At 42.0% G+C, this 266,875-nt stretch overlaps 1 protein-coding gene across 4 annotated transcripts; it reads left to right on the top strand.

Annotated features, from left to right (window-relative positions):
• Nucleotides 1-47,251: 47,251 nt before the first annotated feature.
• Nucleotides 47,252-260,708, top strand: cadm3 (cell adhesion molecule 3). Of its 4 annotated transcripts, none has more exons than XM_051920172.1 (12): nucleotides 47,252-47,594; nucleotides 55,151-55,282; nucleotides 205,801-205,971; nucleotides 209,013-209,165; nucleotides 214,463-214,600; nucleotides 250,340-250,507; nucleotides 250,695-250,785; nucleotides 256,363-256,535; nucleotides 257,902-258,030; nucleotides 258,630-258,650; nucleotides 258,906-259,031; nucleotides 260,307-260,708. In XM_051920172.1, the coding sequence occupies exons 2-12, from the start codon at nucleotides 55,183-55,185 to the stop codon at nucleotides 260,423-260,425; spliced, it is 1,389 nt and encodes a 462-aa protein (XP_051776132.1). In that variant the 5' UTR covers nucleotides 47,252-47,594; nucleotides 55,151-55,182; the 3' UTR covers nucleotides 260,426-260,708. The 4 variants fall into 4 exon arrangements, with proteins under 4 accessions (XP_051776132.1, XP_028677681.1, XP_028677682.1 ...); XM_051920173.1 differs by lacking the exon at nucleotides 47,252-47,594 and adding an exon at nucleotides 48,575-48,595; XM_028821848.2 differs by lacking the exon at nucleotides 258,630-258,650 and having other exon boundaries at nucleotides 47,253-47,594; nucleotides 260,307-260,707.
• The last annotated feature ends 6,167 nt before the right edge of the window (nucleotides 260,709-266,875 follow it).

The following is a 266,875-nucleotide window of genomic DNA, read 5'->3' as shown; positions in this document are numbered from 1 at the left end:
AACAAAATGTATGATCTCTTTTGTAATTTTTTTCGTTACCATGCCAGTGTTAGGTCAGCCATTGTGCCTGCCTTTGTAGAGGCATCCGTAGAAAAGTGCGGTTTGACCCGTGATTGATTATACCTGGTGCCTGACGTTAGTAGGTCAGATTCCCATTTTGGTTATGTATATACTGTAAAGTATGTGCCTAGTGCCCACTTTAGTAGGCACACTTATCAAGTGCCGGCTAGGCATCTCCTTTCCCACCAGAACATTACGAATTACTTGTGGTCTGGATTTCAGAAGACACTGAGAACGTCACCTTAAGGATTTTGACTTGATGGAATCACTCGGGTCCTGCAGATTTTTCAGCCACACACTTATGCCGCTTGTTCTATCCCTGCCCGTGGGTGCTGTATTGGGTTGAGCTGTGGTGACTGTGCAGGGCATAAGGAGTGACCTGAAGTCACCTGAGCTCACGGCTTTCTGACAAGGTCGGCTGAAAGTATTCATTTCAAAAGGGTAGGCTGTAGCTGTAAATGGCCACATTTAGGCAGCAGGAGAGCTTGAGTGTGCTGTGGCGGCCAAGCGATCCTCAATTGGCGTTAAAAGTCCTAATGTGTGCACCATTATGCTAGCACCAGCAGTCTGTACTGCTGACAACATTGCCACTGTCCAGCGCCAGGATAAAATATCAAAATGTTTGGATTTTATAGAAAACACAAATGGCCACACCTCATGGACTACTTGCCATTACTGCAGTACTTGTTCAGTTAAGTTCTCAGGTACCCAATGTAAGGAATAACCTTGAGAATAAAGTAGTGTAGTTGAGTTCTGGCACCTGCTTGGCCCACAGAGGGTGGTGAAGGCCGCTCACCCCGCTGCCTCGTATTTAGGATATGTGCAACACTGTATAGTGTGTCTTTGAAACATCTTGTGTCGACTCAAATCAACCCTAAAAATCCTTTGCTATGTCAGCCATCTTACAATATTTCTGAACTGACTGTAGTGCTCGGTTTTCACGGATGCCAGAAGATCATCAAAGAGCAAGGAGATGAAAGCCGTTCACATCTACCTCCGGGCCTCTGGGCGTTTTTTGGGTTGAAAGTTCTGGTGGGCCTTGCAGACCTGGAGATGGTGTCAGACATAAGGAGCCATGTGCGGCGTGTGAGTGAGATGATCAAGCACTTAAAAATGGCACTTCCAAGACCTGTTCCGCTGCTTAAATCCATTGGCCTGGGTATGTGGCTGCCCGTGAGGATTCCGGGCACATTGAGCCACAAAGAAAACTTGACATATTTGAAAAGGAAATATTTTTCATGATAACAAAAAATTTCATTGGGAGTATCTTGATCAAATGTGAATGTATTGTTCAGTTTATGCACAGAAGTGCTGTCTGCTCAGAGACGTGGGCAGTGCCCCACCTGCCCTTAATGTAGATGCCACAGATAATCAGACATGCAAGTGCGAATTTCACGTGACACAAGGCAGGGGGAATCCATGGATTCAAGCTACTTCCTCCAGATCTGCCACAAATATTGTCATTTGTCAGACCAGGTGTCAAGTTTGTTATTCTCAGACCTACCTTCCTTTCACCGCCTCTGCTCCTCTCTCCCGAGCTTTGTCCACTTCCTCCCGACTCCGGCTCCTGATTGGAGGAAGACGGCCTTTTTTATACCCACCCGGATGTGCTCCAGGTGCCCTCTGACGATCTTCCTGCGGCACTTCCTGGTGTGGCGGAAGTGCCGCATGAGCACCTGGAAGCACTTCTGGGTTTCCCTGGTAATCCCTTTGGCAGCTCTTCCGGGTGTGGTGGAAGTGCTGACATCCAGGTCTCCTCAATCCTCTGGGCGCCCCCTGGTGGTGACCATGGGCCCTTACAGGGTTTAGCTTCCATGCTCAGTTCCCGCGGCCTCCATACAAACCAGGGTGGCTTCCCTCTCGTGTGTCCGGGATTGGCATAGTCACTCTCCCGGTCCTTCCAGGCGTCCTGGCTGGACCGCCACAGGGCACAGGTGTAAGATGGCAATGATGAGACAACTGACTTGATGCTCACACTTGCCAGTGCATACTCAGTCAGCCAGGCGCCTCCACCCTCCCTGGAGTGCGAACACACCCACCCACCCACACCTCCGATTGGAGCCTGCACATCGTGGGCCACGATTATTTATTTAAAATCCGCCCAAAGCCACAGACCGTCTATCACGGCCTTTGTTAGGTTAGGTTCAGTTTCAAGTTTCAGTTTTTTCTCACAAGTACACAGTAGAAGGAGATTCTTACTTGCATGTCTCATCAGAACAGCTCCGTGGTGTGAGTGACATTAATGCAGAGAGCCTCTTATCCATAAGCTGTCTCGTCACTGGTGGTGGTGGTGGTGTCATCAGCAGATCTAATGATGGGGTCGGAGCTCTGTCTGGCCACATAGTCAGATTTAGTCAGAGGTGAACAAGATGTACAAGTTAATGGGGATGTGTTAGCGGATAAAATCTCTGTATGCATTCGGTAACGTGCGTCTGTATACTGTGCATGCACTGAGTTCACAACGTTCTTCAGAGCCCTTTAGTTTCTACACACTTTATTGTGTTATAGATTTATCTTTGAATGAATACATTTTCAATTTTTGTCCCGCAATCTACTCTCGGTAACCTATAATGACAAAATGAATATTTATCATAAAACGAAAACTGAATTTTTGTCATTTAGGTTAACGTTCTTGGCATTAACCTCAAGTATTATTTGGGCTCAGACTTCAATGTCATTACGGTTAAACCCGAGTCAGAATCAGGGTGATGGTTAGTAATCTCCTTTAAAGTGTTAACCCCAAATAATCCTCAGAATGGTATTCTGCTACCATCTAGTAAATAAAATAATATTATGCTGCAAAAACATTATGAATAGTTCTATGTGTTTTTCCAATCTAAAGTAACTCATCAACATTTATGAGTGTAGTGGAGCTGTCAATGAAACAAAATGGCACGTAAGCAAAAAACGTGTAACCCGAACCATTAACTGAATCAAGTGATAGTGATGACAGTGTGAACTGCTCATCAGATGTTGTCGTGGACACTGAAAACCGATGACTGCCGTGATATGCCTAGTGAATTCAGTCAACTAAAGGCTCACCATGGTCTGGAAGGGGTGTGGTAGGTAAAGGGTTGAAATGGTTGTGATCAAGTTGAAAGACAGAAAGACGTTACCCCTACCCCCCTGCCCTCAGGGCTCAGCTCTTTTAATTTTTCCTCATAGTTCATCCCCTGTAGCTCTGGAATCAGCCTAGTCGCTCTTCTCTGGACCTTTTCTAGTTCTGCTATGTCCTTTTTGTAGCCTGGAGACCAAAACTGCACACAGGACTCCAGATGAGGCCTCACCAGTGTGTTATAAAGCTTGAGCAGAACCTCCTGTGACTTGTACTCCACATATCAGGGCGCTATATAACCTGACATTCTGTTAGCCTTCTTAATGGTAGATTGGATGGAAAGTGTCTGTAAACTGCCATCTTTCCTTAGATATTCTATGGAGTTTAAATCTGGGCCTTGGGTGGGCCACTGAAGGACAGTCAGAGACTTGTCCTGAAGTCACTCCAGTGGTGTCTTGGTGCTATGCTTTGGCTCATTGTCCAGCCTGCTCGCTCTTGTCCATTCTACCTCCTAACTCCAAGCACTCTGTAATGTGGGCCTGAAGGGGATTTAAAACCAGGGCAAGTGACCACCCCCAGGTATTTTTAGGGTCCATAATGATGTTATGAAGCCCAGGAGTGATATGGTTATAGCACCGCCTAGTGGGCCCAGGTTTTCTAACACCATAAACACCCACTGGTGAAAGCCCAGTATTCTCCAGGAGCAAAGTCACAGCATACGGTTCTGGGACTGTATAGTGCCCTCTAGTGGTCTGTGGGACCCTAGGGGTTTTCAATCCATTTTGATATTGGCTGCTTACAAATGGTGATGCTACCCTGGTTTCCTTCATACAGGACTGAAAACAAGAAGAACTAAAATTCAGATTGATAAAGAATGACGGAGATAAACTGGTAATTGATTCTGAGGGTCTGCCATGCCGGTCGGGACAGATGACATCATGATACTGCAGCTGGATCTCATATTGCACAACGACATGCAAATGGGCACCACTGAGAGCACCTTCAAGGATCAGTCAGCATTGCAATGAAACAAATAATTGAGGGAACTCAGGGGCAAAAGAGTCCAGCGAGGTAGAAGAAGACATTGCAGCTGGGGGAACCACGGCAGAAGAAACGTGTCATTACACCACCTCGAGCTGCAGTGGGGGGGCCAGTGGGACTACATAGAAATGGCATAAGACATAGCATACCTTGGCTGGCGCCAGTCTAAGCAGCACTCAGTGCAAGGCCGTCGTAGGGCACAGGACACTGGATCTGCGAGGCAGCAGAGTTAACCACTGCGTCACCGTCCCACCCTACGTTAAAACACACAACTCTCATTTTTATGTGGGAACTGTCATCAATCCTCAGTTTCCAGTAGCGGTCTGTGGAGACGGTGCATGTTCTCCCTGTGTATTTGTGAGTATCTCATTTTTCTCCCACACCCCAAAGTGACCAACATGAATGTGGCCTGTGATGGGCCCGCAGCTCATCCCACTAAAAAATGGGACAGGCTCAAAAAATGGAGGGGTTTTTCATGACAAACTGCTCTTCATTCCAGCCAGGTGGTCTTTAGAAACCCCCCCATCAGCACAGGACAGGCAGCACTCACCCCTAGTTTTTGGACCTAAGGGGTCAACTGGAAGGGTTCTGTGATACAACTGGACCCTCCTGTTGAGACTGCATTCAAGAGGTGTTGGTCCTCCAGATGATGTTGGAAGAGTAAGAGAAAGTCCTAGAAGAGACAAATAAGGAAAAGGCAACGTCTGCTGTTGTCTGTCAAATGTGTGCTGGCAGCCCTTTGAAAAGCTGAGGTGAATACCACCTTGGGTTAGGTGATCAGTTTGTACCGCGTCTTAAGCCCACCTGCTGGAGGATCATCCAGAGACATCTAAGGGGTCTCACTTTGTGATACTGGACCCTCACCAGCCCCATTTCAATCCCAACTGGCACTAACAGCCTCACATCTGCTGCCTTACTTAAATGCCTGTGTTAAAAATGCAACCAGGGCAATGGGCCATCTGTCTGGTGGCGGCTCTGCCATGGAATCTTTCCTCAGTCTTCAGGCTCGCTCTCCATTCCTCCTTCCTCCTTTTCTGCTGTCCGGTCTGTGCTGACTCACTTCCATCTCCTTTACCCTGCCATCCTCCTCTCCCCCTTACAGAGCGAGGACAACCCTGTGGCAACGGTGTCCTGCATTAAGGGGAAGTGGGGTACTGCCCACCATAACGGTGTGATGAAACAGAGAGTAAAGATAGATAGATAGATGTGAAAGGCACTATATAATGGATAGACAGATAGATAGATAGATGTGAAAGGCACTATATAATAGATAGATAGATAGATAGATAGATAGATAGATAGATAGATAGATAGATAGATAGATAGTGATTTGAAAGTCACGACAGATAGATAGATGTGAAAGGCACTATATAATACATAGATAGATAGATGTGAAAGGCACTATATAATACATAGATAGATAGATAGATAGATAGTGATTTGAAAGTCACGACAGATAGATAGATGTGAAAGGCACTATATAATACATAGATAGATAGATGTGAAAGGCACTATATAATACATAGATAGATAGATAGATGTGAAAGGCACTATATAATACATAGATAGATAGATAGATAGATAGATAGATAGATGTGAAAGGCACTATATAACAGATAGATAGATAGATGTGAAAGGCACTATATAACAGATAGATAGATAGATGTGAAAGGCACTATATAATACATAGATAGATAGATAGATGTGAAAGGCACTATATAACAGATAGATAGATGTGAAAGGCACTATATAACAGATAGATAGATAGATGTGAAAGGCACTATATAACAGATAGATAGATAGATAGATGTGAAAGGCACTATATAACAGATAGATAGATAGATAGATAGATAGATAGATAGATAGATAGATAGATGTGAAAGGCACTATATAATACATAGATAGATAGATAGATGTGAAAGGCACTATAAAATAGATAGATAGATAGATAGTGATTTGAAAGTCACGACAGATAGATAGATGTGAAAGGCACTATATAATACATAGATAGATAGATGTGAAAGGCACTATATAATACATAGATAGATAGATGTGAAAGGCACTATATAATACATAGATAGATAGATAGATAGATAGATAGATAGATAGATGTGAAAGGCACTATATAACAGATAGATAGATAGATGTGAAAGGCACTATATAACAGATAGATAGATAGATAGATGTGAAAGGCACTATATAATACATAGATAGATAGATAGATAGATAGATAGATAGATAGATAGATAGATGTGAAAGGCACTATATAATAGATAGATGTGAAAGGCACTATATAATACATAGATAGATAGATAGATGTGAAAGGCACTATATAATACATAGATAGATAGATGTGAAAGGCACTATATAATAGATAGATAGATGTGAAAGGCACTATATAACAGATAGATAGATAGATGTGAAAGGCACTATAAAAACAGATAGATAGATAGATGTGAAAGGCACTATATAACAGATAGATAGATAGATAGATAGATAGATAGATAGATAGATAGATAGATAGATAGATAGATAGATAGATAGACAGATTTATCCCAAGTGTAAATTTAGTTTCTTACAGAAGCTCCAGAGTGTTATAACAAACCAGCAGCCGTACCACCTGCCCTTCAGAAGTGTCACCCAGTTAGTGAAGCTCAGCATGGCATGTTCGGGTCCAGTCAGGTTTGATTGCTCCCTGAAGAGTTGTTGGTGTGTCCAGCAGAATGGCTCTTGCATTTGGCCTGTCTGAGGATCCCAATACCGCCGTACAGTGACAGGATCATTGAGCTGTAAGATGGTGCTGTCCTTTGGATGAGACATAAAACCAAGGTCTTTTCTATCTGTGGTCATTAAAGTTCTGCGGGCATCTTTTGAAAAGAGTAGGGTGTTTCCTGATATCCTGGCTAAATTGCCCATCATTGCCTGGTTATTCTGTCCCCTTAATCTGCCGCCATCCCTTATAATAATAATAATAATAATTCATTACATTTATATTGCAAACTATCTCTCTCACCCCTTCACCACCTAATAACTGATGTGTGGTGAGCATACTGGCACAAGAATGGCTGCCGTCACATCAGCTGAAGTGGCTCCCTGGTGTCTAAGTAAAGTGCTTTAAGTAGGTTATAAAAATGCACTTAATTAATCAATTAATTACTACCAATAACAACACGAACCCTGTGCAAATAAACAAGAATTACAAAAAGGGAGAAAAAACTGAAGATAAGAGAGCCGTCCCAGCTGGGTGTTATAAAAGCATATTGCTGTCGGTATAATGGAGGCTAGTAGCGTTTCTTGACACACTTCTAATGAATAATTTGTCCTTAATGCTAGTGTGTCAGAGAGAGGGTGTGCATTATTGTTCATATTGGCACTCAGTTTTGTTTTCATTCTCTCTTTTGCTATGACTCCAGGGGGTCCAGAGTGCGCCCAGTTAGTGAGCTTACCCATTTAATTTGCTTGTCGATTCAGTGGGTCCCACTTGAAGTTAAGATACCAGCCCAGCACACCACAGCAGTAGAAAATCGCACAGGTTATCACAGAGTTGTAGAAGACGTGAAGGATGTCCAGCCACGTTTCCATTGCACTGACCACATTATAAGAACACAGTCTCATTCTTTTACTCTTTAGATTAAAATCGGCGGCAGGGAACACAACTGGCTTGTTTGGTTAGTGAGCGGTCTCAGTCAAATAACTAAGGGCTACCAAGTAAGTGTGGCTACCGAAGGTTAAAGCGGCGCACTGGGCTTGTCCCGCACGGACGTGGGAATTCCACTGTACAGTAGCAGCGCGTCCAGTAAAAAAGCTAACGAAGTACTTCGAGTTCAGTAGGTGACGCATCTAAGGATGACGCCAAGTGTATAACCGCAGCTCACAATGTTAAGTAGACCAAGGAGGGCATCGGAGAGTGCGGGGGGCGGCACCCGCGCCAGCTAAATGGCTCTTGGCGGAAAGCAGAAGTGTTGAAGGAAATTGAGGCGATGGATTTCCGCGCTTTGTGGCCGCCGAACTGCTAACGACGAGGGCTGAACTGCCGTGTCCTTATCGATCCCCGAGCTGCTCGGTCTGTTTGGCTCTGCTGTGGGAAAGACCAGAAAGCAAAGAAGATCTTAATAGGGTCTCGGCGGCTTCTGTTAATGGTGAAAAAACAGCCGGTCAATGGGATATATATACAGTATATATATATTCACGGCATTCGTAGTCTGTGTCACAGATCTGATTGTATGGGTGGTTACCTACCAGGTAACGCTTGTGGTTGGCCAGCCATCTGCTAACATCATATATATATATATATATATATATATATCTATGTGTGTGTGTGTGTGTTGTGTGCATGTAGAATTTTCCTCAGGTATCAAGATTATACCCGTTTTAATAAGTACATTTAAAGCGTTGATTATTTTATTTTATTTATACACATGTAACATATGCCTAACAGCTTCAGGTCCGGAGATGGACTTAGTGCAGGTAAGAGCTTCAACAATCCCGATACACTACCAAAACCCTGTATTCTGTTATTCGATCACCCCAGGCCTTTTTTGATCAATTTATTACATATAATTATTTCATCAATTATTTCTAGTTTTTATCCCGCGATCGCCATGTGCTGGGAAGCGAATGTCTGCGCCGCTGGATGCAAATGCCCATCGGACTCGTGTCAATTGTTTCGCTTGTGAAAAATTCAAAAACAAGGAGAAGAGAAGAAGTCCAGAGACTCTGGAGACCAAATCATTCATCCTCAGAGCTGAATCGTGTGCCTTCAAAGGGCCTCTCAAAAATGAATCTACATGATAAAATATTTTGCTTGCCTCTTCTCAACCATCTTGGCTGGCAGCATCTTTCAGCATACAGGATTGAACCCAGGACGGGTTGACCATCAGTCACACATGATGGGATGAATTTGAACACAATTCTTTAAAATTGCGAGATTCGGGTGAGAAAGTTAAACATATGGTGGCGCAGCGCTTAGCTTCAACGTCCTTTGCATGCAGTCTGCGTGCTTATCGACGTCATTGCCCAATCCGGTTTCAACTGGCCCAGTGTTAGTGTTAGTGAGTGGGCCCTGCAGTGGAAAGACAACCAGTTCAGGGTTTCCCACTGTGCCTCGTGACCTCTGCAGGGCCCCATCACACACACACACACACCTTTGATTTGGATCAGGCGGGCTTTATATTTTTGTGTACGCATATTAACACTGAAAGTATGGAGGATGTTGTAGCAAGGGTTTGTCGGAGCAGAATGGCCGAGAATAATGGGAGGGTTGACGAGTAGACTCGGTAGACCGGGGAAGTAAATGAAGCGGGTCCCCCAGCCCCTCAATCCTGCCCAAATTTCTGGAGCTGCACGGTACCGCCTGCGTCTCGGGGGGCTGCCAGGACACCACATACAAACTCCAAATTGAGGACTCATGGTGGAGCACAGGGGTCAATCCTGTAATTAAGAATATAATTCGAATTGCAGGGGTCGCGTTTTTTGTTGCTGACTAACGAAATGTTTTTCAGGGATGCTTGGAAAGGACGTTCTTTGTCACACTAAATTGGAAAGCCGTAGTCGGTGGTCTAGCAGAAAGGATTAAGGTCAGGGGAAGATGGAGGAGAGGACACTGTGGAGCATTGGCATTTTGAGGATGGCAATGGGCTAAGGCGCTCCCCCCTGTCAGACTGGCACTAACCCGACAGGGCATGGTGGCTCACTGGAGGTTGAACCTTATTTATTTCATAATTTTGTATCCTCCCTGTAATTAATCCTCCTTTATTTATGCTTGAATACAAGAAACATGTACGTATCCAATTTTTTATTGATGGAAAGTGATAAAGGGTAACTGCGCCTTCTTTACGCTTAGATTTATTCCCTCCGTGTCATATGTATGGCGTGATTTAACCCAAAATCCTAAAGGACGGCCGGCTGGTTTACAGGGCCATTCTAAAGTGATCCGCTGTGAGCCCGAGGTCGTTCCTGCTTCCCGATCGGTCCTGTCGGCTTTGGCTCCACGCTCCCTGAATTGTGTTAGGCGGACCACCGAGAATTCCGTGACGGTGAAAAGAAGTAACTGCACCCTGATGAGCGGCTAGCTCTACGGTTCTGTGAGTCGGGCGGCAGCGAAATACTGAGCTGTCCTTTTAAGTTAAAATAAATAATTCATTTTCTGTAAACGTTGCGAATTAAGGCGGATCTACCAGAATTATTCCACGGGGGCTGAATACTCAGAAGAGGGTCCGTCAGGTTATCGGCAGCCACTGAGTGTGAATGAACGTAACGTACTCAGATTATCACTTGGGTTATCTCCACGCATGCAGGCCCGGCCTTAGGCACAGGCGAAGTTGGCGGCCGCCTAGGGCCCCGGATCGACCGCCGGCCCGCCCCTCCCCTCGCAATGCGTTCCAAAAGTTTCAAATATCCCCCCAAAAAAAAAAGGACAAAAAAACTAAAAAAAGAAAAAATACAAAAAAACTAAGCTGGGCTTAGCTACATACCGCCATGTGGTGCCCAGTGCTCCCTTTTCACTTTGTGAAGTCAAAACCGGCCGGATTGGACCCCAAGAAGTAATATAAATCTACCCAACCCCCCCCCGTCACTCACACGCACCACGGTAGAACGAGCGGGTCTAAAAACATTTACCGACTGACTGGTGCTCATCGTGGCTGTCCACTCCGCCATTTTTCTTAATGCCACTCTCCAGTAAGTAAATCTATCAATCAGTCAATGACGAACTAATAGCTCTAAGTTGGCTCCAGTGCACAGGTGCGTATGTGTCACATAGTGGACCACCGTCCCGTCCCGGGCTCTTCCCACTGTTCTGTCTTTTGCCTACTCACCAAAAAGGTGGTGGTTCGTGAGGGCTTTTATGCCCAAAAAAATGAGCAGCAGACCTTTTAGGTAACAACAAACAACAGCGTTTTATTTAGAACCCGCCATCAGCACCCAGCATGCCTTGTTCACAAACAAAGTTCCCATCCCACTTTTTCAGACCAATCACAAATAGAATATTTGCATTCTGGGGTTCCGTGCTCAGACACCACACCCACCTTGCGCCAGTGCCTCCGGGTTAGACCACCAGTAAACGCCACTTTCATAATACGTTTGTGCATAGTTTTATGGACGTACCCTACCTTCCATACACGACCACTTTAAGAGTTAATGCAACATTTTGCTGCTCCGCCATTACGCGCTATTCATTTACTGACCATTAGGGGGCAGCAGATCCTTACGTGCGGACTTAAATGCCCGCTCGCCCACCGCCTGATGGTTAACTGTACAAGGCAGCGCGACTGGTTTGATCCTGGGATGGCGACTTACATTGAGGAGCAGAGCAATCAGAGAAACAAGTGACACTCGGGATCCGGGAAAGGAAAAGCAGCTAGTCCACGCATTTGACACGACATCCCAGTAGAGCCTGGGACAGGAGATGAGAAGTGAAAAGGTGTGCCGGGAACGCTTCCAGACAAAAGGCGGCAGTCGGCTGGTTTCATTATTTCGATTTTTCCCATCGCTTTCGCTTTAGTAAGCCCGATTTCCCGAACATACTGGCGTCCCGTCCTCTGCTGTTAGACTGGCTCAGGTTCTCCTACCCCAAATGGCACAGAGTGCTCAAGAGAGAAGTGGGAATTGTGTACGCAATGCCCTTTACCAAGTCTCTCACCATTTATCTCGTCTGGATCCCCCATTTTTCTAATTACATAAAGCCATGTCCTATGCGGCAATGAATCCCAGACTCCTCACTCGGCCTCCTGGCTGTTTTTGCCAGCACTGGAACTGCACAGGCGGCATACATTTTATTGAATTTAAAGAGTATTTATGGCCTCAATTCCTAGACTGTATTTGTATAATTACATGTGAAATATCGATGCTTAGTCTTTTTGTATACCTTACATTATTGTGTCATTAGTTTTTTTTTTTTTGCGTGGGTGGAAATTTGAGGCGACTGCAAATGTGCGACATCAACTCTGTGGCATAGCGACTATCCTGTAAAGATTTGTCACTTAATTTACTTGGATTTTAGGGAGGATCAGTCGACATGAAGGGCCGGAGTGACAGACACCTCTCAACCTGTAAACGACAGAACTCAACTGTAAATGGCTCATCCATGACGAAGTGGTAGCAGACTGGAGGGGTACATTGATTTAACTGTCTTAAATCTTACTTTTCATTCAAAATCATACATGCATGAACTATTTGGCCTGACTATGTCTTTTTATCATGCAGTTTCTAAGTCAATCACTATGGGGGAGAACTGGACAGCTTAGTTAGTGAACTCTTTCGCTTTAGACTTTCTTAGCCTCTCTGAATTAATCTTTCTACTCCACCTTGATTGCAGTTGAAACTAATTGTTATTAACTGGCTTTTCTCCAGGAAGTGATTCCAGACGAGGAAGTGATACCAGACTGAGCGCCAGGCTTCCTTTTAGAAAATAAAAAAGCAGGGTAAGTGTGGAGAGACAAGAAGAAAAAGCACAAGATTAAAGGTCAACTAGGCAATAAATAACAACAAATAAATAACTAAAGTTTAGTGGCCAGTGTCTGTATAAGCCTAATATTAGGAACTCTGACAAAGCAACTTGTCATACGAGGACCAAAGAACATACTGTACTGTAGTCCACACCTAGCCGGTCCTATTTATTCAAGTGAAATCTTCAATTATCACAATACAATACAATACAATACAATACAATTTACTTTTATATAGCCCAAAATCACACAAGGAGGGCCGCAATGGGCTTTAACAGGCCCTGCGTCTTGACAGCCCCCCAGCCTGGACTCTCTAAGAAAACAAGGAACAACTCCCAAAAAAAACTTTTACAGAAAAAATGGAAGAAACCTTGGGAAAGGCAGTTCAAAAAGAGACCCCTTTCCAGGGAGGCCGGGTGTGCAGTGGGTGTCAATAAAGGGGGTAATACAATACAACACAATACAATACAATACAATACACAGAACACAAGTTACTATTACAATATAATAGTACAATAGAAATATTACAAGTACAGAGCAGAATTCAACAGTAGATGATAACACATAATACGCTTAAATGACTTTCTGAACCCCTTCACCTGAACATTGGAGCACCGTAAGGGGTTGCCTCACCAGTCCTGGCTATGAAAGCTCGTACCCCTACACACAGATGGGCTGCCACTTCAGTCAGCTTAATGTGTGATCTCACTTTAGAAGTGCAGCACGTGGGAGGTCATTTTACACAGCCTAGAACACAAAGCAGTCTGCCTGAGATATTGATGGCCGGTGTACTATACGAGTGTTAGGATGGCACGGTGGTGCAAAGGTTGGTACTGCTAAATCATGGATCCACTGTCCCAGTTTGTTATCACATTGGGGTCTGCATGTTGTTGGTGTGTCTATGTATACAAAATAAATAAATAAATAAAGGAATGAATACACTTAGGGCGGCACGGTGGCGCAGTGGTAGTGCTGCTGCCTCGTAGTTAGGAGACCTGGGTTCTCTTCCCGGGTCCTCCCTACATGGAGTTTGCATGTTCTCCCCGTGTCTGCGTGGGTTTCCTCCGGGCACTCCAGTTTCCTCCCACAGTCCAAAGATATGCAGGTTAGGTGGATTGGCGATTCTAAATTGGCCCTAGTGTGTGCTTGGTGTTTGTGTGTGTCCTACGGTGGGTTGGCACCCTGCCTTGTGCCCTGTGTTGGCTGGGATTGGCGCCAGCAGACCCCCGTGACTCTGTGTTCCGATTCAGTGGGTTGGAAAATGGATGGATGAATACACTTAGTATATGCTACTCTTTTGAAAGCAGTAAAGAAGGACACATAGATTAATTGTGGCATTCTAATGTTTGAATTTAAAACATGATTACATTAAGTTTAAATGAAACATAGCCAAGCCAGAAGGAAGTGATTTGAGTATGTTAAGATGAAGTGTTCAAATGGACTAAAACAACAACTAGAAGGTACCTGGATGATATGCTGCCCACCCTTAAACACCTGATTCCAGTATTGTACATTGGGTCGAGGCTGTTATTTTAAAATGAACTCATCAAGAGCATGGGGACACAGTTGGAAACTTGTTAAGGGTATAAATTTCACACAATCATTAATAAAGTTTTCTTTACATAAAGAACCACAGACACTTGGAATAAGCTACCAAGTAGCATGATAGACAGTAAGACGTTAGGGACTTTCAAAACTTGACTTGATGTTTTTTTAGAAGAATTACGTGGATAGGACTGGCAATCTCTGTTGGGTTAAATGGCCTCTTCTCGACTAGATTGTTCACTGGGATTAAGACTCCCTGGTAACGTGTGATAAGGGGGCCTGTATCCCCTCAAGCAGCTCTGAGGACTGTTCAGCTGGTTTACTTATGTAAATATGGAATAAGTGTTTATGTCAGAACTGCTGCTGGTTTGTTTTGGGAAGGCTGTTCACTAACACAAACCACCAAAACCAAAAAAAAAAGAAAGATACAAAATAATGGCTGTGTGAGATGATCCTAATCAGGACAGAGAGATGAAAACAATCACAGGATTCTGAAATAATGTAAATCATCTGTGCTGGACTAGCGTCATCAAAATCAAGGGAAGTACAGGCCAGGCAGGCAATTCCCATGCTGGGATTCAAACCCAGCACTCTAATCGCTGTGCTACCCCATATCATATCATATCATATCATATCATATCGTGTTGTGTCGTGTCATATCATATATTGTGTCGTGTTGTGTCATATATATCATATCATATCATGTTGTGTCATATCATATCATGTCATTTCATGTCATGTCATTTCATGTCATGTCATGTCATATATCATATCACATCATATCATGTCATGTCATATCATATCATATTGTGTCGTGTCAAATCATGTCATATCATGTCGTGTCATATCATATCATGTCATGTCGTGTCATATCATACCATATCATGTCATATCATATCGTGCCATGTCATGTCATATCATGTTGTGTCATATCATGTCATATCATATCATATCATATCGTGTCATGTCATATCATATCATATCATATTGTGTCGTGTCGTGTCATATCATATCTTATCATATCATATCATATCATGTCATGTCGTGTCATATATCATATCATGTCATGTCATGTTGTGTCATGTCATATCGTATCATGTTGTGTCGTATCATAGCATATCATATGTCATATCGTGTTGTGTCTTGTCATATCATATCATGTGATGTGATGTCATGTCATGTTGGTCGTGTCATATCATATCATATCATGTTGTGTCATGTCATATCATATCATATCATGTTGTGTCATGTCGTGTCATGTCATATCATATCATATCATATCATATCATATCATCACCTTGTGCATAAAGGTCCTACACTGTAAAATGATGGTCTTTAAAGGCAAAGCTTGAATCCATTTCATTACTTTGAGCAGTGGTGTATTGCTGGCCTTGTTACCATTACAAGTTGTATTATGGAGACTTTTCGTTTGTCTTGCTTTTTGGCTGTGAAAGACTCAGCGATATTATAATCTGATTACAAATTAATTTTTTGTCACTTTCCTACAGTTTTTGATAAACCTTTTAATTCTCATGGTAGGTTTTTGAACATGAAGATTTCAATTCTCTCATACTTTTTTTTTAACAAATAAAATTAATTTAAAATAGTTGAATTATTTTTTGAGTTGTTTTTATCACCATTTTGTTTATTGAAGGTGCCGATAGATATAACTGTCACGATGTGGACTTCCTGTTCATGTATATTTATAAAAGAACACCAAGATTAGCATGTGCTTATTTAGTTCGGGTTCCTAAAACAATTTCAATGGTGTACATTTTTTTACTAAGATTTTGGGTTTTGACTTTGGATTGGCGACCGTGTTACTGTTATGAAATGGAGTTTCCAAGTCAATGGTGACTAAAAGACTAAATGATGTGAGGCCTCCAACAGAAGCTCCTAAAGCCAGGACCAAGCAAGGCTCACCCAGTCCAGCTCACTCCTAACAACAGCAGTAAGCTTCTGGCCAAGCAGGCCTTGAACAAGGAGGGCTGGCAAAAGAACTGGAAATGTCCCAGAGTTAAGCAAATGCCCATCAAGGAAGAGGATTATTGTAAACCCAAGACTTGTGCACAATGGGGAGAACAAAAGATCTTTATAAATAAAAGATTTATTTGACAAAAAAATAGAAAATAAAGCAAAATGCACAAAAGAGCAAAAAGAGAGGCAACAAGAAGATGCCTAAAAGGCAATCCTATAGCATATGCGTTCTAAAACTCTAATCCAGAAACATTATCATTTGACAGGCGCAAGAAGGTTAGAGAAAGAAAAAAAAATCAAAAAGGTAATAAGAATACCCACCAACATCTAATAAACATGATGTTCTCCTGATCTGAGCCTTCGGTACTCAGGCTTAAATAGCTAAAGGGCGGGCTCAGGAGTGATGATGTCATGGTGGCCCCACCTCCTGGGTCTCCACCCACAAAGTGCTAGGCATGGAGGCACATATAAAATAACAGAACATACTTAAGAGCATACCAGAAAATACATGAAAATATGTCAAATAATACTTGAAAATCAACAATAAAACACAAAAAACTTTACGTAACGGTTATTCTGAATTCCTGGTTGCTCATTTTTGACACATTTATCTTCTTCTTATCCCTTATTTAAAAATTTTCTATGGCAGAATCAGCGGTTAGTACCATTGAATGGGTAGGAATAGTTTGAAGAAACAGAGCTTTGAAGACATCTCAGTGAATGCAAATCTTTCATGACGTGAAGTGATGATTCTTAGGCACATTCTGGGAAGCTGTCCCTCCAGCCTGGTGTCAGTTGATGAAGAAGCTTGTTTAGCTTCCAAGCCTCATAAACACTTGAGACGTATAACTCAAACGGGGGCAATAAGAGGCCTGTCAGTCTACAAAGACGCTAGTCTTCCACAAGACCATTACGGCTGCTACAAATCTCCCTCCAAGCTTTACAAAGACAAATTCGAGAGCAGTTAAGTGACAGAAGAGAAGTACAAGGCCATCTCTTCATGTTTCAACCGACATTAAGTAAGATTAGCTTTGCTCCAAACCAAGGTACCGCTTCAGATAAGGTTTACAGCAGTGGTGAGCAACAGGAATTAAAATTTCCTCTTGTGTATTGATAACTGATGGCATGCCTGGCCACAGATGTGCATGGAATGAACGTCATTTTTTTTGTTAGCAACATTGCCTTCAGATTTTGTCTTTCAACAAAAACAGACCATGAGAGACCGACTTGGCTTGTGTTTTGAACTGAACAAACTCCTGTCGTATGCTGAAAAGCTCCCAGTTAATTTAGTGCTCCCAGAGAAATGCAGTGAGTCAGGCTTGTGTGTTTATTTCCTGGGCTCTGGGCCAGTTGCTCGGAGGAAGGAGCCAGCAGAGTACAGAGCCGATTCGCAGAGCGCTTTGTCAGAACGGCGAAAATATAGACTTGAAAAAAAAAATTGAAAATAAATACTGAGCTCTTCTGCTTAGGGGTTAAAGCTTTTTAATCAGTTGACACCAGACTATGGCCCCAGTGTTCCACTGGGGAGAGTAAATAAGATGAAGGAAGAAAGAAAGAAAGAAAGAAAGAAAGAAAGAAAGAAAGAAAGAAAGAAAGAAAGTTGGCAAAAAATAATCTGCATTTAGCACTCCAATATTTTTCCCTTTCAGAATCCCCGATGAGTGCCTGTTCAATTTCATTACAGCTTTTTGTTGGAATTTGCATTCCATTATTGTGGAAATGGCTAACTGCCAAGAGCCAAAGAGAGAGTGAGCGGCGCTCCGTGGGCAGCAGGTGAGGGGAGCAGCAGATCGTATTGACTCTCCTTGTCTCCGGCTGGATCATCCTCTGCTCCATTTCTTGGAATCTGCTGCCGCTAACCTTTGCATTTAGCAGGTTAATGCAGCAGCACCAGCAGCAGCATCCGCTAACAAGGCCATTTGGTATTCATGCTTTCGATCAGCAATTTGGGTCACTTCTCCATTGCATGACCCTGGATGAGTGTTTTGGGGAATTTAAGTACTGGCTCCAGAAAACGCTACAATCAGCAAGTTACGTTGGCTGCAGACCGCATGGACTGCATCGTGCTGACAGAATCTGCTTCCCTGCTTCTTGAACAATGATCCTTGCTTAATTTGTTCATTGATTTTGAAAACCGGACTGACAGCTTCTGAAAAGAGATACAACCAACAGAGATGACTGCTGGGTGTCGAGTAACTAAAGTGGTGTGTTTGGGGGCTGTACTTAAGATAACCCTTTCAGAAACCAATGTGGGCAGCCTGGGGCCACCACAGTGATGGTTGGGACCCTCTGAGTAAATAAAAGAGGAGGTCAGTATGTGATATGCCCTGGTCACTGCCACACTGAAAGAGAATGCATTGGAGAAGACAGGAGCCCACAAGGATGCTCGGGAATCTGCTCCTTTAAACCTGATGGCTGGGACTGGCAGAAGACACCAGGCTACTCAGACAAACCTTGTGTCCCAGTAATGTGCCTTCTTTCTCTGTACTAGATAGATAGATAGATAGATAGATAGATAGATAGATAGATAGATAGATAGATAGATAGATAGATAGATAGATAGATAGATAGATAGATAGATAGATAGATAGATAGATAGATAGATAGATAGATACTTTATTAATCCCAATGGGAAATTCACATTCTTCAGCAGCAGCATACTGATACAATAAATAATATTAAATTAAAGAATGATAACAATGCAGGTGAAAAAAAGACAATAACTTTGTATAATGTTAACGTTTACCCCCCTGGGTGGAATTGAAGAGTCGCATAGTTTGGGGGAGGAACGATCTCCTCAATCTGTCAGTAGGGTGTTAAAGGGTCAGCTCAAGTTGGACGGGTGGGAGACAAAGTCAGAGAGGCGAGATTGCGTTGGTTTGGACATGTGCAGAGGATGCTGGGTATATTGGGAAAAGGATGCTAAGGGTAGAGCTGCCAGGCAAGTGGAAAAGAGGAAGACCTAAGAGGAGTTTTATGGATGTGGTGAGAGAGGACATGCAGGTGATGGGTGTAACAGAACGAGATGACGAGGACAGAAAGAGATGAAGAAAGATGATCGGGAGCAGCTTAAAGAAGAAGAACATCAACAAAAATGATGATGTCTAAAGGCTGGAGTCGAGGTGTGCAGAAATGGTGGAGCAAGAGATGTTTTATGACAGGAGGGATGCTCTAGCAAATATAGAGGGTCTACTGAAAGCCTGTGTGGAGTAACCACCACACACTCATGTGGCTCTTTACCAAAACGGCCTTTCTGTAGGTCCACTCTGCTTACACTTTTCTTTCGGTTGTTTTCTGAATTCAATACTTATTTATTTATTTATTATTTTGGCCGACATATTCAAATCCTCCTCCTTAGCAAATCCGAGAGCCTTTATTGGTACACTTGATCTTGTAATGCAAAGGCTATGATATCTGTGGATCCAGATTGAAGAGAGGAGAATGTCAGAGCCTCTTCAACTTTACAAATGATGCAGTGGCGGAAGCAGCAGGGAGACGTAAGCCTGGCGCCTCAGACAAGCCTTTAAATCGGTGTTAGTCTCAAGATGTGACTGCCGACTCATTGAACTCGCCGAACAGTAAATAGTCCCTCAACTGGATTCCCGGTTCATCCATCTAGTCTCCTCCAAAGCCGCATTGCAATCTCTTTATAGCCTGGAGTCACCCTGGTAAAATCAGCCTCTGCCCCCACATTGTTGGCACACAACATTAAAATTTAAGGCATGCAGTCGCCAGGCAACCTGGTAATCCTTAAATCAGTCATTTCTTCAGACCGTCACTGCAGAACTTTAATATACTCATGGCTACCCCTTCTAAGAGGAGATGTGGCGTAAAGAAGAGGAAAGAAGAGGCACCGGGCCTGATGGCTCAGTTGAAAGTGGAAAGAACGGCACAGAAGAGAGACAGCAAGGGGAATGGGAAGAATGAGACAGCACTTTAATGACGTTATATCACACAAACAGTAAGTTATCAGATCTGCAGTAAAGGCACGTGGAGAAAAATCAATGCGCCCTGTGTCAGCTAATGGACAGGCCCCCTGCCAGGGGAGCTCAGCAGTGGTGGGGGAGGTAGGCAGGGTGTGGGCGGTAGGGGGAAATAGAAAAGAACGATTCTGTAGACCTGGTAGCACCTTGTGGACCTGAAGAGGGGATCAGAACTTAAAGGACGAGGCCATAAATTGGATAAAATAAAGAGAGAGAAACACCTTCTGTGTGTCGGTGTCAAAGAATAAAAGACACCATCTGCTCTGGGCTTCCCTAATGCACCTTGCCTGTGTGTGTGTGTGTGTGTGTGTGTGTGTGTCTTCGGCGTCCCATTTTCTCCCTCACACAGTCTTGATTTTTCCCTTTTTAAAAAGCCTCCCCCATCTTTTTTCCTTTCTTTTCCCCCTACCTCTCCCATGGCTCTCTCTGCTCCTGCTCTCTGTCCCTCGATCTCTTTGGTCAATTCCCTGATGTCTCTTCGAGAGAGGTACTCACAGAATTGGAATAAACCAATTGGACACAGTGGTGGGGGGGCGAGCATCTGTGAATCAAGCGGTGACACAAAGTAAACAGAGACACCGTATAACATCTTGTTACCCTCACTGGCTTATTTCAGCACATTTTATTGTGCTGTCATGCAGCGTTTACGTGGTGTGGAGATGCTGCTGCCTGCTGGGCCCCATGGATTAGCAGACTTCAAGCCTGCATTATTGTACACAGCGACCTGAGCTTATACATAAGCTGCCTGCAGCAGCACATTTCTCAGATGGGCACCCATCACTGCCTTGACACTTCAGGAATCACGCCAAAAGTCGTCAGGGGACATAAGCCTGGCCCAGTTCTTTAACATTAAGGGAGAGCATCACTGCATTGGGTGAAAAATGGGGTATTGCACATCCTGCGTCCCCCATAGTTAGACACAACTACTTCAGACAGCAGTTGGAGATGAACACATCTAATACATACTGGCGTGTTACAGTGTGGCCGTGGTGAATGAGCTGGCCCCGTGTTTGAGACTGTACGTGGCAGCATTGTGTTCTGCTCACCCGAGTGGGTTTAAGCGGTTAAGATAAATTCCATTACTCTCCAGCTTTGTGGTTTTGTGGCTTTTTTTTTTCTTAGAGCGAGAGAATTACAATCTCAAACCCTCCAACCTGTGCTATTTTCTGGAAGTAAATTGTTTCTGCCCCTATAAACCAAACCTTGACAAGTGGGTAAGTAAATGGGTGCATTATTTCTGTGTTGGTGACATTATTGTGACCTCTGTATGGTGGTACAGTGTTCTCTGAAGTATACGCATTGTGCCTGTCCAGTGTGCTAAACATGTGCTTATTAGGATGGGGGTCAACTCTCACTTGCTTCTTTAAGAGTGAATGTGTGTGTGTGTGTGTGTGAGTGTGAGTGCTGCCCACCCAGGCTTGGGTCCTGCCCTGAGCCCAGTGAGTCTAGCAGTCAGTCAGTTAGTCATTTTACAGCCTGCTATATCCTAACACAGGGTCATGGGGGTCTGCTGGAGCCAATCCCAGCCAGCACAGGGCACAAGGCAGGAACAAGTCCCGGGCAGGGCACACACACACACCCACGGGAAAATTTAGGATCGCCAATGCACCTAACCTGCATGTCTTTGGACTGTGGGAGGAAACCAACGCAGACACGGGGAGAACACGCAAACTCCACGTGGGGAGGACCTGGGAAGCGAACCCAGGGCTCCTTACTGCAAGGCACCACCGTGTCGCCCGTGAATCTAGCATTGGCTCAACAAACCAAACATCCCTTAAGAAAATAATGGGACTCAGGAAATGGAGAATTATTAGAAGAATATAACTTTATTATGGTGATGGTCATGGTGAGTATTATTATTATTATTATTATTATTATGGGTGGAGTGGAGGCTCTGAGGTTAGGGATCTGCACTGTCAATTGGAATCCCGTAAACACCAGCAGTGACTCTACTCTTTTGGGCCCTCGAGCAAGGCTCTTAACCTATAATTTCTCCATCCTGAGTATGACGTTATTCTGCATCCAGCTCTGCAAGTAGACCCTCCAACCTGCAGGGAAAAACCTGGGGGTTGGTGGCAGGATTGGCGCTCCAGCTGCTGTAAAAAGCCTCACACTGGTCCACTCCATCTGAACTAGTGTGGTGCTGAGGTGTCACCCATTGCATGGCTGCACTCAGGTCCTAATCTGGGATCCTGAGTTGGTTTGTCATGTGGTGGGTGTGGCAACGAGCTGTATCAGCGCATGATGCTAACCTACTTATTATTATTATTATTATTATTATTATTATTATTATTATTATTATTATTATTATTGTTATATAGGCTGTGAATTTCCCCTTGGGGATTAACAAAGTATCTATCTATCTATCTATCTATCTATCTATCTATCTATCTATCTATCTATCTATCTATCTATCTATCTATCTATCTATCTATCTATCTATCTATCTATCTATCTAGGCAGGCAGTGTTATTGTAGTGGCCAAGGCAGTAGACTTCACATGACCATCATCATCAAATTCTTCCATGTGAAGCCTGTAAACCATGAGGACTGGTTTGGGGTGTACTCACACTGGCAATTTGTTCTGTGCTCAAGCACATCTGTCCACATGTAACCCCCCAAAATCTAGTTTGTTTGACTAGTGTGATTGCTCCCTGCCAGACCAGCCATACCGTCCCCTGGCCTGCTTGGAAGTGGTGGGCCTGACCTCGGTTGTAACGGCCAACCCCTTACCCAGACCGGCCACTACACTACCAGGACTATAACTTGGAATACCTGAGGTTTCTTGCTCTAATATCAAGCCGTACTCCTTACAAGATGTCTTATTTTCCAGACACGTAGAAATAACCAGAGACAGTAAACGGATATGTCAAATTAAACACAGATATATTGTAAAATGGAAGACAGAAAAACATTCAATAATAAATAAATATGTATAAGTGTGCGCAAATTACCACTTATTCCCAAAACACCCGTGACTAATTAATATATATATTAACACAAATATTTACAATAAACCCTCCCTTGCCCCCAAACAATTAACAAAAGCACACAACACAAATACAAACATAGATCTGAAAAACACGGCAGTTGAAAATGTGGTGAAACAATATGTCCCAAAATAAAGTCCGGTGGGATAGACACTGGTTGTGGTGTTATGGTGCTTCCTCCCGACTGCAAAACGACCTCACCAGTAAACATCCTGGCAATGGTTGGAATGACTTCAACCCCGGGGTTTCTTGGCTCTGGCTGTCGTGATGAATGATCGGTAGATGAAAAAGCAGGCAGTGGAATAAAGCAATGAATAGCAGTAATGAGTTTATAGATGGTTGAATAAATTTCTTTTCTTTTCCTCTCTCTCTTCACCTCTCTTGTCACCTCTCGCTCCTCTTTTTTAAATGTAAAATGTCCTGGATGTAACTGGTGTGTAAACAGGTGATTTCAGTCCTGGGGTTGTGGTCTCCCTCCATCATCCATCCCCTCTGCACTTACGGGGACAACATTCACTGACGTACACATAATGGACAGTAAACGGGACAATGAAAACAACACACACTCAGCACACACATAGAATATACTATTTACTATGTAGCCCCGCTACACGGTTCAGTAGCATTTGGGAACAGTGTGATCGCTAAACGTGCCCAAGCACGGTAAACAGACATGACGTCAATGCTAGTACAATTCTCATTTCATTCAACACCATTTGAGTTAAAAACAGGTTTTTATTCTTACCTTACACATGAATATGAATTGTAGTTGGCAAGAAAAGCTGCAGATTCCTCCCTTAACATCATTCGTCTTTGTAAAGAGTCTTCTCGTACATGCAGCACGATTAACAGCAGAATGCTGCGTTTCACACTCAATGAACCTGTAAGAGGGTAGAGCGTTATCCTGCCCTACACGACTCCAAAACAACCACAAAATAAGTCAAATCGTTTTGACATGCATGTTTTCACTTTGTTTGGATCTTATTTTGGCTTTAAACAAAGTCACGTGGTCATGACAGACACATGCCCGGGCTCAGAACTTTAAATACAGTGTGAGTGCAGGCCAGCGGGTGAGTAGGGAGGGGGGACAATCACACTTGGGCATGATACAGAGCAAACGTGCCTAGTGTGAGTGCACCCTTAGACCATCTGTGTTAGGTAGAATGACCAGTGAGGGTCATGCGGTCTTTTGGCCTTGGAACCCCTGCAGATTTTGTTTTTTTCTCCGGCCTAACTGGAGTTTTTTTTTTTCTATCCTCCTGGCCATCCGACCTTAATCTTTTCTTTGTTACATTCTGTATAATATTATTGCCTAATCTTGTTCGTTTATGCTTTATATATTAACTTCCTTGTTATTTTATCTCGTAAAGCACTTTGAGCTACATTGTTTGTATGAAAATGTGCTATATAGATAAATGTTGTTATTTTTGTTGTTGTTTAAACTACAAGTTCAGCAGGCCAGTAAGCTCCCCAACTCGATGTGTGACCCAGGTCTGTTAACCTGCCTGTGTCCCGTCTGTAAACAACCTGATGGGTCCAGCACATTCCCTACATAACTTTCTGGAGGCCAATATACAAACAAATGTTCAACTATTATCTTTTTAGAAGCAAATCTACTCAGGTGATTTTTTGTACAAATCAACAGGCTTGTAGTATTTTACACTGCTAATACTTGGACCAAGCCTCTCTCTGACTGAGTGAGCTTTAGTGAATGTTTGAACCCACTGACTTATGGCCAAACACACAAAAGCACACGTAAGGCTCATTCTAAAATCAGATCCTGTGGAGCCACATTCCCATATATTTCATGTATGGTGTGTGCAAGGACAGTAAAACGTGCTTGTAAATTGTTGAAATTTATCCAGATCTTGCACATCCCCTCAGAGGAAGGTGTCAACCAAGCATACAATACTGGTAAAGCTGGATGCTGGTCATTACTAACAAAAATATCATCAAAAGCAACACCTTAATTATCATCATCATCATCATCATCATCATCACCATTACCACTGGTTTAACAGCCATTTTCTATGTGTACCCCAGTTAGCCAGATGTCTCCAAAATCAACCCCTATCCCTAACCCTAATCCTAACCCTAATTCCTCCATTCTTCACAGTGGTAGGTATATCTTTGGTTTGAGAGCCATTCTTTTTATATCATCTGACAACATAACCAGGTTGCCTCTCTCTTGGCCTCATCCCATCCACCTTCATCCTGGTGCACCTCTTCACCCAGTGTTTCTCTCCACCTGTCCAAAGCACCTTAAGTCTGTTTTCCTGTCCGATCTCCTCCACACCAACTCTTTCTCTTAACTACATTCATCCTCTTCTCCCTCCACATATCCATATGATCACTCTTATCTCTTTTTTTGGCAACTTTGGTCCATGTTCCATTTTCATTGGCCATGTCTCATTCCCGTACAGAATCCTACTACTCACACAGTTTTCATAAACATTTCTCATCAATCCCAGAGTGTCTCCTTTAGAAGTCAGAATGGTAGACGCCTCCCAAAATGTTTCCCATGCATCCCTCACTATCACAATCAGTGCTGTGCCTGTACCTCCATCTGTACTCAACATGTCACCTAAATAGTCAAACTCTCCTACTTTCTCCAAAACACCTCTGTGGATGATATCTAGACTTACACTTTCAACATCAACATTCCTCAAAAAAATTTACACTTTCTACCTGCAGACTTTCATTCACTTCACAATCTCATTTTTATACCCAATTCTGACAACCCATGCATTGGATTAAGTTTCATGCAAAACCTCTACTGCACATTCTACATGCCACGTGCACCCACCTCTTCCATGCCTCCTGCCCTTTTGCCTCCCACCATTGCCTTGGTCTTGTCTGCATTTACCTTGCACTCTTTTACTTTTCAGACTAGCTTTCCATTTCAGCATGTTCTCCTTCATTTCCACTTCACTTATTGTCATCAGTGCAAGATCATCAGCCTACGAGACCTCCCATGACAGTCCTTCACTTCTGTGGTCACCAACTCCAACACTATCATGAAAAGCAACAGACTTAGAACAGGTCCCTAGTGTAGCCTCTCATTCACCTCAGAACCTTCACTATCCCCATCTGCTATTCTGACCATTGTTTTTGTTTCCTTATATGTTGAAGTCACTGTAGACACCACTCATTCATCCATATCTAACTTTCTCACCACCTCTCATGGCAACCTATTGGACACCTTCTCCAGATTCAGAAATGCAGAGTGCAACTTCTTTCTGCCTGTTAGGGACTAAAAGAAGGAGATTACGGGAGTCATGCACAGGTTGTTGGGCTCACTCCAGGGTAAGGCAGCACTTGAGGAACTCAAACTTGAAACACTGCTTCTCTTGATGAAAAGGAGCCGGCTGAGGTAGTTTGGGCATGTTGTTAGAATGCTTCCCAGTGCCTGTCACAGGACTCATATATCGTATGGCCAAATGGGAGAAGATCCAGGACAACCTGGAGGAACTGTCAGCTTTTCCCAGGGGCAGCTGGTAGATGCTGCTAAAGATGGAGTAGCCAGTTCCGTCCAGTGTAGCATTTTTACCACCACAACTCTCACCAGGAATGATGGAACACATGGCTGGATAGATGAGCTGTGTTTTTGATGTGAGCACAATAAGAGCTTCCATTATTTTTCATACTGGTTTACAGTAATTCAGGACTCTAAGGAGCAGGAGCACCATAAGAATGCCAACCCATGAAAGTATATGCAGATATAAACTGATCTTTAAACAAACAAAATCAAACTAAAAGGACATTGAGTATACCACTTGTGAACTACTTTAGTGATTTTATTGGGTTATTTGGAACGGTGATGGACAGGTTGACAGATGGGATTAGACAGGAGTCCCCATGGACTATGATATTTGCTGATGACATTGTGATCTGTAACGAGAGTAGGGAGCAGGTTGAGGAGACCCTGGAGAGGTAGAGATCTGCTCTAGAGAGGAGAGGAATGAAGGTCAGTAGGAACAAGACAGAATACATGTGTGTAAATGAGAGGGAGGTCAGTAGAATGGTGAGGATGCGTTGAGTAGAGTTGGCGAAGGTGGATGAGTTTAAATACTTGGGATCAACAGTACAGAGTAATGGGGATTGTGGAAGAGAGGTGAAAAAGAGAGTGCAGGCAGGATGGAGAAGAGTGTCAGGAGTGATTTGTGTCAGACGGGTATCAGCAAGAGTGAAAGGGAAGATCTACAGGACGGTAGTGAGACTAGCTATGTTCTATGGGTTGGAGACGGTGGCACTGACCAGAAAGCAGGAGACAGAGCTGGAGGTAGCAGAGTTAAAGATGCTAAGATTTGCACTGGGTGTGACGAAGATGGATAGGATTAGAAATGAGTACATTACATTACATTACAGACTGCTGTCACTGTCCTGCTCCACTAACAGATTGAGGAGATCGTTTCTCCCCCAAACTATGCAACTCTTTAATTCCACCCAGAGGGGTAAACGTTAACATTCAACATTATACATAGTTATTGTCTGTTTTTTTCTGTTTTTCACCTGCATTGTTATCATTCTTTAATTTAATATTATTTATTGTATCAGTATGCTGCTGCTGAAGAATGTGAATTTCCCATTGGGATTAATAAAGTATCTATCTATCTATCTATCTATCTATCTATCTATCTATCTATCTATCTATCTATCTATCTATCTATCTATCTATCTATCTATCTATCTATCTATCTATCTATCTATCTATCTATCTATCTATCTATTAGAGGGTCAGCTCAACTTGGATGGTTGGGAGACAAAGTCAGAGAGGCGAGATTGTGTTGGTTTGGACATGTGCAGAGGAGAGATGCTGAGTATATTGGGAGAAGAATGCTAGGAATGGAGCTGCCAGGCAAGAGGAAAAGAGGATGTGGTGAGAGGGGACATGAGGGTGGTGGGTGCGACGGAGCTAGATGAAGAGGACAAAAAGATATCGATGATCCACTGTGGCGACCCCTAATGAGAGCATACAAAAGACGAAGAAGAAGATTGGGTTAAAGTAGGGAACATACATGTGATGATGCCACATATGCTGTAATGGCCTTCCTTTGTGTTCACTCATTCCTTGTGTAGATGTGTGTGTGTGTGTGTGCATAGTATCTTGAGCTGGTTATAATTAAACTTTGGTTAAAGGTGTATAGACAGACATGTTCATAATAGGAGCAATTACAAAACATTAGCAGATCACAACAAATTCACATCCAAAGCACAATCATTTAATTATTCATTAATACTGGAAAGCATTCCTTATAGCCAGTCTGAGGAAAAAAAAAATCAGGCAGCCTGTGAATTTCAAAAAAGGAATCGACTTTCCCACTCGTTGACAGCTGATTTCACAGAGGTCTGATATAACCAATTTTCCTCTGCTCAGACCCCTATCACTCTGTATCGGAGTTACAATAAACACAATCTGTGCAGCCAAGTGCAAGGCAGTGTGGAGAAGCTCAGCCGTGTGTTTAGGTACATTTCAGGCCGTCTTTGAGATGGGCCGCTTGTGAAGGCTGTTATCAGTCCGCAGGTTACAGAACAGACTGATTTTAAGAGTCACATCAGTATTCGTGCTGGTAGATGAACGCCATCTGATGAGGCTCTTTGACTTGCAGGCCACAGGCAACATGTGGTCGGCAAAGTCTCTCCAGAGCCGGCAAATAAAGAGATCAAGGGAAAAAAAAAAACTTTCTTCAGCATAGCATCAAAATATAACCGAGTTTAGAAGTCAATGCTGATTTTTTAATTTGTTTTATTTATTTATTCCACATAAAGAGAAACTGCAGGCGCTATGACCCAGTGCTTTCTTGTGCTGGTGACTGCTAATAAGTTTGAGCAGGAGCCTCAGTTTTTAAAGTTTGGAGCCGGAAACCTCTTTACTTAATGCAGTGCTGCTCATTTCATTGCTGTGTTTCGATAGTTTGTAATCATAAGAAGGGCCTAAAACAATGATCATGTGACTGTGGCTGGCGTGTCCCGTTTACAGGCTCCCCTGCAGCTAGAGCTGAAGCTGCCCATTGGAATGATGGAATGGCAGCCCTCACTGTGCTTGATTGTCATTCTCATTGCTGCCTTTCCTGCTTTGATGTGGGCATCAGCACTGTTACTCTTTATACTTATACAGTGTGTAGCAAAAGGTTGGAAATGTGCCACTGTGATCTGGGAGGTTTTATTCCAAACACTTGATTTTTATTAGGCCATAAAGCTAAAACAATGCAAATAAGCTGACATGGAGAACCTGATAGAAAGATGGACATAAACAGGTGGAAGACGACTCAGGTAGGCTAGTTGCCCTAGTTGGCCATCTTCACATATGGGCACAATGGGCACTGGCTGGAGGGGGACCCAGGGGCATAGTGGCCCACGATGTTTCTGATGCCTATGTATGTTTCTGTTTTGTTATCAAAACAGAGGCCCCAGCACACTACTTTGCCTGGGGGTCTATGATGCTGGTAAGACGGCCCTGCGGCCCCTATCTTCTATTCAACGTTCTCTCCGTGAGCAATCCCAGGGATAGTTCTTTCTAGGAGTGACTGTGCTAGCTGGGTCTCAGAAGGACACAGTCCATACGTAGCATAACCATACCTGCCAAGTTATGTTAGGTTAAATCTCAATGAATATGCAAATATGTGAGTATTTATATTGGAAAAGAATCACCGAGAAGCTAGAAGCCTTCCACATGCTGCCTTACATCCTGCCGGAGGATGTACATTTATTAGCATTCCCCACTGAAGAACTGGGTCATAATGTTCCAAAGGCTTCACTCTGGCCTGGATATGTTTTTTTGTAAATTTTTATTGATTTTAATTAGAAACAGGTAACATTCCATACAGTCAAGACAAATTTAACAAATCAAATCAAAATTCAACCCACACCCAAGAGAGAGAGAGAGGACCCAGCAACCACAGCTGCTCTATAAGAGGGGCAAGAAAAGAAGGGTATCCTTTTGCCCAAAATGGAAGTTTATTATAAAATTTTATTGATTAGATCCTACCATATTTTAAAAAGTTTTGAACAGACACTCTAAGTTAGAATTTGTTGTTTTTTCCAATTTCAAGTAATATATAACATCAGTTACCCACTGACTTTAGAGTGGACTTTCTTCCAGCTGACCAAGATAAGTCTACGTGCTAATAGTTTAGTAAAGGCAATCACGGTTTGTTTGTCCTTCTCCACTTCAAGCCCATCTGGGAGTTCACCAAACACAGCTGTTTGTGGATTAGGAGATATTGGGACACTAAGGCTGTCTGATAGGCATTTAAAGATTTTGGTCCAGAATGATGTTTGGTTTGATTTGGTGCAGGCCAAAAACATGTGGCCCAGTGAGGCTGGAGCTCGATTGCAATGTTTGCAGGTTGGATCTTACCCTGGAAATATTCTGGACAATTTTTAACAAGATAAATGTGCTCGATAAAAGATTTTAAGTTGAATGACTGAATGCTTTGCACATGTAGAGCTTGGCCTGGATATGTGTGTATAAATGTTTCTATACTACATTGTATATTGGGGTGGAAGCTACATTTTAAAGCAAGTTAAGTGTGTATACCATATACCATACCAAATTTTCTAATAATAATAAATAATAATTTATTCAATAATAAAATATGTATACCATATACCATACAAAATTTTCTAATAATAATAAATAATAATTTATTCAATAATAAAATATGTATACCATAAACCATACAAAATTTTCTAATAATATTAATAATAATAATTTATTCAATAAGAAAATATATTATTTATTAAATTATATATTATTTTATAATTCTATATTTAATACATTTTATTAAATAATACATTTAATAATATAATATATAACCATATTTCAAAGGGGATGGATATAAGGCATGTGTATGTCCGGTATTCAAGAAATAACACAATCCCTGGGAGCAAGTGCCCCCTGCTGGATACACAGTGCCCAGAAGAAGCATTCACCCTGTGGACGTTTTCACATTGCATTTTTTTACAACATTGTATCACAATGGATTTAGTTTGGCTTTTGGAATCGGATCAGCAGAAAATGACTCTTTAATACCAAAAAGAAAACAGATCTCTGCAAAGTTACAACTATAAAACAGAAGTATTCACACCCTTTAATATGACACACCTAAATCATGTGTGGTGCAGCCGATTGGTTTCAGAAGTCACATGATTAGTTCGATGGAGATCACCTTCCTGGGGTTTCAGCTGATTGTAATGTAAATGCACCTTATCTGGAAGGCCCAACTTGTGAGGAGTCAGTATGGTGGCCGAGCCTACACAATGAGGACAAAAGAACACTCCAGTCAACTCCGTGAAAAGGTGATTGAAAAGCACAAGAGAATACCTTAGTACTGAATGTCCCAGTGATATTGCTGTGAAAAAGGAGTTTTGCTTTGCTGACGTACAGGGGGTGTACTGTATGGTGATATCATCCCTATTGTGCTCAGCGGTGCTTCCGCGCGTCTGTGCATGAAACTTGATTAAAATGCAGCGTTTGCTCCTAAAACTTAATTTTTGGTCACCACCAAGTAATTGGGAAGATTTTTCCTGCATTTTCTGCTCTATAAGTGTTTTTGCTGTTTTCTTTTGCAATTACCCAGAAGCAAAGGCAAGTGTGAGAGTGGTTTGTGTGTTGCGTCACAGCAGTGTGTGCACAAAATAAACTTCATCTGTGAGTGGTATGTAAATAATTAGCCAGCTTTGTATTTGTTAAAAGTAAATACGCCAGTGAGTTTCCCACTACAGGAGAAAGTAAAGCATCACTAGTGATTTTGGGTATACAGTATGTCACACGCGTGCAAATAGGAGGCTGCTAAAGGGCTCAAAGATGGTCATTTCAGGCCGGACCAGGGGGTGGCAGTATGCACTAACCCTTTCTCTCTTTTTCCTGCAGACCTCCCGAGGGAAATCCCACCTGAGCTTATCAACATCACTTCCGGTTCCGGTCCCAATGGCATCATGTCCAGTTCTGGGCCCAATGACATCACTTCCTCTGACCCGTTTCTAAAAACGCCATCTTGATGCCAGTAATTCACTAATGTTCTGAACTCAGTCTGTAAAGACCTTTTTGATTGTTGTTTTTTTACGTTTGTTTCAAGTTTCTTTTTCTGTCTCGTTGTTATCTTTTCACGAGTATTAAGTGCAGGCTGGGGAGAACTGACACTAGGAAAAACAAATAAAGAGTACATTTAAAAAAGAGGCTGCTTAAAGTGTCACAGTATTTATAGTAGCGCTGGCTTAAAAAGTAAGGAAATGGTCAAGAGAACAGACAGGCTTAAGGGAATGTCTAGTAAGAAATAAAAACATAATCAGCTGATCGCTTAAGTGGGTCAGAGGGCTGAAAGCATTTAGTAGTTAGAGCATCTTAAGCAATTAATACGGGGGCAGAGAGAGGGCCGGTGAGTACTAAAAACGTCCTGTACTTTGTTAAATTCACAATTAAATTATATTCAGTTTAAGAATTTAAACTGAAATTTAAGCTGGCTTTGATGAAGTCTGCTTCCAGGAATCTTACATCTGTGGAAGATGCCAGCTGATAGAGCACCTTGAGTTCAGGGTCGCTGAGCTAGCCGGCAAAGTAGGAAAGAATTGGCAGATCTTGCCCAGATGTCCTTTAGAGGGATAGTGTACACCCCAAAGTGGTACAGGAGGAGACTCCAGGTCAGAGTTGGTCAAGTTCAGACATAAGCACAAGGCAGGAGGTGTACACTATCCAGGTGGATCAACCCCAGAGTCTGACGTTTCCAGTCTTGTTAAGCTGGATGGTGGTTCTCATAACTCTGAGGTGTGTGAAGGAATAAACACAGAAGCAAAAAGATCAAGAGTTGGGGGAATTCCCCGTATAATGTCATTGGTTGTAGAGTAATCACGAAGGACTGAAACTGCAGTCAAATATTTGTAAAACAGACATCTGAAAACAAGAGATTTCATTGCGGGACTTTTATATGTTAATGACAGGAAATGCAATACGGAGGAAGTGGAAATGAGTTGGCAGGAAATGACATCTTCAACGAGAGCCGGAAGTGACGTCGTCAGAGGAGGACGGAACTGAAGTCATCTGAATGGGACCAGAAGTGACATCTTCAGGAGAAGCAACCAGAAGTGGAGTTATTACAGGGAGCCGGAAATGATTTATTGGCGTGAGGTTGAGGTGAGGGTGCTTTGTTATTCTTCTGTTGGTCTGTCGAGAGAAGGGAAAAGGTGTTAGCACTCTGTTCCAATCCCTTATCTTTTGTTCTTTCACACTCTTTTGGGACCTTTGGCTGCCTCTTAAACGCATGTGTATGACAGATTATATAAGTAGGGATGAAAAGCCCCAACTGATCACCTCAAAACCAGCCCGCAGAAAATCAGACGCGGTGATAGTGGGGGACTAAATCATTAGGGGGATTGAGATGCAGGTTTTCTCTAGAGACAGAGTGTTATGTAGTGTGGGAGTCCTCACTAGAAGGGTAGATAGGCCAGAGTAGGGGTGGATCCACTTGCCGTTGTGCAATTTGGAATGAATGACAACTTAAGGGCAGGCCATCAATTCTGCAATCCAAATTTACAAAGTTAGAATAGTAATGCAATATCAAATACTCACAGTACCTTAATTTCCAGCTGAAAGGTAAAGTGCCATAGTAGAATACTCGATGCATTAAAAATTTCTTCTTTTAATGGTAGGAGTATTATGAATAAAATAAATGAGTAACAATTATATGTAGCTTGTTGTGGACGGCCAGGAGCCCTCCTCAGCCAGGACAACAGCTGGATGAAAAGACCAGGGGAGAGAGTGTGATCCGGGCATTATCTCCACCGTGACGCTAATGGGAAGCTCACCTGAATTTCCACAGCACCACGGATTCCTGCAGGGCACGCTGGGAGTTGGAGTTCGCTGCAGCCCTGTTAGGTTCCGTAGGTGCTGCCAGGGGGATCTGCAGAGGCTGCAGAGCCCTGCTACGTCGGGTTTCTGCCACACCTTGGGAGTACTTCCGGAATATACTAATGGGCCACCTGGTGTGACTTAAAAGAAGCCAGCTGCCACTACTCGGGGAGCCAAAGTCAGAAGGGAGAGGATGACGCTAGCCTGGAGGAGGAGTGGAGGCAACAGAGAGAGAGAGAGAGAAAGAAAGAGCGAGAGAAAGTCGAGAAGAAGGCAAAGAAAGTGCTGCAAAGTGTACTGTGCTGTGCAAGTGGGAATTAAAGGGAAGCGTTCCCACTGAGAATAAATGTGTGTTGTGCTGAAACTTGTGTCTGGTGTCTGACTGTGTTGGGTTTGGGTGGCTGGTGCGCCCCCTGCAGGCCACAAGCTGCACATAACTTTAATAAAATAGAAATAATTGAAACTTTGCTTAGTGATAGAGATGGGCAGGAGTATAACATAGACAGGCAGACATTACTTAGGAAAGATAGAAAGAAATGAAAAACTGGGGAAGTCGCCATGTGTGTTAAACAGATTTTAAATGCAATGCCTCTTCAATTAGATGTTAAGCCACAGCTTACCGAGCATGTAGACAATAGTTTCACATTTTCATTAAAATGGCAATTGTTGTTGGAGATATTTTAGTTAATGGGGGGCTTTTAATTACCTTAATAATAACTGGGTAGGTCTTATAAAATGTGGAGCACACAAACAGGAGTTTTTAGATTTAATCAGTGACTGTTTTTTTTTACCACGGATTGTAAACCAATGCCTGGGGAAGCCTGTCCAGATTTAGCATTCTATAATAATCAGGATAGAATTGAAGGGGTTAAGGTGATTGAACCATTAGGATGTAGTGACCACAATGTACAGCAAGTTCAGAAGTTTTTTGCATAAAATGTAGGACAAGGTCATCTCAAAATTTAGAAGCTATAAGAAATTAAAGAAAACTCAGGGGTGGAAAAACAAGCAGTAACAAAGGACAAAACAGCTGTATAAGTCATATAATACCAGTAACTCCAGAACTAATCATAGGGCATGTGTGACCAAGAGAGAAACAGTTAAAATGATATTAGGAAGACTAAAGAATGTTTGGATAGAAATATTGCAGAAAAGGCGAAAGTTGACCCAAAGATATTTTTTCAATATCTTAGTAGGGAAAGAATGGTCAAGGAGGAGATTAAGAGTATTAGGTACACTAAAGGGTCTGATCTGGTCACTCCTTTTATATAACACAATAATATTTGCCAGTTTTCAGTCCTTCAGAATTTTCCCATTTTACAGTGACTTAAAATTAGGTGCCTACTTAATCTGAGCAGTACTTCTCCTTCTACAATTTCCAAATCTCTCAGCACCTCCTTAGTAGTCCCTGTTACTGCTGGGTGGTTCTCCACTTCCTTGCTTGTGAAGACTTCAAGATTTTAGAGCATCTACTGTATTTATTTACTTTATGTATACTTTATATATACTTTTGTATGTATTTATTTTAGAGCACCTACTGTCTGTATTTTTTAATTCCCCTTTAGTGTTCCTGATGTACTTCACTTTCTCCTTGACTGCTCCTTTAATAATGAAATACTGAAAGAATCTCTTTGAGTTACCTGTCACCTTATCTGCTACCTGTATGTTAGCCCACTACAGAGCATTATTTCATTTTTTCATACTAATTTCAAATTTTGGGATGTACCTGCCCTGCATTTTAAAATGTTAAATGTAAAATGTTAAACCTGTTCCACCGCTCCTCGGCTGTTTCTACACTTAAACTCTTATCCCACTCCACCCCCTTTGGAGTTTAAATATCTGTTCAAAATTTGCCCTACCAAAGTTAAACTTAAGAATTTTGGTCTTTGCATTTGTGCTCTTCCAAACTTCTTAGAATTGTATTATATTATGGTCACTTGACTCTAGTGTGGTGCTGAGATGTCACCCGTTGCATGAGTGCACTCTGGTCCTAATCTGGAATTCTGAGGTGGTGTGTTGTGTTGTGGGTGCAGCAACACGCTTTATCAGTGCATGCTCCCAACCTTAACATGACCCTAGCAATTCTGTCACCTGCACACCCAGAATTCTGTCCTGGTTATTACAAAACGTTAAATCTATACAGGCTCCCCCCTGACGCTGGTGCTTTAACATACTGTGTTAAAAAAGAGTCACTGATTTCTTCTATAAACCCCTGCTCTTGTGCTCCACTATTTGCAAAGTTATCCCAGTGAATATATGGGTAGTTCAAGTCCCCCATGACTATAATATCCCCCTGTAAACTTGCCTTGTTAATATTACTAAAAAGATGTGTGTTGAAATTACAATTTACGGTCTGTAACACACTCCTAAAATAAGATCTTTTTCCCTCATGCTTTCCAGATGAATCCAGATGTCCTCACTAAGATGGAGCTCATTGTTGAAAGAGATGAATTCAACTTCTGTTTAATATAAATGGCCACTCGTTCTCTTTTTCTGTTCTGTCTATCTTTCCTAAAAATTGTGCACCCATCCTTGTTATACTCATCTCCATCTTTGTTATTTAGCCAGGTTTCTGCTATTACTATACAACAATAACAATAACAACATTTATTTATATAGCACATTTTCATACAAAAAGTAGCTCAAAGTGCTTTACATAATGAAGAAAAATAAAAGACAAAATAAGAAATTAAAATCAGACAACATTAGTTAACATAGAAAAAGAGTAAGGTCTGATGGCCAAGGGGGACAGAAAAAACAAAAAAAAAACTCCAGACGGCTGGAGAAAAAAATAAAATCTGCAGGGGTTCTGAGGCCACGAGACCGCACAGTCCCCTCTGGGCATTCTACCTAACATAAATGAAATAGTCCTCTTTGTAATTAGGGTTCTCATGGAAGGACTTGATGATGATGGTCATGCAGACCTCTGGCTTTTAATCCATCACTGTTGGAACATCACAGTGCTTTGAGTAGAGGACACCGGACACCAAAAGGACACCGGAAAAGGAAACCGAAGAGAGAGTAGGGGTTAGTACAGATTTTAGAGCCACCATGAATAGTTATTATAATGAATTGGATATACAGAGTATCAGGATTAAATTAAAGTGAAGTTATGAGAAGACCATGTTAAAGTAATGTGTTTTCAGCAGTTTTTTAAAGTGCTCCACTGTATTAGCTTGGCGAATTTCTATTGTATAGTATATACAATAGGATATAGTATAGTATCATAATTATGCTCAGCTACATAAAACTCCCACTCAGTTGTTTTTTTTTGATACTTCTAGCATTAAGGCAAGCTATTTTAATGTGCTAGTTATTTTACTTTTGCACTTAAACGTTAAGTTAGAATTTACATTCCAATGTATACTGTGTTTATTTTTACCCGATTGTTTGTTTCTCCATGTACAATTCTAAATCTGGCCTGTCCTAAATTTCCTGCCTCTCCCAACCTCTAGTTTAAGGTACCATGTGAAAGATTACTGAGCAAACTAAAAGAAGTTGGATCTAAGGGTGCAGCCTGAAGGTGGACACAAAATTGTCTCAAACACAGGAAGCAAAGGGTTATGGTCAGGGGAACAACATAAGAGTTTGGTAATGATAAAAGTGATGTCAATCAGGGATCAGTGCTGGGACCATTGCTTTTTTTTAATAGACATAAATAATCTGGACAAGAATATAATCAGTAAGCTGGGCAAGTTTACAGAAGAAACCAAACTAGGGGAAAGTACACTCACCTGGAGTACTACGTTCAGTTTAGGTCTCCATATTGCAAAAAAGGCATAGCAGCACCAGGGAAAGGCTGATTCCAGTAGTAAGAGGTACTGTATGAGTGATGAGGAGAGTTTGAAGGAGCTGAACCTTTTCAGTTTGGGCAAACAGAGATTAAGACAGGGCATGACTATAGAATTATAAAAAGAATTAGTACAGTAGACCGCAAGTGTTACTTTAAAATGAATTCTTCAACAAGAACATTGGGACACAGTTGTAAACACATTAAGGCCAGATTCACAAAAATGTTAGAAAGATTGTATTCATGCAAAGAAAAATAGACACATATAATAAATTACCAAGTAGAGTAGTGGGGAGAAGGACTTTAGGGACCGTCAAATCTCAACTTGATGTTATTTTGTTCTATCTAAATGAATGGGATGGACAAGCTCATTGGGCTGACTATTTTAATGTTCAACCAATCATTCAGAAGTGGAAAGAGTATAGCACAGCTGTAAATCTGCTTAGAGCAGGCTGTCCACAAGAACTGAGTGGTTGTGCAAGAAGAAGATGAGGTGAGTGAGGCCACCAAGAGACTTATGAGAACCCTAAAGTAGTTACAGTCTACACTGAATCAGTCTGGAGAGACTGCAAACAATATTTGTTGCAAGTCACATTTTGGAGTGTGGCAAAGAGAAACCCATTTATAACACAAAGAACGCACATGAGATCTTGGCAGAAGGCACATGGGAGACGTGCAAGTCAGCAGGAAGAAGATTCAATGGTCTGATGTGACCCAAATCGAGCTTTTTGGCCATCAGACTTAATGCCATGTTTGTGCATTGTCAAACGCCCTATACCCACTATGAAGCATGAGGTTCTGGAGATGCTTCTCTGCAGCAGGCCTTGGAAGGCTTGTGACAGTAAAGGATACACAGAATGTAGCAATATACAGGGAAATTCTGGAGGAAATCCTAATATAGTCTGCACCTTGGGAGAAGATTTGTTTGCAATGACCCCAACCATAAAGCCAAAGCTAAACAGGAATGGCTTAAAAACAACAACGTTAATGTCCTGGAGTGGCCAAAACAGTTCCAGATCTCTGTCCAATTGTGAATTTGTGGCTGTACTTGACAAAAGTTGTTCACACAGAATCACCCTGCAACCTGACAGAGCCAGAACAGTTTTATAAAAAAGAACGAGAAAATGGGCAGCGTCCAGATGTGCAAAGCTGATTGGGACCCGAGCGCTCAGACTGAAGGGTGCCATGACTGCCAGGTGTGCATCTACTAATACTGACATGAAAGGGGCTGAATAATGACATGATCGATTATTTAGGGTTTTTTACTTGGAATTAATTTACACTACTTTGCAGAGGTCTGTTTTCACTTTGACATTAAACAGTCTTTTTCTGTTGATCAGTGTCAAAAAAAAAAACAAATTAAATCCACCGATATTGAATTTTGTATAAAAATAAAATGTGAAAACTTCTAAGAGGGTGGATACTTTTTATAGGCCCTATATGCAGTCCATGGATCAATAATGAATAACGGACAGATATGTTAATCAGTTTCAAACTACGTTATTTTTCTATTAATTTAAGCAAATCCGTGCCTTTATTTGTACTCATTATGTAAATAGTATTTTGTAAAATTTATACTTTCATTTTACCCAAGAACTTATCACCATGATAGGTGCCTGTACTGTGACGAGCCCTATACAAAAATAAACTGAATTAAACAAATAAATTATGATAATAACAAGCACCACTTTTGTGAAGAGATGTGTGTCGTTGAAGATGTGATGAAGATGTGATGTGATGAAGACCATGGAGAGGCTGCTGCTTCACCACCTGAGGCCACAGGTTCAACACGCCCTCGACCCTCTGCAGTTCGCATATCAGGAGAAGGTGGGAACGGAGGATGCCATCATCTATATGCTACACCGATCCCTCTCTCACTTGGACAGAGGCAGTGGTACTGTAAGAATTATGTTTCTAGACTTCTCTAGCGCCTTCAACACAATCCAACCTCTGCTCCTTAGGGACAAGCTGATTGAGATTGGAGTAAATTCATACCTGGTGGCATGGATCGTGGACTATCTTAAAGACAGACCTCAGTATGTGCGTCTTGGGAACTGCACGTCTGACATTGTGGTCAGCAACACAGGGGCGCCACAAGGGACTGTACTTTCTCCGATCCTGTTCAGCCTATATACATCAGACTTCCAACACAACTCGGGGTCCTGCCACATGCAAAAGTTCGCTGATGACACTGCTATCGTGGGCTGCATCAGGAGTGGGCAGGAGGAGGAGTATAGGGACCTAATCAAGGACTTTGTTAAATGGTGCGACTCAAACCACCTACACCTGAACACCAGCAAAACCAAGGAGCTGGTGGTGGATTTTAGGAGGCCCAGACCCCTCATGGACCCCGTGATCATCAGAGGTGACTGTGTGCAGATGGTGCAGACCTATAAATACCTGGGAGTGCAGCTGGATGATAAATTAGACTGGACTGCCAATGCTGATGCTCTGTGTAAGAAAGGACAGAGCCGGTTATACTTCCTTAGAAGGCTGGCATCCTTCAACATCTGCAATAAGATGCTGCAGATGTTCTATCAGATGGTTGTGGTGAGCGCCCTCTTCTACACGGTGGTGTGCTGGGGAGGCAGCATTAAGAAGAAAGATGCCTCACGCCTGGACAAACTGGTGAGGAAGGCAGGCTCTGTTGTTGGCATGGAGCTGGACATTTTGACATCTGTGGCAGAGTGACGGGCGCTGAGCAGACTCCTGTCAATCATGGAGAATCCACTGCATCCACTAAACAGTATCATCTCCAGACAGAGGAGCAGCTTCAGCGACAGACTGTTGTCACTGTCCTGCTTCACTGACAGACTGAGGAGATCGTTCCTCCACCACACTATGCGACTCTTTAATTCCAACCGGGGGGGTAAACGTTAACATTATATAAAGTTATTGTCTGTTTTTACCTGCATTATTATCACTCTTTAATTTAATATTGTTTTTTGTATCAGTATGCTGCTGCTGGAGTATGTGAATTTCCCCTTGAGATTAATAAAGTATCTATCTATCTATCTATCTATCTATCTATCTATCTATCTATCTATCTATCTATCTATCTATCTATCTATCTATCTATCTATCTATCTATCTATCTATCTATCTATCTATCTATCTATCTATCTATCTATCTATCTATCTATCTATCTAAGATTCTGAATGCTATCGTTTAAAATGAATAGCAGTTTTGTTAATAATGATGAGCGTACCCTGTGATGATCAGGGCTGGTTCTTGGCTTTTACACAGTTCTGCTGGCACAGTCACCAGTTCCCCCACTGCCCTAAACTGGATCAAGTGGGTCTGGGACACATTTACGTCTATGATGTCATCACTCCATATATGGATGGCTCAGATTTTGACACCACTTCTGTTAGTATGAGCGCTGGATGCTCATTACCAGGTTGGAAAATTGATGGATGACTACTTGATTGATCAACATATGAAGACAAATGACTGAGTTTGGATCTCTCTTACTCTGTTCACGTTGCTTATGGCATGACTGGGTAAATTCAGACCGTGAGGAGTCAATCAGCCAGTTAGTCAGTTTTATTTATAAAGCGCATTTAAAACAGCTACCACCAAATAGATACAGAAAAAGTACAACAAATAAGAAAAGGCTAAACTGGATCATTTCCAGAAGTGCTAAAATAACAAATGAATAAAAACGGACCTTTAGATGAAACTCAAAAGCACCAATCTTAGGAGACTGGTCTAATTTCAAAGAGAAGACTATTCTACAGCAAACACATAGTCATATCTGCACTTTAGTGGAGTCCATCAAATAGACAATAAGAAACAATTCAAGGCCTATGTGATAGAGAGAGGACCGAGAGGTGGAGTGAGGGATGAGGATGCGAAATCATAACATGTTTTAGAAACAAAGAATACTACATACCAACAATTCACTAATCATAAAAAACTTGAGGCGTCCAAAATTAAAAGAACAACTTCTAAATTAAAAGAACCCATTTGGACTTCATTTAATTTTTTCTTCGGTCTATGAACAGATTTGTTGTTCAAATTGCAGCTGTTACAGTGATTCATGACATTCTTTTTCTTGCAGAGTTGAGGGGTCTGAGCCTGCTTTGACAGTATTGGACACAAGACAGATACCCACCCCACTGCAGGGCACACTCATGCATATACCCAGTCTCTCAGGGAAACATGTTAGTCCTTCCTAAAAAGATCTCATAAAGCAATTGATTTCTGATGAGGGGGTTCTGGGGTGAATGATAAAGAATTCATCTGGACTCACAGCGATGTCCAAGCATCATAAAAGATGAGGTCAAAACTGTCCTGAGTAAATACACTCCTGTGATCCCAAAAGCAATGCAAGCCAGTGCCGACAAGATGGAATAGCTCAGCCTGCCAGGTTCAAAATTTGGTTAAGGATTTGAACTGAAAGACTGTAAGAGAAACACTCAGCCATCACTCTGTACACCTCCGACTCTAAATATAACAGCAGCTCAGGTCACTCAGATGATTCTGCACTTATGCTGTGTATTGATAAGGGGGGTGAGACACAGGAGAAGAGTCAGGTGGAGATGTTTGATTCTTATTGCAAAGAGAATTGTCTGCAACTTAACATCAGCAAAACCAAGAAACTGGTCATTGACTTTCAATGCACCAAAAAACACTATGCTGGGTCACTAGTCATGGAATGGGTGTGATGGCCAGTGCAATTTTCTAGATAGATAGATAGATAGATAGATAGATAGATAGATAGATAGATAGATAGATAGATAGATAGATAGATAGATAGATAGATAGATACTTTATTAATCCCCAAAGGGAAATTCACAGCCTATATAATAATAATAATAATAATAATAATAATAATAATAATAATAATAATAATAATAATACTAAGTAGGTTACCATCATGCGCTGATACAGCTCGTTGCCACACCCACCACATGACAAACCAACTCAGGATCCCAGATTAGGACCCGAGTGCAGCCATGCAATGGGTGACACCTCAGCACCACACTAGTTCAGATGGAGTGGACCAGTGTGAGGCTTTTTACAGCAGCTGGAGCTCCAAACCTGCCACCAACCCCCAGGTTTTTCCCTGCAGGTTGGAGGGTCTACTTGAAGAGCTGGATGCAGATAAACGTCATACCCAGGATGGAGAAATTACAGGATAAGAGCCTTACTCGAGGGCCCAACAGAGTAGAGTCACTGCTGGCGTTTACGGGATTCCAATTGCCATTGCAGATCCCTAGCCTCAGAGCCTCCACTCCACCCATAATAATAATAATAATAATAATAATACAAATAATAATACTCACCATGACCATCACCATAATAAAATTATATTCTTCTAATAATTCTCCATTTCCTGAGTCCCATTATTTTCTTAAGGGATGTTTGGTTTGTTGAGCCAATGCTAGTCTCATGGGCGGCATGGTGGTGCAGTGGTATTGCTGCTGCCTCGCAGTAAGGAGCCCTGGGTTCACTTCCCAGGTCCTCCCCACGTGGAGTTTGCGTGTTCTCCCCGTATCTGTGTGGGTTTCCTCCCACAGTCCAAAGACATGCAGGTTAGGTGCATTGGCGATCCTAAATTGTCCCATGGGTGTTTGTGTGCCCTGCCCAGGATTTGTTCCTGCCTTGTGCCCTGTGCTGGCTGGGATTGGCTCCAGCAGACTCCCATGACCCTGTGTTAGGATATAGCGGGTTGAAAACTGACTAACTGACTGACTGCTAGACTCACTGGGCTCAGGGCAGGATCCAAGCCTGAGTGGGCAGCACTCACATAGATAGATAGATAGATAGATAGATAGATAGATAGATAGATAGATAGATAGATAGATAGATAGATAGATAGATAGATAGATAGATAGATAGATAGATAGATAGATAGATAGATAGATAGATTCAAAGTTGAAAAAGAAGCTGCAAAGGGAAAAAACAGTGAATCGTAAGATGTATGGGAACATGAGGGCAACCATCAAGAAGGATATTATTGAAGCTAAAAGACAGTTAGAGAGAAACATAGCAGATAAGGCGACAGACAACCCAAAGAGATTGTTTTAGTATTTTAGTAGTAAAGAAGCAGTCAAGGAGAAAGTGATAGATAGATAGATAGATAGATAGATAGATAGATAGATAGATAGATAGATAGATAGACAGACAGACAGACAGACAGACAGACAGACAGACAGATAGATAGATAGATAGATAGATAGATAGATAGATAGATAGATAGATAGATAGATAGATAGATAGATAGATAGATAGATAGATAGATAGGAGGGAATCTCGGCTTTTTATAGAAGCTTAATAAATTTTATAACAATCTACAACAACAATCCCAATCAAATACATACAAAGAATTATGAAAAAATCTTCTGACTTGGCTAACGGTAAGAGAGCAATCATAGTGAGGCATTATAAAGGTGTAATGCCGCAGTTATACAGGAGCCCCCATAATGTTTCTTGACACACTTTGGTTGAATAATTTGTTGGCTGAAAGTTCTCAATGCTGGTGTGTCATAGAGACGTTTTGCAGCATTGTTCATAATGGCCGTCAATATGTCGTCATTCTCTCCTCCCCTATTAGCTCCAGGTGGTTGAGATTCCTTCCCATAACTGAGCCTGCATTTTTCATCAGCTTGTTGATTGTGTGGGCTTCTCTTAAAGTGATGTTACAGGCTCAGCACACCACAGCATAGATAACGTAACTGCCTATCACAAAGCTATAGACAGAATATGTAAAGGATGTCACCGTTCACATTATAAAAACGCAGTCTCCTAGGTATAAAGGGTCCTTTCTTATACGGTTCCTCTGTTACTAGACCAGTCCAGCCTGTCGTTGACTTGGTACCTCAAGTACTTGTAGCAATGCACCACATCCACTCCCTGAGCAGTGACCAAACATGAAGGCTCTTTGGTGTTTTGAAAGTCACTAGGGAGTTCTTTGGTTTTGTAGATGTTAAGTTGCAGGCAGCTTTCTAAGTTCTCCACCTGACTCCTATACTCTGACTCCCCCACCTCCATTAGTGCAGACTCATTTCAGGATGTCTGTAAGTGACATGAGCTCTTTTTATATTTATAGTGTGAGGTATACAGAGTGAGGAGATAAGGAGACAGGACTGTTCCTTGTGGTGCTCTGGAGTTGTTCACATGGTTCTTAACCCTCACAAACTGTGATATACCAGACAGATAGTCCATTATCCAGGACACCATAGCATACCCTTGAACTCATCCTTTAACAGAGATGGCTGGATGGTACTGAAGGTACTGGAGAAACCAAAAACCACGATCCCCCTCACAGTGCTGACAGCTTATAATTGTTGTCTCTGTCCACTCCACTCTTGTCTTATAGGCAAACTGCAGTGGGTCCAAGTGGTCTCTGACAAGAGGACTCACATAGTCCAGAATGTGAAGTCATTAGACGAAGAGGCATCTGATTTGTTGGACTTTGGAATGTAGAAGAAAATTGGAGTATCTGGAATAAAGTATCTGACCAGTTCTACCTTTTAATATTATATTTCAAAGAAAATGGAATGGAATGGGCAACCTGACTTGAAAGGTAGGAAGGCAGATGAGAACAGTGCCACAATCTAGAGACGACAGGTCTGAATGCCTGGCATTGTCAGTACTGCGCTGGCTTTGCTGCATGATTGTCAGCCATGGTCATAATGGGACTAAAAATGATTGTGTTTGGCCTCCACTCATTTGTTACCCAAACAAGTATGGTACATTATTACAGACGTATTTGATGACCTCCACTAACTTTTTACACTCCCAGAATGTGCAGCAAAGTGCCATCTAGTATTTAGTGTAACTCTGGAAAGGTTCAGCATACAAATAACACAAGAAGATAGTTAATATCCATCTTAGGAGCCATAGTGACAAAGTGTCTGAACCAGTCCTGGAAGCATCAGATGCAGCTCTAGACAGCGTGCTGGTCCATCTCAGGGCACTCTCAATCAATCCAGAAAACTCATCCAAGACACTGAAGGGTTGGTACTTAAGCCCAGGATTTGGAACCTGACAAACAGCAGCACAGTCTTTGCTACACTGAAACGGATCAAAACTTAACTTGCAATTGCAAACCTTTAACACTTTTGCAAGGAGTTTTATAAAGAAAATGTGAATAATAAGTCTAACCAAGTTCTTACAATGGTAGAGTTTTTGACAAAGCTGACCCCAGTTTACTGAGAAATCTATGCACCTGTCTATAACAAAGATAAAGCACAGCATAATATTCTCAAGCCGATGTAATAAAATTCATGGTGGTTGGGGACTGGAGTCTATCCCAGCAGCGGGGGGTTGGGGGGGGGGGGGGGGGGGGTTGTCTTATATTTGAAAGGCAGGAAATAGCGCTAGGCAGAGCGCTGGTCCATCATACACATATACAAAAAGGCCATTTAGATCTGATCTGCATGGGAATGTAGGAAGAAATAGACATGGAGGGAAAAATGAACACTGCACAGGGATGACCATCTGATTTGAACCCGTGGCACTGGATCTATGATGCAGCAGAAAGCCGTGTTATACATATTGACAGGATGCTGTGACCCAGAAATGGACTGGATGCAGGGCCGTCTTAATGTATGGGCACTGGCAGGAGGCCCCAGCACACTACTTTGCCCGGGAGCCTATGATGCTGCTAAGATGGCCCTGACTGGATGGGGAATATTCTGGTGTTGTGTGACCTATTAAAATTCTTATTTCTAAACGCATTCATTCATTGATTCGTCCATTCTCAAAGCGTCAAAACAAAACATCCTCTTCAAAATTACCCGGCAGTTTCTCTGTGATGATGCTGCTATGGTACACCTGAGCCGGCTGCCTCCCCCATTCCTGCACGAGTTTGTTCACCGCCGGTCCTCGGTCCGCTTCCCGCACGCCATAGCTATCTGTTGCGCCGATTGCCTCTATGAGAAGCGCGCCGGCAGTCATCCCTGTGCCAGAATGGTATGGGCCAGGTCGTATTAAAATCGCCCGCTCACCGCTCCCCTCTCCCCCTCCTCTATAGATTGCCTGTTTTTGCTGCAGTGAGCGGCGTTATTAGAAAAACAAGAGAGAGAGAGAGAGAGAGAGAGAGACAGAGAGAGAGAGAGAGATAGAGAGAGAGAGAGAGAGAGAGAGAGAGAGAGAGAGCGAACGAGAACAGGGCCGAGCCTGAGAGGCGCAATTTCCGTCGCATTGGAAAGACGGGACCCTCGCATTAAAAGCGACCTGAGTATTTTGGAAATCGAGGTACCTTTGCTTTTCATGAGGGTCCACCGGGTACGCACATGGCCTTCTCATCATGTCTGAGTACACTTCTGCACGTTACAGTTAGAAATCAAAGCATTTCACTAATGCCTCTCGATCTGGGCATTTAACGGTCTATCTGGGAGGCTATTAAGACATATTTGTGGCTCATCGGGTGGGGGTGAGGGGGTGCTGAATATGTGTGTGTGTGTGTGTGAAAGTGAGAGAGGGAGAGAAGGAGAGATATGTAGGGGGGAGGGGAGGGGAGGGGGGCGTGGAGATGGAGGGGTGGGGGCATTGACTGAGGAAACACAGCGCAGTTCAATTCGGGATTCAATTTGTAAAGCATCAGCGCTGAGGTTCTGTCGAACCTGCCCCTTTTCCGATCAAAAGGCGGGTTCTGCTCTTCACGCGATTTCCTCTTGCTCATTTCAATACGCTCATCTTCTTACATCACGTTACTGTTATTATTATTATCAATACTAATAATAATACCCTCCCCCGTTTGGCACACGACTGAGCCGAGCGCCGTCGCCGCCTCGCTCCTTCTGGTGCTGAAAAATTCTGAGTGAGAAAGAGAGAGAAGAAGACAGGAGAAGAGTGCGAGGAGATCGGAGCCACTGCGGGCTCTTTATTCAGAGGGAAGGATAAACAGGTACAGTGCTGGGAATTCGAGCATTGCATGCGGTGAAACGGGTTATCTGTCAGCGTCTAGCGCGGGATGCTGCTCCGCTCATTCTATGCGCTAGTGCTAAGATAAATTACATTTGTATCGGCCAGTAAAGAAACGATCACCGAGCACAACATGAAAGATATTTTGCTCGTAATTTAGACATGCATTATTCTGACTGACGATATGCTTATTATTTCTTGGAAGCGGGAAATAAAGATTCGTTGAACAAGCGAGAGTGGCGTGTGTGTGTGTGTGTGTGTGTGTGTGGGGGGGGGGGGGGGGGGGGGGGGTATAAATAGCGAGCGCCGTTCTTCTACGTTTTGTTTACCAAATAACGGTTCTTTAAGACTTTTATTCTTGTTCGATTGTCTCCACCTCTCTCTCTCTCCCTTCTGTAGCCAATATTATTGCTTTCCAGATGCATCAGTTTTATCAATGGGATACGTGAGGCGCCCGGAGAACACCTCGCCTCACCTTTTTGTCTTCTGTTTTCTACTAGGCGCTATTTCGTGCTCTTGTGCATCAATTCACGCGGAGTAAACTCTCGAGCCCTTGTTCGAAGTGAAATCAAAAATCTTCTGTTTCCGATAATCGTCCGGGCACCCTACACACATGCGATTACAGTCGTGAGCGCAACGGAAAAATAGCAATGGAAGCCTTAGGGAGCCCCCGATCAGCACCTGCCGAGCTGGCCGCTCTCAACAAGAACTTCTTGTTGCTTATTTTTCACACTGCTGCGCTCTCGCACTTGCGCTTTGGTTTACGCCAAAATCGAAGGAATCTTTAAATAACCAGGATATCAACAAGGAGATGACACCCCCACCAAATCGCAAGTTTTCCCTAGCAGTTCGAAACAGCCGAGCAGTCGTCCGCCCCGCTATCTCCCGTTCAGACGATCGCATACAACAGGAGGGTTGCGTGTCGTTTCCAAGGAGGGGATGGATGCTTCTGAGTTTGGAACGACGGTGCTGCGCCACTCTCGGGTACCTGCTGTCTCTTCTAGAACTGGGGGAGGGGTAGACGGGGCAGGGGGGCTTTTTAGTCCTGAGATGTCGTTAGTCATGCATTTAGGTCTTCGTGCGTTTCGCAGCTCTGCCTGGAAAGGCCGCAGGTGAAAACGAAGCCGTGTTGGCTGTGCCCGGCTGCTCGCGCAATCCGCTCGTCGCCAGCAGCGTATCTACTTAGATCTTTCATACGCGCATTATAATCCCGAGCTGAACCTCTTTGAAGTTGTCTCCGTTTTAATATCTTCTTTTCAGCACGGCCGACTTTCACAGCCAAAATACCACCGCTACGATGCCTTCCGCACTTTCTGTTCTTTAAATACGAATGTGCGCTGCCACCGTGAATATCTGAAGAATATGACCGGGGTGAAGAACTGAGCACGGGGGGCTGGCGGTGCCCGTCAGGCAAGCGAGTGAGTCCAAGGCGATATATACATTCGAATTCAGTGATGAGGCACGACGGCAAATACCACAAGATAACTAGGAAACATTTGCATAATTTCATCATTAACAGCAATATAGCCGTGCTGAAAAACTCACATTTAGTTCACGATTAACAGCGAGTTTATTTCGGCAGGTTTGAAAACGTGAAACCTCTTGACACTTCAGTTTTTGACATTTTCTTTAATTCTGTGTCACCTCTTTGGAGTTGGCAATTCCAATTCCAAGCTTTATTAGTAACTCTTCTCACACATTGCATCGCCTACGACTTCTTAATGGATCCAAAAATCTTTTAATTATATTTTTTTTAATGCAGCTAACTCCATTATCCACAGTGACTTATGAAATTAGGATATGTTACGCTTGTTCAAAGTTATTCTTATCAGTAGGAACAGGAGCTGTGTAAATAAATGATGGGCTCAGGGTCACACTGTGGTGTGGGCACAGTGGGGTCTGGTCGGGGGGCATGGGTGCCCACGATGTTTCTGATGCCAATTTATGTTTCTGTTTTGTTAATGTGAACGACTGGCGCTCTCTCCATGTTTGCTTCCAGCCTTAAGCCATGTGCTGTCTGGATTGGCCTCCCATAACCCAGAATCGTTTTAGGCCGATTTGAGAATGCTACTGTATGGTACCATTTTAACTTTATCATTTTCCATTTAAAATTCACATTTTACATTAAAACCTGACTTTTATTGCTTAGAAATAATATTTAGTATTTATATTCCAGAATTGGATTAGGCAGGTCTGAGTATAACATGAAATATTTATATTACATTTAGTTGCTGTTGCAGAAGTGGGTGGATTAGCACTGACATCAATCGCCTTTGTCCCGTCACCATTTTTGTCCAGGTTTAATGCTCTCCCTGTGCTTTTGTCAGGTTTTCTTCTGGGTGGCCCAGTTTTCCTCCCAAAGTTGGGTCAGTTGGCAACTCTAAACTGGCATCATATGAACGAGTATGGGTGGGCAAGTGAAGGGGAACTGCAATGGACAATTTACGATTGGTTGTCGTCTTGTGCCAAGTGCTTCTGGGCATTGAGCCATTCAGTAAGTAAGTGGACGGACAAATGGGTGTGGTGTGGTGGTGCAGCGGCTAGCACTGCTGATTTGTAGCTCTACAAGTCCAAGTTTGATTTCCTGCCCTTTCGATTTCTTGCCGGGGTCCTTGTCTCCCTCCCTTTAGATATGTGGTGTTTGTGTCACATCCCATTGATGTGCAGGTTAGGTTAACAGCCCCAAGTGCGTGTGTGTGTGTGTGCCCTGCCGTGGTTTTTACACTTCTTCCAGGGATGGTTCTGGTGTTGCACCTGATGCTTTTGGGATAGAGTTCAGCCCGGTGGGACCTTATATTGGATTAAGGGGGTTCAGGACATGTGATGTGTGGAAGAAATGGTACACGTGAAAGCAGCAGAAGGTTGTTTTCCTGAAGCGTTTTTCAATAATATAAGAGTTTGACTTGAACCATTTCAATGCAGGTCTGAAAAGATAGTCAACTTACATAAATATATAAGTAAAAAAAAAAATAAAAATCATTATGCAGTTTGAAAATGGGAATGTCTTAAACCAAGTCCATTTATACTGTGGAGAAATTCATAATATCGATAATTATATTGTAAAGTCAATGAGACAGTAAAGGCATAAAGGTTAAAGAGAGAGAAGACCTGAATTATAATGGTAACTGTACAACAAAAGGTAACAATAATTAAAAAGTCATCCAGCGGCATTCTAAAATATTCTGTAAAATGCAGCCCACACCGGCTAAAAAACTCAATACAGGCGCGAATTACATGGCAAATTCATTAATAACAGGGAACCAACTGGACTGAAACTGAAAGTCCCTGAAGATCAAAACAGCGGCACTGTTAAATAGTAACTGTGAACGGTGGACTTTGATTGAAAATCTTTTTATTAATGATATAACACAAGTCCACTTGCAAGATATAATGCTTAATAAGAAAGTAACAGTTTGATTTATACTGTACACATGCTCAATTATACAACGTAATTTAGAACACCAAGTTCCATGAGGGGCTCACCATGATTGATCTACTGCTTGCTGGTGTAATTTATAACAGTAGAAGACTTTAAGTGAAACAATAAACCACTGTCCACCCAGTCACTCGTCCATCCATCCATTTCCTGAATCCCCATTTTTCATTGTAGTGGTACAGGAAAGTGAAGCCCAACATTAAAGCACAAGGCAGCAGACACACAGTCCGGATGGCTTTAGAGTTGTCACCACAGGGCACAAACACACACATCTTGTTAATTTGTGAGCCCCCTGAAGTACCTGGAAACAAAACCTCAAGCAGAACACGAAATCCCAACAAACATTGGGTCAGGAATTTCCAGCGCTCCGACTGCTGCTCTGATTCATTCATTCATTTATGGATTCCTTTACGGGGTCTTCAAGAGCCTTGTGTAACAAGGGGTGTAAGGCAGGATCTAAACTTGTGCGAGGGCCAGTCAATCACAGGGCAAAATTGATCATTCCCATCTACACACACTGGACACCTTTACTGTGCAATCCAACCAAACACAACATCGGGCAGTTTTGTGGGACATGCTTGTGCAGACCATAGTCATGGGGATCCAATGCCTGTCCCAGCAGAAGGACGCAGAATTTGAAGTTTATCGCTCCTCTGCTTTCACTTTTAAATCCAGTGGCATACTGGCTAAGCAGGGGCTCTACTTGCACTTATCACTTGTGTCTCCTGCGTTCCAGGGTGGCACACAACAATATAATGGAGGATCTGTCATAGCAGACCCAGAAATACACAGAAGAGGCAAAAGGTATAAGCCTTAACAGAAATTGTCCAAGGAGGGACACAAAAGAATGAACACTAAAAAAGAAAAATAGAACTGAAAACACCCTACGGCATCCCTAGGTGTTTCTGAAGGGTCCCGAACCCCATTTTTTTGCGAGTTTGATCCCCCGTGTTTTTTATCAATGTACCACTCCAAAACTTATCTTACCTCCTATCTTTCCTAGCTCCTGTTCTTCCCGACATTGCACTTGAAGGCTCTCGGTCAAATGGTGACCATATAAGCCCACCCAGGTTAATTCTGGATGAACCTTCCAAATCATTTGTGGGGTCAGTGCAGCTTTCCCTCTGCTCTAGGAACACTAACGTAGCGCTTACCCTGCACCCTTGAGCCCTCTGTTGCAAATAACTCTTACTGCAGCTGGTGGAAAGGGGCGTGGCTAAACCAGAGTCAAGTTGAACGTTGAGCTCCACCCACAATCCACTGCAGTCACGCCCCATTCGGCATGCTGGTTGTCAGGCTGCCATGACTGTAAGGACGATGCGCCTGGTTACGTTATTATGGTTAAGATTGGGCTTGTGGGACGGTTATCTGACTGAAATTATGATGACTGTTGAGTAAAGGAAGTTATATAAATGTGCAATTTTTATCATTTGTATCCAGTTCACATCTTTTATGTCTAGTGCAGTTGGCAGGACAGAAACACATGAAATCTTTGAATTACTCGTGGAGTTAAATATTAAACCCTGTCCACCACGTTTAGGCATTTCTCATTCTGCATGCTGCAGCGGGGACGTCTTGTCTGTTACCCTTTGTGGAATATGTCCCAGACACGGACAGGCAGACACGTTTAAATTACCCCACACACGTTTATTTTGGGTTTCCATATTTACAATTCACTACTCACAAGCCCCAATACTCCTCAGTCCAGGCCAATACAATGCCTTCTCTCTATCACCTTGTCTCTTCAGATCGCCTCCTCTCTCCTCCAGAAACCTTGTCCACTCTTCCACCCAACTCAAGTCCATCTCTGGAGGGAGGCGGCCCCTTTAAATAAGCACCCGAATGTGCTCCAGGTGTGTTCCCGGCAATCTCCCACCGACACGCCCCAGTGTGGCGGAAGTGCCGGCTGTCTCCCCAGAAGCACTCCGGGTGTCCCTGTTCCTCTTCCCCCCAGCACTTCCTGCTGCGGTCCAGGGTCCTCCAGGTATTGGGGTCCCCCTGGCGGTGACCACGGGCCCCTACAGGGTCGAGCTTCTCAGCTCTGTACCCGCGGCCCCCAGGGCGGTCGCCCCCTCGAGGTCTGGAGGAGGCACAAGCCCTCCTCCGATCTTCTCGGGTGTCCCGGCTGGGTACCACCCCCATCCGGGTCCCACACCTTAAAGGTCTTGACCTTCCAGGTGATTCCCCTACTGCCTGCTATGTTTCCAATTCCAGATTCATGTGTTCGTTTTGTGATATAAAGCCCCCGTTGGCATTTCTCTCTTGACCAAACCATCTCTTTTCGTCACCTACCCCTGTGTGTCTTGAGGAGCTTTACCTGTCCCCTCCCACTTTTTAACTATTTCTTGTACTGGTGCCCCTGCTTAATGTCCGTAATGTTGCCATCTTGCATGACTGGAGACTCCTTTTGTCTTTTATAATCCTGCCCTGTGCCAATGGGGCACCACCCCTCCACCTTACAATGGATAAGGAACAAGGGTAAAAGTTGACCAGTGCATATACAATATAACCTGTACATTTACATAGCTTAACATTGTCAAAGGTCTCTAAGAACATAACATTCTCAAATTTGTGACAAGTTAGTTAATAATAATATTTTAAAACGGAGTAATTGTAGATGTAATGTCATTGTAAATCTTTATTTGATATCTCAGTGGGAATCTGCTCCAGCGTTAATGCCAACAATTGGTTAGAGGGGGAGGTGAAATAGGAACCAATTACCCCCAGCATGCCTCCTGCCCGTGTCTATGTATTGCCTGAAATCAGTGTTAATCTCACAAACATGGCCGAGTCTGAGTGGAAGCCGCCTTTGGCCACGGGTTGCAGCTGGATGTCCAGTGTACACCACCTGTGTATTGAATCAAACAATCTCATTTGAAAGGTTTTGAAAATAAATTCTGCCTGGGGGCTACAATGTTCCTTGTTGAAGGGCCCATCATCTCCTCACGGCTCTTGCTGCCTGACAGGATTACTGTAGATGTTGCCTTTTTTTCCTCATGATAACATATATTTTTGTAAAAAAAAAAAATATATATATATATATATATTAGGTATATCATTGGCAGCTTAGCGTGTTGTCAGGTGTGAGTGACAAGCGTAACGTCATGTGCGCACAGGAACATACAATACAGTGAGGGCAGCCATGAAAAGTTCGCTGGGTCTGTCATCTCCTAAAGCACCAATTCCACTAGACACGTTGATCGCTTCAGGGCAACGTCTAGCTGCTTCTTAAATATCAATTCTACCAAAACAGACAGATGGAACTGCCTATGGGGAGCGCAAACAAGCTGGCCTGTCAAGAAGGTCCTCGTTTAGTGACAAACAAGTTCCCTTCAAACATTTAAGGGGGCAGTAGAGTAAAAAATGGAGGAACCAGCGTATGGAGAAATGGTAGCAAAGTGACAGTGGACCAGCATGCTTGGACTGTGGTGGGTTTCACTGGAAAGACACGTCATTGGGAGGTGCGGGGTGATGGAGAGGCAACAGTTGTTAAAATCGTCCAGATATTATGTGATGTCCCCCTGTCTGTAAGTGACCCAGTGTGAAGTGTTATAGATCGTTCTTATCATTATTCTGAATATTCAGTCGTGTCTTTCATTGTTGATCTATATGGTGACTATCAGTAGATAACTAGCAGCACGTTAAACCAAAGGCCCGTTCTGTAAAGGATGACATGTTGTAATTACTGAAGAAATGCAAGAGTAGTACGGCTTTCTTTCTTGAGAAATTATTGTTATTATTATAATAAACGGTTATCATTTATCATGGGTTTCTTTCTTTCTTTCTTTCTTTCTTTCTTTCTTTCTTTCTTTCTTTCTTTCTTTCTTTCTTTCTTTCTTTCTTTCTTTCTTTCTTTCTTTCTTTCTGTGATCTAGTATACCATATGGGCAGCATTTGGCAGGAATTCCAAAGTCAACATGGCCTAATGATATTCCTTCCCCAGGTACAGCAGAACATTGGTAAAATGTCCTCCACTTCGTTGATGGTTGTAATTGGTGCTTCAGTATCCTGAATCTGACAAAGTCGGCTCAGTTTGACCTAAACCTCCACGATTCTCTTCTCTGAGGTGGGGTTCCTAATTCTTTCTTTTCTCTTTCACTTAGGGATTTTAGGCGACGTCTTCATCCCCACCGAGATGCTGAGGGGGGCACTGCAATCTGCAATGGCGTCAGGGATTCTCACGCTGTGGGTCTCCTGCTCCCTGCATGTCCTACTGGTGCAAGGCAACGTTAATGGTGAGTGGCTCTCAGTGACACTATCCGCTCCGCTGGAATTCTAGCAGCTCCATGGAGAGAGGCTACGTCACCTGTTAAACCGAAGCAAAGGGGCAGCTTGTCTTGATATTTATATGAGCTGAAGGGTAGAAAGGGGAAGATGGTATATGGAAGAGTCCCCCCCCCTGCACCTCTCCATTTCTCCCCTCCCACCATCTGTCCATTCCTCCCTTCCACTCATGCGGCTCGAGTCACTGCCCCCATCCATCTCAATTTTCTCTTATTGATTTCCCAGAAATCCCCTTGGCCTCTTGTGCTAGTGTTACAGATAGAGGGATAACAAATACAGGAGTTTGGCAGCACAGGGAGAAGTGGTGATCCGCTTGCCCGTCTGTCCTTCTCACGCAGTGATCCCTTGAACTGTATAAAGGCCAGGGCCCCGGTCTATTTGTCTTCGTATCTGACCCTTGTCGTTTACGAGTCACGCCATAGTGCCGTTGTCTCTCCTCTGGAGTCTGTCTTTGCTTGATCAATCCGTTGTCTCTCTGCTCATCATTCTCTGCTTGTCTCAATCTGGTAGCTTAAATAAGTGCAGGGGGGGAAGCAATGTGAAAAAGGGGAGCTGGGATGAGTGCCAGCGGGACTGGTTCGAAAATGCCAGTGAGTCACGAGGCAAAAGCTAATGGGCATTGCATCTTTAAGTGAAACGGACTGGTGGCTCATTTGATTTTCGTTCTTGTTCAGTGTTGGATATTGTAGAAGTCTGAGAGAGAGGGAGGCAGAGGGTGCAAATCATAGGCAATCGTTAGTCATGCATTCTTGGTTCTTTCTGATTTCGTTTGTCTGCCAGGAAGAGGCATTGTGAAAATAATGCGATATAACGGCATGCCTTGTGCTGCCTGGCAGCACACACAGCTGAGAGCACAATGTGCAAAGGGGCATGTGCAGCCTGACACATTCATATTAGATGTGAATTCATGTAAATATACACATTGGGACAGTGCCCAGTGCCAGGCTCTGCCCAGCACTGCCTGCCACTCTGCTCAGGTAGTACAAGCTGAAGCTAATATTTTTAAGCATTGACAAACAGTCCCCTCTGGGGACAAGATGTGTGTGTTTGATACACTATTAGGAAGGTAGCACCTAGTCACGCTTCTCTCCCAGTCTACTTGTGCCCATGTCCTGCCGCTCTAGGACAGTTCTTAACCTCTGATCACATTACACAGAATACACGAATATGTCAAAGCTTTTCACTCTGACAGCCTTTACATGCTTCCTTATGAATCTTTTACTTTTACTGCTAATTAGAGGATTCTGTTGATTTTCAGCTCTGATGGCTGATTAGTCATGAGGCATACAATTTATATTTATACCAACTGATTCTTTTATTTGGTGTACAGTATTTTATGAATAAAACATTGTTTTTGTTTGCTCCTGGTAATCTATTAGGTTTAAGCCTTTTTATTCAAAGTATCCCTTCACTCCTTATAAATCTTCAAATCTTAATATGAACTGATCACACCCTGCGATTCCTGGAAAATTAAGTTAGACTTAAGAGTGTTTCCTATTTCCGTATCAGTATATTTTTATTTCATTTTTTCCCCTTCCCCATAACCCTGAACTGGATTAAACAGGTTTCAGAATGGTCTTTTATGCTGCTAACAGTTGCACCATGTCCAGGTTGGGTTCCTGCTTTATTTGTGCCCAGTGGAGCCAAATTATTGGGGATACTTTTTTTATGGTGATCACCTGTCCCCTGTGAAGATCGGCAAAAGGTACTCGATGCTGAAATTTGAGGAGGTGTACTGGCCCACTGCAAACGCTGCTTGTGCCTTATACTGCAGATGTGGGCCTCGGCCTAAAACCAGAGTAAAAAAATACTTAATCTTGAATAATATTTTTTGAATCTTTTACTGACCCTGCATTGTTTCTTGTGATGCCTAAGAAAAAATGTAATGTCACGTTTTCGTGGATAATGGAAATAACAATGGGCATCCATATTGGAAATTTAAATTAATGATTGACACCTTTATCCAAGGCAACTTACAATATTTATGATACATCTGGTTCCATTTCTTTTGGTTTTTAAACTGGAGTGCAAGCAGGTCAAGTGACTTGCTCAGGGTCAGTAATGGGATTTGAACCTACAGACTCAGGGATTGCAGTTTAAAGCCTTAACCCCAACACCACACTACCTGGACAACAGCAAGCAATATCAACAAATCCATGAAAAAAACCTCAAATTACTCACGTCGTATAATCCAAGTGTCAGATATCCTATACATGTACTCACAACGTCCCAAACACATACATTTTTGCTGTAAAATAACACATTTAGGGAAAATCGTCCAAAAAATCAAGCTGAACTGAGCACCTGCCTCTCTCTTAATTCACTGGCAAGGGTCCTGCCCAGAAGTCCACATGACCTTCATCATCAAGTTCTTCCATGTGAACCCTGAATACAATGAGGACTGATTGAGGTCATTTATGTTGGGTAGAATGCCTGAAGGGGGCTGGGTGGTCTCATGGCCTCGGAACCCCTGCAGATTTTATTTTTTTTCTCCAGCCGTCTGGAGTTTTTTTTTTGTTTTTTTTTTGTCCTCCCTGGCCATCAGACCTTACTTTTATTCTATGTTAATTAGTGTTCCCTTATTTTAATTCTTATTTATTTTGTCTTTTTTCATCATGTAAAGCACTTTGAGCTACATTATTTGTATGAAATTGTGCTATAGAAATAAATGTTGTTGTTGTAATAGCTGTGACCAGGGCCTGGTCTTGTAGGCCTACATAGAGATTAACGCAGAAGAAAAGTGAGTGAAAACATTATGAGACGGAAGGTGTGTCTCGTACTTGTGCACGTCTCAGATATTTCAACAAGTATAAAGTCGATTCAACTGCACGTGAAAATCTCTGCAGTAAAATACCGTGTGAAGTGTCCGGTGAGCCGGTGAGTAGTGATGCGCAAAACAGGCAAGTTTCGCTTTGCATACAGTTTTTGCGAAACAAACACAAAAAATTGCTTTGCAGGCGATTTCACTGTTGCAAAACACAAAACTCACTAGAAAGAGTGTTGGGAGTATTTTTTTGCTTTGCGCCCTCCCCCACTATAACCTACCGTCTATACGGGAGGAGCGAAAGCTTTAGATTCGTCAAAAAATTCAATCTTCGTTTTTTTCGACGGTATCTCGTTGTTTTTTGGTCCCCTGATGCTGAAAACTTTGATATCTCGATAATGGGTGTGTGTCAGTGTGTCACAGTTTTTTGAGGACAGTCTAGAGCTCAAATTGCTTGACGGAAAAGTAACTTAAGTTTGTTATGAGATGACGATGTGCTGATTAGTTTTTGAGCCAAATCGTGCAAGAGATAGAGGCGCTCTAAAGGAACCCTCAAATACCGCAATTCTGCAATTAATCGTCAATTGCTATCGTAATCACCGATTTTATGATCAGAAAGATCAGCGTCAGAGCGATAAATAATTAGTGAAACGTTATAGAATAGTTCGGGTAACTTGGCTCCTACCGACGCTCACGTCCACGTTTTTTTAGTGTGGAAAACAGGGAATGTTGCTCCCTAAGGCCTCGTTCACACCTTTGTGTTTACTGTGTTCGTTTCTGCAGTTGAGTACTCCATGTAATTTGTTGCACCTGTCAAATCAGTTCCATTTATGCCTGTCATTCACATCACTGCCAAGGTTTCAGTGGTTTTTTTTTTTAAATGTTACATTCTGGGCATTTTCACATGAAGATGTACCCAGACGCCCTGTTGTGGAAAATACTGTGTTTTCCCAAAAGGAAAATCTCCCTACACAGGTAGCTATCCCCACTGTTACCTAGCAACAGCTCTTCCCCATTTCTTGATTTGTGCAGAATAGGTTTGAGGATATGCGCGATCCAAGCACTGTGAAGCTTCAACTTTCTCTTTTATCTCTGATGCATCTTTAAGATTTTCATCACCCTGCTAGAATACGTCCGGCGGCTCAACAGAATATCTACATGTGACAGGAAATAAGTCCTGATAATGTTTTTTTTTTTTTTTTACTTAACATTTATATTTAACCACAAAATAACCGATAGATGCATATAGAATTAATGTATCGAAATACACATGGGAAATAATTGTTTATCTTCTTGTGGAAGTGAAACACAATTTATTTTGTGTTTTTTAAACAGAAAATTTCACTGCAAATTCGGTTTTGTGCAAATCGTTTTTGCTAATCCATATCAATTAGTAGGCCATGAGTGAGGGATAGCCAGCTCCTCAGCTCTCATTTCTTTGCTCTTCACTATCATGCATGAAAGGATTTTCTGTAAATATATTATTTTAAGAGGATTTTAACCAAAATACACCATTAGGACAATGTGAGCATATGACAGGGTACCTGATATTTTGGAATAGAGTAATTTGAGATTCTTTTTCAAGGATGTTTTGATTTTGCTTGCTGTTGTTTGGGATGGGTCTCCATTAAAGCCCATTTTGTGGGGAATTTTGATATCTTCATTCTCCTTGGAAACATAATAAACAATTTAGTTGGCCATAACTACAAACAAAGTGGGCTAAGTAACATACACAAATGGTCATTTGTGACTGAACTATTCATTTAATTGAATTCTTTAGAGGGCACATGTAAAGTTTAAGCTTAAATGTACTGTACAGTGATCCCTCGCTATATCGCGCTTCGCCTTCACTCTATCGCGGATTTTATATGTAAGCATATTTAACTATATATCGCGGATTTTTTGCTGGTTCGCGGATTTATGAGGACAATGGGTCTTTTAGTTTCTAGTACATGCTTCCTCAGTTGGTTTGCCCAGTTGATTTCATACAAGGGACGCTATTGGCAGATGGCTGAGAAGCTACCCAACTTACTTTTCTCTGTCTCTCTTGCGCTGACTTTCTCTGATCCTGACGTAGGGGGTGTGAGCAGGGGGGCTGTTCGCACACCTAGATGATACGGACGCTCGTCTAAAAATGCTGAAAGATTATCTTCACGTTGCTACCTTCTGTGTGCAGCTGCTTCGTGAAGCGACATGCTGCACGGTGCTTCACATACTTAAAAGCTCGAAGGGCACGTATTGATTTTTCACTGTTTTGTTTTTCTCTGTCTCTCTCTCTCTCTCTGCTCCTGACGGAGGGGGTGTGAGCTGCCGCCTTCAACAGCTTTGTGCCGTGGTGCTTCGCATACTTAAAAGCCAAACAGCCCTATTGATTTGTTTGCTTTCCTCTGTCTTTCTGACAGACTCTGCTCCTGACGCGCACTCCTTTGAAGAGGAAGATATGTTTGCATTCTTTTAATTGTGAGACAGAACTGTCATCTCTGTCTTGTCATGGAGCACAGTTTAAACTTTTGAAAAAGAGACAAGTGTTTGTTTGCAGTGTTTGAATAACGTTCCTGTCTCTCTACAATCTCCTGTGTTTCTGCGCAAATCTGTGACCCAAGCATGACAATATAAAAATAACCATATAAACATATGGTTTCTACTTCGCGGATTTTCTTATTTCGTGGGTGGCTCTGGAACGCAACCCCCGCGATGGAGGAGGGATTACTGTATTGTCATGTGGATATAGAACAGGGGTCCCCAACTCCGGTCCTGGAGGGCCCCAGTGGCTGCAGGTTTTCATTGTAGCCCTTTGCAGGTTTTCATTCTAACCCTTTTCTTAATTAGTGACCTGTTTTGGCTCCTAATTAACTTCTTTTGAATTCATTTTAAATGACTTGCTGTTGAAGACTCAGACCCCTTAATTATTTCTTTTCCTTAGTTAGTAGCCAAATAATAATGAGATATAAAATCAGCCAAATCATGACCAGCAAAACATGACCAACATTGTTGATCATACAATATCCTCTTTAATAAAACCCCTGTGTGCGTCCAGTGTCCATGTGTGTGTGTCTTCTGGTGACGTGCGCATGCGCGGGGCACGGTGCGATGCTTCAAAGGCCGCCTGACCCGTCACCCAAGACAGAGTGGGCGGGACCTATAAAATATCGCGCAGCCGATCCAATCGGATTTCAGTAAATGAGGTAACACCTAAAACATAAGGCACGAAAAATCCAGTCAGGTACTGAGACGCGGAGACCAGCTTCCCCACAGAGGTGGGATTAGTGCTTGTTGTTGTGCAAGTGTTCACTCTGAGGATATCAGATTTGCGATTAAGAAGCTTGGCCCGGTAAAGTGTAAAGTGTCAGTCGTTGAAGGGGTTTTCCTAAATATATGAATTTTCATGATATTACAATACGATGACTTCTAAAAGTAGATTTATTTTCCAGCACATAAAATCCGTTGCTGGGGAGACGCCACACATAAAATAATCAGCTGCACGCCAGCACAGATTAAAATACTTGCTGGGGAACTGCACAGTACTTGCTGGAGAGACGCCACAGCGAGCTAAAATAAAGAGAGGCAGGATAGGAGATCTTCAAACAGAAACAACTTATCAATCAACAGCCACAGAGGAGAGGATAAATGTAATATTAATTATACTTACTGTATTGTCATATACGTTTCTATTTTATTTTTATTATTATTTTACTTTAGGCTTCTTGCAAAAATATTTTTGACAAAAAAAAATTAAGACAAGAAACAGAATGAGGTCAAGGTCTTGCCATTTAATATAGACTGTTCCTACTAATGTTTATGCACTACTGTTCTAGCGCCCGTTATTGTAACGGGCTTAATGTCTAGTCTGTAAATAAAGAAAGATGAAGGTCTCAGGAATGTTGATCTGCTCAGGTCCACAAAACATTTAAACTTTAGTCTAAGAAAAGAGAAAATCAACAATTTCAGAAACGTCTGCCATTGCACAATGAGAGCAGCAACAAGCCATGGAATTAAAGAACGAGTTTAATTAACAACAAGACTTGGCGCCTAATTAAGCAACTGGTTGGAGTGAAATTGGTCGGAGTTTGAGGCCCTGACTTACTTGCTTCTGTTGGTTCCCTCACTTCACATTTCATTTCTGTTTTGGTGCCTTTTAAGGAAAGAAATGAAGCAATTCAGAGGAACGATGAGGAAATACAGGGGAGCAAATCATAAAAAACAAAGTCAATTGAAATGAATGGAAAATGAGTTAATTAGCAGCAAAAACAGGTCACTAATTAAGAAAAGGGTAAGAATGAAAACCTGCAGCCACTGGGGCCCTCCAGGACCGGAGTTGCGGACCCCTGATATAGAACATTTAAATTATTAACTTGTGTGTCTTGCACAGACTAATCACATTAGTAGTACGATACCATCACCGTACATTAAATAAAACATCACAGGACATACACGAGAAACATGCAGTTGTCAGTATGAGCAGCTGTTACGTAGTCTTTTGACCTGTGGAAAAGGCGGACCATGCGTCATCTACTCTTTCAAGCTTCTCTTACTGATGAAGTGCACAAAGAACTCTTTAGTATTGGTGTTTTCATTTTTAATAATATTCTTTTTTAGCTTCCTTTTGCTACTTCTAATTTCCTTTGTGTGTTCAGTTGCACATAATGACTTTCTTCATTATTTCTTACTATTACTTTGCTCATCCACTGAGGAGCCCTATTGGTTTTCCTATTCCTTGTAATTCGTAGTATGAAATGATTTAGCATTATTTTAAATCTACTCCTTTACTGCTACACTTTCTCATCATCAACTACAAATGTATTTAATGTTGATTGTTTTGAATGTGATACCCTTTACCTTGTAAAGTAGGGAATTTGTTAGTGCTGCAACCTCACAGCTTGTCTGTGTAGAGTTTGATTGCTTTCTAGCCAAAGATGAGTACATTATATTAACTGATGCTTTACACTGGTCTGGTGTGAAAGGGTGTGAATGTAGGTGAGTGCATCAGTGTGCTCTGCAAAAGACTGGCATCCTGTCCAGCCAAGCTTCTCCAACGTTGCATGAGCTCCCCAGTTCCCCACCATCCTGAAGCAGACAGACTGGTTTTAAAATGGATGGGTGGTTTAGGTTTGTGTTGATTCCCACTGACAAAAGACTCTCTGGTTGCATCTCTGGTTTATGATGATGTGTCAATGTTGCCACCTCACCACTCCATGGACCTGAATTTCATTCCTAGTCCCGTTACTGTTTGTGTAGGTTGTGTAGGCTTTTGCCCTTATCCTAAATGTGTGCAGACTCTAAATTGGCCCAGTATGAGTGAGGGTTATCTGAGTGTGCCCTGCTATGAATGGTGTCCCTTTTCTGATACATCGTTTTTGTCAACTTCAAGCAGGGCCTGGTTATAGAATTCAAAACTGTCATGAAATTAGAGAACACAAGTTAGTTCTTCTAAGGTGAAATTCTGTTTAAATGATAAACACTCCGCAGTGAACTTATTTTGGGAAATAAACATTTGAATTTCATTTCAGCACTGCCCAAAAAACATCTTACTTTAATCTTTAAAATTTTTTAAAAGCAGAACACCACATGATGTTAGAACATACTCTACCTTTATTGGCTAATACTAACCCAATCTTCACTTAACAGTTATTGAAAAGACAGAATATTTAGCAGTGGGTGGCACGGTGGTGCAGTGGGTAGCACTTAAGGGTGTAATATCTATTGTCTGAAATGCATACCTAGTAACTGTGTGTGAAGGGTTTGCATGTTCTCCCTGTGTTGCCATGGGTTTTTGATCTTCCTGTTACTCCCCAAAGACGCGTATCTTAGATCAACTGGCCATTCTTAATTCTCTCCCTATGTGGATGTGTGAGTGGGCCTTGTGAAGAACTGGCACATCGTACCACCCTGGTCTAATGCAGCTGGGACAGACACTGGTCTCCCACAGCCATATCATAAACTGAACAAGTCTGAGAAATCTGTGTATTTGACAAATGCATCTTTTATTTGAAAAAAATAAGCGTTGTTGAATGTATTTATTTTATCTTTGTTTAATAGTTGCTGAGAGGCTGCCTTCCATGTTTATGTCAGCTGATGTCCCTGTTTCTTTATAGAAGTTCCCAATTTGTTCTTAACATTTTATTTTCCTAACATTGTCTCATCTGCTAGAATACTAAAGTATACGCTTTAGAAGACATTCATAATTTAGAAGAGTGGGTACTATTGAATAGTTAAAAAACAAAAGGCCAAATCTTTCCTATCCACATCCGAAAAGTATAAAAAAAAAACTCCCTAGAGCGACTTGTCCGCTCTTTTCTGTTCTTTTCGCTTCTTTGGGACTCTGCAAATATTTATTACAAAACAAAGCAGGGTACCCTGCAAAGCAGGTGATAGTCTGGCTGTTTTTGCCCTTAAGGGTTGCCTCCTGCTGTCCACACAGAGGAACAGTAACAATAATATTATACTGATGTGAGATGATGAGAAACACAACACGCTCATGTGCTACAGGACAGATGGCATGTATGAGCTTTCTAGAGGAAAATTGCTTGTCAGCGCCATTCAGAAGGGCGGCCTGAGCTGGACAATGTGGAGACGCCAATGCTATCCATATTAGTGGAGTTGACATGTACATTTTACTTATTATTATCTTTTTTCGCAAAGAAATAAGAGCTAATCCTTGACTTATTTGTGCAGATCTAGTCACAAAACAGCATCAACTGTGTGTTTGAGTGCCAGCCGTAAACTCAAATGAATACAGCAAAGTGGGATCGTCTCATACATTCAATTCGATTCTGTTTATTTTCAGTGAGTGTGGGCACAGAGCGCTATGACAAGTTCTCACGCAAACTGCAAGTATAGATTTCACAAATTACTAAATGCAGAATTAGAACACGTAAAGGTACAGATTTGTTAAAACACACAGAAACTGATTAACATAAATGGAAATGAACATTATCTGCCCATTAATTAACTGTTGAACCATGGCCAGTTGACAACAGCGGATGTTAAAGATGGTATGGAAAGGGCTGAACGAACCACGAAAGAACACACCGCCCTTTGCTCTTGGCCATCAGACACGCAGAGGACATTATCAGGTAGGGGCTCAAAAACAGTCAATCAGCTTGGTAAATTTTGCTCACATGCCCCTTATGTCCCAGCTCCAGACCCAGTGTGGTCAGAAGCGCCATGTTTTTCTTTTCATGCTTGCCGAACACTACTGGACTGCCCCGGTAACTCCGGCGGCGCAGCACTCGGATATCTCGGCTGTTGGCTTACTGCACTGCAGTAGGGTTAGGGTTAGGGTTAGGGTTAGGGTTATGTCCCAGCTCCAGACCCAGTGTGGTCAGAAGCGCCATGTTTTTCTTTTCATGCTTGCCGAACACTACTGGACTGCCCCGGTAACTCCGGCGGGGCAGCACTCGGATATCTCGGCTGTTGGCTTACTGCACTGCAGTACTCGACTTACTGTATTGATGGGGTGGTCCACGAGGTCCTTCACAGTGAACATGCTGAGCTGTGCACTCTTATTACTTTTAATGAATGAACTGTTTGTCACAATTTAAAATCCAAAAGAAGTAAAATGGAAACTACAGGGTGACACAGAATAACGGGAATTTTTGAAATGCGTATTGGTAGCCATTAGCAGGTGGTAGCACTGCGGGTTAGTGACATTTAGCAAGTAAACACTCCGCCATTTTAGTAATCATGGATCAGTGGAACGGGCAACAGCGTGCGTTAGCCATAAAAATGTTTTATAAAAACAATGATAGTTTGGAAGCTGCGCAGAGGGAGTTTCGACGTTTTTATAATTTAGGACGTCATGGTGTCGTTCCGTCAAAACACGCGATAAAAGGTTGGATTAATAAGTTTGAAGAGCCTGGATCTGCCCTAAAGAAAAAACCTGGTTTCAACAGGATGGAGCGACATCACACACTGCACGGCAATCAATGGAAGCTGTGCGAGAATTGTTCGGTAACCGTGTGATCTCAAGATTCGGTAACATTCCCTGGCCCCCTAGATTGCCAGATTTATCCGTTTGTGATTTTTTCTTGTGGGGCTACCTCAAGAGTAAAGTGTACACGACTCGACCAAGAACCCTGGATGAGTTAAAACAGAGAATTCGGGATGAAATTCACAGTATCCCAGCTGAGATGTTACAGCGGTCAATGAAGAATCTCAACAGCAGATTTCAAGAATGTATTCGTACAGGAGGACGCCATCTAAAAGACGTAATTTTTAAAAAATGATAAATTCTATCAATTTTTCGTAAATGGCAAATTTTAAGGTTTCAATTACTATGAATAAAATTTATTTCTTTTATCACTTCTAGTTTTATTGGATTGTAAAAAAGTTCCCGTTTTTTTGTGTCACCCTGTATAAAAAGAAAGACGCATATTTAGGTCACAAATGCCCACTAGGACGCAGCAGCATAGCTCGGTGTGGAGCGTGCCTTTGTGAGGAAAACGGGGACATACAGGGTTAATGTGTGCTCCTCGGGTGCTGTGCGGCTTTTTCCAGATTTCATTTTTTTTTTTGTCAGGTGCCTGATTTAAAATGGCCATTAACATCTGAATACGACAGAGCTGATGGATTTTCTGGGATTGTGAGATATTGACTGACCATACATCTTTTCCTCGGCCTGGTCCCAACCATCATGTATTAAAACCTTTTGTCCAGTCGGTCCCACAAAGCAGGGCCATAGTTGCTGGGGTTTTGGCTTTCGGAGTCTGTATAATTGCTGACTGGCCCGCGTGTTATTAGTGAAGAGCCTTTTTGAACCAGCAGTGCATCATAAGCTGATGGCCCCTGTTCCTCTTGTATCTCTTGCTGGATTCAAATAAAGCTGAGAACAGGTTGTTGCTTATTATTCTTTTTCATTCACAGCAACCGTGAAATGTTAACAGATTGTTTTTTTGTAGTTAGTGGCTGACATTACAGATGCTGCAGGTTTGTGTGGGACGTTTGGCAGCATGTGAAAGAGAGATGCATGCTTGTTGGAGGCACAGAGACGCTTAGTGCAGGGTCGGAGTAGGCAAGAGGCCACCAGGCTCGGCATTGTGATCAAATAATGTGTGTATGAATGCAGATGAATGCGTGTGTGTGCGCACAGGCCTTACATAATCGAGCCATTTAGGAGTTACGCAGCAGGCTAAAGGCAAAAGTATATTAGAATTTCATTTTAGGATGCTGCTGTTTAGTTCTTCTTGTGGTCGATTTTTTGACTGAAAGCACTCTATTTTATTGTCGTTTGTCTGTGTAAATGTTTTTCCCCACTCTCGTAAAATGCTCGTTAACTTGCTAATGAACCGCTATTGCTAACAACGCCATTTTCCCCATTTATTAAATATTTAAAACCGCATTTTGACTCTAGCTGGAAAGTCATCGATTGCAGAGCAGCTTTTAGCATGCGCCCCTTGTCAACATCCATGCCTGCCTCGGGAGTAACCCACCTATTCCCTGTCTGCTTTCCTGGCCCTGTCACAAGCAATTTATATCTCTGGCTCTGCACAGCAATGCTGGAAGCAAGTGGCGGGGGGAATTAAGGAAGAATAGATAGAAGGGTGCCCAGAGTTAGAAAGCCTTTTGTTTAGAACAGAAAGATGGAGTGAATAAAAGAAAACATTATTATCGAGACTGCCTTTATGCATTTTTCTCTTTGGGATGTCTTCCAATAATCTTGATCTTAGTAGGATGGCAATGAAAGCAGAGATGGGGAAATTGCTAACCACCTGTATGTAGCGGTAGTAACAGCAACAATAATTCAGTGGGGGGGTCCCCCAGGTCTTTTACTGGGGGTGTCAGAGATTCATTTAATATAAAGACACAAACTAGACATAAAGAAAGAAAGATTTTGAAATCAGCTTTATAATGAAAAGTCACTAAAACGTAAAAAAGTAATAAAGAACAACACAACTCAACACAAAACGATAAACAAATCTCAACTCCCATTTCAAATAAGAGAAACAAATGAAGTTTATAAAGTCAGTCAGTCATCTTCCAACCCACTATATCCTAACACAGGGGTCTGCTGGAGCCAATCCCAGCCAACACAGGAACAAACCCCATACAGGGTGCCAGCCCACCGCAGGGCACCCACACAACAGGGATAATTTAGGATCGCCAATGCACCTAACCTGCATGTCTTTAGACTGTGGGAGGAAACCCACGCAGACAACATGCAAACTCCACGCAGGGAGGACCCGGGAAGCGAACCCAGGTCTCCTTACTGCGAGGCAGCAGTGCTACCACTGTGCCACCCAGTTCACAAAGTTTCCCCCATTTTACGTAAGAAAATCACACTGCTCCTTTGATATGATTTTTCCTTTTCCAGATTTATAAAGAGCCAACTTTGCCTGCCCAGTTAGGGAATAATCAACAATATATACAGGATGATTACCCTCGGTCATAGGAAAACCATAAATAAATGTACAGTACAATCATTAAAATTAAGGACAGAAACACAGAGTTAACAACGTGGGTCAACCTCTAAGACAGAAAAGATAACAGTGAAAGGTGGTCTCCAGCTACCCACAGAATGTCAATAAGGGATCACTGAGTGGGCCATAGGCCTTAATGGCCACAATGCCATGCAGCACATGCCATTGTAAGTCTCCAGTTGTCTTGTACAAATTCTGCCAAGCGCCATACATCTCTTGCCCCCAGATTTGCTCATCCCATTATTCCCAGTGACTTGCCAATGCACATATTCTGTCTTAGTGTACCATCCAAGGAACGACTGCTGACAGATTGCATACATTACTTTGGTGTTTTCCACTTCCGAAATGGCAGCTACAACATACAACTTTAATGTCTTTGACAGGAGGGAGGCTGGCATCGATCTGCGGCAGCTGATAAGACTGTTTCAAAGGGTGCAGTCCCAACTGTTCCACCATCTTCTCAGTACAATACCATCAGCATTCATCCATATCAATTAAGTAGTGAACTTGAGTTATACTGGACTGAACACACAATGTCCATGATCTGAAGCCTATAAGAGACTGGCAGAATTTCATTCGACATGGGGCACAAAGAGATGCCATGCTCTCAGTAAGCCGTGGTAAATGGATGTGAGACCAGAAGTAGATGGAATCCTGCTGTTCATTAAGAAGGGCCCTGTCAATGTGAAGCTCTTCCACTCATCGTAAAAAAAGGCCCAAGCAAGTGGCCTCCAGGACAGGCCTCTCAGCCGTACAAAAGATTTTATAAAACCTGTAGCCAGAAAACGTTTCTTCAGCTGCACCCATCAATCAGTCCTTGCCACCTTCAGCCAGAGGCAAATATGGCAAAAACTGCCTAAGCAAGTGCATTCCATTACAAAAAGGCAACTTTCCTGTATGGGTATAAAAATAAAAATGCAAGAGGAGGTTCAGTCTCTGGCAGTTCATGTGACAGGGCTGAGATTGAAAAGTTATTGATAATCAAAGCTGTTTCACCATGGTAGCAGCCACTACCGGTTCTTTAAATGACTTCTCACTGTATGAGAATACGCCTTCCTCGTTCTCAGGCTCATCCAAAAAGACATTCCTAGATATTTGAAGCCACTTTGTCACCTTTGTCAGAGGTAACTCACTCCGTCTCCCCAACCACGCTGCTGAGCTCTTGTTTTAGTTCATCTTTGCAGGCAGCACTTGTAGATTGATTTCTAAAATAGACACCATACCGTCAATGTCTGCGTGGTTTCCCACCAGCACTATAATGTGACCTGAGTACAGTGGAACCTCGGTTCACGAACGTCTCGGTACACGTACAAATCGGTTTACGACCAAAACGTTCGCCAAACTTTTGCATCTGTTCACGACCACACACTCGGTATACAAAGAAGCCAGTGTCCCTTTCGGTTTGTGCACGCCGATGATGTCCAGTCTCTCCCTGTACATTCCCTGTGCAGCATTCGAGAGAGACACACACGCGAGAGAGAGACAGACAGACACACACTAACACACGCGCATTGTTTTAAACTCGTTGTATTTAATGAAGACTTTTTTCTATTGGATTTTAACCTCCACTTCACTTGTGTTTACAGCGATCGGTTCGTAGCGTGTATTGTTACAATGTTACTTTTCTTGGTGGTTTATTAAATTACGGATTTTTCAAATGTTCATTTTTTTCCCTGTGCTTAAAGCTCATTAAAAAAAGTGTTTTTAGCGAGCTGTTCGTAGCGCTATAGCGCGAACTATTGCAGTGTTAGTTTTGTCTGTTGTTCAAGGTTTTCTCAGTGTTATTCAATGTTTTTACATTTAGTTTACTATTACGCTGTACATTCTATGGTTTAATTAACTATATTTGTACTTAAAAACTTAAAAAAATATATATATTTACATACAGTTCATATGGTGGTCTGGAACAGATTAATTGTATTTACATACAATCCTATGGGGGAAATTACTTCGGTTCACGACCAAATCGGGTTACAACCAGAGTTTTGGAACGAATTATGGTCATGAGCCGAGGTTCCACTGTATTTTGTATTTTGAAAAGGCAGATGGGACACAAAAATAGATAAACCTTTCACTGTGAATACAAAATATGCAGGGGTTCAATGCCAAAAGAACGACCAGCCTTTACTGAGCATGGTACCTAACATAAGTGTACTTGGGTCATTACTCATTGTTTCCAGGCTTTGCCCCAGAGGATCTAATGCAGTAGGTCTTGTGGGGCACCCGCTTTATTTCATGCACCACATCAGGTGGTGGTGACACAAAAGTAGAGGACCATTTAATTGAGAGATCACAATTAGTTTTGGCTTTGAAAATGTGAATGGAGAAGAGATGCTTGGACTTTATACTCGAGTAGATCAATGCTGCCACTTTCTTCGTTGTCAAGGACTTTATTATCTAGTAGACCAACAGTGCCACTTTCTTCCTTCTCAAGCTTTCCAGGGTATATTCAGAAGAAGGAGAATCTGGGATCTGCTGGAGCTCAACATTCTCTTTTCCTAAAATGTGGGTGCATGCATTCATGCTCTGGTAACATCCGAGGTGAAATGTTGGAGGAACTAGGAGATGTGCCCAATGAATGTCTCAAAAATGAAGATGCTTCTAGATGCTTCTATGCCTCATGACAGAGAGAGAGAGACAGAGACCTTCTCACCTGCACCCACCTATACTGTCTGATGCCCCCATCCATGATTTGCTCTCCACACATCCTGCAGCTCGTACTGTTCACAGGTTTGTTGTATTGCTCGAGGGAATGGTGGACCAGACTTAAGGTGCCCCCTGTCTAAGTCATTGCTCAAGGTACAATTAGAATCCCCCCGTAACCAATTTGATGTTTTTGTATTGTTGAACATTGCAATGCACTCCAGTCATTCTTTACCATCTGGTGGTGTGTACATATAATTCAATTGAAAATTGCATTTCTCAGTGATGACTCTTAATAGCAGTTGGCCCTTCAGGTTTCTGACACACAGGCAGGATTCAGGTGTCCAGGTAATAGGCTTGCTATCCCAAAATGGCTAAAAAGCATGTCCTCATCCACAGTGACTCCAGACCAATATCTCTGTGTGTCTGCTGGGGAAAGCCATTGCCATAAGGAATTTGCACAGCGTAGGCCTCTTTGACTCATCTCTGCACCGACTGATGTTAAAGGGGTCTATCCTGAATTGTTTTATTTTATGAGAGAAAGAAACACACAAGAGACATTAAACAACAATACGAGGAAGCTAATGAGAGATAACTTTCAGATCCATTATGGATCTGTTTAATTAGCAATTATACAATTAGGGTAGTTTCTTAATAATACTTTTGAGGCAGCAAACTTCTCTCTCGGTAAACCTTTTTATAAATAATTTCAACCTATTGAGTAACTGGACATCAGGAAAATAAAAAAAAAACATCTGAACCGTAACACCATTCAGTTCAGTCAAAAAAGATTTCATTCAGGAGAATTGAAGCTCTTCTTCCATTTCCTGATTCCTGTCCAAAAAAGGAAGATCAAGTCAGTGAATCCTCCTTTATCTTTAACACTGTCTGAAGATGAGGACTCTTCTGAATCAATGAACTGTTTCCTCCTGTGCCGGGTGCTTCTTTTCTGAATTTCTGCATTTTCCATATGACTTTTTAATACTGTCAGAACTTTAAAAACCCCTTCTGACTGTGCATGGGTTATGCCCACCCTGCTCCCCACACACTTTCTACAGCAGACCTCCCTACTCCTCCAGTGGGGTTTGTTCGCAGCCATCTAAGTCTTTTACTGTACCTTTACCTTGCTTTTCTCAGGTTGTCTCTGGATTTGATCATAATCTATAGCCTGAACATTTCCCTGACTACTCTCTTCACCTTTTCCAGTAGAGGTGGCTGAAGGTGCTGCCACATTTTCAGTGGGAGTATGTAACTAGGGACCATCTTCAGACTTTTCGTTACTTTAATCAGCAGCTTCATCATTAATTCTAGTACAGCTTTTAGCTAATTGTCCAGGGCTGCCACACTTAAAACATTTCATCACCTTGGATGTAACAAAAATAATTATCAGAACTCATTTTTAGAGCTACCTTAAGCTCTTTATTAACACATGCGATATCATAAGTACCAGTCTTTGGAAACAAAAAAAACATTTTAACCAATGATCTTTAAAACCCAAACGGATTTGTCTAATCTTGGGCAAATTCCTTCTGCCGTATTTAATTAGAGAGTAAAAAAGGAATGTTTGAGAGAGTTGTCTTTTTAGCTTCTTCTTCTTCTTTTGGCTGCTCCCATTAGGCTTGCCACAGTAGATCATCTGTCTCCATATCTTCTTGTCCTCTTCATCTTACTCCGTCACACCCATCACCTGCATGTCCTCTCTCACCACATCCGTAAACCTCCTCTTAAGCCTTCCTCTTTTTCTCTCGCCTAGCAGCTCTATCCTTAGCATCCTTCTCCCAATATACTCAGCATCTCTCCTCTGCACATGTCCAAACCAACGCAATCTTGCCTCTCCCAACCGTCCAACCTGAGCTGACCCTCTAATGTCCTCATTTCTAATCCTGTCCATCCTCGTCACACCCAATGCAAATCTTAGCATCTTTAAGTCTGCCACCTCCAGCTCTGTCTCCTGCTTTCTGGTCAGTGCCACCATCTCCAACCCATATACTGTAACATAGCTGGTCTCACTACCGTCCTGTAGACCTTCCCTTTCACTCTTTTTGATATCTGTCTGTCACAAATTACTCCTGACACTCTTCTCCACCCATTCCACCCTGTCTGCACTCTCTTCTTCACCTCTCTTCCATACTTATTCTGTACTATTGAGCCCAAGTATTTAAACTCATCCACCTTCGCCAACTCTACTCAACACATCCTCACCATTCCACTGACCTGACTTGCAAAATTCCTCTGAACAGACTTGCAAAATCACTGGAGTCTAAAAACCACCAATGGCAGCTCCTATTCGTGAAGCAGATTGAATGTGCTTATACCCTGCTACCTGAACCCTTCGTCAATACACATTCCCCTAGAGAACTGAAAACTCAGGTGTAATTTTATTTCCATGTTACCGAGTAAGAGATTCAAATTTCTCTCCTGGGGCAACTGGTATTCACAGAAAAAGCCATTGCTGCCACCCTCAAGATATTCAGTGTCCTTCCCTCAATGAAATGACAAAAAAAAATCAGAAAAACGTAAAAAAGAAAGAAAAAGAAGAAAAGCCATTTAAACCTGCAGCAGCTCCCATGTCTCCACTAACGCAACACTCCATCCAATAACCAATCTTTCAAGTGAAGAAGCACATGTAATCTATCATCTGTCATTTGTATAGCTCCTTTCACAGAGCACTCAGTCATAAGTTGGTCTACAAAACAAGTGATACTTAATTATAAAATAAATTGCAGTACAAAATGTTCCGGAGAAAGAAAGAAAGAAAGAAAGAAAGAAAGAAAGAAAGAAGAAAGAAAGAAAGAAAGAAAGAAGAAAGAAAGAAAGAAAGAAAGAAAGAAAGAAAGAAAAGTATTTTCTAGTGTAAGATATGTCACAAAAAAAGGAGGCAGAAAAGGGTTTGGGGTTGGCCACCCCATATACTGAAAGTTTGGCAAAAATGAAACACGTCTTTACAAAATGGAGTCCACAACTGAACTGACTAACAATAGGGGGGCTGTTCAATACATATGTGGCAGACAGGAAGAGGGTGGGATTTAAGGGACCAGAAACCGAGGTGAGGTCATCAGGAGGCGGGCTCTGGGAGGAGGAAGTGATGTCATCTGGAGGCAGGACTTGTAGCCAGAATGCGACCTTACAGGGAGGGTTCTTCTGTTTGGTCTGCAGGGGTAGAAATGGAGAGAGGATTAGCTAACAGTGCCAACCCCTGGCTTGGCTGAGAAACAACATTATTTGAGCCCGTAAACCGTCTCTCATGCGCGCGTGTGTGACACATATTTATAACAAAACTAGCGGTGTAAGCCTCTGCTGTAAAAAGCCCAGGCTCCTAGAAACTATTGAAATCGTCATAAAAAAAATTGAAATGCAGAGTCGGCAGTTTCGTTTTTGCGGACGTGCTCGCCACCTTGTCCTCGTCTATCAGCGGCTAAGTGAGTTTCTCTCTCCTCGAAGGTTTTGTTTTGCCGATGTGTTCGCCTCTCTTGTGTATTAGCAGCTAAGCAAGTGTGTCTTTCGTCAGCAGTTTCACTTTGGCAACGGAGTCGCTTTCTTTCAGCTTCATGCTGTTGCCTCGCATCCCTTTCTTCTCCCGACTCGTTAACTTGGGGGCCGCCTTGCCGGCTCTTTGAGCTTCATGCTGTAGTGTTGCACTTCTGAGCCGGACAGACACACACACTTCCACGCGTAGATGTTTATATATAAGATATAATGTATGTTATGATATGTTTAAGCAGGGAGGTAGTCATTACCATAAACCATTAAGAAAGAAAACTACAAAGTGCTTTGCATTAGGACTTGTAAGTTTTCTTCTGGGTGTTTTCCCATAACACATCAGTGGGTCTCACACCCAAATCTGAGTGTACGATATATCTTTGTGTGTGTGTGTGTGTGTGTGTGTGTGGGTGATGATTCTCTAGTTTCTTCTCACAATGCAGAGAGAGAGACAACCAATTAGTCTGACTGGTCATCATTCCCCGAGGTAAATGTCATTGTGTGGTGTGTTACAGCGTTAACAATTGTTGTGGCCGGGACAGGCTCACACTCCCCCTGGGCTTTTCACACAGTTGTAATGGGAAATTGCATGCAATGGAAAATTGGGTGCATTCATTGTAGTAATGATAATATTACATCGTGTTCGCATCCTGCGTTGGTTTGTACCTTGTTCCTCGCTGCTCTCTGAAACTCTTGATGGGAAGAAATGGGTCCAGAAAGTGGATGAATGATGATAACGATAATAATGATAAGAGCTATAAGACAGGAGCAGATCCTGAATGGGGCACCGATTCAGAAGGAGACTGTTACTATTGTTACCACTACCATTTTATCTCTGGTCTCATTAATCTGTTGCAGCAGGAATTGGGGAGTGTTAGTTCATATTAACTGTTTATAATCCCCCCATCTGCCTGTCTCCTCCAAACAAAGAGGTCTTGCTGAGCCCTAGGCATGCAGACGGAGAAACAGAAATCATCTAAGCTGATTAGGGGAAGGAAAAAAAATGAAGCCAGAAAATAAAAGGGGGTGGGGGGGGGGGGGGGTGGTGAGTACAATTGTGACAGCAAGGGGGTAGGTTTTAGCTTTAGCTTTAACGCATTAATACATACACTAACAAACAAACAAACAAAACACTCTACAGCCATAGAAATTATTTGTAATCCTTGATGGCTCTGAATGAATTATCCACAAAGCAAATTAGTTCAAAGAGCTCTGGATCAGGCATAATTTAGTAATAGCTTCTAATTGCACTGGGAGAGAGTCTGCCATTTCCACACCCATGCACATTCTGGGTAATCAGGTGCTTTTTCAAGATTGGACTTTAGTTCTTCTGCAGTCATTCAAGAAGACATGAAGTCAAATGAAGCAATTCTGCTGCCAGGCAGTACAGGACGTCCAGTGTGGTCATCATGGAGGGCTGGTGATGATCATCGGGGTAGGAGTGAGGTGGAAGTATGAATCACCATGCACAAGCCATTGAAGTAGAGAACAGACGACACTTGCTCATAAACTCTCATTAGCTCCAACGCCCCGGGAGCAGCATAAAAGGGGAGCTTTGGGCTATGGCTAATTGAGGCACACAGTGCAAGCCATTCACTTAATCTGTACAGAAGCACATGGAAGTGTTTTTCACAGTTCAGATTTGTGGAAAAAAACATGATGAAAATCAAACAAGGATTCATGCAGAAAATACATCAATAGCCCCAAGGCCTCATTTCAATCACGAGAATAATGGCACAGCTTTAATGTAGTGATGCGTGCGTGGCTCTACTGACTGGCACCACTCTTAGCAACTGTAGGCTCGCACGCTTTTAGAGGGGCGTAAAGGCTGGCTGGAACTGTCCAGAAAATCTGACACACCATTGTGGTCTGAAGGCATAAGAAATGGACGGAAAATATGGGCATGAGAAACGTAGGTTAGAGAAGACAATGCGGCCACTGTTGACGTGCTCGCTCTTGTCCAGGTTAGGATGCCATTGTTAAAAAGCAGCTACAAGATCTTAAGGGAAATAAAAAAATCTAGTTTTGGGAAATAAAATAATTGAGAGTCTATGACCACAACTTGCTGCCACCTACAGGCTGAACTCTGGCCTCTGGTCTGTTCGTTTCTTTAAAGTTGGTAGCCTCTGCAGTACAGAATCAGGCTCAAAGAAGAGGATATGTGAGGTGTGATGAAAGGTGCCACCCTGAGCTGAGAGGTGGGCCTTTAATCTTAGTTGGCACGGCTCTTACCGTCCTATGCTGAGACACGTATTGTCTTAAAAACCTGCGGTGTCATCTCCCCTTTCTCGTTCATATGCCATTACTGCGTCTGTGACTCATGGTTTCCTATCCCCTTCAGTGACCCTCAGAGCACCAGAATGATCCTGATACTTTTTACTGCAGTGTACAGTATGATGACAATAAATTGAAATTTACTAGATTGTCCTCGACTCTGTCTTGAAGTTGATAACCCTATTCGCTACGCTCAGAGGGCCTCCATACCATGAATTGGCAGAGATTTTTAGTGAAATGTGAAGGTGGCATTAAAGTGGCCAAGACACAGAGGTCAGGTGAAATTGCAAGGTATTCGTTTTACCAGCCACCTGGAAAAAAAAAGTGTTCCTGGTTTTCCACTGTCTGACTCTAAGGACCTGTGAAGGGATTGTGTGTATTTTTCTGGATTGCCTCTTAATCTGCATGCTGTTATCCTTCCTTACTTTGTAGGATTCATGACATGTTACCATTAAGTGAAGAGGGAATGATAGGCTTGGTTGAGTGGCATGCACTGTCTACCTTTGTCTGGCTTTCTTGCAGTGTCTGCTGTGCCTTTAATGGACTCTGGTGTTACTGCGTCTGGCCTGCTCTACATTCACTTCAGTGAGAGGAGAGTGCAGGGGGCATATTTCTACTGGCTACATCTGTAGTTGATGTCTAGTTTCTTACAGGATCAGTCTAGAAGGCCACTAACCCTGCATGATATTACTGTTTATAGTGTTAATGTTCCATCTTACACTCTGAATCTGACTTGATTGCTTCAAAGGCTGTACCTTTTTGCACAATACAGTCTGCATCTCATTAATGGCTTATGTGGTATCTTAATTCTTTCTGCTTTCAGGCTATAATAGCCTAACTGTCCAGACTGTGGACTAATATGACCTAGATCCTTTTGTTTAGGGGGGCTTACTCTGCATTAATCTGTTTATTCGATGGGTGGTACTGCTGTCCCATGAGGCACACTGACTGTCAAGATCAACACAAACTGTAGGCAGCTCATATCTGTGTGGGCTCCTAATGTGCACAGTTAGTCCGGAGGTGAACTTTATTGTAGAATACAGTGCATTCCATCTATAACCATGGCAGTACTCCACAAAAGACACATCTTCTTAAAAATGCACCCGGGCTCCGAGGAGAAAGGATAGGAAGGAGCAGCATAGTGTACAAGCGCCAAGAAACACTGGCCAACTGGCGCACTGACGAACTGTGGCAGGATACGGCCGAAGGCATCGCGTGTGAGCAGATGAAGTGTTTACTGAGAACTCGAAGTCTATGGAAGGACTCTGAGTGCATAGATAAGAATACAGTACTCTTATCTATCTATCTATCTATCTATCTATCTATCTATCTATCTATCTATCTATCTATCTATCTATCTGTCTATCTGTCTGTCTGTCTGTCTGTCTGTCTGTCTGTCTGTCTGTCTGTCTGTCTGTCTGTCTGTCTGTCTGTCTGTCTGTCTGTCTGTCTGTCTGTCTATCTATCTATCTATCTATCTATCTATCTATCTATCTATCTATCTATCTATCCTAATTGGTTGTATGGCTTAAATTTGATTGGATTTTCATTTTAAAAAGTGTCTCTGGCGCGGCCAAGATGTTAGACCTAATATTGTGTGCTTTCTGAGGTATTCTGAAATCTCAGTGGAAATCTTGACACTGTGCAGACTTGGTGATTCCCATGGCCTTAATGCATCATGTCACTTGTCTTCACTTGAACCAGTAATTTTGCTTCTTTTTTTAGAAGATTGTGCAAATACAATGAAGTGTTATTCTTGTTCAAAAATATCTTTCCTCATCCTTACACCTGGCTGACTGTGTCTCACTAGGCATGTAAGCTATGCATGTACGGATATGGGAAACTGTGTGTTGCTGTACGGCTATTTGAGGGCATACAATGTACAATAACTTGGAAAAAATATCTATCTATCTATCTATCTATCTATCTATCTATCTATCTATCTATCTATCTATCTATCTATCTATCTATCTATCTATCTATCTATCTTTCATATATCTATCTATCTATCTATCTATCTATCTATCTATCTATCTATCTATCTATCTATCTATCTATCTATCTATCTATCTATCTATCTATCTTATCATATAGTGTCTATCTATCTATCTATCTATCTATCTATCTATCTATCTATCTATCTATCTATCTATCTATCTATCTATCTATCTATCTATCTATCTATCTATCTATCTATCATATAGTGCCTTTCACATCTATCTATCTATCTATCTATCTATCTATCTATCTATCTATCTATCTATCTATCTATCTATCTATCTATCTATCTATCTATATATCTATCTTTCTATCTATCTATCTATCTATCTTTCTATCTATCTATCTATCTATCTATCTATCTATCTATCTATCTATCTATCTATCTATCTATCTATCTATCTTATCATATAGTGTCTTTCATATCTATCTATCTATCTATCTATCTATCTATCTATCTATCTATCTATCTATCTATCTATCTATCTATCTATCTATCTATCTATCTATCTATCATATAGTGCCTTCACATCTATCTATCTATCTATCTATCTATCTATCTATCTATCTATCTATCTATCTATCTATCTATCTATCTATCTATCTATCTATCTATCTATCTATCTATCATATCTTTCCTTTCATCTATCTATCTATCTATCTATCTATCTATCTATCTATCTATCTATCTATCTATCTATCTATCTATCTATCTATCTATCTATCTATCTATCTATCTATCTATCTATCTATCTATCTATCTATCTATCTATCTATTCTCTGAATGTGTTAGCTTTTCTCCCCTCTCTCTCTTTAATCTATCTGCTCATCTCGGTTTCTCCATATCATTTCTTTCTCTGTTTTCGCCTATGCTTGTCTCTCTTTATTTATTTTCATGCAATGCAATTTCTGCTCGGCGCTGTGACTCGCCTCACCTTGTAACCACACCACCTTGGTTTTAGACACCATTGTTGCAGGGACGCAATGAATCTTGTCAGAAGAATGGCTGTTCAAGGGAGCAGTTGGCTGTGGGCAGTGCATAACAAATAAAGAGTGGAATGAAGAGGAAATGATGCTGAAGAACCCAGTCTGGCCAACATATTAGGACCTCCAGCATCACTGCAGACAAAAATCTTCCAAATGTCGTTTAAAAGCTCAAAGTTGGTTGTATGAAAATCAAGGCAAATTTAGCTGGCTGATAGTTAGCTGGCACAGAACTATACTATATGTCATAAAAATAGAAAAGAGAAAGACCACTAGACAAAGTCCAGATGCAGCGATCAAGGAATGGACTGTGACTAACGTGTCTGGCAGGAGATAAGATGCTGAGCAGTCTCTGTGATATTGGGAAGGTCGAAACACAGAGAAGCTACCTGCCCCAAATACCTGTCAAATTCAGGAGGCTTGGCTCCCAAATTACCATAATGATTCCCATTCTTGTCCTGCCAGACTCATCTTGAGGGGTTGGAGTTGTTTTCGATTTTGGGCCTGTGATGTCCATAGACCACTGATGTGAGCCTCCATCACTAAGGAGTCTTGCTGTGGAGGATTGCTTTTGGAATTTGGGCGCAGGAGTGCCGATTGTATTCAGTTTACTTCTTTTCCCCATGTACACATTCCTTTATGGGGCCTCTGAAGTCTCAGACAATGTGAACAGGTTTATTCAGGCTAACTGGTGCTACTTTAGTTTGGGGCTGTGAGTTTGCTCAGTGGAACGCTTTGGTGACACATGCCACATCCTTCATAACACTGCCAGTATGTCTGTTAAAAGCAATGCTTAGGTTGCAGTACAAAAATATAAAAGGCATGTAAAGCATGTGAAAAGATCCTGCTGCGCCATGCCGTCTCAATACCTCTCTGATTAAAGCAGCAGTTTCAATTTTTAGGGGCGCACTGTGTGTACACGCTAGCCACTTGTTCATCGCTGTTTGATATTAATTGGTCAATTATATGATTTTGTTTGCCTTCATGTTATTCTTTTGTGTCATCATTTAGTATAATTTCTTTTGTTTGTTCATTTTAAATTATTCTCCAACTGTGCAAAGATTTAGCAGTGATATATTTTAGTAGGTTTGAAAGAGAAAAAGGTGACAATACTGAGAAAGAGGTGAATGTTTATTTATCCATCATAATATAATTATTGTAAAGTCTAATTTTAGCTCCATATATGCCACTGGGTCTTCTTATTATCTTGCATTTAAAGAATCATTCTAAAATGGCATCGGTGTAGGGCAGGGCACAGTCACTCTCCACTACACCCACTCTTACAGGGCCAATTTAGAGTTGCCAGTCAGCCTAATATGAGTTCACAAAATAAATGAATGGATTCATAGATGGTTTCTCATAGGTACAGAAAACACAAAAGGAAGAAGCGGTCGGGATGTCTTAACAGCAGGAGAATTCTGTCTGGTAACTGTCATGTGACATTGGTAAAGCAGCGGCAGACTGGCATGGTGAAAGCTTTCCTTGGTGGACCAAGGAGTCCATGTAGCAGAGGGCAGGCCATCCTGAAATGGCTTGGAATATTTTGACCCTTTAAATAAGGGAAATCATACTAAGATATCCCATGGACATCAGCGTTTGCCCCAGAAATGAACCACTAGATGGCTTATAAATGGCTTCTTGAGTCTAGAACCAGGAGGTGAGTTGGAGCAAAGGATCAACTGCAGGGAGTTAAGTGGGGCCATTTACTCAAATAGGAGGTAAGACTGAGTTTTCAGAATGGGCACACATTGGGGTGAATGACTCCATCATGTAGCCACTACACACGTCCTACTCTCATCTGATTAACTTAGACTTAGGTCCTTCTGTGCTGGTTGGTGCATTGGGCAACTTATACATGCCATCAGATTCGATCTGACGCTTGTGTGTCTTCCACTTTGACATTGACAGATTGCAGATCTTCTTGAAATGTCACAGGCCATGCTTTTGTCGGTCTGCCCACTTTCCTCCTGCTTTTCTGCGATGTCCTGTACACTGCAGTTTCTGGTAGGTGCTTAACGGAGAGATGCAGAATTTGCCAGTCACATTCGGCATACTGTGATGACATCCTGTAACTTCCTCATGGCACTCTGTTGCAGGATCTCTTTACTGGTAATATGATCCGAGTAAGAAATGTGGAGTATCCAGTGAAGACAGTGTTAATGGAAGGCATTCAGTTTCTGGGCAACTCGCTTGGTAGTCTTACAAGTTTTACTGACATGGATGGCTGTTGGGGCAACGATCATGGTGCACAACCACATCCTTATGGCTGGCTAGTAGAAGGTGAGGATCAACAACAACAACAACATTTATTTCTTTAGCACGTTTTCATATAAATGATGTAGCTCAAAGTGCTTTACACGATGAAGAAAGAAAAAAGAAAATATATAAATCTGAATTAGGCAATACTAATTAACTAATTAATAAAAGTAAGGTCCGATGGCCAGGCAGGAGAGGAAAAACACACAAAAACTCCAGAGGGCTGGAGAAAAAAAAAAAACAAAAAACAAAATCTGCAGGGGTTCCGATGCCACGAGACCACCCAGACCCCACTACCTAAAGAAGTCGCTTAAAGACTGTAGACGCCTTACCAGTTCTGCTGTCACAAGCCACAGCACTGCCAAGACAAGTAAACTGCTGGACATCCTTAAAAACTTCATCCAGTGATTGACACCCATGGCCTTTGGTGCTGATTCTTAGCCCGATTTTCCCGGCCTCTGTCTCTAGTCTGGTCATCAAAGTTGCAGATTTTTCAAGTCCATGACTTGCTTTCCAGGTCTCCAGGAGTGGATTGTGCCACTGCTTTCTGGTAATGTCCATAACTATTTTGAACAGGAATGGAGAGAAAATGCAACCCTGATGATCACTGGTGTTAATGGTGAAAAAGTTGGTGTTTCCATCCTCTTTCTTGACGCAGCAGCTGGAATCCTGATACAGTTTCTGCAAGATTTTGACACACCGCACAAGGATGCCATTTAGCTGTGCAGTGTTTCAAAGTGACTCCCAGTGGATGGTGTCAAACGCTTTCTTAAAATTGATGACCTTTACAAGGAGTGACTTTTAGATCTCCTGGCTATGCTGGATAATTGTCCATAGTGTGAAAATTTACTTGCTGCATGACTGGCCTTGCTGAAAACACACTTGCTATTCTCTTTTTCTTCTTCTTTCTTCTTGAGTTCTTACACTTGCTGGCTCATCTGGTTAAGGCTGACAATCATGATTTTTAATTTTTTAGTCATTATGGGCAGCCCATATTTTGAGAAACTACACAGTTGGGTGCCAGGAATTGCCCCAGCTCCCTTTCTGCTGGCCCTATGTATACTGGACTTTAAATGCAATTTTGACAGATGCCTCCAGGAGAAGTTCTCAGACAACTCTACAATTATGGATTGTAGAGCTAGTGGACAGGAAGAAGGGTACATAGGCTTAGTGAGTGACTTCTTTAAGTGATGGGCTGACCCATCTGCAGAATAATATTAGGAGATCCAAAAAGATGGTGCTGGACTTCAAGAAGATCAAGGTTTTCCTGAGTTATTTCCTGCTTTGAGAAGCAGGGTCAATACTAGAAGTCAGGTTTGGGCTGAAAAGAAAGCAACCATTTGCAAGGATAGCCAGAGCTGACCATATGTCAAGAGTTGGCTCAGATCCATTGTCTACGTTTGTTTTATCAATTTTGGCTACAAGTTAGTTCTGGCTGCTGTGTGGTGGTATGGTGGGTTTAATAAGGGACAAGTAGGCCGAAGGGCCTACTGTGTAGTCTTAACACCCTTGCATTTGTAGTTAGAAGTCAGCACCCAATTCGCTGACTTGTGCAGGCGAAGTGCCCCTTAGCTCAACTGGATGAGACGATGCTCTCTGACACAAAGGTCCTGAGATCTTCATGGTGGCAGTGGAGCAGTAACATGAGAAAAGGAGGCACCAACATTTTATTAAGTTATTCAGAAAGATTGGTTCATTTCTGAGTACCAGCCTGGGGGCTAGAGCTGACAAAAGAATGTTGGCTGAGCTGCTAGCTATTATGAAAGGTGCCTCAAACCCTCTAGATGGCACCAGGGTAAACCAGAAGGGTGCCTTCAGCAAGCGGCTGGGACCACTACCAGGAGTCTTCTTTATCAACTGCCATTAAATGTTGCAACATGTCATCTGGCTTGGCTGTGCCTTTCTGCAAAATTATTAAGTTCAATTTCAATCCACTATGAATAAGTTTGCATTTATATCTAGAGCTATTTTTATATATGTTGCCTGGAAAAACTGTTCACCCCCTTGGAGGTTTTCACATTTTATTTTTACACAGCATTGAATCACAATGTAGTTCATTTAGCCTTTTTGACACTGATGAACAGAAAAATACTCTTAAATGTCAAAGTGAAAGCAGATCTCTGCAAAGTGGTCTAAATGAATTATAAATATAAAACACAAAATAACTGACCACATAAGTCATCCCTCATCTCGTGTTTAGTAGATGCACCTTTGGCAGTCATGACTGCCTTCAATCTGTGTGCACAGGTCTCACTATCTATCAGCTATGCACGTCTGGACACCGCAATATTTCTCCATTCTTCTTTGCAAAACTCCTCAAGCTCTGTCAGGTGGCATTTAGATTGTGAGTGGACAGCCAGCCATCTGGACTCTGACTCAGCCACTCCAGGACATGAACATGGTTGTTTGTAACTCATTCCAGTACAGCTTTGGCAGTATGTTGTTGTCTTGCTGGAAAACATTTCGTGACAAAACTTCCTTGCTGACTGCATCAAGGTTTTATCCAGAATTTCTCTGTATTATGTTGCATTCTTTTTACCCTTTAACCTCACAAGACTTTCAGGGCCTGATACCGAAAAGCATCCACATATCATGATGGTGGGAGATGGGGATGGCGTGGTTATGATAATATGCTGTGTTTAGCTTATGCCAGAAATGGCGATGAGCCTGATGGGCAAAAGACTCGATTTTGGTCTCATCAGATTACTGAACCTTTTTCCACCTGACCTCACAGTCCCCTATGTACCTCCTTGTAAATTTTAGCCGAAATGTCACATATTTTTTTTTTAACAGTGGCTGTCACTTTGCCATTATTCCATAAAGCTACAGTTTGTGAAGCACCCAAGCAACACTTGCTGTCTGCACAGTCTCTCCCATCTCTGCTACTGTAGTTTATAAATCCTTCCGAGATACAGGAGGTCTCTTGGTTGCTTCCCTCACTAATGTTCTTCTTGCACAATCACTTAATTTTTTGTGGATGCCCTGCTCCAGGCACATTACCTGCATTGTGAGGGAGTGTCACTTACTGCACTACGGCCATGTGGAGAGATTCTCTGTGGGTGATCTGGCTCACCGGATCTTCATTGTTCAGGACCCGATCGGCTTAACCAGGCCAAGGGGACGCCCGCATACCCCCTGGCCGTGGCTGGAGGGCCACGTGTCTACCTAGGGGGTTGCCAACTGGGATCCTGAGCTGTTTCATCGTGTTTCGCTGTACTTGTACCCAACCTAACCTAACCTGCTCCATGCAGATTTATAGCTATGCTATTCTCCTTCCAGCCTCTTTCTTATTTATTAGTTTTTTTTTTTTTTTTTTTTGTTCTTATACAATTTATTGTATTAGGAATTTGGTAGTTTTCGCATACCCCTTGGGGTCAGAGCGCAGGGTCAGCCATTGTACAGCGCCCCTGGAGCAATTACTGGATACTGGATACTGGATACTTTAACTGGATATTCAGTGACTTGGATGATTTCTTGTCTCCATCCCCAAATTTGTGCTTTTCAATCACTTTTTCATGGAGTTGCATGCACTTTTCCTCTTGTCTTCATTGTCTAGGTTAGGCACAATATTGTTATCACAAGTCGTTTGATTTCTGCTGTGATTATCACCACAGGCAGAATATATTTATCAGGAATTTTGTAGCTCATTTTAATGAGACAGTACTTTAACATACTAGTCAAACACTTTAACATACTATTAAAACACTTAGATTAGAGAAAGAAAGATTTGCTTCCTGTCATCCATCCCAAAAAAGCACCTGAGTGAAGAACACACCAGCTAATGTAGTCACGTCTTCTTGTGGTAAGCCTCCCATATGGAAGCTTCAAATCCTGCTTGCTCTTCCTTTGTCTCCCATCTCCCAAAACCCCACTAGACTGGCACAGTAAGGATGGCATGTGCCCCATCCAGAGCTCCTCAGTGCCATGTTGCCTGTGATAGTCTCTGGCTGCCTGTGGCCCTCAAGATGGCTATTTGAATGCTTTGAAGCCTTCTTGGACAGTAGAAACAGAAGACAGCACACGTTGCTCAATATTGCCACAGCAGCGTGATAAGTGTGTATAAAGGTTTGTTGGAATACTATTATGATATATTTAGTTATTTATATATTTCTATGAATATTTTATAACATTTAATAGTGTTGTTTTCTTTCATTATTCATTGTGAATTCATTATTTATGTATTGAATTTCTATTTGTGTAAATATTTAATTGTACTTAATGTTGTTACCGATGCATTTTATTTGCTGAAGCTTTGACAGCACTCTACATATGTCACTCGTCTGCAGCAGCTTTGAAATGAAGTGATTTGACGAGAGATGCGGTGAAAGGAAGGCACAAATGCATGACAGTGGAAAACGAAGAAAGAGCTGGGATTAGGGGAGAAGGATGGAGAAGCGCATTAGGGAGAATCAAGAGAAAAATATATGAAGAAAATTAAGTGGTCAGAGGGGAGAAGTTGGAGAGGTGCAGGGAGACAGATGACTGAAAGGAGGAGATGTAAGCAGAGAGAAGCAGAGTGAAATATGCCGTACTGATGAAGGGGATTGGGGGGTCGAAGGAGAAGGGATTAGAGTGAGCGGTGAGGCCTCTGTGCTTGTTGCGTGCGTTTCCCTCTCTGTTCTCTTCTGTCTATCGCCTGATGCTCTCTCGCTCCCTCTCGCTCTCAGTTCTTTTCCCTCTCCCCACTATCCATTCCCAGGCCCCAGTAATTCTAGCTGACAGCTCATTTTCTCTTGAAACAAGCAGGCCATGTCCCCATAGACCGAGGAGAGCAGGAGAAATTGGGAGAGTGAGAGAGAGAGAGAGACAGAGAGAGGTGGGCGGGTGGGTGCACACGGAAGAGGGTCGGAGGGGGATGGGGAGGAATTGCAGCCGGATAGTCAGACACTTTGACAAGGCAGGATGCTTCCAAATTAGCCATCCACGCGGATGCCCTGTTTGGATGGGAAGTCTACTGCACTCATCGCCCCGGCGGTAATTTAAACCTCATCAATCCCTGGCTGCTGTAGAGAGAGCAGCCGTCCACTAGCACCCATTCAACAATTTGAGCTCTCTGCAAAAATGGACGGACACAACTTCAACAGCAGTGAGTGGACTTAACAGAAACATTTGGGAATCTTCCCAGACTGGCATCCATAACAATTAGGAAAATGGATTCCTGAAACTCCATCCATCCATCCATTTTCCAACCTGCTGAATCCAAACACATGGTCACGGGGGTCTGCTGGAGCCAATCCCAGCCAACATAGGGCACAAGGCAGGAACCAATCCCGGGCAGGGTGCAAACACACCGCAGGACAGACACACCAAGCACACACTAGGGCCAATTTAGAATCGCCAATCCACCTAACCTGCATGTCTTTGGACTGTGGGAGGAAACCGGAGCGCCCGGAGGAAACCCACGCAGACACGGGGAGAACATGCAAACTCCATGCAGGGAGGACCCGGGAAGCGAACCCAGGTCCCCAGGTCTCCCAACTGCGAGGCAGCAGTGCTACCACTGCGATTCCTGAAACTCCTGGGTGATAATATCATGGCTGGTTTGGTGTCAGTACAAGGCAAATCTTGTCTCTCCATATTGCATCCAGTGCTACCAGAGGGGGCTTTTTGCTGTGAAAGGGACAACAGGCCAAAGACCTTAATGTCTGACATTGTTCTTATGCATGGAAACACAAACTATCCTTGTCACGGCATATTGTAGCATTGTCATGCTTTTCAAAATAACTTGTAAAGTAATCCCAGTAGTATCAATGGCTGGGTAAAGCCAAGGTCTGCTGAATGTGCTGCGTCAGTCACGAGGGTCCGCTGGGAGGTACTGTATGCACTTCTGTGCTGACCAGATGTGACCAAAGGAGAACAGATGCCTCCTATCTTATCCTCAGGGGGCTGATGTGCAAGCCATTGAGAAGCAGGCAATTGTAGGAATGGCAGTGTCATCGCAAACCGGCACTATGCCAGGATGGGTTTCAAGAAAGTGAAGCATGGGAAACAAAATAAATACAGAAACAAATAAGTAAAAAAAAAGAATTAAACAAAACATTAACAGTGCATTTGGTCACATGTAAAACAATACAAAAGTCAATTCCATATCGACAGTGCTGTGAAAAAGTATCTGGTTTTCTGCATAATGGCAAATTTTTCACAGTAAATGATATCAGTACTTCAGTCAAAACCTAATGCTAGATAAAAAGGTCATTGAGTCAACTAAATCGTCCAAAATTGTTCTGCCCATTTATTTCTTAAGTCTAGGTATGCAACACTCAGTGTGCCGTGTGGAAAAAGTACTCCCCCCCTTTGGACACAATTGCTGTGCGCCAGTTTTCTTTGCTGAAGTGTAAGAATTCTGGGATGTTTTGTATTTTTAGACATTAAACTGCTCCTTTGTGGTCCCCCCATAGCTTCATAATGGGGTTTACCTCTGCTAGAGTTGCCATTTGTGGCCCTATGCCTTACCACTTTGTTCTTTTCATGTACATTTCCGGGTCAAGGTTGCTGCTGATTTGCCTCCAGATCTGAACGAAAGGCCATATAGGATTAAGTCTTGTCTTTTTTTTTTCTTTAATAATGTAAAGTAAAGAAAATGCATGATTAAGTACATATAGCTTGTCTTCAAATACAGCACAAGTGGGTGAGCGTATTATTACTTATTTTTATTTTAATACTGTGATAAAACAGCCCCAGGGCACAGACAGACAGACGCTGAATGTCCAAAAACACACTGTTTGTTTACATAAATGTCCTGCACCCAACACGGTGCTCTGCTCTAATCCGCCAAACTCAGTCCCTTCCTTCCTTCCTTCCTTCCTTCCTTCCTTCCTTCCTTCCTTCCTTCCTTCCTTCCTTCCTTCCTTCCTTCCTTCCTTCCTTCCTTCACTCTTCGTATTCCATCCGCCTTTCCTCCTTTTCCTCCCAAGCTTTGTCTTCCTCCTCCCGACTCCGGCTCCCGAGTGGAGAAAGTCGGCCTCTTTTATAATCACCCAGATGTGTTCCAGGTGCTCCTTAACGATCTTCCAGTGGTGACGGAAGTGCCACATGAGCTCCCGGAAGCACTCGGGGTGTCCCTGGAATTCCTTCCATCAGCACTTCTGAGTGTGGTGGAAGTGCTGACATCCAGGGCTCCACAATCCTGCGGGGGCCCCTCTGTGGTCACCATGAGTCCCAATAGGGTTGAGCTACTATGCTGCGTTCCCGTGGCCCCCATACAAACCTGCCCTCTCGTGGCCCAGGGGAGGTATAGTCCCTTTCCGGGTCCTTCCAGGCATCCCAGCTAGGCATGTCCCCCAGCCCTCCGCCACAATATATCGAAAGGAGGGGAACAGTCAGTGTTAACACTGCAACTCAGTGAATCCGGGCAACAACGTTATCCCTGAACCTTTCCTCCAGGGAGCTTACCACTTGATAGGGTGTTCCGTGTAAAATATCCCCCTGGGAAGCTCATGTTTCTTATTGCACGTGAACAGAGTGCTTGATTACGGCATTCTCTGACTCAGCTTTTCTTTAAATTCCATTAGCTGCACTTCATTGTCAGTTCACAGACCCGTAACTTCGACATTCTTCTAAAGAGTTCTCTGATACAGAACACAAACCATTGCAAATTCAAAGATGTCAAGTCATCCTGGTACTGAAGTAATAAAGTATCCCCGCATCCTGACAGCAGCACCACCTCACTTGAGGCTCTTACTGTGCAATTCAGACACTGTGAGGCAATGGACAGTCAGAAAGGTTCCACTTTGGAACCAAAAGAAGACTGGCTGAGAATCCTTGGATTTCAAGAGTGTTTTTGCTCATTTTATCGTTCCTCTTAGTGTGCTGTGCTTTGTACCTTGGATATTTAGCAACCACTGACCTTAAAAAAAGACAAGGACTCCTGCAGGTCCTTTGATGTGATCTTTTTGGAAAATGTTATAGATTGCATTTGAAGGGATTTTGGCAGGATTGCTGCTCCTGGGAATCCTAACTCGTCACATTCTGCATTTGGATCTGACTTTAGTATTGTTCTGACTGCACAATTTTACGCAGGTTATTATGTAAAAGGACCAGGGGATGAGCAAAACAAAAATCAAAGTTAAAGTTTATGCAGGCTCAAAAGCCATCTAAATCAAAATATCAAAAACAAATCATAAACTAGGAAAAATTACAGTAAGTAGTAGCCCAAATTTATCAAGGAAACAAAGAAATGCACTTTTAAAAAGAATCTCAAATCTGGGACAGAGTGCTGCCCGTGACGTTAGCTAGCCTGCCTTTATATGGTAGGCCCGATGGCACAAGTGCATGTGATTTCAATGACCAAGCCGCCTACCATCATAGTAATAGCTCAAGAAAATTGTGTTTTTGCGGAATTCTTCAAACGACTGCAATGAAATTAACAAGGAGTGAAATAAACAGAGAGTATATTTGAATTCTTTAAAGTGTAAAACACTTCAACGTCAAATAAAATGTATTAAGGATAGAAAGAATTAAGCATGTTTCCCAAATCATAACATGAATGTGCAGCCTACAGATCATTACAAATTGTTTTGAACCCTTGGAAGAATGAGCACAAAACACTCCTGCAAAAAGATCTCATTGGTCAAGTTTATTATTTGAAGTTCCTCTAAAAGGAGAGAGTGAGAGAGAGAGGGTTTGGGAGTTGATGGCCCACCACACGATGAACCACCTGGATTGGGACCCGAGTGCAGCGGGTGACACCTCAGCACCACACTGACACAGGGTGAGGTTTTTATGGTGGATAGAGTGCCATTCCTGCCACCAACCCCCACGTTTTCCTTGTAAATTGGAAGACCTGATTACAGATTAACATCATACCCAGGATGGGGCAATTGCAGGTGAAGGGCCTTTCTGTTAAATTCACTCTGATGGTGTAGGAGAACATTAGGCTGCCATTTCCCTACAGGGCTTGTTGCCCTTACCAGAATTGTCAAATCTGCGCTGTTTACATTACACACTTGACGTGTGGCTTGAGTATGTGCATACACATTCAGCTTATGTGAAGTGGATTCACTGTGCGTGTGTTGTTAAGTAGTGATGCGGCTAACGTGTTAACATGGATCATCCTGAGTAACTTTCTGCTGATGCTTTTGGTTTTCTCTGTTTTAGAAGCAGAGTTAATTCCTTCAGATATGGTGAGTCAGCATAGATGGGCTATGGCATGATATGCCTCAGGATTTTCTTCCATCTTCATTCAGGGGAAGAATATGGATACACAGATGACATTGTGATCTGTAGCGAGAGTAGGGAGCAGGTTGAGGAGACCCTGGAGAGGTGGAGATATACTCTAGAGAGGAGAGGAATGAAGGTCAGTAGGAACACCAAGACAGAATACATGTGTGTAAATGAGAGGGAGGTCAGTAGAATGGCGAGGATGCAGGGAGTAGAGTTGGCAAAGGTGGATGAGTTTAAATACTTGGGATCAACAGTACAGAGTAATGGGGATTGTGGAAGAGAGGTGAAAAAAGAGAGTGCAGGCAGGGTGGAGAAGAGTGTCAGGAGTAATTTGTGACAGACGAGCATCAGCAAGAGTGAAAGGGAAGGTCTACAGGACGGTAGTGAGACCAGCTATGTTATATGGGTTGGAGACGATGGCACTGACCAGAAAGCAGGAAACAGAGCTGGAGGTAGTAGAGTTAAAGATGCTAAGATTTGCAATGGGTGTGACGAGGATGGACAGGATTAGAAATGAGGACATTAGAGGGTCAGCTCAAGTTGGATGGTTGGGAGACAAAGTCAGAGAGGCTGAGATTGCGTTGGTTTGGACATGTTCAGAGGAGAGATGCTGAGTATATTGGGAGAAGGATGCTAAGGATAGAGCTGCCAGGGAAGAGGAAAAGAGGAAGGCATAAGCGAAGGTTTATGGATGTGGTGAGAGAGGACATGCAGGTGATGGGTGTAACAGAACAAGATGACGAGGACAGAGAGAGATATGGAAGGAGATGATCCGCTGTGGCAACCCCTAACCGAAAGAAGAAGAACAATAGTCGAGAGTGTATTGTTAACTGCTTGGATGAACCCCAATGGATAAAGAACTTTAGATTGAATCAAATAACATTCTAATATATGTTGCTCAAAAGTGATGTAATCAAGCCGCATCTTTGCTGACTTTTTAAACTCGGATTGGATATGGATGATCGGATGTTAAATGAAATTCTGTGCCACAAATGAAAGTGGCCTGCTTCTGACCTCAGACACTGGATATGATATTTGGGTATTTATACCAAATCTCCTCCGTGACAGACATGGGAATAAAACAAAATCAGGTCACATCAGAGTGATATGCAGTGTAAATGCAGCTCCGGATTTACATTGAGCTGGTCTGACTTAAATCAAGCCTGGTTTGTAATCAAAAGTGTTCATAGCACTCACTCTGATTACCCTTTTATTGGGCCGAGTTCAGTAGAGGGATAATTACTCTTTCACACCTAAAGACAGCATATTTGACTGCCTTAAGCATAAATGACAGCACTAAGTATTGCTATTATTGTTCTCTTAGACATTCCACTATATACTACTTTAACACGCTGAAAGCTTCGTCTGATGAGGTGCCAGTCTGTTACAGGGCACAGTCATTCATAACAGGCCACTATAGGGATACTACTTTAACTAACCCATACTTCTTTGGGACACGGGAGCAAAACCCATATGGACATACAAAGTATAAAGTCCACACAGTGCTTGGGTCAGGATTAAATTAACACAAGACTGGAGTTGTGAGGAAGCCAAGTGTGTGTGTGTGTGTGTTGTGGGTGCCCAGAAGCAATGACAGGTGTCCTGCTTTCATACCCAGCCAGGAGGCCGTAATGGCAGGTCGCAGAGCTAAACCCGATTAGAACACCTGCGGGGTTGCATGGGTAATGGAGTCTGGAAATGTAACCCTATCGGGGAACTGCCTGGGGAGAACTGCCCTGGTTTTCGCACAACCCAGAACTGCTTTGGGTGACTGGAGAGGAGATCAGAAGCAATTCCCAAGTTGACTTTTAAAGAGAGCCCACTGAATTATATTGAGTGAGTCAGAGTTGGGAGGCAGTGCGATACGCTGTTGGAGGAGGAAGGAGAATTGTGCTTGGTGTGTTTTTTTGTTGGTTATTCTTGTGGAGAAGGTTGGGGGTTCAATATTTTGAGCATAAAGTGTGTTTGGGCTTTATTGTGCCTGAGGTTTAGGAGAATGCAGTGCCCCCCTACTGGTCATTATATATATATATATATAATAACAAGGAGCTATACATGCGCCCGACACAGAGTGCACACGGGAGGCACGTATAAAAATAAAAGACTTTTTATTTCTCTTCACCTGTGGGGCATGACTTCTCTGTAATCCCCACAGGCACAACACAGTCCCAAACAAAACACAACTGTAAATCAAAACACTCCTCTCTTCTGCCACCACTCCTCCACAAGCTTTGTCCTCCTCCTCCCGACTCTGGCCGCTGAGTGGTGGTTGCTGGCTTCTTTTATGGCCCACCTGGAAGTGCTCCAGGTGCTTGATCACCTGTTGCCGGTTGTACTCCCGGGTGGGGCTGAAGATTTGTCCAGTTGGGCTCAGGAGCCCATGCAGCGCCCCCTGGCGGCCACCCCAGATCCCAACAGGGCTGTGGAGAACTGCATCTCCCATGGAGCCCTGCGGGAGGCTGAGGCACCGCTCCAACCCAGGAGGGAGGCTATCCAACGTCCAGGGGAAGGTATGGCACCGTCCAGGGCTGCTCCCCCTGAATATATAGTGAAGGGGCGTCCCGGCCCTATATATATATATATATTGTGGCACGCGGCTGGGGGTGGCACCCAGCCGGGACGCCCAGGTAGACAGGAGGAGGGCTCATGCCTCCTCCAGACCACGAGGGGGGCGACCACCCTGGTTCCTTTGGGGGCCACGAGTACAGAGCTGGGAGGCTCAACCCTGTAGGGGCCCGTGGTCACCGCTAGGGGGCGCCCCAGTGCCTGGAGAGCCCTGGACCTCAGCACTTCCGCCACACCCGGAAGTGCTGGGAGGAAGAAGACTGGGGACACCCGGTGGGTTTCCGGGAGCACAGCCAGCACTTCCGCCACACAGGGGAGTGTCCGCGGAGGAGTGTCAGGAAACACCTGGAGCCCATCTGGGTGTGTATAAAAGGGGCCGCCTCCCTGCAAACGATGACTGGAGTCGGGTGGAAGTGGACAAGAGTTGTGTTGGAGAGGAGTGGAGGCGGCCTGAAGGAAAGAGGCACTGGAAAGAGAGGCCTGGACTTTGTGGGATTGGTGCTGGAGGCATTGGGTTTGTGCAACAATGAACCTTGTAAATATGTATAATAAACGTGTGTTGTGTGAAAATACGATGTCCGTCTGTCTGTGTCCAGGCTGCTTCTCACAATATATATATATATATATATATATATATATAGTGTGAAAGCCAGCCCGACAACAGACAAACAGACACTCTTCAGTCCACCACACATGATTTATTTACAGTTCTATTTACAAATATTAGAGTCCCGCACAGCACACAGTGCTTCCAGCACCAATCACCCTTCTCTCTAGTCTGGCCTCACAATGGTCCTCTTCATTGGAAGGCAGCCCCTTTTAAGCTGCCCCGGATATGCTCCAGGTGCCCCTTGATGAACTTCCGCCACATCAGGAAGTGCTGGTTTCCAGGGCCTCAGCATCTAGAACCTTCCTCCTGGCGGTGGCCACGGGCCCCTAAAGGGTTGAGTTTCCAAGCTCGGTTCCCGTGACCCCCCATAGCAACCAGGGCAGCTGTCCTCTACTGGCAGAGGTGGTATATAGGCGTCCCGGCTGGGTATGGCACCCAGCCGCCCGTGACAATATATCTACTGTATATACAGTGGAACCTCGGTTCACGACCATAATTCGTTCCAAAACTCTGGTTGTAAACCGATTTGGTCGTGAACCGAAGCACTTTCCCCCATAGGACTGTATGTAGATACAATTAATCCATTCCAGACCATACGAACTGTATGTAAATATATATTTTTTTAAAGTTTTTAAGCACAAATATAGTTAATCAAACCATAGAATGCACAGCGTAATAGTAAACTAAATGTAAAAACATTGAATAACACTGAGAAAACCTTGAACAACAGTGAAAACTAACAGTGCAATAGTTCCAAGAAAAGTAACATTGCAACAATGCATGCTACGAACCGATCGCTGTAAACAGAAGTGAAAACAAAATCAAGCCCAGTGCATTCTTTAACTGCCTTCCTACCTTATGAGTCCAGCCCTCTCTCTCTCTCTCTCACGCTGCCTGTGTGTGTGTGTGTGTCGCACGCTCTCGCTCTCTCGCTCTCTCTCTCGCTCTCTGCACAGGAAATGCACAGGGAGAGACTGAATATGTACAAACCGAAAGGGAAACTGGCTTGTTCATATACAGAGTGTGTGGTTGTGAACCGAGGCAAAAGTTTGGCGAACTTTTTGGTCATAAACAGATTTGTACGTGTACCAAGACGTTCGTGAACCGAGGTTCCACTGTATATATATATATACATATATATATCTCTCTATATACAAAATCCAACGTCTGTCTGTATGTCTGTCCACTTTTCACGAGAGAACTACTTAATGGATTTAGATCTGGTTTTTTTTCTATTATTTGCTTGAACATTCCGGTTGATTTTGTGACTTCTCTAATTACACTAAGAATCATAGTTTGTTTGCAGTACCGATTTATGTGCGCGCGTCCAAGAGAGACGCAGCGCGCCGAGGGGAGGGGGGTGGGGCCCTCCTCACTCACGCGCCAGCCTCGGGGCGTACAGTAGCTTACCTCTGCTTAGCTAGCAAATGAGAGAACTACTTACCGGATTTAGATCGTTTTTTTGCATGAACATTCCAGTTGATTTTGCAACTTCTCTCATCATTCCAAGAATCATAGTTCACTTGTAGAAGCAATATATTTATGCTAATCTGAGACAGAGACTGTGGGCCAAAGGGAGGGGGAAGTGTGATGTCAGGAGTGGTTGAGCCGGGCGGGGTGTCACTGTCCTGTTTCACTACTACATGGACAGCGCCGCGGGGGACGGTTAGTACTGTATATAGATATATACTGTATATATACATATATACTGTATATATACAGTATATATATATATTTATGGTAGCGAAGGTCTGTGATACAGTAGTATCAATATCTAGAAATACACAAATGGAGAAAATGAGTTATGTATCTTAAAATATTTTTTATTCCTAAGATTTCAACAACCTACCAGAGGTCATCATTACAGGAAAATGATAATTGTGAGGTTTCTGAACTCTTTTGTGACCCCCCCCCTCCCCCTACCCAACAGGACGACACGCCAAAGTGCGTCCTAAAGTGCGATCTTCTGTGGAAGATTATTTGTCTGTTGCCGGGACAGGACAACCACAGGCCGCGGAAGTGAATCCCAAAAGATCGTGGTCGCGGTATAAGTCCTTGTCTCGCATCCCAAAACACGAGTCTGAGTCTCAGTACTTTAGCAAAACCAACTTTATTCAGCTTGAAAGAGGAACAGTACAGTTGTTTATTGTAGCGAGATCTACCACTTTCCTAAACACAGACACAGCAATCAGGTAGAGTCGTGGCCAGGTTAGTGGCCAAGTAATCCTGTTCCCAGCATTTGTAATGTTCCTTGCATCGCCCATAGACGGCAAGCACTTATACCACGACTGCAATCAACTTGGATCTGCTTTTGCTGCGAGCCGCTTCTGTGTTGGGAGCCCGCGGTTGCCTCGGCAACTGATAAACTGTCTTCCATAGACACGGCAATCACACTTCGGGATGCTCTTCGATACATATATATTAACAAAATACACAAGAACAAAGTCAAAGTGTTGGGGACCGTCCTCGTTTAGTTACAGTTGAAGGGTTAGTGGTTTGGTCTTTACAGACTTGTGTCCAGAACAGAACTGATCAATATAAGAATGGCAGACATACTGTATAATGGAACAACAGGAAGTGATGTAACAAGCAGGTGGCATTCTTTGATCGAAGTGTCGTCATCTGGAGGTGGGACTTTAAGGGGTGGAACCAGAAGTGACATCATAAGCTGGAAGTGATTGTTATTGGGGTGATTCTTCAGTTGTTCTGCAGAGAAAAGTGGAGAAAGAGTTAGAGTACAGTGCCAACCCCTGGTCTGGTGAACAAATACAGTTATTTGAGCCTGTAAACTGTCTCGTAGTCACACTTGTGTGACAATATATATTGTGAATACATGGTCAACATACCAATATCTGATAATGAACAGTGTAAATCATGTCCGATCATTTTCATGATGCTATGTCGCTGCATGACATGGGTCAAGTTTCCAGCAGCAAATTTAAACCCTAACCTGAACTTCCAGAACCGCAGTGGTAAGCTGTCTTTAAGCACATTGGACTTTTTACCTGGATGCTGTGTGTCACGCTGTTTTAGATTGATTGAGGGATACAGGTGAATGCTGTGGCTACTGTTCTTAATGTGCGCTCCAGCTCTTTTCTATGAGCCTCTAAGCCTTGTGATGTGGGGGCACCATTGTGCACTGTCTCCCTGACGTTCTGTGTCCAGTACAGTATGGCTACACATTTGTAAACTTGTATAGCAGTCGGCCGCACCACTGTACTGTACTGTACTGTCCGTCTCCTTTAATGAGCTCATGAAAGCTCTATTTGTGGGTGAACTGTCTGACCTTTAGTCTATTTGTTTTTTTCTGAATTCTCTCTTCACTACCATTTCTGGCATCTGCATCTTCGAAGGTCTGTTTTCCTAAAAAGCCTGTGAATATCCTGTCATCTCAGCACTTCTCAGTCTGTGATGCTTCCAGTCGTGATTGAAAGGAAAGCGTATAAATTAAGAACACAATGGTAGACGAGAGCTTTTTTTTTTTCTTTGCACTGCATACATTAACACACATCTGTAGGGACTAACGGGAACAGCCGAACAATAAATTACAAAGATGCGAGGTCACTGAACAAAATGCCAATGAAATGAACTCGCTTTGAACAGTGAAAACAGCATCATGGTGGTGGAAGTGCAGGAGAAAAAAAATAATGTAAAAATGAGAAGAAAAAAAGTAGGAAGAGAAAGCATTTAAAAACACAATCTGTACAATGGGAGAGAGGAGTTGAAAGCTGCCCTCCCGCCTTTCTGGAGATATCGTTTAATTAGTTATTGTGTGAAGTGCTTGGGAGAGCAGCGAGAAGAAAGCAACTGATTGTTTCTTTGTCAGGGTCAGGTATGCTCTCCCGAATTCCAGGCGGTAGCGATATAGCGCACCCTGTGTTTATCCCAGCTGAAATGTGAGAAGATCCTGAATACTTGCTTCTTAAAGTGATGAGGAGTACATGATAACACAGCAAACACCTCAAGGTCACCTGCTCAGATTCACCCCGTGCTTGGGCTCGCTCACTGCTGGTTGATTGTATCGTACTGCTTTCAAGCAGCATTGAAGGGTAAAATCACAATGTAATATGGGACGCTCGATGTGTGCTTCACTGATATGCAAATCTGCATACCAAATGTTGTACAGAGTTCCCTTTTGTACAAGGAACGACTGTAGGTTAGTTTTTTTTTTTTTTGTTTTCCAACATACAGATCATTTGTCATCCTGTCCTGCCTTTAATGGCAAGGATTTAGGCTTAACACACCCAGGGCAGCTAAAAACATCACTCAACACTCGTCCATTTATCTCCTGTAAGAATTCAAAAACCTTCAAGTGTATGGCCATGGCGAGGATGCAGACTGGAGTGGTGTTTCTTGCTGTAGGCAACACAAATTGCCATTTGGAGCCCAAGAAGTTAAATGGTTTTTGCTCTGAGGAGAGCAGACAGCACCGAGGCCTACACAATGTTAATTAACAATGCAGCCTAGGGATACAGGGATGGGTTTGCCTCCCTGTTTGATTCTGAGGTTACTTGCCTTGTGTGTCCTGTAGTTTAGTTGTTCTCCCTCATGTTCTTTTAGTTTCTTACTGAGGCTCAGCACAAGCGGTCAGGTGAAGATCACTTCATTGCAAGTTGATGCAGTGGTGGACTGGCATTGGGTATTGCTGCAGCCATTGTAGTATCCTGACATACTTGATGGAGGTAAGCAAGTGTGAGATGTTCAGCCCAGACACAACCAAACAGACACCGACAGTTCATAAAACACACGCTCTTTATTAAACAAGGGTCCCCAAACACAAATCCCTCACACACACACAGTGCTCCTGCACCACAACACCCTTCCTCGGGCCTTTTAACGTCCGTGAGCCGCCTTTCTTCCTCTTGTCACTGGAGCTTCGTCCACCTCCAGCTCCCGACTCTAGCTCCTCGACTGTAGGAAGGCAGCCCCTTTTATATTCACCTGTGCTCCAGGTGCTTGCTGATGACCTTCCGGCGGCACTTCCTGGTGTGGCGAGAAGTGCCGCACTAGCACCAGGAAGCACTCCTGCCACACAAGTCAAAAAAAAATACATGAACAGATATTTTCATATCTCTCTATTATAAAAGAAAATCTTGAGACAAGAATATTGGCAAGAGATTTTGTCAAGTCCCGCCCTCCTCTCAACCATTTTCAACCATGCACACGGTCCTCTCACCTCTCATTCGTGTGAATGCTGTTGTCAGACACAGTTCCTGCTCTTTCAGCTCTTATAAATCTTTACGTTTTCCTCACTTTAAGTTCTCAATTAAAGAAGACGTATTATGTCCAAATCTTATTGAAGAATTTCATCCTGAAGGGTTATCAACAAAAGAAATGAGTACACAGGCAATCCTACCACAGAGAAACAATGAAGTCAAATGAATTAACGTAAAAATTGTCGATCAGTTACACGGGAAATTGGTTAAATGCTTATCAATAGACTGTGCTGAAACGGTTGGAGGTGATCGTGCGGAAGATGAAAACATCAGCTTACAATATCCCATAGAATATCTACAACCGGTAAAAACTTCCACTGGCCGAATTACTGTTGAATGAAGGATGTATCGTAATGTTATTGCGTAATTTATGTCTGAGTGACATAAGATTAGTTGTATTTAAAATTGGTCGAACAATTCTGTCATGTAAAATTTTAGCAGGCGACAAGAAAGGTAATGTTGTACACCAAAGGAGATCTTGATATGCCATTCGTATTAAAACATTTACAGTTTCCTGTTAGAATAGCTTTTGCAAAGACAATTAACAAATCACAGGGACAAACATTCGAAAAAATTGGTTTATTTGTTAGAGAGAACGAAACAAAATTCACTCACAGGCAGTTATACGTTGCGTTGTCACGCTGTAAGGCCAAACACAGAATCAAAATTCAATGCGATATTGACAAAAAGTTAATTCAAAAATTTGTTTTACAGTAAAAGTGTAAGTTTCAAAAGTATTTGCGTGTTAATTTCAAAGCCAAACAGAATTAAAATATATAATGCAACCAATACCGCTAACGCAACATGAAACATAATTTTCTTTCAATTTATTACAGTTTACTATTCTTTACTATGGTTAATTACTTGCTTTAATGTAAAATAGTTCTATTATGCATATGTAACAATTCCCAAGAAAGTAACAATCTGTTTAAATTGTACATTCGTTTCCCCATACGCGAACGGCAGAGCCGTGCATTGGCTAACGTGTAACGGCCATTTAAGGGTTTGTGAGCGAAGTGGGCAGGGGGCAGAGCCCCCTAGTAATAATCAAAAATAAGAGTTATTCCCCTTCCCTTTGCTAGTGTGTTTGGTTTGTTGTCTGTCTTGTAGGACGCCATTCACGTGTCTCTGCACACCTCTGTTGTCTCTGAATGGGTGTGTGTGTAGTGCAGACTTAAGGGATATTAATTCAATTGATGTGGATATAGCAATGTGCCCAGAATGAAAGAGCAAAAATATAGAAAATATCATGTGCATTGAAAAATGTATAACAAAGTCATCAACATGCATTCAGAAGTCATATCGCTAATGCTGTCTCTTCAAAATCAGGCAGGTTCATTTGCAAATGGACGTTTTTTTTTTTGCAATAATAGGACCACCATAACTGACACAAGGTGTTCAATTCACCGGCTTCTTTATGCTTGGCTTCCTGATATAAAATGTTGCCCTGGAGAAGGTTTTCTCAGTGTCGCAGCATTCATTCAAACAAATGAGAGTCTGCATTATGCAGAATACATTCAGATGGATTTAAAATGCAAAAACATGCTGTTAGGTCGATTCCGTGCAGCTAAATTTCTCCGACGTGTATTTGTGAGCTCATGCATGTGTGTCCTCTCGTGGAACCTCATTTCCCAGGGGTACAGTCTTATAAATGCCTTGCCTGGGCTGCTGTGTCAAAATATCAAGCCATTTATTACATATACTGCATGCTGTGGAGACAGGGATGAGCAAAGTAGCACTTAAACCTCCAAGTCAGCATGGCCGATAAAGTTTATTGTTATTGTTTGCTTCCCCAACAATGATTTCATTCATCCATCCATTTTATGAACTGTTACAGGATCTCAAGAAGCTAGAGCCTATCCTGGCAGCTTTGGACTCAAGGCACTAGCAAGGTTGGGTGATGGGCACCATTCTACCCTATCTGAGAGCACATCTGGGCATACCATGACCATTTAATGTAACCTGTACATCCTTTTTGCCTTGACTTCCTATTACTAGTACATAAATATGTAGCCATTTTTGTAAAGCACAGGTACGTTTGCAGCTGTTGGCGTGCTACTATTAGCGTACACTGGAGAGACTGGCATACAGTCTGTGAAACACGGAAGTGAAAATGGACTCATCCGGACTGTGTGCACCACACTGTACAGTAGCTCCACTTTCAATTTAATTTCCTCAAGAAGATTGAAGTATTTGGCAGCTGTTGTATAATAATAGTGATAATTGTTTTGTTCTTCCATTTTTGAGCTTCCTAGATACCCTATAAGTAGAATATCTCACAAAATCATTTTTCCCATTAAAAACAGAAAATCCAGGGCCGAAAGGGTTAATAAAGTGAACTAACTGGGGAAAAATACTGTGAATGTGGACTTACTTACTTATGCCCTCCATCCCTTCTGGGGTATGGGGCACCAAAGGTAGATCTCCAGAGGTTTCTGTCCTGAGCCATTCTTTCTAGTTGAGTCCAGGTGTAGCCCATCCTTGTGATGTCTGCCTCGAGGTCGCGTCGCCAGGTGTTTCTTGGACCGCCTCTCTTCCGCTTTCCTTGGGGGTTCCATCTGAGAGCCTGTCTGGTGATGCTTGTTTGCAGTTTGCATAGGGTGTGCCCTATCCATCCCCATCTTCTCTTCCAGATTTCTGCTTCTACTGAATGTTGGCAGGTCCTTTCCCATAGATTAGTGTTACTGATGGTGTCTGGCCAGCAAATGTGGAGGATCTTTCTGAGACAGGTGTTGATGAAAGTCTGGATTCTTCGGGTGGTGTTTTTGGTTGTCCTCCAGGTTTCGGCCCCGTACAACAGTACTGACTTCACATTTGTGTTGAACAGACGGATCTTGGTGGTCAAGGTCAGTTCTCTGGAAGCCCAGATGTTCTTGAGCTGGGTAAAGGCGGCTCTTGCTTTGCCAATCCTTGCCTTGACGTCTGTATCTGTTCCACCCTGCTGGTCGATGATGCTGCCCAGGTAGGTGAAGGACTGTATCTCCTCCAGGGAACTTCCATTTAAGGTAACTGGGTTGTTGCTGCTGGAGTTGATCTTAATAATCTTTGTCTTCTCCGTGTGTACTGTATGTTGAGTCCAACCTGTGATGATGTGGCTGCCAACACATTTGTCTTTTCTTGTATCTGCTGCTGACTGTGGGAAAGAAGTGCAAGATCGTCAGCAAACTCTATGTCTTCCAATTGGCTCCACAAGGTCCACTGGATTCCATTCCTGCGTTCACTAGTGGATGTCTTCATGATCCAGTCAATAGCGATGAGGAAGAGGAGGTTTAATAAAGTGAACTAACTGGGGAAAAATACTGTGAATGTGGAGGGGGCATGTAAACACTCCATAAGACATGGACTGGGCTGAGATTCAAACTCAGACCCCAGGTACTGTGAAACAATAATCACTGAACTAGGCTTCTTACAATTCTAATATTTAGAATTTAAATTAAATATTTATTTAATGACTTCTTGGGCATATCCATCAGCAGTGTGTCTGTCTGCGGAGAGAGTGTCAACTGCATTGAGAGGTTTACTTACCTCGGCAGTGACATTCATGTCTCTGGTGACTCTTTCTATGAAGTCAGTAGACGTATTGGGAAAGCATGGGGGATCATGAGGTCGCTGGAAAGGGGTGTGTGGCACAAAAGGACGAAGGTCCAAGTCTTTAGAGTCCTGGTGCTTCCTGTCTTGCTATACGGTTGTGAGACAGACTATCCTGTGACCTGAGATGAACACTGGACTCTTTTGGTACTGTATCTCTTCAGTGAATTGTTGGGTGGCACTTATTTGTCTTTGTGCGGATGAGCAGTTGCTCACAGAGTCCTGAATGAATTTACATCACCTGCATTTTCAAGGAGCATCAATTATGGCACTACAGCCATGTGGTGTGATTCCCCGAGGGTGATCCGGCTTGCAGGATCTTCATTGTTGAGGACCCGAGTGACTGGACCAGGCCAAAGGGACGCCCACGTAACACCTGGCAGATAAATGATCAATTCTGGAGGGTGGGACTGGACTGCATGTCTGCTTGGGGCATTGCCATCCAGGATCCTGAGGTGTTTCGTTGTACCAGGGCATGCCCCCCGACCTGACCTGACCTGACCATTTCTGTCTGAAGAGAGTGTGAAAATGCAACATATGTTTGTTATCGTATGCCACTGGGAAACATTAAAAGGGTTGGAGATTTTTTTTAATGTCCACATTTACATAACACATTTGACAGTCTACTCTTGCGTTTTATTCTTTCATTATTATTATTTTTTTTAACATATGTCACACATATATCACTAATTTTAAGTTCGAGTGCCTTTGAAATAAATATTACAGAGAGCCAAACCTCAGTGTAGTATTTTTTTATTCAGTAAAACGAGGGAGTTTTTTTAAAGCTACTGATACAGGTGTGTCTGCCTGGGGGGGTTGCCAATCGGGATCCTGAGCTGTGTCGTCATGTGGTGGGAGCAGCAACGCACTGTATTAGTGCTCCCCAACCTAACCTGACCCGCATCCATGGATTTCCTATTGCTTATTCTAATGGAGGTTCACAAGGAGCTGAATCCTTTCCTGTGGTTTGGGCACGAAGAAGGTTGGAGGCCTGAGTAGATCATCAGTCTATCGTAGGGCACAATTATAACATGAAATGTAAACAGTGCTTGGTTCTAATCAATACAATAATTTATTTCAGTCTTACACTGTGAATAAATAGGTACAGAAAGAAAGAAAGAAAGAAAGAAAGAAAGAAAGAAAGAAAGAAAGAAAGAAAGAAAGAAAGAAAGAAAGAAAGAAAGAAAGAAAGAAAGAAAGAAAGAAAGAAAGAAAGAGCCTGCTCTTCTGTGGAAGCTCAGAATCACAAGGTACTTTCCAAATCATGCAGGCATACAATTCAAAGTACTGCTGCATGGATTTTAAAAGAAGCGAAGCAATTACTTAGCCATGAAAATGTTAGGGAGGAAACCACCACATGGCACACCAGATTACAACTCAAAATCGAAAGACAACAAAGGTTTACACAAAGTAATTCACAAACTTAACAAAGAGCTGACCTGAGGATCTTATCAATGTTCCTGTGAGGCACCAAAGCTAATCACTGTGCCACCCTTCTTCCAGATGTTTCTGCTTACTTCACTTAACATTTCTGTAGCCTGGCAAAGGCACAGGAGCTGGAGTCAGTCTGACATAATTTGGTGGCTCATGACTGGCAGGGGCCACTTACCTGAGAATACAACTGGCACCCTGACCATCGAGAGTGAGTTAGTACCAGCAGGTGAATACAATAAAACAAAGAGATGATTTAGACAAATGCAGCTGACGTCATGCCACATGAACTGCCGTGCCAGAAGCTCAAATAGAAGGAGGTTATAATATAGAAGTGGGTTCTCAGCCTTGTTTCAAATGAGGAACTCCTCACATTTCCCGATTAGGAGGCCTTGAAAATGAAGTCTCTGCTGGCCACAGTAAGGATGAGAATGATGATTCTGGTTATTTTTATGCTTTCATTCTCTGATTTGATTTGGCTATCCAGGGTCATGGGGAGTCAGGGCCTGTCCCAGCAGTAGTAGTCACAAGACCATAATGTACCCTAAATAAAATGCCAGTCATAAATTTCAACCAGAATTGATTGTGTTTGCAGCATCTGTGTGAACAGTAGGTAAAACCTTGGGTAAAGAATTGGAAAACATGGAAGCTGAGCTTCATGTGGAACGATTAAAGACTGCGGCCTGAGAGCTGTGAGGCAGAAAAGTAGCTAACTGCACACAGCATGACCTCTTCTGGCACGGGCACCCCCACCATTAGGAAATCACACTGATGTGCCTGACATGTGGGAATACTTACAATGGTACATTTATTATTATTCTTTTTCTTGTTACTCTTTCATTCCGACTCAATTTCTGTCATTTTGTGATTTTCCTTTACGTCTTCTTAAGCACTTTTCCTGCATGGCTTAACCTAACAGTGTCTATTAAAAGTATTCACCCCCTTGGAAGTTTTCACAATTTAATGTTGGACAACAGAGAATCACAGTGGCCTTAGTTTGGCTTTTTTGACATCGTCGAACAAAAAAGACTCTTTAATGTCAAAGTGATAACAGATCTCTGCAAAATAAAACACCATAATAACTGATTACATACACATTCACTCCTTTTAATAGGAGCCACCTAACTTATTACTTGTGAGGCCAATCCGTTTTACAAGTCACATGATTAGTTCACTGGAGATCACCTGTTTGAGGATTCAATTGACTCAACAGGAGTATATGCACCATATCTGGAAATTAAGTATGGTGGCCTCACCTACACAATGATGACAAAAAGACCAACTCTGTGAAAAGGTGATGGATAAATATCTCTGGCAGCCCAGCTAAATCAGTCATTAAAAAATGGAAAGAGCTGTAAACCTTGCCGGAGCAGGCTGTCCACAAACACTGAGTGATCGTGCAAGATCTTGTGAGTGAGGTCAATAAGAGACCCGTGATCACTTCTGAAGAAATTACGGTACAGGCTCTGATGACTGAGATTGGACAACAACTGCTGGATGGGTGCTTTATGGGAGAGTGGCAAAGAGAAAGTGCACCTGACATCCCAGAAGTCCCTCAGCTGGCACAAGGTTCTGTGGTGTGACGAGAACAAAATTGAGCTTTTGGCCAACAGACTAAATGCCAAGTTTTTTGTTACATTACCATAAACACACTATCCCCCACCACAAAGCATGGTGATGGCAGCATCATTCTGTGGGGGTCCTTCTCTGCAGGGGGTCCCTGAAAGGCCTTGTGAGGGTAAAGGGTAAAAGGAATGCAGCGACATACGGGCACAAACCTGATAAGAAACCTGCATCATGGGTGAAGATTTGTTGACCAACAAGACAATGATCCCTCGAATAAAGCCAAAGCTGCACAGTAATGGCTTAAATCCAAAAATGTTACTGTCCAGTCGAATTAAGAACTTGGCTGGATTTGCGGAATTTGACAGAGCTTTAATGGTTTTTCAAAGAAGAATGGAGAAAAACAGCAGAGCTGATAGAGGGAGGCCTGTAGACAACGACACGAGGCTGTCATGGCTGCACCTACCAGATCCTGACTTTAGGAACTAAATATTTAATGCAATTAGTTATTTAGAGTTTTATGTTTGTTACTCGTTTAGACTGCTTGGCCGAAATGTTTTTCCACCTAACATTAAAGAGATGCTTTCTTCTGTTGATAAATGTTAAAAGAGCCAAACGTAATCCCACTGTGATTCAATGTTGTATGCAGTAACAATAAAATGTGAAAAGTTCCAAGGGAGTGAATCCTTTTTATGGGCATTGTGTATTCCGTAAAGGGACAGGGCCTTGTTGGTACCCACCTGGCATGACCAAACCACAACCGTAAGGACGACATGGGTGTGAGCAGAACATCTCCCCCTCTGCTTGCATACAACTACAGCGGGTTTCTTACATGAATGAGGCCCTCTGCCTTTTTCCGGTGTGACTGCTTGATCTTGCGTTAAAAAATGAAGCTTTTGTATTTTTACACATTTAAATTAGCTCTTGAACAAATATCTAAACAGTGCATTTTGACTTATTGTGCCTCGGCCCCTAATATTTAAATGATTTATGCAGATATGTGGTAGATGATGTCTTGACGTAACATTTCAATGACAAGCTGATCAAAACTGTTTGATTTTTTAATCAAACCCACAAATAGGAGGTGGCAATTGCATCTTTAAATGCAGTGTGTCAGTAGTATACTAATTACTGTTCATTACTCCGATCATTTTAGCATAATAATTATTGAATTTTATAACAGTACTAATTACATTGAAACCGCCCTGCAAGATTATAAAGTGAAACTTTAGCATCAACACATCTCTTTTTTATGACGTACTGCAGCACACAGCTCAGCCTTTCCAGGTACCCCATATTTAGGATATGCAGCAAAGCGTACATAATGGACAAATGTACATTTTTGCTTGTTTATTCACTTCCTCACACGTTCAACACAATTGTATTAGTTTATAAAACAAGTCATCTTTGCTAGGTATATACTGTAATATGCTAGGTGGCTCGTTTGCACGTTTTTAGAGACATGGGTTGGGTTCAAGCTCGGTGGGCTCAGTGTGTTTTGTGGGCATTCTTGGGGTTGTCCAACATCTCGATGAAGTACATGTTAGGAATATAAGCAACTCCAAACTGGCCCATTGAGAGTATTTGAGTGAGGCGTGGAAGTAATAAATACCGTGTACAGTGTACAGTGGAACCTCGGTTCACGACCATAATTCGTTCCAAAACTCTGGTCGTGAACCGATTTGGTCGTGAACCGAAGCAATTTCCCCCATAGGATTGTATGTAAATACAATGAATCCAGTCCAGACTATATGAACTGTATGTAAATATATATATTTGTAAAGTTTTTAAGCACAAATATAGTTAATTAAACCATAGAATGCACAGCGTAATAGTAAACTAAATGTAAAAACATTGAATAACACTGAGAAAACCTTGAACAACAGAGAAAACTAACACTGCAATAGTTTGCGCTATAGTGCTACCAACCGCTGGCTAAAAATCTGTAATTTAATAAACCACCAAGAAAAGTAAAATTGCAACAATACACGCTACAATCCAATCACTGTAAACAGAAGTGAAAATAAAATCAAGCCCAGTGCATTCTTTAACTGCCTTCTCTACCTTATGAGTCCAGCCCCTCGCACTGCCTGTGTGTGTGTGTCTCTGTCTCTCTCGCGCTGCCTCTGTGTGTGTGTGTGTGTGTGTGTCGCGCACGATCTCGCTCTCTCGCTGCACAGGAAATGCACAGGGAGAGACTGAACATGTATAAACCGAAAGGGAAACTGGCTTGTTCGTATACTGAGTGTGTGGTCGTGAACCGAGGCAAAAGTTTGGCAAACTTTTTGGTTGTAAACCGATTTGTACATGTACCGAGACGTTCGTGAACCGTTTTATTATATTATAATTATTATTATAATATTGTATTATTATATTCCTGAATAAATCTGAAATAACTAATTATTAGTATATTCATTTCTATTGTTGTATACAAAGCCATGGGAAGGATGGCCAGGGATTTATCCACTGTAATGAAGCGATAATGCACAGGACATTATCTCCCTCGGAGCGCTAGATGGCAGCAGTGCCTCAGACTCCCACAGGACTCCATGGGAGTTGGAGTTTGGTAGCTCAGCCCTGTTGGGTTGTGTGGATTCTGCAGGGAATGTGGAGGACTACTTTGTCGGGCTTTCGGCTTGCCCGGAAGTGCTAACGGGCTATTGGACGTACTCAAAGATGCTGGATAAAAGGAGCTCGCTATCACTGCCCAAGGAGCCAGAGTCAGGAGGAAGAGGGACAAAGCTTGCTGGAAAGAGGAATGGAGATAGACGAGAGATGGAGAGAGAGAAAGAAAGATGAAAAGAAAGTGCTGTGTGTATTGGTGCTTACTGTACTGTGCTGGGCATTGGTGGGAAACTGGGGAAGCGTTTCCCACATCAAAATAAAACCCATGTGTGTTGCTGGACTTGTGCCTAGTGTCCGTCTGTGTCGAGTTTGGGGAGTTGGTACACCCCCTGGTGGCCACAGCTGACTGATGTCAGTTCCTGAGGAAAGTGCTTATGTAGGGGGTAGTTATCTGGCGTTCACTCATCTAATAAAAATTGTATATACTGTATATATAACCATCTTGTAGGAAGATGCAGATGCTCTCCCTGGTGGTCCCAGGTGTCAGTGTGATCCTGAACCCCAACTTGTATTTAAAGAACCACGCAGCCCTGCCGAGCTCTGACTAATAAAGCGTGTGTGTGTGTGTGTGTGTGTGTGTGTGTGTGTGTGTGTTTTGTAGTTTACAACTGATTGTCTTCTGGTATCCTTCCCTTATTGTGTTCCTCCCAGAATAGTTATTTCTGAGGATCCATCCATAGTTTACCTGGCTGGTCTCCCAGTCTCTATGTATTACACGTGTCAGAGTGCACGCCATGCTGTAGACCGTCTCCATCTTTACAGCAGGGTCTTTTCTGCAGACACCATCACAGAGCGCCGTATATCATGAATATCTCAAGGCATGGCAGAAGATTGAGAAATGGGTCTGGTACTGGGGCTGGTAGGTGGCGTTTGCCTGCTGTGTTGATCAGTTTCATTTGGTTTGACTTTCTTTTGCAAGCTTGGTTTTTTATATCCAGTTGTGTACGGGTAATCTGGTGCCAAAGTAACTTCCACATTACTGTATATGTGTGAAAATAAAGCAGCTAGTATGAGGAATAGAGACCCTTACACACAGTCATTTTCAAGATTATAAAGCAATAAAATATCTGTTGGCTGTTTTCTTAGATGGGTTCTGCAATGTCGCCCTAAGGAGGGCAAGGGTAGGCCGTTCAGCATGCCTGTCTTCCTCCCTCATTTGCTTTCTCTCTTTTATGCAACTTCATCCTGTTGTCCTCTCCTCCTAACGATGAGCTCAACAAATCACAAAAAATGCAGTCACATATTTCAACTTCACATTGAAAATATTGTCAGGAGGCAATGAAATTCTTCTTTGCGTGTCTCTCATAGTCTAAAGGCAGTAATACAAGACCAAAAGCAAATAAATACAAACACTCATTGCAATATGAGGTGATATATACAGGGATTGCTCATGCAGTTGCCAGTGTCGTTGAATAGCCCGATGATTTGTGGATAATCTACTGATACATGTGCTAATGGTCCTGAACAGAGGAGAGATGGCAGAGCGGCTTAAAAATCCTGCTTGCCTCTTGTAGGGCGGTGTTTGGTGTTGTGCCACCCTTTGCATGCTTTGCCGTCCTGACTGGGCAGGTGCTAATTTGTTCTTTGTTATATGGGTTATGAATTTGCTATATGTGAGGTGCTTGCCTTACCGAGTCTCACTGCCGCTACCCGCAGTTCTGTTTGGAGGTGCCGGTGCCATCTTGGAGCAGCGGTTCGCACTGCACAGACCAGATGTCATGGGCCGGAGGGCCGTTCTTTATGAGCCCGTTCAGCATTCTCTATTTCACCTCACCTTGGGGCTACGGAGCTGATGCCAGGCCTGTTCTCCAGTGTATAATGAGTAACTATATCAATATCTCAGAAATTGCGAGGCTGATATTGGCAGTCAGATGTGAGCCTTGAGAAATGAGATATCATTGACAGCCCTCCTGCTAAATTGTTTTGACACTGCATATAAAGTCATTACTCAAAGGTTGCAATTTTTCTCATTGCTTGCAAAGTGCGTTTTCGGCTTTGTTACGGTTTACAGGAGAATCACATTCAGCCCAAGCCGGAAATATGTGTAATGCCCTCCACTTTGTTGAACGCAGTGCCAGCACTGTGTACAGCTGAATAAAGCAAAGGGGTAGTATTTTGTAGGAGGAGGTGGTCTCACGTCAAGCCCACTGGGCTCAGGTGCTCTGCCTCTTTACATGAGGGTACAGCTCAGTGAGGTTTAAGGTAAAGAGTAAGGGGAGTGACATTACTAGGCACCTGCTTCTTCGGTTTTCATTTCGAAATGCAGTTTATCTCACATTTTACAGTCTTCTTCTTGCCCACGGCTCTTCCTCTTATCACCCCCCCAAACCGCCCCCCCCCGGCCGAACTGAAGCATTTCATTATTCCCGCACATGCAAATGAGCTGGTGTCTGAATAGGCTCAGCTGAGCTGCTCTCTGCCTAAACAAAGTCGAGCTGTCCTCATTTTGCTTTTTCCTTTCCGCAGCCGCAGGAGGTCACAGGCCAGTGTGGCACTTCCTGTCAACGGTGCCGGCGCCAGCCCTCACTCTGGATCCGAGACGTACCAGGTTTACTAATGAGATGACAGTTCAGCTGCTTTTGTACTCCTCATGCGTTGTAGACATCATTGCCTGTGAAAAGCATATGCACACTTTCACACCGAGGGTGCGAGATCCAAAATGTTTTTGCACGCCTGAATTATGATATTGATGCTTTGGAAACAGTCTTCGAAGTCTGCTGGTGCGTGAAATGAATGCTAATTGCTTTATTAGCATCTTTTTCTGATATAAAAATAATTGTGGAAGGGGAGTGGGGCTTAACAGGTTAGAAGTGCTCGAAGCTCCAAACACTTTTCTCGACTTTGACTCTTTTTGGAAATGAAGCATCTTTGGGAGAAAACTTCACATCTCCTTTAACTGGCATGCTGACATGTCAAAAAATGCTGCCGGTTGCCTGGCATCTCGTGCAACGGGCTTAACATTTGTTTTCATGGACGATGACCTGCCCACTCCATTGACAGTTCTCACTTCTTAGGAAATAATGCCATCATCGACTGGATAATCGAGCAGGCAAGTTCAGACCTTACTCGATTCAATTATCAAAGTGATAGCCCAGAAAAGAGTTTACAAATTTAGCAGCATAAAAACATTACTCGGGGTAAAGCTGAATAAAATAAGAAATTGGTGTGGAGGAGAACAATGTTCACTTCAAATAGGGTTACTGTTGTTGTCTTAATACTGCATATAAAACAATATTTCATATTTACAGTACATTGTTCAGAAATCTTATCATGGGGTAACACAGCTATACAGTGGCTAATGGTGACCTAGGCTTTGAATTCAGTACCTGATGATCGCTTCTCCCCATCCTCAAGTACTCCAGCTTTCCTCCATGAGGTGCAGGTTAGGCAAACTGGCAACAATAAATTAACCCCTGTGATGGTGGGTACAGCTGTACGCATATGTACCGCCAGTAACGGGCTGGTGCCCTGCCAAGGGTTATTTTCTACTTTGTGCCCAGTGATGGCGAGGCTGACATTACGGAATTACATTAGGTGAGTTTGAGAGTGTAATTTATGCATGTATGAAATGTATCATCAATCAACCATTCTGATATACATTAATAAGCAAACAATACTATAATGTACTTTTAAAATACTGGGTGGCGCTGCTGCCTCAGAGTACGCAGACCAGGGTTTGCATCTCAGGTCTCCACATGTCTGCGTGGGTTTACTCCAACAGTCCAGAGATATGCAGGTTAAGTGGACTGGCGGTCCTAAACTGGCCCCCGTGTGGTGTGTATGTGCCTGGTGTGCATGCGTGTGTGTGTGTGTGTGTGTGTGTGTGTGTGCTTGCTCTGCATCCTATCCAGGGATTGTTCCTGCCTTGTGCCCTATGCTAGCTGGGATAGGCTCCAGTGGACCCCTCTTAACGACTAAGTGGGTTAGCAAATGACTAACTTTTACAAAGATTGCATGTGTGAATTATAGGGAGGATATTTTCTATTTAGATAAGCAGTCAAGCCTAAGAACTATATTTTTAGACTATAAAATAATGGTAACTGACACTAATTTACTGTTTGCCCCAGAGTGAGGCACTCGACCTGCCAGTGTGCCAGGTGTAGGAAAACGGGTGGATGGTGATCTGTAATCAAGGAAATGTTAGAGAAAAACAATTATAAGGAGTTTGTGTATAGCACAGCCTCTTGAAACATTTGCCACACATTCATCCCATAATTACAGTAGCTGAATTGATCTTAATATTATTAAAGTGGGTCACCTTTATATATATTTTACAGGAAGGCTGCAGCCTTTTTTGCCTCAGAAGTGTCATTGTGAGCTCTGTAAATCTTTAGTCTCTGTAAATTATTATGTTAAGATGCATACACACTGTATACTGTATCATACAGAATCAATAATTGTCTAAACTAGAAGAGGCCAACACAGCCCATTTAGAGAAACCACAAACAAAACCTGTCAACATGGAGGAGCTTAAAAAAATCAGCCTCTCTACCTGACACAGTAAGCCTATGGGAAACAAAATAAAATAAAATAATGATGTCAAAATGACTCCATTCTGGTCTGCTCAAAATGAATCAAGCCATTAGCAAGTTCAGCATATTTAGGGCTGACGGCTGGGAAAAGACGGTTTGTTAGTGTCTAAAAGATGCAATCAGGAATGTGAGTAGAGAACTGCGTAAAGAGGAAAGGCAAGTGCCTTGGAGCTCCGGCACCGGTTTGGCAATTTGAGCATCTCAGTATTTTGGAGAGCAGAATGTTCTCTAAGATACTTTTCTTGTTGTTCAAGGAATAGATAGATAGATAGATAGATAGATAGATAGATAGATAGATAGATAGATAGATAGATAGATAGATAGATAGATAGATAGATAGATAGATAGATTTTGGTATAGTAGGCAGGATTGCATAGATAGATAGATAGATAGATAGATAGATAGATAGATAGATAGATAGATAGATAGATAGATAGATTTTGGTATAGTAGGCAGGATAGATAGATAGATAGATAGATAGATAGATAGATAGATAGATAGATAGATAGATAGATAGATAGATAGATAGATAGATATAGATTTTGGTATAGTATGCAGGATTGGATAGATAGATAGCTAGATAGATAGATAGATAGATAGATAGATAGATAGATAGATAGATCGCTAGATAGATAGATAGATAGCGCTGCTAGATAGCTAGATAGATCGCTAGATAGATAGATAGATAGATAGATAGATAGATAGCTAGATCGATAGATAGATAGATAGATAGATTTTGGTATAGTAGGCAGGATTGGATAGATAGATAGATAGATAGATAGATAGATAGATAGATAGATAGATAGATAGATAGATAGATAGATGTAAATGACAATACATGATATAGTACATAGATAATGTTTGCAGCAACACATAAAATTAAACAGTGCCCCCCCTCCCCCCCCGTTCAAGACCCAGTGCTGTACAAACAGTATACACCATGTTTATGTAATATATGTATCTTTAGAGGTATTACATGATTTCAGTGATTTACGTGTCTGTTCTAGGCGGCTAGAGTGAAGACTGGCTCTGCTATATTTTCCTGATGTCTGCTTCCCATTCTTGAAGTTGGTGTGATGGACAAACACTACGAATTTCAGTCAATACTAAGACAGGCTTTGCGCAACTTGTATTAAGTATATGGAGATATGGATGTGATTCTGGGAGGTGCTTGGTTTTGCTGCTCCTCTCAGTGTACACAGGACTCTCCTATATTTTGATTTTTTGATTTGATGCGTGGGCGGCACGGTGGCGCAGTGGGTAGCGCTGCTGCCTCGCAGTTGGGAGACCTGGAGACCTGGGTTCGCATCCTGGGTCCTCCCTGCGTGGAGTTTGCATGTTCTCCCCGTGTCTGCGTGGGTTTCCTCTGGGCGCTCCGGTTTCTTCCCACAGTCCAAAGACATGCAGGTTAGGTGGATTGGCGATTCTAAATTGGCCCTAGTGTGTGCTTGGTGTGTGTTTGTGTGTGTCCTGTGGTGGCTTGGCACCCTGCCCAGGATTGGTTCGTGCCCTGTGTTGGCTGGGATTGGCTCCCGTGACCCTGTGTTTGGATTCAGCGGGTTGGATGATGGATGGATTTGATGCACTTTGTTAATCTATTTGAACATATTTTTGGTTCAGCAGGACTTCATAGTAAATTTTAATGTGAATAAAGCAAATAAGGGTCCACAAACTTTCTAGCTGTACTGTGAAATGCTGCAAAATCATTGTCCTTGTATATGTGTCATGTTTTCAGTTGCAGTATATGTGCACTGCCAAGGTTTTGAGGGTCTCGTCATCAGTCGTAGGTTGTGGTTCAGTTCCTCTCCACTATTAGACACTTACAGGACAGTCACATACTGTATATTAGGACCCTAAGGTCATATGGTAGGACAGACAACATGAGGGAGTTATCTGCCTTGCCCTTTAAATAGTTGCACTATCAGCTGATGTCACCAAGAGGAACGAGTGGCAGTTGTCTCAGACATTGTGTCAGTTTAACAAAATCATCGGGCAGAGTTATATGACCCAAAACAGACTGCATCAGATGACCTTTGTGGATATTTTGAGAAGGAAAATTAGTGGCAGCAATCTCAATTGAATCTAACAAAGAAGACACCATCACAAGGCATTTCGCAAAGCAAACATGACAAGAATTGAAAAGGGGAAGAAGAGTAACCAGAGAAAAGACAAAACAAGAAAAGAGTATGAGAAAATCACATTCATTTGCAGTTTCAGAGCGTCCATCTGTCCAACGCTTAAAGGCTTCATGTCTTCAATGCTCAGAAGGAAAATGGCGCAGCATGGCCAAAGACAAGTGAGGAATGCCTGGTGAGAAGCCAGGTTTCCTGCTCCATTATCAAATTGAGTTTCTGATCTCAAAGAGACGCTACAGTTATGAACATGCACTTCTGAACAGATCTAGTATTTGAGAATAAATGTCTGTCCCTTTTATTCATGAAAGTCTTTGAAAGACTGCAGGGCTTCTGAATATCAAAGAAGTATGAAGTCTAGTGAAGGACAGAGAATGGAGAAGAAACTACCATGTTTTGCAATGTAATGAGCTAACCTGGCTGTGGATGGAATAAACGTCAAGGTAGAGTCCAGATCTGGCTAATGATGACACTACAGGTTTTGTTTTGTGTGTACATCTCTCTTTCTCATTTTCTGCATCCCTTCCTTGCACGTATCTGTTGAGATTCAATTCAGTTTATGCTTGTATAGCCCTCTTCACCGACTCCTCAGGTAAAATGCAAACACAAACTTTATTTTTTTATCTAAAGCACAAAGCTGAGCAGCAACAGTGTTACTAATGCGTGAAATACAACCGAGAGACTTCTGACGTTGCTAAGGATTTCTAATTGATTCCTGTTTTCTATGCAATAAAAAAATCAAATTCTGAAAATTCAATTAAACGCTGCTTAAAGACTTCTCCCATCATAACCCGCATAATCCCACAAAAAAAATGAAAAAGTGGTGTGAAATATGTCATGTAGCAGGAAAATTAATTGCTGCCAAGATTTCAACTAATTTACGTGAAGGTATTATTTTCTTGTTGCCAGCATCTGAAGACAGCCGGCTGAAAGGGTAAAATGATGAGCTCCGTGTTTATTCTGCTTTGAATAAAACCTGTGCACTACACGACAGAAATTACATGCGAAAGCGTGCCTTTGCAGCGGAGTTAAATACAAATTGGTGGTCCTTTGAAAAGTGCCGACGACAATGCAGTAAATTGGCAGACTCAATAATGAATGCGAGAGCGGGAAATCGCGACTTAAAAAAAAAAGAGGCAGAGAGACCAAGTAGGCACTGCGCCATCAACGAAGTGATGTGTGACTGTGAGGCAAGGAGCCAAATGCGATACCTTCTTTTTGGAACCACGACTGGCTGTTTACATACGCATGCGCGCCCCCCCTATGGATCTCAGGCTGAGGTTTTGCGTGCGCGCCCCCGTATGGATACCAGGCTGAGGTTTTCAATGCGCGCCCCCGTATGAATCCCAGGCTGAGGTTTTGAATACGTGCGCCCGTAGGATCCCAGGCTGAGGTTTTGCGTGCGTGCCCCCGTAGGATCCCAAGCTGAGGTTTTGCGTGCGCGCCCCCGTATGGATCCCAGGCTGAGCGTTTGAATGCGTGCGCTGGTGCGCGCGCAGTCACAAGTTAGCGCGCGTTTCTCTCGATGAGCGGCTAATGAATGTGCGCCGGCGAACTTGGTGCTTGGTCCTTGGGCATGCAGGAGGTGTCATCGTGCATTTGAAACGTGTAACTTCACAATGTGGGGCTTTTAGATTTATGAACAGGATTATACACCCTTGTGCAAATTAATTGAAACAAACTCTGAAAAGAGCAAAAATCAGTTTTGCTCAATTTTTTTTATTATGAATAATAACTCCTCGAATCTTGAGAATGGATGCGATTTGGCATGAAATCCACCAATTTTGAACAGTCTTGGAGGATTTTGGGGTCGCTGTACCAGACCTGAATTAGGGCCAGAATCATCTTCTCCAAGGCTGTGCAGTCCATTCCACGAAATCTTTGCTTACAAAGAGAACCACAAATTTTTAATTGGGCACAGATCAGGAAAATTTCCAGGCCACTCTAGTATGTTCATTTGATTCTCATTGAAAAATTTCTTCACCTGTTTCGATGTGTGACACGGGGCCAGATCTTGTTGAAAAACACCGGATCCATTGGGAAATAACTTTTTCAGTTCTGGAACAACTTTTCTGCAGAGAAGTTCAACGTATCGTGGTGCCGTTGACTTGGTGCAAGTAACCACCAATGCCATAATAGCTCAAGCAATCCCAGAACATCTTCTTTTGTGGGTGTTTCATACAACCTGCTTATCAAGAGCTAATAAGCAGAAGCTCAGTATTTGCTAGAGTTATCACTTATTACCTTATGGTGCCTCGGTCCTCACCCTCACACATCTCTTCTGATGCTGCACCTTCACTAATCAGAACATCACTGGCTCTAAGACTAGCCACTGCCATGTTTATGTGGGCACACAGGAGGTTGGCTCTTACTGGTAAATAGAAGTAATTCACCGCTTTAAAAATAACAAAGCACCAACTTGTCCCCAGGACAGGCCCGTGCATTGTAAGGACTACTGGGAAAGATGGCAGTTTGCCCCCAGGTGCAGCATATTTCACATGGATGGACGTATCTGCTATTGAGTCCTTGCTGGCAAAATGAGATTGATTTTTTCTTCCTATTTTCCTGACATTTAACATTGTTAGATGATCACATCTCAAATATTGGAATGGTGTTACTTTGGTTCTTCTCACCCTACCCACTCACTTTGTTGTGACACTTGCCCAAGTGCAAATCCATGACAACCTTACCTGTCAACAGTGAGTCAGCTACACTGATTACCAGTTCACAAAATCTTGTCTCACTGGCACCCTGCACCGTCTGTTTTATTGGTGCTGCCTTCCAGTTGACCTTCTTCAGTACAGCCGTCAGTCTTCTTTTAAACATTCTCCCCTTCACAACTAGCAGATTCAAACCAGGAGTCAAAGATTACTCCAGAAGTCCTGAAATGATATTCTACTTTACTGTCCCAAAGGCAACTGTTAAATGCAGTAGGAGTACTTGCTGTGTCAAGAAGTTAATGTAGCAATCCTTTAGCACATCGATTCCATCGCAGGATAGATGCAGCAGCGTATATTACACTGCTTAAAGAGCTGAGTGCTAAAAGAATGATAAATCTTACAGGAAAATGACAGAAGAGCAACGATGAACTTCAAATGTCACTAGGAACCTAAGTGAAAACCTTAAGATCCATTCCAGAGTTACCTACAGTTGATCCTAAAACAGTGACCTCTGTTTAGACAATTGTGCAATGACTCTGCTCCTGCAAGGCATCTTGTGGAGATGCTCACTACGAGGACTGGTGTTTCAGCTAAGGTAGTTATTTCAAGTAAGGTAAACTCAGAGATGTGCATGTGGATGAGCCTATGGTGTCCTGGATAACGGACCATCTGTAAGGTAGACCACAGTTTGTGAGACTCGAAGACTGTGTGAGCAACACTGGAGCACCGCAAGGACCTGTCCTCTTTCCTTTTCTCTTCACTCCATACACCTCGGACTATAAATATAACACCATGTCATGTCACTTGCAGAAATTCTCAGATGGTTATGTACGAGGGTTATCTGGGTTCCGCGCGGAATTTTATCGTTTGTCGAGTGTCAGCCTGTCGAAACCTGTTCTGCTGTGTAGAGAGATTATTCAAGTGGTTGCATGTTTTTGTTCAGATGTTTTGCTCCCTCTCTTCCTTCAGAATGAACACGAGAAGCAAACGAACTGAGAATGCGCAGCCGGCGCTAGCGGTGAAGCTCCCGACTCTGTGTGTGCGTGACTTTCGAGTGATGATTTTTTACGACTTTTCTGATAGTTTAATCCACTCGGTGGAACGCACCATGTTTGCCATCTTTTTCAACATCGATGGCATTGTCGCGTCAATTCCGCTGATGGAGAGGAAAACTGTGACCTCTGAGTGGTACACCATTCAGTGCCTGCCTGACGTTTTTTCTGCGATGGCTAGAGGCCGGTCCAAGAACTTGTGAAGGCACTTTTTGCATCATGACAATGCGCCAGCCCACACGGCTAATGCGACGAATCATTTCATTGAAGACGGTGGTGTCAACGTTTTGAACCCGCCACCCTACTCGCCTGATCTTGCACCATGTGACTTTTGGCTCTTCCCGAAGGTGACAGAACCCCTGCGAGGCCACAACTTCGAAACTCGAGAGGAACTGATTGCAGCTGTCAAAGAACAGCTGGACAACCTCCCAAAGACAGCCTTTCGCTAGTGTTTTGCGGCGTGGGTCCGAAGAGCCCAAAAGTGCATTGATGTTGGCAGTGAATACTTGGAAAAAGTTTAAAAAGGATCGAAGTACATGAGAAAAATAGAAAAAAAAATCCTTGGCTACTTATTTCGAGTGATTCCGCACGGAACCCAGACAACCCTCGTACTTATGGGGTGTTTTGATAAAGAGGAAGAGACAGAGTCTAGGAGTCAGGTGGAGAAGTTTGTTTCTTTGTTGCAGAAGGAATTCTCTGCATCTTAACATCGGCAAAACCAAGGAACTGGTCACTGACTTTTGCCACACCAAAGAGCCTGTATGTCTGGTCACTATTCAAGGAGTGAATGTAAAGAGTACTTGGAGGTCCACATCAATGACAGGCTGGCCTGGTCTCGGAGCACATAGGAATTATTTAAGAAAGGACAGAGCAGGCTCTTTTTTTCCAAGAAGTCTGCATTCCTTAAGCGTGAGCAGTGGCATTCTTTACATCTTTTACAACTCTATCATGGCCAGTGTGGTTGTCTATGCCGTGGTGTGCTCGGCTGGTATCATCACTTCAAGAGAGGCCAACTGAATTAGCAAACTAATTAAATGGGCAAGGTCAGTTATGAAGAGCACTCTGGGCCCCCTGGAGGGAGCAGCAAAGGAAAGAGTTAAAAAAAAATGCTGCACATCTGCAACTGAAAATACCTGAACGACACATATACAAGGACAATGATTTTGCAGCGTTTCGCAGTACACCTAGAAAGTTTGTGGACCCTTATTGGCTTTATTCATATAAAAATTTTCTGTGAAGCCTTTGCTGAACCAAAAATATGTTCATACAGATTAACAAAGTGTATCAAATCAAAAAATCAAAATATAGGAGTGACCTGTGTACACTGAGAGGAGCAGCAAAAACAGACACCACCCAGAATCACATCCATATCCCCATATACTTGACGCAAGGAGCGCAAAGCTTAGTATTGACTGAAATTCATCACACCAACTTCAAGAATGGGAAGCAGACATCAGGAAAATATAGCAGAGCCAGTCTTCACTCTAGCCGCCTAGAACAGACACGTAAATCACTGAAATCATGTAATACCCCTAAAGATACATATATTACATAAACATGGTGTATACTGTTTGTACAGTACTGGGTCTTGAACTTTGTGTTTATTGTTTTGCACTGTTTAATTTTATGTGTTGCTGCAAACATTTATCTGTCTACTATATCATGTATTGTCATTTACATCTATCTATCTATCCATCCATTTTCCAACCCGCTGAATTCGAACACAGGGTCACGGGCATCTGCTGGAGCCAATCCCAGCCAACACAGGGCACAAGGCAGGGTGCCAACCCACCGCAGGACACACACAAACACACACCAAACACACACTAGGGCCAATTTAGAATCGTCAATCCACCTAATCTGCATGTCTTTGGACTGTGGGAGGAAACCCACGCAGACACGGGGAGAACATGCAAACTCCACGCAGGGAGGACCCGGGAAGCGAACCCAGGTCTCCAGGTCTCCCAACTGCGAGGCAGCAGCGCTACCCACTGCGCCACCGTGCCGCCATCTATCTATCGATCTATCTGTCTGTCTGTCTGTCTGTCTGTCTGTCTGTCTGTCTGTCTGTCTGTCATATGGGGCCTTTCACATCTATCTATCTATCTATCTATCTATCTATCTATCTATCTATCTATCTATCTATCTATCTATCATATGGGGTCTTTCACATCTATCTATCTATCTATCTATCTATCTATCTATCTATCTATCTATCTATCTATCTATCTATCTATCTATCTATCTATCTATCTATCTATCATATGGGGTCTTTCACATCTATCTATCTATCTATCTATCTATCTATCTATCTATCTATCTATCTATCTATCATATGGGGTCTTTCACATCTATCTATCTATCTATCTATCTATCTATCTATCTATCTATCTATCTATCTATCTGTCTGTCTGTCTGTCTGTCTGTCTGTCTGTCTGTCTGTCTGTCTGTCTATCTATCTATCTATCTATCATATGGGGCCTTTCACATCTATCTATCTATCTATCTATCTATCTATCTATCTATCTATCTATCTATCTATCTATCTATCTATCTATCTATCTATCTATCTGTCTGTCTGTCTGTCTGTCTGTCTGTCTGTCTGTCTGTCTGTCTGTCTGTCTATCTATCTATCATATGGGGCCTTTCACATCTATCTATCTATCTATCTATCTATCTATCTATCTATCTATCTATCTATCTATCTATCTATCTATCTATCTATCTGTCTATCTATCTATCTATCTATCTATCTATCTATCTATCTGTCTGTCTGTCTGTCTGTCTGTCTGTCTGTCTGTCTGTCTATCTATCTATCTATCTATCATATGGGGCCTTTCACATCTATCTATCTATCTATCTATCTATCTATCTATCTATCTATCTATCTATCTATCTATCTATCTATCTATCTATCTATCTATCTATCTATCTATCTATCTATCTATCTATCTATCTATCTATCTATCTATCTATCTATCTAAGGCTACTATGCTCACTAATCGTGGTGCCGGAGAGTGGCGATGTGTTGCATGTTGATTAGCACATGAAAGTAAGAATTTCACTCCACTCTGTACATGTGAAAATAATGACGGTGTGAACCTACAGTGTATCACTCATATTGTTAGTCTGAACCTCATCTGGGACACACTCACATGAACCACCGAATCGGCCCCCAGTGGGTACCCTTTTCACATGTGGAGCGTCGTTTGCTGGGTATAACGTAGCATTCCAGAGCAGCACACAGTAGGTGTCACCTGACACACTGTGTCTAGTCATTGCTCACCAGCACTCCCATAATACTAAAGAGAGACCATGGGTTAGGACAGTCAGAGTCTCATCATTTGAGTGCATGGCAGCATTCCATGAGAAGCACGGATCACAGGCGAGTCCTTTCTATGATTTTTTCAAACTCCTTTGCAGCGCCCTGTGACAGCCGTTTAATTCACATTGAGCGTTGTGGCAACACATTCTGTTTGTAGCTCGCTGCAGGGCCAGGAGAAATCATTCATCTGCACAAGGCTAGACTTTTCAAATTGAAAGCATTGGAGACGTGCTGAGACAAGAGGCCTCATCACTGATGCACCTGGGCGGTGGTGGTCTTCTGTTTTAGCGCCATGCTTTGGCCAATTACATTGCCAAAGTACATTCCTATAACTACATCAGAAAATCCTCGGAGTGCATCATGCTGATATTGATCCTTCGCCATTTTTGTTTTTTCACATTCATTAAACCTGAAAGGTGGAAAACAAAATTAAAAAAAAATGTTACAGATAAACCTGAGGCGACAAGTCAATGAAAGCAGAGTGCAGTTTACCCTTTGATTTTTATGACTAAGCTTTATTTATTTATTTATTTATTTTTTAACGGGTATTTGCAGTTTAGGGAGAAGCCTGTGGTGTACCAGACACCTGCAATGGATTTAGCGACAAACCAGAATGAACACCAGCATCTGGGGAAGGAACGTGCTGATTATACCGTGCCACCGATTAGAATCAGAATGTGCACAAACAGAGTTCAAGGTGGAGACATGTGAGCGACGTGTTCCTTTAGTTTAGAGAAGTGTGGGCTTCACATTTGTCATTTGTTTGCTTGATTGACACCAGAAATGTTTGCCAGGATGTTTGTATCATTTTACCTGAGCAAATAAACAATGGCTGACAAGGCTTAGACTTTATTTTTTTTTAACAGACCTGGAAAAATAAAAGCTAGGAAAAGGAAAACTAATTGTAATTTCTATATGGTGGAACATGCTACTTGAAGCAATAATAATGCAAGCTGAATAGTGCAGTGTCCTCAAAAATGAGAAGAGGCTTGCTTAGCTCTAGGAGTGTGTAAGTCCAATATGTTATAAGGCGAGACACTTTGAGTCGGGATGTTATGCAGTGTCAGCACACTGATTCTGAATTTTTTGTTTTTAATAATACAATACATTAAAAAAATAGCTAAAGGTTTTTATGGAAACATTTAACTTTGGGGTTTGCCAAGCTGTCCGATAGCATTAGTGACAGAGTCTGTGAACAATTAGATCCCTGGGGAGCAAACATTGCTATTATTTAATGCTATTATGCAGTTCTGAAAGTAAAAGTAAAGGAGCGGTGGCTATGAGGTGTGACACGCTGGTAATCATGTGACATATAGAGTGCCTTTCATAGCAGGTAGCAGGTATCTAATCAGGCTAGAATTTATTAGATTTCAGGCTGATTTAAGGTGCTTCATTGCAAACGTCTCCCTGCTAGGTGGGTGGATGTGTGAAGTTATATTAGTAGACAGAATTTCCCCGGCCTTTTGAAAAGGCCGATCTGCTGTACTAATAAAGGTCAGCTATGTCATTGCCCACATGCAGATGGTGTACAGAAGTGATTAAGGCGGCCAATAGGATGTTAGGTTATACAGCACGGCGTGTTTAGTAGCAGTCTACTGAGGTTATCCTTCACTCTTAAAAAATAATGATTCTTTAATGGTATTTTATAGTTCTTTACTAGGTTGTGTGGTTTCCCGTAGAGTTATTGCTTGACCAAGCACCATTTAATTCTGGGAAGGGTTCTTTGCATATGAAGTTGTTTTATATTTTGTGCTTTAACGAACATCATAATATGTAGAGAAAAATAAAAAACAATATTTTGTATGGTAGGCCGCAGGATGCTAACAGATAATGAAAACCTGAACGTAGACCCATTAGTATTTCAAAAATCTTTTACCATCTACTCACGGTTGTGTACTGTTATGGAGCCTGTTATGGATCTAATAAATAACATGGAACCTTCATGTGGATAGGTATTCTGGGAACCAAAAGTGGTTCCCCAATATGAAGAACCACCTTTATTATTAAGAGTGTAAAGCTGTACGACACACTGGTAAGTCCTTGTCTGGAATATAGTATACATTTTTGGTGTCTGTAATTCAAAGGATGTATCTGTCCTGGAAGGTCTAGAGAAGAGCAACTGGACATATTCAAGGAACACGGAATATGAGCCAAAAAAGAAAGACTGAGGAAGGTGACTGGAGAAATGATGGACATGTTCAGAATGACAAAGGGCATTAGTGTGGTGAATGCCAGCTGTTTCTTTCAATTTGGATTGTCAGCTAGTACCTGGGAGCACAGATGGAAGCTGGTTAAGGGAAAAAATAAAAACAGTTATGAAATATTTCTTCACACAATGTGCTGTAAATACTCAGAATAAGTTACCAAGTGGTATGGCAAGACTTTGGGACATCTCAGATCTTGACTTCATCATATTTTTCAGATGATAGGCAAATAAGGATAGTTGGGCTGAGTTCTTGTTCTTTAAAAGTGAAACACTTGTAATGTGTTAATGGAGCTGTATAAAATAAAGGTTGAGTGATCCCGTTATAAAGAAAGCTGTGTTTTGTACACTGGACGTTGTGACAGACAGCATGGCATGTTGGTCAAGGCTATAAATTGTGAGCACAAGACTGGAGGTCACCTCAAGTGTGTCGGGTCTCAGGCTCACTCATAGTTGAGTTCATTGAGATTTTATTCTACCTGAGCCCAAAAATTCGTCACTTCCCTCCTGAAATTGGAGTATGGTTAGAGAAGTACAGCGTAATTCACAATATGGAAGCAGAAATTTGCACTGACCTGTCCTATGGAGAGTTTTTTTAGACAAATTGTACATACACTAATATTAATTTCAAAGAAGGCGCCAGTCAATGGCGTAAATTCACAACCATCTCTTATATATATTTCTCTTCCGGTTCATCCTGCTTCCACTTCCACACGCAGCTGACACGGCATTTCTCGATTCCTATTCATCCTCTTCCATGTCATGCACTATACTGGCCTGCTGAGCGTAATGCATCCAACAAGTACTCGAGGTGCTGCCACAACGGTAAAGTAGCTTTACCACCTTTGTGGCACCTGTGTCTTTACAACAGCTTCTTACACAGCAAACATCAGAAGCTAAAAATTATCGTGAACACATTCGAGAATACAACCCTTCTCTAGAGTTTTCTTCCATGGGTGCACAGATAACTCAACCTCCTGGCCACGGACCATACTGTTTTAAAATACACGGGCAAATTTATCACCAAATCTCTCCACTATATGCTAACACTTCTACCTCTCCTTGGATATGGACAATTGTATGTTTTTGACACAGCGCAAGCTGCTAAAGTACGCTTACAAATTAAGCAAATTCTGCATGCAGTGAAAATGTACTTCTCCAGCTAGATTCCATGCTCAGAACCATCAACCCCTTCGCTAAATCATACAAACACACGCATGAAATCGCTCAGTCCAATCCAACAGCATCTGTATGAATGGTTTTCAAGGAAACCCTGGGTAGGATTTACGACGATACAATGCCCCGACATGTCACACCGATGTTGCAGCGATTTTCGTCGGAGAAGATGGCGAAACGCCTGCCGAAAGGGACATTTGCATCTATCCCATAGGCAACTCCTGTAAACAGATTTCCACGCTCAATATGAATTGCGATCCTATGGTTTACCCAGTTTTATTCCCTTATGGAGACATTGGCTGGCACAAAGATTTACAATATGTTCCCGATAAAAGAACCGGCAAGTGAATAAGGCTTACTCAATGCCAATTTTATGCGTACAGATTAGCAATGAGAAATACATTTAGTATTTTGCACTCCGGTGGCAAACTATTCCAACAGTACGTCGTAGATGCGTATGTTAAAACAGAGGGTGTGCGTCTCAACTATCTTAGATTACATCAACAAGATCTGCTCGTTGAACTATCAGACACACTGCAAGCAAACGCTGAAAATAACAACGTTCGCGTAGGCAAAATGATCAGATTACTGTCCACATTTCCAGGAAGTCCAAGATACATGCAACAAAACTATCAGGATGCCATGGCCATAGTACGTAAATTCGGAAAGCCGGATTTATTTATCACTTTTACATGTAATCCTGCTTGGCTGGAAATTCTACATGCACACTGCGTCTTTCAAGAAGTATTTATTTCTTCTTGATTTCTGAATTCCTTTCTCACCGTTTTCTGTTCCTATTCTTTCACCGCCGTATGCTACTGCGAGCATCAGCTAGTTTCCTATAATTTGCTTTCGGATTGGTGAACCTTTATATCCGCACGCTCTCTCCGGCTGCCTCTCTCTGTGACTGGTGGAAGAGATGTGCAACACTTCAACAATTAGGAGGGATTCCGCTTGCTGTGATTAAATAGTTATTTGAGAAATCCTGTTTAAGTGTGATTGATCCACCACTGACGCTTATCTTCTACATGTGTGGCTCTGTATTCTGGTGGCTCACATTGGCACAAATATGAGAAGGGGAAGCATGATATGCAGACAGGCGCTTTTGTGGATTTGTTTGTGTGTACCTTCAGTGAATTGGTGGCATGATATTTTTGCAAGGTATTCATTTATGGGTCTCAAGCATGCTTTAAGAGTGCAGACACCATTAAAGTAGGACATACTGAGAATTAAAAGCAATAAGGACTTATAGAAAAGGGCCATTTGTGATGTCCAAGTTGGGGATCTAAGGGGTCCCAGATATGCAGATGTACACATTGCACACTTTCATGAAGTGGGTCATGAAGTCAATTTTCAGGTGTTTCCCTCCTCCTTGAACCACCTGTTGAGGATGTCTTCTGGTATTGGTGTGAATGAATGTGAGGTTTAATACTCATTTACTTTATTGTTGAAAATGCACAATAATTTTGACAAAGTAATTTAAGAACCACTTAAAATACATTTTAAGTATTTAATAACACAATTTTTACAGATTATAATATAGTTTTCAAATCTGCAAAGTAAAAAATTCAGACATGAGCTTCAGTAGGTTTTGTACCCTTGGAACTAAGTTATCCAAACTATTCTCTAACATTTCACTAATTATTTACCGCTCTGATGCTGATCTTTCTGATCATAAAATAGGTCATTACGATAGCAATGGACAAGAAGAATGCATAATTAATTGCAGAATTATGGTATTTGAGGGTTCCTCTAGATTGCCTCTTTCTCTTGCACGATTTGGTTCAAACACTAATCAGCACACCGTCTTCTCATAACAGGCTAAAGTATCGAGTTTGATATTTTTCTGTTTATCCGTTTTAGCTCTAGACCGTCTTCAAAAAACTGTGACACACAGACAGAAACCCATCATTAAGATATCAATGTTTTCGGTATCAGGGGACCTAAAATGTCGAAATCCATTGAATAACCGGACATCAAAATTTTTAACGAATTAAAAGTTTTCCCTCTTCCCCCTTAGATGATGGGTTATGGTGGGGGAAGCCAAAAAGCAAAAAAAACATTTTTCAGCTCGCATGCCATTTGTAGTTTACTTAAGTATTGACTCTGCTTTTCCTTTTAGCACAGACATTCGTAAGAACTACAAATAATGGGCATAAAGTTTAGTAGATTTGGTTTTGTGCTTAAAGCATATTGACGTCAGTGGGTTAGTTTGTTTTCTAGAATCAGGAAAGCATTTTTTACAGCACATTTCTGTAGTGAGCACATCCCAAGGCCAAGGTAGAGATGCATAAAACTGTTACTATTTTAAACACCAGCAGGTTAAGTGACTTGCCCAGGATCACAAAGTGATTCAGATATGGGAACCGAACGAACAACACCTGGTTTAGAGTCCAGCACTAGATAGGGAAAAGCTATTAAAAGTATTCCAGGCCTGCAGAGTTTGCACCAATAAAAAGTTTGATGGAGTTCAGTCTGTTCATTTTAATGCAACTCCACCTTAGAGGCGACATTAGAACAATCTAGATGAGAACAGGCCATTCAGCCCAACAAAGCTCACCAGTCCTACCCACTTAATTCATCTAAAAGAACATCAAGTTGAGTTTTGAAAATCCCTAAAGTTCTACTGTCTACCACACTACTTGGTAGCTTATTTCAAGTGTCTGTGGTTCTTTGTGTAAAGAAAACCTTCATAATGTTTGTGTGAAATGTACCCTTAACAAGTTTCCAACTTCATTCCCATGTTCTTGATGAACTGATTTTAAAATAACAGTCTCGACCCACTGGATTAATTCCCTTCATAATTTTAAACACTTCAGTCATGTCACCTCTTAACCTTCTTTTGCTTAAACTGAAAAGGCTCATCTCTTTTAATCTTTCCTCATAATTTAACTCCTGTAGCCCTGGAATCTGCCCAGTTGCTCTTCTCTGGACCTTTTCTAGTGCTGCTATGTCCTTTTTGTAGCCTGGAGACCAAAACTGCACACAGTACTCCAGATGAGGCCTCACCAGTGTGTTATAAAACTGGAGCAGAACCTCCTGTGACTTGCTCTCCACACATCAGGGCGCTATATAACCTGACATTCTTTTAGCCTTCTGTTGTGATGTGAGATTTTGCATATAATTTGATAAATATTTTGTATGTTTTTATTTGTAATTTAGGCAAAGCAATGTAATTTAGTATTACTTTGGTGAGAGGCATTCGTGTTTGCCCCCCCTTTTACGACTGAGTTTCTTTGAATTTTACGACAGAGTTGGGGGGGTGTGCTTTAAACCAGTTTGGCGAGTGTTTCTCTGCTGAAGTCTTTCAACCCCCACAAGGAAACTTTAGCTCAACAAATGGTTTTGAGGGATGGCAGGTATTAAGATGTTCTATTTCCCCGTTGGTCTGAGGTATGCTTGTTTGGAATTGGCTTGTCTCAGAGGCCTTTAAGTACTATGATGCCCTATTGGCTCTAGGGGTTGGACGGAGAATCTATAAATCTGCTTGCTCAACCACATTCTCTCTCTCTTACTAACCAACATATGATGAAGAAGTATCTCTCTTACCAAACGGATGAAGACCATCACACCATGAACTGAAAGGACAACACAATGGAGACCACAGTTTTAGCAGCCATATTGGAACAGGCATACGGCCTGTTCTGAAGAAAGCTGAGCACCAATGATGCCTTAACTAGAGACATTTTAAATAACTACAAGTCTGTGTGCCGCCTGAAACTACACATCAACTTTTAATCAGGTTGTACGGTTTGCCAATATTTAAATGTACTTTGCATATAGTTATTATTTATTAATATTACCAATAATACATTGTTTAATGAGTAACTTAATTCCTGCTTGTCTTTTTACTACACCTAGTTGCCTATAGATATAGAAGGGAAGGTGGGGATAAGTTATATACTCTAATACCTTATAAACAGTGGTAAGTCTGTGAGATTAGGCATTTTGACAAAGGCTACTTATTAATAATACAAAAGGGGAAAGTAGAGCAATATATTACTCTACCAAGACAAAACACCTTCTTAATGGCTTCTGAATACTGGCTGCCAGTTGATAGCTTAGAGTCCACTAGGCCTCCTAAATCCTTCCCATAAGGTGCACTTTTGATTTCCAAAATCCCATTGTGTATTCAAACCTAACATTTTGACTCCTTACATCTAATACTTTACATTTACTGACATTAAATTTGTCACAAATCTGCCCAAGCCTGTACGTATGCTATCCAAGTCCCGCTGTAATGATTCAATAGATTCCAAATTATCTGCTAATCCACCTATCTTGGTATCATCTGCAAACTTAACCAGCTTGTTACTTATATTCCTATCGAAATCATTTATATACATTATTTTAAAAATAGCAGCGGCCCTAGCACTGACTCCTATGGACACTACTCTTAACATCAGCCAATTCTGATGAGGTTCCTCACACCATAACCCTCTGCTTCTTGTGTCTGAGCCAATTCCGCACCCATCTAATAACGTCACCCTGAACTCCCACTTCTTTTAGTTTGAGATAGATTAATGGTAGAAATCATTAAAATTCACAATGGAATAATGCCAAGGACAAAAAGCCATGGGTAAAAGCTGAGAGTACAGTTTCTCAAATGATTGAAAATATTTTGTTTCTTTATATTTTAATTGTTTTTTCTTTGTCCCATTACACATGCATAGAAACAATTTAGAACAAAGCAGTGAACAGAAATTTGTAGAACATTAGAAAAACTTTTGACAAGAACAGGCCATTCAGCACAACAAAGGTCACCCATCCAGTCCACCTAATTCATCCAAAACAATGTCAGGTTGAGTTTAGAATGTCCCAAGAGTCCTACTGTTCACCCCACTACTTGGTAATTTATTCCATGTGTCTATAGTTCTCTGTGTGAAGAAAAACGCTTTGACATTTGTGTAAAATTTAATTGTAATAAGTTTCAAACTCTGTCAATGTGTTCTTGTTGAACTCATTTTAAAGTAACAGTCTCGATCCACTGGACTAATTCCTTTCAAAATTTAAAACACTTCAATCATGTCTCCTCTTAATCTCTGTTTGCATAAACTGGAAAGGCTCAACTCCTTCAGTCTGTCCTCGTACCTCATACCTGGAGTCTGTCTAGTTGCTCCTCGATGGACTTTTTGTAGCACTGCCTTGTCTTTTATACAGCCCAGAGAGTAAAACTACACATAGTACTCCAGAAGCCTCATTTAGAAACCTTTTTGTGAATTCAAGCGAGAAAATACGTGCATGCCAAAAAAACAGGATATACACTCTTCAAAACAAAAAATCAGATTCATAAAACCTGGCATGTGCACATTTGTACACAATTTTAACCTTTGTAAATCACAATCATCTTGTAAATGTGTGTACATTGAACGTGCTGTCCTGGAACATCCATTTATAGAGCATGCTAATCATCCTCATACATACAGAATGCTGCAGATTTTCATTGGCTGGTAGAGGAGCCTCCCCCCTGACACATCAAGACACCACCACCTGCATTCAAGAGCATCTGGCTGCACTCCTGTCCTGAGAGCACAATTTCATGCGTCACCTTATAGCACCTCTCCTCTGCATTTAAAGCGCCAGCTATTACCCAGCCCATGTAATGACATGATTGCTGTTAAAAGTAATATTACTGTCATATGAAAAACTGTAAGTTCAGCCAGTTACCTTACCAATAAGCCAGCCACCACATACAGAATCATCATGTCTGTCAAAGCTATTTTTCCTCAAAATAAATGAATCTTGGGTTGAACCAGGCCACTGAGCCATGACTTGTGTCAGTCTCATCTTGGCATCACAGATGACTTGTGTGGTAATGAAATGTCACTGCTCACAGTTAACAAAAGGAACATCTTTCTTGCTAGGTGCCCTTATTGTAATATGAGTGCAGTAAATTGCCCTGATTACATTAGGATAACCAGACACTGCTGCAAATTAGCTTTTTATGTTGGCAAACACACATGATGTTTTATATATGTGCACCCACACAATACAAAAAGTGGATGTAGCACCGTGCTGGTTGGTCACTATGCGGACATAACAGAATGAAGCTTGATTGAGGTACTCTTGACCTGTCAGCCGGTTCCCTGAGAAGTCACAACAGTTAGCCAAAACTGACAAGTAATCAAAAAAGTTTGTCAGCGCAAATGCGCAGCATTGGCCCTGTTAAAAGAGAGCTGTACATCATATTCATCACTTTTGGGGTGTTATATGTTTGTCACATCAACACACATTATAATAACAGCTTGGCAATATGTATTATTATATAACTGTTATTATGCGTGCTGTTTGTCATTTAGATAGATAGATAGATAGATAGATAGATAGATAGATAGATAGATAGATAGATAGATAGATAGATAGATAGATAGATAGATAGATAGATAGATAGATAGATAGATAGATAGATAGATAGATAGATAGATAGATAGATAGATAGATAGATAGATAGATACTTTATTAATCCCAAAGGGAAATTCACATACTCCAGCAGCAGCATACTGATAAAGAACAATATTAAATTAAAGAGTGATAGCAATGTAGGTATACAGATAGACAATAACTTTGAATAATGTTTACGTTTACACCCCTGGGGTGAATTGAAGAGTCGCATAGTGTGGAGGAGGAACGATCTCCTCAGTCTGTCAGTGGAGCAGGACAGTGACAGCAGTCTGTCGCTGAAGCTGCTCCTCTGTCTGGAGATGATCCTGTTTAGTGGATGCAGTGGATTCTCCATAATTGATAGGAGCCTTCTCAGTGCTTGTCGCTCTGCCACAGATGTCAAACTGTCCAGCTCCATGCCTACAATAGAGCCTGCCTTCCTCACCAGTTTGTCCAGGCGTGAGGCGTCCTTCTTCTTTATGCTGCCTCCCCAGCCCACCACCACGTAGAAGAGGGCACTCGCCACAACCGTCTGATAGAACATCTGCAGCATCTTATTGCAGATGTTGAAGGATGCCAGCCTTCTAAGGAAGTATAGTCAGCTCTGTCCTTTCTTACACAGAGCATCAGTATTGGCAGTCCAGTCCAATTTATCATCCAGCTGCACTCCCAGGTATTTATAGGTCTGCACCCTCTGCACACAGTCACCTCTGATGATCACAGGGTCTGTGAGGGGCCTGGTCCTCCTAAAATCTCACCACCAGCTCCTTGGTTTTGCTGGTGTTCAGGTGTAGGTGGTTTGAGTCGCACCATTTAATAAAGTCATTGATTAGGTCCCAATACTCCTCCTCCTACCCACTCTTGATGCAGCCCATGATAGCAGTGTCGTCAGCGAACTTTTGCAAGTGGAAAGACTCCGAGTTGTATTGGAAGTCCGATGTATATAGGCTGAACAGGACCGGAGAAAGTACAGTCCCCTGCGGCGGTCATGTGTTGCTGACCACAATGTCAGACCTGCAGTTCCCGAGACGCACATACTGAGGTCTGTCTTTAAGATAGTCTACGATCCATGCCGCCAGGTATGAATCTACTCCTATCTCTGTCAGCTTGTCCCTAAGGAGCAGAGGTTGGATGGTGTTGAAGGTGCTAGAGAAGTCCAGAAACATAATTCTTACAGCATCACTGCCTCTGTCCAAGTGGGAGAGGGATTGGTGTAGCATGTAGATGATGGCATCCTCCGCTCCCACCTTCTCCTGGTATGCGAACTGCAGAGGGTCGAGGGCGTGGCGGACCTATGGCCTCAGGTGGTGAAGCAGCACATGCTCCTTGCTCTTCATCAGATGCGACGTCAGAGCGACAGGCCGGAAGTCATTCAGCTCACCTGGTCGTGATACCTTTTGGGACTGGGGTGATACAAGATGCTTTCCAAAGCCTCGGGACTCTCCCTTGTTCCAGGCTCAGGTTGAAGATGCGCTGTAGAGGACTCCCCAGCTCCAACGCACAGGCCTTCAGCAGTCGTGGCGATACTCCATCCCTCCTTGATCAAAGGTATCGACATTGACCAGTTTCTCCGAAATGCTGCAAACACATGGGTCAGAGCTGCCATTATTATACTCATGTTTCCCCAGGTAGTTTTCTTTTGTAAATCCTGAAGTTTGTGTGGGATGTTGTGTACACACATTTCAAGCCTCATTTTGAGTGTATGTAAGCTATATAAATGAGTCCCCAGGTGCGTTCTCAGTTTTGCATTAGAAAGCTGAAAAAAAACCTCCTTTGACTTGTACTTTCATCATGCTATCATCATCATCACACATCATGCTATACAACCTAACATTCTGTTAAATCCTTCTCATAAGGGGTAATTTCAACTTTCAGACTTTCCTTTGGGTGTTTAAATCTACCATTTTTACTTCCTATATGTCATAACTTACACAACTTGGCCAAGGCCCAGGTTACCAACAACCACCACCAATGCTACTGTCCAGCAGGGTATTGGCAAAAACTATGTTACTGCTGGGCAAAGAAGGTGAAGGAGAAGAAGAGGGGAAAAGTGGGTTCAAAGACAATGGGAGAGGAGGAAGAGAAAGAGTGTGGAATTCAGAGTTGGAACTATGAATGATGGCACAGTGACTGGTAAAGGGGAGAGGGCTGGCTGATACGATAGATCGGAAAAAGGTACGTAGATGAAGTGTGTGTACTAAACACCAAATGGAAAGGGAGTAAGGCCAGAAGCACTGGAGGTGGGTGCGAACTGTTCTACCATGGTGTGGACAGGATAGTGAAATGGGGTAGGGGTATTTGTAAAGGAAGAGTATGTTAGGGGTGCTTTAGAGGTCAAGAGAATGTCTGACAGAGTGATGAGCATGAAGTGGGAAATTGAAGTGGTAATGTTAAATGTCATCAGCACATATACTCTGCAAGTGGGATGTGAGATGGTAGAGAAAGAAGATTTATGGAGTGAGTTAGATGAAAAGAAGAAAGAGTGGTGATCAGAGTGGATCTAAATGGGCATGTTGGTGAAGGGAACAGTGGTGATGAGGAAGTGATGGGCAGGTATGGCGTTAAGGAGAAAAATGTTGAAGGGCAGATGGTGGTTGACTTTGCAAAAAGAATGGAAATGGCCGTGGTGAATACATATGATAAGAAGAAGGAAGAACACTAGGTGACTTATAGGAGTGGAGAAAGGTGCACACAGGTGGACTATGTCCTGTGTAGGAGATGCAATGTGAAAGAGATTAGAGACTGTAAGGTGGTGGCAGGGGATAATATAGCTAGATGGCATCGATTGGTGGTATGCAGGATGATTTTTGAGGTGAAAAAGAAGAATAGAGTGAGAATGGAACCAAGGATTAGGTGGTGGAAGCTGAAAAAGGAAGACTTTTGTGTGAAATTCAGAGTGAATGTGAGATAGGTATTGGGTGGTGGTGAAGACGTACATGATAGATGATTGTAACACTACAGCTGAAGTGGAAAAGGAGAGAGCTAGGAAGATGTCTTGGTGTGACATCTGGACAGAGGAAGGAAAACAAAGAGACTTGGTGGTGGAATGAGGAAGTACAGGAAAGCATAAAGAGGAAAAGGTTAGGGAAAAAGAATTGGGAGAACCGAGAGATGACAAAAACAGACAGGTGTACAAAGAATTGCAGCAAAAGGTGCAGAGAGTGGTGGTGAAGGCTAAGGAAAAGCTATATGAGAAGCTGGACACGAAGGAAGGAGAAAAGCATTTCTATCGATTGGTCAGAGAGAGTGGCCGAATAGGGAAGGACATGCTGCAGTTCTGGGTGACAAAGGATGCAAATGGAAATTTGCTGACAAGCAGGGCGAGTGTGTTGAAAAGGTGGAAGAAGTACTTTAGAGGACTTATGAATATAGAAAATGAGAGAGAGAGAGTAAGTTGGATGAAGTGGAGGTAGAAAATCACGAAGTCCCTGGGATCAGCAAGGCTGAACTGAGGGAAGCTATAAAGAGGATGAAAAGTGGAAAAGCAGTTGACCTGGATGAAATACCATGGAGGTATGGAGATGTTTAGGTGAGATGGCGGTAGAGTTTCTAACTAGATTGTGTAACAAAAACTTGACAAGCAAGAAGATGCCTGAGGAGTGGAGTTGAAGTATATTAGTACCAATTTTTAAGAATAAAGCAGATGTGCAGAGCTGCAGTAACTAAAGGAGTATAAAATTGATCAACCACACCATGAAGATATGGGAAAGAGTGATGGTATCATGCCAGGAAAGAATACTACAGATGTGATGTTTGCTTTAAGAGGGTTGCTGGAGAAGTACAGAGAAGGTCAGAAGGAATTGCATTGCATATTTGTGGACTTACAGAAAGTGTATGACAGGGTGCCAAGACAGGAGTTAAGGTACTTTATGAGGAAGTCGGGAATAGCAGAAAAGTATGTGAGGTTGGTACAGGATATGTATTAAGACAGTGTGACTGAGGTGAGGTGTGTGGTTGGAATGACAGCCTGGTTCAAGATGAGAGTGGGATTACTTCAAGGATTGCCTCTGAGCCCTTTCCTGTTTGCAACAGGTTGACAGATGAGACTGGAGAGAAGAGGAATGAGAGTCAGTAGGAGTAAGACTGGGTACAGTACATGTGTGTAAGGTGGAGGGAGGGTGTGATTGCAAGGAGCAGAGGTGCTGAAGGTAGACACATTTAAATACTTGGGTTCAACAGTCCAAAGCAATGGAGAGTGCGGCAGAGAGGTGAAGAAGAGAGTGCAGGCAGAGTGGACTGGATGGACAAGAGTAGCAACTTCAAGAATGAAAAGTTAGGTCTATAAAACAGTAGGGAGACCAGCCATGTTGAATCGTTTGCAGACGGTGGCACTGACGAAAAGACAGAGACAGGAAGTGACAGAGTTGAAGATGCTGTGATTTCCACTTGGAGTGACAAGGGTAGACAGGATTAGCAGTTGGTATATTAGGGGGACAACACAGGTACAACAGTTTTGGAGACCAAGTGAGTAAGGCTAGAGTGAGATGGTTTGAGCATGTGCAGAGGAGAGATGAGGGGTACATCGGGAAAAGGATCTTAACGATAGAACCGCCAGGCAAGAAGAAAAGAGGAAGGCCAAAGAGGAGGTTTATGGATGTGGTGAGGGAGGACATGAAAGCAATCAGTGTGTCAGAAAATGAAGTAAAAGACAGGGATAGATGGAGACAGATGATCCCCTGTGGCAACCCCTGAATGGAAGCAGCTGAAAGAAGAAGAAGAAAAAGAAGACATGTAACACCTTCCATCTACTTACCTAATGCCCTTATGTTATAAAAATGTGCCGTTCTAGTATGCTTGAAATATCACAATAACAAACAGCTGTATAAACATGAACAAATGTTAATTCTAGTAGTGTGGAATTGTTGAGACACTGTAGGTAAGACGCCAGGCTCATCAAGGCTGCATACCATGGTATTGTAACCTAAATATAGCACAGCATGTTGAATGTTTATAGGGCCATTATTGTCTTATGGAGAGAAGAATATAGCATGGTGCAAAATCATAATAAATATTAAAATGGTATAATATAGCATGTCTTACAGCAGTATGGTCTACAGTATTTATGCATTGTACAATTTAATAAATCATCCAGCTATTCATCTTTCCATCTGCCCCATGTCTCTGTTCAATCTTAATGTATCATTGTGTTGCATTTTTAAAAAAAATGAATGTAACATTATTATTAATTGAATATGAATATTTTTAATTTACGGTCAGTGACACCAGCCTGGTTATAGTCTGTGTGAAATTGACATGTTCTCCATGTGCCTGTGTGAGTTTTTCTTGGCTTACTCCTCCATTCTGAACACATGCAGGTTCAGCTTATTGTTGCTTGTGGTCTGGTGAGTTTCTTTTTCCTATGATGGGCTTGTACCCCCATATGGGGTTGACTCCTGTCTTGACCCCGTGTTTCAGAGAGGATGTGTCATCCTTGAATTACTGGATTAAAAAAATGGATGCAAGTTAATAAGAAGAGAATATATTCTTTTACTCTATATGAACCTTTATGGTACGGTAGTTAGAGACTTTGCTGTCACAATGATATATGTAATGAATTCTGTATCGTGGTGGTGTACACGTTTTGTATTTGGAATGTGATATTTTTATTGATGTAGAGTTTTTTGGGGGGAAAGTGTTTTGAAGGTTGCTCTTTTACTTTTTGATATTTCTTATTACTTGCATATCATGTGCTATTAGTTTATTTAAATAGTAGATGTATTTAGTCACTCAGCTAGAGGACAGTTTTGTTTACTGGACTTCTAAATCCACAATACTATTGCAGTAGTTAATGTGGACAAGGATATGCCTCAAGTACTCAGCTATTTTTGCTTAGAATTGTAAACTGGATAATTGTGAGAAAAAAGGTTTATGCTATTGAAAGAATTTGCATCGATGTGAATGAGTCCTTGTGCTGTGGGTGGACTGAAATGGCTAGAAAAATTGTTGTGTTTGTCACATCTAAAGGATTGCTGACCAATTATAAGTATCCTATGTACATAGAATATATCGCAAATAAATATCTGAACCATAGTTAACTTATATTTCAAGAAGTACTTATATAGTAACTGTACAGTATAATATAATACACATAATATAACAACTTTTATAATGTCGCCTCTTTTTAAACTGATCACTGGTTATGTACTGTGCTGTTTTGGCTGTTATTGTTATGTAATGTTGTTGTTTTCTGACTTGAATTCCTAAGATGTCTGGTTGCTGTTATGCAAGACATCTTTTAATGTATAGTCTTTAGGTAATGGGACCATAAATGATTTAGATTCAGTTGACTTTCTAGCAGTAGTACACAGCTGTTTAATTTTGTTTCTATCCCGAAGTGTGAGCGGAAGATCAAACAATGGGCCGATAAGATGGATGATGATGGTGTGCATGCGTGGGAGGTGTCTCCTGCACTGAAATCATTTCCCAATGTAACAGACAAATCATGATTATGAGGAGGAGATGCAGATGTGGCTACAGCAATAATCTCCAGAGGGCAAAGGAACCCACTCGGTGGATTGGCTCTTTTCTGAAGGTCAGCTGGACATTTCACGCTCGATGGCTTGACCTTTGACGCTTTGCTTTTTACTCTGAGTCATTTTCTGACATGATGGACCTGTTATCTAAGGCTTTCAGTATCTTTGTCTTTATGGCTTTTGAATTTCCGCTTTTATCACTCCACTCTTTGTGCCCTGCAGCTCTACCACCAGTCTGTATTAAAAACGGTAAAATTAAGAACATTTGCTAGGAGTTAAGCACAGGTTTTCATATTTCCACTAAGTATATCAGCAGACTATACAAAGTGACAGGGCTGTGTTTAGAACATTTACGTGGCTAAAAGGCCAAAGAACTGTGAAACAGTAAACTGCCAGAATAAATGATTAAACTCAGCGATATACAAGACAAAATGAAGGATGAAGCGCACTTTCTCTCAGTGGAAACCCACAGTAAGTGGCGAATGCATCACAGCCAACGGAGCAGGAGACGTGTGGGACAATCCTGTCATTTTCCTCACATTCGGTTACTCTGCTCCATACGCCGTAGTCTTGCTTCCCAATGTTAATTCTGAGCACCTTCTGTGGCTTCCAAGCGATGGTTTAACCAGAGAGCAGTTGCTTACATTAACTTATTATAAGTCTCAATTTTTTGATTCAGAACTTAATTTATTTTTTGCTTTATTTATGGCTATTATGGATTTTGGTAATAAATAGTCTCCTATTTTATCATTATTTTAATTGCTTGTCAACACATACAACATGATGGAAGCCCAGAACGGCACAGTGAAAACAATTATGGGATAACCCTAATCTTGTACGTTTGTGAAAATATCTTGTTCTTTTACGTACATACGAGATAAAGACAGATTAAAAAATTTCAAAGGTGCACTTCGGGGCTACCTAATTATGACTGTACCAAGGCCACAATGCTTCAGTTTGACGTAACTTCCAATTCTTGCAATATATAAAGCAGACGGATGGGCTTTTATCTATTAAAGGAGTGTGGGTTGGTTTAAATAAATGCTTTATGTTTACTGTTACCAGTTTGCACACTTATAAGGAGCCCCTGAGGAGACATAGTCTAATTTTTGTTTTTCTGGAAATCATTTTGCGGTGTACAACTTACATCTTGTTCCCACTGCTTACTATGTCATGCCCACCACTTACCATGGCCTCTGCACCAGGTACTTTAAGGTTGTACCAGCTATTATTGCGGGTGCGCTGCATGCATTAAGATGAGCATCAAATACCACAGAGTGCAACTGTACATCATTTTCTGGAAACAGGACATATCGCTAAACAGTTTGATATTTTGCTCACACAATTACGCTCCACCAAAATGGGTATCGGCAAGTTTATAAAAGCAGGCTCTACATTTAAGCTCTGATTGTTGGATCCGCAAAGCAGCAGCGCTAACCACTGCCCTAATGTGTAGTGAAAGGAAATGGTTAGTTAGCTACTTACTAGCTCACAGCCCGCTTCTTATTCACACAAGTTACTAAAGGAATTCCTCTTTCACGTATTGATTACATGTGAAGTTTGCCCAGTCCAATGTGGGTACACTCATTTTTTACCTCCCTGATAAATTTGGCACACTCGCTTCTCTACACCAATGGACTGTGGTATTTAACATGTGCCTAACAAGTTAAATCCAATTTTTTTTAATTCTCGCCGTTTTCTAACAAGAGATATGCCCTTGTTTAATAGCCAAACTTGAATATCCTAGTCAAATCCAATGGCAAGCCTGGCCCACGGGGACCTGCAGAGAGTTAAATCATGTTGCGGCCATTTTTATTATCATGTTTTTGTGAAGATGGATCCCTAAGTTAAATTGCACTGGATACTTGCTTAGCCCAAATATAGGTACACTTGGTACAGTGCATCCAGAAAGTATTCACAGCGCATCACTTTTTCCACCTTTTCTTATGTTGCAGCCTTATTCCAAAATGGATTAAATTCATTTTTTTCCTCAGAATTCTACACACAACACCCCATAATGACAACGTGAAAAAAGTTTACTTGAGGTTTTTGCAAATTTATTAAAAATAAAAAAACTGAGAAATCCCATGTCCATAAGTATTCACAGCCTTTGCTCAATACTTTGTCGATGCACCTTTGGCAGCAATTCCAGCCTCAAGTCTTTTTGAATATGATGCCTCAAGCTTGGCACACCTCTCCTTGGCAAGTTTCCCCCATTCCTCTTTGCAGCACCTCTCAAGCTCCATCAGGTTGGATGGGAAGCGTCGGTGCACAGCCATTTTAAGATCTCTCCAGAGATGTTCAATCAGATTGAAGTCTGGGCTCTGGCTGGGCCACTCAAGGACATTCACAGAGTTGTGCTGAAGCCACTCCTTTGATATCTTGGCTGTGTGCTTAGGGTCGTTGTCCTGCTGAAAGATGAACCGTCGCCCCAGTCTGAGGTCAAGAGCGCTCTGGAGCAGGTTTTCATCCAGGATGTCTCTGTACATTGCTGCAGTCATCTTTCCCTTTATCCTGACTAGTCTCCCAGTTCCTCACAGCATGATGCTGCCACCACCATGCTTCACTGTAGGGATGGTGCTAGGTTTCCTCCAAACGTGACGCCTGGCATTCACACCAAAGAGTTCAATCTTTGTCTCATCAGACCAGAGAATTTTCTTTCTCATGGTCTGAGAGTCCTTCAGGTGCCTTTTGGCAAACTCCAGGTGGGCTGCCATGTGCCTTTTACTAAGGAGTGGCTTCCATCTGGCCACTCTACCATACAGGCCTGATTGGTGGATTGCTGCAGAGAGGGTTGTCCTTCTGGAAGGTTCTCCTCTCTCCACAGAGGACCTCTGGAGCTCTGACAGAGTGACCATCAGGTTCTTGGTCACCTCCCTGACTAAGGCCCTTCTCCTCCAATCGCTCAGTTTAGATGGCTGGCCAGCTCTAGGTAGAGTCCTGGTGGTTTCGAACTTCTTCCACTTACGGATGATGGAGGCCACTGTGCTCATTTGGACCTTCAAAGCAGCAGAAATTTTTCTGTAACCTTCTCCAAATTTGTGCCTCGAGACAATCCTGTCTCGGAGGTCTACAGACAATTCCTTTGACTTCCTGCTTGGTTTGTGCTCTGACATGAACTGTCAACTGTGGGACCTTATATAGACAGGTGTGTGTCTTTCCAAATCATGTCCAGTCAACTGAATTTACCACAGGTGGACTCCAATGAAGCTGCAGAAACATCTCAAGGATGATCAGGGGGAACAGGATGCACCTGAGCTCAATTTTGAGCTTCATGGTAAAGGCTGTGAATACTTATGTACATGGGATTTCTAAGTTTTTTGATTTTTAATAAATTTGCAAAAACCTCAAGTAAACTTTTTTCATGTTGTCATTATGGGGTGTTGTGTGTAGAATTCTGAGGAAAAAAATGAATTTAATCCATTTTGGAGTAAGGCTGTAACATAACAAAATGTGGAAAAAGTGATGCGCTGTGAATACTTTCCGGATGCACTGTATATTAATTAGCTGACTTAGCGCATTATCATGTTTATGCTGATGGGAACACCAGATGAAGCCTGACCAGTGCATTATAAAGCTTGAGCATAACCTCCTTGGACTTGTACTCGACACACTGTGATATTTACCCAAACATCACTCCTGTACAGTGTCTTCATGTAGATAGTGAAGAGTCCACGGTTACTCCCAGATCCATTTTTGTAAGACGTACTTTCAAGTTTCAAACCAACCATTCTGTATTAAAATTTATCATTTATACTTCCTACATATAATACCTTTTGTTTACTTACATGAAATTTCATCTGCCTCACACCTGTCTAAGCTTGTGTTCTGTCCCGGTTCATATGCGACAATTAAGCCGAGTCTACATTATCTCCCCTTCCTGCTAGTTTAGTATCATCTGCAGATTTAACCAGACCAGTGTTTATATTATTGTCAGATTGTTTGTGTACGTTATAAAGAGAAGTGGACCCAGCACTGATCCCCGAGGGACACTTCTAGCATCACCTAATTCTGATACAGTTTCCCTCACCATAATCCTTTGTTTCCTGCGTTTGAGATCATTTTGTACCCACCGATAGACTGTGTCTTAAATTCATACTTTGTTAATTTTGATCACTAATTTTTCATGTGATACCGTTTTCAAAAGCTTTCTGAAAATTAAAATAAAGAATTTGATATTCTATTGTTTGGTTGTATGCTTTTGTTGCTTCTTGTAGAATTCCAGCAAATTAGTGAAACGTAACCCTCTCTGTCTGAATCCATGCTGACTTTTTGCTAATATACTGTTCTTGTCATGTGCTGCTTGATCTTTTCCATATGAATTGCTTTCATTAATTTTCCCATGATGCATGTTAAGCTTATTGGCCTAAAGTTACTTAGACTATACCAGTTTCTTTTTTACAATACAATAGGATAATATTTTACTAGCTTATAGTCTTTAGAAATTTCCCAGAGGTTCTAGAAAAATATGTATCAAGGGTTTTTATATGTGCTGCCTATCTTCTTTAAGCACTAAGTCTATTAAATTTGAGGCATTTTACTTTCTTGTATAGGAAGTATAGGGAAAGTATTGTAATTGTCCAAAAATTTGATGTTGAGATTTTGATGAATCTCGACATTTTAGACCTCCCTGACTTTCTTGTATACGAAGTATAGGAAAAGTATTGGAATAGTCCAAAAATTCAGTTTTCGAGATTTTAATGAATCTCGATGTTTTAGACCTCCCTGAGTCCGAAAATACAATTTTTTGGAATTATGTCTGTTTTTGTGAGTGTGTGTGTGGGTGTGTGCAAACACGATAACTTGAGTACGCTTTTACTTCGGACAACCAAATTTTGCATACAAGTATTAGGTACAAAACGTAGATTTCTATCAACTTTTGGACTATTTTCGCTAATCAGAAGTGGTACTTTGCCTTTTATTCATGCAGCTACAGAGACTCGATTTATTCAACTTTACTTTTATAATAATTGTTCAATATATTATTAATTTGATTTAAATTGTTGTTGATGGTTCTTTAATGTACATAATATCCATATTACTAACCGAGAATGGTAAACCGGATGGCATGGACGCAGGTACACGGCGATGGGACCATGAGGCGTACTGCGCAGGCGCATACAGCGCACGTCTCATAAACCGCAAGCGAAGTCGTATCCACTGCGAATGAAGAAGTCACGGCCCAAAAATGAAAGAGCTCAACTGACGTGAATGAGAAATGAAGCAACAACGCACCCATAGCTAACGACTAACGACACAGCCACACAAAAAAGAGGATTCTGCGCTGCAGCCCAGATTCAAACGGAAGAGGCTACGGAGGCCCCACAGGTCCACAAAGATAGAACGGAAGGCGCGGGAAAGTACGAAAGGCAAAGGCGCCTACACAGCATAGTGAAACCCGACATAGTACGCAAGGCGCAGGCGTCACCGCCATATTGTGAGTGGCACTACTGCAGAGTGAAGGCGCAGGTGTCACCGCCATATTGTGAGTGGCACTACTGCGGAGTGAAGGCGCAGGCGTCACCGCCATATTGTGAGTGTCACTACTGCGGAGTGAAGTTAGGAATAATGTGCTGCTTGGGATTGTACAAACCGCTGAACGCTTTACACCAAATTCAAACACAATACAGCTCAACGATATAAACACGAGCACACATGGATAAGATCAATGAACGCAGGTGCCTACAACGCGCATCTGAGACTACGGAAGCAAAGCAGGCATGGGTTCAAAACGAACGAGCTCGACTGACGAATATACAAACACGAGCCTGTCTGGATAAAATCAATGAACGCAGGCTCCTACAACGCGCGTCTGAAATGCCGCGGGCAAAGCGGGCACGGCTCCAAAACGAACGAGCTCAACTAATGTATTTCAGGATACCCAACGCTGGGGGTAGGCGAGCGAAGCGAGCAGGGGGCGGAGCCCCCTTGTAAAAATATAATCATTGCCTTGCGGTTTACTCCTCAAATATCCATCCCCATTATCTGAGTATATGAGAAAGTCGAGGGGAGACGACTCCTGATCTTTAATCTAAGCAGTAGCTTTCCCTCCGTCATGGCAGAGTCAGATGCCCGTAGAAACTGGAGTGGAGTGTAGTGGAGTGTAGTGGTTGTGAATCAGTAATGCTGTGTATTGTGCCACTGAGTCCCCCTGTGAAATTCACATGCCTTTGCTAAATGTATTGCACGGATGTCATCGCTTCTTGCTTAATGGCTTGACCTTTGACAAATTGCTTTTCATTCTGACTCATCTCCTGACATGATGAACCTATTATCTACATCTTTCAGTACCTTTGTCTTTCTGACTTTTGAATTTCCATTTTAGTCATCATTCCACTTGTGCTCTACTATGGAGAAATATTTCTAACAAAATAAATAAATTATTATGCAAATATATAAATGTATTATAAATTATGACAATAAATAAATAGTAACAAAATGATATGTAGGTGTAAATAGTTAAATATGTTATGAAATATGTTTTTTGTTGCTTATTTCTTTATGTTTTTATTTAGTTATTTCTTCATTAATTTATTTCGGATGCACCACATACAACATGAAATCTGACATTTTCACCCAACCAAGCTGAGCGATTGGGCTCTGCTGAGTGATGTGTTTTGGTTGGTGACTCGTCAGTAGAGTGGATGTAAATCATTGGCCATCAAGTGCCATCAGATATAGAACTCCGATGTTAAATCAACAGTTTCTTGAATCGGAGTAGCCACTTTGCACAAGGATGCTTTTCTAGCACTCATATCTGCCACAGACGTGCACACACTGTCACAACTTTGCATATGCGCTTCAAAAACAACTTACCATTCAACACACAGTATTTGCTGGAGCAGGGGTGGGCAAAGTCGTTCCTGGAGGGCCGCAGTGGCTGCAGGTTTTTGTTTCAACCCAATTGCCTAATAAGAAGCACTTATTGCTCAAGTAACACTTCTGCTTCACTTTAGTTGTCTCGCTCATTAAGATTTTTAACCCTTATTGTTTATTTTAGTCTTAAACAGCGGTAGTCTTGGTTTTTAATTGGTCCTTATTAGCAATAAGATGCAAATGACAAAAGAAACCAGCAGTTCTCCATTTAGCTTGTTTCCATTTACAATTGTGTGTATTTACCGTGCACTATTTGGTTTAATGAAGGAAAATGAAGAGAAAAAAGGGAAGGACCGAGAATTACTCATCTGTTTTAGATTTCAAATCATTTGGATGATATCCTTAGAAAGGAAAAAAATCTAGGATATGAGAATGACCTGACATGGCAGAGTTAAAGCACTAACAAGCCATGAAATTAACTTATTGGCTAGGATTGTTTTCTAATTAAGCAACCGGGTTGGAACAAAAACCTGCAGCCACTGCGGCCCTCCAGGACTGACTTTGGCCAACTGTGTGCTAGAGGGTGCCCGCTCAAACTTGACGAGTTAAAATGACAAAAATAAATGAAGAGATCAGCAACAAAAATCATTTTAATTCATGCTCACATATTATTTTACAATACATTTATTTATTTATCTATGTAAAATGTCTATCTGTTACCGACAAACTCATGAACCACTAGGCCTTGAAGCTTGAACTTGATCTTAATCAAGGGCTTATGATGTGATACAACAACAACAACATCATTTATTACTGTAGCACATTTTCATACAAAAGATGTAGCTCAAAGTGCTTTACAGGATGAAGAAAGAGAAAAAAGACAAAGTACAGAAATAAAATTAGGCAATACTAATTAACATAAAATAAAAGTAAGGTCCAATGGCCAGGGAGGACAGAAAAAACAAAAAACAACTCCAGATGGCTGGAGAAAAAAAAAAACCAAAATCTGCAGGGGTTCTGAGGGCACGAGACCACCCAGCCCCCTTTAGGCATTGTACCTAACATCAATGATCTACATCAGTCCTCATGGCTTACAGGCTTCAAATGGAGTAATTAGATGATGATGGTCATGTGAGCCTCTGGCCATCAATCCATCAATGTAGGGACTGCACGGTGCTTTGATCGGGTGGTGGTCGCCACCACAGAAAACCGGAAAAAGAACAGCAGAGAAAGTAGTTAGATACGTGTGATATGAGCCAAGAATTGGAGGGGCAGGCTACCTCGACCATGTAATTGGGTTTCAAGTTTTCTTTTAGGGCCATATGCCCTGGCTGACAAGAAAAGAACCGTGGTGTATTCTGCTGACAGTGAGGCACATTGCACTGATTGTTTTCATTACACACGCATGTTGTACAATCCGAAATGCAATGTAATAAGAGAACTGGAAGCCAGCTTCCTCCGCCACATTATTTACCTGGCTGACAAGATAAAGCAAGGCGGCACGAGCACCGGATGGCAGTGCAGGACATCAGATGGCAGTGAAGGACATTGCGCAGGCTGACTGATTGGCGGAGTGACCTGGGGTGCTGTGTTGAAGGACTTGAGGTCCATGTGTTTCCTAGTTTGTTAAATTTTGTCTGAAATATCCCCTTATACTCCACAGCTGTACCACCTATTTGTAACAAAAAGTACAGACATTTCCTATTTATTCAACACTCGGGCCATGTTCAGACCTTGAGCCCAAGTTATGTCTGGTTTCAAAGCTAATACTATGTCAGTACTGTAGGTCCACATACATACACACAGTGAACCCACTTTATCTGTTACAAAATAGTGGAATCTCGGTTTCTGTGCTGGTAGTATTAAGCACAAGGTAGCAAAATGTTAAACTACTTAATTATTCTGACCAATATATATATATATATATGCCTCAGGGATATTATAAGTAAGTAAGCGTATACTGTATTTCTTTGGATCAACGGCTACACAGTAAGATCAAGCTGCTGTTCCTGCTTCTAGCCGTTCACACAAGAGATGCAATTCTGGTTAAAACAGAAGACAACACTTTTGCCCTTCAGTGTAAAGACCCTCATGTCTCATACTGCAGTCTGAGTCTTTATTATTGTTTCATCCAGTGTCCAGTTAAAGTTAAGCACACACATGCTTCAGAGACTTGAAACTGTGTGTTTAAAGTGAAAAGTCCCCCCCCCCCCCAAACTAGTGAGTCACTTGGGGGATATTGGTGCAGTAGGCCGAGGTCCTGCTTAACGTAGACTGCACCATTCAATCGTTTTGACTCAGGTGTCAGTGGACATCACTGTTCTGTTGCGTCTTGCTTAACTGACTGGTCACTAAGAATGAATGCTCTTTCCTCACTGCACCATTTTACATACAATGTCAGCTTCATCTTTCTAAGCAATTACTTTATCTATTGTAAGATCTGCTTTTGGTCTTAAACACGATAACTGAGCATGACATTGAGATTTCTGTAAATACATTAAATGTTTTAACACAAGCATTCGTAAATTGCTAGTTTCCTCTGAAAGGAAAATCTTTGCTTTATGCCTTACATCTAATTGTAACTGCAAAGCTGTTGCTTTTGTAAATAATTATTGCTCAGTTGAATATCTGAGGACTGTGTGGCTCTCATTAATTTTGCAAATCTCTGTTAGGCAAATTGCAAATTGAAAAAACATTTTTTACAATTATAATGTTAAATGAACTCAGTTTAAAATAAAATTAGTGCCGGGGTAAACAAATCTATATACCAAATAAATTAGTATCTATTGGTGTTGATGCACAGACTCACAAGTACATAATGCCACCTCCTTATTATAGACTGCAGAGTCTGAAAAGTTTTCAAAGTTTCCCCTGCAGCTCATTTTGCTTTATTCATGCCTCTCATGTACAGCATTTTGCTTCAAACAGAATAAAAATTGTAAGGAAACTATCCCAATTTTTCAATAATTACACTTTTATAGTTTGGCACAGTGCAGCACTGTTCCCTCGTAACTGCAGGGGCTCAGCTAGGTCAGTATCTACGTGGAGTTCACCCATTTTTTCTGTGTCTGTGTGGATTTTCTCAATGTCGTCCAGTTTCTTTCTTCATCCCAAATATATCTACATTAGATTAATAACATAACATTTTCAAACCCGCTTAATCCAGTTCATGGTCACTGAGATGTTCATTTAATTGGTGACTCTTACGTCCGCCTGGTCTGAGTCAGCAGACACCACAATGTAATGGCTTCCTGTCCCTGGCTGGAATGGACTTCTCTTTAATCAGCTGAACCTGCTTTTTGCAATATTCAGTCATGAAGTGGCATCAGGGTCTGCACTGGCAGTTTCTTAATATTTGATCTACTGCTTAAGCTTTGGTAATGTTTAGTAAATGACAGTTTCCTAAGTTCCATCTTTATGGAAGAGATGATTGAAAATGAGCATAGAGAACCCTACATACACGTACATGATTCATTGTTTATGCAGTTCTCTTCAGGGAAGAACAATGAAGAAGAATTAATTAAAATTAATTGAATGCATTTCTGTCTTGTGCTCTGTACTGCTAGGGTAGGTCCAGGTTTCCAAAGACCCCCTGTATTGATATAAGTTGACTCAAGATAAAGGTGGATGGATGAACTGAATTCTTGTCTTACACGTATTGTGTTAAGCTTCTTGTGACGTAGCAATGAAAAAATGCAGGATCAGAAAATGAGAGTTTGTCCCCACTTTCTCCCAAATTATCGGACTGTAGGCTGTTTCTTATTCTTTCTTTTCATTTTTTACTTTCTCGTATACATAGTATAGAGAAAGTACAGGAATCGTGAAAAAAATCAACCTTCAGATTTTGACGTTTTAGAACTTCCTGACTCCAAAAATACCATTTTTGAAATTATGTCTGTTGGTGTGTCTGTGTGTAAACACGATAACTCGAAAACACTTGGACCTCGCTCACTGAGATTCTGTACACCTGCTTTATATCAAAAATAAGGAATCCTATCAACTTTTGGGACACTTCCAGCAACCAGAAGTGCTACTTTAACTGAATACTTTAGCGAATTTTCAAGTAAACTATGGTTATAATTACAGATAGATGATTCAATTTTTGTGTAGATATTTATAATGATAAAAAGCAAACAGATATGAAATTTGAGAAAAATTACTCAACTGTAAGCAATATTTTATTTAAACAACCATCCAAATTTTTTGTATCATGGAAATATAAATATTTACACAATTTTAAAAACTATTACATATAACACATTCTTTCAATACTTGTTATTAATTTTATTTTAAAATCAGTTTAACAATAACGTATAAACATTGAACTTGCCATTTAAATATAAAGATGTAATAGGAACAATAAGCTGCTATGTCACCGTCGTGTTCCTGGTAATACATTTCATTTTATTATATTTTTTTTTATTTCCACCATCATTATCATAATTAAATGTAACTGAATGCAGTTTTACCTATAGCAATTTATTGCAACAAATATTATACAATACTAACACTTTTTAGGTGATTTTGCACGTAATCTAAGTAATGCATATGTAATCATGAAAAAATTCCACCACCGTTTTCAACACTGGAAATATAATTTGAATATGTTTGATTATAAATAAAGATAAATGATTGTGTATCGATATTATCAATTAGTTATGATGAGAAACAAAGGAATATGATATTTAAGAAATATTGCGCAACTAGAAGTGGCTCTGATGACCTTTTGCTCTATCTCAGTATACGAGAAAGTCGAGGAGGACACACTCACAATTTTTTTTGCAAAGTAGTTCTAGTCTACCAATTGGTGTATTTAGAACTGAAAAGTAGGTAAATATGCCGTGTTCATGTGCTGTAAAGGATTGGAGGTCAAGATTATAACTATGCAAAACCAGATAACAAAATGACTATAGGAGTGGGGTTCTCTCGATAGTAAATATCATGGGAAGGGAAGTAATAGTGACAGGTTCCTATCTCCCACAGCATGTAGGCTGGTCTGCACTTCAGGTTGACAATTTTATTTTCTACAAATTCTCTGACCTGACGTGAAACCTTTAAAAGCACAGTCCTTCATTTTATCTAAGTTAATTGATCTCCCTCTGGTGTTCAATCGAAGTGTGTGACTAAATAGGAGGAGATTGGCAGCAGTGGAAATGTCATTACTCTCTCATCGTGGCCTGCAGGGGGCACTCCAGCTTTCTAACACCCTACACAGACCAAGTCCAGAAACACAAAGGCTTTTATTTTGTCTTGGGAAACTCTTCCCTTAAGTATTTCCAACAGCACAGTATGATAAGCACAGTATCAAGAGGCACATATCACTTTGTCTTCTTTTATTATTGTTTCTCTCTCCTTCTCTCTGCCTCCTCCTTCTTCTTCCCAACTCTGACTCTTGGAATGAAGGCAGTGGACTTCTTTTATGTTGCACCCAGGAGTACTTCTGGTGGCCCGTTAGCATGGTCCAAAAGCACTTCCGGGTTAAGTGGAAGCCCAATGAAGTAGATCTCTGCATCCCCTGGCATCACCCACGGAACACAACAGGGTTGAGTCGAGAAACTCCAAGTCCCATGATGCCCTGTGGTAATCTGCTGCAACCCAGGGGGGCTGCCATCTAGCAATCCAGAAAGTGTAGTACCCTGTGAATGCTGTCTCACCTGGTTCTTCCACTACAAAATTGCCCCGACTGGGTAAGGGTGCACTCCTATATGAATATACAGTATGTAAGCACACATAATGTATTTATAAGATTAGTTATCGTGTACCAACTCCCTAAATGGACTATACTCTACTTAAAATAACATTCTATCATAGCGGATTCCAAATAGGAAGTTCTTAATCTTGTAAGTTCAGTGTAAAGCCCACAGAACAGACATCCCAATTCTGTGTGCATTGTTCACTAAGAGATTGGGCTTTTACAACCCAGCATGCATTGCATTAGTCCTGATGTACTGTATATTGCATGAGTGCAAACACACCGGAAGTAGAATCTTCTAGAACTAGGAAATACATTTGCAAATGAGATTGCTGGCTTTAATTATATTTATAAATATTTAACAACTGGTTAGGAATAACACACTGATTATGTTACTTCAACGCTGAAACTCACATATCCTGAGTTGTGTGGCAGAACACCTCTAGCCATGACCACTGATGAAGCAGAGTGCCATTATTGAAGACTTTATTAATAGTCCATGTTCCCTGCAGCAAAGTTTACCGCACAGGGAGATGAAGCTAGGGATTGCAAGTAAGTGTACTTTACATGACATGTCCTATTAGTAATTCTTTAATTGCCACTGCTATCATATTTCCTAACCACTTTCCTTAGAAGTTGTGGCCTAGCTTTTACTGAATTGTGTCATCTCCCACTCACCTCTGCAGGATCTTTGCTTTGTCTAAAGATGCTGCGGAAGTTCACATGGGCAGAAAGGTCTTATTTGAGAGATATTTTTGGTTCCTTTTTTTGATAGCACTTGAGTAAAATGTCAACAAATTCTATATTCCACAAAACGTCTCCTCCACAGGATCTAACGAGAAGTCTTACCGTGCCCGACGCGAGGAATGAAAATGAAACATAGATCTATTTAAAGTGTATGGATGCATATTACAATGATTACGGGACTGAACAACAAAAAAAAAAAGCTGTCAAAAAACTAAATGACTTGGAAAATCCTATTTTAAGGAGAGCCACTTAAAGGTTGCAAGTTCATGAAACAGAAGTAAATGCAACAGATCTTTTCAAATGAGTTGAATTCATCATGTTCTACCAATGGATTCTCCGTCTTTACATGTCATTAACTGGGAGGACCTGACGTGAATAGAATAGCAGCTCACAGCAGAGTTGTTTTATTGCTTCAGAATGCCAAAGATGAAACGCATATTTGAAAAAAAAAAAAATGAATTCGAAAATTAAAAAATAAAGCAATGCCTGTCAGCACGGGAATTTCTCTGTGCAACAGAGTGACAGGCAGCAATTCAGAACAGGAAAAGAAGAGGGTAGAAGATAATACCATGGGGTTGGGTGTCTGATCTGGGGGCACATGCAACGCCTATGTCAGCTAAGACTATTGATGAGACAGAGCGAGATTTTCAGTTATGGAGTAACAGGCAGTTAAATTGCAGCATTTACCAAAAGTGTTCATAGAGAGAGAGAATATTCTGGAAAAGATGTCCTAAAATTATGTAAAGGACAAGCTATCCAGCCTAACATACTGCAGCTCCTCAATCCCTGCTCACCTTACTGGGCTTTAAAGGCTGTCGATCCTCTTACTGATGCTTCCTTCTTTCTTATATGCAGTATATAAAAACGGTTAGTTAATGTTTGTTGAGTCAGGGGAGATCTTCAGAGGATTTCGGCTGTTCGTGTGTTTTTTTTGCTTCTCTAACTGAATTCTTAATAATTACTTGAATAAACATCCATCCATTTTCCAACCCGCTGAATCCAAACACAGGGTCACGGGGGTCTGTTGGAGCCAATCCCAGCCAACACAGGGCACAAGGCAGGAACCAATCCTGGGCAGGGTACCAACCCACCGCAGGGCACACCCACACACCAAGCACACACTAGGGACAATTTAGAATCGCCAATCCACCTAACAGGCATGTCTTTGGACCGTGGGAGGAAACTGGAGCGCCCGGAGGAAACCCACGCAGACACGGGGAGAACATGCAAACTCCACGCAGGGAGGACCCGGGAAGCGAACACGGGTCTCCTAACTGCGAGGCAGCAGCGCTACCCACTGCGCCGCCCTGAATAAACATTGCACTGGATATTTTTTTAGCTGTCTCTACAGGTTACAGCAGCTGTCCTAAGGGTGGACAGCAGGTTCTTGTTAATGTCTGTGCTCATAGTATCTTAGCTGAATCTGAGACTAAGTCACTCGACGCAAAGGATTTAGGAGTCATAGTGGACACTAAGCTATCAACTTCCCGACAGTGTTCAGAAGCAATTAAGAAGGCTAACTTAATGTTAGGATATATAGCACGATGTGTGGAGTACAAGTCACAGGAGGTTCTGCTCAACCTTTATAACGCACTGGTGAGGCCTCATCTGGAGTGCATGTGCAATTTTGTTCTCCAGGCTACAAAAAGGACATAGCAGCGCTAGAAAAGGTCCAGAGAAGAGCGACTAGGCTGATTCCAGGGCTACAGGATATGAATTATGAGGAAAGATTAAAAGAGCTGAACCTTTACAGTTTAAGCAAAAGAAGATTAAGAGGTGACATGATTGAAATGTTTAAAATTATGAAGGGAATTAGGACAGTGGATCGAGACTGTTATTTTAAAATGAGTTCATCAAGAACATGGGGACACAGTTGGAAACTTGTTAAGGGTAAATTTCGCACAAACATTAGGAAGTTTTTCTTTACACAAAGAACGATAGAAACTTGGAATAAGCTACCAAGTAGTGTGGTAGACAGTAAGACGTTAGGGTCTTTCAAAACTCGACTTGATGTTTTCTTGGAAGAAATAAGTGGATAGTACTGGCGAGCTTTGTTGGGCTGAATGGCCTGTTCTCGTCTAGAGTGTTCTAATGTTCTAATGTTCTAAAATGAAGTGTCTGCTTCTGTATTTAGCGTCTCTGTCTGTAGTGCCCTCTTTTGAGAACTATCTGATCTGAATAGCCAGATACACGTGGTTAGCTGGGCTAGTAGGCATTGTGGTCTAGAGCAGAAATCGTCGGGCTTAAAATAAGGTTGTCATACTCAATAATCATGACGACAGACAATGGTGACATGTTGCATGGTGATTAGCGCGTGCAAGTAAGAATTTCACTGTACTCTGTACACGTGACAATAATATCCCTATAAGCCTTTAAATATAATGGGATATGCTATTTTGGGTAAACGGCTTTTGTTTCCTTTGTTAGCTACTATTACTAAATTGTGCTATTGTGCCCACCTGGCTGTGACACTTAATCAATTGGCATCCATATCAGACTGAAATGCTGTTTGGTGCCCAAGTGTAGCTCAGCCTTCTCTGTCATCCAAAATGAGATAATGGCCTGTGGCATTGGAAGGACATTTGTGAGCTCATCAGACAGGGCAATCAGAACACTTGAGGTATGAGGTTTAAGGTTTTCATATATACGCACAGAGGCTTGCAACAGCATGTCACCTACAAAGATGGAACTGTGGCCTCAGGATGATGACTGTTATTTTGCATTAACTCTTAGCTGACTGCCTTTTCCTTCCACGTCTTAAAAAAGCTTCCATTCCTCACGCTGCCTTCCCTTGTCAGTTTAAAAAATCTGACGCATGAAGCTGTAGCCTGTTATCCAGCCGTACAAGACCTACCAGTCCACAGGTTGGCTTTTAAAATACCTGGCGGACTCAGAAGAAGTTGTCTGCCCAACTGACGTGCAGACGTCTCAATTTGTGTTCGATTTTGTATAAGTTTGTCGCAGTGTAAGAATATCCAAGGTTCCTAACATTACAAGTCTAATGTGCATGAGGCGTCTGGCTGTCAGCGAGCAATCAGCTTAATCAGTTTGTAACAGCAGTGGAGTGTTTCTGGCATCTGCCCAGGTGCAAGCCAACCTGCTGGTGCTACGATACCACTGTCCCCAATTAGCTCTCTGGGCTACTATTTATTATTAATCTTGAGGATTAATTAAAAAACAACTTGGAATCTGACAACTGAAATGGACTGAAAAGAGTGCGCGGCTGGAGATTTCGCAATTCCAAACCAGGGCTGTGCATTGATGCTTAGAAATCTTTAATGGCTTTGATGAAGAGAGTTCAGAAAAATGAGAAGAAGAAAAAAAGTTAAAAAAGAGAGAGACCTAAAATGTGGAGTTTGAAGCTGTCGTTGAAAGCTTATCTCGGAGAATGGGAGGTCTAATTTGCCTTTAAATAGTTGCACTTGGCAAATGCATTCTATTCTGTGTATGTTATCATTTGCTGAGTTTGGCTTTTTAAAGACTGATTCAATTTTGTCCTTTATATATATATATATATATATATATATATATATATATATATATATATATATATATATATATATATATATATATACAGTATATATAAGCAGAAAATGCCCTTAAAATTGTTCAGATGGTGATGCAGAAGAAACATTTCTCCAGGAGCTGCAATGCAAAACAGTGGCGATTGACTATTAGTGCAGTGAAATTTGACAGAACTGCTCAGTGTTCCTGTGAAGTGACCTGCGGGAGAGCGAGAGGCCGCCTGCACACCACTGTGCTTCATTAACGCTCCCCTCCTCATTATCCTTTGGACAGCAGGGCTTTTCACCGTCTCTGATGATTTTAAAATGTTGAATGGCCTTCTTTATTTACAAGCCACACTTGAAGGTGGGATGCACATGGTATTTTTCGGACAAGAGGACGTTGAAACAGAATGGAGTGGGGCTCTCAGCATTGGCCTATTTGGAAGGTTTCTTTTGCATGCTTTCATTTTGTTCAGTAGGGTTCTGCTTTATAAGGACATCATCTTCTCTTTCATACACACACACACACACACACACACACACACACACACACACACACACACAGAGGCAGTGTCTGCAATGCTGGAAACTTTTTGGTAAATGAATGACACAGCACTGTGTATTGCTGTTAAATGGTGTCTTCATGCCAAAGTAGGTAATGCATTTCAAACATGGAGTGCTTATTTATTACAACACATAGAGTGGGGTTGTGCATCAAAAAAACTTGCAGTCCATATTCCGATTGCTCTCTGGGCAGCCTTGTGTAACATGGGATGTTCATGCCAGTCAGTAGGGTCGGCTCACCCTCTTGCCTTCCTCTCAAATATCACTCCAAAATGAACTTTCCTTTTCACTTTCTATCAGTCTCTCACTCTCATTCTTACTTCTGTCAGTGCTTCTCCAATACGGACCTCCGATCCAAATGGCAGAATTGATCAGGTGTCTTCATGAGGTGGAAAGGGATCATCGAGGGATTACGTTTATCCAAGCCCCAGAATCACTTTCACAACCAGAGATAGCGTAGGGGCAGTAGACTAGAATACCTCTATTGGACCCTGATATATCCCTTAAATTCCTGGTAGATCTCTGACCCATCTGTCCCTTTCCAAACTTACTTAATCCATTTATAGGGACTTGGGGACCTTATGGGCTCCTGGCTTTAAAATGACGCAGTGGTTTCACTTGTTCCTGTTGGGAATGGTGTGCTGCTCCTTCTGATTCTACACAAATAGTGACTAGACCCTTGTTGGTTCTTCTGGCCCTCATTCCCTTAGTCCCTTTGCCAAACTCATTGGCAGCTCTTTCTCGCTCTTTCTGCTTCCCTTGAAGAAATTTCTTGCAATTCCTGCACCTGCAGGGGTTTCCATACACTGGGCATGTGAAGGCTTTATAAATGATTTGGGTGCTATCCTCGTGGTGTCCTTTCTGCTGGTAACCTCCTGGCACGTATCATGGTGCATATGACAGATGGTGTTTCCAAAGGTTCCTGACACAGTGAACATTACTGCAGGCTCATACTCAAGTATAAAAATTTTGATGAGGCTTTGCTGCCTATTATTATGGCTAAGAGGGCTAGAGGTTGAGACCTCGGTGAATTTCAGAGAAATGTGATTGCTGGCAGATGCACAGTGACAAAGACAGCTTGACTTTTAGTTTGACGAGAAACAGCATTTAAGGCTATTTAATCTGGAAATCAGAGGGAAGGACATCATCCAAAAAAGACAACTGTGTTTGTAAGAACATGTCCTGGAACATGACACTCGCTAAACAGATAACCGGCTGTAAAGCAATTAATTTTGAAATTCTGTGTGTGGTGCAAGCAGGCAATTTCAAAAAGAATGGCCAAATGTCAAAGAGGTTTAGCTTCCTTTTTAAACATTCGGTGCCGTCATCATCCCATTTTGCAGCAATTCTTTGCTACCTAGTTGGTCCTGCCCGTAAATGAACAATATGTCAACTTGTCAAGCCCTTTTCAGTCACTAAATCTGAAAGCAGTTGAACATTATTAGTAAATTTTACAATAATATGTCAGATTGGTCTTTTTGTATCTTCTCCGCCAGGCATGAGTTATTTGACTGTCTCAAGGGAGAATGGCCTTGCATCCCAGCAGACTTGACTGCATGGACACTGTAGAGCCAAATCTGGACAGATGTTTAGTTCACTATAGGGCTTACTCAGGCACACGTCCACACACCCAATTTAGATTCACCAGACAGTCTAGCATGCTCATTTTTGAGATTGTGTCTTTTATCTCATGAAATAGCTAGTGGATAATAAAATCATGGAAAGCTCTAGTTAATAATTATAATAATTCTTCACATTCATATAGCACCTTCCTCACTACTCAAAGCACTTTTCATACTGAGTAGGGAGTCACTTCAACCACCGCTAATGTGTAGTGTCCACCTGGATGATGTGACGGCGGCCATTTTTGCATCAGTACACTCACCACACGTGACCTATTAGGGCAGGGGTGGGCAATGTCGGTCCTGGAGGGCTGCAGTGGCTGCAGATTTTATTCCATCCCCAGTTTCTTAATGAGAGGTCACTTATTGCTCAGGTGACATTTTTCTGCTTCATTTTAGTGGTCTCGCTTGTTAAGTTTCCCTTCTCTTAATTGCTTTTTTCAGTCTTAAACAGCTGCATTCAGTGTCTTTAATGGCTCCTTATTAGCAATAAGATGCAAATGACAAAAGTGCCAGTGGTTCCCCTTCTAAGTTGTTTCCATTCACACCTGTGTGTGTTCATCATGCACTATTTGGTTTAATAAATCACTTAAGACAGGGCTGTCCAACTCCGGTCCCAGTGGGCCGCACTGGCTACAGGGTTTCATTCTAACCGTCTTCTTAATTAGTGAGACGTTTTTTACTGCTGATTAACTTGTCTTGCCTTAGTTTTAATTGTCGTGACTCAGACCCCTTAGTTGTTCATTTTTCTATAATGAGACAAAAAACAAGCCGCCACATGACCAGCTCACCTGAAAATAAAGAATGGTGAAGGTCTCGGTCATGTTGGTCTGCTCAGGTCACCAAAACATCTTTACGGTGGTCTTAGAAAAAACAGAAAATCAACAGTCTGCTGTGTCAGAAAGAGAGCAGAAACAAGTCATGATATTCAATGACGGCTTTAATTAACAGTAAGAATCGGCTTCTCATTAAGAAAATGGTTGGACTGAACGTTGGACGTTCCAATTTAGCTGGTCATCTGTTGGCTCGTTTCACATCTCATTTCTGTTTGGCTGTCATTTAAAGAAGAAAAGAATCAATTCTGAGGACTGAATCCATAAAAACAGGGCTATGAAAATGAAGGAAAAAGAAGATAATTAGCAGTGAAAACTGGTCACCGATTAGGAAAAGAGTTACAATGAAAACCTGCAGCCACTGGGGCCCATCAGGCCTGGAGTTGGACACCCCTGACTTAAGAGAAAAATATGACAGATTGAAAATGATCCATTTTAGGCTTCAAATCATTTGGACGGTATCCTTGGAAAGGAAAAAATCTACGCTATATAAGAACCTAACATTGCAGACTAGCAAGCCATAAAATGCAATATGGTCTGAGACTGGCAATCATTGCTTTCTAATTAAGCGACTTCGTTGGAATGAAAACCTGCAGCCACTGCGGCCCTCCAGGACTGACCAGTTAACCAGTTAAGCATTAACCAGTCATTCCAGAAAGAAGTAAGATGACTTCAGTTAATATGTGAAATGTTTAAGTGCTTCTACTGTGCACATTAGTTGTTATTTGACGAAAAATGTTAATTCATAAAACTAATTCATAAAACTAGGTAGCCTAGTTTTTGAGACTTGGCACAGGTATGCAAATGCGCTCCCAGTGAGGGGTAAAGTCAGTGAAATTTTGGTTTGGGGTGCAATTTTTTTCCTTTGTGGAACTGATTTTGTCGCCGGCACTCTCTTCCACCTCGGGCATTACTGGGTACTCCTGTATATGGCATCTAGTTTCTGTCTCCAGGATTAGCAGGCTGACGGTTGCCCCTTTAATACCGTTTTTGCTTCTATCCTCAGTGTGGATTTGGAGCTCTCCAGGGTGTGAGTCTGACAATGTGGTTAATCCAAGGCAAGAATGGAATTCAACTCCAGTACCGATCGTTACTAAAAGTCTGCCACTTCTTGTATTTCTTTGTATTCCTTTGCTCCGACTTTTACGCGGCATTCCTTACCCGTCCTCACCTCTGACTCCCTGTAGGTCACGTAAAGTTCTCTTTACTCCCTCTTAATGGCACCTCTGTCAGGTGTGTTTAAATGTTTGCGTAGAGTGCATTGTGATGCTGATTCTGACAAAGATACAGTTTAAAAAGTGAATGACTGATAACATGAAAGAGAGGAAACGTCATGAAAATGTTAAAAGCACTTTGCAACTGATGATATGCGAAAATTGCATGTTTGCTGTTTGTGTGAGAGACTTAACAGTTGATAATTAATTGTTAGTACTGCCTGTGTAACCAGGGACGTGGTTACTCTCCAGTGACAGCTTAGGTGATGAAGTGCTCCACGGTGCCAAACTGTTGCCGGAGAAGTGATTTCTGCTAGACGTTTCAAAATCAGTAAATGACAAGGATCTGCACAGAACTGATTTCATGTAAGTCAGGTGTCATTCTCTTTAATTCTCTGAGCTTTATTGAGCTGCGTTTCGTTGATTTGACACTCTTTATTAATCCCCAAAAGAGAAAATCGTCTTCTCACATGAAATGTTTGGGGGTCAGAGCGCAGGGTCGGCCATCGTACAGCACCCCAGAGTAATTTTTCAGAGTAAAAGGGCCCAATGGACTTGGATCTCTTCTGGCAGTAATGGGATTTGAACAGGCAACCTTCCAGATACCAGCACAGATCTCTAGCCTCAGGTCCACCACCCAGCCTTCTTTGTTCATGGGTAGCCTTTTATTATATTTAATATATAACTTGATTTAACTCCTGGCCCACTTGAAAGTATTCACAGCGCATCACTTTTTCCACATTTTGTTATGTTACAGCCTTATTCCAAAATGGATTAAATTAATTTTTTCCTCAGAATTCTACACACAACACCCCATAATAACAACGTGAAAAAAGTTTAGGTTTTTGCAAATTTATTAAAAATAAAAAAACTGAGAAAGCACATGTACATAAGTATTCACAGCCTTTGCCATGAAGCTCAAAATTGAGCTCAGGTGCCTCCTGTTTCCCCTGATCATTCTTGAGATGTTTCTGCAGCTTCATTGGAGTCCACCTGTGGTAAATTCAGTTGACTGGACCTGATTTGGAAAGGCACACACCTGTCTATAGAAGGTCCCACAGTTGACAGTTCATGTCAGAGCACAAACCAAGCATGAAGTCAAAGGAATTGTCTATAGACCTCCGAGACAGGATTGTCTCGAGGCACAAATCTGGGGAAGGTTACAGAAAAATTTCTGCTGCTTTGAAGGTCCCAATGAGCACAGTGGCCTCCATCATCCATAAGTGGAAGAAGTTTGAAACCACCAGGACTCTTCCTAGAGCTGGCCAGCCATCTAAACTGAGTGATCGGGGGAGAAGGGCCTTAGTCAGGAAGGTGACCAAGAACCCGATGGTCACTCTGTCAGAGCTCCAGAGGTCCTCTGTGGAGAGAGGAGAACCTTCCAGAAGGACAACCATTTCTGCAGCAATCCACCAATCAGGCCTGTATGGTAGAGTGGCCAGATGGAAGCCACTCCTTAGTAAAAGGCACATGGCAGCCCGCCTGGAGTTTGCCAAAAGGCACCTGAAGGACTCTCAGACCATGAGAAAGAAAATTCTCTGGTCTGATGAGACAAAGATTGAATTCACGTTTGGAGGAAACCAGGCACTGCTCATCACCAGGCCAATACCATCCCTACAGTGAAGCATGGTGATGGCAGCATCATGCTGTGGGGATGTTTTTCAGCGGCAGGGACTGGGAGACTAGTCAGGATAAAGGGAAAGATGACTGCAGCAATGTACAGGGACATCCTGGACGAAAACCTGCTCCAGAGTGCTCTTGACCTCAGACTGGGGCGACGGTTCATCTTTCAGCAGGACAACGACCCTAAGCACACAGCCAAGATATCAAAGGAGTAGCTTCAGGACAACTCTGTGAATGTCCTTGAGTGGCCCAGCCAGAGCCCAGACTTGAATCCGATTGAACAACTCTGGAGAGATCTTAAAATGGCTGTGCACCGTCGCTTCCCATCCAACCTGATGGAGCTTGAGAGGTGCTGTAAAGAGGAATGGGCGAAACTGGCCAAGGATAGGTGTGCCAAGCTTGTGGCATCATATTCAAAAAGACTTGAGGCTGGAATTGCTGCCAAAGGTGCTTCGACAAAGTATTGAGCAAAGGCTGTGAATACTTATGTACATGTGATTTCTCAGTTTTTTTATTTTTAATAAATTTGCAAAAACCTCAAGTAAACTTTTTTCACGTTGTCATTATGGGGTGTTGTGTGTAGAATTCTGAAGAAAAAATGAATGTAATCCATTTTGGAATAAGGCTGTAAGATAACAAAATGTGAATACTTTCCGGATGCACTGTAGGTCAGAGCTTGATAAAGTTTATTTCGGGTGGCTTTTTGCTGTGTTGTTTTGTCGATCAGTGCTCCTTGAAGGTGTATCAGAATATTAAAAGACTGATCCATATGAATCATATCCCAGTGTCCTATATAGGATATGACCCTCAGTGACCAGGCCTTGAAAGTAAACAGCTCTGCCCACCTCAACTGATGGTGGTCATTTCTTGTGTGTTGTTGAATTGAGCTGGTCATTATTGTCATGTGGTATATATGTCACCTTGAGGATAATACGCCTCTTTCAGGATCCTGTACTTGAACTGCGGCCTTTAATGGTGCTGCACGTTGTTTTCAGCATTCACATCAACGACTTGAGGACCAAATCCATCATCACAGACACCAACTGCTTGCCTTTATCAAAAAGCTCTGTTGAAAATACAGTCCATTTGCCCAGCTATTTTCTTTGATGTTCTATTCATATGACATATCCCAATCTTTATATATAATATGCTACCGTAACTGTTTGTTTGTCTGTCCAGAATTTTAAGTCACCTGTAGCTCGCAAACCATTTGACCTATTGACCTGAAATATGGTAGACATATACTATGTGATGTCTACTATCCGCTTTCGGGGTGATGATTGACCTCCAAGGTTGTTCCTCTTTTTATTTGTATTTTATTTTATTGTAGAATCAACTCTCGGCAGTGGCCAGCAGGGCGCTTTTCTCATCCCTACCTCTTCATATCTTAAATCATTCGTGAGGCACATTGAAGACTTAAGTGCCAGCTTAAGTGAAAAAATAAAGAAATCGTACAAAGTAATTGCAACACAAACATTGACTTAATCAGTTTTAATGCGAAAAGATGCTGACGAAAGAAGAGAAGAAGCGGGCCGCTAGGGTGAAGAAAAGAAGAGCCGCTCAGGAAGCAGCAAACGCATCAACCTCTGAGCAAATGAAAGGGAAACGTACAGAGAAAGAGGAGAAAAACTAGGAATGCTCAGGTCAAGTGTATTCACTGCATGTTATTGTGCAGGGCGCCATTACTGGTGAGAGAATATGTCCCGTGGACACAGGTGCAATAGCTAGTCCGCAAATGGAGTATGTTGACAAGAAGTGTATTTTTAGTTATTTCTGCTGAATAAAGGATGCAGAGTTGTAATGTCTTTTTTTGTAATGCAAGGATCAGAACAGCACATAGCATACCAGATGAGGCCTCACCCATGCTTTGTGTCTCTTATGTCTAACCTCCATTGACTTGTATTTAACACGATATAACCCAACATCCCGTTAGCCTTCTTAATGGCTTCCATATGCTGTCCGGATGTGGACTGTGACAAGTCCACGGTGAGCCCTGGGCTTTTCTCAAAAGCCATTATTCCAAATTTCTGACCTCCTACTGTATATTCAGATGTAACATTTTACTTCCCATCTATCTCTCTTATCCCTAGCTGGTGACGGATTGGCGTCTTCTCTGTAGTCCGCACACTGCTGTGGGTGCCGCAGGGGATCAAACTTCCTTGATGACGTTTTTTCAACCTGGAGGGTCCAATGTGATGGCTTTTCCCATCTGTAACACTGAACTTACTTTAAACTTCATCTGCCACGTATTTGCCAAGAATGTATTCTGTCCAAGTCCCTCTGTAAAGATTTGACTAATTTTAGATTACCAGTTGTTCCAATTAGTTTATTATTATCGACAAACTTAATCAGCATGTTATTTATATTCCATCCAGATCATTTATATATGCTAAAAATATCAGTGGCCCCAGCATTGACCCCTGAGGGGCACCACTTCTAATATCACCTAATTCTGACAAGGTTCCTTCCATCCATCCATTTTCCAACCCGCTGAATCCTAACACAGGGTCACGGAGGTCCGCTGGAGCCAATCCCAGCCAGCACAGGGTGCAAGGCAGGAACCAATACCGGGCAGGGCACCAACCCACCGCAGGGCACACACACACACACACAGCAAGCACACACTAGGGCCAATTTAGAATCGCCAATACACCTAACCTGCATGTCTTTGGACTGTGGGAGGAAACCCACGCAGACACGGGGAGAACATGCAAACTCCACGCAGGGAGGACCCAGGAAGCGAACCCAGGTCTCTGACAAGGTTCCTCACACCATAACCCTTTGGTTCCTGTGTCTAATCCAGTTTTGAACCCATCTGTATACTATGCGTTGAACTTTTTAAGTTTCACAAGATGACTCTTATTGGGTAAACTATAAAAACTTTTTGAAAATCAAAATAATTGATATTGTATGTTCCTCACTGATCTAATGCTACTGCTACTTCCTCATAGAATTTATGTAGATTGCTGAATTACGATCACCACTGCCTCGGCCCATGTATACTCATTACCAAATTTTGATCCGTTCTGGAAAATGAAAAATTGAAAAACTAATTTCTATTATATTAAATGGAAGGTATGATAACGTGTTCATAGGGACGCCAGCTGGATGGAAGGGCCAAGGGAGAGAGCATACCCGAGGCACTACCCACCCCAGGACACTAGAGGGCAGTCCTCTTGGGAGGCTGTGGCTCCAAGGATTCCCGCAGGGCATGCTGGGACTTGAAGTTTGGCACAGCCCTGGTGTGTTCCGTGGGGGCAGCCAGGGGTAGCTGCAGAGCCCTATAGTGGACTTCCACCACACCTGGGAGTGATTCCAGGTAATACTGATGAGCCACCTTGAACACTCCCAGGAGCTGAATAAAAGGAGCTGCCTCACTCCATTTGAGGAGCCAGAGTCGGGAGGAAGTGGACGAAACTTGCTGGGAGAGGAGTGGAGTTGGAAAGAGAGAGAAGAAAAGAAGATAAAGATTGTGCTTTATCTTGTGGACATTGTGCTCTTGTGGGGAGCGAAGAAAGTGCCCCCCCCCCCCACCTATAAATGAAGGTGTGCCGTGTGGCAATTTGTGTCCTGCTTGTCTGTGTTGGGGTTAGAGTGGCTGTACGCACCCCCGGTGGCCCACAATTGCTTATCAGAAAACACCAAACCAGTTTGTCCAAATATCACTGAAACACTTGTAAACACCTGTATAACCATCAAGATTTGATTTCTCCTTAATTAAAAATTTATTCATCAGTTACCTAATTGAGAAACTGTTAATGAAGTCATCAGTGGGAATATTTTTCCAAAGTAACCCCTGCTTGGGATCGAGTGAAAAGCCAGGGTCTTAATGGCTCTCACAGAGAAAGGCTCCATTCCTCATTCATTCCATTCATTCCTTGACCCTCTGCAGTTTGCATATCAGGAGAAGGTGGGAGCGGAGGATGCCATCATCTATATGCTACACCGATCCCTCTCCCACTTGGACAGAGGCAGTGGTGCTGTAAGAATTATGTTTCTAGACTTCTCTCGCGCCTTCAACACAATCCAACCTCTGTTCCTTAGGGACAAGCTGATTGAGATTGGAGTAAATTCATACCTGGTGGCATGGATCGTGGACTATCTTAAAGACAGACCTCAGTATGTGCGTCTTGGGAACTGCACGTCTGACATTGTGGTGAGCAACACAGGAGCACCACAGGGGACTGTACTTTCTCCGGTCCTGTTCAGCCTATATACATCAGACTTCCAATACAACTCGGAGTCCTGCCACGTGCAAAAGTTCGCTGACGACACTACTATCGTGGGCTGCATCAGGAGTGGGCAGGAGGAGGAGTATAGGGACCTAATCAAGGACTTTGTTAAATGGTGCGACTCAAGTCACCTACACCTGAACACCAGCAAAACCAAGGAGCTGGTGGTGGATTTTAGGAGGACCAGACCCCTCATGGACCCCGTGATCATCAGAGGTGACTGTGTGCAGAGGGTGCAGAACTATAAATATCTGGGAGTGCAGCTGAATAATAAATTAGACTGGACTGCCAATACTGATGCTCTGTGTAAGAAAGGACAGAGCCGGTTATACTTCCTTAGAAGGCTGGCGTCCTTCAACATCTGCAATAAGATGCTGCAGATGTTCTATCAGACGGTTGTGGCGAGCGCCCTCTTCTACACAGTGGTGTGCTGGGGAGGCAGCATTAAGAAGAAAGACGCCTCACGCCTGGACAAACTGGCGAGGAAGGCAGGCTCTATTGTTGGCATGGAGCTGGACAGTTTGACATCTGTGGCAGAGCGAAGGGCACTCAGCAGGCTCCTATCAATTATGGAGAATCCACTGCATCCACTAAACAGTATCATCTCCAGACAGAAGAGCAGCTTCAGCGACAGACTGCTGTCACTGTCCTGCTCCACTGACAGACTGAGGAGATCGTTCCTCCCCCAAACTATGCGACTCTTCAATTCCACCCGGGGGGGTAAACGTTAACATTATACAAAGTTATTGTCTGTTTTTACCTGCATTATTATCAATCTTTAATTTAATATTGGTTTTTTGTATCAGTATGCTGCTGCTGGAGTATGTGAATTAATAAAGTATCTATCTATCTATCTATCTATCTATCTATCTATCTATCTATCTATCTATCTATCTATCTATCTATCTATCTATCTATCTATCTATCTATCTATCTATCTATCTATCTATCTATCTATCTATCTATCTATCTATCTATCTATCTATCTATCTATCTATCATATAGTGTCTTTCATATCTATCTATCTATCTATCTATCTATCTATCTATCTATCTATCTATCTATCTATCTATCTATCTATCTATCTATCTATCTATCTATCTATCTATCTATCTATCTATCTATCTATCTATCTATCATTCCCAGGCCTACCAGCATGGTGGACTCATCTCAGAGCAAAATGTAGCTATAAATAAAAAGGAAACTGCTCCACACTTTCAAATTCTTGCACTGTTTTTATCTCCAAGACAGATAATTGGAGATACTGTAAATGCACCCAGTGCATGTTGTAGTGAAGAGAACAAAGGCATAAACCAGCGGTGTGTGTGGATACCAAGAGCAGTAAGTTTACACAATTACACATGGGCAACACAACTCAAAATTGTTTTAGAGGCATGACAGATGAAATGTGTCTTATAGCAAAACAATGCTTTGGATGCCGAAATGTGTGGTAGAAAGAAGTAAGAGTTATTCTAGCATAATCTCTATACATATAAAATCCAACATCAGTCCATCTGTCTGTATGTCTGTCCGCTTTTCACGAGAGAACTACTTAACGGATTTAGATCGGGCGTTTTTCTAGAATTTGTATGAACGTTCCGGTTGATTTCATTGCGTTAAGAATCATAGTTTGCTTGCAGGGGCGATATATTCACGGTAATCAGAGACAGAGGCGGCGGGCCGAGGAAAGGGGGAAGCGTGATGTCAGGAGTGGGGAGCCGGGCAGGGCCCTCCTCACTGTCCTGATTCGCTTCTACGTGGGCGGAGCCCCAAGGGGATGGCTGGTACTGGATAAAGAAAAGTCGGATAAATAGAGAAGACTGTACAGATATTTCTTGCCCCCCAAAGCTCAATCTTTTCCTTAACAATTGCTTCCATTAATTTATCTGTGAGACACTTAAAGCTTACTGGTCTGTAGCGACCAAGAAGTGGTCCAGTCATCCTTTTATGTGGATCATCCCAAAAATTTAACAAGCTCTGTGTGCTCTATTTCAATTGAATAGATGAGATTAGCAGAATTCATGTGGGTGTGAGGGTCAATGAATAATGTTGAACTAGTTTTAAAAAAAATGAGAATGTAATGTGATTCTAAGGAGTACTTGTTTTAAATTCCTTGTATTGTTTTATGGGATTTCATAAGTGGTACAGCAGAACCAGAGTGCTATTATTATATTTTGATCTTGAATTTTGTTTCGCAAGTCTTGTTTTTTTTTTTTTTTTTAGATTTTTTTTCCATAAGCTAAACATTTGAATAAAATGAATATTAAACCTGGAGGTGTGTGTTGTAATGGACTGGAATCCCTGCTCTCTGTACATCTCTTATAACTGACCGTGGACACCCCAGAAGTCTACTTTCTCCAGGGGTGCTGTTGACTTGAGTTGTTTTATTCCTCTCCTCTGTGGTCATATGGCCATAATTCAAGTAATTAATAGACGTATATTGTTGGTTTCCATTTATGGTAATCTGCAAGGTCGTGGGGTCCAGCGGCTGTGGGGCATCTGTTGGTGAAGAGAGATTCACGGATCTTGACTTTGCTGACGATGCTGTGATCTTCGCTGAGTCAATGGAGGCTCTGGTCGAGGCGCTCGAGAGACTGAGTGAGGAGTCTGAGTGTCTGGGCTTGCGAGTGTCCTGATAAAAACCAACATCCAGGCCTTTAATGACCTCTTAGGCACAGCCATCAGCAGTGTGTCTGTCTGCGGAGAGAGTGTCGACCACATTGAGAGGTTTACTTACATTCAGCCATGACATTCATGTCTCTGGTGACTCTTCCTATGCTGTCAGTAGACGGATTGGGAGAGCATGGGGGGTCATGAGGTCACTGGAAAGGGGTGTGTGGCGCTCCTGATATCTCTGCAAAAGGACGAAGGTCTAAGTCTTTAGAGTCCTGGTGCTTCCTGTCTTACTATATGGTCGTGAGACATGGATGATATCCAGTGACCTGAGACGAGGACTGGACTCCTTTGGTGCTGTGTCTCTCTGGAAAATCCTTGGGTACCGCAGCTTTGACTTTGTGTTGCTCATGGAGTCCTGAATGAGGCACATTACCTGCATTGTGAGGTAGCGTCAGTTACGGCACTATGGCCATGTGGCGCGATACCCCGAGGGTGATCCAGCTCGTAAGATCCTCATTGTTGGGGACCCGAGTGGCTGGACCAGGCCAAGGGGTCGCCCACGTAACACCTGACTGCATCAGATAGAGGGTTAGGGTGGGACTGGATCGCGTGTCTGCCTGGGGGGTTGCCAACCGGGATCCTGAGTTGTTTCATCATGTAGTGGGTGCGGCAATGCATTGTACCAGTGCATGCTCCCCAACTTGACTTGACTTGTTCTGTTTCTACTTTGTTTTCTGTGTGTTTAAACAAATCCGTGTCTTTATGTGTAGTAATTCTGTATTTAGCAATTTGTCAAATGTATACTTGCATTTAACCATGGAGTTGTCCGAGCACTCTGAGCCTGCACTTGGTGAAGCATTCTTTACAAAAATAAACTTGAATTGAATTGAACTTTGCCATTCTGCTATAGGTCCAAGGCCAAATTGGGGGTTTTTGAGATAAAGCTCGCTTTTTATCTCTTCTGAACAATATCATAATGAAAACCATTTTACTTGGTGTCACTCAGGAATACTTTTTAATGCACTGTTTAATAAAGCTATGGAATCAGATTGAAGGGTTTGTATGGTAAAGCTAATGGGAACTGAGGGGGGCTTCTGGCTACCGGAGCTGTCATAAATTGCTCTTCTTTGCCAAGAAGAATTGTTGTGATCTCTGCTGAATGAAAGTTGTGACCTGCAATGCAGCACAGTGTGTCCAGTGCATTTGTACTCCACAGTGCTGGTTCAGCCACCCCTCCGTGTCATGTGGTGTCAGTGTCAATACGGCCTTGATAATGGAATAATAAGTCAAATTGTCATGTATGAAATAGACATTTTCAAATGATGTAGATATAACCCTCATTCGGAATTGCTCAATTGATCATTTGGCATTAAGATATGTCAAGAGAGGAAACAGGACTGTGCAGAGTCTGTGTAGGTTTATGGCAGACCCCAGAAGTGAACGCCATGCTGCTCTGGAGCAATTTTACAAGACAGCAATATGTGATGACGTAGTGGTAATCTTTTTATTTGTTTGGCTTTAAATATTTCATTTAGGTATTGAATTCTTGATTCTAATTTAGAATTAGGCTAACCGAGATGTCTCTGTGAATCGGAAGGACTCTGATTTAGCAGCCCAGTGCTGGCCAGTGTATTACATTGCAGTTATTTAACAAATGCATTTATTTATCAGAAGCGAGTAGCCAAACACAAGTGCACGGTATAGTAGCTTACACATTTTCACATTTGGAGTACTAGTAGGTTAAAGGAGCTGGCAATTTAGAGTCCATAATACTTACTATCTATCTGAAGCTGTGTATTGGTAGAGAATGCCAAGCATTACTTCTGTTTTATGGGAAACGCTTCAGACTGCATTGCCTCCTAATATGGATTAAATTTAAATTGCTTCAAGTACTTGAATTGTATTTCACTACAATAATGAGAAACCTAATAAAAAAATATCAACATCTTCTTCGATCTGTTAATAAAAAAAGAAAGATTTGTGCCTAATGTGAACTTGCATCAATACTAAAAGTCCATCCACCCCCTGTGCTTTCCTCCCTGGGGCGAACATCACAGTCTGCGATAGACATAAATAAAACAAATTAGAGCTGTTCACAATTTCTGATCTGTGGATGTGTATTGAAATGCAGACAGATCAGAAGGCACATGCCTGCACGATTATTTATCATTTGGAATTTCATTGTTTAACGGTGGCTCGTATATTGTAGCGCATTCAGCTACTAAACTCATTCCTGAGGAAATGTCTTTTTCTTGAAGTCGAACTCCACTCCCTTATCTAGGAAATGAGCTCGGGGACTCCACACAATTGCTTTAGCCCTCTGTTGGCCCCCAGCAATAGCTTGGCAGTCAGTCGCAGAACAAGCTGTAGCTGCTGTGCTCAAGCCATCTGTCCATCCATTACCTGAACCTACCTAATCCACTTAGGAGGCTGGAGCCTGTCTGTGTAGCAGCGAGTACAAAGGACCCCCTACAAAGGGAGCGATGCACAAATTTAAATAATTAAAAGACAAACTGCATAGTACATCACGCAAAAAAAAAAAACAAAAGCACCATGCTATATGTCTCTCTGTTATAATAAAAAAATCCTTTGTGCCAAGAGATTTAATCACACCCGGGACTGGAAATAAAAGACAAAGAGTAGATGACAAAGTAGAATGTCGGAAAGAATTCAAAAATGCTGGTGCGATACACATGCAGAGCGGGTTAGAGATAATGAAAGTACTCAAATTCGAAAGTCTCAAAAAAATGATATTAAAGATCGCACTAGCGCAAACAAACGGAAATTATTACTCTGTGAAATAACGGAACAGCGAAAAGAGATCGAATATATTGTTCGGAGACTTGTAGATCGTCTAATTCGTGTTGCCATCAGGGAAAAGTAGTGTTTCTTCCCAATGAAGAGGCGTATCTGCGAGAATTAAAAGATTTGCTGTTTGGTGAAAGTGAAATCCACATACGCGAGTGGTAGAGACGTGAAGTGGCTGGCACGTAGCGCAGGCGCAGGGGGGTTGGTGAGCAAAGCGAGCAGGGGGCGAAGCCCCCTAGTACATACAAATATAAATGTAGATGTGTCTCCTCAGGGTCCTTACCTCAACCACTCTCCATCAATGTCAACTGTAGCAAGTGGAACCTCGCAACGTGTTTCTGTTTGCCACAGATAACTATCACTCCTGCCTGACTGCTGCATAGAACCAGGGACGGGCAGTTTCTGTGACTGCATTGAGGCTTTGAAATGCACCTTGCTTAATAAAGTCACTGTTTCATGTGCCATTACACATGAGCAGTTGCACTCTTCTTCATTTCGTCTTTCTTCAAAATTTTATACAGATGCCGAGTTGTGGGGACAAACGCTACTGTAGCGGCTGCTCAAGGGTATGGCAGTTTTGGTGGCACTGTTTATAATGTTACAGAGAACTGGACATTAAGATTCAATCACATATAACAATGAAATAATCCAATAAAAATAATATAAGGAATGGGACAAGATGGTAGTGCAGTGGTCACTCTCTTTTTTGCTGTCTTTGGCTTTTTTTTCCTGTGGGAGCTCCGAATTTGCTTACGTAAGGACAGTTTAGTTTAACCAGGCTTAAATGAATGTGTTCTATGATGGACTGGCACCACATCTAGGACTGGTTCCTGTTTTGCAGCCAGTGCTACTGGGCTCTAGTTCTGTGCATTGTTCAGTTACATGAGTAAAGTAAATGGATGAATGGATGATACAGGCAATCGGCGCCAGCTGAAGACTGATGTTGGGATGTCTTTGGAGCTGTGCAGTCACAGGAGAGACAGGAGTCTGCTCAAGATCAAGATCTGAGCCTTCACCATCAGTAGCCATGAATCACAACGATTAATGTGGATGGCAAGATGATCTTGATAGAAAGGTAGAGCACCTCATTCATGTGGTCACACCAATACCAACACAACAAGATCTGCTTGTTTAGTGCTTGTCAACATGGTGTGAGCGTGATCTCCTGGGGGTTTGTATACAGTATAGGTACATCAGACTCTGTATACGAGGGGGTACCCAAAAATAACCGGAATTGAAAAAAAAATTGTTTTAATAATTTTTACTTCCTGAAACTTTAGTCTCCATGTTAATGAATGCACTTGTCCCAGCTGGTGGAAAAATATTTGGAATTGCTGAGAGGAATGTTGTCCAAGGCCTGCATCGATTTTTCTTTGACTTCCTCTACGGTACAAAAACACTTTCCTTTGAGTTCTTTTTCAAATGCGGGAACAAGAAAAAGTCACACGGAGCAAAGATCAGGCGAGTAGGGAAGGTGGCAAGAACTCCAAGACACACAAGTCAATTCTGAAATCTTCTTCAATAGTCCGATGACGAGCTTCGTAAATTGCATTGCAAACTTTTTCAAGATTTTCAATTCCCAATTGTGGAAGGTCGACCAGATCTTGGTTGGTCTTCAAGTGACATTTCCCCTCGTTTGAAACGTGAAAACCGCTTGTAGCCCCGTGTTTTCCTTAAAGTTTCCTCTTTAAAGCAGTTTCAAGCATCACTACAATTTCAACAGCTTTTTTCCCTAAGAGAAAACAAAATTTAACGCAGACTCGTTGTTCTTTATGATCACCCATCACCGACATGAAATGGCGTACAAACAATACAGAGCAACGGCACTTGGCCGACTGCCACAGAATACTGCAAGTATGCTACACCTAGCAATGAAATTCGCGACTACATCGAGATTGCACGCCAGGTACAGATTCCGGTTATTTTTGGGTACCCCCTCGTATACTGTGGCAAAGATACAATACAATCTGATATTGTATTATTTGTATTTGGATGGTATATCTCTCTCTCTATATATATACGTATATATAGTGATATATGGCCAGCAGTTTATCCCAGCCAATACCCCCAGGCCGCTAGATGGAGCCCTCCCTGCAACATGGAGGTGCCCCGAATTCCAGCAGGGCCTCATGGACATTGGAGTTTTAATGCACAGCCCTGCTGGATACCATGGGGGCCACCAGGGGACACTGCAGGGAGGCTGCTATTTGCCTTATAACCCGGAAGTACTTCCCAGTCAAGGGGACAGAGCCAATGACGTACTTCCGGGCTGAAGAAAAGGAGTTTTACCCGACCCGGAAGTGTTATAAAGTCACACGGACTAAGGGACAGAAACACTTCCGGGTCAAGAAGTATAAAAAGACCGTGGGTAACCCCAGCAGATTAAGCCAAGTTGGGAGGAAGGGTGACTGAGCTGCTGGGAGGATTGGAGGATTGTATTATTGATTGTTTATTAAGTATAGTGGAGGTGGAGGGTGCTTTGTGCACATTTATTATTATAAAAAAATTCATTTTGGACTTTTATCTGGTGTCTGGCGTCTGGTCTGAGGGTTCAAGGGAGCAATAGCGCCCCCTACCTGTCACAATATATAAGTCAATGTATATGTATGTGTGTATGTATGTATGTATGTTCCAGCATCACTTCCGAATGGCTGGAGCGATTTTCATGAAACTTGGTACACATGTTTCTCATTGGTTGACTAAAAATACTGTAGGGTGAAATCAACCCTAACCCACCCCCTTCTGGGTCGGGTGGGTGGAGATCTTGCAGTCTTGTATGCATGTTAACATCCAGTTGACACCTGAACGACCACCAGAGGGCGAACTGGAGGTGACTGCCAGCACTCTTTATTTTTGAGCGCCACCGCGCCCGCCTGTTGCTTTTGAAATTAAATAGCGTTGGCCAGTTCCGAGCCTCAACTGGATGATAACATACATACGAGACCGCAAGACAAGCACATTAGTGAGTCTACATTGTCTGTTAATTTATCTTTATTTTTAAAGTTGTGTTTTGTTTTTTATTTTATTATATTTTTCATCCATCCACCCGCTGAATCCAAACACAGGGTCACGGGGGTCTGCTGGAGCCAATCCCAGCCAACACAGGGCACAAGGCAGGAACCAATTCCAGGCAGGGTGCCAACCCACCGCAGGACACACACAAACACAATGCATACACCAGGGCCAATTTAGAATCGCCAATCCACCTAACCAGCATATCTTTGGACTGTGGGAGGAAACCGGAGCACCCGGAGGAAACCCACGCAGACACGGGGAGAACATGCAGACTCCACACAGGGAGGACCTGGGAAGCGAACCCGGGTCCCCAGGTCTCCCAACTGTGAGGCAGCAGCGCTACCCACTGCGCCACCGTGCCAAACAATAAAAAAAAAAACTTTATTTTCCTCCCGGGCAATGCTGGGTATTTCTGCTAGTATAGTATAAGAAAGACAGAAGTTTTGAGGTAATCATGGCTTTGGAGAGTGGTCACAGGTTGCATGAAAGTTAGAAGGTACTCTGTGCATGTGACATAACGACCCTATATAAACTATGATAAAATTGTGGGCTATGGGCATCATCATTGTTTGCAATGTTAGCGTAGAGTAGAGCAGAGTACAATAGAGTATCACACATCATACCCATAGATTTGAACAATCCAATGTTGTCTCATCAACATGAACGTCACACTTATTGCCAGGTCAAATTTAAAGACCTTGAGACTGAGGTGATAGCACAGCTAGAACACAAACACATTTGATATCTGACATAGTCGAAACTTAGATTAGGATGCTCATTTGCAGTGAATCACACTCCTTGTCCTTTGGCATTGATATGCACTGAGTAATACTGATACACTGAGGGTGCTGTCTGGTTAAATGAATTAAAACTAAATTAGCTTTGTAAAGCTGATGACAATTTCTTGTGTTTGCATTTAGACTTGTGTGTTTTTCATAGCACTTGATGCAGGCATTGGTGTAGGTACACCAAGTCATCCTGATGCACTGTGCGTGCAGGCCTATGATAATGGATCTAAGCCTCCGTCCGGCTGTTTAGGCACTGGAACTTACTGCCGGTCTGCTAAAATTGGGGATCTTGAATATTGCAATCTCATATAAAGTGGGCCTTTGCCGTCCTGCGTTTGGGCTCCATGGAGTCTGACTGCTGCACACCACCAATTGTTTGGTCAATGGCCAGCGTCCGACTCACTTGGCCAGCCGTGCCGCACTGAGCCCTGTCACATATGATGTGTGGAGCAGGGCTCTCGCCTGATATCACAGCAGCACCTGATACAGAATGTTAATGGATGCCTCTCAGGCAACGTGACGATTCCTGTGCTTTCCTAGGAAGTGCGGGCAGTTGTGAGATTGTAGTAGACCGTTGACATTCAGGGGCTTATGTTTTCCAATCAAGACCCTTCTAAAATAAGTGGATAGAGGGTTAATTTCCTTGTAATTATTCCCTTTAGTCAGGTGGTGTGAGCTGTTTGACATGATGAATAGCCATTAAGCCGCTCGCTAAGTGTGCCATTCATTCAGAGAAAAGGGTGAACCCTGCCACTGCTTTATTACTGTGGCATGTTTTTTCTGTTTTCGACTATTATGCAAATATTCATACATTGTGAGATGTGATAAGGATGCAAAAAAAAAGAGAAAAAAAAACACATTTCACAGCAGAATGCAAACAGTCTGACACCTTGCCAGTCAGGCCCCACCGTTATAATGTCGTAACTGCCAATCGAGCTGCAAAGTGAAGGGTTAACAGTCGTATGCCTCCCTGGTAATTCCTGTCTGCTAGTAAGGAGATGTTGCTTGACCCTAATTAGTTAATTAATCTACGCGGTCTGCATATTACTGAAGCACAGCAGGGAGAACACGGAGAAGGGAGAGCGAGAGAAACATGTTGGGCACGTGGTGGTGGTGGTGGTGGTGGCGGCAGGGAGGGGGGCAGATGGTGGGACAGGCAGGAAGAAGACGAGAAAAAGTGAGGAGCAAAGTAATGCGCCTGTCTGTCTATTTATCTGCCACTCTCACCCTCTAAATATAAACATGAGAATATATTTATAGTTGAAAATGAAGAAGTATTGATGGGAGGTGGGAACGAAAGCAAGAAGGTGAGATGAAGGGAGACGAAGGGGATGGCAGAGAGAGAGGATGCGTGGAGCAGATGGCCTTAATCTTTAGTGACAAATGCAGGTGGAGGCCATCTGTAGCCTCCGCCCGCATTTCTGACCTGGACAAGCGCTGGCCTCAGCGCGCCTCCGAGATGAATGTGTTACTGATCAGAGTCGTGCGCCACACAAAATGCTTCCCCCAACAGCTGCTTCTCAAGATTCTACTGAGACAAAAATGGAGCAGACAGACAAACCAGCAGGGATGAGCCGCTGTTCAGGCGGATTTTCGTTCGGTGATTAGGCTAAGGTCATGACCCTAACACTTTGCTTCCAGTCTGGTTGCTAAGCAACCAAAGTTCTTGCTTTACTGTAATTACTGACCCCCCCCAAGCACCAAGGCTAGAGGTCAGAGGGCTGAGAAGAGTGCAACGTTCTGATAAAGCTGGGTGACTGAAGCAAAACACACACACATACAATTAAAAAACACCAAACCACTCCTTGTCTCACTCCCTCTTTGTCCAGCTGCCTCTCTCTTTCTCTCTCTCTCTCACTCTCTCTTTTTTTCCTCCACCCATTCTTTTCTCCTTCCCTCCTACGCCGTTTCTTCCTCCCACTCTACATTTTCATCCATCTGTCTCTGAGGCTGCACCGCCTTTCTCTCCATGGCTTCTCCTGCCCTCGTTTTCTCATACCGCTTCTTCCCCTCATTCTCTTGCACCTGTCCTCCTCCTTGTCATCACTCTTCCTCTGCCCTTTTTGAAGCCACTTGCTCGCCCGTTTCCACTCCCTCGTTCTCTCTTGTCTTTCTCTAGGGAACTCGGTGATGCTTGTCTTGAAAGTGCTGCTTTAAATATTTTACGCTTTATGTCTCCGAACCACCATGCGCCTTTGAGCCGCTCAGCGTTCACGTTTCTTCTTTGTGCTTCAGCTAATTGATTTTCCTCCTTTTTCTTTCTTACTACGGATACAGCAAATATTATGTGGTGCTTATGTCCAGCATCATTCACATAATGTCCTTTTAAATTAAAATTCTCACTCACCTCCGTGGTTTTATACTGAAGTATTGTTGGTGTTATTGTGGCAGCATTTAGAGGAGTAGTTCTTTCTTTCTTTCTTTCTTTCTTTCTTTCTTTCTTTCTTTCTTTCTTTCTTTCTTTCTTTAATCCTGCCAACTATACCACATTTTCTTTCTTTCTTTCTTTCTTTCTTTCTTTCTTTCTTTCTTTCTTTCTTTCTTTAATCCTGCCAACTATACCAAATTTTCTTTTTCTTTCTTTCTTTCTTTCTTTAATCCTGCCAACTATAACACATTTTCTTTCTTTCTTTCTTTCTTTCTTTCTTTCTTTCTTTCTTTCTTTCTTTCTTTCTTTAATCCTGCCAACTATAACACATTTTCTTTCTTTCTTTCTTTCTTTCTTTCTTTCTTTCTTTCTTTCTTTCTTTCTTTAATCCTGCCAACTATACCAAATTTCCTTTCTTTCTTTCTTTCTTTCTTTCTTTCTTTCTTTCTTTCTTTCTTTCTTTCTTTAATCCTGCCAACTATACCAAATTTTTTCTTTCTTCTTTCTTTCTTTCTTTTCTTTCTTTCTTTCTTTCTTTCTTTCTTTCTTTCTTTCTTTCTTTCTTTAATCCTGCCAACTATACCAAATTTTCTTTTTCTTTCTTTCTTTCTTTCTTTCTTTCTTTCTTTCTTTGTTTGTTTCTTTCTTTCTTTCTTTTTGCCAACTATACCAAATTTTCTTTTTCTTTCTTTCTTTCTTTCTTTCTTTCTTTCTTTCTTTCTTTCTTTCTTTAATCCTGCCAACTATACCAAATTTTCTTTCTTTCTTTCTTTCTTTCTTTCTTTCTTTCTTTCTTTCTTTCTTTCTTTCTTTCTTTCTTTCTTTCTTTAATCCTGCCAACTAATTTATTTTCTTTCTTTCTTTCTTTCTTTCTTTCTTTCTTTCTTTCTTTCTTTCTTTCTTTCTTTCTTTCTTTAATCCTGCCAACTATACCAAATTTTCTTTCTTTCTTTCTTTCTCTTTCTTTCTTTCTTTTTATACCAAATTTTCTTTCTTTCTTTCTTTCTTTCTTTCTTTCTTTCTTTCTTTCTTTCTTTCTTTCTTTCTTTTTATACCAAATTTTCTTTCTTTCTTTCTTTCTTTCTTTCTTTCTTTCTTTCTTTCTTTCTTTCTTTCTTTCTTTCTTTCTTTAATCCTGCCAACTATACCAAATTTTCTTTCTTTCTTTCTTTCTTTCTTTCTTTCTTTCTTTCTTTCTTTCTTTCTTTCTTTTTATACCTAATTTTCTTTCTTTCTTTCTTTCTTTCTTTCTTTCTTTCTTTCTTTCTTTCTTTCTTTCTTTCTTTCTTTAAACCTGCCAACTATACCAAATTTTCTTTTTCTTTCTTTCTTTCTTTCTTTCTTTCTTTCTTTCTTTCTTTCTTTCTTTCTTTCTTTCTTTCTTTCTTTCTTTCTTTAATCCTGCCAACTATACCAAATTTTCTTTCTTTCTTTCTTTCTTTCTTTCTTTCTTTCTTTCTTTCTTTCTTTCTTTCTTTCTTTTTATACCAAATTTTCTTTCTTTCTTTCTTTCTTTCTTTCTTTCTTTCTTTCTTTCTTTCTTTCTTTCTTTCTTTCTTTCTTTCTTTAATCCTGCCAACTATACCAAATTTTCTTTTTCTTTCTTTCTTTCTTTCTTTCTTTCTTTCTTTCTTTCTTTCTTTCTTTCTTTCTTTCTTTAATCCTGCCAACTATACCAAATTTTCTTTCTTTCTTTCTTTCTTTCTTTCTTTCTTTCTTTCTTTCTTTCTTTCTTTCTTTCTTTCTTTTTATACCAAATTTTCTTTCTTTCTTTCTTTCTTTCTTTCTTTCTTTCTTTCTTTCTTTCTTTCTTTCTTTCTTTCTTTCTTTCTTTCTTAGGGATTAAACAATTGGGTCTGGGACCATACCTTGGGTCCATGTGATGTAACACTGTAATGCTAGTACTGTATCAGTTGTACATTCACTGACTGTCTGAACCCACTTTATCCATGATGGAGTCAGAGAATCCCTAGCTCTGTTTCTGATAGTATGAGGCACAAGATAACAAAATGTCCTCCCACTCATACACACAGGGCTAGTTTAGAGCTTAAAGTTAACCTCATGTGAACAGGGAGAGAATGCGTAAACAGCATCTGCAGCCAGAAAAAATATGATGGAGGCAACAGGTTAATAAATATGGCACACAAAAGGGAAAACTCAAAGTAATAATAAACAACAGAATCAGAGCCTTGCTGCCTCTGTGGACCTTGAACTTCATTTTTTACTAGGGTGACGTGTATACCCTCCATCCCCCTCAGACCTGTCTGTCTCACAATCAGAGGACAGCCTTCCATTTGATCCACAGACACCAGGCTAGAACTTCCCCTAGTGGCTCCTGCTTTGTCTACACTCCCTTGCCACTACGTTCCATTAAGGTGGATGGCACAGACCCATGCATTTCCTTTTTTGGTCCATACATCCTTTGGTCCTGCTGTCTCTGATGTTTACTTCCTTGCCCTCACTGTCTTTTCAATGAGAGGGCCAGTTGTCCGGACAGTCTTTCTCCGAGTGTACTCTGGGAATATTGCACACTTCAGCCATGGCTAAAACTCGCTCTTTTCCTCCGTCATGCTGTTGCTCGGTCTTAAACACATAGCTCACATACAGGTTTAAACAGCCCCCAGGAACATTTAGGTGATTCACTATTAGTGGTTTAGCGATGGATAGCAATGCTCACGTACATTAAGAATGAGTAAACATTGACAGATGAACAAATAACACCACTGTCACTCTGGGTATTGCTGTTAGAGTCTAACTGGTAAGAAAGTGTTCTAACTTTGTGTTTTAACCCTCACTTTAACCACTTTTGAAAATAAAGCCTATTTAGGAAAACACGTTTCTGGGAAAACAGGCAGCCTTTCTTTACTTCACTCTGTCTTTCTGACTAAATACGTTTCTTGGTAGTAATATGCAGACCACTGGTAACATCAGTGACCAGTTACTTCTGAGTATGTCCCAGGAGCTTAGGCTGTCGGAGAGTGTGTACAATGTCAGCTCCTGAGTCTTTCTCCAGACCTGATATCGTATGTATCCTATCTCAAGTCAAGTCAGGTAGCTTTTTATTGGCATTTCGACCCTATACAGTTAGCACAGTACATAGTGAAACGAAACAATGTTCCTCCAGGACCACGGTGCTACCTAGAACACGGGACTACAGAAAAAGCTACGCATTACAATGTAAATACATGTGCAAACATTACAGGACAGTGCAAAGACAGTGCAGTGCCAACCAGTAGGCCTACACATTTATGATATCTAAAGGTACAAAAAAAAGTAGCAGGTTGTGCCGAAATGTGACAATATCTTAATAGAAGCAATAGATGTAAACATGACACTGGAAGTAGGAAGAAGGTAACAGTGTAATAACAAATACAGTATAATAATAAATAGTAGTTGAGTGGGAAGGTGTGTGTGTGCTATCAGTCCAGTCCCTGAGTGTTTAGAAGTCTTATGGCTTGAGGGAAAAAACTATTACACATACTGGGGGGTGAAGGCCCGAATGCTTTGGTACCTTTGTCCAGACGACAGGAGGGTGAATAGTTTATATGAGGGGTGAGGGTTCTCCTAAATGCTGGTGGCTTTGCAGCTGCAGCGTTTGTTTTACATGTCTGTGATGGAGGGAAGAGAGATTCCGATGATCTTCTCAGCTGTCCTCACTATCTGCTGCATGGTCATGCAATCCATGACAGTGCAATTCCCAAACCAGGCAGTGATGCAGCTGCTCAATAATCCCTCTGTAGAAGGTGGTGAGCATGGGTGGTTGGCTTTCACCAGCCTTCGCAGGAAGTAATGACACTGCTGGGCTTTCTTGGCTTATGTTGAGAGACCAGGTGAGGTTTTCCATGAGGTGAACACCAAGGAATTTGATGCTCTTGGCGATCTCCATGATTAAGCCTTCGATGAACAGTGGAGAGTGGTCGCTTCAAGTTTTTCTGAAGTCAACAACCATTTGCTTTGTTTTGTCCACGTTCAGAGACAGGCTGTTGGCTTTCCAACAGTCCATTAACCGCTACACCTCCCCTCGATATGCTGACTCGTCGTTCTTACTGATGAAGCCCACCACAGTTGTGTCATCCGCGAACTTGTTGATGTGGTTCGAGTTGTGCATTGCTGCACAGTCGTGAGTCAGTAAAGTGAACAAAAGTGGACTAAGCACACAGCCATGTGGAGCACTAGTGCTCAGTGTGGTGATGCTGTTTCCAATCCTGTCTGTCTGAAGTCTCTGTCAAGAAGTCTATATTCCCATTGCAGAAGGAAGTGTTCAGGCCCAGCAGGCTTGGCTTTCTAATCAGGTGCCGAGGAATGATTGTGTTGAATGCTGAACTAAAGGCTATGAACAGAATTCACACGTATGTGTCCATCTTGTCCAGGTGAGAAAGGGCCAGATGAAGGGTGGTAGCTATGGCATCGTCTGTTGATTGGGTTTGGCGGTATGCAAACTGCAGCGGGTCAAGTAAAGGGGGCAGCAGGGTCTTGATGTGCCTCATGATTGAGCCTCATTCATGATGATGGATGTGAGTGCAACAGGATGAGGCTCATTGAGGCAGGACACTGAGGATTTCTTCGGCACAGGAATAATGGCAGTAGCATTGAAGAATGTTGGAACAATGGCGTTTCTCAGGGAGATGTTGAAGATGTTGTTGAGAACATCCACAAACTGATCTGCACATTCTCTGAGCACCCTGCCAGGGATATTGTCTGGTCCAGCGACCATCTGTGGGTTGACTCTTTGTAGAGTTTTCCTCACGTCAAATGCAGTACTTGGTTGTTGGGAGGAAGGGAGGTCTTCCTTGCCACCACGTCATTCTGTGCCTCAAACCATGCATAGAAGTTGTTCAGCACGTCTGGAAGAAGGGCATTACCATCGCAGGCCGGTGGTGTTATCCTGTAGTTATACAGTATGCATAAACTACCTCAACTAACTTCTTATCATGCAGATTAGCCACAGTTTATCTCTGAGGTACTCTTGCGTTTATGAACACCTTACCCAGTCATGGCAGATAGGAGCGTCATTTTGACAAGTTCTTCTCACAAACTCATTCCTCTGGTCTGTACTTCTTGCTCATGACGATAGGTGAGGATGAGGGGCTCCCACGGTGTCACCATGGTTCTTTACAATCCTCATAAAACATCCTCTACTGTGTTGACTTTTCTTTTCATTTCATGGTTGTATTTATCTTCTCTCATGAATAAGACACCAGGGTACCTGATCATCCCACCCAATAACATGCAAAGAGATAGACACTCTTTTCTTTTGAGAACTGTGGCCTCAGATTGGAGGTCCAAACCCACCCCACACTTTTGTAGGTCTAAAAATCAGGGTCGGTTTAAACCAAGACAACAACATTATCTTCAAGCAGTAGAGATGTGACTCTCAATGTTCCAGAAGAGACCCTTAACAAATTCCTCTACCCAATTCAAACTGACTTGTCTTAACAAGCATTTGAACACAACTCAATGGCAAAAAAAACCCAAAATGACTGGATCCCCATTCTCTTGCATTCTCTTCCACAGTAGACCAGGGAATATGTAGCCATCGTCCTTCTCCATTTCTACATGCATATATGTAGACAGAACTGCCAAACTCCTCCAGCTTCTTTTCAGAGATAAAAGGTCTGCTGTTCCACAGCTAGCACAGACCCTGCATTGTTCATCCTGACTACAAGGTTTGACTAACTGCCAGAATCTCCTATCTAATGTCCTGGCAGATTTAATATATTTGCTTCTTGTTCAGTATTTCCAAAATGACATTGTTTCGTATTTGTACATATTCAATAACAGTGTTTCAGCAAGCACACGTAGATCCATTCAAAGCTTTTATTGTTTGCTGTCGCTCAATGAATTTCTGATGATAATCCTGCTAAAGCTTTCAGTAGATACCTACAAGCCATTCCTTGGGCCTGATCAATGCTAACAATGTAAAATCAGTAAAGCGAAAACAAACTGATCAGGTAATGATTGTTGAAATATGGAGAAGACACCAATGATATGGTTTAAAGAAAGCAGTATGGTGATCCTTTTGATTATTTTTATCATTAGAGATTTGGTTGATGTCTTTCTCCAAAGGCAAATTACAAAGTCAGCATACCACACCTTTATTTATATAAAATTTATGCATTTGGAGCACAGGCATTATATGTCACTTTCTGAATGTGACAGCATCTGTAAAACGTAGTATTTGAACTAACAACATGCTTTTGTGAATATATCAGACTTAGCCATAACACAAAGGTGACATTTTGGACATATGATGTGGGTAGGAATTGGCAAATTGTGTCAAACTCTTCTCTTCGAAATGTTTCCTTCTTCAGACTACTGAGGAAGGTCCAGACGTCTCCATTTGTGCTCACCAATGTCAATAGGTGCACAGTGTAGTCCATCCTCATTGGCTGCATTACATCCTGGTTCTGTTACCTGATCAGCACAGGCTGCAAAAAGGCAGTGTAGGTGGCACCGAATATCACTGGCACACTTCTGTTCATGATATATAGATCATATATACATTCACTGCCTCAGAAAAGCAAATGGTATGATTAAAGACCTCAGTGATCCTGTGCTGTCACTTTTTTCCTTTCTATGTTCTGGTCCGTTAGAACTGACACCACAAGATTCAGGAGCAGTTTTTATTAATGGGTCAAGAGCCACTTGTTGTGACAACTCCATATCTCCTGATGTGTGCTTCTTGAGTCTGTTTTCTGATATTGTGTTTATAGTATGGTGTTGTATTCATTTTCTGTTTTTGGTATTACACTGCTGTACTTGTCTGTGGCAGATATGTATGTAGGAACCACATTGTACAATGTAAACATGACAATAAACTTATATTCTTACAGAGGGTACAGACAGCATATTAATATAGAGTTTAACAGCCCACTAATCAATATCAATTTATCTTTTTTCAAAATCATCAATTTACTATCAAATCTGTTTAATTCTGTTCTGGTTTACATGGAATTGCAGTCTGTTCCATAAGCATATTGCTTTATATGAAACAAATTTTAGAGTTATTAATTAACTTAACACATGTCTTGGGTGCGGTGGAAAAACTCCTAGAGTGCCACATTGTATTGAAAATGACAGGAAGACTCAATGAGTGAAGTGCAGGGACCTTGTAGCCTGGCAATGGTCACTCGTGCCTGTCAGGAAACTTTGTGGGCCTTGAGGGTCATCAAATGAAGGGCTTATTGTGCACTGTCCCCCCGCCTCGTCCACGTCCAGTTGAGGCTCGGCTCAGGGCATCTCCTTTCTCTGTGTGATACCAGGGTAGATAGATAGATAGATAGATAGATAGATAGATAGATAGATAGATAGATAGATAGATAGATAGATAGATAGATAGATAGATAGATAGATAGATAGATAGATAGGAAAGGCACTATATATGATAGATAGATAGATAGATAGATAGATAGATAGATAGATAGATAGATAGATAGATAGATAGATAGATAGATAGATAGATAGATAGATAGATAGATAGATAGAAATGAAGGGCACTATATAATAGATAGATAGATAGATAGATAGATAGATAGATAGATAGATAGATAGATAGATAGATAGATAGATAGATAGATAGATAGATAGATAGATAGATAGATAGAAATGAAGGGCACTATATAATAGATAGATAGATAGATAGATAGATAGATAGATAGATAGATAGATAGATAGATAGATAGATAGATAGATAGATAGATAGATAGATAGATAGATAGATAGATAAGGCACTAAATATAAAACAGATTGATAAGAAAAGCACTATATGATATGAAGATGAAGCAGACAGTTCTGTTTAGAGCAAATAGTAGAATTTATGAAGGAGAAGAGAATGAGATAAAAAGAGAAGGTGAGAGAGCGATAAGGGCAGGAATACTGATGAGCTGTGGAGGAAGACCCAGGAGCAGAGAGAGAGAGAGAGACAGAGAGAGATGCACGTTCAGTGAACAGCTTCTGAGATATAAATAGTTTTATAACCTTGTAGAGCCACAGAGAGAGAGAGAGAGAGACGACCAAGGAACTGAAGCTGCCTCTCCTCTCCTCTCCTCTCCTCTCCTCTGCTCTATTTTTGTTTTCCACCCAATGCCCGTCCTCTGCTCAGAAGAAGAACATCTATGGCTCATGTAGGAGTGGAGACATGCCGCGAGGGAGTTATCACCAAACGCTAGTAAAGCAGTGCTGCTAGCTTGTTATGGCTGCTCAGCCTTCCCACTTCAGAACTTTCTGTCATCTTCCATCTGTATTTCTCCTGTTCGTTTACAGCACAAAGTCTTGCCAAAGTATTCAATGCACATTGTCATTAATGAAAAGCAGCATAACTGACCTAAGCAAGAAGAAAAAAAGAGTATAGTGCTGATGAAAAAAAAATCCTACAAAAAACAACAGCCCTGCTTAGTTGTCTCTTTTCTTCTTTGTCACTTCCCAGCTTCTGATTCTTGTAAATTATGCATGGAGGACAACACCTCTGAGCTGTCAGGTGACAGGTGTCAGGAGCAACCCCAAATGTGTTTTAATGGCTGTTAATTACTGGCATGACAACATCTTCTGCACTCTTTCACAGACAAATGTGTCCTAGGGTGGACGTGTGTTTTGAGGGGCTCAGCCACTGCACTCTTACTGAACCAGCTCTTCTTGCAGTCCAGTCTATTCGAATCCCATCATGGTGGTAACATCTTTGTTCAGTGATTCTTCTTGTATTGTATAGTTGGTGGTTAGTGGTTATCAGAGTGGAGCTTCTTGTCAGTTTTATTGAGACCCCTGTTTCTTTATTCTTTCACTGGTCATTGACCCATGCTCTGTTGTATTTGAGACACAGGAACTCGGGACCTTCAAGAACATGTTTGACTACCTTCCAAAACTTCTTAAAATTGTCAGGATGGAGTGTCAGTCCACTGAAGGGCACACACACCCATTTTTGCACCAGGCTAAGTTAAACTCGCAACACAACCTAACCTGCATGTGCAAACTTCACACAGATACTGTCTCTGGTAGATCCCAGGGAGAAGCATTCACCACTGTGCCACCAAGGTGCAATTTGTTTTGTAATTGAACTAGAAGTGAACAGCCTACTACATGATGAGTAATTCACCTACACCCTCAATGCTCCCCACTCAGTAGAATAATGTGGAGGAAGTAAGATGAAGGATCTGCCTCACAACTCCAGGAGATGAATTCTGATCCAGGAGCTTAGGGTCTAGACCTCGGGAGGACATGCTGCTCCTCAGGCAGCAGTAATGCCAGCTATAAAGCGGCACTTGAGCGGCAGCTAAGAGTGACCTGGACACAGCACTTAGAAGAGCACTGCAATTGAACATGTCTCCTGGCTACTGAAGCCCACTGGCACGAATGCTCAGTAGCCAGCAAGCCTCGGATTGGACCCTGGCCTTGCGTCAGCTCATAGAGAGCTGGGGGAATAGTTTTATTCTCATATTTGTTAGCTTAACTGTCAGTTCTTAACGGTGATAAAAGAGAGAGAGAGAGTGCCCAGCAATGGCCTGGTGACCCATCACTTGTTAGTTTCAGCCCTCTGTGACCATTATTAAATTAAGTGTATGGATGGATCAACTGGCAATGGGGCCCTATGTGTAATATGCTGACACACACAAATATTTATTTCATTTCAATTTATCTCTGACCACTGACGTCCCCCTTTGGTTCCTAACACTTTTCTTCTTTTTCACATCCTTGTCTTTCCATTCCTTGCTTCCATGTCGCTGCCTCCCTTTCTCCAAGTCTGACTCTGCTCCATCATTCCTGCTGTGACTCTGCAGATGCTGTTTAGGTAGGGAAGATGACTGCAGTAATAAAGCCCTGTTTTTTAGGCAATTAAAAAAAAAATTAATGTCTTATAATTATTACATGTCTGCTGGACAATGCAGACACCATGAAAGTCCAGCATCATTCAAATAATGTCCTTTTAAATGAAAATTCTCACTCACCTCTGTGATTTTATATTGAAGTATTGTTGGTGTTATTGCTGTAGCATTTAGAGGAGTAGTCCTTTCTTTCTTTCTTTCTTTCTTTCTTTCTTTCTTTCTTTCTTTCTTTCTTTCTTTCTTTCTTTCTTGCTTTCTTTCTTTCTTTCTTTCTTTCTTTCTTTCTTTCTTTCTTTCGTGCTATGTGCAGTGGCCCAGATTTGTAGGCAGCTTCACACCCCACCGCCACCACCACCTGGTTTTCTGTTGCTGGGGGAGAGTGTTGCTCCCCTGTGAATCATTTTTTTAAATAAAGGCCTGAATGATAGCTCATTTACAGCAATTAGGACTGTTACTTTCCCCCATGGAGATTTTCTTTCACTTCCAGTTTCATTCTAGAAGAATTAAGGGGTGGGTCTGTGTGTGAAGCAATACGTTATGGAGATTGCTTTACAGGCTTTACAACCCACCAACAGTGTCTTCTGAGCTTAGAATCGGTGAAGTCTTTATAGCTTGCAAACATGTCGCATGTAACTCCAAGGGAATTGGCTTGTAACTGACAGCCATCTTTGTAAATTGTATCCAGTGCTTCTGCTGGCCACCTCTCTCATATATGTCCCCCCCCCCCCCCCCCCCCCCGATTAACTATTATTCATAATGCTCCCACCTCCCCCATCTCCCTCTGTCTGCATCTTTTTCCATCTTTCGCTCTCTTTGGTGCGTCTCTGTTTCTGCTCTCTTCACCCCACCGTCCGTCTGCCTCATTTCTCTTCACCTTTCTGTCTCCTCCATGCTAAAATGACTTTTGACAAGCTGTCAGATGAATCCCTAGCCCAGCACCCCCCAACTATTCCTCCTCATCCTCCCCAGTCAAGATTGTTTCAAAACACTCTCCACTCCTTTTTGCCTTGAGAGACTTTTCCGCATTACGATGCTAAAAAATGTTGAGATCATTATTTTATAATGTTGTTAAAATATTTAGCATCTTCCTCTCAGAGCTGAGTTTCAGTTCTCATTATTATCCAGATAGCCCTCCCTCCGTTCCCTCCACAACCACCACCGCCACAGCTACTGTCGTTTCTTTCTGAGACGCAGTCATCTTCAATAACTTTTGTCTTTCATTTCTTCCCTTTCTTTATTCCCCGTCCTTCAAATCATTCCCTTCTGTTCTTTTCGTCTTAATCCCTTTCTAATTTCTTACGACTGCCCTAGTCGGTACCTTCATCCCTCTTCACCCTTACAGTGCTCACCCGTACAGGACTTTTTACGGTTGACCAGTTAAGGCCAAGTGAGCGTCAGCCGCTTATTGTAGTGAGCCATTTAGCTGTATCAATACACTTATGAATAATCATCAGTCACTTTCGGCTCCACGCTCATCGCTCATCGCTGCAGATATTTCAGCCTTTCTTTAGTTGTAGGTGAACAGCGATGAACAAAGATCAGATAAACTCTAATTGCTCATCTACATAGCCTATAAGTGGCGGCATCAAAGTCTAAGTGATTATCGATTGACAAAGACAAGCTTATCCTATTAACTCATCTACAATGATTGTGTGGGCCTTTACCGTCGGGCACACTACTGCAAATCAAGCAGGGCCACTAACTAGCTGCCACACAGCGCCATAAACGGAACACAATACAGACAGTTGCCCACTTCATTCATCTAGAAACCTGGGTTTTCCTGCAGGGGTGTTATGAGCGAAGCAAGAAGTAGGGGACCTTGAGCTTGTTGTCTTCCTTTTGGTTTATGGTTTCCAAGTGAAGCTAATCAAAACACAGCTAGGATCAGGAAGTTTCCATTTGGGGGTCCAATTAACTGCCTGTTGGCCCTGTACATTACTGTATAACATCTTCTTCTACTTGGCCTCTGCACTGCAGTTGAATGTGGCAAGGATGGGATGAGCACGTCTAAATTTGAGATCACTATTCAGTCCTAGAAAAGAGTTGCTTGCTCTTTGCAGGAGTGGAGGAGCAGCTTCCTCTGACTAGAGAGTCACAAGGCTGGCAGTGACAGTACAACAGCAGCCATTATAATAGAAACATGATGGTGGTGGTGGTTAATCAGGAGTGAAAGTCTTATATGAAGATCTTGACTTACCACTCCAATTACAGTATGTTTTCATTCTGACCAATGGTCAAGGACTTTTCATGTTGACAGAAAGAATAAGATCATGGGTGCAAGCTGTCAAAATTAATGCATCCTTGCTGGGTTGGCTGTTCATGACAGTATAAAAAGACTTCACGGTAGAACTGGAAGCTAGCTGAGGTGGTCTGGTTACCTTGTGAAGATGCCCCATTAGAAGAGTCATGGTCTCAGCTCACTGGAAGGAACCCCCAGGAGAAGACACAGGGCAAAATGGTGAGACTAAGTCACTCATTTCTATTGGGAGCACAGGAAAATTCCCCAGGAGAAACACTCTCTAGTATTATGAGATGAGGAGGTCCTGTGGCACCTTAATCAGCGGCCTGTCATTGTGACCTTTTACAGAAGACGCAGAGGTTTGGTTGGTTGGAGTAGCAGGGTTTCAAGGGCTAGTATTACCAGCTTAGTGATATTTTTTTCTTTCCAGATTTACTTGTTTTTGGCTTTGCACAAGTAAAACTCACAGCAACTAGCTGTACATTTAATGACCTTTACTGGCAGAGGCAGCAGCAGCACCTTAATAAAAAATCAGTAGTGTGCAGTATGATAAGACGAGCACAGCTGAATCCCAAACAGCCTATAATAGATCATTTATATGCAGGATTGTAGCATATACATAACATTCAGTTGCAGCCGGAATTCTTGTCGGGGTGTCTGCATCCCCTAGTGCACATGTGCTGAAGGAATTCCACACCAACTACAGGTTTGACATCTGGTAATTCAACAACTCAATAAAGATTGAACACATCTTAGGTAACACTCTGACTGACAGAAGATATGAAAGGAGACATTAAAAAGCACGAGGGAGGCCATTTGGTGAGATGGCTGAGAAAGTAAAGTCCCACCAGCAATATTTTTTTGAAGAAGAACTGACGTCTGTTAGTAAAAATACACTGTAAATAAAAAAATAGTTATGAGTCACCGTTAACAATGTCTCCAAAGATGGACGTCCTAAGCCTGATGGAGCCCCGCCACGTGCAGTACTCGGTGCACTGTGACAAGACTGATTAATCTAACAAAGAAGTGGAACTAAATAAGTTAGGTTCATTTGCATAGCAAAGTCAAGAAACATTTCAGTTTACACCAATCAACATACAGATAAATGGTATATTCTTCTAACATGCCTGTCCCTTAATATTATCTGAAGGTCCCAAAATAGTAAAACCGTTTAAAGTCTTTGGAAAATATCTGGTTCACTTAAAAGGACTTTTTATATATAAATTCTTAAAGAGAAAAAAAGAAATAGAATTAACTGTCATTATCTCATCATTCCCTTTAGAAACTGTTCTGGCTACAACCGGTACAGAATGTCTTAGATAAATTGGCAGGCACAGTTTGTAGCACTTCACAAATTCATACAGTAAGATTTTCCCATACAGCATCATGCAGCTTATTCAACGTCGGAAATGAAAGACATTAGAAAACAGCATGGACAGATGAGCATGAACATGGAGAGATGGAATTCTGTGAAAGGAGAAAGGGTATGAGTGTGCCTGCAGCCAAACTGGTGATGCCAGGGGTGACTGTGAAAATGGTAGGTCAAGTCTGAGTCTGGTGACATTAAAATGGAGTTGCACATCACAATGCGGCTGTGGCATTGCATTGCTCAAATAAACCGATTCTAGAAAGAGGGTGTTTATTAAAAACAAAATGCAGGCAATTAGTGAAATTCAATAAGATGGCCATCAAGACCGTGTGATTGCACCCTGTCAAATCAAATGCACAGAGCGCAATCTCCTTAGTTATACACAGCATGATAGCTAAAATACGACAATGGTGTCACTTGAATATCTCACCAACACTGGAGTAAATAATGGTACAAAAGTAAAACATTACGATTTATAGCATAACCATTACACGGAGTTGCATAATAAGGCCCCGGAATAGTGAAAAGTGTGACATCAAAGGAGCTCTGGTATCTAGCAGGCCAGTACAAGGCATATGACAATCACAAGTAATCTCGGGTGCTGCTGTTAACAGCTTTGTAAACCAAAGCAGATGTTTGAAGAGAACTTGTGATATCGGAAAAGAATTTCTCGGGTGATGTGTTTGTATCAGAACTCTAGCAGCAGCAATCTGAATTTGTTCTAACGGGATGATTCTTGGATTCTTCATCCACTAAACAGTGTCATCTCCAGACAGAAGAGCAGCTTCAGAGACAGACTGCTGTCACTGTCCTGCTCCACTGACAGACTGAGAAGATCGTTCCTCCCCCAAACTATGCGACTCTTCAATTCCACCCGGGGGGGCGGGGGGGGGGGGGGGGGGGGGGGGGTTTGTAAACGTTAACATTATACAAAGTTATTGTCTGTCTGTATACCTGCATTTAATTTAATATTGTTTTTTGTATCAGTATGCTGCTGCTGGAGTATGTGAATTTGCCCTTGGGATTAATAAAGTATCTATCTATCTATCTATCTATCTATCTATCTATCTATCTATCTATCTATCTATCTATCTATCTATCTATCTATCTATCTATCTATCTATCTATCTATCTATCTATCTATCTATCTATCTATCTATCTATCTATCTATCTATCTATCTATCTATCTAGTAGAAAGGTGAATTTCAGTAGTCCTGACTAAGTGTCTGATGATGCACATTATGTGAGTAATGGAAAGACAACCTGACTGCTGAAGATGTGCCATGGAGAATGTCACCAAGGCTAGTAGACAGTGGAAAAGGTTTGCAGGGATCAAGCTTTATGACTTGAACAGAAGGAATTTGGTTTAGTTCATGTTAGCTGACTTCACTATGCTGTTGCTGTGGAGACAGGAAGTGAACTTGTCAGTGTCTGGTGTGTTACCGGGAGTGACCTGAGCATCATCCATATGCAAATTAATTATGTATCACCCTGGTATATAAAGTTACAGACCAGAAGTGGACCAAACACTTCTGCCTTCAGGCACAATGCTGGAGAGAACCTCTAGGGAGCTCAGTTCAGTGTTAAATGCAATTGGTGGGATAGTTCCAGAGAAGAGGGAGCATATCCAAGAATGAGCGGTCCCAGTAAGTTGAGTGCTTTTTTGCCAACAGTATCAAAGACAGCAGTTAGGTCAAGAAGAAGAAGGAGGGAAGGAGAAAGAGAAGTCTAGTGTTAGCTGCAAAGAGGAAGTGTCGTGATGAGAGCAAAATCTTGACTGGTGGGATTCAAGCAGACAATTGTTCAGGAGGCACTGGGTGTGTTGAGCATGAAGTAAATACAAAGTTTTGAAAAAAGGTTTGAAATTGGAGTGGTGTTGGTCAAAATGGAAGAATCAAGGACTGGCTTTTTTGAAGTAGAAGAAACTTTAACAAGATTGTGAGCAGCTGAAAGAGCCAAAGTGAAGGGATACAATGAATTTGAACATTATGAGTGGAGTAACATCAGCAGTGCAAGTTTTGAGAAGATGAAAGGGTACTGAATCTAGAGAGCGAGCCATCAGTTTGGAACGGTTGTGACTTAAAAGAGGTCCTATGCTCAATAGTCCCGAATAATGACTCAAAATGCCCACTACAGTGCGTAAAACTTACAAAGCATGGCTACTCACACAAGGGCAATGAAGAATCTTTATAAATAAAGAAGATTTAACAAAAGCCCTGTTTAACAGTGAAGCTCCAAAGAGCACAAAAGACACATTTTGGATATCTGAAAAGGCAATGGCAGTCCAAGGTAAACAAGTCCCAAACACAAATCCAGAATGTAAAATAAAAAACAGAGCATTAGGTCAAACAAATAATCAGAGAAAGAAGAACAGTGGGAACTTACAACACCATGAGCACATTCAATGAACCACAAGGGACTTTGGCTTTCCTCAGCCTTTAGAGGGTGATGAGCGGTGATAAGCAGGTGGCCGCACCACTTGGGGAACCACCCAAAACACAAGAGAGACATTAGAACCCTAACTGGGGGAGAACCCTAGCTGAAACCTTACAGCAACCAGAGAAGAGTTTAGAGAATAATCAGGGTTTCAAACAAAAAAAAGATGGCAGCAACATTTGTGAAATTTTTAAGGGGAAGAGGTACACTGGGAAAGGATGACAAGAAACAAGAATACTTTAGTTGAAGGTTGGTGTCAACTTCATAGCAGATCTAACTGGGTGAACAACCTTCCCTGTTTTCCGGGTGATCATATCGAGTAGGATACTAGGATTGCCTTGTCTTTCGTGGATCACGTGAGAGATGTGCTTCGCTCTGGCTGCAGGTACAGTCGAAGGTGGGATGTCTAGAATTTTGCTATGGATGGAGAGGCCAGACAGTTTCCTTTTTTGTCCCAACCTGCACCTGATTGTCTTGAGCTCATTTAGTTTGTCAATCCTTGAGGAACTCGAGCAATTACTTGCAAGCAGTCTTGAGTGGCACTGCCAGATCGATGATATTTGTCAGTGGAGCAGAGAGACCAAGAGGTGTTTTGCTGCATTGGATGATAAGGAGGATGTGAAGTGGAGGACTCTGGGACAGTGGTGCTTAAAAGGGTCTATTAAATAAAGGGGGTGTAAAACAGGGAGGAGTTTGTATAAAAAGAATAAAAGACAGGAGGTCAAGTGATTAGAAAATGAGGAAACCTAGAAAGTAAACTGACTGAGTTGAGTAGCTGGAGATAATGTAGAATCAATGTATCTGAAGTCATGGAAGATTTGAATAATATCTCGATTTGTTCACAGTAGAAGAAAAAAAATGGAAAACTCCAAGATGAAGGATAACAGACTTACTGAGGAGGGCGGAAGATCACAACAAAACACAAAGAGACAGTAGCAGCAAGCTGTTAGGTGTGTCTTGTTGGTGACCATGGTGTTTCTGAACAGTGCTGCCTGGTTGACTTTTTCAGATTTGTATACAACTTCTGTCCCTCTCTGTACTTGACTTCGCTTTCTTTGGTTTTTAATGTGGAGTCCACAATCACTGACATGACCAGAGTGAGGGTCGAGGGAACAACTTTACCAGTATAATGAGGAGGGTAGAAGGACACCATTTTTCATATTTATTTTCCTTACAAGATGGCAAGGTGGTGCAATGTTAAATGCTGCTTCTTGGGTTTGAATTGTGCATCTGGTTATTGTTTATATGGAGTCTGCATGTTATTCCAGGGCCTGTGTGTGTCCAACATCGGAAGACCCTTCTTGGCAGGTTAGAGCGCTTTTTTAGCTTCATGAGATTTTAGTATTTTGAAAGCTTAATTTTTGAGCCCTATTTTTATATGAGTTTAAATTGTATTTCTTTCTTTGAGGAAATTTAGATTTTTTTTTGTTTAAATTCAAATGTATTACATTGCCGTTTTAGAATCTGCTATGGGTGAATAAGGGGTTGATAAGGATCTCCTCCCTGACCAAGGCTGGATTAAGACTCCCATGGGCCCTTGGGTGACTTAGCTCCTTAACTCTTTCAGGGCTGATGTTGACTTTTGTCAAAATTCAGGGGTAGAGGACAGTAATCGGCTGTAACCTGAGACAAAACTCGCCCTTACTTTTTAGTTCGACTCTCTTTGCTTGAAGGAAAGTTACGTAGCTTTGTTGATATGACCTCGATTCCCTGCGCGTGCAGGGGCATCTGGGGAGACTAAAGCAAATGTGCAAAGCAAAATACTCCATGGACGTTTTCTATATTATCACTGAATCAGACTCTGACTTTGATGCAAGTGATCTGAAGATGGAGATCAAAAACGAAATTGAGGTACCAGCATCAGCCTATTGGTCCCCAGTTGATCGTGGTGCTCAACGCGTTCGTGTAGCTGATACGCTTACAGCAGCGTTCGCCTAGGAGGACCACTTATGATGACAAGAGGTACAAACCATATTGTGTCACACAGCGACTACCACTGTCGCCCACCTGCTGTGCGAAGGCTGAGAGGTAGCCGGACCGCCATGCATTCCTGCTGGCCATCGAGTTGCCTTTGCGCAGCTACTGCTGCCAGAGATGCCAAACAGGCACCAACAGCAGCCACAGCACGTAGCGACAAGACGTTTTATGTTGATTTCTGTGCGAAAACAGTGCATTGTGTGCTGTTTGGAAAACTACGTTTTTCGGAAAAAAATATTCAGCCCTCAAACAGAAAATTGATCATACTTTTAGCAGTGTAGCGCACAGACACCAGGTCGTTTAATGCAGCACAGTATTTCTCACTCTTGGTTTTGGTGCGAGAATTGATCGCTTCATTGTCCCTGGGAAGAGGGTCTTGATAGTCATTTTGACTCCATTGTTTCATTATCGGTGGAGCATTGGAAAAAAGGCACCTTGCCATTACAGGCCCCTGACTTGCGTCATGAAGATTTATTAATAAATTACATTGCAGTGCAGAAATCTCCTAGTCTGCAATACAGACCTGATCAGGTGTGGTTAGATAGTCCAGATTTTGACTTGTGGCTTTTGTTGCCATGACTCAGTTTTCGGGTTGGTGTTATGGCTCTGGCTCAATAATTGGATTTTGATTTACAACTGTGCAATTCTTATTCGACTACGATTACGGTTACACCTCCTGGTGTCATGTTTCAGCCAGCATCTTCCCCCCGGCTGGGAATTTAAAGTCATGTCTTGGGTCTGTTGTGTCTAATTGTATGTCATTTATTTGTATTAATGTTTTTTTTTTTTAATTATTATGTACATTTTTCTTTGTGTTAATTTGTAAGTAATAATGTCCTAGGTTATGTCTCTTGTGTTTTGTGAGTGGTCCCCCTAAGGAATGGCCTTCCACCCTATTTATGGCCTTCCATGCTTCCTGGGGGTTCATTTCAAATGTGCTAGGGAGTGGAGAGTTATAGTAAGTTACTGTCTTAGTTATTGCCTTTTGATTTTCTGGAGTTTGAACCTGTGCAACCTTTGAACATGTTTTGATACCTGTGCTTTCAGGACTCCCCAGTTTCATGACACCAGGCTTGAAAAATAACTTCCAACCCTCATAAGATGATTCTTCCTGGTTTTTTTTTAATCGTAGTTTCAGTCTTTGGGAAAGACTACTTTTTGATTTTTTGATTTTAATCTTGTAAAAATACTCATCTCCTGGTTAGGTGCTTTGAACATAATAGCAGTTGCTCTTCAACAGGTTGGTGACTGATAACAGTCTTGTAAATAACATAACAATGTGGATTTTCTTCTGGATACTCTGGTTTCCATCTCATGACATTTATAAAGACATGCAAATTGGATTAATTACCGTATTTTTTGCACCATAAGACGCACCTGACCATTAGACGCACCTAGGTTTAGAGGAGGAAAACAAGAAAAAAAAATATTCTGAACCAAATGGTGGACTAATATGTTTAATAAAATATAGCAGAATAATATTTCAACCATGTAAATTCAACAGCGGTATTAAGAAACATCATCACTGTCATTAACAAATAAGGAGAGACTTTAAGTTTCAAGCACTCTTCTAGTTTTATGGAAACCCCAAGAACTCCTCATCGCTAGTGTCAGAATTTATGAAGCTCAGTTGCTCACAATCACTTTGCAGGAAAACGTACCTATCATCACGCGGCATAACCTGTCCAAAGCCACCAGGGGACAACGCACGTTTGGACCAATGCTCCCTGAAGTTATATCGCCAGTCTAGTCCCATCTATATTTGTAATGCCACAAAGCCCTTTATCTCGTGTTTTGTTGTGGGTTTCCAGTTTGAAAAATGAGAATGCGGTGCAAGCACCTCGATTCAAAAAATTGCTCTGCATACCTGTTTGTCTCGTCTGACAGTAGCAGAAGGGCAGCTTCAGGAAAGAACAGCCTGAAGTGGTCCAGCGGCTGGTAATCTGTCGAGTTCAACAGCAAGCCATACTGTCTTGTGAAGTCCGGTAGCCAGTTTGGCTCCCACGGATCAATGTCTAGGTATTCCTCCCACACGAACCTTGCCATAGGTGCATCGGCTGCACGAATATGCTCAGCTGGGGCGGCATCGGCTGGTGTCCCGATCAGCTGATGCCAGTTCCTCACTCTCTTGTTCGATCTCCTGATCACTCTCAACAAAATCAGATTCTGAAAAATCAGAGTCCGACTCAGTGATGATGCACAAAACATCGTCTGCTGAGTATTTTGTTTTCTGCACTCGCTTCGCTCCCTCGTGAGATGTCAATGCCATCTTGCCTTTGTTTACATTTGTTTACATTTCGCAACTCACGCACACACAAGGATTAGATGCCGAGTCAATGAGTCTAACATTCCTCCAAGCACAGAGGGAATGCCTGTAACGTAACAGTGAGTTTTGTCGCCCTCTACCCCTGGATGTCGACTTTTGTCAGGTAATACACATCATGGTCTGTGATGCAATATTCGCTCCATAAGATGCACAGACATTTCCAACCTTCTTTTGGGGTAAAAAAAATGCGTCTTATGATGCGAAAAATATGGTAACTACCATAAATTGGCCCTCTGTTGGTGTTTCCATGAGTGGGCCCATGTCCAGGGCTACCTCCTGCCTTGCGTTGTCTCTGGCAACCTTCATGACCCTGAATTAAATTAAGCTGAACTGAGAATTTAATGGGCGGTACGGTGGCGCAGTGGGTAGCGCTGCTGCCTCGCAGTTGGGAGACCTGGGGACCTGGGTTCACTTCCCGGGTCCTCCCTGCATGGAGTTTGCATGTTGTCTGCGTGGGTTTCCTCCGGGTGCTCCGGTTTCCTCCCACAGTTCAAAGACATGCAGGTTAGGTGGACTGGTGATTCTAAATTGGCCCTAGTGTGTGGTTTGTGTGTGTCCTGCGGTGGGTTGGCACCCTGCCTGGGATTGGTTCGTGCCCTGTGTTGGCTGGGATTGGCTCCAGCAGACCCTCGTGACCCTGTGCTCGGATTCAGTGGGTTGGATAATGGATGGATGGAGAATTTAATGTTATGTTGTTTTTGCTTACATTGGTCCATAGCCATAGTACCATAACTGACGCTCCCCCACAATGCAGGTAATGTGCCTCATTCAGGACTCGACACAAAGTCAAACCAGCGGTACCCAAGGATTCTCCGAAGACACACAGTACCAAAGGAGTCAAGTCTTCGTCTCAGGTTACTGGATAGCGTCCATGTCTCGCAACCATATAGCAAGACAGGAAGCACCAGGACTCTTAAAGACTTGGATCTTTGTCCTTTTGCAAAGATATCGGGAGCTCCACACACCCCTTTCCAGTGACCTCATGACCCCTCTTGTTCTCCCAGTCTGTCTACTGACTTCATAGGAAGAGTCACCAGAGACATGAATATCACTGCCGTGGTAAGCAAACCTCTCAACAAGGGTGACACTTTCTTTGCAGACAGACCCTCTGCTGATGGCTGTGCCTAAGAGGTCATTAAAGGCTTGGATCTTGGTTTTTATCCAGGACACTTGCAAGCCCTGACACTCGGACTCCTCACTAAGTCTCTCGAGAGCCTCCATTCATTCTGCGAAGATCACAGCATCATCAGCAAAGTCAAGATCGGTGAATCTTTCTTCGCCAAAAGATGCCCCACAGCCGCTGGACCCCACGACCTTGGCCAACACCCAGTCCATACAAGCATTGAACAGAGTAGAACACACCTCTGACAAACCCCAGAATCAACTGGGAAAAACACAGAGGTTCTGCCTCCCGAAGTTGCAACGTTTACACTAGTACCTGATCATGTGACGGGGGGCCAATAAAAATAAAAGAGAACTTGTTTAAAGCATTTTGTTCTAGAATTGTACACACTGTCTTAGAAAAGGCCTATTTGCTCCCTGTCCTTCTGGAATGTCTTTGTGTTTTGTGGTGTTTTTGATGTTGAGCTTGTCTTTTGGATTCTTCTTCTACTCCTTAGTCGTTTGGATACATTTATCTATACTGTGTGGTTTGTGTCATTTGACTTGTTGTTTTTTTTTTTTTTAATTATTCTTTCTATTTTTGACTGGAGTGACAAAACATGTGCACTTCAGGGTGGTGTGCCATGCTCCAGTTCAACTGTGTGACTCTTTTCGTAGGGAAGTTGACTATGAGAGTCTGCGCTGAATGTTCTTTACCTTCTGTTGGTGAGTGTGATCTGCATGTGCCTTACAGAAGTAGACTTTATTTTTTGTAAAGTTCTTCTACACAATACTGCTGTACTGGAAGAGAGCACAGAAGGTTTGTTGGTATATTGTGAATGACCCTGTGGGGAGACAAGTAAATTAAAGCATTGAAACACTAAATTTGATTTTTTTTGCAACATTAGGAAAAAAACTGACCTATTAAATATTTTATGCATATGTACATGTTAATAGAATTTAGTTATGTGCATACCTGGGTTTTCAAGCCTTCAACAGAGACTTTAAGAGAGCATCTTCCCCGTTACAGAAAATGACTCCTTCAAGGAGAACATGCATGGCTGACCACATTCAGTCTAACCATGTCCTTAACAGTTGGACAGTTCCTACGTTACGTTTAGCTCCACATTAAAGCACTGAATGGCTTACTTCTGAAGTGAAACATTTACTAAGACATATAAAGCGGAGTACATTAATTCAGTTAGCATGGTGAACAGCTTTCCAACCTCACAGAGCCTGCATGCTCATTCAGTTCATGGCGGGAGTGCCCACTCTGTGATAAACTCTCGGTCTTTGTGAAGTTTTCACATGCTGTTGTGTTGATTGGCACCTCAGTTTCCAGGTGCTGTGTGTGAGCGTGCTCAGTAATGAACAGCTCCTGTCATTTGTCTGTTGGTTCAAGGACAGTCTTTCCATGGCCTTGACCTGTCTGACCTCACCAATGTATTGATCAAGATGTTCTTTTGAAATCTGTGGCCGTGTGGCAGGGATCACGGCTCCTGGCCCTTGACGTTGATTTTTGGCCCAGCCATTGTGTACTCTTACCAATTTTCCCTCCATTAAGAATCAATTTTTCATCCCAAATCCCAAAGATGGGGGTATTAAAGGAATGCTCCACTCAAAAATAATATTTTCTATGTGTTACATATTTGATGATCTTTTTGGCTGTTGTTTAGCATTGGTCACCATTCTACCAGAAACATTGTTCTTCTCTAGGAAAACATAAGATTCATTTTTTTTCTCAGCCATCACTTCAAATCACATGGGGTTAGTATCATATTAAAAAATTTGGACGTGAGCATCAGTAGGCTTTGCGCCCTATGAACCAAGTTACCTGAACTATTCTATAACATTTCACTAATTATTTATCACTCTGATGCTGATCTTCCTGATCATAAAATAGGTCATTACGATAGCAATTGATGAGAAGAATTCATAATTAATTGCAGAATTACGGTATTTGAGGGTTCCTCTAGAGCGCCTCTTTCTCTTGCACAATTTGGCTCAAAAACTAATCAGCACATCGTCATCTCATAACAGGCTTAAGTTTTGAGTTTGGTAATTTAGCTGTAGACCGTCCTGAAGATTGTCCTCAAGAAACTGAGACACACACACAGAGTCAGACACACACCCATCATTGAGATATTGCTGTTTTCGGTATCAGAGGACCCTTAACCATCAAGATCTGTCGAAAATTGGAGATCAAAATTTTTGATGAATCTAAAACTTTCGCTCCTTCCCCATAGACGACAGGTCAAAGCAAAAATATGATTTTTGGGTGGAATATTCCTTTAAGTTTAATCAATGCACTTTGGGTGATATGGGTGGAAAAACCTATGGTGACAAAGAAGGATCTTTCATCTTCTACACAGATGACATCTGGGCATGGGATTCAAAAACAGGAGGCCAACGTGCTACCTAATGGACTGTAATTAATAAACGAGTCTATGAAAAGACGCTAAAAAAACAGCTAATAATTTAATCAAATTTGAAGCAAACATGTAAACAGAAAAGAAAGAGTGTAATAATTGAAGACAACGATGAGCATCTTTCTGAATTTATTCAAATGGTAAAGAAAACGTGTTAAGGTATAACTGATGCTACTGATAAGCACAGTCAGTTTAATTGATATTCAAGAAGTAGGCCAGATCAAAAATCAGGTACGGTGGATGCCCTCAACCTCATCTTACTGTACAGATTTGTTTGGCCCAAGGTGTTGACTTGTTTTTATTGGAAATGACCGTTCAATCGTTGAATAATATGAAACAATAAAATAGAAAACTTGTGTTCTTGAACAGTTTGTGATGTGTTCAAATTACCCAGTTCAGTGCACCACTACCCTTAAGTTCAACGTGGTGGTCTTGGTGCAGTTTTTCTTCTCTGTAGAAACACGTCTTCTAGCATGTGTGTTGGCAGACAACAGTTCACCTCTCGGACTGCTCTGTGCCAACTGACTGTTCGGTGGCTAACCCTTATGACCTGCGCCCTTTGTGAATGCCTAATTCGTCTTAATGGTGTTGTAGGCCCTGCCTGCACTCACACTGTGCTTAATGTCCTGGATGATGTTTTCATCATCATGATGTGACTTTGTGAAAAGCCAAAGCAAGATCTTAACACAGAGTAATTTTCCTTATTTTGTGGGGTTTTTTTGGAGTCATGTAGGGCAAGATAACACTCTACCTTCTAACAGATTTATTGAGTGTGCAGCACAGCGTTTTTCTGGTAATTGTGCTGCACTTACAAGAAGATTTTTACGGAGACAAATGATGTTGAGGGAGGAATTTTCAGCTTTTCTTGGCAACTACAACTCGCGTTCATCTGTAAGGTGAGAATAAAAACCTGTTTATAACTCAAATGGTATTGAATGAAATGACGTAGCATCATTGATGTCATGTCTGTGCTCCGTGCTCAGGCACTTTTAGCGACCACACTGTTCCCGAGTCCTACTAAACCGTGCCTGGGCCCACCATGGTATCGTAGGCCCGGCATGGAGTGATCACACTAGTCAAAACGAACTAGAGTTTGGGGGCGGGTGCTCTGGCACGAAACAAATTGCAAGTGTGAGCATACCCTTACAGAGTCAAAGGCCTACTTCAGATTTTAAAGATTTCCATCATGGTTGATAGCAGAGAAGAGATAACCTATTCAGGATCACAGACTCCTTTGGATTCATCAAAAGTGTCTTCTCCATTGTTATTGTTAGATTTTTGCAAGTCGCTCTCTCGCTCCCATTTTCAGTGAGGTTGGTGGACTGCTTCAGATTTTGGAATTTCACTTGCTGAATTGCAAGAGCAGAGAGGATGAGCTGGTCAGGTTCCCAAGAGTCGCATTTCAGTTTTCATCACCAGAATCCATGGCCTGTTTTGGATTCTCTTGGGCTGCTTCCCAATCCTCATCAGTCGAATCAATGAGCTGCTTACAGTTTTGGAGATTTGCTTCCTGATTGGGGTTCCCAAAATGGTCACTGGCATCTGGCCAGATTCCCATGGGTCACCCACGGAGTGCTCTCAGTATGACTAAGATTATGCTCCCAAATCAGCAATCACAGTAGATAATTATTTTGTGCACAGTTGGCGAGGAAGGATGTATCATTTCATTTCATTCACCATAATAAAATATTGGCCTGCAATATTTTACTACTAAAGTTTCATCTTTATGTAGGGAAAGTCATATGATGGACACATCATTTCTCATTGTTATATTCCGTAATGCTATAAAGGGCGTTGTACCCATTGTGTGTTTGTGCTGACCTTTCTGGTCTGCTCTTTTTCATTAAGAACTTAAAAGATTTGACAAAGAGATGGGAACATTCAGTCCGTCAAGCTCATTTGCCTAAAAAACAGTTAAGTTGTCCCAGTATGTCATCCAGATACTTAGATGATGTTGTAGACTGTTTCAGAGTGCCACAACTGTTTGTTTAAAGAAGTGCTTTCTGACTTCGTAATTGAAATTTCTCTTAATTACCATGATTGTGTAATTTATTATTTCACTGGTAAGTTTACCAGTTTCTTTGTGAATTCTGAAGACCTGGATTGTGTCATGCAGTGATGTAGCCACCTCAGGATTAAAAAGGTTTGCTTCTCTTCAATTTTACGAGTAGCACATGCCCTTTAGTCCTGCACTTGGGTACTCCTCTAATGCTGTTATATCTCTTTTTTAATTCTCTTTATTTTTGTATAGCGCTTTTCATTTAGTGCAGAGTGCTGTGTACCAAGTGTACAGTGATAATGCTGTAAACTATATCTCACTTGCATACGTGAACACTGTAAATTAAACACAGAGACAATGCCAAAGGTTTGGGAGATCCCCCCATATACTGTAGGAGTCAGACAAGTGAAATATGTCTTTACGGAGTGGAGTCCAAAACAGAACTGAGTGTAGCAAAGAGAAGGCGGTATACTCTATGTGGTCGGCTGAAGGAAATGACGTCATGAGTCTGTGGCATTCTGGAACCAGAAGTGACATCAGAAGGAGGTGGGATCTGGTGGACCAGAACCGGCAGTGATGTTATCTGGGGACCGGAAGTGATGGTTAGCCTGAGGGTTCTTCTGTTGTTCTGTAGAGAGAGAGAGAGCAGAAAGAGTTAGAGAACATCGCCAACCTGTAGTGCGGCAGGCAAACGTACTTATTTGATCCCGTAAACTGGCTCCTAATCACGACAACACATACGTTAGGTAAAACACACAGAATTTGATTAACATAAAATAATGATGGTGTTAAGCAATTGACATTATAACTGAGCGATAGATAGATAGATAGATAGATAGATAGATAGATAGATAGATAGATAGATAGATAGATAGATAGATAGATAGATAGATAGATAGATAGATAGATAGATAGATAGATAGATAGATAGATAGATAGATAGATAGATAGATAGATAGTGTGGAAAGCATACCCCCGGACACAGACAGACAGACACTAGAATGTCCAAAACACACTTCTTTATTTCTTCAAAGCACCACAATGCCTTCCTCCAACACTCTTTTTTTTTCTCTCTCTCTCTCTCTCTCTCTCCTTTCTTTCTTTCTTTCTTTCTTTTCTCTTTCCGAGCTCCTCTCCCCTCCTCACAAGCTTCGTCTCCTTCCTCCCAACTCTGGCTCAGCTTCTGGAGGGAGGCGGTCCCCTATATACTGACCCGGATGAGCTCCAGGTGCTCCCCTTGATGACACTTCCTGGTGTGGCGGAAGTGTCAAGAGAGCCCCCGGAAGCACTCCGGGTGTCCCTGGGAATTCTTCCGGCAGCACTTCATGGTGTGGCGGAAGTGCTGCCATCCAGGACTTCACGATTGTCTGGGCGCCCCCTGGTGGTGACCACATCCTCCGGTAGGGATGAGTGTCCCAGCTCCGGTCCTGTGGCCCATAAGCAGACCCGGGCAGCTGCCCCCTCGTGGCCCAGGGGAGGTATTGTCCATCACGGGGACCATCCAGGCGTCCCAGCTGGGTAGGATCCCTATCCATCTGGGACAATAGATAGATAGATAGATAGATAGATAGATAGATAGATAGATAGATAGATAGATAGATAGATAGATAGATAGATAGATAGATAGATAGATAGATAGATAGATAGATAGATAGATAGATAGATAGATACTTTATTAATCCCAAGGGGAAATTCACATACTCCAGCAGCAGCATACTGATACAAAAAACAATATTAAATTAAAGATTGATAATAATGCAGGTAAAAACAGACAATAACTTTGTATAATGTTAATGTTTACCCCCCCGGGTGGAATTGAAGAGTCGCATAGTTTGGGGGAGGAATGATCTCCTCAATCTGTCAGTGGAGCAGGACATTGACAGCAGTCTGTCGCTGAAGCTGCTCCTCTGTCTGGAGATGATACTGTTTAGTGGATGCAGTGGATTCTCCATATTTGATGAGAGCCTGCTGAGCGCCCGTCGGTCTGCCACGGATGTCAAACTGTCCAGCTCTGTGCCTACAATAGAGTTAGTTGACTATGGAAGAGAGGAAAGCAAAAACATTCCTAAATTTAAAGTATATATACCTGGGGGGTCCAGAGACAAAGCCACAGTTCTGATGACCAAGGCCAACTTGCCATCCATCCCCTGGGCATTCTTCTATATTATAAATATATCCTGGGCAATTATATAAGAATTTTACATTCCTAGAATCTGTGGTGTCACTTACCATAGGCAGGTCTGGCGGGTTAGCAGTACAGCAGTTTTGTCAAGTACGACAGCTAAATGCCAACAGGTGAATAGAACAGAGAAGGGTTATGATTGCGCTTTTGTACAAATGGCTAACAAACAGATGCAGTATGTGCGGCTAATCTGCAGCTCTAATCAGTGTATGCCAGACTAAAGTAGTAAGTCTTCAGCCTTGGATTTAAAAGCTGAGACTGAAGGGGTATTTCTTCAAGGGCAGGCAGATCATTCCACAGCTTTGAGACCTCATAGTTGAAGGCTCATCTTCCTACTGATGTTTTATTTATCCTCAGAATCTTTAACACACCCACATTTTTTTGTAGTGTGGGGACCAGAACTTCACATGGTGTATAGGAAGCTGATGTTTGCTATCAAAGCCTGCCAGTAACTCAATTGGTGACCTTCATCAAGACACAGAACATACCTGAGTTCCGACTATAAGAACACATATTGTCGAGTTCAGGATGTGCAAGCCATTGTGTAACACTGATCGCGGTTATTTCTTTGAGTAATTTGGGATGAGCTGGAGGGACAAGGATGGACTGCACCCAGTGACTGACTTTTCCTTTTTCTTCTTAGGTCAAATAAATTCAGTGACGAACAATGAAACTTTCCAGCCAGTAACCTCGGATGAGATAGTGGTGGCTGGAGGAACAGTTACGCTGACCTGCCGGGTGGCCAGAAATGATAACTCATCCCTACAGTGGTCCAACCCAACTCAGCAGACTCTGTATTTTGGCGAGAAGAAAGGTACCTTGGCATGCCCCTCTAGCCAACTTTCTCATTGTCTCATTAATGTCTTCTTCCTATCCTAAATACTGTATATCCATTCCTGCTCCTGCATGATGATTGTGCACCACCTCAGTGTGGTCCTCCTCAAAACAAAAAGTGGTCAGTAGGCAATATTTTAATTTTTACTTTTACATTCTGCTTGCCTCTTCATGACTTTGGTTCAATTCAGTTTATTCTAACATTGCCTACCATACATATTTATATTTAAGTATGTATGTTGAACATGTAATATAGAATATCATTGGTATGTGTTTCATTGTATATTTACATTTAATATGATAATAAAATTATATATAAACAAATAAATAAACAAAATATAAGACTGATATGTGTTATCTACATATACTCTATGTGTTTATATATACGGATCAAGAAATTAAAAAAATTAAAGGAACACTTTTGAATCCGAGTATAGCATCAAGTCAATGAAACTTCTAGGCTATGGATCTGCTCAGTTAAGTAGCAGAGGGGCTTGTTAATCAGTTTCAGCTGCTTTGGTGTTAATGAAATTACCAACAGGTGCACTAGAGGGGCAACAATGAGACGACCCCCAAAACAGGAATGAATGGTTTAACAGGTGGAGGCCACTGACATTTTTCCCTCCTCATTTGTTTTTTCACTAGTTTTGCATTTGGCTACAGTCAGTGGACCCTACAGAGGTGGCGAAGGTAGTCCAACTTCTCCAGGATGGCAGGCACATCAATACGTGCCATTGCCAGGAGGTTTTCTGTGTCTCCCAGCGCAGTCTCTATGGCATGTAGGAGATTCCAGGAGAGAAGCAGTTACTCTAGGAGAGCTGGATAGGGCCCCTCGTAGAAGGTCCTTAACCCATCAGCAGGACTTGTGTCTGCTCCTTTGGGCAAAGAGGAACAGGATGAGCACTGCCAGAGCCCTACAAAATGACCTCCAGCAGGCAGGCCACTGGTGTGAATGTCTCTGACCAAACAATCAGAAACAGACTTCATGAGGGTGGCCTGAGGGCCTGACGTCCTCTAGTGGGCCCTGTGCTCACTGCCAGGCAAGATGGAGCTCGATTGGCATTTGCTATAGAATACCAGAACTGGCAGGTCCACCACTGGCACCCTGTGCTTTTCACAGTTGAGAGAAGGTTCACCCTGAGCACATGTGACAGACGTGAAAGGGTCTGGAGAAGCCGTGGAGAACGTTATGCTGCCTGTAACATCGTTCAGCATGACCGGTTTGGTGGGGGATCAGTGATGGTCTGGGGAGGCGTATCCATGGAGAGACGCACAGACCTCTACAGGCTAGACAATGACATCTTGACTGCCATTAGTTATCGGGATGAAATCCTTGGACCCATTCTCAGACCCTATGCTGGTGCAGTGGGTCCTGGGTTCCTCCTGGTGCATGACAATGCCTGGCCTCATATGGTGAGATTATGTAGGCAATTCCTGGAGGATGAAGGAATTGATACCATTGACTGGACCCCACGTGCACTTGCCTGACCTCAATCCAATAGAACGTCTCTGGTACATTATGTTTCGGTCCATCTGACACCACCACGTAGCACCTCAGACTGTCCAGGATCTCAGTGATGCCCTAGTCCAGATCTGAGTGGAGATCTCTCAGGACATCATCCGTCATCTCATTAGTAGCATGAACCCTCGATGTTGTCAGGCATGCATACAAGCTACTGAGTACGATTTGGAGTTGCTGTAATGAAATTTCATCAAACTGGACTCGTCTGCCTGCCACGTCATTTTTTCACTTTGATTTTCAGGGTGTCTTTCAATTCAGCCCTCTGTAGGTTGATAATTTTCATTTCCATCAAACGATATGGCATCCTTTCGTTCCTACCACATTACCCAGTCCATATCAGTAGAGATATCCAGCAGGATTTTTTTTCCCATTGAGATCTAATGTGTTTTTAAAGTGTTCCTTTGATTTTTTTGAGCAGTTTATATCTACTCATATAAATCCATCTTCTTGTGAAGTTTCACACTTTTTCACTGGTTTGGCTTGGTGGTCAGTTGGACAATATCCACACTCCAGCACATATGGCAGGTTGTTTATTGAGAACCACATGTGATGTTCAAGCCCTCCTGTCTGTTTGTTTGGCTCTATGTCTGTGCATAAAATGAATTCCGTGAGAACTGGACCTTGGGTGTGCTTTGTGCACTTGGTCTTGGAGCCTGGAGACCACCAGCAGGTTGCACCCTAGTCTTTTCCCATTGCTGATATCAGCATATTGAAAACATAAAGCAGAACTGAACATTTTTCTTTCTGCGTGATACAATCCATATTATATGCCAACAGTGGAGGATAATTACTGGATCTTAATAAGATTTGCAAAAATAAGACAAAGCACCTTCATATTTTTTGTGCCCTCTAGTCTTGATTCTTAGCACCAATATATCCATAACATGAAGCTTTATGTGATAAAAACAAGACATTTAAACTTGTTTCCACTTTATTTGTTGCCATCTAAGACGTGTTTCATGCATGGAGCTTATTTAACCCCATGTGTGGCCTGTCTATCCAAAGCTTGGGCGTATTCTGCACAGTGCTTTATGTCGCTAGTCTGGCTGGTTACCCCTTAGCAGGGCAGGCATACTATACTGGTGGGCATTAAGGGCTCAGCACATGCCAAGTAAGAATTTCACTGCACTCTGTACATGTGTTGGTATAAACCGTTGAGACAGCTGAACCCAAGGCTCCAGCTCTAAGCACAGACCCGCCTCTCGGTTCCTTTTAATTTTTTTACCTAAGGGCCTGTTAAAAGCCTCCTAGTGGACCCTAGGGATCCACAGTCCTCACCAGCTGTCCGGTTTAATCCTACTTTTATTTTTACTTGTTTATTTGTTGTCAAGTGCATCTGTTAAACTCTGTTGTGTGCCTTTTAAATGCCAATGTTGGAATGAAACATGCATAATCCATCCATCCCAAGCCTTATTTTCTGCATGTTAGGCCAATGGTCTGTGCTCAGCTTTAACTGGTCTCTCGCTTCTTCCTCCTCTTGTTGTGTCTTTCATTCCCAGCATTGAGAGATCATCGCATCCAGCTGGTGGAGTCCACTCCAACTGAACTGACCATCAGCATTTCAAGTGTACACTTGGGAGATGAGGGAGAATACACCTGCTCAATCTTCACGATGCCAGTCCACACAGCAAAGGCCACTGTCACGGTGCTAGGTAAGCGCCATTGTGTCAGCCAATTTCAGACAGTTTACCAGTAGGACAGGTTTCAAATGTGCCTTGTGGATTTAAGGAGGATGATGCAATAAAAAAGTGGAAAACGTATAAAACAGAGCTTAATATCATTTTGATTTCCTGACCTTCGTTTTCGGTGGCATTTTAAAGAGAGGTTTGTCAGCTTAACAGTTAATAAAGTGCCGACTCTGAGAAACTGCATGTGCGGCTTGTGTCTGAGATCTCTGACTATGCAGCCTGATGCTGAAATACAAGAAATTTGGAAAGCAAACCCAAAACAAGCGCCCACGGAGGGACATCAGACCTGGATGTTTAAAGCGTCTTATGGTCTTCTGGCTATCTCACAGTAAAGTGTGGTCTACTGGCCGCCACCTCGTGGTTTATTGTAATTGCTGACTTTTTTATGAACTAGAATTTGATGGGATCCGATGCAAAACAATACATGAGGTCCCAATCGTGTAAAATAAAATGAAATCCAATTAAACAAATGACCACTATCAAAGAGATTTGTCAAGCATATAAGTGACTGTACATTACAGTTCAATAGTCATAGCAAAGCTTTATGGAGTCGTGAGAATGAAAATACCATTTGTCTTTTTATTCCAATGATAAGTAGGCATGTATTTTAATAATAAATAAAGCATTGTGAAACAATAACCATGCAATCCCTGCCCTCCTACACTGCCTGTGACCCAAGTGGGTCACATCAGGTGTCAATAGAAATGTGAAGACTTTGGGCATAAACATTTAAAATGCACAGTGTGCACGTTTACTGTAGAAAAAGGACTTATATAAAATAAAGTCGGGATAGTTGTTGTTTTTTCAATATAGACAGGTTGCTCATATAAGCACCTGCCTTATATTGCATGGGTCCCCATCGTGTTGACCCGTTGATGCATGGACTCCTCAAGACCTCTGAAGGTGTCCTGTGGTGTCTGCACCAAGACGTTAGCAGCAGACCCTTTAAGGCCTGTAAGCTGTGAGGTGGGACCTCCATGGATCGGACTTGTTTTTTCAGCACATCCCACAGATGCTGAATCAGAATGAGATCTGCAGAATTGGGAGGCCAAGTCAACACCTTGAACTCTTTATCATGTTCCTCAAGTCATTCCTGAACAGTTTTTGCAGTGTGGCAGGGCACATTATCTTACTGAAAGAGGCCGCAGCTATCAGTAAATGCTGTTGCCATGAAGGGATATACATGGTCTGCTACAATTTTTATGTAGGTGGCATGTGTCAAAATAACATGCACACGAATGCCAGGATCCAAAGGTTTCCCAGCAGAGCATTGCCCAGAGCATCACACTGCATCTGCTGTCTTGCCTTCTTCTCATAGCGCATCCTGCTGCCATCTCTTACCTGGCTAAACAACACACACACACACCCGGCCATCTACATGATCTAAATTTATTTTTTTATTTATTTATAAAGCACTTTAAAAACAACATCAGGGCTGACCAAAGTGCTGTACAATTAAAGCCAACATATAAGACACACAATAACCAAAAGGATAAAAGAAACAGAACACATATGAGCAAAAGAAATTCATCTCTCTATTATAAAAAAAATCTTGGAAGGAGATGAGATATGATTTTCTCAGAGAGACACTTTCACGTCTCAAGAGACGAGACTTTGTGCCAAGAGATTTAACCACGGAAATAAAAGACAAAGAACAGATGACAAAGTAGAACCTCGTAAAGAGGTTCAAAAAACGTTGGCGCGGTACACATGCAGAGCAGGTTAGAGATAATGGAAGTACGAAAATTTGAAAGTCTCAAAAAAATGATAGTAAAGATCGCATTAGTGCAAACAAACAGAAATTATAGCTCGGTGAAATAACGGAACAGCGAAAAGGGATCGAATATATTGTTCGGATTTAAACTTTAAGTCGGAGACTTGTAAATCGTCTAATTTGTGTTGCCATCAGGGAATAAAAAGTAGTATTTCTTCCCAGTGAAGAGCCGTATGTGCGAGAATTAAAAGATTTGTTGTTTGGTGAAAGTGAAAAATCCCACGAGAGAAAATTTGAAGCCCTGCAAAACAAGAGCTTATGCAAAGAAATTTGGAAAAGTCCTGCCCACATAACCACACACACTGTTCAATCATTTCTCATTTGTGTGAATGCTATTGTCAGACACAGTTCTTATAGAGAGAAAGAAATGATATTCACTCACGGGCAGTTATACGTTACATTGTCACGATGTGATTCCAGACACAGAATCAAAATTCAGTACAATATTGATGAAAAGGTAAAAGCGAAAAGAGATCAAATATATGGACATAGGTGATATGACAGAAGTATGAAAATATTGTTTGGCTTTAAACTTTAAGTCGGAGACTTGTAGATCGTCTAATTCATTTTGTCATCAGGGAAAAGTAGTGTTTCTTCCCAATGAAGAGGCGTATCCGTGAGAATTAATAGTTTTGTTGTTTGATGAAAGTGAAATCCACATACGTGAGCGACAGAGATGCAAATTTGCAAATTTCAAGAGTTTTTGATCTACAACTGAAAAAGCCCTATCACCTCTAAGTCTGTATCATGTCTTAGGGACAGGTCTGCTGACCTGAGAGGGCAAGAAGGTACGTATGGGTGCAGCAGTTCCGACAGATAAAATGGGGCACAACCATTAAAAGATTTAAAAACAAAACCAAGAATCTTAAAATGGATTCGAAAACGACCTGGAAGCCAGTGAAGGGAAGCCAAAATTGGGGTAATGGGCTTTTGTTTGCTTGCACCAGTTAAAAATCGAGCAGCGGCATTTTACACCAACTGTAGGCGAGCAATGGAGGCCTGGTTAATTTCAAAAAGTAGCGCATTGCAGTAATCTAGACGAGAAGTTATAAAAGCATGTATCGCTATTTCAAGGTTGCATTTAGACAAAACAGGCTTGAGTTTTGACAGCCACCTCAACTGGGAAAAGCAAGATTTTACCACAGAAAGGTAAATGGTTCCTCAGACAAGGCCACCTTCTTCCATTGCTCCATGGTCCAGTTCTGATGTGCCCATTGTTGGTGCTTTTGGCAGTGGACAGCGGTACTCTGACCAGTCTTGCGGCTACTCAGCTCCATATACAGCAAGCTGTGATGAACTACATGTTCTGACACCATTCTCTCATGGCCAACATTACATTTTCAGCAATTTCTGCTCCAGTAGCTCTTTTGTGGGATCAAACCTGACAGGCTGACCTTCACATCCTATTAGTCAGCCTTGGGCACCCATTGCCCTGCTACCAGTCCTTACTTGGAGTACATTCGATAGCTACTAACCATTGCATACTGGGAACACCCCATAAGACCTGCCATTTTGGAGATGCTGTGACCAAATCATCTAGCCATCACAATCTGGCCCTTGATAAAGTTGCAGAGATCCTTACTTTCGCCCATGTTTTCTGCTTTGAGCACATCACCTTCAAGAACCGACTGTTTACTTGCTGCCTAATATATCTCACCCCTTGACAGGTGCCAATGTAACAAGATAATCAATGTTATTCACTTCACCTGTCAGTGATTTTAATGTCTTGGCGGATTGGTGTACATTTTAGCTATCTCAGCATGTTCACCAGCCTATGTGTGGTGTTTTTCGGGACATGGAGCATGCAAATAATAATATTGACAAGACAATGACCATCTTCACAGCATCTCAACAAATTATATAGCATATTAAGGACACTGTAATATCTAGGAGCAGACTTTGGAATTCACACACTGGAGCACACACATTTTGTTGACCGTTCATCCCATTATTATTCTGCATGGGTGATCTGGGGTTTATCCTTCATTAAATGTGTACATATTTATACAGTCCTGTAATCAGAGGCGATCCCCTCTTATTATATTCTCACTATCACCTAAGACAGATGTTTGAGCTTTCACTCCTCCAAAGCAACACAGACCCCTGCTGCGGTCCATGCCTAGCCTGCCGGTGTCCATAATCTGCAGTGAGCTGAAAGGTACTTCTCATCTGCTTATCACATGCTAACTAAATGGGAATCTCTTTTAGACAGACCTGCTTTTCACATCCAGTCTGGAGAAGGACTTGTCAGCCATCCTTTGGGCTTCTTACCACAGTTAAGGCCTTGGACTTTAAACCATAGTGTTACTGATTGAATTCCCATGTCACTTTGAGCAAGTCACTTCAACTGACAGTACTCCAACAATGCAAAAATTATCGGAATAATTATACTACACAAAAGTGGCTTGGGAGGTGTTTGCATTAGACATGAGCTATATGAAGTAAAGACTGAGTGTTCAGCACTGGAGAATTACCACATGAATGCTGATTTAGTGTCTGCCTGTGTATGAATGCCTCACTTCTAGTGCATAAGTTCAAAAAGTAAAGAACAGTCAATTCTTGTTATCCGCAGGGGTTCTATACCTCAAAAACCCTGCAGATAAGGGGAAACACAGATGAAGCAATGATTCTATTGGAAAAATGGGGTTAGGGTTAGGGATCCCAGCTCGGCGATAGAGGGGACTGGGCAGATGGCAGATGGGGTTGAGGCTCATTAATGATCCTTCCACAAGCTCACCCATGGAAAACCTTGTTATGACTTTTACTTCCTCTATAGTCAAGTTCAATCATCCTATGTTCCCTATCAGAGGTCGTTGATCAATGGCAGCAGAGCACCAATCAAGGACTTCACCAAACCATCCAATTGGTAGCAGGGACAGGTGGTGTGTACAATGGGCAAGGACTTTATTGGTGCACTTATGACCCACACTTACTGGGAATTCCTCATTCTTGTGGAACGACTGCAAGCCCCAGCCCCCTTCATGAATGGAGTTTAACAGCTTACTCACACCTCTCGGCACCAGATAGATGCACGTTGATCCATTCAGTGTTGCACGCTTGCAACCTCGGACATCTAAGGGCATCACAGACCGATTATTGCTCCATCTCATGTGCGATAGGCCTCTCAGAGTTTTTTTTTTCAGCTGCATGTGGCTGTGAATATAACCCTGATGTGATTAGACTGCGGGCGTCACAAAATGGGTTACACTTGAATAGTAGCGGATAAATGAATCTGCGGGAATGGAATCCGCGGATAGCAAGGCCTTACTGTAGACATTAAAAAGGTATTCAAGTGCTACATTAAAATAAGTTTAGATCTGTTTTCCTTTCCCATCTACTCTTCAGAGTGTGTTGTTGCCTTCCTTAGGTCAGTGTGTGGTGTCACTTAACAGGTTAAGAAAAAACATTTGTAAAATCGATGACTCCAGCTGAGCCTGTGTCGGCCTAATGGTATTCTTACACTCATGAATTTCTTTCTTTCTTGCAGGTGTGCCACAAAACCCTCAGATTTCAGGCTACCACAGCCCAGTGAAGGAGGGCGAGGTGTTACACCTGACCTGTCTGACCCACGGCAGCAAACCAGCCGCAAAACTGAGATGGTTTAGAGGACTCGAGGAGCTACGGGGTGAGTGGAGACATGGTGACGCATCTGTCTTCATTTGTCAGGGAGGGACCACACTTGTAAAGCATTGCTCAGCAAGCTAAGCTAAGCACTAATAACAGTAAATCGTGGTTCCAGCATGTTTATGCCTTATTAGCTAAATATCACAGTCATCTGAGCATTAATCACTCAGCTAAATAGGCACTAAATCACTGTGGGCCATATTCATAAAAGATAGTTCTGTTTTGTAGCCATTCATATCTACTGGGCAGCAATTTATAGAATTACTGGCAGGTTGTTTTCTCACCCTGTAGTTTTAGATGTGTAGTCTTTCATGGAACGTTTTGGGGACATTCGTATCAAACCAAACTGCCAGTGGCACAGAAATTAGTCGAGGTAATCAGCAGTAAATATAGTCTCATTATTCCGCCACTTTTTAGCAGAGGGGAAAAAATGCTTCCAATGTAAGTTAAGTGGTCACAAAAACCTAAATTTCCTCCTCAGGAGCTTGCACTTTTAAAAGCCTTCTCCTCCGGATCTGAAGAAAAATGCTATTTAAAGAGAGAAATGAGGCCTAAGGCTATCTGACGAAAACTGGCAGGGTGTTACTAAAGCTCAAATCACACAGGACTTGAAAATCAGGAGAAAGCAGTGGTAGTCCGGTGACCTCTGAGATGCAGACTCATTTTCATCAAGGGGAAAGAAAGGGCTTTCGTCTGAAATGAAAGCAGAGAGGACGCCTTTGCATAGGGGCTTTCATTCAAGCATGCAAGTTCGGTGAGGTGCGACCTTATCGATGTACCTTGTGCATTCCGAGGACACAGAAAAGGCTGGCCTGACATCTTTGGGTGCTTTTATTTTTCTGAATGTTCTTGTCTGGTATAGCTGCACATCTCATTTTTATTTCCAGATCTTATAAAAACAGACACTATCTGCAAAACCGTCTTTCTCCAAATGGGGTTAACTACCATTACAGAATTGAGTTTATCAAATCCTAGAATAAACAGGAGGAATCCTATTGCGGATTTTCCCAGAGGCGCTAGAGGACAACAGGTTTTAACCTTACAAGTATATTGAGTAGAACAGCCAATCCAATTCCCCTGCAGTAGAAGTCTATGGTGAGGGTACAGATCAGAAACAATGGGTCACTTTTCCTTTACAATGGGTAGCAGTCCAGGGGGTTGGTTACACATGATCCAATCTGGAAATACTCTCTATAAATTTGGATTTGGGTGTGGAGCAGCTGCAAGTGCTAACTTGGTAGAGAGGAAGAGAGGCCAGGGTAGTCTGAGAAGTAAGGGTAAGTGACTTGTGATTAGTTAGAGTGGGAAATGGACAAATCACACCATGAACGTAAGTGGGCACAGAGTGGCACTAGACTATATTATTCTCTATTGTATTGCATTTCACTCCTTCTGTGCACCTACCCCCTCTGGCAGTTAGTGTACTGTCAAGTAAACATCCATCCATTTTCCAACCCGCTGAATCTGAACACAGGGTCACGAGGGTCTGCTGGAGCCAATCCCAGCCAACACAGGGCACAAGGCCGGAACCAATCCCGGGCAGGGCGCCAACCCACCGCAGTCAAGTAAACATACCCTTCCATTTACTTAGACCTTGGTAATGTGCTCCCCAAAGACTACAACCTTTGAATATTGTTTAGCAGCTCCATTGAAACTCTTTAATGAGTTGTTTCAAAACCATTTTATAAGTTAAATTAAAAAAATGAGTGTCAGAGTGTTGATGTTTATTAATTTATGTAATGCTTTCCAACTGCACAGTTTCCAGAACGATTCCTGGTGTGGGGTTTTGCTTTCTGCTTTTCCAATTGTTTGTTGTTATCATGGCCAGTTGATGCCCCCAAATTTGGGCTACCAGCAGGTGACAGATTTTTTTTTTTATTCAAAATGTGCCAAAGAATAAAATACTGCGTACTAATGGGCGATATATGCACGCTGTAGTGCTGATGTACTTCCGGTAAAATCTCAGCCAGCTCGGTGCATTTGTGATTTTTGGTTAGTGGCAAGAATGTCCGAGAAAATGAAGTTTAAGTTTCAGCAAACAGAGAGCTCTACAGCTGAACGTTGTTGTGTACCTTTATGTTTGTTGAGCTTCCAGTAAGTACATCAAGGTACTCGAACAACACACGAACCACTCCGAGACAGGGCCGCGACTGTTGAAGAAGGGAGTGGTTCGTGTGTTGTTTGAGTGCAACAATTTCTCCGTTCCACTTCCAAGACTGGGGGCTTGGGAGAGGAGAAAGCGACCAACAGAGGGTGAGAAGAACGATGATAAAATCCTTGAAGACCACAAAGAGAAAAGAGAAAGAGAAAAAATGCAAAATAGATAATCACAATTAGGGAACACTAATTAACATAGAATAAAAGAAAGGTCCGATGGCCAGGGAGGACAGAAAAATACAAACAAAAAAAAAATCCAGACGGCTGGAGAAAAAAATAAAATCTGCAGAGGTTCCGAGGCCATGAGACCACCAGCCCCCTCTAGGCATTCTTCCTAACATTAATGACCTCAATCAGTCCTCATGGTTTTCAGGCTTCACAAGGAAGAATTTGATGATGATTGTCACGTTGACCTCTAGCCTTTAATCCATCAATGTAGGGACATCACGGTGCTTTGATTGGGTGGTGGTGGTGCAGATCACCACCACAGAAAACCGGAAAAAGAACAGAAGAGAGAGTAGGGGTTAGTACGGATTTTGGAGCCACCATGAATAATAATGACAATTAATTGAATATACAGAGCATCAGGATTAAACTAAGATGAGGCTATGAGAAAGCCATCTTAAAGTAATGTGTTTTCAGCAGTGTTTTAAAGTGCTCCATCGTATCAGCCTGGTGAATTCTTATTGGCAAGCTATTCCAGATTTTAGGTGCATAACAGCAGAAGGCCGCCTCACCACTTCTTTTAAGTTTAGCTCTTGGAATTCTAAGTAGACCCTCATTTGAAGACCTAAGGTTACGATTTGGAGTGTAAGGTTTTCAGCCGATCACCATCCTTTGCCCCTGAATTTCGACAAAAGTCGACATCCGCCCTGAAAGAGTTAAGGTAGATTAGGAAAGCTGCATCAAAAATCCATGAGTCCCTTTTGAACCTGCTTCCTTCAGTAGAGGGTTAAGGGGCAAGCCTGACAGCAGTGGATGTAAGGTAAGACCCAACCCTGCACTGGATAGCAGTCCACAGCAGGACCCAATCCCACAACCACTTTTTGCTCTTCCCCAATGAACATCCTCTGACAAAACCTGTCCGAGTACTGCAGATTGAACCCAGGAGCTGTGAGATCTAACCACTGTACCACCTGGTAGATTTCAACAGTTTAAAAAACATTTTAGGTGTAGATGCCCCCGCATAGGGTTACAGAAGTCTTAAGTAGAAGAGAGGTTCAGTGATGCCTGTAAAAGCCATTGTTCTTATCTGTTGTTAGTGTATAGAATCTGTGACCATATTTGCCGTTGCAGAGCACTGATCGAGGAATTGCTCGTTTTGAAATCAAAATGGGGCTGATGTGGTAAACTTGTGGAGTTGGGAAGGAATCAGTGTGTTTAGCCGTCAGGGCTGTAGGAGATGAACATGATGGCATTAAACTTCCATTCTACATAAGATGGAAAGGTAAGAATGTTTGGAAGGTAAAAAGTTGAAGAAGAGCTGCAAGTAAAGATAGCCTTCTACTGCATACCAGAAAAGAAAAACTGAAAAAGTAAGCGAATAAATAAGGGAAATGGTGGCCATTTGAAAACCTGCATGAGGTGCTGGCGCTCTGGAGGACACACTGTTTCTGGGCAAACAAAAGTATTTTGCAGCAAAAACATCCTCAACTGAATTCATTAAGTTTTTTATGGTTTGGTGGACTTCTGTGCCTGAAAGCAATGGGTTGATCATGTGACTTTCAGACACACAATTGCCCTGCAATGTGGGCTATTCTGGATGAATCTGCGTGGAATTTTGTTTTCTGAGTTTTTCAGATTTTGTGGTCATGATGAAGTTCAATTAAACATTGTTTTAATTTTATTTGAAGGCCATGATCGCATATTGGCTGCCAGTGTTTATTAACAGCTATACGGAGTGTGGTTCTAATTCTGGCCTCTGTGGTCCTTACACTTTTTTCTGCGTCCTCATGGGTTCTTCTCCGGTTATCCCACTTTCCTCCCAGGTCTGAAATGTGTAGTTTAGGTGGGTTAGTGACTCTAATTTGTGGGTATGGGAGTGAGTGTGCCTTGCATTTGACTGGCATCCCTGCCAGAGCTGTTTCCGGGCTCGAGTCCAATGCCCTTCTGAACTCCTTCTTGACTCCTTCATGGACAAGGTGAGCTTGGAACACAGAGGACTGGATGGACAAGAGTATTATAGATTCATTATTGTAAAAAGTACAGAATACAGTGAAATTGTGTTAATCAATATGCAACATGTCACTACCCTCCAGTGCCATGATTAGTGTAAGAGCTACAAGACACGTTACACACAGCTATTGTGTCCATTTTGGGCCTCAGGTGCTTGTTGTAATACTGCTAGTCATGGAAAAACATTTACCTACAGCGAGAGCAGTGCCTTCATCACAAAGTGAGGATCGCATGGGGGGAGTAGTAAGAGTGTGAACAGAGTCTTGAGGTATGAAGTTTCGTGCAGATGTTTTCTAATGATGATGATGATGATATATTGTAAAGCTGAAAAATTCCAGTAAATTATTCATCCTCAATTATCCATCTCAAAATGACACAAATGAGTTATCAATGCATTTAAAGTCAAAAACAACAGCCAGCCTAAACGAGCGCAGCTATAAAATATATATATATGGCCTACATTGCATGACACAATGAATGGAAAAGTGAGGCAGCACATCTGTATGAACCGGACACATAATATATTAATGATATTAACAGTAAGGCTGATCCCCAGTGAGATGAGGGCCTAATGCAGCAGTAAGTCTTAGCTGTCGAAAGGTAATGCTTTAAGAACAACCAAGGCAACACGCATGGCCGACAAAAGGTAAACCAAGAAAAGTATTTAAGTCAAAGTACAACAGACGGCCAAATAAGTCAAATGTAATTGTCAGGCATGTGGAGGGACAGACACTTCAGCTAAAAGTGTTATTTTAGAGGACATGGTCAGTATTTACATTGCATGTCTTGTGGTTACGTAATTAGCTACACTTGCTAATGGTAATCCATGTGCCATCTGAATTCACTGGATCATAGACTCGGAAAAACACAGTTACCACAGGCTTGCTGGCCTATGCCTCAGAGTGACCCCTGATATTTAATTCTATCAGACACTGACATTTGATCATTTCACTAAACTGAATTCACTGTCATGTTCTGAGCTGCGCCATGACTGTCCTAACCTTGCGGTATGAAGCTTTATCCTCCTGAATAAGAGTTTTGTATGCTGTGAAATTGTAACCCGAGTTGTGAGTCCCTGAGTGTTTCTTTTTTAATTGCCACAAAATCACGACGTAGTCATTGAAGGTTGTAATGTATTTAAAACAGAGATACAGTAAATATCATGTAATTCTTCATAATGTTAAATTGCACAGATACTGTAAAGTCTCACCCAATAGTCTCGCCACACAATTGCATATGATTGTTCAAAAGGCTTCCAGTCATTCATGAGCTCCGTCACGCACGTGCGCATGGGAGGCAGCTAAAAGGCTCAAAAGACGGTAATTCCTCGCCAAACCAGGGGATGGCAGAGTGCACTAATCCTTGCTGTTTTCCAATAACAGGGAAATTCCACTTGGGTCCGATGTAGACGTCACTTCCGGTTCCGACTACGCCACTGTAAAATGATCCAGACCACACAGGAAAGAGGTTTGGGGGCAGCCGCCCATATACTTGCAATTGGCTGCCAAAATTGTGGTTCAAGGTGGTACAATCAGTCCATAACAAAGAACAACCAGCGTGTGAAACCAGCATGTCTGCCATATTTATAAGTGCTGGTTGTTCTTTGTTATGGACTGATTGTACCACCTTGAACTGCAACTTTGGCAGCCAATTACAAACCTCTTTCCTGTGATGTCTGGATCATTTTACAGTGGCATAGTCGGAACCGGGAAGTGACGTCCTCAGACCCGGGACCGGAAGTGACGTCATCGGACCTTAGTGGAATTTCCCGTCATTGGTCTGCTAATGGAAAAGAACAAGGATTAGTGCACTCTGCCATTCCCTGGTTTGGCGGGGAATTACCGTCTTTTGAGTCTTTTAGCTGCCTGCCATGCACACATGCATGACAGCTCATAAAATTGCAGAGTATATGGCAGCCTTTGATTGACAATTAGTCCCAAAGAGTCAGTATGGGTGAAGGGTACCTGATCTCCCAACATCGCAATAACTGTGCAAATCGCGCAGTGTACACCTCACCTAAGTCCATTCACAGATGGGTACCCTGTTGCCATTATGCCACTATGGTTACATATCCGACACCTTGTGTGTGTGTGTGTGTATTTTTCACACTCAGGACTCACAGATTCATAGGGTGAGGTGCCATATCCTGGATCCCCTATTAGCATGACAGGGTTCATCACACCGCGTGATGTTTCTCACTCCAGTGTTCAGGTTTTCTCTACCTAAGCCCGCTAGTACTGCTTCGTTCTGTTTTATTGATTGACAGGATTGAAACCAGGTTACGTCTTTGGCTTCCACTTGCCATTCGTGATGTGGCAAGATGAGTTAGACATTCAGCGCTACAGTCGTTAGCTGACAGGCTGTAGCTCTGCAAATGCATTTTTCTGACTCATTTCAAAGGATAGTGTTTGCGAGGACATCAAAATTGGTAAAAATTGAAATTTATTTTTGAATGCTCAGATCACAACAGAGGTTACTTTATACAAAAGAGTCATACCTTTACGTTTCATACCATAAGCTGAATGTGTTGTGAGTTTTAGTCCTTCCTCAATACACATATGAGAGGGTCCTGAGCGTAAACCCTGACTGGGCTGCTGTTCCCAGTTCTGGTGGGCCATCTAATTCTCACAACAAAGTTGGATTTATAGTGACTTAAATTTTTATTTTTTCCCATTCTCTGCCTGAGTTGCAGTGGTTAATGTGCAGGTAAGGTCATCTCTGAGTAAGCGACCAGTAAGTATTCTCAATAAAATGGACTCCGAGTATACTGGGGCATTGCAGCATGGCCAGGCTCTGCCCTGAACCAAATGCAATAGACCAGCTTAATGAAAAACGCAAGCACAGAGCAGGAGATGGTGAAACAAATCAAGGAAGCAAATTTGGAATGAAAAAGAAGAAAATGTTGTTGAGCTGGAAAGCTCAAAGCTGCTGGTTCAGTCGCACTTAATCAGTTGTAGAAATGTGGCAATGTTTGCACTTGAAAATTGCAAATTGTAAAACAGATTGGATAAAAAGTAATTAAATAAAAGGGATTGGGTACCAAGTAAGTGACATAGCATGACATTCTTTAGCCCACCTAACCCAATTTAGGGTCAAGGGGAGCCTTCAGGTGCAGTTTCAGGTGCAAAGCAAGAAGCTGCTCTGAGCAGAGTGCACCCATGGATGGGGAACAAGGCTGCACAGATAGTGGTGGGGCTAAGAACCGAATCCATTCACTTAAAGAGACCACTGGCTACTGCACTCACCAAAGTGCTTGTGTGTATTGTCTTTATGCTTTGTTTTATTTAGGATCAACATAAAACTAAAAAAACTGAATTATAAACCACAAAAACATTTATTTCTATAACACGTTTCCATACAAATGACGTAGCTCAAAGTGCTTTACAAGATGAAAAAAGAAAAATATAAAAATAAGATTAGGCAATACTAAGTAACAAAGAATAAAGTAAGATCCAATGTCCAGGAGGACAGAAAAAACCAAAAAAAAATACTCCAAAGTGCTGGAGAAAAAACAAAATCTGCAGGGGTTCCGAGGCCAGGGGACAAGCCAGCCCCTACTGGGCATTCTACCTAACATCCATGATCTCAATCAGTCCTCATGGTTGACAGGCTTCACGTGGAAGAATTAGATGAAGATGGTTATGTGGACCTTCAATCCATCAATGTAGGGACTGTATGGTGCTTTGATCAGGTGGTGGTGGTGGCACAGATCGCCACCACAGAAAACTGGAAAAAGAACAGCAGAGAAAGTAGGGGTTAGTACAGATTGTGGAGCTATGCTAAAAACAAAAAATAAATGCATATACAGAATATCAGGTGTGGGATATGGCCGGCCTGTCACTCCGGCCAACACCCCCAGGCCGCCAGATGGAGCTGTCCCTGCTGCATGGAAGTGCCCCGAATACCAGCAGGGAATCATGGACGATGGAGTTTTCCTTTACAGCCCTGCTGGATACCACAGGGGCCAACAGATGACGCTGCAGGGAGGCCCAGAGAGTTGTTTGTGCCCTATAACTCGGAAGTACGTCGTAGGCAAGGCGACAAAGGAGATGACGTGCTTCCGGGATGAAGAAAAGGACTTTTTATCTGACCCGGAAGTGATAAGGAATCACATGGGGTCAGGGAATATAAAAGGACTATGGGAAATCCCAGACGTTGAGCTGAGCTGGGTGGAAGGGTGGCAACGCGTCTGGGAGTGTGGAGGATTGGTTATTGTTTATTGATTAGTTATTGATTTAGGAGATTTGTGGAGAGGTGGCGCTTTGTGCACATTATTATTATAATAAATTCAATATTTGGACTTTTATCTGGTGTCTGACGTCTGGTCTGAGGGTTCAAGGGGTCTCGGAGACCTTAAACTGTCACACAGGGTTACATGGGTGGCATGGTGGTGCAGTGGTAGTGCTGCATGGTGTTCCACCGGGTGCTCCAGTTTCCTCCCACTGTCCAAAGACATGCAGGTTAGATGAGTTGGCAATGCTAAATTGGCACAACTGTGTGGATGTGTGTTCACCCTGACATCAACTGGCAGCCCTGTCCAGGGTTTGTTCTTGTCTTGCGCCTTATTACAACTGGGATAGGCTCCAGCTCCCCTGCAACCCTGGTTAGGAAATGACATGACATTTGCCTCATGGGAGGGCTGGCCTGAGTGGGTCCTACACTCCTTAAGTCTAGTAGTCTCGTTGCTGGTGTCAGATCGTAGATTTTTGTGCTTTAGTTTTTTCCACTCAACTTGACTTTTGACCCCCCTATAAGCCTGCATTTCAGGATTTCATCTACTCTGTTTGCCAACATCCTCAGCCTTTGTATTTGGATGCTTCTGAGTTAAATCACCATTCTCATTCACTCAGATTTCCTTCTTGGCAACTCCCACATGACGTAAGCCACCAGCTCCCCATAAAATGTCTCCAGAGAACCCAAAGTGTTGCACGAAGAGCTGCCTTGATGGGGGAGGGGTGGACGATACAAAATTTCCATCAGGCATGCGTGAGTGTCGACATTCGATGTCAAACAGAATCAGCTTCACTTTCATGCGAGGGAGCGACAGACTGTATTGCCGCCCATGGGAACTGAGTAAGCAGCAGTGTGCGCACATAAGCAAACCTGAAGACATTGTTGTTTTTTTAGACTTGCCCGTGATTAGCTTTTGTTTGTATTTATACAAGAAGAGAGAGATTATCATTAGGACTGTCACATGGAAATTGTAGGCTAGCTAGATTAACTCCAAATCGCTGTCAAGTGACAAGATCTTCATGAAGTTCAGCATGCCGGCCTATCTGCTATAACAGAACATCTGCTGCAGTGATACCTCTCAGTGGCACATGACCAACTCCCCTGCCATCTTGTCAGCTCTGCCTGCCGGTGGCAAAGGTTAGGATTCACCATTTGAATTTAAGCCTTAGCCATGATTTGCAATCAGAAAAGTATTCATTACACAATTAAAATACATACAGATCAGATAAAAATGTTCAATTAAAAGAAAATGGCACAAATGTATGTGTCCATGTACCTGGCATGTGCAGTCCACTGCATTAAATATTGATTGCACGATGTTAATTAGAGCTTGCAGGACATCAGAGATTGAGCTAATTAAGTCTATAAAGATTTGAGGTGAATAGCTTGTGCTGCAAATGATGCACTCCGGAAGATTTTAGAACAAAACTGCCAAATAAGAGAAAGAAAAGCAGCAGTAATGGGCAAACCATGGGTGCCTTAGAGGGCATGGGTACATCCTTTCTACTCAGACCAGCTTTATAGAGAACAGAATATATTGTTCTTGTTTGAGTGCAGACAAACCCAGTGGGCTAGATAGAGTGTAGCTAGGGCATTACGTTTGCAAAATTTGGCTTCTGTGATACTTACACATAAGTATGTAAACTGTATACACATACACACACACACATTTATATATAAATATATATTGTATATCTGTATATATAAAATCCAAAGTCTGTCTGTTTGTCTGCCTGTCTGCTTTTCACGCGAGAACTACTTAACGGATTTAGATCGGGTGTTTTTCTATAATTTGCTTGAACATGCAGGTTGATTTTGTGACCTCGCTCATTACACCAAGTATCATAGTTCGCTTGCGGTACTGATTTATTTGTGCGAATAAGAGAGACACGCAGCGGGCCGAGAGGAGGGGAGCAGGGCCCTCCTCACTCGCACGTCAGCCTCGGGGTGTGTATCTTACATCCGCTTAGCTAGCAAACAAGAGGACTACTTAACAGATTTAGATCGTTTTTTTTCTGGAATTTACTTGAACATTCTGGTTAGTTTTGCGACTTCTCTCAACACGCTAAGAAGCTTAGTTCACTTGCAGGAGCGATATATTTGTGCTAATCCTACACAGAGGCTGCAGGCCGAGAGGAGGGTGAAGCATGGCGTCAGGAGTGGGGTACCGGGCAGGACCAATCTCACTGTCCTGTGTCACTACTACATGGGTAGAGCCGCGAGGGACGGCTAGTATATAGATATACAGTGTCTCCATAATGTTTGGTACAAAGAAACACTTTTTCAATGATTTACCCCTCTGCTCCACAGTTTAAAATTACAAATCAAACAATTCAGAAATAATTAAAGTGCACATTGCAGACTTTCATCTTAATACATAATTCGCCTGCCTCCTCACTCACTCACTCACTCACGTCCGTCCGAAGCCGAATGCGCAGTCGCCTTCTGAGCAGCTGCCTGAATAACCTTACGAGACCAAAATCTAACCCCAACATTGTAGCAGGCGGCGGATTTTGATGTGAAGGTCCAAGTTAAAGATGGGCCACATCAAGGGAAATGAAAAACCTTACGAGACCGACATCCAACCCCAACATTGCGGCAGGCGGCAGATTTACGGCCGCAAAAATTCAAAGAGAAAGGTGACTTCGATTAAAGCTCTAGAGGCCTGAAAGGTGATTTCGACTATAGCTCGAGGCCTAATTACGCATTCTGATTCAATTACGCATTCATTCAATACACCTATATCAGGTTTGTGGTGCTTAGACTTATTACTATTCCATATTGTACTGGAACATTCATCATTCAATATTATACTACTAGCCATGTGCGCCCAACTACGTTGCACGTGTTAAAGTTGTCTGTGAAGGGCTCCCTGTTTAAACGCGGCTGCCAGTCGTGAACTGGGCCCTTCGTCGCACAGCATTATGATTTTTTATAAGGGAAACAAAATTACAAAACAAAACCCTTGGACATTGATTCGATAGGAACGGCCTACTCGGAATCACTGTCCGAATAGTAATTATGTGGTGGTGGAGGAGCATTTCTGCTTCTCTCCGTTCACAGTCTGTCTAGTTTTCATGACGCTGTCGTTTCCTCTTACGATCTCTTCTCAACCTTTCTCCAATCTCGCAGGTTGCTTTGTGGCAATCCAAAGAGTAAGGCAATATACATGGAGCAATGGTTATAAAAGGGGGACACATAGGTATCCAGGCTGTTTAAAGCATAAATAGGGATCACTTCACTGACATGTGAGCAAGCCACGGTACAACTGTGAGATGCGCAGCACTCGCCGGCTACAACGTAACAATAATAATTTCCGGAACGTGCTGTTACGTTGTCATTCATTTTACCCACTGTCTTTCTTTCATTCATATGTTACGTAGGCACGTACCTTTTATCTTCGGCAATCTCATTCTCTAACCAGGCCTCAGGAGCTAACCAGCGTAACACTGTCCACCACCCCTTTCGTTATTCCGGCACATTGTTGACATCCGTGGGTAACAACAACGTACTAAACTGGAAGGTGGTCTACGCATGCGTGGAATTCGCGGACAAACAAAGATCAAGATCCAAATGAAGATTATATATAAAGATTAGTTAATTTAAAGCACAACAATTTGTTTAGTTTGAATGTCTGTGTTTTGAGGTGTGACTGGAGTACTACAGTCTTCAGTAGTATAAGCCTGGAGGAGATTCTTAATGCAATGCCTATGTTTTAGCTGTCTCTCTACTGCCATCTAGTGCTGCTTCTTCTAATTCGTTCGCGGACAAACAAAGATCAAGATCCAAATGAAGATTATATATAGAGATAGGCCTGGAAAATTCATCAACTGACAGCACAAGCCTGTACAGTAATGAGTAAAGCGGACTATAATCATTACAAAACAACTTCTTCGTTACTTATTATTTGTTCTTCATACACTGCTGACACAAACTCTTGCCCGTTTCATCTTACGTTGTCGAAATGGGCTGTTTGTCTAGTTTAAGGATATTTGCATACGGTTCAATCACATGATGTAGAAATGGCAACAATTACAGCACTTTTTATACATGGTTCCCCCATTTCAGGGCATTATCATTGCTTGATATGATTTATCAAATTTGTTTTAGCAAATGTACCATCAAGTTATTACCTTCATGTTCCCTAAGCAAAGCGTGTTTATATTCCTCCCTCTGCAAATGGGGACTTAGCAATAGAAACAATTCATTCTGTCACCAGTATTTTAATGATGACTCACTCCGACCCTGCAGTGACTTGGAAAGAGCCATGACAAATTTCTGAGTCTGTGACTTGTACCCCTCAATAAAATAACAAGCCAGACCTGCCCTATTCAAATGTTAAAGACACTTTTAAATGTAAACTACTGACACCTTCAGGTAAATCTGACCACAACCTGATTCATCTTATTCTCAGCTTCAAGCCTGTTATTAGTCAGCCAACAAACTGTTAGCACCAGGACACTGAGAAAGTGGAGCCTAGAGGCAGTGGCATAGGAAGGCGGGTGCGGTGGGTGCGACCCGCACCGGGTACCAGCTCTGAGGGGGTGACAAAAAATTGCCGGTTTTGTATTAATGCGCCTTTATGTTACATAAAATAACATGTCAAATAATTTACATGGGCTTTAACAATCCCTAATTGCAGCAAATTGTGGGTGAACGATGTGATGCTGTAATGATTTAGTATTATTGTGTGGTGCGTGGGGGGACGGGGTGTTCTGTCTCGTTTCTGTTGAACTGTGCTGGTGCTCAAGTAAACAAACAACCGGTCCTGTGACTCATTGTCTCATCCCTGCCACAAATATATCATCGCCCCAAGTCGTTCTGTGCAACAAGATGATATTTTTAACCTGAATATCATAATAATATAGTTGGCGCAAAACGTTTTAGACAGTGGGGTGGGTAGGTATTGTCTGCTCTAGAACCGACCATAAAGTAAACAAGTTTACTTTAGGATCGTTCCACGAGCGAACGGACAATATCTCCCTCCCAATCCCACTATCTTAAGGCCCCTATATATACGAGTCAGGACACACAACGAAATCATGTGTCACAATTCTGGTTAATTGGCGATTTGGCGGAATTTTTTTTTTTTACAGAAATTCAACACCTAAGAAGATTTCTAAAAGCCACCAAAGTTCCAAAAGAAGAGTCTCTTGGTTGGACTTCCTTAAGATTCTTAGAGTTCATGGTTGAATATGAACTTTTAGACTCCCAATCTCACTTTAGCATTAAGATTTTTCTTAACTTTATGTGTTTCTGTTACATCATGTGAGAGGAGTTTTTCGAAACTCAAACTAATTAAGAATTATCTCAGATCCACTATGAACCAATCACGACTCCCTAGCTTAGCGATTTTGTCAATTGAAAATAGTGTAGCTGAAGGTATCGATTTTGATGACGCAATTTCAAAATTTGCAGAACAAAAAGTTAGAAAGAAGAGATTCTAAGTATCATGTTAAAGTACAGTTTGTTGGATTAGAGCCTAGAGAATGAAACTTGTCAACAATTGAGTTTTCATTAAATTGTATTATAATAATAATAAAAGTTATGCACTAGGTACTATCACTATGAAAAAAGATTTCTTACATTGTACATTAAACTGGCTTATTAATAAAAACGCATTTTACTTTTTTTTTATTCATAAAAAATTGTTTGCAAAATAATTAACATCATGCCCTCTTTACTTAACCAATTGAATAAAAAAATTGCTTTCTCAATAAATTTCATTTTACATTTTGGTGGACATGAGGGTGACAAGTTTAAACTCTGCACCGGGTGCCACCAGACCTTGCTACGCCGCTGCCTGGAGGCTGAAATGGCTCTGAATGACTGCTTCCAAATGGCAGACTAGTCGCATAGGAATGATACTGAGAGACTCAGCCACTGCATCACAGACTATATTAACTTCTTTGTCAACACAGTTGCACTCACAAAGACAGTGTGTTTCTTTCCAAACAACAAGTCTTGGATTACTAAATATCTAAAAGGTCCTCTGAATGAGAAAAAGAGAGCATTCAAACCCAGTGACAAAGAGGCTCTGAATGACATACACCATGTTCTAATAAAGGCTGAGGGAAGGAAAGGACACTTACAATGCTAAAATAGAAAACAAACTCACTCAGAAAAACATGAAACATGTCAGGAATGGACTGGGCATAATTACTGGACTCAAGTCATTCAGGGCTAGAAGGGGATGTTGAAAAAGTGAATGCATTGAAGAAATGTTTTAATAGATTTTCCCTCACACTGTCTCCCCACACTATCCCTACTACGTGAACAACTCCTACCACGTGACCTGGAATGGCCAGTGACACGTCCACCTCTGACCATCAGAATGTGCTGTCTATAAACGAAGGCCAAGAAAGGAGAAGGAAAAGCTGCTGGACCAGATGGAGTCTGTCCTCGAGTTCTTAAGTGTCTGTGGTGTGGATGTAGAGGTGGTGCACCCCTATAAGTACTTGGGGATCCACATTAATGACAGGTTGGACTGGTCTTGGAACACAGAGGAACTAAAGAAGAAAGGGCAGACCAGGCTCTTTTCCCCCAAGAGACACATCTTAATACATAATTCGCCTGCCTCCTCACTCACTCACTCACTCACGTCCGTCCGAAGCTGAATGCGCAGTCGCCTTCTGCACAGCTGCCCGAAAAACCTTATGAGACCGACATCCAACCCCAACATTGCGGCAGGTGGTGGATTTACGGCCGCAAAAATTCAAAGAGAAAGGCGACTTCGATTAAAGCTCTAGAGGCCTGAAAGGCGATTTCGACTACAGCTCGAGGCCTAATTATGCATTCTGATTCAATTACGCATTCATTCAATACACCTATATCAGGTTTGTGGTGCTTAGACTTATTACTATTCCATATTGTACTGGAACATTCATCATTCAATATTATACTGTAGGCCTGGAAAATTCATCAACTAACAGTACAAGCCTGTACAGTAATGAGTAAAGCGGACTACAATCATTACAAAACAACTTCTTCGTTACTTTTCATTTGTTCTTCATACACTGCTGACACAAACTCGGGCCCGTTTCATCTTACGTTGTCGAAACGGGCTCTTTGTCTAGTCTTCTACAATTCTGCGATGGCCAGTCCAATTTTCTGTGCTGTGGTGTGCTGGGCTGGTAACTTCTGTTCAAGAGAGGCCAACTGAATCAACAAGCTAATTAAAAGGGCAAGCTCAGCTATGAAGGTCTCTCTAGACCTGCAGGAGTGAATAAACATTATGAACAATGCTGCACATCCTGTCTGTGACACACCAACACACTGAGGACTTTCAGCCAATTAATTATTCAGTAGAAGTGTGTCAAGAAACACAATGGGGGCTCCTTTATATCTACAGCAATACACCTGTATAATGTCTCACTGGGAGTGGGACTGCTAAGTTAGAAGTTTTCTTTCTTTTTAATTTTCTTGCTTTATAGTCATTCTGGTGTGTGTTCTGACCTAATTGTGTGTGTGTATGTGTGTGTGTATTTATTTATTGATTTATTTATTTATTCTGTTATCTGCCTATTTATGCATTTATTTAAAGAGCTTCTATAAAAAGCTCTGGGAACACACTGTTCTATCTATCTATCTATCTATCTATCTATCTATCTATCTATCTATCTATCTATCTATCTATCTATCTATCTATCTATCTATCTATCTATCTATCTATCTATCTATCTATCTATCTATCTATCTATCTATCTATTGTTGTGGTATATATATTTACTAGCTGTGTTACCTGGCTTTGGCATCAGTTGACTGGGAATGTCAGAAGTAATACTTAACTAACTGAACACTTTTCTTTATTTTTTCTTTTTTTTTTATTACCAATGGTCATAACTTATTGGCAGGCGGTGTGGTATAGTGGTTAAGGTTTTGGCTTCAGAAATTGAATCCGGTGGCTGTAGCTTTAAATCCTCTTACTGACACAGTGTGACCACAAGCAAGTCATTTCACCTGACAGTCCTCCAACTGGAAATACAAAAGAAATGTAACCAGTTGTATCTCAAATGATGTAAGCCGCTTTGGATAAAGGTGTCAGTCATGTAATAGTAATATTATTAGGTCACTGGAGCTGCCTTACTCTTGAATATGCTTTATTCAGTTACACATGAATAAAACAGTTCTGCATTGTATCAGTTCTTCCTTTCCTAGTGATGGTCATTGCAAACCACAATTTTACAGGAAACTGTATTCATTTTAATTGAAACAGTATATTAGTAGTATTAGTGTTTTCATATTGCAGTATTCCTACTGATTTAAATATATACTGTATAACTATCATTTGTAGATGTTCATGATTTTCGCTTGTTTGCATTGTTCAGTGAATTTTCTTTTCATGTTTGTCATCAGTTGTATGTTCAAAATTAAAATTTATTTTTTTACCGTAGACATAGAGTCATATGAAAAAGTTTGGGAACCCCTCTTAATTCTTTGGATTTTTGTTTATCATTGGCTGAGCTTTCAAAGTAGCAACTTCCTTTAAATATATGACATGCCTTATGGACACAGTAGTATTTCAGCAGTGACATTAAGTTTATTGGATTAACAGGAAATATGCATCATAATAAAATTAGACAGGTGCATAAATGTGGGCACCCCAACAGAGATATGACATCAATACTTAGTTGAGCCTCCTTTTGCCAATCTAACAGCCTCTAGACGCTGTCCTCCTATAGCCTTTGGTGAGTATCTGGATTCTGGATGGAGGTATTTTTGACCATTTTTCCATACAAAATCTCTCCAGTTCAGTTCAATTTGATGGCTGCCGAGCATGGACAGCCTGCTTCAAATCATCCCATAGATTTTCGATGATATTCAAGTCAGGGGTCTGTGACGGCCATTCCAGAACATTGTACTTCTCCCTCTGCATGAATGCCTTTGTAGATTTCGAACTGTGTTTTGGGTCATTGTCTTTTTGGAATATCCAACCCCTGCGTAACTTCAGCTTTGTGACTGATGTTTGAACATTATCCTGAAGAATTTGTTGATATTGGGTTGAATTCATCTGACCCTCGACTTTAACAAGGGCCCCAGTCCCTGAACTAGCCACACAGTCCCACAACATGATGGAACCTCCACCAAATTTGACAGTAGGTAGCAGGTGTTTTTCTTGGAATGCGGTGTTCTTCTTCTGCCATGCAAAGTGCTTCTTGTTATGACCAAATAACTCCATTTTTGTCTCATCAGTCCAAAGCACTTTGTTCCAAAATGAATCTGGCTTGTCTAAATGAGCATTTGCATACAACAAGCAACTCTGTTTGTGGCATGAGTGCAGAAAGGGCTTCTTTCTCATCACCCTGCCATACAGATGTTCATTGTGCAAATTGCGCTGAATTGTAGAACGATGTACAGATACACCATCTGCAGCAAGATGTTTTTGCAGGTCTTTGGAGGTGATCTATGGGTTGTCTGTAACCATTCTCACAATCCTGCTCATATGCCGCTCCTGTATTTTTCTTGGCCTGCCAGACCTGCTGGGTTTAACAGCAACTGTGCCTGTGGCCTTCCATTTCCTGATTCCATTCCTTACAGTTGAAACTGACAGTTTAAACCTCTGAGATAGCTTTTTGTAGCCTTCCCCTAAACCATGTGACTGAACTATCTTTGTTTTCAGATCTTTTGAGAGTTGCTTTGAGGATCCCATGATGTCACTCTTCAGAGAAGAGTCAAAGGGAAGCACAACTTGCGATTGACCACCTTAAATACCTTTATATCTCATGATTGGACACACCTGTCTATGAAGTTCAAGGCGTAACGAGCTCATCCAACCAATTTGATGTTGCAAGTAATCAGCATTGAGCAGTGACAGGCATTCAAATCAGCAAAATTACAAGGGGACCCACATTTGTGCACAGCCAGTTTTTCACATTTAATTTAATTTCATACAACTAAATACTGCTTCACTAAAAATCTTTGTTCGGAAAACACCCCACTACTCAGATGTTCCTAGGAAATGAAAGACATACCACTGTTATCTTTTTTGTTGAAAGGAGAGTCAATTATTATGCAGGCTGAAAGGGGTTCCCAAACTTTTTTCATATGACTGTAAGCAGATAATAAAGTTCTAGCACTTTATCATGTTTTACTTTATCTCATTACAAACAGCAATGACATTTACAGGATGCCCATTTAGAAGGCCCATGTAATGAACTGAATGTTTCTACTTTTGGGATTGTTTTCTCTAGTGCTTGGAAGAAAATAACTCCCGTTATTATGCTTTGGAGGCTTCTTACACAATCGGATGTCACAGTTTAAAGTCTGTATGTATGTAAAGAATTTTAAAGTTCGGTGGGGTGGGGGGCATCCCTGTTCAAAGTAAGCAGATGCTCGTGTAAATGTGAATAGTTTTAGAGGGAGGGGTGGCAGTCTCCTTTCAAAATCCATGGAGTAGACCTATGAAGTTTAAACTGATGCTGTCTCTTGGATCTGAGGGCACTACTTCTCTCTACTGGCTATTTTTGCTTCTAGCGACACAAAATCAACATTCACAACCAGAGTGTCTGGCACCATTGAGCTTCAAATCTTCCTGGAGCTTCTCTGAGCTTTCACTGTCCATTTCAAACCTCACTATACACGACCAACACGATTGCGTCTGCTATTTCTTGTCAAGGACACTGCCTCCTCTTCAGTCATCCGTCCACTCTACTTGTTAGTAGTGATGTCAATCATTTCTGCTGCATCCTTTGTTTGCATGAGTCACCTCTAAATGCAGCACAGGGAATGTCAGTTAACATAATATTAATAAATATTGATAAATAAAAAATCTTGAATTAGGTAATCCTCCTTTTTCTATAATGTCATCACATTTCAATCAAATCAGTCGAAGCATTTTTGAGATTTTGGTTTTTCTATTGCGGTGGGATTTACCCTTAAATATTGAAATATTGAAATGGCCTTTCTTAGTGGATATCTACTGGCCTAGATGTCCAATTGTACCAAATTTCAGATTTTTAACTAATGTAGTAAACAGTGCTTTTTCTGATGAGTGAGTGAGTGAGTGAGTGAGTGAGTGAGTGAGTGAGTGAGTGAGTGAGTGAGTTTATAAATATTGTAATAAGGAGACAAAACACAGAAAAACATTTGGGGTACCACTTTGGTAACCCCGTGTACTTGAAGTTTTGGATGTGCGAAGATAATACATCTTTACAGACACGAGTCCAATGCAGAACTGAGGGAAGGAAGGTGAGTGTTGGCTTATGAGGAGTGACAACAGGAAGGGGTGGGTCCAGGATGTGATGTCAGTGAGCTGTCAGTCAGCCGGTCTGAAGAGGGAGAAAGAGAGAAAGGATTAGAGAACAAGGCCAACCCCTCATTCGGTGGGTAATCACACTTATCATAGTTTGCTTGCAGGAACGATTTATTCGTGCTAATCCGAGACAGAGGCTGCAGGCCAAGAGAAGGAGGAAGCATGACGTCAGGAGTGGGGAGCCGGGTGAGGCCAGCCTCCATTCAAATCGTTCTACCTCTGGCCATGTTTTGGAGTGGACCTTGTCTCCGCTTAGCTAGCAATACCTGTTTTTTTTATTGATTTTTAAAGTTTGTCCTGTTTCAGTACTACACGGGTGGAGCCACGGGAGATGGCTAGTATCAAATAAAAATAAACCAAGCCATAGACAGAAAACATTTCAAACATAATGCATTATGTTCTTTACAATTTGGTTAAATGAAAACCAACTTTAAGGCTTTGCTGGCCTTTCCAATTCAAATCTCTTCTCCGTTTTGGTGTATTCAGCACTGCCTCTTGTGTAGACTCCCTAATTCTTGGACTCAACATGTGAACTACACGAGTTGGGCTTTGGTAGACCCTCAGGTCTGAAAAAGAGTGATGACTGTCTCTCTCTGAATTCCTAAAGTCTTTCCTGACGTACAACTTTACAACTGAAAGTGTAAAATCTCTCCCTGGCTTTGCAACTTGTGCTTCATTGGAGTCAATTAAGAAAAAGCAGAAAGACTTGTGACAACAACCCCCTGCTATACTTTCACTGCGTCAAGATAATACACCCTAGACATTACAGTGTTAGGTCTTGTAATGATACAGATGGCAGGCAAAAAGCCCTCCTGGTCATCGTCTGTCTTTTGCTTTCTTCTAGAGTGACTTGGTCCATGACCAGTATAAATTGTTGGCATGATATTTGACTTACCCCATTGCCTAATTCATGCCTAGTGTTCCCTTGTCAGTCTCTGCATATCTTTGTTCCTTTTGTGAAAACTAATGGCTGTGGTATATCACAGAACATGCCAATCTTTCAAAGAGGTTGGTCAACATAGAACCCAGGCGTGTTTGGGACTGGTAAAAGAAGTTAGGCCTGAATTCTGATGCACCCTGCAGATGGCCACAGCACAAACATTTGCAAACCAATGATGGAAATGTTGGGTTTTGGATTTACTATATGTTTGTTTAGTGGAAGATGTACAAAAAAGTGACATGAATTCAAAATTGTTTGTTCTTTATTTCGCTTTGTGCAATTTCTTGTATTAGGAATTTGTTAGTTTTCACATACCCCTTGGGGTCAAAGTGCAGGGGCAGCCATTGTACTGCGCTGCTGGAGCAAGTGCAGGTTAAGGGCACTCCTCAAGGATCTCTTTTAGCAGTAGCAGGGATTTGAACCAGCAACCTTCTGGATACCGGCGCAGATCCTTAGCCTCAGAGCTATTCTCAATATGATCTCAGTAGACTAAGGTCTAATTCTAATTCTAAAGGTCTAAAGTCTAATTCGCTTGCATTTTCACATCATGTGTACAGCTCAAACATTTCTGGTTTTATTATCTGTTGCACTTTATATTGTCGAAGAAATATGACGTTGCAAGTTTGCATAATGGAGGTGATACTGTATATAAAAGGACCCGATTCAGATATGCAGAATAGTGTATAGGGTTTGTTTCCATTCTGTGTAACGGCCAGAGTACCTTAAGAGTTCCATATATGTATATCGTAATGTTCGCTGTAGTAAAGAAAATCAATGTGAGATGTGAGTAGCCTCATAGGACTGAGTCCAACACACAGGGAAGAATAGGTGGTTTTTTATAGTCGAGGGAAAGAAAGAGAAGGACCATCTAGACGAGGAGGGAGGAAATTACGTCATCTGATATGCAGTGTAGTGTATAAGGTTTGTTTCCATTCTGTGTAATGGCCTGAGTACCATAAGAGATCATGTACTATAGAAGTCTGTCCTCTATCATACCTCTATCTTGCTTCCTTTCTCTTTTCATGTTCTGTCTCAACAAGTTAGTTTCTTTTCTTATTAGCCTCCTGACTTACAAACCTGTTTGCTTTTGACACTTTTTACTCCTTATATTTATTTGCTAATAATAACCTTTCAAAGGGCACACTTTTACAATTTAGTTGGACTGAAGTGGCAGAGGTTAAGCACAATGACTGAGTCAATGATAGACCAAAGTCAGAGCCAGAGAATCTTCCTTAATCCGTGTGCTTGTGCCAAGGAAGACCTAAACACTTTGAGAGAGACACATCTGGAAGGCTGCCTGATACGCAGAAACAAATCAATTCTCCTTCTTTGTTCCAAGGAGTATCTTCGATCAAAGTCCCTCTTTAGATATTAACCTTCATGCTTTATATTTATAGTGTTTGATTCACCTCAGCAAACTTTGTGCTACACATAGCCAAGACCCCTTGAGACCTCCCACTTGAGCCTCACTGCACTCCTCACCCCCATATTTCATATGTTACATCGTTGAAGACGATGTAAGTAAGCACACTCTCTCTTACATCTTTACCTGCCAATCACTTCAGCATTTCTTGCTCTTTTCTCCATTTTTTCATTTCCTACATCACATCAAATCTTTTCTTTGTTCTTTATTTCATACAACACCAAGGTTTTCCTTTGTTCTTTTTCCATCTTAACACTTAACCTATTCATTTCCTTTCACAAAAGAAATGAAACCTGCTTCCTAACAAGGGCACAACTTTAAAGCCTTTGCAAATCCTTTCTAAAACAAAACAAAATTGATCTCTTTCATTGTTTTTTTACTTTAAGAAATGCTTTAACAAAGCCAGTCGTGTAACAAGAGGCTATCACTGGCACACATGCAGTGTCCAGCAATGCCAGGAAGACAGAGGTGAGACCAACAACAAGAACAACAACAAAGCTAAAGAACACATGCCAGTCAGTACATTGTCTTAGGCCTCCGAAAATAAGATTTTAGGAATTTTAGCAAATTTATTAAAAATAAAAGATAAAATAAAATAAAAGTATTTAGACCTTGTGCAGTGACATTTGAAATTTGGCTCAGGTGCATCTTATTATATTAGTTATCATTGAAATGTTTCTAAACCATGTTTAGTGGTGTAGATAGATAGATAGATAGATAGATAGATAGATAGATAGATAGATAGATAGATAGATAGATAGATAGATAGATAGATAGATAGATAGATAGATAGATAGATAGATAGATAGATAGATAGATACCGTATTTTTTGCACCATAAGACGCACCTGACCATTAGACGCACCTAGGTTTAGAGGAGGAAAACAAAAAAAAAATATTCTGAACTCCTCATTGCTAGTGTCAGAATTTATGAAGCTCAGTTGCTCACAATCACTTTGCAGGAGCACATATCTATCATCACGCGGCATAACCTGTCCAAAGCCACCAGGGAACAAAGCACATTTGGACCAATGCTCCCTGAAGTTCTATCGCCAGTCTAGTCCCATCTATATTTGTAATGCCATAAAGCCCTTCATCTCGTGTTTTGTTGTGGGTTTCCAGTTTGAAAAACGAGAATGCGGTGCAAGCACAGCCCTCGATTAAAAAAATTGCTCTGCATACCTGTTTGTCTCGTCTGACAGTAGCTGAAGGGCAGTTTCAGGAAAGAACAGCCTGAAGTAGTCCAGCAGCTGGTAATCTGTCGAGTCCAACAGCAAGCCATACTGTCTTGTGAAGTCCGGTAGCCAGTTTGGCTCCCACGGATCAATGTCTAGGTACTCCTCCCACACGAATCTTGCCATAGGTGCATCGGCTGCACGAATGTTGTCCCGATCAGCTGATTCCAGTTCCTCACTCTCTTGTTCGATCTCCTGATCACTCTCAACAAAATCAAATTCTGAAAATCAGAGTCCGACTCAGTGATAATGCGCAAAACATTTGTTTTCTGCACTCACTTCGCTCCCGCGTGAGATGTCGATGCCATCTTGCCTTTGTTTACATTTCGCAACTCACGCACACGCAAGGATTAGATGCCAAGTCAATGAGTCTAACATTCCTCCAAGCACAGAGGGAATGCCTGTAACGTATCAGTGAGTTTTGTGAGTTTTGTTGCCGTCTACCCCTGGATGTCGACTTTTGTCAGGTAATACACATCATTGTCTGTGACGCAATATTCACTCCATAAGATGCACAGACATTTCCAACCTTCTTTTGGGGAAAAAAAAGTGCGTCTTATGGTGCGAAAAATACAGTAGATAGATAGTGTGGAAAGACAAGGACAAAAGATAAAGATATTGTAATGTTCGCTGTAATAAAGAAAACAAATATTAGATGTGAGTAAACTCATAGGACTGAGTCCAACACAAGACTGTCTCAGGGAAGAATAGGTGGTTCTTTTATAGTCGAAGGAAAGGAAGCAGCGGACCATCTAGACGAGGAGGGAGGAAATTTCGTTATCAGGGGTGTGTTTTGTAGCTGGAAGGAAGTGGGTGAGATCTTATTTGATCCTGCATGGAAGGAGAGAAGGCATTAGTGTACATCAGGGGTCCTCAATCACAGTCCTGAAGGGCCGCAGTGGCTGCAGGTTTTTGTTCTAACCCGGTTGCTTAATTAGAAAGCAATTCTTCGCAAAAATTTAATTTCATGGCTTGTTAGTGCTTAACTCTGCTAGGTCAGGTAATTCTCATATCCTTGATTTTCTTCCCCTTTCTAAGGATATTGTCCAAATGATTTGAAGGCTAAAATGCAGAAGTAATTCTCAGTCCTTCACTTTTTTTTTTTTCACTTTCCTTCCAAGTATTAATTTAACCCAATAGTGCATGATAAATACACAGAAATGTAAATGGACACAAGATAAATGGAGAGATGCTGGTCTCTTTTGTCATTTGCATGTTACTGCTAATTTGGAGCAATTAAAAACCAAGAATACAGCTGTTTAAGACTAAAATAAGTAATAAGAGTTCCAAATCTTAACGAGCGAGACAACTAAAGTGAAGCAGAAGTGTTACTTGAGCAGTAAGTGCTTCTTATTAAGCAATTGGGATGGAGCAAAAACCTGCAGCCACTGCGGCCCTCCAGGACCGTGATTGAGGACCCCTGGTGTACATGATTAGCCCTGCATATCGGTACTTCTGAATCAACCAGACCTTGCTGCTGCCTCCCATGTGTGCATGTGTGACAATAGATAGATAGATAGATAGATAGATAGATAGATAGATAGATAGATAGATAGATAGATAGATAGATAGATAGATAGATAGATAGATAGATAGATAGATAGATAGATAGATAGATAGATAGATAGATAGATAGATAGATAGATAGATAGATAGATAGATACTGTGAGAGATGGCAAGGATTCTTACCTGGCCAGGAAGCCCTCAACTGGGAAGAACTGGGGAAGATGGCATACACAAGACAGTGTCTCCCCCAGACTGCCAGATGGCAGCTCCCCTGGGTTGCGGTAGTGCCAAGGATTCCCACAGAGCACCATGGGAATTGAAATTGTTCAACTCAGCCCTGTTGGGTTCTGTGGGGACTAACAAACCCTACTTCATGGGGCTGTCACCTCCTCAGCCGAGCCTTTGGGACACCTGGAAGTACTTCTGGGGATTACTCAAAAGGTGTTGCCTACCACTGCTTGGGGAGCCAGAGTTGGGAGGAAGGAGGACAAAGACGAGTGGAGGAGGCAGAGAGGTGCTGAAGACAGAAAGAGAGAGAAAGAGATATAAAGAGTTGCTGTGTGCTGGCTGTATTGTGCTTATGCTACAGTGTTTGTAGTTGTAGCTGTGGTGGGAAATACAGAGGAAGTGTTTCCCACAATAACATCTCTTTATTCATTTTATACCAGTGTTTGAGGCTCTGTGTCGGTTTTGGGGAGCTGTAGTGCCCCCTACAGTCCATAATACATTCACACACACACACATACATACACAGACTGTTAGGAAAGGCAATAATTAAGACTTAAATGCTTCACATTAAAACTACTGTACATAATAGAAAATGGGTTTAAAATTCTGTACTTTCCAAGGGATGTACACAAATATAGCAGTAAGGCTAGCAACAAGGCTTCTAGTTTTTATCTAGCCCTGGGAGTATTTGTAACTTTGCAGTAATATATTAACAAGCAGTAATTTAAATTTGTCTTTTTAGTCACTTGTCAGTTTTGTACTTTCCTGATTATCACTCTATTTTTTTTATATACAGTACATTGCTTTTTTGTGGGCCTTTTTGGAAGTACTGTATGAGTCTGCCAGATAAGTTTAAACCATTCAGTGATCATCACAGTACAATATTATGTTCAATTATTGGATTTGTGAAACACATAAAAACTCACAGTTCCATTACACAATAAATAGGGAGCGCATGGTCCTGTAAAATGGCTGCATATTTTTTGGACATTTTATTTCCCTATACGTAGAGTAATCATCACACCTTATTACACAGAATGGCTGAACACACCATTACAGATCAAACAGCACGTTTATCAGTTGGCAAAAGATATTTTGAGTTAAAGGCATCCTTTTGAATTCTCCAGACATAAACCCATGCAAATGTAGGAGACAGGGAGCCCTCAGATGATATGCCCTTTTTCATTTGTTCAGGAGTACAGGTTTTGGGCTTTTAACACCAGGATTTGCATCTTTGTGGCTTAGCCTTTGCATTAATGGTGATGCCTGTGATGCTCGCGACATTCAGTTTTTGTTGAAGATGATTCCAAGCGGTTCTGATTCAGTTCTGTGATAATTGTTGAGACTGCACTTTTGTTGCACAATATCAACTATTCTGTGAAGAGTCCATATATCCTTACCAGAGAGCTTCAACTTGTGACCACTTGCATTTGCTGGTGCAGTTTGCCCGAGTTTTACATGATGCTAACATTAATTTTGAGACTGATCCCCTTTACATGTGTAACAATTTTTATGAACAGTGCACCTGCAGTTCGGGCACAGATACTTTGGCCTCTTTGAAACTGTGTTAGTCAGTCTGTGTTGTTCACATATCAAAGAGCTAATTGTCAAAACTCCTTTAGGGCTGACACAGACTACTGATTGGCTATCAACCTATCAGGACTCACTTTTGTAACTGAAGTTGAGTTCCTTTTTGGTTAAGTACTTTCTTATGTGGTGCTTTGTTCATTTAAGTTTGAAGATTTGTTAATAAACTCAAAAAAATTAAAGGAACACTTTGAAAACACATCAGATCTCGATGGGAAAAAAATCCTGCTGGATATCTCTACTGATGTGGACTGGGTAATGTGTTAGTAACGAAAGGATGCCACATCATTTGATGGAAAGGAAAATTATCAACCTACAGAGCGCTGAATTCAAAGACACCCCGGAAATCAAAGTGAGAAAATGATGCGGCAGGGAGGCGAGTCCATTTTGCCGAAAGTTCATTGCAGCAACTCCAAATCATACTCAGTAGTTTATATGGCCCCCACATGCTTGTATGCATGCCTGAGAACATCAGGGGGTTCATGCTCCTAATGAGACGATGGATGATGCCCTCTGGGATCTCCTCCCAGATTTGGACCAGGGCATCACTGAGCTCCTGGACAGTCTGAGGTGCAACCCAGCATCGTCGGATGGACCAAAACATAATGCCCCAGAGGTGCTCTATTGGATTGAGGTCAGGCCAGTGTTGGGGCCAGTCAATGGTATCAATTCCTTCATCCTCCAGGAACTGCCTGCATACTCTCGCCACATGAGGCTGGGCATTGTCGTGAACCAGGAGGAACCCAGGACGCATTGCACCAGCATAGGGTCTGACAATGGGTTCTCCACGGCTTCTCCAGACCCTTTCACGTCTGTCACATGTGCTCAGGGTGAACCTTCTATCATATATGAAAAGCACAGGGCACCAGTGGTGGACCTGCCAATTCTGGTATTCTATGGCAAATGCCAATCGAGCTCCACAGTGCCGGGCAGTGAGCACAGGGCCCACTAGAGGACATTGGGCCCTCAGGCCACCCTCATGAAGTCTGTTCCTGATTGTTTGGTCAGAGACATTCACGCCAGTGGCCTGCTGGAGGTCATTTTGTAGGCTCTGGTAGTGCTCATCCTGTTCCTCCTTGCCCAAAGGAGCAGATACCGGTCAGTCCTGCTGATGGGTTAAGGACCTTCTACGGCCCTGTCCAGCTCTCCTAGAATAACTGCCTCTTTCCTGGAATCTCCGCCATGCCCTTGAGACTGTGCCTGGGAGACACAGCAAACCTTATGGCAATGGCACGTATTGATGTGCCATCCTGGAGAAGTTGGACTACCTAGGGTCCAGGTATCGCCTCATGCTACCATTAGTGACACTGACCGTAGCCAAATGAGGAGGGAAAAATGTCAGTGGCCATCTGTTAAACCATTCTTTCTTGTTTTGGGGGTCGTCTCATTGTTCCCCCTCTAGTGCACCAAAGCAGCTGAAACTGATTAACAAGCCCTCTGCTACTTAACTGAGCAGATCAATAGCCCACAAGTTTCATTGACTTGATGCTATACTCTCATTCAAAAGTGTTCCTTTACTTTTTTTGAGCAGTATATAACATTTGAAGGTAATGGTGGGGTAATGTTGAGTAACATTGCATTGTCTCTACTTTGAATGAATTCTTCACTGGCAATTCACCTGCACTACCCAGTGTCGTCCATTAACTTAACAGCTCCTCATTCCAATCACCCCAACTGCCTTTAGTCACAATGAAGCTACACATCCATTACTGCATGTGCCAAACAGCTGTCTCCCTGTACTTTCCAGAGTCTTGCAGACACCAAAGCTTGAAAGAAAGAAAAAAAAAAGGCATCAAGGATGGAGAATATTTTGAACCAAATCAGACAACTCATTCATTCTAATTGTTTTATTTATTTATTTTTAGAAAGTCATTCCTTGTATTCTGTTGGTTTCCTTTTGTTTTGGGGAATGTGATCTGACTCAGCTCTAGGCATTCATCCATTTAGCTTATCTTTCATACGCTTTCTGCTTTCCTATGAAAATCTTTTTTTCATCTCGACGAGTCCCGTTTTTCATGCAGCATTTGAATACGACTTTTGGTGCCGGGAAGCTTCCATCATTTATAAGAGCCATGTCTACTGCAGCTGTTGCCAGAATTTGAGATGTAGGTAGAATTAATTAAATGAAGAGATTCTCCTCAAGCTAATCCAATTAGAGTGCCAGTGTTAAAGTTGGCATCCACTAACTATCCCAGTGGAAAAAAAATTAAAAATCCGCAGTTGTGTGCTATTTATGTTTTTTGTATTTCTGGCTGAAACTGAATGATTTAAATGTGCACATGAGACACATCTCTGTTGTGTCATACCTGGCCCAGAGAGCACTGATTTGAACTGAAAGATCAGCCAACGTGCTACATATTCATGTAACAAAACCTTCTCCAATCTGCTTCAAAATACCAGTCACGGGGGCAAAATCCCATCCTGGCAACCAAAAACAGGTCATAAACTGCCTCATGCACACCTAAACTTAACCTGCCGTCTTTGTGAGTCACTGGAGGAAAAACCCACCCAGCCATGGGGAGAAAATGCAAACTCCACCCAGACAACATCTGAGTCGGCAAGTCAAATCCTGGATGGTGGATCTGTTAGTTTGTCACCAGTATTATTATTTACAGTGCATCCAGAAAGTATTCACAGCGCATCACTTTTTCCACATTTTGTTATGTTACAGCCTTATTCCAAAATGGATTAAATTCATTTTTTTCCTCAGAATTCTGCACACAACACCCCATAATGACAACGTGAAAAAAGTTTACTTGAGGTTTTTGCAAATTTATTAAAATTAAAAAAACTGAGAAATCCCATGTCCATAAGTATTCACAGCTTTTGCTCAATACTTTGTCGATGCCCCTTTGGCAGCAATTCCAGCCTCAAGTCTTTTTGAATATGATGCCACAAGCTTGGCACACCTATCCTTGGCCAGTTTGGCCCATTCCTCTTTGCAGCACCTCTCAAGCTCCATCAGGTTAGATGGGAAGCGTCGGTGCACAGCCATTTTAAGATCTCTCCAGAGATGTTCAATCGGATTCAAGTCTGGGCTCTGGCTGGACCACTCAAGGACATTCACAGAGTTGTCCTGAAGCCACTCCTTAGATATCTTGGCTGTGTGCTTAGGGTCGTTGTCCTGCTGAAAGATGAACCGTCGCCCCAGTCTGAGGTCAAGAGTGCTCTGGATCAGGTTTTCATCCAGGATGTCTCTGTACATTGCTGCACTCATCTTTCCCTTTATCCTGACTAGTCTCCCAGTCCCTGCTGCTGAAAAACATCCCCACAGCATGATGCTGCCACCACCATGCTTCACTGTAGGGATGGTGCCAGGTTTCCTCCAAACGTGACACCTGGCATTCACACCAAAGAGTTCAATCTTTGTCTCATCAGACCAGAGAATTTTCTTTCTCATGGTCTGAGAGTCCTTCAGGTGCCTTTTGGCAAACTCCAGGCGGGCTGCCATGTGCCTTTTACTAAGGAGTGGCTTCCGTCTGGCCACTCTACCATACAGGCCTGATTGGTGGATTGCTGCAGAGATGGTTGTCCTTCTGGAAGGTTCTCCTCTTTCCACAGAGGACCTCTGGAGCTCTGACAGAGTGACCATCGGGTTCTTGGTCACCTCCCTGACTAAGGCCCTTCTCCCCCGATCACTCAGTTTAGATGGCTGGCCAGCTCTAGGAAGAGTCCTGGTGGTTTCGAACTTCTTCCACTTACGGATGATGGAGGCCACTGTGCTCATTGGGACCTTCAAAGCAGCAGAAATTTTTCTGTAACCTTCCCCAGATTTGTGCCTCGAGACAATCCTGTCTCAGAGGTCTACAGACAATTCCTTTGACTTCATGCTTGGTTTGTGCTCTGCCATGAACTGTCAACTGTGGGACCTTCTATAGACAGGTGTGTGCCTTTCCAAATCATGTCCAATCAACTGAATTTACCACAGGTGGACTCCAATGAAGCTGCAGAAACATCTCAAGGATGATCAGGGGAAACAGGATGCACCTGAGCTCAATTTTTAGCTTCATGGCAAAGGCTGTGAATACTTATGTACATGTGCTTTCTCAATTTTTTTATTTTTAATAAATTTGCAAAAAGCTCAAGTAAACTTTTTTCACGTTGTCATTATGGGGTGTTGTGTGTAGAATTCTGAGAAAAAAATGAATTTAATCCATTTTGGAATAAGGCTGTAACATAACAAAATGTGGAAAAAGTGATGCGCTGTGAATACTTTCTGGATGCACTGTACATAAACCTTTTCATTTGTTTTCTGTTTAATTATATACAGAAAATCTCTTTGAAACAGGGTCTCCTGCTGCACAATTCTCTCAGTCAGATGAGGGTTGAGTGCTGAGTTTTGCGGATTGCCGTCCAAATTTATTACAGTTGTTTTTTTGTTTTTTTTGATTGAACTGTATTTTGTCAAAATGTTTTGATCTTTACATAAAACGAAACAATATATATTTACTACATGTGTAATTATTTTAATGTATATGTGCTAATGCTTGCTGGGATAGGCTCCAGCTGCCTTCTACAACATCTGGATTAGTGGGTTTGGGAAAATAACTGATGGATGGATGGACATAATCAGGACAGAATTGAGGGTGAAGAGGTGATTGGGGTCAAGTGATTATAATATAACACAGTTGTCAGTGTTTAGGAAGAGACTGAAACTGGTAAGTTTAACTTTGGTAGGGCAGATTTTGAGAAATTGCATCGAAGGATAGATTGGAATAAGCTTTTAGGAGTGGAGACATTTGAGGTTTAAAAATGTGTTACATATAATGCAGGACAGGTACATACCTAAATTTGGAATTAGCAGGAAATTAAAAAAAAGACAAAAAACTCTACAGTGAGTTGATAAAGAATTGAAAAAGAAGCTGTAAAGGAAAAAAAAGACAAATAAGGCGTATAAGACTAATAACTCCAATGTGAACCGTAAGGCGCATGAGAACACGAGGGCAGCCATTCAGAAGGATATTAGGGTGACTAAAAGACAAACAGGAGTGTAGAAGATAACGTGAAATATGACCCAAAGAGATTCTTTCACTATTTTAGTCAAGGAGGAGATGAAGTACATTGGGAATAGTAAAGGGGAATTAAAAGATACAGACAGTGAAATGGCAGATCCTCTAAACTTGCATTTTTCTGAGGTCTTCACAAGAGAGGAAGTGAATAACCTCCCAGAGGTAAACGGGACTACTACGGAGGTTCTGATTGATTTTGAAATTGTAGAGGGAGAAGTGCTGCTTAGATTAAATAGGCTGAAATGAAACAAATCACCAGGACCAGATAATATTTACCCTCGAGTTCTTAAGGAGGCTAGTGAGCACCTATATAAACCATTTACACATATTTTTAGGAAGTCACTGCACACTGGGGAAATTCTGAAGGACTGGAAAATGGCAAATATTATCCCGTTATATATAAAGGGTGATCGGGTAGATCCAAGCAACTATAGACCAGTAAGCTTAACGTGCATCATAGGAAAATTAATAGAAGGAATTATAAAGGATACTGTGATAAGAAGAGACACGAGATATGGCAAAGTTTTGGGGCAGCCACCCGTATAATTCTGTATCCTGGCTGAAAAAAGTAAATGTTGAGGTTGAATCAAGTTTACAAGACAAGAGTCCAAAACAGAACTGAATTCCAGGGGAAAGGAGTGAGGCTTTATAGGAAGTCTGGGGGAAGTGATGTCGTCCTCGGGGCCGAGACCGGAGGTGGCGTGTCTTGAGTCGAGGCAGTGGCTCCTGGTGGGATTTCCTGGGAAAGGTCTGCAGGGAACTCAGAAACAGAATTAGTGCACCCCCTGGGCAGATGTATTACCATTCTTCTCCAGGCCCTTCAGCTGCCTCCTGTTCACACGTGTGTGACAATACAATTGAGCAACACATGGCAAGGACAGGAGTTTTTACTGAATAGTCAGCATGGGCTCAGAAGAGGGAGGTCGTGTTTTACTAACATGCTGGAATTTTATGAGGAAGCAACAAAAGGATACGATCAACGTGGAGCTTATGCTATTATTTATCTGGACTGAGAGGTTGGGCATCAAACTATAAGAAGTGGGAGTTCAGGGTTTTGTGTGTAAATGGGTACAAAATTGGCTCAGACACAGGAAGCAGATGATGATGTTAAGAGTGGTGTCCAGCAAGGGTCAGTGCTAGGGCTGGTGCTATTTTAAATATATATAAATGATTTGAAAAACAATATGGTTACATTTGCAGGTGATACCAAGCTAGGTGGATTGGCAGATTATCTAGATTCTGTTGAATCATTGAAGAGAGACTTGGACAGCATGCAGACTTGGGCAGATTTGTGGCAGATGAAATTTAATGTCAGTAAATGTAGGAAGTAAAAATGTTAGGTTTGAATATACAATGGGAGGTCTGAAAATCGAGAGTACACCTTATGAGAAGGAGTTAGGAGTCATAGTGGACTCTAAGCTATCGACTTCCCGACAGTGTTCAGAAGCCATTAAGAAGGCTAACAGAATGTTAGGTTACATAGCACGATGTGTGGAGTACAAGTCACAGGAGGTTCTGCTCAACCTTTATAATGCACTGGTGAGGCCTCATCTTGAGTACTGTGTGCAGTTTTGGTCTCCAGGCTACAAAATGCACATAGCAGCACTAAATAAAGTCCAGAGAAGAGCGACTAGGCTGATTCCAGGGCTACAGGGAAATGAATTATGAAGAAAGATTAAAAGAGCTGAGTCTGTTCAGTTTAAGCAAATGAAGATTAAGAGGATTGCAGGGTGCTGGAGACCCAAAGCTGGAAGAAGCTCTGGTTGAGATGACTGTCCTTCACAAGATCTACTCACAAACCTACCGGACCAGCCAGTGTGTACTGTGAGACGTGACAGACAGGGACCACAGAAAGCATCCTTAGTAGGGGATGGCGGAAGGAGGGCTCCATATTATTAGACAGAAGGAGTATTTGATATTATGATACCATCACTCAAAGTCTCTACAATCCCTGTATATCACATTCTAAAATTATGACTGCCTCATCAGAAAATGTCTGCCAAAAAGAATCAGTAAAAGTTAGTAACGACTTCCCCCGTTCTGAAAAGCAACATGCTCTGAAAATCACGCTTCATTATGTTTCATCTAATGCACTTAGGAACGATATGCAGGTGTACAGCAGTGTTGGATTTTTCAAAATGTATAAGGTGCTGCTTTGATAAAAATGTTGTGTCATCAGTTCATTTCAGATTTAGTGTCACACGCATACAGTGCAATCAAGCTGCTATCGACATGTTTATCTATCACAGAGCAGGTTGTCACTGTCTTCACCTGGCCTGAAACTCAGTGTTGGTTACGAAAAATGTAACATCACATGCAGTTTTGCAAAATTGATGACAGAATTTGTTTCACATGCGATTTTCCAAATCTCAGGAAAGGGACCAAATGGGGACCAGTGTCTTTTAGAAATTCAACATGGCTAAACACAACTCAATGGTGAGGCAAAAAGACTTATAGAGTTATACATTAACAAATAATGTACAGGTAATGTAACTTAGCTGAGAAGAAAACGCTGTAGCTGTAGCCTTAGATTAGATCCCACTTTTTCAAGTGATATTTAAACTTTGTGCACAACGACAGAGGCATCCTCCCATCATCCCCAGTGCACTCCTGCTGCTTATTAGGAACTGTAGTTTCTGCATTGGCACTGCCATAATGTTGCAGGTGAGATGAAAATATACGGAAAAAGTGTTTTTATATGTACTGAACTAAACACCTTTCTTCTTAAGGTGTAGTATTCCACGGAGGAAGTAGAAATGTTGGAATTGAATACACAGTGGGAGGTCTAAAACTGGGACCTGAGATGGACTTGGGAGTCATAGTGGACTTGACACTGTTTACATCAAGACAGTGTACAGAAGCCACCAAGAAGGCTAATAGGATGTTATGTTATATTAGCACCGCTAACGTGTGGAGTACAAGTCCAAGGAGGTTATGCTGAAGCTGCGTAATGCACTGGTGAGGCCTCATCTGGAGTACTGTGTACAGCAACGTTACTCAATCTTTAAGTATTTGCGACCCGAGTTTTCATAACAGTTTTAATTGCGCCCCCCCTAACGTTTTTTTGAAAGGATCCCACTAATACCAATTTGTTTTTTTTTTAATTAATGATATATCATAGATGCTTATTTTATTATACCTACTTAACTTTTATCGACATTTATCTAACTTTATATTTATTTTTCTAGTATCAGAATGTAGTTTAAGTTAATTTGTTTTGGTTTCAATAGATGTATTTTTCATATTTTCGATTCTTGTTTTCTTTTTTTCACATCTTCGTGCCCCCCTTTTTGTTACTTTGCGCCCCCCCTAGGGGGGCCCACCCCACAGTTTGAGAACCACTGGTGTACAGTTTTGGTTTCCATATTATGAAATAGACATAGCAGCGCTAGAAAAAGTCCAGAGAAGAGTGACTAGGAGGATTCTGGGAAAGAGAGATACGCGCTATGAGCAGGGACTGAAGAAGTTGAATCTTCTGTTTAAACAAATGAAGATTAGAAGGTGAAATGTTTGAAGTGTTTAAAATGATAAACGGAATTAGTCCAGTAGATCCCAGCTTTTACTTTTCAAGGAATTCTTCAACAAGAACATGGGGGAATCCGGTAAAGGGCAAATTTCTCACCAATGTTAGGAGGTCTTTCTTCACGCAGAGAACCATGGATATATGGAATAAATTACCAAGTAGTGTGGTAGAGAATATGACTTTAGGGACCTTCATATCTTAACTTGATGTTCAATTGGAGAAATTAGATGAATAGGAATGTCAAGATTGTTGGGCTCAATAACCTCTCCTTGTGACACTTACTTTAATGTTCTGAAGTACACTTGGGCTTCTTTTCCTTTTCGATATTCCACTAGGATTGGGGCGAGATTCCAAATCAGCCTGCAGTGAGTGTGCGCCCCTCAGTGCCCTATGGTTTCACACAGGGTGTTGTCCCTTGGCATCACTGACTTGAATCTACGTTATATGGTTTGTCTCAATATCTTCTCTCTTTAGGCAAAAGTCATACAGAACAAGACTCCAATGGCAGGACATTCACCGTGATCAGTAATGTTGAGCTGAACGTCACTCAGGCAGACGACAATGTGGACATCACCTGCTCTGTTGATCATCCATCCTTGCAACAGGCTGAGAAGACAAGCAAGCAGAACATTAGGGTTCAATGTGAGTGCACAACATCTGCTCCACCTCTGCTTATTTCTTTGTCATTATTGAGGGAGCGGTTTGGGGTGGGGGGTTCATTTAGCTGTCTAGCCAGTCTGACAGTGAGTCTTGTCAGATACTTGCCTGCTTGCAACTTGTGTTGAGGTTTTCCATATTTACAGCTTATCATTCTCTCTCTCTTCCTCAGACAAGCCTTCAGTAGCTATTGAACCAGAACCCATCATGCCTCGTGAGGGGGAGAAGTTCTACTTGCGATGCCATGGCTATGGCAACCCAGAGTAAGACAAGTTTAATAATTTATTATATTATCTTTTACTTCTTATCTTATTCTGCTTAGAATGTTTGCTTTATTTCATTGTGCAAATGTGAGTGCCCTGTAGAGTACTGTGGAGAGGATTTTGAGGGTCCATATGACTACATCTTGAGTGTGTGGTGGGGAGTGGACATATTTTGTGCCTTCCTTGGGAAGAAGAATTTCAAAGCTGGATCAGAGACACCATCTCTGGTGTGGTTATCTGGAAATGCTCAGCGAACTGCAGGGGCTCACTGAATGATACGGCTGAAGATGTTCCAAATTAGGTTGAATGGCTGTGGTAATCTTTTCAAGGTGAACAGAGAGGCAGAGAGCCAACTCTCTTCTGCATTTTTGCCTTTCTCATTCGCGTCCTTTGGTGGTAGGGCATCCGGGAGCTGAAGTAGTGTCAGGTGTATTCCACTGGCACAGGTTCAGAAAGTTACTGGAGGGTGAGAATGACAATGGTCGGGAACAAGGTGACCTCATCTAGAGTGGCTGTTATTAGTCGTGAAGGAGACTCCGAGGAGTAGAGCAGAGTAAGACGGCAGGCCATCGAATAAGCATCTGAATGATGCCACAGCCACTTTGTCACTAAGCCTGTCCTGCTACATCTGTGAGCACTGGAACCTCCTGGGTGGCAGTTTCACCCCAACCAAATTCTTGCATCGCATGCAGTTTTCTTTCAGCCATCTGTGCCCTCTTCAACGTGCAAGAGACTTCACCCGTATTTCTGCTTAACTGGAAGGTGTTGCCAATGATCCCTCTACACTGCAGGTTTTTATTGGTAGAGTCTGATTCATCTTGATCAAGTAGCACTGAAGTTCACTATTTGCTCTACTGGGCAGAAATGACTTTTTTATAGTTAACGAAGAGCACTCGTCCCGAAGGAGAGGGTTAGGAGGTTCACCATTCTGGCTATCCTTCAGTTCATTTATCAACTAATGCAGCTGGCGTTAGTAACATGGCTGGAGTCATAGGGCTGTCTTAACAGCATCATAGGCAAAGTAGTGCACTAGGGACCCCTTATTTTGATAGCGAAACAGAAACATACATAGACATCAGAATCATCGTGGGTTCCTATGCTCCTGGGGCCCCTGGCCAGTGCCCTTTGTGCCCATACATTAATTCCTGGGGCCCTGTGTGTGAAGCAGTGTTTCCTTGTTTCCATCATACGTACCCCATTGTGGTAAGCCGCATTGCAGCTGACATGATTTATTTTAGACGTTCTGACGACAAGTTGAGTTTGGAGGATTTGTGATGTGTGTGCATCTTGTGTGACAAGCTGCTTTCAGTTTTTCATTCATGAGTTTTATATTATGTTTTAGGCTTTAGGCTTATTATTTATTATCACTTTGATAATCCTAAATTGAAGAATACAAATGAAGGATTTTTCCAACTAAAAGGCAGGCTTGTTTCTGATTTTTTGGGGGGCTCTGTCTTCATTGAGCTGTTTCAAAGCTCCTCTTGACCAGTTTTTCTTAGTTTATTCCTGCCCTCTACTGGCAGCTTTGTATAGTGCAACAAAATTATATGATAAAGCAGCTACTGTCATTGCCTTCCTGTAATAATAATAATAATAATAATAATACATTTTATTTTTATAGCACCTTCTGACTTCTGAGACAGAAAAATTGTGGTAGTAATTCTACAAATACAGTACAGCTTTAATAATATTAGGGAAGATTTTGTGGTCTGTTCAGTCCCACTTAGGGTCAGGAGATGATGTTGTTGAATTTTGCCTCATGAAAGTACTGACACTTTTGATTTTTCACAGTATCTGTGTTTCAATAGTAGCAGTAGAACTTTTATGGTTGATATGCTTGTTATCATTACCCATACAGTATTGAAACTGTTCTGTATCTGATTGTAATGATCTTCCTTATCTTGTTTGCTTTTTCTTAGTGCAGTTTTATTGTGGTTAGTGACATCTTTTTCTGGTAGAGTAATACTTTATTATTTCAGTCCAAATGAGTCTGATGTTGAGCAAATATGGCGTTGTAACTATTAAGCACAAAATATGTTACAATAAAAACAAAAACAATAGAAATTGTAGGCAGGAGGCAAACAGAAATACAGACAGGCACCTTTTTTATTTGGATTCCTAAAGTGCTTAAATGTAGTAGCAGTGTTACTGTCACATCACTCTCCAGCACCCTGATAAACAAGAAACTATTAAAATGCAGAACTTTATCTTTTTTGAACGGAGTACACAGATCCGCTTACATGATGTACTCCTTGCCCTTGTACAGTTGTGCCCCCGGTTTCTGAAAGCTTGTAGCTAATAAGTAGATGATAAATTATGCCAAGCCAGAAAAAAAAACAAACTCCTGTCTACGCAGATCCGCAAAGATAAACCCGTGGGGCACAAGTCAGGGTGAGCCTAGCATGGCCAAGTGGTCATTCAGCTCCTCCGAGGGCTTCCCACAGTGCAGTGAGGTGCAGCAAAATGTCGATGGGTTTGGCGAAGAATGGGAAGAAAGTGGACGGAGAGCAAGATTAGGACAATGATGTCAAGATAAGGAGAGGACAAAAAGGAAGAGAAATGATAAAGACTTGGTAAGACTCAGTCGAAATGACTGCTACATTTGTTAGCCAGAGGAATAAGAAGCCTTGGCAGCAATCCTAATGTCATGTCTGCTCTGTGGAAAAACTGCATTTTCAATGTTGATTTAGATGCTAAGGCCAATGAGGCCTTTCCAAATTTAGATCAACATCAACAACATTGATTTATGTAGCACATTTTCATACAACGCATGTACCTCAGAGTGCTTTACAAGATGTTAAAGGAAAAATATACAAATAAAAAATTACAAAAAATAAATACAAACTTACATAATACAGGTTATCATATCAGTAGGGTCCTTAAGCATGGATTACATCTTTGAAGTCTCTAATGAGGTGGGCTGGCGCCCTGCCCAGGGGTTGTTTCCTGCCTTGTGCCCTGTGTTGGCTGGGATTGGCTCCAGCAGACCCCGTGACCCTGTAGTTAGGACATAGCGGGTTGGATAATGGATGGATGTCTCTAATGATCAGTTTGTAGAGTTTGGAGGCCCCATGTTTAGTGCCTCTTACACTGCATCAGTGTTATCTGTTTTTAGAATTATAATCAGGCCTGATTCTTGATCACAATGTATGCTATGGAATACGGGCGTTAGTAAGGCGGGTAAGGTAGTAACTGTTATTATAAGGCAACTCAAGGTTTTTAAATATGTCCATAAAATGGACTGGAAGCCATTGTAGTGACTTAAGGACTGGAGTTTTACTTCTTAGTTTTACTGTCCTTGCTGTCCTGATTGGAATGAAAGCAGTAAAGCATTACAATATTCAGGGCTGCTTATTCTCAACTTTATACTAAATATTACTGATCATGAATACATTCCTACATTGCAAAATTGTTTTATGTTATTGTGCAAAATACTATCATTCACTACTGCTACATATAATGTTGTGACAGTGTCATAGATTGTTTAGTGTGCTGTTAATTGGATTTAATTTTTTGTTATATCCATGATGTAACATGGATAATGTTATCCATGATGTCACCCGGTAATAAGTATAATTGGAGTGAGATATTTTGGTTACCTTCTACATCCTAAAGATGTATGTGTTACATTAATCAGACGCATTGGTGCATGTGACTATTACAATAAAGTACTAGTATACTGTATATTTGTTAGTCTAATATAGTGCCTTTCATTGTTATCTTTCTGCAATACAGCACCTTCACATCACCTTCACATATCTATCTATCTATCTATCTATCTATCTATCTATCTATCTATCTATCTATCTATCTATCTATCTATCTATCTATCTATCTATTATATAGTGCCTTTCACATCTATCTATCTATCTATCTATCTATCTATCTATCTATCTATCTATCTATCTATCTATCTATCTATCTATCTATCTATCTATCTATCTATCTATCTATCTATTATATAGTGCCTTTCACATCTATCTATCTATCTATCTATCTATCTATCTATCTATCTATCTATCTATCTATCTATCTATCTATCTATCTATCTATCTATTATATAGTGCCTTTCACATCTATCTATCTATCTATCTATCTATCTATCTATCTATCTATCTATCTATCTATCTATCTATCTATCTATCTATCTATCTATCTATCTATCTATCTATCTATGTATTATATAGTGCCTTTCACATCTATCTATCTATCTATCTATCTATCTATCTATCTATCTATCTATCTATCTATCTATCTATCTATCTATCTATCTATCTATCTATCTATCTATCTATCTATGTATTATATAGTGCCTTTCACATCTATCTATCTATCTATCTATCTATCTATCTATCTATCTATCTATCTATCTATCTATCTATCTATCTATCTATCTATCTATCTATTATATAGTGCCTTTCACATCTATCTATCTATCTATCTATCTATCTATCTATCTATCTATCTATCTATCTATCTATCTATCTATCTATCTATCTATTATATAGTGCCTTTCACATCTATCTATCTATCTATCTATCTATCTATCTATCTATCTATCTATCTATCTATCTATCTATCTATCTATCTATCTATCTATCTATTATATAGTGCCTTTCACATCTATCTATCTATCTATCTATCTATCTATCTATCTATCTATCTATCTATCTATCTATCTATCTATCTATCTATCTATTATATAGTGCCTTTCACATCTATCTATCTATCTATCTATCTATCTATCTATCTATCTATCTATCTATCTATCTATCTATCTATCTATCTATTATATAGTGCCTTTCACATCTATCTATCTATCTATCTATCTATCTATCTATCTATCTATCTATCTATCTATCTATCTATCTATCTATCTATCTATCTATCTATCTATCTATCTATCTATCTATCTATCTATCTATCTATCTATCTTATCTAAATTACACTATCGTACCCTGACTGCTGTAGTAAGTATGTTGGCTGACTTTGGCTGGCTCTTTTTGCCGTGGTGTGCAGTGTTTCCTCAGCCTGCAATATTTCCTACTAATATTATTATGTAATTAATGAAAGGCCCTGTTGCCATTTCTCGAACTGCGCCATTTCTTCCTTTTATTTGTTCCGTGCACTGTATTACTTCTTAGATACTCCTGCCCTCTTCTGCCCGCTGTTGCTTTCTAATCTACATTGTTATCATTCTTCAGCCTGTTGCATTTATTAAGAATAATCATAACATTGCTGCCTTTCTGCAGTCTTTATTATTAGCGTTGTTGTTATTACCGCCTTTCATCTTCAGACAGCCGTGATGCAGAGTGTTAGTGATACAGATGGAAATGAAACGAATCCTAGTCCATCTGTTCTCATTAAACACCTTCAGAGCTGGGACTTTATGGCACAGAGCAGGTAGGAGTTGGCGCCGTACCCCTGATTCCCCATTAATCGTTTCTATAACTGCTTTTTCCTGTGCTTGATTTTAATGGCTGCTAAAAGCTTTGACGTGACAGTCTATTAGAGAGCTTTTAATAATAAAAACTAATACTTTGTCCTTCTCTCTGTCTCTCTATCTCTTACCCTCAGACCTTCCAAATTTGAGTGGAGTAAGCAGGACAGTGTGCTTCCAGTGCTTGCAAAGGCAGATGATAACTTTCTACGATTTGAAGCTCTGAACAAGTCTGACAATGGCATCTACATCTGCAAGGCGTCCAACTCAATGGGCTCCGGATCAGCAGAACACAAGCTTTATGTGCAAGGTACAACTTTTTAACTAAGCGGCCTTGACGTGACTTTCTCCAGATGAGAAGCACCGGTGGTTGCTCGGTCGCTCCGAGGGCCGCTCTCCTGGCTGAAATTCTCTGGGCTTCAGTCGCACTTCACTCCTTTCTCTTGAGCCTCTCTCTTTCTTTTTCTCTCTCTTTCTCTTTATCTTTCTCTCTCTGCCGAATGCTTTTTTTTTCCTCTCATTGCTGCTTATTCTGAGATTTGTCTGGCAATTTGCCTGAAGCACTCTTTCTGTCTTTCCGTCTGCCTGCCTGTCCATTTATCTTTCTGTCTGCCTCTCAGTCTGTTTTTCTGTCCCCATCACTGCCTCTCAATTTATCTGTCTGGTTCCTTTTTCAGAAGGACAGAAGTACTGGAGATGAAAGGAAAGGTCCAGAGAAGCAGGTTGGATCATGAGTTATGTAAAGCGCTATAGGGCAGACTCCGGGACTTTCCGAGGAGTAGAGACTATATATAGAGAGAGAGAGAGAGAGAAAGAAAAAGGAGAGAGAGTGAGAGAGAGAATGGAGAAAATGGGGACAGGGTCTGCAGGTGGGCAGCAGGTGTGGTCAGTCAAGCATACTGTATAAGCAGAGCTACACACCCCGAAAGCACAAACTCATCCCCTTCTGTCCATCACGGATCTCTTTACTTCCTTCAGTCTGTATCCCTGTCTCTCTCTCACTCTCACTCTTTCCTCCTCTGACCCCAACATCCCAAAGTGAGGCCACTCCTGGTCAACCACTGGTCATACAGGGAGACCCGAAAGCTAAAATGTAATCTTCACTGAGCCAAGGAACAAACCCCAGCAACCTCTGCCCAAAGGAATTATGGGTCAGTCAGGGTGAGGGGAAGGGGGAAACTAAAGGATGAACTTGGGGAGATCAGGGGCGGGGGGGGGGGGGGGGGGGGAGAAGGAGGAGGAAGATGAAGGAATAAAGCTACTCTGTTCCATCTTCTTGTTTTTTGTTGGTTGAATTCATACAATTTCATTTTAATTTATTTTGGTTATGTTTCTGTTTACTCTTTTACCCACCATCCCTTCCTTGTGGTCTTCATCCCATGTAACTGATTACTTTTTCCCCGCTGTTGTGTCAATGCATCCATCACTCATACTCTATCTATCTATCTATCTATCTATCTATCTATCTATCTATCTATCTATCTATCTATCTATCTATCTATCTATCTATCTATCTATCTATCTATCTATCTATCTATCTATCTATCTATCTATCTATCTATCTATCTATCTATCTATCTATCTATCTATCTATCTATCTATCTATCTCTAATTTGCTCACCCTCTCATGTCTGTGCACCCCCCTCCATCTCATTGTTTTTCATTCCAACTCCCAGATGTCCATGCTGCCCTCTCTCGCCCTTCGCTCTTTCCCTTCACCAGTGTCAACAGCGCTCTTCCACCAGCCAGGGAGTCACCTTCGCCCACTGCCAGCTCGGCCAGAAGCAATACCATTGGGAGAGCAGGTAAAATGGAGAGAGCGAGAGAGAGAGAGAGAGAATGAGAGAGTGGATGAGAAAGGAAGAGGGTTGAAGTCAAGCAATGGGAAGGCCGAGTGGCTTTTTGCTGTGTGCGTAGCGATTGTGGTCCTTAGCGGTCACACTTTGGGTGTTTTAGGAACGGAGCCCCTGAGCCGTATTAAGGTTGTGCTGGAAGGCTGTAAAAGAAAGAGAAGAAAAAGCCATTAAAGAGTGTCAAGTCAAGTCAAATTTGGATGGCAACCTGAAAGAACCATTTTGTGACGGGAGAGAGAAGCGGTCATGTCATGCACGTACTGGCAGGCAGGCAGGCAGGCAGACCGAATGAGTGCCCGGCTTGTTCCATTCCATGATGTCTCTTATTGTTGATTCTGATTTTGTCTGACATATGAAATCAGATGTTTCATTTTGCCTCTGTCACCCCCCCTCCCCATCCATCCACCCACCCAACCACCCATCACCATCCTTGATGCTTTGTCCACTCCACCACCCCATCCTTTCCCTTCCCACATCCCATCCCTCCCTCCCTCCCTTTCTCTCTCTTTCTCTCCCACCCCTTTGCTTGCTCATGCCAACTGACCGGTCAGATGCCACCGCTGTAGTCACAGGTACCATTCTCCATTGCATCTACCTCTCTGTGTCTCCACTGGCTCGTACCTATTTACTTATCACTTTCATTTTGTCTCGCTGTTGGTTTGCTCTTTGTCTGTCTTTGTCTAAGGTTCTCCTTGTGTCTATTCCTGTTTGTATTTGTCTGTGAGTCTAAAACTGTTTTCCTGGATTTCTCTCTGCCTTTCTCTGTCCGTGAGGTACTGTCTTTGTAATATGAGACAACCGCTGACTGCTCTGTCTATCTCTGCCAGATCCCAGTGCCATTCTTGCCTCCTCGAGTATAGATCACGCGGTGATCGGTGGAGTCGTGGCCGTCATTGTCTTCATCCTGCTCTGTCTTCTCATAGTGCTGGGGCGATACCTCATCAGACACAAAGGTAAACTGTTTTGAGTCCTTCATGGCCCTTCATGAGGTACATTCCTCGTAAACATCACCTCTTTCACCCCTGACACTGAACTTCTATGCTCACACTTAGGTCTGGAGGTGTGGCTCACGTTTGCACTACTAATTGTTTTGTGATATGGCCCACTGTGCCCTATTAATAAAAAAATTAAGTAAATGGTGTAGCAGTAGAGGGCACTAGAGCTCCCTTGAACCCTCAGGTACAACGCCAGCCACGAGGGAAAAGTATAATTATTATTTATTAAATGCTAATAGTGTGCACCAAGCACTCTACACTCCACACTACACATATAAATACTAATAATCAATTCTTCAATACAACAACTAATCACAATACCAATCCTCCACTCCCAGACACTTCGCCACCCTTCCTCCCAGCTCAGCTCAATGTCTGGGCTTTCCCAGGGTCCTTTTATACCCCCTGACCCGGAGGTGTTCCTGTTCCATAACCCACAAGTCCTCATTACTTCCGGGCCAGGGTAAAAGTCCTTTTCTTCAACCCAGAAGCATGTCGTTTCTTCTTGTCATGTGATCATGACGCACTTCCGGGTTATAGGGCACATAACAGTCCAACAGCCTCCCTACAGCGACTCCCGGTGGTCCCCAAGGTATCCAGCAGAGTTGTGCAAAGAAGCTACACAGTCCATGAGGCCCTGCTGGAATTCGGGGTACGTCCATGCTGTCGGGAGAGCTCCTCCTGGCAGCCTTGGGGTGAGGGCCGGAAACTTTAGCCGGCCATCCATCACAATGGTCACTGGTGTTGTGCTGAGCGATGACTACAGTGTGAATATGGCAGACTGGCATGAGGTCAGCACACATTTAACAGTCAGTGAAAAATGACACACGAAAAATCAGTTAAACTAACAAGTCACACTGCCCCATTGTCTGGACAGGGCGTCCCTCTTGGTCCTATAAAATCACTTTGACAAAAGCCTAAAATGCCTTTGTTAAAACTGTCTGACCGACTGGAAATGGCCTTTCCAAACCAAAAACAACTTTTAGAAATTCCAAAAGAAGATAGGCCTCATACTTAGCAGCACTCTTGTCACGTGTGCCCAGAATGGGTGAGAAAGACACCACAGCACAAGCTGGGCAACATTTCCAACAAAAGAGACGAACCCTCCTATTGTAAATGGCCTTCACAGTCCTCCTCTTGAAAAACCTGCCCATGCTGAAGATTGGAGAAAGTGAGAGCAGGGAGTGGGTCAGGGGATTTGGTCCTGATTAACTAACTCGCTGTCTCCAACAGGCACCTACCTGACGCATGAAGCGAAGGGCTCAGACGACGCCGCAGACGCAGACACGGCCATCATTAATGCAGAAGGGGGACAGGCTGGTGTGGAGGACAAGAAGGAGTACTTCATCTAAGGAACTGGAGAGGGCAAGGGAGGAAGGAACAGGAGTGTGATAAATAAAAACAACAACAACCAACAAACAAAATAAGAGGAGATTGAAACAACATGAAATAAGACGGAAATGGGAGAGGACAGTCAAACATATGGGGTGGGGGGTGCAGTGTCGGTCCTTAATTAGCTGGTCAACAAACATATCTATCTATCTATCTATCTATCTATCTATCTATCTATCTATCTATCTATCTATCTATCTATCTATCTATCTATCTATCTATCTATCTATCTATCTATCTATCTATCTATCTATCTATCTATCTATCTATCTATCTATCTATCTATCTATCTATCTATCTCTTATCTCCTGTCTGTCTCTTGAGGCATATGCAACTAACTCTTCATTGTTTTTGAACTACCTTCCCCTGTACGAGACGGACTTATGGACACAACATTCAAATCTTTGCCAGCTTGGCTGCCAACAGTTTTAACCCAAACAGGACACAGGCAGCCCTCAATTTCAAATATATCGATGCCCCCACTGCTGGGGGCAGTCAGATTGGACCAAACTGTTTTTGTCCTCCTTAACTCTACCACATCTTTGCATTACTATGATGCCCTGAAGCCATGCCGTCAGTTTTGCCTAAAATCACAGCATGATGTCAGGCGGGTAAGCAAAGATGAGCGTGGCTCAGTTGGCCTGCAAAGAGTCCCACGGGTGGCCATAAGTAGATGAGAAGTAGCATATTAAAGAAACCAATGAAAGGAAATCAGCCTGTTGTGTTCTGTAGAGATGCATGGGATGTGCCCTTTTGTGCCTCTTCTGCAGGTCTCACTTTTATTCATCCACCCCATTCAGCTGCATTTGTCTTACATATCTGCAAACAAATCACGCAGCACCAGCTTCTGCAGCGTGGCAACGAGGATCATCTACTAACTGTCTGACAGGCGCAGAAGGAGAGCGATATCTGTTTTCAAAAGGGGAATGTCTTCTTTTAGATGGGTCATTCATACAGAGTAGCCAATGTCTGCCTAGGTCTCGGGATCATACTTCAAAGTGAGCCAGCTGAAAGCAGGGATGCTCCTTGTGGTGTCACGAAGGTCACAATCTTTCATCCAAATGGCTTCAACATATATTAGGCACATAAATACTAAAAATGATACATTCTGGAGAGCGGACGGGAAAAAAATGTTGTATACAACAGAACTTTGTATTACAAAAGACAATTTGATGTCCTGTCAGTTACTGTAAATAATCTATCTATCTATCTATCTATCTATCTATCTATCTATCTATCTATCTATCTATCTATCTATCTATCTATCTATCTATCTATCTATCTATCTATTATATTGATTTTCTTAGATCTATCTATCTATCTATCTATCTATCTATCTATCTATCTATCTATCTATCTATCTATCTATCTATTATATTGATTTTCTTAGATCTATCTATCTATCTATCTATCTATCTATCTATCTATCTATCTATCTATCTATCTATCTATCTATCTATTATATTGATTTTCTTAGATCTATCTATCTATCTATCTATCTATCTATCTATCTATCTATCTATCTATCTATCTATCTATCTATCTATCTATCTATCTATCTATCTATCTATCTATCTATCTATCTATCTATCTATCTGTCTAATCTCTTCCTTTGGTAACGCAGTATATATATAAGTATATATTATAATGCTTGCCTGTTTTTTTCTTACATATCTACATGGATTATCTGGAAATTATTCAACAAAAACTATCTACTGCAAATAATTTTATTAGATTTAGTCTAGTTATTATTTTTATTGTTGTGTTATATAATTTGTAAGTGGGTGCTTGATTTGGCTGAAGATTAGAAGTCTGTCAAAGACCTTTTCCTACCTTCTTTCTTTCTTTCTTTCTTCCTTTCTTTCTCTCTTTCTTTCTTTCAAAGCAGTCTTCCTTTTTCAATATATATAGATATACATATATATATATATACACACACCTGTATCATGAGGACTATATTTCATTTCTTTAATCAACAGCCAAACACTGAGGTGGTTTTGTAACTTTGCATCAGCATGGGTGCAGCGTCATTAGGTAATGCAAGACTAAATTGCAAGATGTATCCGAACACCCAAAAAATGGCTAAAACTGGTACGAAATGTAATATCTACTGTATGACTAACTTGTTCATTTTAGCAGTTAGACCCAAGAATATTGTATGTGATGTTTACCTTTTGGACATTTTTCATTGTACAGTTTGATTGATATTTTTTTAAGTCGCTCTCTCTGTGTCATATATGCCTGTTTAAAGAGATTTTTGTTGTTAATTAATACATTGTATCGATTAAAACTTGTTCCTTTACTTTAAGAACGTTGCATTAATAATCTTCCTATGACAGCTCTTCCTCTATCCACAGTGAACTGTCCCACCGTTTAATGCGATCAGAGACGCCGTCACCAAGCAGGCCGCAGAGGCCGCCTGTCCCATTAGACACTTTAAATAAAGTGACGTTAACTGGACTCCGTGTTTGCATTGGCAGTTCAAGGGGAAAAAAAAAACCCCCTAAATAATAAAATCCGAACCTCAGTATTTTACCCTTTCTTTATATATTGAGGAAAAAGGTTATGTTTTCAACGTCCTGTGGTTTCATGTAAACTTAAATGTTAATTTTCTTTTTCCTCCTGTGCCCATATCATCTGGATGGTTTATGTTTGAACTATGTAAAATAACACACGCAAGAGTTTATTTTTTTTTCCTGTTTTCAATCTGGTTGTAATTTCTGTTTTATGTATAGAAAAAAACAAACAAATACAACGTTACAAATAAAAGCCATATTGCTTATGAAACTAAACACATTTGAAATGGTTTGTTTTTGTGGATCCCCCAATTGTTTCTTGAGAAGTGCAGATTCCTAAACTCACCCGACATTCAAAGTTACACACAGCAGCCGTGAAGCTGAGTCCAGTTTTCCAGGGCCGTCCTAACAGCATTATAGGCAAAGCAGTACACTGGGACCCCTCACAGGAATAAACATGTAAATACATACATAGATTAGCATGGGACCCCCACGTTGTGCTTAGCCAATGTGATAAGATAACCCTGCATGATGCCAAAGCCTGGGATGGACAGGACATGACATCAATGGGCACGTCACACATGTCAGACCCGCTTATTTATTTTGAAATATTTTATTCTGTTTTCAAGATAAAGTCTATATTAATACCATGTGGAGTAGAGGGTCCGTTGAGCAGCGAGTGGTTGGATTTGAAATGCAGAAATAATTGAATGGCCGGCTCGATCTCCGTGGGTGTGCGTGCTCACGCTGCTGCAGGAGGTTGGTGGAGTAAATGGGGTGAGACGCACCTGCAAGTGAGGGTGTGGTCCCTCTTGATTGCTCCATTGGCTATCCGAGATTCACAATTGAGGTGCTGCGCCCAATCAAGGCCTATGAGGGAGAGCCAATGCAGGAGGAGGGGAAAGACGAAACGAAGGAAAGGAAAAAGGTTCAAAAGAGAATGAGAGCGGAGGTTAAAGGATGGAGAGAAGGGCAGGAAAGAGTGAGAGAGAGAGAGTCGGGGTGAAAATGAGGGAGCAGGCAGATGGGAATGGAGCCCGGGGGATGGAGTATGTGGCTGTCGCTTCAAGAGGGGGCTGAAGGTTGGAGAAAGGGAGCCCCCACAATACTCCGGCCGGGGAATGGCAGCAACAGTCAAAGGAGTGGAGGCTCAGCAGCACCCCATGGAACGCCATGGGATAGGCCACCGTTTCTCAACCTTTAAGTATTTGCGACTCGAGTTTTCATAACAGCTTAAATCGTGCCCCCGTAACGTTTTTTTGAAAACCTAATAAAATTTATTCCTATATTTTTTGCTGCCAATACACCGCTACAAGTTTAAAATTTTCCTACGAATAGCGAAATTACGCCACATATGGCAACATTCGCGCCCCCTTTTTTGTTACTTCAGGAGGGCGCGCCCCACAGTTTGAGAACCGCTGGTATATACGACGGGGACACAAGCAGGAACCGAGGGTGGTCTCTGCCCATTGGACGACGTCTCTGTGTGCTGCAAATGGGATAAGACAGAGAGACGTCGGTTTTAAAGGGATACACCAGGGATTTTAAAGGACAGCTTCCTGCGAGAGATTTTAGACTTTTTTTGATGGATTCATTTATTTAACCTCCACCGTTCATTTTTTTTATCGATTCTTTATTTACAAGTAAGCCCGCGATTCGCTAGCAAATTGGAAATCCAAGAATGGCAATCAGTTTCTGATCCGTCCGATATCTGGATGGATGACATATCATGGAGGGTGGGTGCGTCTGGGTGGGAAGCCGCTGGGTTAGAGTCTGTGACCGTTATGTGATCTCTATTACTGGCACAGTGGATTAGAGCAAGTGTAGCTCACAGGTTGTGTTGTTTGGGTGCCACGTACTGACTCTGGGAAGCCGCTGCGTTTGACTCTGGGGCGGGCACCACGGCGCTTTACGTTGTGTTATTTGAGCACCACCTACTGACTCTGGGAAGCCGTCGCGTTTTGGGAAGCCACTGCGTTTGACTCTGGGGCGGGCGCCACCGCGTTTTGGGACGCCGCCGCGTTTGACTCTGGACTCTGGGGTGGGCGACAAACTGAATAACCGTTATGTGATCTACATTACTGGCACGGTGGGTTAGAGCAAGTCTAGTTTACAGGTGGCGGGCTCGTTGCAGTGCGCGTGACATCTGGTGTACAACCTTCTCGTCCATATTACTAACCTTTCTGTGGCTGTGTCGTTAGCTATGGGCGGGCTCGTTGCAGTGCGCGTGCGCTTCGATGCTCCCTGCACCCTGCGTCCATAACCTTTGGTTAGTAATATGGATAAGACGTTTTGATGCACTGCACTGTTTTGATTTTACATTTTAATGAAAGCACTAATCACTTTATGTGCCTACCCCTTGCTGCTATATGTGTGTCCTCATTTGCCTGGTTACGACTATCAGATATTCGGGATCAAGAGGAGGAACAGATAGTGTGGAGCTGACCCACATCATCACATACCATAACTGAAAATAAAATTAATAAAAATACAATTACAAAAAAAAGTAAAACAAGATTCAACCCCCATCCCAAAAATTCCAAGCCAGTTTAGGGTCACCAATTTACATCTGTGGGGTTGAAACCCAGGAGTCATGGGGCCTCACGGCTGACCGCTGGACCACCATGTTCTTACTAACAAATAGCTCTTAGGACATTCATCTTGGTAAGGATGACCCATTAGATGTCCAGGGACATAGAGAGATAACCAATTATATTCAGTGTCAATTAATTAATCAAGCAGAAGTTCAATATCTGAAATTAATTTATCAGAGGAGAGATGCTGGGTATATTGGGAAAAGGATGCTAAGGATGGAGTTGCCAGGCAGGAGGAAAAGAGGAAGGCCTAAGATGTGGTGAGAGGGGACATGCAGGTGATGGGATAACAGAGCAAGATGACGAGGACAAGAAGAAATGGAAGAAGAAGATCCGCTGTGGCGACCCAAACGGGAGCAGCCGAAAGAAGAAGAAGAATTCGGAATTTGAAAATATGTGTTAAGTGGTGTATGCTAAATACCAAGTCACCTTGTACTCCTCATGTATTTCAGACATTCTGTGGCTTTCACAAAGTATAATTTTTCACACACACTTAGGGTGTACAGTTACATTAGTAATTAAACATGAAAAACCCTCGAGTGATTGTAATTATTAGCAATCTTTACTGGTGTTTCCCAGACGACTTTCTGACAAGCAGCGTTATTTAGTGGATGCTGAACGTCATTTGACACTTGTGCTGGGCAGATGAGACTTTGCCCATGAAATGTGCCTTTTGGGCCCTGCACTTCTCAACACCCTTCTTATGCTCGTATATATGTGCGTGTGAAGAATGCACAGGGCACACCACTTGGAGATGGGCATGCCAGGTCAACACTTCAACAATCTGTCACAGTGTGTTCCTTATTATTTGAAATTGATTTTTAATTGTTGTAGGAAATTTACTCGAAGAATAGATAGATAGATAGATAGATAGATAGATAGATAGATAGATAGATAGATAGATAGATAGATAGATAGATAGATAGATAGATAGATAGATAGATAGATAGATAGATAGATAGATAGATAGATAGATAGATAGATAGATAGATAGATAGATAGATAGATAGATAGATAGATACTTTATTAATCCCAATGGGAAATTCACATTCTCCAGCAGCAGCATAATGATACAATAAATAATATTAAATTAAAGAATGATAATAATGCAGGTGAAAAACAGACAATAACTTTGTATAATGTTAAATGTTAACGTTTACCCCCCCGGATGGAATTAAAGAGTCGCATAGTTTGGGGGAGGAACGATCTCCTCAGTCTATCAGTGGAGCAGGACGGTGACAGCAGTCTGTCGCTGAAGCTGCTCTTCTGTCTGGAGATGATACTGTTTAGTGGATGCAGT

This window comes from Erpetoichthys calabaricus, chromosome 16, assembly GCF_900747795.2.
Source record: "Erpetoichthys calabaricus chromosome 16, fErpCal1.3, whole genome shotgun sequence".
NCBI lineage: Eukaryota > Metazoa > Chordata > Cladistia > Polypteriformes > Polypteridae > Erpetoichthys > Erpetoichthys calabaricus.
This window is presented reverse-complemented; position numbering and strand designations above follow the sequence as displayed.

Coding starts and splice junctions, on each gene's coding strand:
- cadm3 (XM_051920172.1), top strand. CDS start 55,183: ATGCTGAGGGGGGCACTGCAATCTGCAATGGCGTCAGGGATTCTCACG. Junction 258,031..258,629: donor CAATACCATTGGGAGAGCAG/GTAAAATGGAGA, acceptor CTGACCGGTCAG/ATGCCACCGCTGTAGTCACA. Junction 258,651..258,905: donor TGCCACCGCTGTAGTCACAG/GTACCATTCTCC, acceptor TATCTCTGCCAG/ATCCCAGTGCCATTCTTGCC.